Source organism: Orcinus orca, chromosome 3, assembly GCF_937001465.1.
Source record: "Orcinus orca chromosome 3, mOrcOrc1.1, whole genome shotgun sequence".
NCBI lineage: Eukaryota > Metazoa > Chordata > Mammalia > Artiodactyla > Delphinidae > Orcinus > Orcinus orca.
Window position 1 is genome coordinate 998,562 of NC_064561.1, and position 209,883 is coordinate 1,208,444.

General features: G+C 53.6%; 3 protein-coding genes across 8 annotated transcripts; all 3 read left to right on the forward strand.

The window, feature by feature from the left end:
• Nucleotides 1–12,947: 12,947 nt before the first annotated feature.
• Nucleotides 12,948–18,650, forward strand: SLC39A3 (solute carrier family 39 member 3). Of its 4 annotated transcripts, none has more exons than XM_033416710.2 (4): nt 12,948–13,062; nt 13,675–13,790; nt 14,522–14,860; nt 17,720–18,650. In XM_033416710.2, the coding sequence occupies exons 3-4, from the start codon at nt 14,651–14,653 to the stop codon at nt 18,452–18,454; spliced, it is 945 nt and encodes a 314-aa protein (XP_033272601.1). In that variant the 5' UTR covers nt 12,948–13,062; nt 13,675–13,790; nt 14,522–14,650; the 3' UTR covers nt 18,455–18,650. The 4 variants fall into 4 exon arrangements, with proteins under 4 accessions (XP_033272601.1, XP_033272603.1, XP_033272604.1 ...); XM_033416712.2 differs by having other exon boundaries at nt 14,618–14,860; XM_033416713.2 differs by lacking the exon at nt 13,675–13,790 and having other exon boundaries at nt 12,953–13,062; nt 14,618–14,860.
• A 7,364-nt stretch (nt 18,651–26,014) lies between these two features.
• On the forward strand, nt 26,015–31,976 carry DIRAS1 (DIRAS family GTPase 1). Its single transcript, XM_033416790.2, has 2 exons — nt 26,015–26,128; nt 28,849–31,976. Exon 2 carries the CDS (start codon nt 28,916–28,918, stop codon nt 29,510–29,512), a length of 597 nt encoding a protein of 198 aa, XP_033272681.1. The 5' UTR covers nt 26,015–26,128; nt 28,849–28,915; the 3' UTR covers nt 29,513–31,976.
• Nucleotides 31,977–33,834: 1,858 nt separating this feature from the next.
• On the forward strand, nt 33,835–186,005 carry GNG7 (G protein subunit gamma 7). Of its 3 annotated transcripts, XM_033416832.2 has the most exons (6): nt 33,835–33,993; nt 80,663–80,720; nt 153,208–153,244; nt 156,226–156,314; nt 179,007–179,125; nt 182,419–186,005. In XM_033416832.2, exons 5-6 carry the CDS (start codon nt 179,045–179,047, stop codon nt 182,542–182,544), a joined length of 207 nt encoding a protein of 68 aa, XP_033272723.1. In that variant the 5' UTR covers nt 33,835–33,993; nt 80,663–80,720; nt 153,208–153,244; nt 156,226–156,314; nt 179,007–179,044; the 3' UTR covers nt 182,545–186,005. The 3 variants fall into 3 exon arrangements, with proteins under 3 accessions (XP_033272723.1, XP_033272722.1, XP_049564135.1); XM_033416831.2 differs by lacking the exon at nt 156,226–156,314 and having other exon boundaries at nt 33,836–33,993; XM_049708178.1 differs by lacking the exons at nt 33,835–33,993; nt 80,663–80,720; nt 153,208–153,244; nt 156,226–156,314 and adding an exon at nt 176,355–176,665.
• Nucleotides 186,006–209,883: the final 23,878 nt, after the last annotated feature.

Genomic DNA, 209,883 nt, shown 5'->3' on the forward strand with positions numbered 1-209,883 from the left:
CCCTGCCCCCAGAGGCTAAATCCAGGTGTGGGCGGGTCTGCCTCCCTGCCAGGGCTCAAGGGGAGAAGTACCTCCTGCCTTTCCCAGCGTCTGGAGGCCGCCACAGATGGTGTAGGCAAAGGGGGGCGTCAGCACCTGCACTCGGCTCCCCACTGGCCACTGGGCTATGGGAACACCTTTGGGCCACGCTCGCCTCCTTCAGCCGTGGCCTCTGTGGCTTCTGGGGGATTGTACTTCCAGCTTCCGGTGACCTTGAGCTGCCTTGTCCTGCAGAGATGACTTCCCCATGTTCCCTGCCTCTTGGACGGTGGCCAATAGGGGATGAAGGAAGTTCAAGGAGGAGGAGGGGTCCGTCCACGGTGGGTGCCGCTGGCGGGGTGTGGAAGCTCCCTGCCGTCCAGCCCTCCTGTTCCAGCTACCCAGTGCCACTGGGCAGCCTGGCCACCAGCGGAGCCGGTGAGGAAGGCGGGGTCCTGGCCGCCTCGAGTTCCCGATCTGCGTTTCCACAGAAGTTAATGCAGTAAACTGGCATTTACGTGGCTCCAGCTACCTGTCTGGGGAAATGGTTCCCTTAAAAAAAATTGAGATATAATTCACATGACATAACATTTGCCATTTGAAAACGTACGGGGACTTCCCTGGTGGTCCATTGGTTAAGACTCCACGCTCCTAATGCAGGGGCCCCGGGTTCGATCCCTGGTTGGGGAACTAGATCCCACATGTGGCAGCTAAGAGTTTGCATGCCACAACCGAAAGATCCTGCACGTGGCAATGAAGATCCCACGTGCTACAACTAAGACCCGGTGCAGCCAAATAAATAAATATTAAATAGCTAAAAATAAAATTGTACAACTCAGTAGTTTTTAGTACATTCACCATGTTCTGCCACCATCACCACTGTCTAAACCCCCAAAAGAAGCCCCGTCCCCATCAGCAGTCCCCCCCAGCCCCTGACAGCCAGGAACCCACTCTCTGTGTCTGTGGATCTGCCTGTTCTGGACGTTTCCCATCAATGGAATCACACCCTGTGTGTCCTTCTGTGTCTGGCTTCTCTCACTGAGCATCGTGTCCTCAAGGTCCATCCACATGGCGTCATGTATCAAAACTTCATTCCTTTTCGTGGCCTAATAACATAGGAACCGGTTCTTAATCCTGACGCAACATTTTAATCATTGATGGAGCTTTAGAAAAAGTACCCATAAAAGTTAAGTGTTTATAAAATGTTGCATCTGGCGGGGAGGACATTGAGAAGCCACATCTCCCTCACAGGAGTCACCAGTCGTCGAGCCCCTGCTGTGTGTCAGGTGTGTAGCACCTCTTCTCCCATTCTTCAGAGGAGGGGTTTTTATCCTGAACCCACAGGCCCAGGTGCAGAGCGTGTTACCTGCCTGGCTCCAGGAAGCCTGTTTGCTTTCTGATACATGGGCCTTCTTCATCCTGCCAAACCCCATCAAAGGCTTGGTATCCGTTATGTATTTCTGCATAACAAAGCGCCACGAACTTAGAGGCTTGAAACAGTACACTGGTTACTTCCTAGTTTCTGTGGGTCAGAAACCAGCAGGGCCTCTGCTCGGGGTCTCAGCCAAGGCCACATTCTCATCTGCCCACAGGTCGCTGGCAGACTTCAGTCCTTATGTTGTGGGTTGAGGCCTGGCCTCCCTCAGCTCTGCACCACCAAGGCCTCCTGTGTTCATTTCCTGGGGCTGCCATAACAAATTACTACAGACTCGGTGGCTTAAACGAGCACACATTGACTCTCTTGTAGTTCTAGAAGCCAGAAGCATGAAATCAGTTTGTCCAGTCCCAAAGCAAGGTGTTACAGGGCAGAGCTCCCACCAGAGGCTCCAGAGGGGGAGCCTTCCTGTCTCCCCCAGCTTATGGGGGCTGCGGTGTCCTGGGCTTGTGGCCGCATCACCCCAGTCTCTGCCTGTCTTCACGTGGCCTCTCCCCTTTTGTCTGTGTTGAATCTCCCTCTCCCTCCTTCTTATAACAGCCCCTGTGATGACACTGGACACCCCCCCCCCCTCGGGTGAGCCAGGATCATCCCCATCTCAAGGTCCTTAATTTAATCCCACCTGCAAAGTCCCTTTTGCCATATAAGGTACCATACTCACAGGTTCCAGAGATTAAGACATGGACATCTCTGGGGATCGATAGTTAGTCTTCCACAACCACCCCCCCCTCCCCCCCATGGCCACTTGCTTCCTCAAAGCCAGCAGGGGAGAGAGAATCTAGAGGGAGTCAGCTAGCAGGACAGAATCTTAGGTACCATGATGGAATCTTGGGAATGGCAGTCATCGCCTATACTGTTCGTTAGAACTGAGTCGCAGGTCTCGTCCACACCTGACGGAAGGGGATTATGCAGGGCATGACCACCAGGAGGTGGGGGTTATTGGGGTGCCTTATAGCCTTCCACCACAGGCTTGAGCTTGGCCAAGTCTTCCAGCCAACCAGAGGGACCTGATTGCCTAGCCTCGCAGCCTCCATAAAGGGCTGTCACATTCAAAAGTGAATCAGCAGGTCCCAGGTCTGGCAGGAGTCCCGGCATCTTGGGTCTTCACTGACCCTCCCCCCTCCCCCAACCTGGCTCACCTCCACATGGGTCCCAATTTACATCAATCCATTTGAGCAAGAATTCTTCAGAAAGGAGAGAGAAAAATCCCAGCATCCTTCTAAGGCTTTACAAACCTTCTAGAACGTGCTTTTAGCAAAATCTTAAAGCTTCATGGTGCCAGTTAAGCCTGTTTCCTCCTTGTCTGTGATTAGCAAGGATTGGCTGGTGGCCCCCAGATCAGAGGGGAGGATTAAGTGGTCCCCACCTGGGCCAAAATCGTCTGAGAATCCTTATCACTGGTACCTGCATCCCGCCCCCATAAACTGACAATTCACCTAGGGTGGATTGTCCGCAGGCGTAACCCTGCCTTCCCAGGGGAAACTGGGCGATATCTGGAGATATTTTTGGATGTCAGGACTGAGGGATGCTCCTGGCATCAAGTGGGTAGGGACCAGGGATGCTTCTGAACACCCCACAGAGTTTGAGAACTACTGGTCCAGTCTATGTAGTCTCCTGAATTTATTAAGCCAGGCCCCTACTGGTTCTGCTTTTTTTTTTCTTTTTTTTTTTTGCGGTACGCGGGCCTCTCACTGCTGTGGCCTCTCCCGTTGCAGAGCACAGGCTCCGGACGCGCAGGCCCAGCGGCCACGGCTCATGGGCCCAGCCGCTCCGCGCCATGCGGGAGCCTCCCGGACCGGGGCACGAACCCCCAACCACTGCGCCACCAGGGAAGCCCTGGTTCTGCATTTTAAACAAGCATCTCAGGGGATTGGGACACACCTGTTTGGAGAAGCCCACGTTGAGAGGCACTGGTGAGCACAGGAATAGGAGCCGTATCTTCCAGGAACATCTACCTATGCCCCTTAGGTCTCCCCAAACGATCTCTGTTCCTTCTCTCCCATCCTGTGTGTCCATCGCTGGGAGGCCCTACAGAGCCTCTTCCAAATTGACCCCACACCCAGTCTAAGTGTTCAGGAAAGATCCAGAAATTTTCTGTTTTGGAACCGCTGGAAGTGTGGGGAAGAGGGAAAGGAAAAAAAAACAACAAAAAAAGGAGTAATTGTCAACAACTCATCCCAGAAGCCCAGAAGCCAGCAGCTTCTCTATGTAACTTGATGAGTTGTGTATCACGGAGAATCACTGCTTGATCCCACACGAGCTAGAAACAGGATATTTCTGAATATTGCTGTCAGAAGTGCATTGAGTAAAAAAAAAAAAAAAGGCAATTAAACATAGATTTAGCATAAGTCGTGCCTTGGAGAAAGCTTCCAGGAATAGGTTGAGCCTTGAGATGTAAGGCAGCTGCTGCTACTGTTGACGGGGTTAGAAAGGCTCCGTTCTCTGCATTTCCACAGCCTTGGTGCATAATTCCTAGGAGCAAGACTGCAAATCTCACCCAGATTAAGTCCCGTGAAGCAACAAGATGGAAACAAAGTTTGTCTCTCTCTGTCACAGAAGCAGGGGGTATCACCCGGGGGGGAATTCTGCCCCCTAAAGACACCAGGTGAGGGACTCTCCTGGTGGTCCAGTGGTTAAGAATCCACCTTCCAGTGCAGGGGACATGGGTTCGATCCCTGGTCAGGGAACTAAGATCCCACATGCTGCGGGGCAACTAAACCCACGCACTGCAAATACTGAGCGCTGGAGCCACAGCTAGAGAGCCTGCCACAACTAGAGAGCCCATTCACTCTGGAGCCCGTGTGCCACAGTGAAAGATCCCGAGTGCCACAACTAAGACCTGACGCAGCCAAGAATAAAATAAATAAATAAATAAATATTAAAAAAAAAAAAAAAGACACCAGGTGATGTCTGGGGGGACCTCTGTGGCTGTCACAGTGGGGACCAGGGGTACTGCTCCACTCCCCACAGGGTCCAGGACAGCACCCCCGCCCCAGAGAATGACCGGGCCTTGAAAATCAGCAGTGCCAAGGCTGAGAAGCCCTGTCCTGCACTATTACCAACACACAGTAGGCCCTAGATAAATGTGTCAAAGAAACAAATATCCCAAAACAATTTTGCCACCAGCAAAAATGTATAATTTATTCAGGGGAACTCTCTGGGGGTCCAATGGTTAGGACTCCCTGCTTACACTGAGGAGGGCCCGGGTTCAATCCCTGGTTGGGGAACCAAGATCCCTCAAGCTGGGCAGAGTGGCTGATAATAATTATAATTATTTGTGCCCCTGTATCTTTTCAGCAAAGATTTCATCCCAACCTAGGTAACTTGGAAACCCCAAACTGAGTTGGCTTCCCCACCCGACCCGACCCCTCCCCCAAATCGACGCCAGCCCTGCAGAATCAGTTATTTCAAAGTCAGAACACACACCGAGCCCTCCGGACGTGACCCCCGTAGATGAGGAGCTGAGGCCACCAGGGGGCGCGCCGGCGCCGCTGCCTCCCCAACGGTGCCACCTCCATCCCTGCGGGCCGCGCGCAGCATCAGGACCAGAAAGAACAAGGCTGAGTTTAACCCTGAAACCACCCGGGCTTGAGCCTAGAAACGGCCCGCGTCCTAGAGACTGGGGTTGCGCGTTTAGAGCTGATTCCCCTTTCAGAATTTTAAGTTCTCCTCACCAGGGATATTTTGTGAGGCTTTGTGCTGTGGTAGGGCTGCCATCCTGCATTGCATGATGGGATATGGGGTCAGAGATGGGCTCAGAGAATGTGAATCCCTTCGGGGGTGAGGTTGAGGGTACCAACCACAAATTCTGCTCAGCTCACGGCTGTTCCCAGGTCTTTGTAAGCTCCTGCGGACTTAGGGTGTCATCCTTCTCTCTCGCTCTCATGTCTGTGCTTCCTAAATTTTTTTTTTATCAAAGTGTAACATACAGGCACGAAAGTGCACACATTATAAGCAAAGAGCTCAATGAATTTTCACAAAGGGAGCAACCCCCCTTGTCATTGGCACCCAGACCAAGAACAGACCCCACGACCCCCAAAGGATAAGATCTCCACTCATGACCCCCAAGGGATAACGCTGCCCCAGTGTCTATGCCAGGGGTTAGTTTTGCTTGTTTTTGAAATGTAAACAGATGGAATCTATGAAAGGTAAAGCCAGAAAGATGGCAAAAGAAAATATAGAATATGGACTTCCCTGGTGGTCCAGTGGTTGACTCCACGCTTCCATTGTAGGGGGCATGGGTTCGATCCCTGGTCAGGGAACTAATATCCCACATGCTGCATGGTAAGACCAATATATATATATATATATACACACACATATATATAAATATGATTTGAGGCAGGCAAAATTTTCTTGAAGAGAACACAAAAATGCACTGTGGTAGTTAATTTTATGTGTGCACTTGGCTAGACCACAGCATCCAGACATTTGGTCAAATACCAGCCTACATGTTGCTGGGAAAGTATTTTTAGATGAGATTAACATTTAAATCGGTCAACTTTGGGTAGAAAATATAAGATGGATGGCTAGTGGGAAGCTGCTGCAGAGCGCAGAGAGATCAGCTCAATGATTTGTGATGACCTAGAGGGGTGGGATAGGGAGGGTGGGAGGGAGGCTCAAGAGGGAGGGGATATGGGGATGTATGTATACATATAGCTGATTCACTTTGTTGTACAGCAGAAATTAACATAACATTGTAAAACAATTATGCTCCAATAAAGATGCAAAGAAAAAAAACTTTGGGTAGAGAGAGAACCCTCTAGAAGGCGGGTGGGCCACATCTAATCAGTTGAAGGCCTTACGAGAAAAGACTGCGGTCTCCCCAGAGAAGAGGGAATTCGGCCTCCAGACACCCTTGGGACTCAAGCTGCAATGTCAACTCTTCCCTGGGTCTCCAGCCTGTCAGCCTGCCCTGCAGATTTCAGACATGCCAGCCCACATGATTGCATGACCCAATTCCATAAAGTAAATTCCTCTCTCTCTCTGTCTCTCTATCTCTGTCTCTGTCTCTGTCTCTCTATCTCTGTCTCTGTCTCTCTCTCTATATATATATATAGATAGATAGATAGGCATCTTATATTGGTTCTATTTCTTTGGAGAACGCTGACTAATACAAGCTCTAACCATACATTAAGCTCTAACCATACATTAAAAAAAAAAAATCAACAAATTGGACTGCCTTAAAAGAGAGAGGAAAGGTGAGCCATTGAATGGGTGAAAGCATTTGCAATATATACTTGACAAAAATATAAAGTACTCCTACGAATCAATAAGAAAAAGAGAAATAACCCAATTTTTTAGATAAGCAAAACAGAAAGGCATTTCAAAAACCAGGATATGCAACTGACCAATAAACACATGAAAAGGGACTCAATTTCATTAGCCATGAGGGAACACTAATTAAAACCATAATGTGAGGGACTTCCCTGGCAGTCCAGTGGTTAAGACTCCGTGCTCCCAATGCAGGGGGCCCGGGTTCGATCCTTGGCCCAGGAACTAAGATCCCACATGCCGCAACTAAGCCTGCACGGCCGCAACTAGAGAAGCCCGAGCACCACACAGAAGAGCCCGTGCACCACCACAGAGACCCAGCACAGCCAAAATTAAAAAACAAAACAAAACAAAAACCATAATGTGAGATGATTGCACCCGAATAGCTAAAATGAAAAGACAAAAGCAAGTGTTATTCATCACAAAACTGCATTGGGGGTCTCCAAGACTCAGCAATGATCGTCCTCATGGCCATGGTTTACGAGAGGATATGAAGGAAAATCAGCAGAGGAAAAAGGCTTGGGGTGGGGTCTGGGGGACCAGGCACAAGCCTTCAGAGCTCTTTCCCAATGGAGTCCCACAGGATGCAATTAATTCCTGCAAAACGAGACGTGACAGCACGAGTGGGGTGTGGTTCCCAAGGAGGCTCATGGAGACCTGGTGCCCGGGGTTCTCTCTGGGGAGTCTGTGCACTCAGGCACCTCTGCCCAGCACAGCCGAGGCCCCAGACTCTAGGAGGACAGCAGGTGTTCAGCGTAAACCACGTGTTTGCACAGACAGTGTAGGGACAGGGAGCCCCCTCCGCGATGACTGAGGGTGGCAGGTGCCTCCAGAGTCCAGTTGCAGACCCTGCTGAGGGCCTTTGCAAAGACAAAAATCTTAAGCCTGCTATGTTAACTCTTTTCTGCACCAAAAGGGACAAGCCAGCTGTATATGAAGTTCTAAAGCTGAGCGTTTAGATACCCTAGAAACCCTGGATGTACAATTTCCCGCCCCGTGGTTGTATGCCCAACAGCAATGTGTATGAATCGCCACCCAGCGGCAGGCAGAGGAATGTTGGGAGCAGTGCCAACAGAAAGCCAACACTGGAAACTACCCTGTTGAGCAACCATGGCAGAATGGCGGTTGCTTGGGAGACGGGGCTGGGGAGGGGCAGGAGGACATTTTTTTCAGGGAGTGTAGTTTATGTTCACTATCTTGATTGTGAGGATGGTTTCACAGGTGTGTACATATATCAACACTTATCAAATTGTATACTTGGAATATCTATAGTTTATTGTACGTCAGTTACACCTCAATAAAGCTGTTCAGATGGTGGGTTTTTTTTTTTTTTGGCCGAGTCACGTGGCACACGAGATCTTAGTTCCCTGACTAGGGATGGAACCCGTTCCCCCTGCAGTGGAAGTACGGAGTGTTAACCACTGGACAGCCAGGGAAGTCCCTGTTCAGATGATTTTATTTCCTATTTCTGTGATTATCTGTATGGCTTGAGCATATTTTCCTATATGTATTCACCTCTTGCGCTTGTTCTCCTGAGAACTGTCTGTTCCTTCCCTTCCCTTCCCATTTTAATTTTTTATTTATTAAAAAAATTTATTTATTTTTGGCTGTGTTGGGTCTTCGTTGCTGCGCGCGGGATTTCTCTAGTTGCGGCGAGCGGGGGCTACTCTTCGTTGCGGTGCGCGGTCTTCTCACTGCGGTGGCTTCTCTTGTTGCGGAGCACAGGCTCTAGGCGTGCCGACTTCCGTAGTTGTGGCACGTGGGCTCAGTAGTTGTGGCACACGGGCTTAGTTGCTCCGCGGCATGTGGGATCTTACCAGACCAGGGATCGAACCTGTGTCTCCTGCATTGGCACACGGATTCTCAACCACCGCGCCATCAGGGAAGTCCCTCCCTTCCTATTTTCATTTTAGGATGTTTGCTTGCTATCAAAAGCTCGGTCTCATCTATTATCAACATTTCCTCCTGGCCTATCACTTGTCTTTTTATCCCATTCATAAGAGTCTTTCACTATGGGAGATTTTTGAAGTATTCAATGTAGTCAGATTTGTCAGTATATATATTTTTTATTGTACTCTGACAGTACCTGCTCTTACGTAGGTCCTGGCGTCTAGGAAGCTTTCAAAAATGTGTCTGAATGAATAAAAGCCCGAAGCTTTGCAGCTTCTTCTCTGAGTAGTCTCATGCTCTAAAGAATTATGAATAAATATTGCACATTACGAATTCTCCTATAGGAGGGAGTCACCCTGTGGGCACTTACCTGGTGTGCTGTTACTATGAACGATCCTTTTAGTTATTGTTGTGAATTACAGAAAACAGAAAAAGAGTCAAGTCACTTTGTGTCTAATAAAAATAGCTACCACACAAAATACAATGGAACACTACTCAGCTGTAAAAAAGAACGAAATAATGCCATTTGCAGCAACATGGATGGACCTAGAGATTATCATACTAAGTGAAGTAAGTCGGACAGAGAAAGACAAATACCATATGATGTCACTTATATGTGGAATCTAAAATGTGAGTCCATTGAGCTTATCTACAAAACAGAAACAGACTTACAGACATAGAAAACAGATTTGTGGTTGCCAAGATGGGGAGAGGCAGGGGAGGGTTGGATTGGGAGTTTGGGATTAGCAGATACAAACTATTATAGATAGGATGGATAAATGACAATGTCCTACCGTATAGCACAGGGAACTATATTCAGTATCCTCTGATAAACCATAATGGAAAAGAATATGAAGAAGAATATATATATATATATGTATAACTGCGTCACTTTGCTGTACAGCAGAAATTAACACAACACTGTAACTAATAAGAACCTACTGTATAGCACAGGGAACTCTACTCAATACTCTGTAATGACCTATATGGGAGTAGAATCTAAAAAAGAGTGGATGTATGTATATGTATAACTGAGTCACCTTGCTGTACAGCAGAAACTAACACAACATTGTAAATCAACTATACGCCAATAAAAACTAATTTGAAAAACATTGTAAATCAACTATACTTCAATTTAAAAAAATACCTACCATATATTGCATGCTTATAATGAAGCAAGCTCTGTGAAGGCAGAAAGTGACATTAAATGTTAAGAACTCATAGACATTTCATACTTAACCTCTGCAAAGCCAGACTTAGACTCTTGATTCCTCCAATGTCTGTGCCTCCTCCAGTCTTTCCTATTTTAGTGAATAACACCAGGATCCATCTAGTGGCTCAAACTAGAAAGCTAGAAGTCATTCCCGACACCTCCTACTCCTACGGCCCACAGACAAACCAGGACCAAGTCCTGTCAATTCACCCAAGATATCTTTCAAATTCATCCACTCCCTTCCTCCTCCCACCTACACCTAAACTAGCATCAGTTCTTTTTCAAATGACCCAACTGGTCTCCCTGCCTTCATTCTCGCTCCCTTACAATCCTTTCTTTACACGGGACTCAGAATAACCTTGAAACATCAGTTGAATCACAACCTTCACCTTCTTAAAACTCTTCAATGAGTTTTCATCATTGACTCACATTGCATCGATGGGGAAATTCAGATGCCTTAAAATGGTCTCTGGGAATGTCCTTATCACTCACCAATATTCAGACAGCCTGGCTTTCCAGTTCCTCCAATATCACAAGCTCCTTTCTACTTTTGCATCAAACATCCTCTCTTCACCCCTTACTTCTCACTGTTCTTTATTTGATTAACACAGAACTGTCTCTCTCTCTCTCTTTTTTTCATCATAACACTTAGTACAACCTACAGTTTTCCCTTTATATATATGTATTGGTTATCTTTTTTTTTGATATGGACCATTTTTAAAGTCTTTATTGAATTTGTTACAGTATTGCTTCTGGCATGTGGGATCTTAGCTCCCCAACCAGGGATCGAACCCGTAACCCCCGCACTGGAAGACAAAGTCTTAATCCTTGGACCAACAGGGAAGTCCCTGTATTGGTTATCTTTTGCTGCATAACAAATTTCCCCAAAACTTAGTGGCTTATGATAACAACGTTTATTATCTCATAGTGTCTGTGGGTCAGGAATCCAGGTTCACTTAGCTGAGTCCTCAGCTTCAGGGTCCCTCAGAGGCTTCAATCAAAGTGTCCACTGGGCATCAGTCCTCTGAATGCCCAATGGGAGCAGGACCCCCCTCCAAGATCACTCGTGGTCATTGGCAGGATTTACTTCCTTGTAGGCTCTTGTGCCAAGGTCTCAGCTGTTGGCTGGAGGTCACCCTCACTTTATGGCAGTGTGGGCATCTTCAGCATCTCAGCTTGCTTTATCAAAGCATGAAAGCAAAAAGGCAATAGAGAGAGTTGTCTAGGAAAACAGAAGTCAGTCTTCTGAAACCTAATCATGGAAATTATATCCTATCACTTGACAATATCCTATTTGTTGGAATCAAGTCGCTGGGTGCAGCCCAGGCTTAAGCAGAGGGGATTATACGAGGACATGAATCCTAAGATGTTGGGATCATTTGGAACCATCTTAGAAGTCTGCCTAATAATATGCTATTATTTCATTAATACTTGTCTCTCCCACTAGACTGTGAACTGTGAGGGCATGGGCTTTTTCACTCCATTTTATTAAAATTTTCAAAAATTGTGATGAGATATACATAACATTAAATTTACCATTTTAACCATTTTTAAGTGTACAGTTCAGTGGCATTAAGTACATTCACATTGTTGTGCAACCATCCCCATCACCCATCTCCAGAACTTTCTCATCTTCCCAAACTGAAACTCTGTCCCCAGGAAACACTGACTCCCCAGCCCCTCCCCCGGCCCCTGGCCCCCACCATCTACTTTCTGTCTCTATGGATTTGACTAATCTAGGGACCTCTTATGAGTGCGATTACACAGTATTTATCCTTTTGTGACTGTCTTATTTCACTTAGCCTGATGCCTTCCAGGTTCATCCATATTGTAGCATTCTCCACTTTATTCTTAGCAACTTTCCCTATGCCTGGCTCATGGTAGGCTGACAATAAGATTTTGGTTAACAGATGAATACAGTCCTCTCTTTCATAAGTCTGGTTGCTTTTTTTTTTTTTTTTCTTTTGCGGTACGCGGGCCTCTCACTGTTGTAGCCTCTCCCGTTGCGGAGCACAGGCTCCGGACGCGCAGGCTCAGCGGCCATGGCTCACGGGCCCAGCCGCTCCGCGGCATGCGGGATCTTCCCGGATCGGGGCACGAACCCGTGTCCCCTGCATCGGCAGGCGGACTCTCAACCACTGCGCCACCAGGGAAGCCCAGTCTGGTTGCTTTTATGGGGCAGTGGATCAACCCATTAAAAAAAAAAAAGTCTCCTTCTCCTCACCTAAAAAATATCCATTTGACCCAGCAATTCCACTCCTGGATACACATCCTTAAAAAACCTAAAATAGCAATCCACCACCCAGCACTCTTTTTTTAAAAAAATATATTTTAATTTTATTGGAGTATAGTTGATTTACAATGTTGTGTTAATTTCAGGTGTACAGCAAAGTGATTCAGTTATACATATACATATATTCATTCTTTTTAAGATTCTTTTCTCATATAGGTTATCACAGAATATTGAGTAGAGTTCCCTGTGCTATACAGTAGGTCCTTATTGGTTATCTATCTTATGTATAGTAGTGTGTGTGTGTTCATCCCAAGCCACCTCCCAGCACTCTGATAACCCTTACTGGGCTCTATTATTCCAGAGCGCTTGTCACCTTCTGACATAATTTTATTACTTATTATGTTTGTCGATTATTTTCTGTCTTCTCCTAGCACGTAAGCTCCAAAAGAGGAGAGATCCTTGTTTTGTTGACAGATGTTCTCCTAGAAAAGGTCCTGGTACATAGGAGGCAGAGATGTTGAACGGATAAATCTGCATCTTAAACCGACGAGAAGGGCATCAGCAGCGAGGACGCTCCGAGAGAGGCAGTCACCCGTAGCAAATCGTTTTCTGACAATGGCCAAACCTCGATCCGAACGGGATTCAGCACCAGGAACCCCTGGACAGCTCTGGAAGCCAGACGCTGGCGGAACCATTCCCCTAGGGTTGGAGTTTCCCACCGGAGCCGCCCGGTGGCTGTACCCGCCGCTCAGTGGGAATAAACTACTTTCCCTTGCCGGTAGGAGAGGTGGAGTCGCGGAGTGAGTGGCAGCCGTAACAGCCAATGGAATGGAGACGTTGGCCCGCTGAGCTTGGGGCGGCCAATGGGCAGGGGCGTGGGTGGGGCGTGGGCAGCTGCGCGCCGAGCCGGGACTAGACCGGGAACGCTGCAGTGGGGTCGACACGGCGCGGCGGTTGAGCGGTGGGCGGCTCCGGCGGGCGGGCGAGGACCCGGCGGAGGTACGTGTGGGCCGGGGCGGGACTGGGGGCCGGGGCGGCCCGGGGCCTGGCGGGCTCTGCCGCCCGTAAGCCGAGGCCCCGCCTTTACTGGCGATCTGTGTGATTTGCGTCCGGCTCCCCCGGTGGAGCGCGACTTGTCCCCTCTCGAGCGGGGCGCCCAGTGCAGCGCGGGACACACAGAAGGCGCTCAATAAGTGCTGAGTGAAAGGATGAATGAATGAACCCGTCCCCGCTGCCCAGCCCCATCAGCCCCCGGTTTGAGGGCGTCCAGGTCACCCTCACCCCCACGCCACAGACTGGGGCATCCCGACGCTCGGTAGATATTTATTGGGCGCCTACTGTACCTGGCTCTGGGCTGAGGAAGACACACTCCCTGCTCCCGTGGAAGTCTCAGCCCAGGGCGAGTGATGACATTAAGAGACTTTAAATTATGTAGTTCCCTGTAGCACCAATGATGCCAGGGGACGGGGTAGGAGACCCCTCTCCACTGGTGGCATCTGAGCTGACATGGGGACGCGGGCAGTGAGAACTGGGAGGTTGGGGAGAAAGCCTAAGGACAGGGGAGCAGCCGCAGTCCCTCATTCTAATGGGAACATTTTCGGGTCTATCTAGGGCGAGATCTGCTTTCCTTTGGCTCATTGAGTCCCTGTAAAGAGGTCCACATGCTTCAGCTCATCCGTTTGTTCAGCCAGCGGTTACTGAGCATCTGTTCTGCGCCAGGCCTTGCGGTGGGTACAAGGGATGCCATTTAGGGCAGGGGGAGGCCCTCCTGAGGGCCTGAAAGACAAGCATCATTGGAAGGTCAGGGGAGAGAGGTGGTCCAGGCCAAGAGAACAACCGGTGCAAAGGCCCTGAGGTGGGAACGGGCTTGCCACCGTCAGGGACCACAAAGGCCAGTGAGGTGAGGTGGAGCCCGAGCTGATGGTGCAGAGCCTTTGCCTCAGGGTAAAGCCTTTGGATTTTATGTAAGGGCAGTGGGACCCAGAACATTCTGCAACAATGGAAATGCTCTCTGTCTGTGCTGTCCAGTACGGCAGCTGCTAGACTCAAGTGGCTATGGAACACTTGAAATGTGGATAGCGCAACTGAGGAAATGAATTCTACATTTTCTATAATTTTTTTTTAATTAAAATAAATTTTTTTGGCCGTGCCACGTAACAGGATCTTAGTTCCCCAACCAGGGATCGCACCTGTGCCCCCCGCAGTGGAAGCGTGGAGTCCTAACCACAGGACCGCCAGGGAATTGCCTACATTTTATTTAATTTTAATTAACTTACACAGACACACTCGGCTAGCGACTGCTGTGTTGGACAGTGCAGCCGTGGAGAATTTTCTGCAGGAGACAGGGACGTGTGCTAGGCCTGGAATGGGGTGAAGTACTGGGGGTGATGGGCTTGGTTGCTTTAGCTGGTCAGATAACCAATCCAATAGCTGACGCGGTTGCCCCTGACATTCACAGTGGCTGGACTGAGGCATGAGCCCCTGGCTGCCTGGCTGGGCCCCGTAGCGCGTCGTGGGAGGGGAGTGTGCGCCCACACATGGTTTGGCCCTGCAGTGACCGGTGACCGGAGCAGCCCGGGCCGCCGCCATGGTGAAGTTGTTGGTAGCCAAAATCCTTTGCATGGTGGGCGTGTTCTTCTTCATGCTGCTGGGCTCCCTGCTCCCCGTGAAGATCATCGAGACGGATTTTGAGAAGGCCCATCGTTCGAAAAAGATCCTCTCACTCTGCAACACCTTTGGAGGCGGGGTCTTTCTGGCCACGTGCTTCAATGCTTTACTGCCGGCCGTGAGGGAAAAGGTAAGGCTCCCTGGGGTGGCAGCAGCAGCCCTTGGCACCTTATGGCCAGTCGTCTCTGGTGCCTTTTGTTTTTTCTTTCCTTTTTTTTTTTTTTATAATTGAGATATAGTTGTTGTGTTTTTGTTTTTTTTGGCTGTGCTGCGTGGCTTGGAGGATCTTAGTTCTCTGACCACGGACTGAACCTGGGCCCTCAGCAGTGAAAGCACAGAGTCCTAACCACTGGACAGCCAAGGAATTCCCTAATTGAGATATAGTTGATGTACAATATTGTATAAGTTACAGGTGTGCAACATAGTGATTCACAATTTTTAAAGGTTATACTCCATTTATAGTTATTATAAACTATTGGCTATATTTCCTGTGCTGTACAGTATATCATTGTAGCTTATTTATTTTGCACATAATAGTTTGTACTTCTTAATCCCCTACCCCTATCTTGCCCCTCCCCATCTCTGGTGCTTTTCAACCCTGATACCAAGGTCGGGGCCTCGACACTATAAGGGTGATGGGAAGTAGAAAATGAATTTGCTGTGTGACCATGAGTTGGTTGTGTCTCTTCTCTGGGTCTTATCTGGTAAACAAGGGGTCTGAACTAGACCTAGGGTTCCTGGCTGGTGGGCTCATCAGCCATTACCTGACCAGACCACCTGCCCCAGACACATGCAGTTTGTCCTGAAGCTGGCAACTGTGGCCTCTCTTCAACTCCTGTATCAGTTAGCTACTCCTGTGTAACAAATTATAACAAACTTAGCATCTTAAAACAACACGTGTTTATTCCTACACAGTTTCTGTGGGTCAGCAGTCTGGGCACCACTTGACTGGGTCCTCTGCTGCCGGCTCTCATGAGGCTGCAATCAAGGTATCCGGTGGGCTGTGGTCTCATCTCAAGGTTTGACTGGGGATGGATTGGCCTCTGAGCCCGTGTGGTTGTAAGGCGGGTTCAGTTCCTTCCTGGCTGTCAGACTGAGGGCCCAGTGTCTCCCTGTCTGTTGGTTGGGAGCCACCCTCAGTCCCTGGCCACACTGTGCCATTTGCTTTATCCACAAGCCCCATCCTGTGCCTGGACCCCTGACGTTGAGGGCTGGGAGGTGTTTTATGCTGCTAAGCTTGCATTCCTCTGTTACACAGCGTGGGAAACTTGTGCACTTGGCATCAGTGAGGATGAGATCGGAGTCCTCTCTGACACCCTCTGCACCCTCCCCCCACCCCCCCACCCCCCGCCGTTTCCCACATTCCCGCAGTGCCACCCCTCAGGCCTGGACTGCTGCAATGACCTTGCCCTTCCCCATCCCCCTTCAGTGCTCGGGGCCCTCTAACAGTCCTTCCCAAACCACTCCTGGGCCGCGCCCCTGCCCCAGACTCCCCACGCCTCAGTGAGCCAGGCCCCTCCTCCTGGCCACCTGCCAGCCTCAGCCAGAGTGTCTGCCTCACAGTCTGGTGTGGCTGCCACTCACCATTCTGGCTGGTCAGGTTTCAGTGAATTGAAGTCAAACACACTTCAACGTGCCAGTCCTCAGCCGCACCAGCCACATTTCAAGTCCTCGTGGGCCACGCGAGGCTAGCGGCTTCCATATCAGACAGCACAGATAGAGGACATTTCCACCATCCGGAACGTTCTATGGGACAGCGCTGACTCGAGGATCTGACGAGGATGGCTGGATGTGCCGGCGAGCCTCATGCTCGTTCTCAGCATGTTCACCCAGTGGGGTGGAGTGGTGGGGGCTCTGGAAACAGCCTCCGGGTTGTGTGGAAGCCAGCCCCGTGCAGGCATCAGGGCCAGAAGCCCTGGCTGATATCCCAGTCTGGAGGCCAGAAGTCCGAGACCAAGGTGTCGGTGGGCTGGGTCCTCCGGCCGTGAGAGAGGTCTATCCCGTGTCCCTCCCAGCTTGTGCGGATTGTCTGCGGTCCTTGGTCCTTACCTTGTGGCTCCATCACCCCAGCTCTGCCTCTGTTGTCACATGGCCTCTCCCTGTGTGTCTGAGTGAGTTTCCTGGGGTGGCCATAACAGAAGACCAGAGACGGGGGGCTTAAACAGCAGACACTTATTCTCTCCCAGGGCTGGAGGCTGCAAGTCTGAGACCAAGGTGCTGGCAGGGTTTGGTCCTCCTGAGGCCTCTCTCCTTGCTTTGTAGATGGCCACCTCTTGCTGTCTCTTCAGATGATGGCTCTTCCTCTTCCTGTAAGGACAGCAGTCCTAGTGGATTAAGTCCACCCTCACAGCCTCCTTTTAACTGAATCACCTGTTTAAAAACCCTGTCTCCACGTATGGTTAGTTTTGAGGCACTAGGGGTTGGGAGACTTTTATATAGAAATTTCCTTTTGTTGGGGAGACACAATTCAGCCCATCACACCTCAGTTATATCTGCAAAGACCCTTCTGACAAATAAGGTCACATTCTGAGATTCCTGGTGGACATATCTTTTAGGGGTCATGATGCAGCCCACTACACTCTTTTTAAATTGGTTGACATAGTGGACATGACGTGAGGCCTAGTCCCTTTCTAATAGAGTTTTTATTTTTAAATATTTATTTATTTATTGACTGTGCTGGGTCTTAGTTGCGGCATGCAGACTTCTTAGTTGTGGCGTGCATGTGGGATCTAGTTCCTCGACTAGGGATTGAACCCAGGCCCCCTGCATTGGGAGTGCAGTCTTACCTACTGGACCACCAGGGAAGTCCCTTTATTTTTAAATCCATCAAGGATGAGCCACCACCCCTCTTTAAGACCTGTATGATTTGGGTATTTCTGCTACTTGAAAGGTGACGTCTGAAGAACCTGTTGCGTGGGCAGCGGGGTCTCGGCGGTCGCGCCTCTGAACCTCTGCCCATCTTTTCCCCCTCTCGCGCCCTCTGCTCCAGCTCCAGAAAGTCCTGAGTCTTGGGCACATCAGCACCGACTACCCGCTGGCCGAGACCATCATGCTGCTGGGCTTCTTCATGACCGTCTTCCTGGAGCAGCTTGTCCTGACCTTCCGCAAGGAGAGGCCGGCCTTTATCGACCTGGAGACGTTCAACGCCAGCTCGGACGTGGGCAGCGACTCAGAGTACGAGAGCCCCTTCATGGGTGGCTCGCGGGGCCACGCGCTCTACGGGGAGCCCCACATGCACAGCCACGGGCTGAGTGTCCAGGAGCTGTCGCGCTCCAGCCCGTTGCGGCTCCTCAGCCTGGTGTTCGCCCTGTCGGCCCACTCGGTCTTCGAGGGCCTGGCCCTGGGCCTGCAGGAGGAGGGGGAGAAGGTGGTGAGCCTGTTCTTGGGGGTGGCCATCCACGAGACGCTGGTGGCCGTGGCCCTGGGCATCAGCATGGCCAGGAGCGCCATGACCCTGAGGGACGCTGCCAAGCTGGCCGTCACCGTGAGCGCCATGATCCCCCTGGGCATCAGCCTCGGCCTGGGCATCGAGAGTGCCCAGGGCGTGCCCAGCAGCGTGGCCTCCGTGGTGCTGCAGGGCCTGGCAGGCGGTACGTTCCTCTTCGTCACTTTCTTTGAGATCCTGGCCAAGGAGCTGGAGGAGAAGAGCGACCGACTGCTCAAGGTCCTCTTCCTGGTGCTGGGCTACGCCGTCCTGGCGGGCATGGTCTTCCTCAAGTGGTGACCATCCCGCGCTGGGTGCCCGCCCTGCCCCCACCCAGCTGGAGCCTCGCCTCCCCCGAGGATCCGAGCTCAGCCCCTGGGCTGCGCCTGCGCACAGAGGGGCCGCCCGGGACTGCACTGAGCCCCAGATCCTACACCCCGAGCCTGGGGCACCGCTACTACTTTTACAAATTCTTCTCTTAAAAGTATTCACCAAAGCTGTGTGGCCATGTCATCCATGGGCGTGGGGGTCTGGTGACTCGCAGGGGAGGTGGCCCCGGGCGTCCAGGTGGGGTCAGACGCAGACCCTCCCCACCCCTAAACACCGCTGGCTGTAGACGAGTGCGGGAGAGGCCAGCCTCTGTCCTCTGCAGCCATGGCTACAGTGCCATCGCCGTAGCCACCCCCCACGCCTTCCCTGGAGCCCTGCAGCACGTGGTGGGCCTGTCCCCAGGGTGAGCAGAGGGTCCAGTCGCTGTCACGTGATGCCCTGAGGGGTTTCTGAAAGGAGTCCGCCAGCCAGGAGCCTCCGGCCAGGAGCCTCCGGTTCGTTCGTGGTTAGTGGGGGTGATGGGGCTGTGATTCCTGCCACCTGAGGCTGTGCTTCTGGGGAGACGGAGGTTCCAGGGATCTCGGAGCCGCCCTCTTCTTCCCTGCTTTCTGGTGCGGCCGCCCTGCCTGGAGAGGTTGCTTTCCAGGGGCTGGGGTTCCAGACCGGGCTGAGCTGCTCGGCTCCCCGAGGCCACAGAGCCCCAGGGCTGCAGAGAGTGCGGGCAGGCCTGGGGCAGCTTGGCCACAGGGTCTCCAGAGCAAGATGACTCCCGCAGGCCAGGGTCAAGGGCCATGTGACTCAGCTCCCCCAGGCCAGACACGAAGCTAGGACCCCCCTCGGGGAGCGCAGGAGCCTAACAGCCCCATGGGGCTGGCCCGAACCCTCCCCTCCGTGGCAACAAGCTCTGTTAGTGTAGTCATGGCAACCGTCTCCTGCTCGGGGCTGAGCCAGGGCTGAGGGCCCTTCCGGGGGGACTTGACTGTGTCTGCCCCCAAGCCTGGAGGCGCGGCCTCGGCTTCCGCAGCCCATCCCATTACTTATACCCTTCCTGTCTTCTCACTTGTCCACTCGGCCATGGGGCCCAGGCTCCTTCCTAGCACCTCTGATTGCCTTCCTCTCACTTGCGGTTGCTGCCCAGACCCACACTGGGGAGACTGGCCGTGGCAGTGGGGCTGTCAAAGCTTCCCGGCGAGGACGGGCCCCTCTGCCCTGTGGCCCTGGGCGCGGCGGGGCCTCCAGCCCGTCACTCCAGCCCGGTGGGGTTCCAGGAGCCACTACTTGCTTGTCCCAAGGGGCGTCCCAGGCGCTGGCCTGCTGCCACCTGCCCGGCTCCGCGGGCAGGAGAGCACACAACCTCCGCCACGGCCCCAGCCTCATTCGGTGTCGATATGGGTCTCAGGGGGCAGGGCCGTGTGTCCAAGGCCCCCCACCTCCACTCTGTTGGAAGTATTGGGCCCGTCTCCAGGCACTTCTGTCTGGCTTTTGCCTGGACCCACATCTGAACCCCGCATGGCCTGACCCTGTCCCCATGCTGGGAAAGTGACCCCTGTGGGCATGGGACCATCACCTCCACCTTGTCCTAAACCCACCCTTGCTGGCGACCCCTGCCCCTACTTCACTCCACCTTTGCCCCGGGTGGGCGGGATGTCATGGAGTGGCCAGATTCCAGAGCCTGCCTTTAGAAGGGTGTGGCCCGTGGGACGGGGCTGGGCAGGGTCCCCCAGGGGCCCCGTCCCCCTGAATCCAGTAGGAAGCCCCCCCGTGGGTGCAGAGCAGCCTGCTCCAGGCTTCCCCCACTCCATACTCCTTCCCCTCCGTTAGCTAAAGCACACGCACAGCAGGGGCCCCGCCCTCCCGCCAGCCATCAGCTTCCTGGGATGCCTGGGGACACCACAAGCCTCTCCACCCATCAGTTGCATTTCCCCTTCCCTTCCCTGCACTGGAGGCTTCAGGGTCCTATCATCCCCCCTCACTCTAAGCCAGCTTCCAGACCACGAAGGGCGCTGCCACACCAGTGAGGGGGGAAACCCCGGGGCGCCCCACCCGTCCCTCAGACACCGCCACCCCGGTCCCTGGCATCCTCGGATCCCCAGCCTGCCCAGCCTCTGTCTGCCAGGCTCTGGCCTCTCTCTATGGTCCTGCCAGACCCAGCAAAACTGCTTCCAGGTCCCCCAGGGATGGTGGGACCCCAAGAAGTTTGGGGGGAGCTGTGTGTCGTAGGAGAGGACACAGGCTGCCCCGCCAGCACCCCCAACGCCACCCCTCCCGTCTGCTGTGGTTGGAGGGGCCAGGGTCAGCCCTGGGGTCTGCCTCCTGGGGCCACAGGGATGATGGTGTCACTTGGTCATTTCTGGTCAGCTTTCCCTGCTTTGGCCAAGGATCAAAGTTGAAAGCTGAGGTAAGAAGAAAAATGGTCGTCCCATCTGATGGGGGCCCCGGAGAGGCCGACCTCACTGCTGAGGTCCCCCGGCTCATGGTGGCCGTGTCCAGCCTAGACCAGGGTCTTCTCGTCTAGGCCAGCTCAGTGGCTCCATCTCCCCCACACCCGCTCTGATACGACGGGTGCCGTGTGGTGACAGCTCTGGCTGAAGAAGCCTGTGGGTTGGTCACCCACCACCTGGGGCCCTGGACCAGCCCTGACATGGAACTGGACGTTGGCCACGAAAGCCTTCGTCTCTGTGCAACTTTGCGCCATCTAGGACGTGTCGCTTTGAGATCTGTGTGCGTGTCTCACGGAGGAGAGGGGGCACACGCCTGCTAATGACCTGTGTATTGCTTGGTGTCAACCAGGCACAGCCACCTTCACTTGGACACGAGCGTTCCCAAGTAGCACAAACACCTTTCTGTTTAAAGAAACAAAACTCCCAGCACAAAGCACCACCTTTATCTGGATGTGCCTGGCTGGGTCAAGGCCACCCCTAGCCGCTTGGCTGCGACCGGGCAGGCTCCTGGCAGCACGATTATGGGCGCCCAACGCGGGGGCTCAGCAAGCAGGAGGGTTGAGCCAGGACTCAGCTCTGGTCCTCGGTACAGCGTCACCCTCACCGGCCCTGCGGCCCCGGAGCCGAGTGGAGTCGGGGCTCCCAGTGCCAGCCACAGCTGGATGCAGTCAGCCGGGTCCCCCTCCTTGATCTGGAGACAAAAGAGTAGAAAGTTAGGAGGCGGCACCCAGGACTCGCAGATTGAATCAAGCGTAATAACAGTGTCGCGGCTTCTGTTGTCTGCTGTTTGCGTTTCTGGTGGAGAAGTTATTAGTGTGGAGCCGGGGAGGGGGTCGCCGGTTCCCAGCCAGTCTACATCTTCTGGGCCCTGAAAGACAGGCATCGGACAGGATGCTGTGTCCCTGCACGCGGCGCCTCCAGGCCTGCCCTGACCACCAGCTCTGGACCCTCAGCCTTGCCAGGAAGAGAGGGTCATGCAGCCCACATGTCCCAGCCCGTGTCCACCCTGAGCTGTCTGTCAGCTTTGGTACAGAGCCAGTGACCGACCCACCTGACCTTTTGAGAGCCTCCTAGAGGCTGGGACTGGGCTGGGACTCCTGAGGGCAGAAGGGGGCTGCTGCAGGGCTTGGGGTGGTTCTGGGAAGACCCTAGAATTCTTCTCCTGGCTGTCAGTTGGCTGAGGCCAGATTGGGCTGAAGAAGGGAGACCCCGTCCCTCCCCGACCCTGACACCCTCCAGGCCTCTGCAGCTCCTGGGGCAAGAAAAGCTGACCTGGCAGACCGCAGTGTTCTCGCCGAGGGCCCAAGTGATTGCTGTGTGCCCAGCCTGGCAGGAGAGAGCCGGGATGGGCAGGTGGGCCGTTTAGAGCCCCCCGTCTCAGTGCCTGGGAGGCACAGCTGAGGTGCTGCGTTTAAAGCAAAGGAAAAGGCCGCCACGGTTCACATGCCCTCTCCTTTGAGGGACCGGCTGGGCCTCCTGCTGAGCTAGTCTTGGCTGGCGCAGGGCCAGAGATTTTTCATTTCTCTTTTGTTTTTCTTTTGGCTGCGCCGCACGGCTTGTGGGATCTTAGTTCCTCCACCAGGGATCGAACCTGGGTCCATAGCAGTGAAAGCCGGCGTCCTAACCACTGGACCGCCAGGGAATTCCCAGATTTTGCATTTCTACCAAGCTCCCAGGGGATGCTGGTCTGGGGACACGTTTGAGGTCCATTGCCCTACCCCAGGGTCCCCCCAGCACTGCTGACGTGGGGCTGGGTCATCCTCTGGGGGGCCGTCCTGGATGCCCTGGGGTGTGGAGCAGCCTCCCTGGCCCCACCCACTCAATGCCAAGAGCCCACCCTGGTCATGGCAACCACAAATGTCCCCAGACATCGCCCAGGGTCCCCTGGGGGCAGAATCACCCCCAGGGGAGACCCACTGTCCTAGAACCTAAGGCAGCTCACATTCTAGCAAGGGAGACAGATGATAGATGGACACAAAATGTGATAAGTGCCCTGAAGATAAGCAAGGTGGAGGGAGAGCCACGAAGGGAGACAAAGACTAATTTAGCAGTGTGGTCAGCGGGGAGTCTCTGAGGGCCTCACTGGAGTCAGGAGTTGGGTGAAGAGCTTTTCTGGCAGAGGAAGTGGCCTGTGCAAAGGCCCTGAGGTCTCCCTGCATGTCATGGTCCTTTTCTCTGACTGATCAAAGCTGTCCGGCTCTCTGTTAAAGGATGCAAGTGTGGCAGGGGTTCATCCTGCTGATGGCTTAGGCCCCAGTGACCCCGCTCCTTGGAGGTGTTGATGACAACACAGCCCCGTATGTGCAAGAGCCCCTCAGGCCACTCCCAGGGGCTAGGCAGGTGGCTTCAGTGAAGGACCAGCATCTTCCACCAGGGGCTGGGGTCCAGCTCCCCCAGGAGCTGGTGGGCAGAATTTGGGCTCGAGACACCAGCCCATTCATTTTTTAAGGCAAACTGTGTTTTGACAAATGACCTTCTTATTTTTAAATGTTGACACCAAAGTTAAAAACAAATAAAAACCTCTGTGGGCCAAACAGCATCGGTGAGAGGCCGTGGCGCCCAGCCTCAGCTTCGCCCACATAATTGCATTAATCCCGGGAGCACAGAAAGAACAGAGCATGAGACCCAGCCACCTTCCTCCCTGAACGGTGGGTCTGGAGAGCGGCCCCCACCCGGAGCAGCTGGCAGGAGGCCCATAGGCTGCAAGGCCAGGCGAGGAGCAGGGACCTCTCAGGTGAGTTGCTGTCCCTTTACATTTGAGAGGACTTCTGCAGATCAAGGACAGCCAAAGTCCAGGTGTGCGTCCCTGGGCCAGGCCCCCAGACAGCCTGGGACAGCAGAAAGGCTGGCTGTGGCTTCAGAACCTGATGGACCCGAGCTCCAGCCCCAGCCCGGTCTCTTCCCAGCTGGGCCACCCCAGGGGAGCCGATCCCGTTCTCTGAGCTGATAAAACCCAACCCTCTCTTGCACTGGTGCATGAAGGGCAGGGCTCTCCCGGCCGGCCACGGGAAAGGGGGCACTGCCGTCCTAGTTTGGGGTGCTCGGGTGGGCGTTGAGCCCCGTGCCTGGGAGAGCGAGGGGGAGACTCTGGGGCCTGTCCTCTCCTGGCTCATCTGGCCCGGAGCCTGGCCTGGGAGCTATAAGTAGCAGCTGCAGAGTGCAGCGTGCCCACACTCCTAGGCATGAGTCAGCCTGCCCCCGCCTGGGCTGGTGCCCGGAGGAGCAGAGGGCTGGCCCAAGGCTGGAGGCCCGGCCCAGTGCCCCTGGTCACTCAGAGACGGAAGCAGGCAGGCAGTCGGAGCGGGAGGGAGCAGGGCTGTCATCTCTGAGCTCCTGTGTGCCCAGCAGCCCCAGGAGGGTGGACGTCATGCCCGATAGATCGCTCCCAGCAACGCTGGGAGGCAAGACAATGGTGATCCTCATTCACAGATGGGGAGACTGAGGCTCAGACGAGCGCTTGGCCGGGATGTGGAGATCCACAGGGCTGTCTCCATCGCTGGCTGAGAGCACTTGGAGATGTGGGGCTGGGGCCGGGCCACCCTCTGTGGTGCCCCACATGGCCTAGGACAGGGCAGGAGTGGGGTGTGTCCGGGGAACAGCTCCAGGCAGCCAGGGTTGGATGGGGAACCGGAGGGGAGCTTGGGTCAGGTCGGGAGCAGCTCGAACGCCAGGCTGAGAAGCTGGACCTTGACCCGGAAGTGAAGGAAGCCAGGGGTGGCATGAGAGCAGGGGAGTCTGTGCGGTGAAGGCCAGGGTAGAAGGAGGGCTGGAGGGGGCTGTCCTGGGAGGCCAGGAAGGAGGCAGGTGGGATGGTCCAGGTGCTAGAGGCCGGGAGGTGCAGTGGAGGGGCTGAATCAGGGAGAAATGGGGCCCTTCAAGCCCCCAAAGCAGGACGAACCTCAGAGGCCCGGCCTCTGGGGGAGCCAGATGGTCTTGGGGGCAGTGCCCACCTCTCCAAGGGAGCAGGAAGGGTCTGGCTCAGCCAGAGCCACAGACATGTTGGGTCAGCAAAAATCAAGGAGCCAAGAGCCAGAGGAGCCCTTGGGCTCCAGCCGACCATCTGCTCACACACCTCATGATGGGGAGCTCATCACCTACAAAGAGCCTCTTTCACCCTCCGACTGCTCTGACCCCAGAAGGTCCCTCCTTGTGGGAACCTTAGTGTCAGCCTATCCATCGAGGGGTGCCTGCTTCTAACAGGCTTGGGCCCTGGGGCGTTCTCACGCCCACCCCTGCCTGGTTCAGTTGCTGTTTCCCAAAGCCCAGTCTCCTCTGAGATGAGTCTCCACCCTCCCAGTCTTCAGGAGGGAGGGGTGATGGTACCCTGTTGGCTTAAACGTGGACACACAGAAGTCAACCGCACAGACGCTTCCCAAAGGCAAACGTTTATTCTCAGAGACAACTCCTATTTGATGAAGATAACATTTTCCTACCAGAAAACTGCAAATCCATTTCCCTTGTCTCCCTTTGTTCACCCCCAGCTTCAAAAGCAACTGTCCTCCCACCCCACCCCCGCCCCCAGCTCAAGGGCCCAAATGCCATCTCTGCCTCGGTGGCCTGCCCTTAGGGGCACCCACCCAAACCAAGTCCCACCCTGCCAGGACAAATCTAACCACCCCCCCCCCCCCGGGATGGAGACTAGTCTCCAGGTACGTCCCCACTGCCCCGAGCCCCCTTGGGCCACCTCTGCCTTCTCATACATCTATTGATTGATTGATTGATTATTCATTCCATCAATGACCTCCCCGCTGAGGGGCCCTGCCCTGGACCCTCACCCCCACCAGCCCAAGGGTGTCCCGTTCTGTTCCCCCAGGCCCCTTGTCTGCAGTTCTGTCAACTGGCCCCTTCTCTTTGCTCCTGGGTGACCTCGGCTCTGCCCCCATCTTGCCCAGCGGCCAGCTGCTGGGTGGCCCTGGGGTGCGCCAGCTGCCTCCCGGGGAAGAAGACCCCACCCCTATGGCGTCCCTGGCAGGAGCCGGTGTTCACCGGGCGGGGGTCCAGATGGGGCGGCGGTGACCTTGCCCGGGGGCGCGGGGCCGGGGGGAGGGGCGGAGCGCGGAGCCCGGCGGCGGGCGGGGACGGGCGGGGACGGGCGCGGGCGCGGCGGCGGCAGCAGCTCCGGCGTGCGGGGGGCGGCGGCGCCCGAGCGGACACGGAGAAGGCCAGCAGCAGCCGCGGCGGCGCCGCAGGGACGAGCGCCCAGGTAGGAGGCCGGGGCGGGGGACCGGGGCGCCGGGGCCCGCTGCATCCCCCCGCGAGGCCCGCAGCTCCTCTCCCCGCGCGCCCTCCTTTGTCCGAGCCCCACCCTCCCCGGCCGCGGGGCCGGGCCCTCCACCGGACTCCCCTCCCCGGTCCGGCTGGGCCCCGGCCGGGCCGCCCTCCTCGTGCCCACCTTGGACAGCTCCCTCCCGGCATCACCCCTCCCCCGCGGTACTGACGGGCAGCCTTTCGGCCGAGCCAGCCCCTCCTCCGGCCCACAGGAGCCCCCCTGGGTCCCGCTGTCAGGGCACCTCCAGGAGGAATCGAGTGGGCCCCGAGCCCGTCTCCCCGCACCGCCGCCCCGTTCAGCTCTCCTGCTCCCTCTCCCAGCCGAGGCCCTCATCCAGGAGCCCCTCCTCTGGTGGACGGCCCTCCCCCACCACTTAGATCCTCCTCGGGCCCAGGGGAGCCCCCTCTCCTCAAACCCCTCACTGGTCACGTATTCCCTATGTCAGACCCCCTTTGGGCAGGCAGCCCGAGCCCCCAGGCCCTCCCCTGGGTGGGGCCTGCTTTCTGCACCTGAGGTCGCTCCAACCTCCCAGTAGCAGTGGGCTCCGGGGACCCAGGACCTGGCACCTTCCCCTGGCCCGGGAGCCTCAGGGTGGGCTGCCTTGCACAGGGCAAGGACCCCAGGCTGTGTAGCCAGCCGGGGCCGGGTTCAAATCCTGCTCTGCTCTGCCACCTCTCTGCTGTGACCTTGAGCCCATGCCACCCCCTTTTGTGCCTTGGTGCCCACAGGCCCCTTCCCCCAACCCCAGCCCATGGGAGGTGCAGGTGGCTTTCAGATGGCACCAGGTGGATTCCTGGCATGGGTTTGCGGGTTATTGAATGGGGCTCCGAGTCAGGGATCGCAGGCCCCGGTGGGCCCCTCCCGGAGGACACCCCTGCTGACAGGCCTGGAGCACTGCCAGGGGGTCTGCACCCAGAGCGAGGCAAGGGCTGGGTCTGGGGTGGAAGAACGGGCGGTCACCAGCCACCCCAAGTCCCTCGGCCAGTTGTGGTGGTGACCCCTGGCTGCATGCTGATGAGCTCCCTTCTTGGGGTGCCCACCCAGAAGAGGGTAGCGACTGCAGAGCAGGCTGGCAGCCCTGCCAGCCCCCCACCCCCAAGTGCTATGCATGTCACCAAGATGCCTAAAAACAGTCCCCCACGAGTTAGAACCGCTAAAGCTCCTACAAGTTTGCCTGGTACGTAATTTGTGAGGTACGTGTCGGCTGTTACCTTCTCCGTATGTCTTTTTCTGACAAACCTGGTACTTTTGATCACTGAGAATGTGTCTTCCCAACCCACGACCAGCCGAGTGCTTTACACCCTGGGCCTTTGTGATTGATAACCACGTCCGTCCATCTTTACTGAGGGCTCTGTGTGCCAGGCACCTGGCCAAGGGCTTTATCCAGCTTATGGCACTGCTTGTGCCAGCGGCTCCGTGGAGTGGGCACTGAGACTGCTCCCATTTCACAGATGAGAACATAGAGGCTCGGGAACATCAATTTACTTGCCCGGGTTTTCACCGCCAGGGTCCTTCACACCATTGGGTCTTGCTCCCCACCCCCCTCCCGCCCACCACACACACACCTGAGGGAAGTAGCATGGGCTGGGTGCAATTTGCCATATCTTCTCTATCCCATTGTAGACTCCGCCCCGTGTTATGGGACCCTCAGAGATGGCTGAGAAGGAGGCAGGGAAGGGGTCTCTGCTGTTTCTATAAGTAAGGACGCAGATGCTTGGAGACAGGCTTCCTGCCTTCCCACCCCCAGGTCACAGTTCTTCTCCCACCTCCATCATTTCAGGAATTGCTGTGCTGTGTGACCTCCCGAGGTCACTGGACCTCTCTGAGCACAGGGCAGCTGAGAGGGGTGAAGAGGACCCCCTCGCAGGGAGTTCTGTTCCTACGGACACATCAGACCTGAGCGGGAGGCCAGGGCAGGCCAGACCATAGTCTGGGTTTGGAGTTCAGGGAGCGAGGCTTTCTCTCTTTAGGCTAAGTTTTACTTTTCTCACCTACAGCCTGGGCTGCTGTGGGAAACCCGCTTCATGATTTGCAAATTCTTGGACCTCCAGCACCAGGATCACAGTTAGGGGATGAGGGGTGGAGAAGAGCTTTAAAATGCAAGTTCCCAGGGCTGTGGCCCTGAACCAAAGGATTCACCATTTCCAGGGCTGAGGCCCTGCAATCTGCATTTTAAAGATGCCGTACCACACAGCTCCCACGAGGTTGACGAGCCTCTGGGCTGGGGTGAGAGCAGGGAGCCTGTGATGGCCGGAGAGAGGCACCCCTTTACTTATTTTGCAGAGGAGAAACCTGAGGCTCAGGGTGGCAAAGCAGCTTGCCCAGGTCACAAAGCCAGGGAAAAGCCAGTGCCACCTGGGGGCTGGGGGAGCATGCAGGTGGAGAAAGCAGTTGGTGTGCACCCCACGCTGGCATCTCCATGCCTCTTCCAGCCCAGAGACCACTCCCCCCCCGGGGAAGGAGTTTAGGCCCCAGATTTCGTTGAGGGGAAGCAGACAGGCAGAGGGTCTGGCTCTGAGCCTGTGTGCAGGGCAGAATGGCAGAGTCGACCAAATCAACCGGGATGCAGGAGAAATGCCGCTCCTCTGAGAGGCCGACCTTCCCACCCCCTCCTAGTGGGTGGTCGCTCTTGTCTGACACTCCTCTCCGTGCAGGGTTGGTCTGGGGTTCTAGGAGCCGAAGCGAGCCCTCCCGGCCCCACCCCGCACCGCCGCGTGGAAGATGCCTGAACAGAGCAATGACTACCGGGTGGTGGTGTTCGGGGCGGGCGGCGTGGGCAAGAGCTCCCTAGTGCTGCGCTTCGTCAAGGGCACGTTCCGGGACACCTACATCCCCACCATCGAGGACACCTACCGGCAGGTCATCAGCTGCGACAAGAGCGTGTGCACGCTGCAGATCACCGACACCACGGGCAGCCACCAGTTCCCGGCCATGCAGCGGCTGTCCATCTCCAAGGGCCACGCCTTCATCCTGGTCTTCTCGGTCACCAGCAAGCAGTCGCTGGAGGAGCTGGGCCCCATCTACAAGCTCATCGTGCAGATCAAGGGCAGCGTGGAGGACATCCCCGTCATGCTGGTGGGCAACAAGTGCGACGAGACCCAGCGGGAGGTGGACACCCGCGAGGCCCAGGCCGTGGCCCAGGAGTGGAAGTGCGCCTTCATGGAGACATCGGCCAAGATGAACTACAACGTCAAGGAGCTCTTCCAGGAGCTGCTCACGCTGGAGACACGCCGGAACATGAGCCTGAACATCGACGGCAAGCGCTCCAGCAAACAGAAGAGGACAGACCGCATCAAGGGCAAATGCGTCCTCATGTGAGCCCAGAGCGCCCGCCGCTGGCGCCCTGCTGTCCTGGCCCCAGGCCTCTCCCCACGTCCTGTGCCCCCGCTGCCCCCCTCCGCCTCCTCTTCCCTCTCCTCTTCCTTCTTTCCCCTCCCCCCACCATCTCTTCCACTTCTTTCCCTCCAGTGTCTCTGGCGATGAGGCCCTGCCGAACCTGTGGCAGACCTGGGGCTCCAGCCCAGCTCTGTCGCGCCACTCTGCCTTCCCCTTCTTCTTTGCCCCGCCCCCCGTCCTGTCTGTACGCCCCGCCAAAGCCAAGCGCTGGAGGTGGCCCCCTTGATCTGCACATGGGAAAACGGGGGAAGCTGCCTGTCCCCACAGGGACTCAGGAAGCCGGTTTTTCCTCCATCTCCGTGTCTCCCAGGACTCCCACCTCTGACTCTGCCCCCTGGGTGCCCCCAGCCAGACCTGCACCCTGCCCCTACATTAGATCACTGTGACCTTGCCGGGGAAGAGGGAGTTGAAATGCACATGGACCTCAGATTTTCTTTTCTCCAACTTGGTGTTTGACATACACTCCCCTCCCCCTTCCATCCCTCATGACCTCTGGCCTGTGCCCCCCTCCCCAGGTCCCAGACCACCCCTCTTGCCCCCGTCCCCACGGATTGGTGGGGGGCCTTGCGGGCTGGGTCTCAGGCCGCCAGGCAATAACCACAGGGCTCACAGCAGTGCCCCGCCAGCCCGGAATCTCACTCCTCGCCCCGCCTGGGCTTGGGGTGCAGGCAGGGGAGGCCCGGGACCGGCCGATGGCCACGGCACAACTCCAGGGGACTGTCTGGAATGAATATGGAGGGACTTCCCGGACATAGCCCGCAGACAGAGATCGAGACAGTTTGTCGCCGCCGAGCCCAGGGCAGGGAACCCGGGGTGCTGGTGAGGGGTTGCCGGGCCCTGTCCAGAGGCAGGCATCCGGACCCAGCACCGGTAGGATCTGAGGGGCTGGACGCAGAGCTCTGCCCAGCCCGATTCCTCCCACCTACGGGGCCCCCTGGGGGGGCGCACCCAGGAAGACGTGGGTCCCTGCCGCCACTGTGAGATTCTGTTTCGGTGAGTGTCTAGATGACACCACACTCACGGGACCCAGTGAGGCCGTGTCGGACAGTATGAAGGTGACCTGTAGGCCTGGGGTGGGGTGGGGGGCACCCCTGGGATGATGCATTGGGCCCCTTGGTGCGCTGGGCGGATGGCTTGTGTCTAAGCGTGTGTGGGGGGCTCCTGTGTGTGTGATGGTCTGTCGTGTGATCCCAGTGTAGGGTGTAGGCAGGGGTGGGTCGTGTGGTTGCCAGGAGGACCAGACACCTGTGACGTGTGAGCCTTGGCACCTGCAAGAGTGTGACTGTGTGCAGCTGCGTTTTCGGGAGTGGGTTACGGGATTTAGCAGAGAGCATCTGTGGACCTGTGTGTCCTGACTGTCTGAGGAGCACCACGCCTGCTGTACTCTGTCGTAAGGGGGCTCTCAGCCCAACATCTGTATCCATCAGCTGTTGCTGGGGAGCACAGGAGCGCAAACTCAGCAACTTGCAACAGCACACATTTGTGGTCTCAGCGTGAGGCCAGCTGGGCTGTGGTCTCATCCAAAGGCATGACCAGGGACAGATCCACATCCAGCTCATGTGCTCCTGGGCAGCATTCAGTTGCCTGTGGTCTCAGGACTGAGGGTCTCAGCTGCCTGCTGGCCGTGGCTGGAGCTGCCCTCAGCTCCCTGCCTCCTGGGCCTCTCCCTGGGGCCACTCACAGCGCTGGTGTCATTAGGTGCAAGGAAGCGGCACGTGTGTGTACGTGTGCGTGTGCACCCGTGAAAGAGAGGTCATGTGACCACGTGGACTGTACGTGGGTAAGAGGGACTGTTTGTGTCCATCTTGGTAGCAGTGTGTTTTTTTCCTTCTGCATCTGTATGGCTGTTCACTCCACAAATATTTACTGGGCCCACTGTGAGAAGGAGGGAGTGTGTGTGTGTGCACGTGTGTGTCACCGCCCGGCGTGTGGACAGGCCCACGGAAGAACAGGTAGCATCCTGTCTGAGCACTGCGGAACACCCCTGTCCTGTGGCGGGTCCAGGGCCCACCAGCAGCTGGTGTTGACCCCTCCCACTTGAAGGTGCCGGAGAAAGTGGGGCTGCGCAGGGGTCTGCAGCCCTTTCTCAGGGACACACCCTGATAGCACAATCTCCCTGGGGCTCTGCCTGCCTCCAGGCCTCTCCTGCCCCAGGCCCTGCCCCGACCCTGGGGTTCTCCAGCAGGAGGGGGCCCAGAGCCTGCCCCAGCTGCCGGCCCGTCCTGCCTCGGCACTGCTGGGTCTGAGGACCATGCCAGGCCATGCTTGCTGTCCCCGCCGCTGCCCCCTCGCCTCCCGCATGTGGGTGCCCCCCGACCCCGCTGCGGGGTCTGTGTAGCATTCGCTCTACAAATAGTCTTCCTGCAATAAAGAAGTGGATTCCGCATTCCCCAAAAGTGCGCCTTTTTTGGGTTGGGGAGGTCAGCTCGCCACCTGTAAAGGATGAGAGAGACCAGAAAGATGGGGGTGAGGGATGTGTCTGTGGGAAGAGTTCCGACTTTTGTGACGAGGACTCTGGGGCATCATGGGAACATTTCAGTGCTTCACCCCTGTGACCCCCACAAGAGATCACACCAGCCCTGCTGGACCCTGTACTTCCTGCAGCCATTGAGGTGATCGGGCAGGCACTATGATCCTCATATTACCTGGAGAACAACCTGCAGGATGTAAAGCAACTATACTCCAATAAAAATTAATTAAAAGAACAACAACAACAAACAAACCTGCAGGGCCTCAGTTTTCCCATCCACTAAATGGCTCAGGGCAGATTTCGTGAATTTATAAACATGGCCGGGACTAGGGTGAGAGAGCGAGGCACTCACCACGTGTGACAAAAAACTCAGCCATCTAGATACATATTTTACTGCAATATTTAATGTAAAGGAAGCCATGATGAACAGAACATCACTATTTTTGAAATAAACACAGGATCTGACAGGGCTGGGGCTAGAGAGTAGCAAAGGAGGTGGTTTGCACCAGCGCAGAATCAAATCTTGTCTTTCTTTAAAATTTTAGTTATTTTGTTCATCATGGATTATTTCTGCATTTATTTTGACTTTTTAAAATATGGCATTTATACAGTATTTATCTGGATGGTGAGTGTTTTGGGGTGCCCCCTTAGGTTCAGGATTTGAGAAAAGTGCCTCACTTGCCTCACCCCAGCCCTGCCCTAATCTGTCTTTGAGGCTGCAAGAATCGCCAGACCTGATTTTTCAAGAATGCCTGGAAATCTGGATTTCTCTTTGTGAAACAACCTGATTTTTAAATGTTGGCAACGAATTTAGAATTTTACAGCATTTGCGGGCCACCAGTTTGCAACCCTTGTGCAGACAGTAATTCCTCCTGTGGGATGGAGCTGGGGAGTGAGATGCTGTCCCCAGGCACCTGGTTCTGCCTGTGCACTGCAGGGGGTGAGCAGGGAGGTTCCTGCAGGGATGACAGCAGCCGTGGGGGGGCCCAGCTGGGAGGCCAGCAGCTCAGATCACAGAGTAACAGTGTTGCACAAAGTTCTGGAAGTCCCAGAATACGGTGGCTCCATCTTCCTGTATAGGAAAGTCTCCCCTCCATGACCGCTGGGTACTTTTGGAGACAAACCAAATGTTTCCCAACATCAACGAGGGAGCATGTTAAAAATGCACATTCCAGGCGTTCAGTTCCTTTCAGGATTCTGGTTCATTCGATTTGGGTGGGGGCCCAGGAGTCTGCATTTTACAATCAAGGCCCAGGAGTTAGGATATTAAGAAACCCTGGACAGGGTTGGGCAAATGACCTTGAGTTTAACCTCTCTGAGACTCAGTTTCCACCTCTGTGAAACGGGGGGTAATATCGTCTCGCCTCCTAGCCTTATGCAGAGCGTTCAACGAGAGGAAGCAGTTATTATTATTATCTTGCAGGTCAAGCGCCTGATTAGGAGGGGATATTCTCCCCCCGCACGTGAGGTAGGATTCGTATTTGAAGCCGCGGCCCCACCCGGGATTCGAACTCGCGAAACGCCTCGCGCCTCCTCGACGTCACTAAGTCACCTCTGAAACTCGGCTCGCCGCCCCGCTGAGGGGTGCCCCACACTGTACCTATTTGCATATTAGCATAGCTCCTCCCCCCTGCGCCTTCTTCCCTTGCGGGTGGCCAGCAGCGGTGCCACTCAACGCTCCGCCTCCCGGCCCCGCCCACGCCCCACGCCCCACCCCCTCTCCCTGGCGCAGCCTACCCCGCTGCCTGCCCTGCGCCCCGCCCCGAGCCCTGGCTCCCGCCGCCGGCGCCCGCGATTGGCCGCGTTGGGCGCCAATGCCCGCCCCGTGCGAGCCGCCCCCGCCCTCGCGGAGGGGAGCGAGCGCTCGCGGGCCCGTGGTGGGTTCGGCTGCGCTGCGTGAGGGGCTGAGGCGGTCGTGGTGGCGCGAGCGCAGGTAAGGGCGCGTGCGGCCGCGATTTGGGCCAGGGTCTGCGGCCACCGCCTCGAGTGCCGGGGGCAGGGCGCGGCCGGGGCGGATGGGAGGCCCGGGCGGCCGCGGGTGGCGAGTTCTGGAACGGCTGCGGACGGAATCGGGGGTCGGGGTCTGTGAGGAGGGGCCGGGAATCCGGCTTAGGGGTTGGGTCGGGGTTCCTGAAGGAGGTGCTGGGCTGGGGGTTTGGGGTGGAGTTGGAGGCTGGAGCGGGGGGTCGAGGTTAGCTGGGGAGGGGACTGCGATGGAGTTGGGGGTCCCGGTGGCCGAGGAGGGTGATAGAGGAACTCGGGCTCAGGGTGAGCTGGCACAGGGCCAGAGAGCTGAGTTGGGGGGAGCCGAGGGAAGAGGGGGCGTCAGGCTCCTTTCAGAAAGCTTCCGAGGGCTATCAGGAGAAATGGAGAGTTAGAAGTCTGTGAGTGATGAGAAAGGAGGGGTGGGGGAGGGAGGTGGGATAGAAGCTGAGAGACACCCCCCCCCCCGGTTTTGCAGGAGGTTGATTATTCCGGAGGAAATGGGGGGATCTCGGTTAGAAGTCAGTTATGAGGATTGTGGAGGGGAATCCCCCCCACTTTGGCTAATCACCTGGTGTAGAAGGGGGCATGGGGCAGAAACCCCTTGGCAAGGCAGTGAGCTGCAGGAGATGGGCTCTGGACACACTTTGCAAGTTCTGTTTCTGGGAGGCAGGGTGCAAAGGGGAAGCAGAAAGGCTCGTGTTGGTGACCGAATTTTCCAGGAATTTGGGGGCTCAGGAGCCCGGAATCAAAGTGGGAGTTTTGTGGACAATGATATTGAGGGAAGTGGGTGGCGCTTTTATTTTTCCTGGGGAGCGGGGGTTGCTCAGGGCTGGAAGGTGGGCGGTAGAAGACAGGCGTGATGAGCAGCAAAGAGCCTTCCCCATTGCTAGGTGTCAGCGAGGCTAACGCCAAGTTCACAGACTTGTTCAGTCGCGTGCTGTGGTCTTGCACGGGTTGAGAGCGTAGCGGGCTCTGGAAGGTGGGCCTGTGTCCCCATGTCCACTCGGGCTGCTTGCTTGGCTGTGTCGCCTCTGGGGATTTAGTTTACTCCTCTGTAAAGTTGGGATAATAAAATAGGAGCAGGTACCTCACAGGATGGCCGCGAGGGTCAAATGAGGGGATGCGTGTACCTCGCACGCTCCTGGCACATGGCAAGGGTACATGTGCGTTGATAATAATGTTCTAAATTAAGGTTTTTTGGGGGGGAGGAAGGTGGGTGGGTAGAATTACTGGGTTGTCAGGGAGGGGAGAGAAGGAATCACTTGAAGCTTGACACCAGTCCCTCAATCTTGGGGTGCACATAAGAGTCCCCTCTGGAGCTTTAAAAAAGAATCTGCAAAAACAATTGTTTCTTCATGTTATTAAAAATGAGGGGAAAACAACAACAACAAAAGCCAGGTCTACGTGCACCTGCGTGGATTCTGAAACTTTATCGAGGAACAAGCACATCTACTTAAGAGAAAGCTTCTCGGGTGGTTTTGATTAAGTGTACCCCACAGGAGCCATTCGGATGTGTGCCCTGAAGGGGACCACTGGGCCACGACTATATGAGCTTTACAGCTTGGGTTCACGTGATGGACCAGGGTCTTTCCCCTTGGCAGTGCTGACAAACATCGCACTGCTGGCATTGGGGCTGGGTCTGTGGGGGGCCGTCCTGGGCACTGGGGGGCATGGAGTAGCATCCCTGGCCCCATCCACTCAATGCCAGGACTCCTCCCCCGCCAGTGTGACAATGACAGATGTCCCCAGACGTCACCCCCTGCCCCCAGGGAGCAGAATCACCCCTGGTGGAGACACCTTTTCGGAAACAAAACTAAGTTATTTTCTCCTTTAAAGGTCACACCTCACCTTTGATCCTTAGGAAGTATGGCCATTCAGATTTGGGTTAGTTTTTATATCATCTCGTGTTCTGGTTTTGAGAGGAAAAAAAAAAAATCACACCGCTTTTAGAGAATTTTAGAAATGCTGACTTCTTTCTAGGTGGGTCTTTTGTGTGGCTTTTGGACACCTATACTGATTTTGAATATAGGATTAATTGATTGGCTGCAGTCACTGGAAGACGCCTACATTTGCGATTTGTTTCCTTGGCTGTAACCTAGTGCAGGAGGCTTCTACAGGAGCTTGAGTTCTTCCAGTGGTTCTTGGTCACCACCTGCAAATAATTGTGACGGAGGCCATTGTTTTCTGCTCCATGTTTCATAAAGCCTGGGGCCCTATAGTTTGAAGGGAAAGACAACTGAATATGAATTACCCTGACACACAGACAGTTCAGCTTCCTGCCTACTGAATGGAAGCATTTTTCTGGGTACACCCTGTTGTGGTGTAAAAAGTGCCTTCTTCTCACCAAAGTGTTATTACAGGTTTTCTCATTTGCATCTGGAAACAAATAGTCGTCTTTAAACTTGTATTTCCTATGGCATTTGTGTTGTTTTCCTTTGGCTGTGCCGAGGGGCATGCAGGATCTTAGATCCCCAGCCAGGGATTGAACCCGTGTCCCCTGCAGTGGAAGCGTAGTCTTAACCACTGGACCGCCAGGGAAGTCCCAGGCATTTGTGTTCTTGAAGCTCCTGTGTAATTTCTTAGGGAAGCGTGGTTGGGCCAGGCTTCCATGACTTTGGAACTTTCTGGAGCTTTCTAGAGAGGACGGTACCCAGGACAGTTGCGTGAATGCTGGGTGTTGACCCAAACTTCAACCCCTTCCATTGCTCCCTGCAGGCTGCTGTGTCTTCACAGCCCAAGGGAGATGGGCCGAGCCACGTCTTTGTTCTGGGAAGGTTTGTCTCCTGCAGGCCCCGTCCTTGACGATGTCAAGGTTTGCCATGTTCAATGTTCATTTCAACAGCTCTGGACCTCGCTTTTCACCGCTTCTCTCTTGTGCTGCCCTTGGGCATGGCGTCTCCCTCTCTCTCTTCAGGGTCTAGAGAAAAGTGTTCATTCCGTATGTCACCCAGGAGACCTCAGAGACCTGACTGGGTCACTGAAAAGGTGGGTGACTTGTCCCAGGCACTCACATCCCGCCCCCTCCTCGTCCACGCTGTGACGTTGCATCTTGTCCTGCAAGCTGGTGGATAGGGGGGCTCGTGGGCAGCTCTGAGACTCTAACAGAAAGAGTACCAGTTCTCCCTGAGAACCTTGCAAAGGGCAAAAGTCTTACTTTTTTATTTTTTAAATTGAGGTACAATTGCCATTTCATAAAACTCAGCCACTTTAGCACACAGTTCAGTTTTTTCGTACGTTTATCGAGTTGTGCAACAATCTCTAGAAACCCGTCTTAGGACCTTCCATCACCTCAGTGAGATCTCCATCCCCATGAGCAATCACCCTGATCCCCCCTCCCCAGTTGACAACCACGAATCCACTCTCTGTGTCTGTGGATCTGCCTGTTCTGGACGTTTCCTATCAATGGAATCACACACTGTGTGTCCTTCTGTGTCTGGCTTCTCTCTCTGAGCATCGTGTTCTCAGGGTCCATCCACGTGGTAGCAAGTGTCAGGGCTTCTCTCCTTTCGTGGCTGAGTGACGTTCCCGTGTGTGGAGGGACACGTGTTTATCCGTTCACCTGTTGGTGGACATCTCGGCTGCTCCCACATTTTGGCGGTAAAGAATCGTGCTGCTATGTAAATGGTTTTTTTCCTGGGCATTTGACAGCCCACTAAACTGAAGCTCAGAGGTTGGGGGTGGTCATGCGGGCATCAGCACCCCCGGATCTGCCTTTCTCTCTGCTGTCTGTGTTTCTTCCCCCCTTGAGTTAAGTGTTTCCCCGTCTCTCGATCAGAACATCCCAGCTGGCAGATCAGCCTCTGGTCTCTCCCGCTCCGATGGGTTGACCCCCCCCACCCATGACCAGAATCTTCTCTCTAAAGCTGAGATTGGTTCGTCATTTTCCCGCCACCTTCACCAGCTCATCACCCACTCGACAAAATCGAGATTGCTTCCTTGGCCCTTGGTGGCACCGGGGAGTTGGGCCCACCCCACCTTCGGGGTGACCTTCACTTGGCCTCCAGTTACCACTGCTCCCGGTCCTCCTGGCCTCCCGCCCAGCTCAGGCCCCCTGGCTTTCCTGGATGGTGCAGTGTGCTGTCTCCTTTGTCTGAAATCTTCCTTCCTTCCTTCCTTCCTCTCCCCAACAAAGGCTGGTTGTGTGCCTATTTTAAGCTTCAGACCGGGTGCCAGGCTCCGGGAGCACCACGTGAATGGGACGCTTGTGTGCGTGTGGGGCGCAGCGTAGAGACGGGGCCCCGGGGCCTTTCTGTCCCTGGCCCGGCTCTCTGAGTTGGGGTCCCTGGGGGTGGCGGAGATGGGGGCCCAGGCCTGTGTGTTCCATGAGCTCCCTAGATACGCGGGCGACAGGAAGAAGTCTGTTGGGGGGCGGAGAGGTGGGGATGACACCTGTGCATAGGACGTCAGGGGCAGAGGCCAGAGAGAAGGTTTTCACCGAGAAGTTTGCCAGGGCCAGGGTCTCCCCCGTCCCTGGGCACGCTAGACCCTGGGGCTGGTCATCCTCTATCCGGGGCCCTCCTGGGCACCGTGGCTGTGGAGCAGCTCCCTGGCCTCCACCCTGTCGATGCCGGGATGCAGTGCCGAGGGGGAGAAACTGATTTGTAGAAGTTGCTCCCCTTTTTGGAGTTTCTGAAAATTAACTGTTTGGAGATGATAAAAGACAAAAAGATGACCCATCTTTGCAGTATGTCAATTAGTTTGCTTTTCATGACTGTGGGTGTGCATGGGAGTGTGCATGTGAGTTTCCGCAGCTCTTTGCTAACATGATGAGGTGCCGGGCAAGGGGCCAGGTGAATCTGGGGTGCAAATTAATTTGAAACCTGCCTGCCAGCTCTGCTTTGTGACAGTTACTAATGATCATATCTTTTGTCCTTGGTTGTCAAGACCATGACCCCTGCCCCTGCCTTCTTAAGAAGCTCCTTAATTTGTTGGACAAAAAAGTCAAGAGAAATCAAAAACAGGAGATGAATCCAGCCAAGTCCGTGCAGCTCCCGTGCTGGAGCAGACAGGCTGTGGCTGGGAGGGTCAGAATAAGGCCGCGGCCCTACCAGCCCTGTCTTTGCCTACTTGTGTGACTTTCCTGGGGCCCCCGTAACAAAGCGCCACAGACCACGTGGCCTGAAGCAACAGAAATCTGTCTTTTCCCAGTGCTGGAGGCCAGAAGTCTGAAATCAGTGTGGGTCGAGCCAGTTTCCAGCAACTCTTGGTGCTCCGTGGCTTGTAGATGCATCGCTCTGGTCTCAGCCTCGGTCATCACGTGGCCATCACCCTGTGTGTCTGTCAAAGAGAACCCAGGGCTGGACGGTAGTTAGAACACTAAAAACAGACTTTACCCTAAAACGACTGCAACGGGGAAAAGAAACCTCAGTGTAGAACTAGGCTCCACTCTGAATACAGCATGGACAAGCGGGGACGCATAGCCAAGGAGCCGGTGGGGGTCCCTGGATGGAAAATGGCCAAGAGGAAGCATAAGGGAAGATTCTGGTTAAAGGGACCTCTGAAGATTCCGGCTGCAGGTGGCCGGATCAGACATCACCTGGGGGAGGGGCTGAGGAGCCGTAGCAGGTATTGGGAGTTATCAGATGTGGAGGCTGGGGGGGTCTCAATCAACCAACTAAGCAGAATCCTTGTTAAAACTGGACGATGCAGAGATGAGCACGGGAACCCAAACGTCGAGGTCCCATTGAAAAGTTCAAGGTAGCCTGAGTAGAATCGGGTCAAGGAGAGCATCTTTATCAAGGCTCACGCGTGTCCACGTTTCCCTCTTCTGAGGACACCAGTCGTTGGCTTAGGGCCACTCTACTCTGTGTGACCTCACTTTAGCTCGATGACACCCACAAAGATGCCATTTCCAAATCAGGTCCCATTCCCAGCTACCGGGCCTAGGAAGCGCACGTATCTTTGGGGGGGGGACACTGCACCCCATGCCACCTAGAAAGGGGTCACCCTCATGGGGCGGGAGTCAGCTTTTGTGGGGCACTGTGGTCCTAGTTTCTAAATGCGCTTTTCCCCTCTCCCCCCCGTTCCCTCTCTCTGAACACCAGAAAAGTCAACATTGGCACCATCTGACAGAAAATGGAGAACTCGGGGCCTGACTGGGCCCCTGGGAGGAAGCGGGAGTTTTCAAGTTCTCGGGGACAGGAGCGTGGAGGAGGTCACAGGTTACCTCGCAGCCCCGGGGAAGCTCTTGGTTATTTGTCATCTGGAGGACGGGGCAGGAACACCCTCCTTGGCCACTTCCAGGTTGTGCAGATCCAGTGAGGCGCCTCTGGAGGAGCTGGTGGGAATTTTCTGCAAATATGAGGCGTTCTTGTTATTAACGTGATGGGTTTGTTTAAGGCAGGGTTTCTCCTCCTCAGCAGTGTGGACACTGGGCGTCCGTCCGGTCATCCTCTCTGGGGGGCTGTCCTGGGCACTGTGGGGTGTGGAGCAGCCTCCCTGGACCACACCCACTCGATGCCAGGAGCCCCCACTCCTGATAGCCATAGATGCCCGAGACATGGCCCAGTGTCCCCTGAGGGGGCAGAGTCACCCGCAGATGGGAACCATTGGGCTGAACTATATCTAATAAGATTTTACAATTCTATGATTGCACTAAAGTAAAAAGATACTTTTTAAAAATTTTTAATTTTAATTTTATTTATTTATCTTTGGTCGCATTGGGTCTTCGCTGCTGAGCACGGGCTTCAGTAGTTAGCTGCTCCACGGCATGTGGGATCTTCCCGAAGCAGGGCTTGAACCCGTGTCCCCTGCATTGGCAGGTGGATTCTTAATCAATGCGCCACCAGGGAAGTCCCCAAAGATACTTTTTTTAATAGACTTTTTTTTGCTTATTTCTTTTTGTTTTCTGTTTTTATTTTTTGGCTGTGCCGCACAGCATGTGGGATCTTAGTTTCCAGATCAGGGATCGAACCAGCACCCCCTGCACTGGAAGTGCGGAGTCGTAACCACTGGACCGCCAGGGAAGTCCTTTAATAGACTTTATTTTTTTTTAGAGCAGTTTTAGGTTCACAGCAAAACTGAGCAGAAAGTACAGAGGTTTCCCGTACGCCCCTGCCCCCCATGTGGACACAGCCTCCCCCATCATCACCGTCCCCCACCAGTGAGACTTTCCTTATAATCAAGAAACCTACGTGGACATGTCACTATCACCCAGTGTCTGTAGTTGACCTGAGGGTTCCCGCTTAGTCTTGTATGTTCTACGGGTTGAGACAGATATATACGGACATGTATCCACCTTGACAGTACCATGCGGAATAGTTTCACTGCCCTAAAAATCCTCTGTGCTCTGCCAGTTCATCCTCCCTCCCCATTATTTTGTTTTTATGGGCAAGGAGCTAAGAACAGCTTAGTAACCTTGAGTGCCCGTAGGGACAGGTTTAACTCTGTAGTGTACGGAGTTTTATATGAATTATTTCTCCACGGTCTCCACTCCAAAAAGCCATGCTGTCCAAACAGAAACAGGATTTGAGCCTCAGATGTAATTGTATTTTTAAATTTTTTTTTGGCTGCGTTGGGTCTTTGTTGCTCCACGTGGGCTTTCTCTAGTTGGTGGTGAGCGGGGGCTGCTCTTCATTGTGGTGTGTGAGCTTCTCATTGCTGTGGCTTCTCTTGTTGCAGAGCATGGGCTGTAAGCGTGCGGGCTTCAGTAGTTGTAGCACGTGGGCTCAGTAGTTGTGGCTCGCAGGCCCTAGAGCGCATGGGCTTCAGTAGTTGTGGCGCACGGGCTTAGTTGCTCCTCGGCATGTGGGATCTTCCCGGACCAGGGCTCGAACCCGTGTCCCCTCCATTGGCGGGTAGATTCTTAACCACTGCGCCACCAGGGAAGTCCCTATTTTTTAATATTTTAAAATTTTATTTTATTGAAGTATAGTTGATTTACAATGTGTTAATTTCTGCTGTACAGCAAAGTGAAAGTTATACACATATATACATTCTTTTTTTTTTTTTAATTTTGTTTTCTGTTACGATTTATCCCAGGAGTTTGGATATAGTTCCCTGTGCTCTACAGTAGGACCTTGTTGTTTATCCATTCTAAATGTAACAGTTTGCATCTACTAACCCCAAACTTCCATTCCATCCCTTTCTCTCCCCCGCTCCCCCTTGGCAACCACAAGTCTGTCCTCTATGTCTGTGAATCTGTTTCTGTTTCATGGATAGGTTCATTTGTGCCGTGTTTTAGATTCCACGTATAAGTGCTATCATACGGTATTTGTGTTTCTTTTTCTAACTTACTTCACTTAGTATGATAATCTCTAGTATCAATGTTGCTGCAAATGGCATTATTTTGTCCTTTTTTATGGCTGAGTCATATTCCATTGTATCTATGTACCACATCTTTATCCGTTCATCTGTTGATGGACATTTAGGTTGTTTCCACGTCTTGGCTATTGTGAATAGTGCTGCTATGAACATAGGGGTGCATGTATCTTTTTGAATTAGAGTTTTCTCCAGATATATGCCCATTTGGTGGGTCGTTTTTAGAGCTACTGAAGTATCTGCAGGTTGAAAATGGGGATTGAGAATCAGAGCATCTTGGAAAGTCAGTTGTGGAAGGGCCCCGAGATTGACCAGTCCAGGGGGCAGCATGGCTTATGGGCCAGATCCTCCATCGCCATCTATTTTTGTAAGGCCCCTGAGCTAAGAATGGTTTTTCTGTTTGTTTGTTTGTTGTTTTGGCCCTGCCTCACGGCTTGCGGGATCTTAGTTCCCCGACCAGGGATTGAACCCAGGCCCTTGGCAGTGAAAGCACCGAGCTCTAACCGCTGGTCCACCAGGGAATGGGCCACCAGGGAATTCCCAGAATGGTTTTTACATTTTTCTTTTTCTTTTTAATTGGGATATAGTTGCTTTACAACGTTGTATTAGTTTCTGCTGTATAACGAAGTGAATCAGCTATATGTATACATATATCCCCTCCCTCTTGGACCTCCTGTCACCCCCCATCCCACCCATCTAGGTCAGCACAGAGCACAGAGCTGAGCTTCCTGTGCTATACAGCAGGTTCCAACTAGCTATCCGTTTTACACAGGGCAGTGCACATACGTCAATCCCAGTCTCCCAGTTCATCTCCCTCCCCCGGCCCCCCGCTGTGTCCACACGTCAGTTCTCTATGTCTGCGCCTCTATTCCTGCCCTTCAAACAGGTTCATCTGTACCGTTTTTAAATGGTTGAAAAAAATCAAACGAAGCCTGATATGTCATGACGCATGAAAATTACAGAGTTCACGTTTCAGTGTCCAGAAGCAAAGTCTTATTGGCACAGATCCACATGCATCTGTTCACGTGTTGCTCATGGCGGCTTTCCCACCACACACGAGACGCTAAGGCTCTCAAAGCAGAAAATATTGATTCTTTGGCCCCTTCCAGGAAAAGTCTGGCCACCCCTCTAGTCCAGCTTGTGTGATTTACAGATGGCGAGACTGAGGCCCAGCGGTTTCCCGGGTTCATGGCAATGCTGGGACTTGAACTTGGGGTTTCATAGCTTTTATGGTTTCATTTAAGCTCTAGTATTGGGAGAGCAAATAATACTTGACTTCTGAGACGTTGCCTCTGATGCTGCCTAGTTAGGAGCTTGGATTCCCATAGCCTTCTGGGTGAGCGGGGGTTAATGATTTGGGAACAACTGTATGGAATGGTTATATTTCCCATAGCATTGTGCCCTACTGAGATGGATCATTGATTTTCTGTAGTGTCATGAGACGTGAGGGACACGCGTCTTAGAAATAACAGGCTCTTAGATTTAAAGAACCGTGGCCTCTGATAGCTCAAAAATAGGTCTCATTATAAGATATCAATTATGTTTATTATAACGTTACTTAAAAATGTACAAACATCAAACTTTGTATATAAATGTCTGTGCTCGTAGCTTTTACATAATGAACAGAAGAAAAGCATGTAAAGTAAATGAAAACAAAATAGTAACACAGTGAAGTAATGGGCATCCAAATGCATATTCAGACGAACGCTTGTAATGTCAGGCGATGGGTGTTTTTTAGAAAGATGTTCCAAGAGCCACAGTTTGCCACGCATAGCGTCCCAGAGCATCCCAGAGCGAGCTTGGAAAAGGCCAGGTTGCGGTGAAAACTAGGCTCCCTTCCCTGGGCTGGGGCTCCTTGCTCAGCACCTGCTGAACTTAGCACTGCCTTTCTCTTTAGGTTGAGAAACTGACAGATTAGTTCTTCCAGGCTGACTTGTAAATATTTGAGGCAGGAGCCAGAAATGGAATTTTTTTCTCCTTCAAATTGCTACTTAATGAAATGCAGAGCTGTTCTTTTTTTTTTTCAGAGTTGTTTTTGACTTGAATGATTGACAGCAGGAGGTGGTGGGAGGAAGCTGGGCTGGTGGGGCTTTGGGGAGGAGCTGGGCGGTTTTTATTGTTTAAAAAAATAGATTGGCTTCGTTCTGTCTCTCTGTCTCTGCCTCTCTCTCTGTCTCTCTTTGTCTCCTTCTGTCTCTGTCTTTCTGTCTCTCTTTCTCTCTGTCTCTCTTTTTCTGTCTCTCTGTCTCTCCCTCTGTCTCTGTCTCTCTGTCTTTGTCTCTGTCTCTCTCTGTCTCTTTCTATCTCTCTCTCTCTCTGACTGTCTCTTTTTCTCTGTCTCTCTCTCTCTGTCTCTCTTTCTCTCTCTCATCAGACGGTTCCAGGAGCTTCTCAGGGGCTGCGTAAAGAAAACAAAGCATGTCCAGTGATGTTCACAAACCTCACATGTGTGTGCAGTTTGGGGCCGTGAAGGACAGGGGACCAGGGTTCTGGAACCTCAGGTTCCAGTTTCAGCTCCATTTCTTTCTTTTTTTTTTTTTTTAAAAAAAATATTTATTTATTTATTTGTTGTGCCGGGTCTTAGTTGCTGTATGTGGGCTCCTTAGTTGTGGCATGAGAACTGTTAGTTGCGGCATGCATGTGGAATCTAGTTCCCTGGCCAGGGATCGAATCCGGACCCCCTGCATTGGGAGCGCAGAGTCTTAGCCAGTACGCCACCAGAGAAGTCCCTCAGCTCCATTTCTTATTTCCAAATTGTCAAAGTCCCCCGTCCTCTGGGCCTCCGCTTCCCTCACTGTGAAATGGGGCATAGGATAAGCTGATACTCATGCCCGTCGCTCTGGGTGCCACAGCGAGCACCCCACATGTCGTCTCTAAGAAGGATAGTGGGCTGCATTCTGAGATCTGCTTTTTTAAAAAAATTTTATTGAAGTATAGCTGATTTACAATGTTGTGTTAATTTCTGCTGTATAGCAAAGTGATTCAGTTATACATATATACTCCTTTTCATATTCTTTTCTATTATAGATTATTACAAGATATTGAATATAGTTCCCTGTGCTCTATAGTAGGACCTTGTTGTTTATCCATCCTATATATAATAGTTTCATCTGGCAATCCCAAACTCCCTGTTTCTTTTTAATTAACTTTTTTATTTTGGACTAATTTCAGGTGTCCAGAAAAGTCACAGAGGTAGTACAGAGAGTCCCGTGTACCCCTCACCCAACCTGCCACCCTAGGAAATCAGCGTGGGTGCATCACCATTGACTCAAGCCCGTACTGAGTTTGGATTCCACTAGCTTCCCCTGATGTCCTTTTCTGCCCCAGGGCCCCATCCAGGATCCCACATGACATTTAGTCGTCACGTCTTCTCAGCCCCTCTGAGCGATGACAGTTTCTCTAACTTTCCTTGTCTTTCATGCCTGGACAGCTGTGAGGAGGACGGGTCAGGAGTTTTGCAAGATGCCCCTCGGTGTGGGTTAGTTTAATGTTTTTCTCGTGATTAGATCGAGGTTACAGATTTGGGGAAGAACCCACAGCTGAGTGCCTTCTCGTCCTGTCCCAGGGGTCCCTGACACCCATGTGGCATCACCCAGATGTTAACCTTGAACACCTGCCTCAGGTAGTATTTGCCCCCTCAGGTACGCAGAGGCCCGGATTAGTCTCCTCCCTGCCCCCTGCCCCCCCCCCCCCACCACCAGAACTGTTCCCGTCTCCATCCTCTGTGCTGTGAACTTTGCCTTGCATCTTTGCAGTGTGATGTCAGCTTTCTCCTGGTTCGATCATACCCAACAAAGGCTGTGCTCCTGGAAGTGACTTCGGGGAGTTGAAAACTCATTGTCTTGCATATTGTGGCCGCAGACACTGCTGGGTGTTGGGGAGAAGCGTCTTCATCCTACTGTGAGACACATGGGTCCCACCCATCCCAAATCCATGCATTGGTGGGGGGCGGACTTGGACGGTCCCGCTGCTGGTGACTGAAATCCCAGCGGAAGCCAGCCCTTCGTGAGTGTTCTGGCCCAGCTTTGCATAGGTGCCATGTTCTGATCAAAGGAGGGGGAGCTTTGAAACCCCAGGGTAGAGTTTTTTTTTAAAATATGTATTTATTTATTTATTCATTTTGGCTGCGCTGGGTCTTAGTTGTGGCATGTGTATCTTTAGTTGCTGCGTGCGGACTTCTTAGTTGCGGCATGCGGGATGTAGCTCCCTGACCAGGGATCAAACCGGGGTCCCCTGCGTTGGGAGCGTGGAGTCCCACCCCCTGGACCCCCAGGGACACCCCCGAAACCCCGGGGGAGAGTTTTGGCACAGACGGCCCGAGGCTGGGAGGCCTCCCGAGGGCGCTGCTGCCCCTGCCCTCCCGCCCGGGTCCCTGCCTCCGAGCAGCGCCCTGGGTGCTGGCTCACACATTGGAGGAGCATCTGGCCAAAGCAGAGGGTTGCTGGAAAGCAGCCTGCTTTGTGGGGAGGTGTTTGGTGTGTCCTTTAAAAGTGAAACTGGGCACCCCTGGGAGATGTCTGGGAGAAAGCGGGCAGGAGTTGCCCCCGCTCTGGGACCTGGGATGGTGAATGGGACCCTTTGTTGCTCCGAAGCCTTTTTTTCAGTGGCCTCTTTACTCAGCCATCAACGTCGGATGGTGCCAGGGGCAGGTGTAGGGACCATCCCATGCATGTTTCCCGCCGCCCCAGGGGAGGGCCCTGCCAGTCATGGTAGTTTCTGGGAATCAATAAATCAGTTTATCACATGCCAGACACCATCCCCCTTCCTTCTCCCCTAGCCCCGCCCCCGCCCATCTCTGCTCAGCACAGTGTGAGCACCCTAACTCACCTCCCTGCATCCACTTCCGCCCACTCTGATTTGTTTTGTTTTTTCATCGTGGTGAGTTACACGTCGCTTTAAATTCACCACTTTAACCGTTTCTAGTGTACAGCTCAGCAGCATTAAGTACATTCACGCTGTTGTGCGACCACTGCCCCCCTCCTGCCCCCGCATCCATCCTGCACCTTTTCATCTTGTGAATTTGCAACTGTCCCCATTAAACACTCCCCTGTCCCCCTCCCCAGCCCCTGACAACCAGGAACCCACTCTGACTCTGTGGATCTGCCTGTCCTGGACGTTTCCCATCAGTGGAGGCACACCCTGTGTGTCCTTCTGCGTCTGGCTTCTCTCACTGAGCATCGTGTTCTCAGGGTCCGTCCACGTTCATATTTAACAGCAGAATAGTATTCCTTTGTACGCATCTGTCACGTTGTTTTGAGGCATTCATCTATCGATGGGCGTTGAGGTGTTTCCACTTCTCGATTGCTGTGACTCGGGCTGCAGTGAACGTTTGTCTGGCTGTTTTCAGTCCTCTCGGGTGGATAACCAGGAGTGGCATCGCGGGGCCCATCATCTGTTTTTTTTTTTTTTTTTTGCGGTACGTGGGCCTCTCACTGCTGTGGCCTCTCCCACTCCGGACGCGCAGGCTCAGCGGCCATGGTTCACGGGCGCAGCCGCTCCACGGCATGTGGGATCCTCCCGGACCGGGGCATGAACCCGCGTCCCCTGCATCGGCAGGCGGACTCTCAACCACCGCGCCACCAGGGAAGCCCCCATCATCTGTTTTTAAACCTCTAGATTGTTTGTGCTTCTCTGCCTGGTGGGATTTTCATCCATTTGCTGCTTCTCTCGCAGCTCAGCCCTGGGGGACTCTGGCAGGATTTGAGTTCTTCTGGCTGATTCCATTCACCGGCTCCCCGCCTTCATTCTTGTTTCTGTACAGCTGGCCTGGGGCAGCTTTCTCTGCACTGTTGATTTGTCTCCCTCCTGCCTCTGGGGTCGCACTCCTGCTTCCTTCCCCTGGCCTGGAATGCCCTCTGCTCTCTGTTCTGACAAACGCCACCTCCTTGCTGCCAGCCTGACCCTCCTACGGCCCCCTGTTCCCCGTGCCTGGCTTCAACTTACTCCTGTGTCCAGTGATGCCACCCTGAACCCACCGGACTCCCAGCCACCTCTGCTCAGCAGTCGCCGGGGGACCTCACCCAGTTTTCTTTAGCCTGAGCTTCAGTGTTTGGTTGGTTGGTTGGTTTTCTCTCTAAAGGAGGCTCCTGCCTCAAGGGCGGTCAAGCAGACCACACAGAATGTTATGTCTAGTAGCCAGCAAGGATTAAATGTGCAGAAAAAAATGGGTTTTTTATTCAGACAAAAGCATGGAAGAGTGAAAAAAGCAGAAGAAGCTGTGATAGAGTGATGGCCCGAAGGACGTCCCGGTTCTGGTCCTGGGGCCTGTGGACATGTCACCTCACGGGACAGAGGGGACTTTGCGGGTGGGATTAAGTTAAGGCCCCTGAGACGGGGAGGACCCTGGATTCCCGGTGGGCCCAGCGTCATCCCAGGGTCCTTATAAGAGGGAGGCGGGAGGGTCAGACGCAGAGAGAGACGGGAGATGCTGCGCTGCTGGCTGTGAGGATGCAGGAGGGGCCGCGAGCCAGGGATGCGGCGCCTCTGGAAGCTGGAAAAGGCGGGAACCGATGCTCCCCTGGAGGCTCCGGCAGGACCAGTCCTGCCCACACCTGGATTTAGCCCCGTGAGGCCCAAGTCACACTCCTGACCCCCAGAACCATGAGAGAATCAATGTGTGTGTGTGTGGTTATTTTTTTAACATCTTTATTGGAGTATAATTGCCTTACATTGTTGTGTTAGTTGCTGCTGTATAACAAAGTGAATCAGCTATATGTATACGTATAACCCCATATCCCCTCCCTCTTGCGTCTCCCTCCCACCCTCCTTATCCCACCCCTCTAGTTGGTCACAAAGCATGAGTGGGTCTCCCTGTGCTATGCAGCTGCTTCCCACTAGCTATCTATTTTACATTTGGTAGTGTATATATGTCCATGCCACTCTCTCACTTCGTCCCAGCTTACCCTTCCCCCTTCCCGTGTCCTCAAGTCCATTCTCTACGTCTGCATCTTTATTGCTGACCTGCTCCTAGGTTCTCCAGAACCTTTTTTTTTTTTTAGATTCCATATACATGTGTTAGAATTACGGCATTTCTCTTTCTGACTTACTTCACTCTGTATGACAGTCTCTAGGTCCATCACCTCACTACAAATAACTCAATTTCGTTTCTTTTTATGGCTGAGTAATATTCCATTGTATATATGTGCCACATCTTCTTTATCCATTCATCTGTTGATGGACACTTAGGTTGCTTCCACGTCCTGGTTATTGTAAATACAGCTGCAATGAACATTGTGGTACATGACTCTTTTGGAATTATGGTTTTCTCAGGGTATACGCCCAGTAGTGGGATTGCTGGGTCATATGGTAGTTCTATTTTTAGTTTCTTAAGGAACCTCCATACTGTTCTCCATAGTGGCTGTATCAATTTACATTCCCACCAACAGTGCAAGAGGGTTCCCTTTTCTCCACACCCTCTCCAGCATTTATTGTTTGTAGATTTTTTGATGATGGCCATTCTGACTGGTGTGAGGTGATACCTCATTGTAGTTTCGATTTGCATTTCTCTAATGAATAGTGATGTTGAGCATTCTTTCATGTGTTTGTTGGCAATCTGTATATCTTCTTTGGAGAAATGTCTATATAGGTCTTCTGCCCATTTTTGGATTGGGTTGTTTGTTTTTTTGTTATTGAGCTGCATGAGCTGCTTGTATATTTTGGAGATTAATCCTTTGTCAGTTGCTTCATTTGCAAATATTTTCTCCCATTCTGAGGGTTGTCTTTTCGCCTTGTTTATGATTTCCTTTGCTATGGAAAAGCTTTTAAGTTTCATTAGGTCCCATTTGTTTATTTTTGTTTATATTTCCATTTCTTTAGGAGGTGGGTGAAAAAGGATCTTACTGTGATTTATGTCATAGAGTGTTCTGCCTGTGTTTTACTCTTAAGAGTTTTATAGTGTCTGGCCTTACATTTAGGTCTTTAATCCATTTTGAGTTTATTTTTGTGTATGGTATTAGGGAGTGTTCTGATTTCATTCTTTTACGTGTAGCTGTCCAGTTTGCCCAGTACCACTTATTGAAGAGGCTGTCTTTTCTCCATTGTATATTCTTGCCTCCTTTATCGAAGATAAGGTGACCATATGTGCGTGGGTTTATCTCTGGGCTTTCTATCCTGTTCCATTGATCTGTGCCAGTACCATACTGTCTTGATTTGTGCCAGTACCATACTGTCTTGATTACTGTAGCTTTGTAGTATAGTCTGAAGTCAGGGCGCCTGATCCTCCAGCTCCGTTTTTCTTTCTCAAGATTGCTTTGGCTATTTGGGGTCTTTCGTGTTTCCATAAAAATTGTGAAATTTTTGGTTCTAGTTCTGTGAAAAATGCCATTGGTAGTTTGATAGGGATTGCATTGAATTTTCACAATGTTGATTCTGCAATCCAAGAACATGGTATATGTCTCTATCTGTTTGTATCATCTTTAATTTCTTTCATCAGTGTCTTATAGTTTTCTGTATACAGGTCTTTTGTCTCCTTAGGTAGGTTTATTCCTAGGTATTTTATTCTTTTTGTTGCAGTGGTAAATGGGAGTGTTTCCTTAATTTTTCTTTCAGATTTTTCATCATTAGTGTATAGGAATGCCAGAGATTTCTGTGCATTAATTTTGTATCCTGCTACTCTACCAAATTCATTGATTAGCTGTAGTAGTTTTCTGGTAGCATCTTTAGGATTCTCTAGGTATAGTGTCATGTCATCTGCAAACAGTGACAGTTTTACATCTTCTTTACTGATTTGGATTCCTTTTATTTCTTTTTCTTCTCTGATTGCTGTGGTTAAAACTTGCAAAATTATGTTGAATAATAATGGTGAGAGTGGGCAACCTTGTCTTATTCCTGATCTTAGTGGAAATGGTTTCAGTTTTTCACCATTGAGAACGATGTTGGCTGTGGGTTTGTCATATATGACCTTTATTATGTTGAGGTAAGTTCCCTCTATGCCTACTTTCTGGAAGGTTTTTATCATAAATGGGTGTTGAATTTTGTCAAAAGCTTTTTCTGCATCTATTGAGATGATCATATGGTTTTTATCCTTAAATTTGTTAATGTGGTGTCTCACAGTGATTGACTTGCGTATATTGAAGAATCCTTGCATTCCTGACATAAACCCCACTTGCTCATGGTGTATGGTCCTTTTAATGTGCTGCTGTATTCTGTTTGCTACTATTTTGTTGAGGATTTTTGCATCTATGTTCATCAGTGATATTGGCCCGTAGTTTTCTTTTTTTGTAACATCTTTGTCTGGTTTTGGTATCAGGGTGATGGTGGCTTCGTAGAATGTGTTTGGGAGTGTTCCTCCCTCTGCTATATTTTGGAAGAGTTTGAGAAGGATAGGTGTTAGCTCTTCTCTAAATGTTTGATAGAATTTGCCTGTGAAGCCATCTGGTCCTGGGCTTTTGTTTGTTGGAAGATTTTTAATCACAGTTTCAATTTCACTGCTTGTGATTGGTCTGTTTATATTTTCTATTTCTTCCTGCTTCAGTCTCAGAAGGTTGTGCTTTTCTAAGAATTTGTCCATTTCTTCCAGGTTGTCCATTTTATTGGCATAGAGTTGCTTGTAGTAATCTCTCATGATCCTTTGTATTTCTGCAGTGTCAGTTGTTACTTCTCCTTTTTCATTTCTAATTCTGTTGATTTGAGTCTTCTCCCTTTTTTTCTTGGTGAGTCTGGCTAATGGTTTATCAATTTTGTTTATCTTCTCAAAGAACCACCTTTTAGTTTTATTGATCTTTGCTATCGTTTCCTTCATTTCTTTTTCATTTATTTCTGATCTGATCTTTATGATTTCTTTCCTTCTGCTAACTTTGGGGTTTTTTTGTTCCTCTTTCTCTAATTGCTTTAGGTGTAAGGTTAGGTTTATTTGAGATTTTTCTTGTTTCTTGAGGTAGGATTGTATTGCTATAAACCTCCCTCTTAAAACTGCTTTTTGCTGCATCCCATAGGTTTTGGGCCGTCGTGTTTTCATTGTCATTTGTTTCTAGGTATTTTTTGATTTCCTCTTTGATTTCTTCAGTGATCTCTTGGTTATTTAGTAGCATATTGTTTAGCCTCCATGAATTTGTATTCTTTACAGTTTTTTTTCCTGTGATTGATATCTAATCTCATAGCGTTGTGGTAGGAAAAGATACTTGATATGATTTCAATTTTCTTAAATTTACCAAGGCTTGATTTGTGACCCAAGATATGTTCTATCCTGGAGAATGTTCTATGAGCATTTGAGAAGAAAGTGTATTCTGTTGTTTTTGGATGGAATGTCCTATAAATATCAATTAAGTCCATCTTGTTTAATGTATCATTTAAAGCTTGTGTTTCGTTATTTTCATTTTGGTTGACCTTTCCATTGGTGAAAGTGGGGTGTTAAAGTCCCCTACTATTATTGTGTTACTGTTGATTTCCCCTTTTATGGCTGTTAGCATTTGCCTTATGTATTGGGGTGCTCCTATGTTGGGTGCATAAATATTTACGATTGTTATATCTTTTCTTGGATTGATCTCTTGATCATTATGTATGTCCTTTGTCTCTTGTAATAGTCTTTATTTTACAGTCTATTTTGTCTGATATGAGAATTGCTACTCCAGCTTTCTTTTGATTTCTGTTTGCATGGAATATCTTTTTCCATCCCCTCACTTTCAGTCTGTATGTGTCCCTAGGTCTGAAGTGGGTCTCTTGTAGACAGCATATATACGGGTCTTGTTTTTATATCCATTCGGCCAGTCTGTGTCTTTTGGTTGGAGCATTTCATCCATTTACATTTAAGGTAATTATTGATATGTATGTTCCTATTACCATTTTCTTAATTGTCTTAGGTTTGTTATTGTAGGTCTTTTTTTCCTTCTCTTGTGTTTCCTGCCTAGAGAAATTCCTTTAGCATTTGTTGTAAAGCTGGTTTGGTGGTGCTGAATCCTCTTAGCTTTTGCTTGTCTGTAAAGGTTTTAATTTCTCTGTTGAATCTGAATGAGATCCTTGCTGGGTAGAGTAATCTTGGTTGTAGGTTTTTGCCTTTCATCACTTTGATTATGTCTTGCCACTCCCTTCTGGCTTGCAGAGTTTCTGCAATCCCCTTATGGGGATTCCCTTCTATGTTATTTGTTGCTTTTCCCTTGCTGCTTTTAGTATGTTTTCTTTGTATTTAATCTTTGACAGTTTGATTAATATGTGTCCGGGCGTGTTTCTCCTTGGATTTATCCTGTATGGGACTCTCTGTGCTTCCTGGACTTGATTGACTATTTCCTTCCCCATATTAGGGAAGTTTTCAACTATAATCCCTTCAAATATTTTCTCAGTCCCTTTCTTTTTCTCTTCTTCTTCTGGGACCCCTATAATTTGAATGTTGGTGCGTTAATGTTGTCCCAGAGGTCTCTGAGAGTGTCCTCAATTCTTTTCATTCTTTTTCTTTATTCTGCTCTGCTGTAGTTATTTCCACTATTTTATCTTCCAGGTCACGTATCCGTTCTTCTGCCTCAATTATTCTGTTATTGATTCCTTCTAGAGAATTTTAAATTTCATTTATTGTGTTGTTCATCATTGTTTGTTTGCTCTTTAGTTCTTCTAGGTCCTTGTTAAACGTTTCTTGTATCTTCTCCATTCTATTTCCAAGATTTTGGATCATCTTTACTATCATTACTCTGAATTCTTTTTCAGGTAGACTGCCTAATTCCTCTTCATTTGTTTGGTCTAGTGAGTTTTTACCTAGCTCCTTCATCTGATGCATATTTCTCTGTCTTCTCATTTTGCTTAACTTACTGTGTTTGGGGTCTCCTTTTCGCAGGCTGCAGGTTCGTAGTTCCTGTTGTTTTTGGTGTCTGCCCCCAGTGGGTAAGGTTGGTTCAGTGGGTTGTGTAGGCTTCCTGGTGGAGGGAACTGGTGCCTGTGTTCTGGTGGATGAGGCTGGATCTTGTCTTTCTGGTGGGCAGGACCGCGTCTGGTGGCGTGTTTTGGGCTGTCTGTGAACTTAGCATGATTTTAGGCACCCTCGCTGCTAATGGGTGGGGTTGTGTTCCTGTCTTGCTAGTTGTTTGGAATGGGGCATCCAGCACTAGAGCTTACTGGTCGTTGAGTGGAGCTGGGTCTCAGCGTTGAGACGGAGATCTCTGGGAGAGCTCTCACCGATTGATATTACATGGGGGCCAGGAGGTCTCCGGTGGCCCAATGTCCTGAACTTGGATCTCCCACCTCGGAGGCTTAGGCCTGACACCCAACCAGAGCACCAAGACCCTGTCAGCCACACAGCTCAACTTGGTACGAGGGATGCTTGCCAGTGAATTAAGGTGTGAAAAAGACACAAGGCATAAATACCAAAGGTGTTGCATGTGGTGCCAACACTCTGGTTCCACGGAGTCCAATGTGTGTGGTTTTAAACCCTGAATTTGTGGCAGTTTGTTACAGCAACTGCAGGAAACTAATGTGGTTTAGGGAACTACAGCACGGATGAAGCTCTGTGTCCTCACAGCTTCTGGTCCGTGAGCTTCTGGTCTGTTTCTGGTCCGTGACGCGGATCACAGTTCCTCCCTGTCATGGGCTGCACTGCACCCTAAAGGGAGTGTGGAATTTCCAACCACACACTTTCCACCGTGTCTGTGGCTGAGCCCGTAATGCAGGATTCTATCCTGGCGCCTCTTGGAGACGTGTTTCCCATTATAGTTAACGTCAGCTGCATGTCTTCAGAGGGGTTTTTATTCACTCAACCCAGGTTGAATCTTTCAGAATGTGCTAGAATGTGTGTTCTGGGGCTAATGTGCTGCCTTCCTGCCCACAGAGCTGCAGTTGTGTCTCTTTCCCCCTCCCTCTGCCCCAGGTCAAGTTTCCAGTGATGTACTGGTCACTGTTATCTTGCATTTAACTTTGTGCATGGTGGTTCTCACCCAGGGCTGCATTGGTCCCACGAGCAACTTCCTGCGGTGCCCCTCTGAGGGTCTGTCTTCAGATATGGAAACTGAAGCTCAGAACAGGGGAGCCAACACCCCACTGTTCATAGCGGCACTATTTACAATAGCCAAGATGTGGAAGCAATGTAAATGTCCATCGACAGAGGAATGGATAAAGAAGGTGTGGCGCATATATACAATGGAATATTACTCAGCCATAAAAAATGAAATAATGCCATTTGCAGCAACATGAATGAACCTAGAGATTATCATACTAAGTGAAGTAAGTCAGACAAAGACATATTATGTGATATCACTTATATGTGGAATCTAAAAAATAGTACAAGTGAATTTATTTACAAAACAGAAACAGACTCACAGACTTAGAAAAAAAAACTTCTGGTTACCAAAGGGGAAAGGAGTGGGGTGGGATAAATTAGGAGTGTGGGGTTAACAGATACACACTATTATATATAAAACAGGTAAACAACAAGGATTTACTGTATCGCAGAGGGAACTTATATTCAATATCTTATAATAAACTATAATGGAAAAGAATAAAAATAAGAATACAGATATATTCACATCGTGTATAACTGAATCACTGCTGTATACCTGAAACTAACACAATATTGTAAATCAACTATACTTAAATTAGAAAAAAAAAAAAGAACTGGGGAGCCGAGTCAGGCGGGACCCCAACCCCAGGCTGTACCACCCTGTAGCTCTTTGGTGAGACAAAGCCAATCATGCTGCCTACGTTTTGCACAGGATTTTTTGTCTTGTTGAGGGAACCAGCCACGCTTCCTTCTGGCTGTGGAATTGGGTGTGTGAAGCTGGCATTGGTGTACCTATCTCCTAGCATTGAAAACTGTGGTCTCATGTGAAAAGATGCTCCACGTCGGTAGCCCTCGGGGAAATGGAAATGAAAACCACAGTGAAATACCCCTTCACATCCATCAGGGTGGCTAGAATCAAAAGACAGACAATAACGAGTGTTGGTGAGGACGTGGAGAGGGTAGAACCTTGTGCCCTGCTGGCGGGAATAGAAAACGGGGCAGCTGACCAGAAAACAGTCTGGCAGCTCCTCAAAAGGTCAAACCTAGAGTTTCCATATGACCCAGCAATTCTACTCCTGGGTGTCTGCTTAAGAGAGATGACAATATATGTCCACACAAAAACCTGAACGTTAATGTTCACACAGCGTGATTCACAGTGGCCAAAAAGGTGGAAGCCACCCAAATGTCATTTCATCAGCAAACAAGCAGATATATGAAACTGTGGTCCATCTGCACACGGGAGCATCACTCAGCTGTGAAAAGGGGTGAAGCTCTGACACTCCCTACCATGTGGATGGACCCTGAGAACACGATGCTCAGTGAGAGAAGCCAGACACAGAAGGACACACAGGGTGTGATTCCATTGTTGGGAAACGTCCGGAACAGGCAGATCCACAGACACAGAGAGTGGGTTCGTGGTTGTCAGGGGCCGGGGAGGGGGAGGGGGGTGACTCCTGATGGGGACGGGGCTTCTCTTTGGGGTGATGGAAAGTTCTGGAACTAGACGGTGGTGATGATTTCACAGCTCTGTGACTATATTAAGTGCAATTGAATTGTACACTTTAAAATGGTTAAAATTGTAAATTTTATATTATGTTTATGTTACCAAAAAAGCCCCCCACCTATTGGTCTAAGTGGTGACATTTCAGGGCGTGAGCCCACTGGCAGTCCTTGACGGGCTGTGGGGGACTCCCGTTTCCGGCTGAGGTCAAGCCCGTGGAGCCATGATCTTTGACACGTTCTCGTTTTAAGCCCCGTCCTTGAGAGTCTGGCACAGGGGCGTGAATTCCTCTGCGTCTGGGGCTGCTGAGCAGTCACACCTTGGACGTAGGTCCTGCCAACCCTGGGCCCTAACCGGCCATGCATGGGACTTAGAAGGACGGCAGATGCTCTGGGGTCCCTGGGAGAAAGCAGTGAGTGAGGCAAGGCTGTGGGATTGTTGAAAGTCCTGCCCTCCTTTCAGGAAGGGGGACTCGGAGAGGGGGTAAGGTGTGGGGGAGGTGAGAGGTCAAGAATTATGGAACTTTCTGGAACCTTCTGGAACCTGGTGGAATGCAGGTGGCCTTGTGGCATAGTGAGACTTTGGGGTTGGAGTGATTGCTTAACCACTGGATGACTTTCTCCCTGCATGATTTTGGGCCAGAGGATGAGAGATTTTTGGATGGGGCAAGAGGGCCTTAGGGTGTCACAAGGATGGACTTGTCCTTTGAGCCAAAGGGACATTTGCACTGACATCTGTGGAAGGTTGGCAACGCACAGGCCACGCTCGGTCACTGCTAGGGCAGCGTCCAGTTACCCGGGAGTGGCTGGCGGGCCGGGGGAATATCTGTGCGCCGTAGACATCTGCGTTATTGTCTCGCGGGTGCAATCCCCGCCGTCTGCATTCCTCGCCCTCCACGCCGGATGTTCTCCAGGCTCATTGCCTCCAAAGCAGGGTCCCCCCCTCGGCCCTGCTGACAGTGGGGCTGGGTCATCCTCTGGGGGGCCGTCCTGGGCCCTGTGGGGTGTGGAGCAGCATCTCTGGCCCCGCCCACTCAATGCCAGGAGCACCCCCATCCAAGTCATAATGACCACGGATGTCCCCGGACATTGTCCAGTGTCCCTGGGGTGGGGTGGGGGACGAACTGGTATGTAATGGGATCAAAGCCAAAGATAACGTGTTTGGAATTGTCGGCTGCTCTGTGATGCCCGTTGACATCAGAGCGAAGCTTGAAGCCCCACACTGACTCAGCACTGCCTGGAATGTTCTGTCTCCAGATGATGTTCCCAAACCGTCTTCCCTAGAAAAATTCTTGGTAGCACGTATGGAAATGTAATTAAGCGGCCGTTTTTCCTCTGCGGGGCTGACACAGATTTGGGTCTGTAATAAAGATGAATGAGTCCCTCTAGCCCTGAGGGCCAGGCCGGGTAGGCTTTCTCAGCCTCCCCACAGCCGCTGCGGTGGAGCCGGGTTGTCCTCTGTGGGCCCGTCCTGGGCTCTGTGGGTGTGTAGCAGCATCCCCGGCCCCCACTTACTCGATGCCAGGAGCACCCCAGTTGTGATAACCATAGATGTCCCCAGACATGGCCCAGTGTCCCCTGGGGGCAAAATTGTTTCTCTTCTTCATTGAGAACCTCTATGCAATATATGTGAATGTAAGTTTTTCTTGGTATCCTACAGGATCTTGGGGAGCTGTTTCCCAGCTGTTTTCTGTGGGACAAAGCCCACATATGAATCAATTTAGGTCATGGCTGTCCTTCAGAGCTGTCCTCAGGAGAGGGGCCACGTAAGCTGAGATTTGCAGTCTCTCACCAGCCTGGTTTGGTAAATAATGTTCCCTGCCTTTTTACCTCCGAGCGAGCGACCTCCTTCTCTCCTTGCTGGCCAGCATTTCCTGGTCTTTGCAGTCATGGGTTTTCAATGGATAACACTGAACTTGGCCATGGCATTCTCCCTTCCACTATTCCCTGATGGTCCGGGGGTTTGATGAGGCCCCCTCTGTGGCGGAGACACCCTTTAGTTCCACCGTGCACCTGTCTCCAAGAATGTGATCTGTTTCAATTCATTTATGAATATGACCAACTGTCAGGGTGGTTGGCACAGTCAGGACATATTTGAAGAATATAAAGCAGTTTGCAACCCCATAGAATGTTCCATGTGTTAAAACATTGGCAGCCCCAAGTGTGTAAAAATCTGGACTTTTATCTATTCTGGTCTCAGCCAGAGGGGGAGGCGTTCTGGCAGTTCTGTTTTAAGAAAAGTAGTACGATATATATACATATATATAACATAAAGCATTGTTTTCTGAATCAGTTTTTATTTTTGGTGACACACAGCAGCACAGCTTTCAAACCTGGTAATGCAGAAAAACTGCCTGATGTAGTATTTGCTATTGAGTGTGAAAATCTGGTTATGATCATCAGCTAAGGATAATTCAGCACCCCCAGATTTCACATCGAAGCAGGTTGTCCTCTCCATCTTCAAACAGTCACCTTGGGAGACCTTGTCCTTGGAACATTGTATAGACGTGATTGCCTTCAAGAGCAGGCTGCACTGCTTTTGTATATTTCAAATATGCAAGTTTGTATGTTGCAAATACATTTCGGAGTTTCATCTTCAGAGAGTAGATTTGAATTTCGAAACAGTCCATGTTAGCCTGCTAATGCTGCATAACAAGTCACCGCACTCTTAGCGGCTTGAAACAGCACACGTTTATTGTCTCACAGTTTCCGTTTCCGTGGGTCAGGAATCCAGGTGCAGCTTAGCTGGGTCTTCTGCTCAGGGTCTCTCAGGCTGCAGTCGGATTGTCGGCCTGGGCTGCCGTCTTATCTCAACTGGAGAAGGATTGCTTCCAAGCTCACTCCTGTGGCTGTTGGCATGGCTTAGTTTCTTGTTGGCTGTGGACTGGAGGCTGTTCTCGGTTTTTTGGCTGTTGGCCAGTGGGCCTCCCCAGCATGGAAACCTGCTCATCACAGCAGCAAAGGAGAGAGTCTGCTAGCAGGGTGGAAGTTACATTCTCACACACGACAGTCATGGAAATGACATCCCCAGCCAATGCCGTATTCTAGCGGTTAGAAGCAAGTCACAGGCCCCGCTCACACTCAGCGCGGGGCAGGGGGGGCAGTGGTACAGGCACGGGGACCAGGAGTTGGGGGTCGCTGGGGGACCATCTTAGGGTGCCCTCCACCCAGCCAAAGGTCACTCAGTGGTGAGTAAGGTGGACGGCCCAACAGGAACAGGGTTGATTTTGCTTGAATGAGAGATATTATTATTGCCAAGTCGCAGGAGTGTATTTCTTCGGTATAAGGTTTTTGCTTTGTCTCTGAAAATGATTTCTGAGGATGCATCCAGAAATGTCATGAGATGGCATATTGCTTGGAAATAGTTTCTCAAAGTGGCTGTTTGAAGAGAAGGATGCCTACTTAGTTCTTTCATGGTGGTTAATCACCCAGCTACTTGCCTTGGATCACCTCATGTGTTAATGGAGAATTAGAGACCAGCCTTTGCTTGTTTCAAGGGTGACTTAGGATGGGATGAGAGGGAGGGAGGCATGCTTGGAGTACTCCTGGATTTGGAGTCCTTCAGGTATGGGTTGCATCCAGGCTGTGCCACTCAGCAGCTCTGTGACTTTGGTAAGTCACTTAACTTCTCTGAACCTCCATCTTCCCATCAGCAAAACGGAGATGTAAGGGTGACACATAGAAGAGAGCCATTAGTGGGAAAACTAGTGAAATCTGAATAAACCGTGGAGCTTGGTTAATAGTAACATAGCAACGTTGATGTATGACAAATGCACCCTGGTTATGTGAGTTAACATCAGGGAAAGCTGGGTGAAGGATAAACAGGAGATATCTGTATTATCTTTGTAACTCTTCCGCAAATCTAAAATCATTCCAAAGTAAAAAATTTATTAAAAAAAAAAGAAGACTCTACTTTTCACCTTAAAAATGGTGACTATTTTTTTTTCTTTTTTTTTTTTTGGTCGCACCCGGTGGCATGCGGGATTTTAGTTCCCCAACCAGGGATCGAACCCATGTCCCCTGCAATGGAAGCGGGGGTCCTAACCACTGGACCACCAGGGAATTCCCCTAAAATGGTGGCTATTAATAAAAGTAATACCCGTGTTGATGAGGGTGTGGACAGAAGGATAGTATAAGGTGGCATAATCTTTCTCAACAATAATTTAGTAGTGTGTTTCCGGGAACCTTAAAAATATGTAACGGTCTCTGATCCCTCAATAACATCTCTAAAATATATATATTAAGAAATACATCAGTAATTAGAGATAATTACTCTAAAGTAATTAGAGTAAATAAATAATGCAGCAGCATTATTTATAAAGCAAAAAGTGGGAACAGTCTAAGTGGCCAATAGTAAGGAAATTAGTTCATCAATTATGATATATTAACTCAATGTTAATATATCATGGGCAGCCATGAAAAACTATGTCTTCAAAGAATACTTAGTGATGTGAGAAAATGCAGTGATAGAATGTTAAATAAAAATGGCAGAGGAAAAAGGGCCTAGTTGCTTTCCTTATAATTAAAAGCTAATACCTGGGCCCAGAAGCTCAGCTGAAAGTTTCAAGTTTGCTTTTCTAGAAAGCCGTGGCCAATGCCCAGTAAATTATATACGGAGATGTTCTGTATGGTGCCTGTGTCTTGGGGCGCATAGGCTCCTAATGTGAATGACAGTAGACGGGGTTACCCGTGCATTGACTGCCTATGACAACACTGCCGTCTCTCGGAGTTAGATTTCCGGAGCCGAAATCCACACGGACTTCATCTCCACAGAGCAGTCTTTAAAGTACAAGTTGGGGGGCTTCCCCGACGGACCAGTGGTGAAGACTCCACGCTTCGATCCCCGGTTGGGGAACTAAGATCCTGCATACCGGGCGCGACGCAGCCCAAATTGGGAACTTTTACGATTAAAAACAACAACAACAGCCCTCCCAGCTTCTCAGGACACTTGGAGGAGCTGAGGTCATCGGGCCACTTCCCACGTGGTGGCAGCTGGGCCGGGAGCAGCGCTTCCTGCCAACAAGCCAGGTGTCGTGTCTCCAGGGACCCACATCGCCATCACCCGCCCGCCTGCCTCAAACTCATGACCGTGGGTCGGGCACGGAGCTCAGCGCGCCGCCTCCTCGGGCCTCGAGGGGGAATGTTCCCGGGCGAGCTGCTTCCCAGCACACAGCCCTCCAGGAGACGTTGGGGAGTCAGGGGAGCGTGGCGGATGCCGAACCGGTTACCCGGGAGCACTTTCTGATCGGCGCGAAGGACGCGGTTCGGGGGCCGGCATATGTGGGGGTCAGGAGAGCTGGGGCATGGGGTGAGGCTGGGAGAGCAGGAGAGAAGGCCAAAGAGGTGGTGCTGTGGGCTGAACTGTGTTCCCCCCAAAAGATATGTTCCAGTCCTAACCCCTGGTACCTGGACATCAGGCCTCATTTGGAATTAGGGTCTCTGCAGATGTAACTAGTTAAAATGAGTCATGCTGGGGGACTTCCCTGGTGGTCCAGTGGTTAAGACTTCGCCTTCCAATGCAGGGGGCATGGGTTTGATCCCTGGTTGGGGAACTAAGACCCCATAGGCTGGTACAGCCAAAAAAAGAAAAAAAAAGTGTACTAAAAAAAAAGAAAGAGTTATACAGATTTCAGTGGGCCCTACATCCAAAGGATGGTGTCCCTACAAGAAGGCCACATGAAGACTCAGACACACAGAGAAGAAGGCTGTGTGTGACAGAGGCAGAGATTGGGCTGATGTGTCTACAGGTCAAGAACTTGAAGAATTCTTTAAGAATCACCAGCGGCCCCAAAAGCCGGGAGAGAGCAGGAAGCACTTCCTCCCTCACAGCCTCCGAGGGAACCAGCCCTGTGGACACCTTGATCTCGGGCTTCTGGCCTCCGGCACTGGGAGAGGATACATTTCTGTGGTTTGAAGCCGCCCCGCCTGTGGTCATTTGTTGCGTCCAACCCCAGGAAATGAATACAGTTGGTGAGGGTCAGGTCATGAAGTAAACAAGGGTTGGAAAACCAAAACAGAACCCCTCAGCAAACCATATATTTGGAGCTTGTCAGGTGTGGAACATCTGGAGGTGCCCGGCGTGCTGCGGCCTGACCTTTGGTTTCACCTCATCTCTGCCTCCCTAGTTTGGTCTCTGAGTGACGGGTAGAGTCCAGCGCTTACTGCCAAGGAGTTACTTTCAACGGAGCAAGTGGTTTCCATATTTGCCACGGGGCCATGTCTGAGGACATCGGTGGTTGTCATGACCAGGGGCTCCTGGCATTGAGTGGGTGGGGCAGGAATACTGCTCCACACCCCACAGTGCCCAGGACGGCTCCACAGAGAATGATCTGGCCCCAGATGTCCACAGTGCCAAAGGGGAGAAATCCTGTGTCAGTTATTTGGAAAAACAATTGAGTTAGGTCCCTAGCCCTTACTAGACACCAGAATAAATCCCCGATGGTCAGATGGTGTAAGCCAGGGTCACCCCCACTGTCTGTGGGTCAGCTCCCCTCCCTCCCACTCAGGTGTGTATTTAAATGTGTGCAGCATTCCAGACCTCAGACGTCAGATGGTCACGGGGCGCACAGCTTCCTGGGGGTCCGTGGGATCCCTAACCCAGGGGGTCTCACTGAGGGTGATTCTGCCCCCGGGGGACACTGGATGACATCTGGGGACATCTGTGGTGGTCACGACTGGGGGTGCTCCTGGCATCGACGGGGTGGGGTCAGAGATGCTGCCCCACCCCAGAAAGTGACCGCAGTGCTGATGAGGAGAAAGCCTGGCCAAAGGTGACCTTCAGATGAAAGCGTATTCTGTGGGTCTCAGCACCGGGACCAGAGCTGCACCGAGGCAGCTGGGGCTCCGGGAAGATGAGCTGGGGCAGCTGTGCCCGTCCTCGCTCAGCACGTTCTACCCTCCAGAGGCTGCAGGGCTGACCTTGCAGGGTCAGGGAGACGCGGTTCCCGCCAACACCAGAGCACAGAGCAGAAGCCTGGCTCCATCCCACGTGAGAGCGAGGTTGAGATGACAGCGCAGCCCACGCACCGCAGCCTCAAAGGCAGACAGGCTGGGGGGCTGCCAGCCGCTAATCACCCCGACAGTCCCTCACACCTACTATGACACGCGCTCCCTGGGGCCGGGCTGGGGTGGGGTTGGTAGTCGGGGAGTGGGCAGACCCCCTTCTGGCCGAGGAGCGGATAGATCGTGGGGCAGGCCTCCTTGGCCAGAGCCAGGCAGAACCAGCCCGAACTCCTTTCACTTCCAGGGAGGCTGCCTCTGCTGTCTTCACGCCTCCAACAGAACCTTCAGTGAACACTTAGTCTGAGAAGAAAACCCTGCGGGGCTTTGAGGCGGTGAGAGAGGATCTTTGTGCAGAGCCAGTAAACACTATGAAGGGCCAGGGGGTAAATATTTTCAGCTTTACGGGCCAGCTGGTCCTTTGTAGGAGCGAATGTCATAGCTGATGTGTAAGTGAATGGTTGTGGCCGTGTTTCAACAAAACTGTATTTACAAACACAAGGGGCGGGCAGGATTTGGCCCACGCGCTGATAGATCAGCACTGCCCATCTCCTTCCGAGGCTTCCTCCCAACTTGGTGGCCGAAGACTGGCTTTATTGCCTCTCGGAGCTTCAGTTTCCCCATCTGGAGAGTGAGGATAATTACGCTCCTATGGACCCGTGTGTAGATTGTTAGCTCTTGTAGGTCAGTGGTTCTCATCTGGGATGTCCTGCCACAAGGGACACTGTCTGGGGACATCTGTGGTTGTCACGACTCGGGGTGATCCTGGCATCAAGGGGGTGGGGGCCAGGGAGGCTGCTCCGTACCCCGCAGCACCCAGGACGCCCCTGACAGGGAATGACCCGGCCTTGAATGTCTGCAAGGCCAAGAGGAAGAAACCCTGATGTAGATAAAAAGTGTCCAATAAGTCAACTTGCAAAGACCAGGATGCCGAGTCGTATTAGCTGTCTGTCTGGCTTTCTTTGGACTACAGCTTCACTCTCATGTTCCAGAACTCTCCATCCATAAAACCGCTGCCCTCCCCCAGGCCCAGGTGCTGGCTGCGTACTCAGCAGGCCTCGCTCCAGCACCGCCTGGGCGCCATGGCCTTTCGAGTGGATGCGCCACGTGGCCCGGATCCGCCTGGGATGTTCCAGAAGATTCCCCATGTGAAGCAGCCCCTGTGCCAGGGTCCACCATGGCTGTCGCAGGAGCCACTCAGTCACCTGTCTTTTCTCCCCCTCCTCACTCCTTTCCTGGGAGCAAACTTCCCCTGCTGATTGGCATATCCTGTTCTTAGCGTCTTTTCTTTTCTGGGCTTTATATAACCCTGTCATTATTGCATGCTGTCACGGGGACTTAATATTCCTTCAATCACATTTCAAAGCCTTCTTGAACATAAGTAGCTAATTGTCATCACTCCCTTCTTTCCTTTTTCTTCTTAAATGAACTTTTCATTTCAGACTAGTTCTAGATTCACAGGAGAACTGGGAAGACAGTACAGAGAGTTCCCACATACCCGCCCCCCCCGCAACCGGTCCCCCCGCCCCGTTCTTAACATCTTACATCAAATCTGGTACATTTGTCCCAATTAAGAAACCAATACTGATATGTCATTATTAACTAAAGTCCATACTTCATTTGGATTTCTTTAATTTTCCCCTGATGCCCCTTTTCTGCCCCAGGACACATGCAGGATCCCCAGGACACTGAGTTGTCACATCCTCTAGAGGTTTTCTCAGACTCTCTGTCCCCAGGAACCATTTCTCCTTCTAGGGAAGGATTACTTGGGGCCGTTACCGGTGGCGATTTTGCAGACGGTAAACTGCCCTGTCCAGAATGATAAGAAAATATTTTGCTCACCAAGTCGAGCTATTTTGGTTGCCTTTTGCAGCCAAGGTTGATAGAGAGGAGGTATTTGCTAACAGAAGTCGGGCCATGAATTTTTTTCAAGGTGATGGGGAAGCAACAGCCCCTTCTCTAAGTCTAAGAGAAATGACGCCTCTGTGGCGGTGAGGTTTCGTGTTGCAGATGGCCTGGGATGATCTTGCTGGGTGATGGTGAGGGGCGCCGGGGTCCTTCTGGTTAGGACCCGGGATCTAGTTTCCCTCTGCAGCGGTGCCTCCGTGTGAGCACCGGTGCCATCTCCTCATAGACCATCGTCCAGTCTGGGGGTCGCAAGCTACAGCCTCTGGGCCGGATCCAAGCCACCTGGGTTTGTAAACGTTTGTCGGCACAGAGCCTCACCCACTGGTCGATGACTGGCCAAGTCCAGTAGTAGTGACAGTGGCCAAAAGTATTTGCCACTGGCCCTTCACAGAAACACTTTGCTGAGCCCTGGCCTTGTCAACAAAGCAGTTAATAGATGTTCTAGTGTTATGAAGAAGTCCTACTAATAAAGAAGTTATACGCTATTAACAATATACCAGCACTGATTTCTGCATTTTATAGATGTTCACTTACTTAATCTGAAAAAACCAACCTGCTCAGGTGTGGGGTGCTGGTGTCATTGCCATGTCACAGATTTGGAAATTGAGGCACAGGCGGGCCTTAGTCAGTCATGAAGGTGGGTCTGAACGCCACCCATGCTGCCTCTCAGATGCAGGAATATCTGTCCCCACCCACCCCCTTCCGGGGGACTGAGTGAAGCTATTTTAATTTTGAGTGGAAAACGAAATCTGTGTGTACATGGTTTTGTTTTTTTTTCTGTCGGAAATTGGTCCTCTTCCCAAAGCAGTCGCCCGTTCCCCCATACGGTACAGTGCCAGGTGGTGGGGGGGTCTGATGATTGCTGCCTAGCACAGTGGGGTGATCCTGTCCCCAGGGGGACAGTGCCTGTGGTCTGGGGACGTCTGTGGTTGTCACACTGGGGGTGCCCTGGGCCTCGAGTGGATGGGGGCAGGGATGCTGCTGTACCTCCACAGCACCCAGGACGGCCCCCCACAGAGGAGGACCCGCCCAGTGTCAGCAGGGCTGACAGGGGAGACCCTGTATTAATTATTTGGGAAAATATTGAGTCTGTTCCCTGCTCACATCAAGAAACAGAATCAACCCCCAGGGGTCAGACGGTAAAAACCAAGGAGACCCCACCTTGTGTTACATGGAGGAGGGTTGGGAGTCTCTAAGGCACCAGGACACAGAGCTGAGGGCAGCAGCCTCCTTCCCCCCTTTCTGCTGAGCCCCCAGAGACCTTTAGCCCCTGGGTCAAGCATGCCAGGACCTTTTGTCCCGTCTGATTGGGGTGTGCTGGCCCCTGATCTGTTCAGTCCCGTGGCTTTGGAGCAGCGTGTCTGCCCCGGGTGCCTCCCTGCGAGTCTCTCCCGGGGCTCAGGAGCTCAGGTGGCGAGGCTCAGGCTGCCATCCCCCACCCCCCAGGCTTCTCCTCCCACTTCATGCAATCAGAGCTCCTCAGGGTGACACATTTAGATGGTTGCTGTGGTGATGAGTGAAGGCTGGGGTGATAACTGCAGTGCGTGTCTATATTGAGCCTCCAGTGAGGCAAGGTGCGCCTGCCACACGCTGGTGGGATGTCGCTGTGGGAAGGGAAGGGGGCTCAGACCTCCCGGGCCCACCCACTCGGTTCTCAGAAGGGGCCTGGGCCGGGGGGGATCTGCCTGTCGCCAGGTGCTGGGTCCCTGCCATTCCTGCCCGTGAGGGGCATGCCAGAGCAGAGGATCTCCACGGGGGCAGTCTCGCCTCCCTGGGGACATCTGTGCTCATCACAACTGGTGGAGGGGCTACTGGCATGAGTGTGTGGGGACCAGGAATGCTGCTGCACACCCCACAGTGCCCAGGACGGCCCCCCACAGAACGACAGGCCCCCACGTCAGGAGGGCCGAGGGCAAGACCCTGCTTTAGAGAGAAGCAGATCAAGGCAGTGGATTTGTTCAGTCTCAGAACCAGCTGCTGATATTTCTTGATGATCTATGAGACCCCAAAGGCTTCCTTTTCTTGTCTCAGTTGTTCTACTGCTCTCCCCTCGTTGAATTTACTGTGTCCCGTTAGTCTCTTTTGTCTCCCCCAGATGATCAGGTCTATAGATGGGAAAACAAGAAAATGAAAAAGCCAATGCTGTTAGTTGCTTGCCGTTAGAAAATCATACTGGTTGAAAAAAATATACATGGAGCTGTCTGGTGAATCAGCCCAGATGGCAGGTGTATCAGTCATCTCTTGCTGTGTAACAAATTACCCTAAAAACTTAGTTTAGACAACCAACATTCACTCTCTCACAGTTTGTATGGGTCCGGAACTTGGAAACAGCTTAACTTGGTGGTTCTGGCTCAGGGTCCCTCGGGAGTCTGTAAAGCACACATCAGCCAGGGCTGCCTTATCTGAAGGCTCGACGGGGCCAGAGGAGCTGCTTCCAGGATGGCCCGTTACATGGCTCCTGTCCACATGGGCCCCCATGGTGCTGCTCGAGCCTCCTCACTACATGGTGGCCGGCTCCCTGAGAGCAGACAGAAGCCACACGTCTTTTTTTTTTTTTTTTTTAACATCTTTATTGGAGTATAATTGGTTTACAATGGTGTGTTAGTTTCTGCTTTATAACAAAGTGAATCAGTTATATATATACATATGTTCCCATATCTCTTCCCTCTTGCGTCTCCCTGCCTCCCACCCTCCCTATCCCACCCCTCTAGGTGGTCACAAAGCACCGAGCTGATCTCCCTGTGCTATGCGGCTGCTTCCCATTAGCTATCTATTTTACGCTTGGTAGTGTATATATGTCCATGCCACTCTCTCGCTTTGTCACAGGTTACCCTTCCCCCTCCCCATATCCTCAAATCCATCCTCTAGTAGGTCTGTGTCTTTATTCCTGTCTTACCCCTAGCACACATCTTTTATGACTGGTCTCAGAAGTGACCTGCTATCACGGTTGTCATGTGGAATTGGTCACGAAGACCCTGATACCAAGCGGGAGGAGACTGCAGGAAGGCCGTGAATCTCAGGAGGCTGGGAGCATTGGAGACGCTGCCACAGCAGGTGGACGTAGCTCTGGAAATCAGTCAGGATGGGAACATTAGTTGCCCAATGTCCCTGAAAAACTAAAGGGAATGAAAGGGCACACCACCTGCCACCACAGAGAGATGCTCTGTGGAGTGACCGAGATTGTGATTTTGTCAGGAATTAGGGGCACACTCCATTCCCAGGGCAATCTGGGTGGAGTAGCAATTCCTGGAACCCTACTTGGGATGCCTTTTGTCCACTTATTTTAGCCACTTTCACCCTCCTCCCCGCAAAGCTTTGACGACAGCAACAGGGTGGGTGAAGAACAAGTTTGTATGGTCCCATCTCTGCGTTCCACGCAGTGTGGAGCAGAGGGGCCTCGCCGAAAGCTTCACGCCAGGAGGTGGAAGGGACTGAATCTCCCAGGCGGGGAGTGGTGATGGGAATGGGTGAGAGTCAGGCTGATGTGCGGAGTCTGTCCCGCGCAACGAGAGAAGAAAGAGGTTGCCTGCTGCCCGGCGCGATCTTGTGGAAATCAGCTCAGCACTGGCCAGAATATGCTTTCCATCGGCCAAGTGAGATTTGGGAGTAATCCCAGGGCGTGATTCTATTAGGGCCCTTGTCTGATCTGCTTGTGGGGCTTCCATGGTCCCCGGGCCTGGGGATGGCTGCGGAGTAGGTTAATCCAGGCTGGAGTGGCCAGAAAATCTTGATCCTGTTGGTATGATCTTGTTATGATACTGGCAGGGGCTTTGGGGGAAACGTAGAAAATCCATTTGGCCAGGATTGACCCAGCTTGTGTCTGGGTCCTGTTCACAACAGCCTGATGAATGGGCTGGTCAAGTGTGAGCGCAGAGCTGTCATCTGGGCTATGATGGGCTCCCTCCTCCCTCCTTTCTTTTCTTTCTTTCTCTCATCAGAGTTCCTGGTTCTCGGTATAACCCTCCTAATTCATCCCTCTTCTAATAGGCCGCTTTTTAGAGTACTTTTATTTTTTTAAAAAATTTTTTGTTTATATATTTATTTTATTTATTTTCAAAATTTTTGGCTGCGTTGGGTCTTCGTTGCTGCACGTGGGCTTTCTCTAGTTGTGGTGAGCAGGGCTGCTCTTCGTTGCAGTGCACGGGCTTCTTGCTGGAATGGCTTCTCTTGTTGTGGAACATGGGCTCTAGGCGGGCGCGCTTCAGTAGTTGTGGCTCGCGGGCTCTAGAGCGCAGGCTCAGTAGTTGTGGTGCACGGGCTTAGTTGCTCCGCGGCATGTGGGATCTTTCTGGGCCAGGGATCGAACCCTTGTCCCCTGCATTGGTAGGTGGATTCTTAACCACTGCGCCACCAGGGAAGTCCTGGGGACCTGCTTTTAAATGCAGTGTTCTAGGGCTAGATGCACTCACATCGTTGGGTGTTACAGTGTGCAGTAGGCAGAATGATGGACCCCCAAAGACATCCGTGTCCCGATCTCCAGAACCTGTGAATGTGTCACCTTATGTGGTGAAAGCGACTCTGCAGATGGGGATAAGTTAAGGCCCCTGAGACGGGGATGAACGTCTGGCCTCCAAGGCATTCACACCAGTGCACCTCGCTGCGGCCGCATTGCGAAAGGTCCTGTGCTTTTCCATCCGGGTCCTGCTGAGATGCTTGAGGGTCCCCCCGCCACTCTGGGCTCAGCGAATCGGGAATTAAGAACCGCAGGTGGTTGGTCTCCAGCTCCTATTGCATTAGGTGCGAAGTGAAAAACAACAATTAAAAAAAGGAAAGCAAAAGCATTTTCCTGGAACACCCCACACGAGAGGTGGGGCTGCCACACCCATATGACCTTGGATGGGTGGAGGTCCCTGTCAGTGTCGGCCTCCTGGGTGTTCAAGCAGGAACCCACCCCGCATCGGGTGCAAACCTCTTCAAGTCAGAGAGCTCCGTCCGCTACGAAAACGGAGAGGGTTCCTGGTTCCTACCCTCCACTCCGTCAAAATTGCCCGATGGGTCATTACCTGACCTTCCAAGACTAGGCAGGCCAGACCCATACACACAATAATAATTAGAAAATACAGTAGTAATAATAAAATAATAATGAATTATTCCGATAAAACAAATAGAATAAGGAAAAAAATAAAATAATGAATAATTATGAAAGAAGATAAAAATAATTTTGGGGGGTTCATCAGTTTTGTGTTAATTAAGCACAGCTAATGAACAAATACTTATTTATTCATGTCGAGGCAATTTTCTTTGCCAGATCAGTGAACAGTTTGTAAAGACAGAAAATCACCAGGCTATACCATGGAATCTGTGCAGTGAACAGAAATCACACTTTTGTAAATATGTTCTTCACACATACCAAGTACTACTGTTGTTCTTTTTATAAAAAATTTTACTTATTAAACTATAGTTGATTTACAATATTGTGTTAGTTTCAGGTGTACAGCTTCAGATTCTTTTCCATTGTACTTTATTACAAGATACTGAATATAGTTCCCTGTGCTATACAGTCGGTCCTTGTGTATCTTTTTTTTTTTTTTTTTTTTTCCGCGGTACGCGGGCCTCTCACTGCCGTGGCCTCTCCCGCTGCGGAGCACAGGCTCCGGACGCGCAGGCTCAGCGGCCATGGCTCAGGGACCCAGCCGTTCCGCGGCATGTGGGATCTTCCCGGACCGGGGCACGAACCCGTGTCCCCTGCATCGGCAGGCGGACTCTCAACCACTGCGCCACCAGGGAAGTCCCCTTGTGTATCTATTTTATATGTAGTAGTATCTGCTAATTCCATACTGCTAAGTTATCCCTCCACCACCCCCCATCCCCTTTGGTAACCATAAGTTTGTTTCTGTCTGTGAGTCTGTTTCTGTTTTGTAAATATGTTCATTTGTATCATATTTTATGTAAGTGATATCATATAATATTAGTCTTTATCTGACTTACTTCACTTAGTATGATAATCTCTAGTTGCATCCATGTTGTTGCAAATGGCATTATTTCTTTCTTATTTTTTAAATATTTATGTATTTATTTTTGCCTGCACCGGGTCTTAGTTGTGGCGTGCAGGCTTCTTTCTAGTTGTGCTGTGCAGGCTCCAGAGTGCGTGGGCTCTGTAGTTGTGGCACATGGGCTTAATTGCCCCATGGCCTGTGGGATCTTAGTTCCCAGACAAGGGATCAAACCTGCGTCCCCTGCATTGGAAGGCGGATGCTTAACCACTGGACCACCAGGGAAGCCCCTCATTCTTTTTTATGGCTGAATAGTATTCCATTGTATATATACACCGCATCTTCTTTATCCATTCATCTGTTGATGGACATTTAGGTTGTTTCCATGTTTTGGCTACTGTGTATAGTGCTGCTATGAACATTTTTAAATAATAAAATAATGAGATAAGAATTAAAAATAAGTCATAAACATAAAATAATAAAATAAAGATTTTAAACAAAGAAATAATTAACTAAAAGCAATACTATGATGTTTGAGTACCTGGCCAAGAAGGGGCGAGAAGGAAAAATGGAGCAGCCACTTTGGAGAACAGTCCAGCAGTTCCTCAGAAAGTCCAGTGTGGACTTGCCAAATGACGCCGAGGTTCCACTGCTGGGATTGTGCCCGGAGAACGGGAAGCTCGCGTCCATCCACACAGAGATTAGCGGGAGAGACGTGCTGCAGTGGCCCCTTCCTGGCTGTGAGGTCTCCCGAGCTCCGGGGCGGCCACATGGCCGGTGGTGGTGGTGGTCCCGCCTGGCACCTGATGTGCTGCTCCCGTGACCCAACGCGACAGCGCTGGGGCGGTGTGCGCACACCAGGCCCCGGGCGGCGACCGCCAGCTTTCCTCATTGCCATCCCTCCTTCATCTGACCTTTCTTTTTTTTGTTGTTTGTTTTTTTGTTTTTGTTTTGTTTTGTTGCGGTACGCGGGCCTCTCACTGTTGCGGCCTCTCCCGTTGCGGAGCACAGGCACCGGACGCGCAGGCTCAGCGGCCATGGCTCACGGGCCCAGCCGCTCCACGGCATGTGGGATCTTCCCGAACCAGGGCAAGAACGCGCGTCCCCTGCATCGGCAGGCGGACTCAACCACTGCGCCACCAGGGAAGCCCCTGACCTTTCTTGCAGAGTGGCCCGGAGGCTCTAGATTTTCCTAAAATGAGGCTCCAGAGAGAGCTCAGTTCAAGAAAAGGGAGGTGCCTAAATGCACTGTGGGATCTGGATGGGATTCTGGGACTGGAGAAGGACATTTGTGGAGAAACCAGTGACATCTGGATAAAGTGTGGAGTTGGTAGTAGTGTACCAATGTTGGCTTCTTGGTGGTGACAAACACATACCGTGGTGATGGACATCAGAGGTTGGCAAATGAGCCTGGGGGTCAAATCCAGCCTACATTGGCCTGTTTTTAAAATTGTATTAATTAGCTATTTAAATTATAATTAATTAATTTTTATTCTGTAAAATATACATAATATAACATTTACCATCTTCACCGTTTTTAAGTGTGCAGCTCAGTGGCACTAAGCACATTCACACTGTCATGCAGCCATCCCCACCATCGTCTCCAGAACTTTCTCATCTTCCCAAACTGAAGCTCTGTCCCCATGAAACACTGACTCCCCAGCCCCTGGTCCCCACCATCTACTTCCTTTCTCTATGGATGTGACTCTAGGGACCTCAGGTGAGTGGAATCAGACAGCATTTGTCCTTCTGTGTCTGGCTTCTCTCACTGAGCGTCATGTCCTCAAGGTTCATCCGTGTTGTAGCAGGTGTCAGAATCTCCTTCCTTTACAAGGCTGAATAATACTCCACTGTATGGATGCAGTATACTGTTTATCCTTGGCCTATTTCTTTACAGCTTAGGAGCTAAGTGCCTTTTCCATTTTTAAAGGGTTGAAACGAACAAACAGGAATATGCAGCAGAGAGCCTGGAGCTGACAAATCCTGAATAGTGAACATCTGGTCCTTTGTGGAAAGGTTGGCCGACCTCTGCTCTAAGGTGTTAACATGAGGGAAGCCGAGTTGGGGTGTTTGGGAACGCTCTGTACTAGCTTCGCAACTTTTCTCTAAATCCACAGTTATTCCAAAATGAAAGATTTTTAAAAGGAAAGTTTGGGGAATGAGGGAGGTCCATTTTTTAAAAAAATATTTATTTACTTATTTATTTGGTTGCACCAGGTCTTAATTGCAGCAGGCAGGCTCCTTAGTTGCAGGGAAGTCCTCCTGGAGCAAGACGTGAAATGCCGGAGTCGTGACTCAAAACCACCTAGGACTTTGCCTTGAAGCTGCGTGTGCCTTCTCCTCGTTTCTCTTTTTATTACGAGCGTTATTATTTTGTAACTTTGAAGATGATGATGAATCAGTTAGTGTGACACTGCTTCATGTTTGGGACCTCCCCGCTGGAGGATTCCAGGACATGAGATGCACCACCGTGGTTTTTGCAGTGTTTCTCTCTGCTCAGAAACTTTAGGGTTTCTCTGTTCCTGGCCTGCAGAGCCCTCTGGAATCTAACTCTGGTTCAGGGATTGTCAGACTAATTCTGTAAAGTCCCGAGTGTGTATATTTGGCTTTGCAGGCCTCGTACTCTCTGTGGCAACTACCCAATTCTGCAGTTGTAGCGTAGAAACAGGCTCAGATGATCCAGAAATGAAGAGGAGTGGCTGTGTGCCAATAAAACTTTATTTACAGAAGCAAGCAGTGGGCTGGATTTGGCCCATGGGCCAGAGCTTGGCAATCCCTCTTGTTTATCATTTCACCTTTATCTAATATTTCTCATCTGCCTGTCCAGTATTGGGAAATGATTAGGAATTCATGCCTGGGGTCTGTCCGACCTGCCTTTAAGGCCTGGCTGTGCTCACACGTGACCTTGAGGAACTTACTTTCTTCCTCTGTGACTCCATTTCTTCCTTCATAAGAAGTGAATTATAGGGTCTTCCCTGGTGGTGCAGTGGTTGAGAGTCCGCCTGCTGATGCAGGGGACGCGGGTTCGTGCCCCGGTCCGGGAGGATCCCACGTGCTGCGGAGCGGCTGGGCCCGTGAGCCATGGCCGCTGAGCCTGCGCGTCTGGAGCCTGTGCTCCGCAACGGGAGAGGCCACAACAGTGAGAGGCCCGCGTACCGCGAAAAAAAAAAAAGAAGTGAATTATAATATTTGTTAGGATAATTAAATGAGCATATACATATATATATATATAAATGAGTGGGTATATATATATATATATGTGTGTGTGTGTATATATATATAAAACTCAGCACAGAGACTGGCATGTATGTGTTCAGAAACTATTATTCTACTGTATGATTTATTTAAATAGTCTCCTATTGTATTAGCTAGTGCTGTGTAACAAATCACTACAAACTTAGTGACAAAACACTTTTATTATCTCACAGTTTCTGTGGGTCAGGAATCCGGGTTTGGTTTAGCTGGGTCCTCTGTTCAGGGCCTCTCTCTCACTGGTTACAGTCAAGGTGTTGGCTGGGGCTGGGGTCTCATACAAAGGCTCAACTGGAGAAGTTGCTGCTTCCAAGTTCATATGGTTGTAGGCAGGATTCAGCTCCTGTGGGGCCTTGGTTCTGGAGGCCACCCTCAGTCCCCTGCCACGTGGGCCTCTCCGACACAGCCGATGGCTTCACCAGAGCATGCACACTGAGAAGGTGACAATCTGCTAGCAAGATGGAGGTTGATGGCCAAAAGGCACGTGAAATGATGCTCAAAGTTGCTAAATATTAGAGAAATGCAAATCAAGGCTACAATGAGGAATCACCTCACACCAGTCAGAATGGCCATCATCAAAAAATCTGCAAACAGGGCTTCCTGGTGGCGCAATGGTTGAGAGTCCGCCTGCCGATGCAGGGGTCGCGGGTTCGTGGCCCGGTCCGGGAGGATCCCACATGCTGCGGAGCGGCTGGGCCTGTGCATCCGGAGCCTGTGCTGCGCAGCGGGAGAGGTCACAACAGTGAGAGGCCCGCGTACCGCAAAAAAATAAATAAATAAATCTGCAAACAATAAATACTTGAGGGGGTGTGGAGAAAAGGGAACCCTCCTACACTGTTGGTGGGAATGTAAGTTGGTGCAGCCACTATGGAGAACAGTATGGAAGTTCCTTTAACAACTAAAAATAGAGTTACCATATGATCCAGCAATCCCACTTCTGGGCATATATCCAGAGAAAACCATTATTCAAAAAGACAGATGCACCCCGTCTGTGCATCTGTAAATAGTCACAGCGGCACTATTTACAGTAGCCAAGACATGGAAGCAACCTAAATGTCCGTGGACAGAGGAATTGAGAAAGAGGATGTGGTACATATACACAATGGAGTATTACTCAGTCATAAAAAACAGTGAAATAATGCAACATGTAACAACATGGATGAACCTAGAGATTATCATACTAAGCCAGACAGAGACAAATATCATGTGATATCACCTATGTGTGGAATCTAAAAAAAAGGATGCAGATGAACTTATTTCCAAAACTTAGGGTTACCAAAGAGGAAAGGTGGGTGGGGGAGAGGGTAAATTAGGAGGTTGGGATTGACATATACATACACTACTTAGTATGCATAAAATAAATAACCAACAAGGACCTACTGTATAGCACAGGGAACTCAATATTTTGTAATAACCTATAAGGGGAAAGAATCTGAAAAAGAATAGATATATCTGTCTGTGTGTATGTATAACTGAATCACGGTATGTATGTACTATGCTGTGTACCTGAAACTAACATGATATTGTAAATCAAGTATACTTCAATTAAAGCAAAAAGAGTTACGAAACAATGCAGGTCACAGCCTCATGGAACTTGAGGACAGGAGTGGGCCTCGCCTAACACCACCCAGCTGTGTGGGGCTGGCCCGCTCACCCCAGATCCATAGGGCTCTCCGGCCTATGCCCTTGGCACCGACTGGATTGTGCAGAATCCCGAGAACTAGCGAGCACCTCCTGTGGGCCGGCGGTGGCAGCAGTGTGCGCTGCCGTGGTGAGCAGAGCACACGCTATTCCTGCAGTCTGGGATCTCGCCTCTCTCGGGGGAGACTCAGCTTTGAACCATGTGATGCTGGTGGGCACCAGGTGTCTTCAGGGGGGATGACAGTGTCCCGGGATTAGTGTGATGATGCCACAACCCTGTGAATCTCCTAAAAGACACTGAACCGGACACTTTATTTATTTATAAATTTATTTATTTATTTATTTTTGGCTGCATTGGGTCTTCGTTGCTGCGCACAGGCTTTCTCTAGTTGGGGCGAGCGGGGGCTACCCTTCGTTGCGGTGCGCGGGCTTCTCATTGCGGTGGCTTCTCTTGTTGCAGAGCACGGGCTCTAGGTAGTGTGACTCGCAGGCTCTAGAGCGCAGGCTCAGTAGCTGTGGCGCACAGGCTTAGTTGCTCCTTAGCATGTGGGATCTTCCCGGACCAGGGCTCGAATCCGTGTCCCCTGCATTGGCAGGCGGATTCTTAACCACTGCGCCATCGGGGAAGCCCGAACTGGACACTTTAAAAGGGTGAATTTTATAGTAGGTGAATTCTGCCTCAATTTTTAAAAAAGGAAAAGAAAAGGAAAGAGCGTGGATGAGGTGGGGCTCACAGGTCATAAGAAGTGCTGCCCAGGGGCTTCCCTGGCGGTCCAGGGGTTAGGACTCTGTACTTCCACTGCCGGGGGCGCAGGTTCGATCCGTGGTTGGGGAACTAAGATTTTGCAAACCGAGCGGCACAGCCAAAAAAAAAAAAAAAAGAAAAATAGTCCTGCCCATGACAAGAGTGGGCGAATGTCCTATCCATGCAGGCCTCTGATCACCACCCTTGTAAGTTCTGTCTGCTTCCCTCCAGTGATTTATTTCTCCCTCACAGCGCTGGGCACCTTGCACCTGGCGTTTTCGTTGTCTGTGTCTGAGATTTACCGACCCTGCCTCGTCGGCAGTTCTGAGGGCAGGGTGTGTGGGGGGTCAGCAGGCCCCGGCTTCATGCAACCCTGTCTGCACCCCAGGGCTCTGCTGTCACCATCCTGAAATTTGTGATAGTTTTTGAACAAGGGGTCCCACATTCTCATTTTGCCGCCAGCTCTGCAAATTCTATAGCAGGTCCTCCTGATGGCCTTGATCCACTGCTGGCCCCTCACGGGGGGCTCGGGGTTCACCCTGATAGGAAAGTGAAATCCTAGCATCTTTGTCAATGAACATCACAGGGACAGCCTGGCGCCAGCTGGTGCGCCTCGCAGCCTGCTGTCTGTGAGCCCCGGGGACGTGTTCCTGTGGGCACAAGTTTCGTCCTCATCCTTCTCTGCTCCGGTCTAAGCCAGTCTGGACTGAGCACAGCCAGGGTGGAGGCTCTGTGGTGGTCACCTCACTGCCCAAGTCCAGCTCCAAGGACTAGAGGACAGCCGGCAGTGGGCATTAGAGGGCTGGGGCGTGGGGAGATTTGCAGATGGTAGATGTGAGGGCAGAGAGAGAGACACTATCTCAACAATGATTCATAAGCTGCCCATGTTCACAGCAGTGTGATTCACAGTAGCCAGAAGTGGAAACAGCCCGAACGTCCATCAGTGGACGATGGATACACCCACTGTGCCCCTCCACACACGGGAGCATTACTCAGCCGTGAAAAGGAGTGAAGCCCCGACACTCGCTACCACGTGGATGGACCCTGAGAACACGATGCTCAGTGAGAGAAGCCAGACACAGAAGGACCCACAGGGTGTGATTCCATTGATGGAATCTGGGAAACGTCCAGAACAGGCCGATCCACAGACACAGACAGTGGATTCATACTTGTCAGGGGCTGGGGAGGGAGAGGGGGGTGACTGCTTATGAGGACGGGGTCTCCTCGTGGGGTGATGAGAATGTTCAAAGATTGATTGCGGTGATGGTCACACAACTTTGTGAATGTACAGAAAGACCAGTGAATTGTCCACTTTATGCAAATTGTGTGGCATGAGAATTATATCTCAATAAGACAAAAAAAAAAGGTGCCTGGTTTATCAGTCACCATCTCCAGGTTTGGCTAATGTCCCCTAGTTGCATAAGGAGCTGCCATTGGGGGACTGGGTGAAGGGTGCCCGGGACCCCTCTGTACTAGTTTCCAACTTGTCGTGAGTCTTTCATTGATTCAAAAAACAAAAAGTTGAAGGATCGGAGGCATAGACGGTCCCTGCAACGTTGAGGCGAGTCTCGGCCTCCAGGTCTGTGGGCATGTTGCTCTGGCCCTCGCATCTCTCATCCCTGCGGTCCACTGCTGCCTGGCCCTCCGCGCTCTCCAGGGCGCCCCTCTGGCCTCAGTGGCCAGAGCAGTTCCAATCCTAGGCGGCGGGCCCGGTAGAGCAGATCCTGCTGCTGGAGGAGATTCTAGCCACTCCAAGAGCCCAGAGGGCGTTCCTGAGGCCACAGCGCCACCTGCAGGTGACGGTGGGGATGTCGGTCTCCATCCTGGCCTTTGGCGACAAATTAGCCTCAACTCAGAGAAAGGGAACCAGCATTTAAATTTTTATTTTTTAATCATTTTTAAAATTTTATTTATTTTTGGCTGTGTTGGGTCTTCGTTGCTGCACGCGGGCTTTCTCTAGTTGCAGCGAGCGGGGGCTACTCTTCATTGCGGTGGCATCTCTTGTTGTGGAGCATAGGCTCTAGGCATGCAGGCTTCAGTAGCTGTGGCATGTGGGCTCAGTAATTGTGGCTCGCAGTCTCTAGAGCGCAGGCTCAGTACTTGTGGTGCATGGGCTTAGCTGCTTTGCGGCATGTGGGATCTTCCGGACCAGGGATCGAACCTGTGTCCTTGCATTGACAGGCAGATTCTTATCCACTGTGCCACCAAGGAAGCCCTTTTTTTTTTTTTTTATCATTTTTAACTTTAAATTTTCATATTGGGATATAGTTGATTTACAATGTTGTGTTAGTTTCAGGTGTACAGCAAAGTGGTTCAGTTATACATATACATATATCTATTCTTTTTCAGATTCTTTTCCCATGTAGGTTATTACAGAGTATTAAGTAGAGTTCCCTGTGCTATACAGTAAGTCCTTGTTGGTTATCTATTTTATATATAGTAGCGTGTGTATGTTAATCCCAACCTCTTAATTTATCCCTCTTCCCCACCTTTCCCCTTTGTTAAACAAACCGAAAGTTTCTTTTCGAAATCTGAGTCTCTTTCTGTTTTGTAAATAAGTTCATTTGTGCCATATTTTAGATTCCACATATAAGTGACATCATATGGTATTTTTCTCTTTCTCTTACTTCACTTAGTATAATAATCTCTAGATCCATGCATGTTGCTGCAGATGGTATTATTTTGTTCTTTTTTATGGCTGAGTAGTATTCTATTGTATATATGTACCACATCTTCTTTATCCATTTATCTGTCGATGGACATGTAGGTTGTTTCCATGTCTTGGCTAATGTGAATAGTGCTGCTATGAATGTTGGGGTGCACGTATCTTTTCAAATTAGAGTTTTCTTCTGATAAATGCCCAGGAGTGGGATTCCTGGATCATATGACAACCCTATCTTTAATTGAGGAACCTCCACACTGTTCTTCATAGTGGTTGTACCAATTTACATTCCCACCAGCAGTAAAAGAGGGTTCCCTAAATTTTTATATATATTTTTAAATTTATTTATTTATTTTTTGGCCATGCCGCGAAGAATGTGGGATCTTAGTTCCCCGACCAGAGATTGAACCCGTGCCCCCTGCATTGGAAGTGGGGAGCCCTAACCACCAGACTGCCAGGGAATTCTCTCCCTAAATTTTTTTTTTTTTTTTTGCGGTACGCGGGCCTCTCACTGTTGTGGCCTCTCCCGTTTGCGGAGCACAGGCTCCGGATGCGCAGGCTCAGCGGCCATGGCTCACGGGCCCAGCCGCTCCGCGGCATGTGGGATCTTCCCGGACCGGGGCACGAACCCGTGTCCCCTGCATCGGCAGGCGGACTCTCAACCGCTGCGCCACCAGGGAGGCCCCCAGAGCAATTTTTATGTCTATTCACAAGCGCACGACTCTTCCATGTGGACACTGCTAACACCCACCCAGCATTTCAGCGCCAATCATGCTCAGCTAACGTGGTACGTTTTTCTTCCAGGGAGCGGACACTGGGTTCCTGAACCTCGGCGCTGAAGACAGCCAGGCCTCCAGCACAGGTCAGTGTCCTGAGGTTTTTCTTTTCTCCACGTTCAGTGTTTGCGCAGGCCTTTGATTGGCGGTTCGGAGCCAGGATGAGTTAAGAGGTTGGGGTTTGCTGTCCAGGCGGCGTCCTCGCCGTGCACGCCTGCATCTTCCCAGCTCTGCTTGTTTCTGAGGGCTCGTCTTATCCATCAAGAGGGCACGGCAGCCACAGGGAACGTCTTCTGCCCTTGGCTGTGGGAGCAGGGGCACAGAGCAGGGAGACTGGCAGGGTGGTCCGGCAGGGTGGGTCCTAGCGCACCCAGGATGGGCGCAGAGCAGCGCAGGCCCGTCAGTGCCACCTGCTTCCCAGCTCTTAGCTTCCTCCTCAAGGCTTAATTGGGGTCTACGGTGCTTCACTCCATTTCCCGTTGGCGTGGAGGGTGACCCGTCGATGGCCATCGGCCAGAGCAGAGCTAAGTCGTGGGCTGCGACAGATATCTGAACCCCGTCATCCACCGCAGTGGGACAGCAGGTCGGGAAATGTGGCGAAGGCCTCCGGAAGATTAAGTCAGGAGCAAAATAAAGCTCAGTCCTGGTCCTTTAACTCTTGCTCGCTTGTTTGTTTCTGGTCTTATTCCCAAGAGGACTTTGAGTAGCTTTTGTGACGTTTGAAGAGGAAATAGCATGAGAATGAATGAGGTTGCCCCATGGCCTGCCTGGTTCATTAACTGTAATTGTCAGGGACCACACTCCGTGCTCCTCTGATTCTGTCACAAATGTCTTTGCTACTTCCGTGGAGTTTCCTCTTGCAGGCCGTCTTTGGAATAAACGTCCGGTTTCTAACAAAAATACAGATGGATCTTTGATTCAGGTTGTGTTCAATCTAGCAAGAAATTTGAGGGAGATCTGACATCTTTATAACGTATATTCTCATTCAGTGTTAGTGTGTGTGTGTTTGTATAAAAGAAAACATGTTAGACAAGAAGGCAGACACTAAGTGATTCCATTCAGATGATATTTCCAGAAAAGGCAAATCTGTAGGGACAGAAAGGTGACTCAGGGTTGCCAGGGGCTGGGGCGGGAATGGGGAAGAACTGTGCTTGGGCACCAGGTATCTTACAGGGCGAAGGGGAGGGTGCAGAACTGCGAGGGGTAGGGGTCGGGGTGGTCTCGTGACTTGGTGGACTGACTACAGAATCTTTGAGTTGTGTCCTTCAAACTGGCCAATTTTATGCTGTGTAAAGTGAAGCTCAGTAAAGTTAAAACGTATATATTTTAGCTCAGCTTGGGAGGGAGGCTGTGCCTGCAGACAAAGACCAGAAGCTGAGATTGGAACCCTGGGGTCCGTCTGGCCTGGTTATGCTCCGCCAAGGCCCCAAACAGATTCACAGTGTTAACTCTGTTTCACAAAGTCGCCAAGTGGGAGGGAAGTTTGGAGAGCGGCCCAGAGCCAGGCGAGGTCGCGCAGGGGGTATGTGTCTGCGCAGCGTGCGGGACGAGCTAGCCCCGCTCAACCCTTCTGTGTAGTGTTAACATCTGACCAACTTCTTGTAAAAAGAAAGTGAATTTAGACAACGACAAAGGAGAGGTAAGTCACCCCAAACCCCCCACCCATCGAGGACCACTGCTGACACCTCAGTGAGTGTCCTCCCGAATCTCTCTGTGAATTACTTCTCCCGCACGCACGGGGTTTTGGAGAAGTAGGATTTTCTGTTTGATGTACGCATTCCCTTGATGGGCATCTTCCCTCATCCATAAAACCTAGATTTCCATCTTCTTTCCTGAAGCCGATGTTACAGATGAATTATAATTTATTTCATTAAAAAAAATTTATTTATTGAAGCGTAGTTGATTTACAGTGTTGTGTTAATTTCTGCTGTACAGCAAAGTGATTCAGTTATACGTATATATATATTCTCTTTTCATATTTTTTTCCATTATGGTTTATCACAAGATATTCCCTGTGCTATACAGTAGGACATTGTCGTTTGAATTATAATTTATTTCTTTTAAAATAATTTTATAATTGATTTAACTGGTCTTATTAGTAGGCTTTTTTGAGGGTGTTCATTTTCTTTTTCTGTTTTTCTTTTTTTCTCTCTCTCTTTTTAAATTTTGCTACGTTCTGGGGTGGATGTCCTTGTGCAGACTTCCTACATCCTTGGTTGCCCTTTGGGGTAAATTCCTGGAAGTAGGTTTGCCTTGTCTGTGAATTTAAGTCTGAGTGTTCTCATTTACTTTTTTTTTTTTTTTTTGCGGTACGCGGGCCTCTCACTGTTGTGGCCTCTCCCGTTGCAGAGCACAGGCTCCGGACACACAGGTTCAGCAGCCGTGGCTCACGGGCCCAGCCGCTCCACGGCATGTGGGATCTTCCTGGACCGGGGCACGAACCCGTGTCCCCTGCATCGGCAGGCAGACTCTCAACCACTGTGCCACCAGGGAAACCCCCTACATTTTTTTAAAATCATATTTTATACATTTCCTATGCAACTTGAAATTCACTCTCTTTTTAAAAGAAATTTATTTATTTTTGGCTGCATTGGGTCCTGGTTGCTGTGCACGGGCTTTCTTTAGTTGCTGTGAAAGGGGGCTACTCTTCATTGTGGTGCGCGGGGCTTCTCATTGTGGTGGCTTCTCTTGTTGTGGAGCACAGGCTCTAGGCGCGCGGGTTTCAGTAGTTGTGGCTCACGGGCTCTAGAGCGCAGGCTCAGTAGTTGTGGCACATGGGCCTAGCTGCTCTGCGGCATGTAGGATCTTCCTGGGCCAGGGCTTGAACCCGTGTCCCCTGCATTGGCAGGCGGATTCTTAACCACTATGCCACCAGGGAAGCCCTCATTTACATTTTGACCTTCAGCCGCAAAGACCTCCAGAAACGCACCATTTCCCATCCCAGGGTGCGTCTCCCTATCCTCCCAAGTTCAGTTTTAGGTCCTGGCCAACCTGACAAACCCAGGTGATTTCAGCTCTTGCGTCCGGGCGTCCTTTTCGTGAGCGCAGCCGTTTCTCTAAGGCGAATGGCCCAGCTGCGTCCTTTCTGTTGGGGTTTCTCTCCCAGTGATTTTTTTTTTTTGGCCCCGCCACACGGCATGTGGGATCTCAGTTCCCTGACCAGGGACCAAACCCTTGCCCCCCTGCATTGGAAGTGCAGAGTCTTAACCACTGGACCACCAGGGAAGTCCCAGTGATGCGTTTAAATTCTATTTCTCTGTCTGTACGCCGTCCACTGCGAATTGTTTTCTGAGCATGTCTTTGCACTTTGCTCATCGTGGGTTTTGTCATCGGGCATCTGAAAGGTCTCTCGCACACCCACGTTCTCCTTTGTGTTTTGTGTGGCCTTCCTCCACATGTCAAGATTATAAAAAGACAATTCACCTGCGTTTTGTTCGATCGTGTATTTTACCCTTAAATCCTTGCACCATTTGAAATTCAGCTGTGCTAGTGGGTCTCACGCAGGCATGATTCTACCCCCTGCTCCCCACTCAGGGGCCACTGGGCCATGTCAGGGGACATCTATGGTTGTCATGACTGGGGGGCTCCTGGCATCGAGAGGGTTGGGGGCAGGGATGCTGGTCCACACCCTGCAGTGCCCAGGACGCCCCCCACAGAGGAGGGCCAGCCTCCCTTTCAACAGTGCCCAGTGACCGCTGGGGGAGACAGAATTGTACCCTGAGCTGGTGCCCACCGCCGGCCTTGCAGGGGTTTTCTGTTCCAAGGAAGCCTACTCTCCTGTACGCGCTCCTGGAAGGGGGGAATCTGGGCTTTTCCTGATTGCTTTTTAGTCTCATAGTCACGATGAGCACATCCTGTTTGCCAGGCCTTGTGCTCGGCCTCTGCAGGCGTCCTCACATCCAGTTCCCCACAGCACTGGGGGCGGGCAGGGGGAGTCTCCTGTTGCTGGGCCGCCGCCTTTCCAGGGAAGCCAGGGTGTCACCAAGCAACCCACCCATCCTGATGACAGCGCGCCGATCCGCTGCACTCAATTTCTGCAGACACCAGGGCTAAAAGAGGAACCGGAGTTTGGGATCCGGGGCTGGAGACATTCCCCAGAGTGCTGCAGTTCCCACTGGCGGCCACTAGGGGGCAGCGAAAGTCCACGGGGTCTCTGGCGGGGCCGACCTTGAGCCAGGCAGGGATGTTGATGGAGGGGGTGCAGGGGGTGCAAGGGGGCACCCAGCTGTCTTCAGTCAACCCCTCGGCCCTCCTGGAGACCCGTGACCACCCGTCCACGTTCTCCGAGACATTCTGGTTCAGCCCCCAGGGTCCCATGGTCACCCTGTTCTGGGCACACACACCACACCCTCCCTGCCCCTGCTTGCAGACCTCTGTGGGTCCATTGGGTGTAAGAGGGAGGCACAAAACACGGGCTCTGTCACCTTGGCGGGCTCACGGCACCTGCACCCCCGAACCCGCCCTGGCCCCAGCACCCTCCAGTGGCCGGAGCAGAGCCCGGACCAGGGAACGAAGGCCAAAGGGTGAGGGTGGGCAACCCCGCCGTGACGACTGGGTCTTGCTTCTGTGACTCTCTCCCCTGGCGCCTGGAGCCGGGCCAGCGGCTCTGGCCCCTGGGGGGCTTCCCCAGGCAGCCACCCTCAAAGCCTCCTTGTTTGGAATCTGCCCAGTGTCCCCTGCGGCACCCTCGGGCGTGTGTCACCTCCCAGTACAGTCACCTGGGCAGCGGCTGCCCGGCCTGGCCAGGCACGGGGTGACCCTCCCAAAGATTTCCTCCATCCCCTCAGCAAGGATTTCCCATTGTCTGCCCAGGCCAGGCTCTGGGGGACGCCAGTGAGCAGGGCGGGCAGAATCCCCAGCTCTCACAGGACTGATGTGTCAGTGAGAATCGTGGACCCATTTGGGGTCTCTCCCTCTCAGGAGTGCTGACATCAGGGCCTGGACGCTGTGGGGTGTGGAGCAGCCTCCCTGAGCCCCCGGTTGTGACAACCACAGATGTCCCCAGGCATCACCCAGTGTCCCATGGGGGCAGGGTCACCCGGGTGAGACCCCTGCCTCACTGATCCCTCTCTCACTCTGTCTTTGGATGTGTTTAGGGCCCCACTGGGTGGATTTTCCTGTTGGTTTGGAAGCTCTGAGTGGCCGCGACCACAGCCGGTTGGTTCCTGCCTCATGGAAGGGCTTAGCAAGTGTCCCTACGGCGTGGCAGCTGTGCCAGGGCTCTGGTGTGGGCCATCGTGGTGCTGGCTTTCCTTATGGAGGTGCCGTCGTTCTTTGAGCAAGAGCTGGGCTTTCCAATATGGCAGCCGTGAGCCCCAGGTGGCCACTGAGCGCCTGCCTGAAAGGGGGCCAAGGTGGAAATGAGAAGATTTTGCACGGACTGGGGTGATTCTTGGTTGAGAACGATTTCTCAGGCACTTCTCCAGCCCTCCCGCCCATGGTGAGAATGCAGAACTCCGTGACCTCCCAACAGCAGGGTGTTTTTCTGATAGCCTCTGTTCTCCCGGGAGTTTGCGAACATTTCTGCTGAAAGCGCCTGTTGGAGCCCTTTATCTTGAGAGAGTGGCCCTGGTATGGGGAGCAAACTCCAACCCAGCGCGCAAGCCAGAGCGTGTTTCTTTCTCCTGGTTGGTTACCCACTTCTGATCTGTCCCGGGTGTGTTGAAATGCACATTATTATCAGTTCTCTCCATGGACAAGCTGTTCTCCTGAAAGAACTGCCAAGATAGACAGTTAAAAACCTTAAAACGTTCTGCTCACGGAAGGTCACGGCTTCTGCTGTCCCTGCCTTCCTGACAGCATATATGATACCTATGTAATTATGGGGTCCCGCGCAGAAACCGGCCAAGGGGGCCCCCGCTGCAGCCCACAGGGCTCGGAACCCTCTCCCTGCAGGCTGCAGCTCTGATTCTGGAGAGCAGGCCACGTGGTGCTTCCCATGGCAGCGGGGGCAGTTCAGACATGAGTTTGACCCCCTACAGCAGGGTCTCACCCTGCTGATCCTGCCCCCAGGGGACACCTGGCCGTGTCTGGGGACGTCTGTGGTCGTCATGACTGGGGAGTTCCTGGCGTGAGTGGGTGGGGGCCAGGGAGGCTGTTCCACACCCCACAGTGTCCAGGATGGCCCCGCAGAGGATACCCCAGCCCCATGTCAGCAGCACCCAGCGAGTGGGAGGAGAGACCCCTTCTCCACAAGATTCTTGCTCCCAGGATCAATCGAGATCACTCTCCTTATGCTCTACTGTGAGTTATTACCGTGGTTCCCACCCAGGCCCCACTCTTCCGACCCTGCGGGCTAATCCCCTTATGGACTGGTTAGTGCTGCCACCTGATTCTACCAGTCTGAGCATCGAGGCCCAGAGAGGCTCATGTCTGATACAGCAGAGCCAGGCTTCCTCCCGGGGGGCAGCGAGAACTGGCTCAGCCCAGGCGGCAGCCAAGGCACAGAGACCCCTATATCCCCAGTCACGGGCGCGTTGCTAGGCAACCACTTGAACAGTCAGCCTCCCTCAGGGCAGGGATGATACACACATGCGGTCGTAGGTAGAGTCACAGATTCAAGGCCTCGTTTGACTCCAAACACGCACAGGGTGACAGTCACATATGATAAGAAGGTGGGGGGCAGGGGAGGAGAGGGAGCTGCAGGAGACTGAAGAGTGGCCCATTTGGGATGGGCAGAAGGAGCTCCCCACACCCCAGGGCCAGTTCTCCACCCTGCAACGCACTGGCCTGACTCCATCTGAGCCGGTGGGCTCCGAGGACGTGCCTCTTTCTCCTTATTCCCTCCCTTCCTGCTTCATTCACTGAGTTAGCTGACACCCGCGTGCCAGGCCCCGCCAGGCTAAAACACGTGTGTCTGTGTGCAGAAGCTCCCAGTACAGTGTACACAGTGGGTGTGTGTGACAGAGGACTGAGGCATGGCCTGGGGAGGGCCTGGGAGTTGGGGCGGGGGGCGGGGCCGGGGGGCTGAGGGTGGGTTGGGGACCTGAGCAGGTGCCGCAAAATGCAGGGTCACAGGGAACTGGGGTGTTGGGAGCTTGTTTCTAATTGCCATTGGTGTCCCCCCAAATTCAGATGTGAAAACCTACCCCCCAGTGTGGTGATAGTTGGAGCCTTTGGTGGGTGTGATCTTGTGACTTACCATAAATACATGTTTTGGACTTCAGCCACGGGTCCTGGCTCCCAGCTCCCAAAGCCCTTGGAATTTCCCGAGCTGTAGGAGCATCCCCTGAATGTGACTAAATGTGACAGTGATTGTAAACCCCAGGCAGTCTGCTCTGCCATCCCATGAGGAGTGTACTAGCTAGCCATTGCCGTGTAACAAGCCACCACAGGCTCAGCAGCTTACACCTCCCCTGTCTATCGGGGCAGAAGTGTGGACACAGTGTGGCTGGGGCCTCTGCTCAGGGCCTCACTTGGCCTGGCCAGGGCTGAGTTCTTACCTGAGGCTCGACTGGGGAAGGATCCACTTTCAAGTTCTCTCAGGCTGTCGGCAGGATTTGGTTCCTTTCAGTCGTCAGGCCCAAGTGCCCATTGCCTTGCGAACAGCATGCTAGGGACGACTCTTAGCTCTTGGAGGCCACTGGGTCCTGGCCCAGCCTCATGGTCTCCTCTGTGGGCCCCCTCTTCCCTCAGTCTCTCACTGCAGGAAGGGCCCTGCCCTTGGACTGGGTCAGGCCCACCCACGTGATTTGTCCTTTTGATCAACTCAAAGTCAACTGACTCGGGGCTTTAAGTACACCCTCCGAATCCCTTCTTCTGTACGAAATCACCTAATATGGGAAATGGTATCACGTTCACAGTCCTGCCCACACTTGGGGGTTGGTACACAGGGGGCAGGGGTTTGGGGACTTAGAATCCTTATGGCCACAAAGGGGGAGAAGGGGGCATGGTCATTCCAGACCCACCCACGCTGAGCCTCCGCCAGGGCCATGCAGGGGGTCTCTTTACCCTCGCCTTCCTTGCTGAGGCACCGCGGGTGGGTCAGGGTTGGGGTAGAAAGGCCGTACTTGGAGAAAGCATGCTTTGTCCTCGCCACAGCTAAACAAACCCATAGCTTCACCTGGTTTTATTTATTTGTTTATTTATTTATTTTTGCCACGCTGTGGGGCATGTGGAATCTTAGTTCCCCCGACCAGGGATCAAACCCATGCCCCCTGCAGTGGAAACTCAGAGTCTTAACCACTGGATCGCCAGGGAAGTCCCCTCACCTGGTTTTTAAAAAAAAAAACCTTTAATTTGAAATAATTCCAGATTCATAGGAAGTTGCAAAAACCGTGCAGAGCGATCCCATGCACCCTTCCCCCAGCTCCCCTCAGTGGCGGCATCTCGTGTAACTATTGCACAAAAATAGGAAGTTGGCGTAGGGACTGCGTGTGTGCAGAGTTCTGGGCCCTCCGTCACGTGCATGGATTCGGCTCTGTTTAATTTGTGGGTGTGTAGGACCGTCACATGTCTGCAGAGTGGAGAGAGCTCTTCCTGCTGTGTTTGGGGGGGCTGGGAAAAACAGATACGAACATCTAACCTTGGGCGGCGCAGTGCCCCACGCTCGTCGTGCAGGGCTGTGCCTCTCTTTTCCCGCAATTCTGGGCATCTCGTCTGCCGCCTTATTAGGCAGCTAGCCCTTCCAGTGGGTTTATTCTCTTGGGGGGGGGGTGTCTGCAATTCTGTGGAGGCTCCCAGCACCAGGAGGCTCAGGTTCAAATCCAGATGCACCCCTCACTCACACGGGCACCCCAGGCGACTCACTTGCCCTTTCTGAGCACAGGGGGCGGGCCCGCTGTCACCACCGCGGTCCTGGCATCCACAGGAGGGCCGCCAGAGGGAGGAGTGACGGGGAGGGCCGGGAGTTATAGTGAGGTACCCCAGTTCTCTCTGGGGGGTGAGAACCGTCCCTCATCCTCCCCTGGCCATTCTGCCCAGGCTCCGAGGACTGCTGAGACATCCCGTTGTTGGAATCAAGGCTTCCTCAACTTCCCCAGAGTTCTCTGCCGTCTTCTCTGCGCCCTGAATGGCAGGCGCTCCCCAGGCGGTGGGGGCTTGTTGTGTGCTTCTTCCTCACGGGAGCCCATACAGTGGCAGCACCCCATGTCAGCAGCACCCCAGCACCCGTGGAAGGGGGAATTCCAAGATGGCACCAAAGACCCCCACCCCCCTGGTGTCCACACACTGTCCTATCCCTGCTCCTCAGTGTGGGCAGAAGCTGGAATGGATGGGATGCCACTCTGTGGTTAGGCTGATGTGATATGGCCCAAGGGACTTTATAACAAAGACCCCTGATCGGTGGACTTTTTGAGTTCGTTCATCACAACGATTGTCTGGGTGGGCCTGACCTAATCAGATGAGCCCTTACAAGAGACCAGAAGCCTATCTAGAGGGGTCACAGCCACAGAGACAGGAAGTAGATGGTGGGGGCCAGGGGCTGGGGGAGGGGTGGGGAGTCAGTGTTTCATGGGGACAGAGCTTCAGTTTGGGAAGATGAGAAAGTCCTGGAGATGATGTTGGGGATGGTTGTACGACAATATGAGTGTGCTTAATGCCACTGAGCTGTGTGCTTATAAGTGGTTAGGATGGTTATATGCTTTTTACCACAAGAAAGAGAGAGAGAGAGACCAGAGCAACAGCAGACACTCTCCTACTGGCTTTGGAAAAAGCAAACAGCCACACGCTGCCCGTGGAGGAGGCCATGGGAGCTGAGAGCAGCCACCTCCCAACAGCCAGCAGGAAAATGGGGCCTCAGTCCTACAACTGCAGGGAAGTAGACTCTGCCAACCAGTCAGATGAGCTTGGAAGGGGACCCTTAAGTTCCTAGATGAGAGCTCAGCCCGGCCAGTCCCTTGATTTCAGCCTTTTGAGAACCCGAGTTGAGGGCCCAGTTAAGCCACACCCCCGTTTTCCTGACACAGAAACCAGGAGATGACAAAGGGTGTTGTCTTAGACCCTAAGTTGGTGGTGATTTGTCATGCAGCAGTAGCTGATCGATACACCTACCCTGTTGACTTCCCACGCTCGTTCTGAAACTCACCTCAGCTCTGCCAATTGGAGATAATCATCTCCACGTCACAGAAGAGAAACTAGGAGCAGAGAGAAGCTGAGTGTTAACACGATAACTGTTCTGTGACATTCAAATTAGCTGCATCTGTCACCCAGGCCGGATGGTAAGCTCCTTCGGGTCAGGGATCTCTCCCAACTGCGGGCCGGATGTTTAGCGAGTGAAAGGAAGAATGAGGCTCAGGGAGGAATCCTCACCTGACCTCCTGAGCAGAGAGGTGAGCCTGTGACCAGGACCGGTGGCATGGTGGGGCCCGCGGAGAATGTACTCATCGTGCACCGGAAGGAGTGATGACCGCACTCTGACTCCCTGGCTGAGTCAGCGGCCGGGGCCAAGGTCTGAGCTTGTGAGCCTCCTGGAATGGGACGCGCCGTCCCTGGGTCCCTGACTAACATCCCGGCCGATTCACAGCTCTGCGCGGATGAGAGGCGAGCTCGGAGCCAGGGCCCTCTGACTGCAGGACTCACAAAGCCAGGCAGCCCAGAGCCACAGAGAGCCAGGCTGCCAGCTGTGGGCGTCCTTGGCTCGAGCCGGGGCTGCGGAGTGAGGACAGGCATGCAGAGTAGGTGGGAGGAGAGGCAGCCGCACACGCACGTGCCCCCGGCAAACCAGCAACCAGGTCTCCCGCGTCGCAGGGCCGAGCAGCAGGGCCCGCTGGCCCCCTCGACACTGTGAACACTGAGGCCAGGTTGTTCTCTGTGCGGGGTCGTCCTGGGCTCTGTGGGGTGTGCTGGCCCCCACCCACTCGATACCAGGAGCCCCCTAGTCGTGACAATCACAGATGTCCCCAGACATTACCCAACGTCCCCTGGGGGGTAGAATCACCCCAGTTGAAACCCTGGTTGAGTGAGTTGATGGTGACAGCACTGCTTGAGGTGCTGCCTCTGGGGCTTCAGGGAGGCCTTCTTGGAGGAAGTGACATCTTGAGTTGAGCATGCCAATGCCCTGGAGCCGATTGGGGTGGGAGGGACCCTCCAGGTGGCGAGAGCAGTGTGTGCCTAGGAGTAGAGGCTGGTTCCAGGATGGCGGGCAGGGGTGCAAGGTGAGGCAGAGGGAGCGAGGGGGCCTCGGGCAGAGACCAGCTTATCCTCAGGGCAGTGAGGAGCCATAGAGGGTTCCAGCCCCACCCATGGCAACAACCAATTGACCTTGTTTTCCAGATTAGGAAACTGAGGCACAGAGAAGGTGAGGGTGCCCCAGTCGCCCCCAGCAGTGATGGGCAGAGGCCCAGGGGGTTTCAGGGCCGTTTCTACAATGCTTGGGGGTGGGGCTGGGCACTGGAGCCAGGCCCAAGAAGCAGCATCTGCCTCAGCACCTCCCAGCTCCGAGACCCCTGGTCAGGCAGGCATCTGCTCCCACCCTCGGTTTCCCTTTGGTAAAACTGGGGTGATAGCTGCCCCGGCCACCCTGGGCTGCTGCCTGAGGAGATGAGGTCATCAGCTCTGCAGTCCGTGTCCCTGGGCGGCACAGCGAGGGCTCTGGACGGATGGGAAGCGTGTCCTGTCACCCCACCGTCACTGGAGTTCTCTCACCCGAGCCCCACGCCCTTCCCCTTACTGGGCTCTACCTTCCTTCTTCCTGAAGGTTTCAGGGGTCTTCCAGCTTCTCTGGTATCCATGGAAACCTGGGCCTGAGTGAGGGACCCCCAGGCCCTTCAGCAGGTTGCTGGAGAGCCCTGGACCCCTGCTCTCCGTCCCAGGGCCCCTCCCCTTGACTGAGGGGGAGAAAGAAGTCAGGGAACCATGGGGACAGAACGTGCCCCTGGCCCAGAGCCCACGCCCCTGGGAGGTGACCAGCAGGGGTCCACCCTCTGCGGGTCCCGGCCCCGCAGCCACCAGGAAGGACAACAGCCAGGGCAGTGCTTCCATGTCCTGAGCTGACCTTGTTTTCCTGATCTCGGGGCAGGAACAGTTTGGCCAGCAGAGTGGACACGTCTAAGCTCAGTAAACAGCCGGGGAGCCGGGGGTGGGAGCTGAGGTGCCGGGTCCCCATGCCTGTCCACCTGCCCTCCCCTCCGTCCTTGGGAATTATCAGGAAAGCTCAGTGGAGCAGGTCCCTGAACCCTTCCCTTAGCACTCTAATGTGCTCAGCCACCTCCTGGAGGGTGGGGTGGGGCGGAGGATATGCCGCCTGGTGACGGTCACCTGTGTTGTGAGGCCACCAGGGTTGCCCTGTTTACGCATGGGCTGCGTTGCTGCACACACGCACACCCAGGACAGACCCAGGCTCTTGTGAACATTTGGAGCATCTTCGTGTGTGTGTGTGTGTGTGTGTGTGTGTGTGTTGAAATACAAATGGCAATTAGATTCACCATTTTTAAGTGCACAGTTAAGTGGCATTAAATACATTCACATTGTCGTGGAACCATCCCCACCATCCGTCTCTAGAACTTTCTCATCTTCCCAAATAGAAGCTGTCCCCAGGAAACACTGACTCCCCACCCCTCCCCCAGCCCCTGGCCCCCACCATCTACTTCCTGTCTCTGTGGATCTGACTCCTCTAGGGACCTCCTGTGAGTGCAATCAGACAGTACTTGTCCTTCTGTGTCTGGTTCTCTCACTGAGCATCCTGTCCTTGGGGTCCATCCACGCTGTAGCGAGCGTCAGAATCTCCTTCCTTTTCGAGGCCGAATCACTTTCCAGCGTGTGGATGGACCACGTTTGTTTATCCATCATCCGTCCATGGATGCTTGGGTTCTTTCTACCTTTTGGCTCTTGGGAGCCCTGCTGCTGTGAACACAGGTGTACAGCTATCTGTTTGAGACCCCACTTTCAATTCTTTGGAGTATGAGACATTTTTTTGTTCTGGTTTGACACCTTGGCCCCAGCGTGCGGGTCCCCTGTCCGCTCCCCCAGGACAGGGGGAGCCCAGTCCGAGCTGCAGAATCAGGGAGCTGGGCCAATACCTGGCTTTTCCCTCGCCTACCCTCACGCGGGCCCAGACACCCCTAGGAAGAAAAACTAAGTTTTTGCGTAAATAAATATGCCACGGTACAAGAATTCAAAAGGTGCAAATTGTGTCCTGTGAAAATGGTGTCTCCCCTCCCACCTGTGCTCCCAGCTCTCAGCCTCCCTTCCTGTAAACAAGTGACTTAGTGGTTTCCGGGTCTTTCCCCAGACATGCTCTGCATCCCAGGCACCCTTTGTGGCCCTTAACTTTTGCAGGGCAAAGCTTTGTGTTCCTCAAAAGCTTCCACTGACAGGAGTGGTTCGGAGGGAGGCCGGGGCTGGGGGCCAGAGGGAGCTGTTAGGTCGGCAGGCCTGTGGGGCGTGTCAGCTCTGGATGAGCTCCCCTGCCAGGCGCTATGGAGCCACGGGGGCCCCACCCATCCCTCGCCTGGCCCCCCCGCCTGTACACAGTGGATTTTTTTTTTTGGCCATGCCGTACGGCATGTGGGATCTTAGTTCCCCAACCGGGGATCAAACCCGCACCCCCTGCAGTGGAAGCAGGGAGTTGTAACCACTGGACTGCCAGGGAAGTCCCACAGTGGATATTTAATAATCATAACCTACCCCCATGTTATGGACTGAATGTTTATGTCCCCCACATTCACATGCTGAAGCCCTAACCCTCAGTGGGATGGTGTTTGGAGGTGAGGCCCTTGGGAGTTGATTGGGGTCGGTGAGGTCATGGGGGTGGAGCCTCTAGGATGAGATTAGTGTCCTTATAAGGGGATGGAGAGACCTCTGGTCTCTTATAAGGGGATGGAGAGAGCTCTGGCCATGTGAAGTCACAGCAGGAAGGCGGCTGTCTGCAGGCCAGGAAGTAGGCCCTCACCAGGAACCTGCCATGCCAGCAGCCTGATCATGGGCCTCCAGCCTCTGGGACAATAAGGAATCATGTCTGTGGTTTAAGCCCCCCAGTCTGCAGGGTTCTGTGATAACAGCCTGAATGGACTAATATATCCAGTCAAAAATAAGATTTTAAGTAGAAGCAGTCCCCCCAAGGCACTGTGAACGCTTTTGAGGACAAGGGTGGGTGAAGGAGACCCTCTGCTAACCAGAGGGGTGTTTGGAGGACGGACTCTTCCACAGGCTGTCAGAATGTGGGGAAGGGAAACCGCAGAGGGGTGACAGCGTCCTGAGACCACCGTAGCAGATGACCCCAGACTGGGCAGCTTAGAACAACAGAGACTTATTCTCCCACAGTCCTGGAGGCCAGAAGTCCGAGGTCAAGATGTCACAGAGGCTCAGGGGAGGGTCCTTCCTGCCTCTTCCAGCCTCTGGGGCTCCAGGCAGTTCTGGGCTTATGGACACATCAGCCCAGTCTCTGCCCCCATTGTCATGTGACCTTCCCTCTATCTCTGTGTGTCTCTCCTCTTCTTATAAGGACACCAGCATTGGGTTAGGGCCCATCCTATTCCAGCATGACCTCATCTTACTTCAACTAATTACATCTGCGAAGACCCTATTTCCAAATAAGGTCATCAAACTAGTCCGCTCAAGCTGCCACAACCAAATACCACAGGCCGGGGCCTTAAACAACAGACACTTATTCTCTCGCAGTGCTGGAGGCTGGACGTCCCAGATCGCGGTGTCGGCAGGGCTGGTCCCCTCTGAGGCCTCTTTGCTTGGTGTGAGGACGGCCACCTTCTCCCCATGTCCTCACGTGGTCTCCCTTCTGTGCATGTCTGTGTTCTAATCTGTCTTCTTATAAGGACCCCAGTCCCATTGGCTCAGCGCCCACCCTCAGGGCCTCATTTTACCTTAATCTCCTCTTTAAAGACCCCATCTCCAAATACAGTCACAGTCTGAGGTCCTGGGGGTCAGGGCTTCCACACAGGAATTTGGGGGACCAGAATTCAGTTCATATCAGTCACCATCTGAGGTTTTGGGTGGACATGAATTTTGGGGGCACACTGCTCAACCCACTGTGTGGGAGCTGGGTGGAACTCAGTAAGGGACTGTGGCGGGGGGGCGGGGAGGGAGGGTAGGAGGGTGGGTCACAGGGGGAGGGGAGCCTGCAGCAGATAAAAGCCCAGTGGACCGGGCTCACTCTTGGCCAGAGCAAGTCATTTAGCCAAAATGTAACCTCTACCCAGAGCGCGATGCCAGGAGGGGAGCCTTCGTGCCTTTGTAAACGAGAGTGGAAACCAGGGCTGGAGGAGGTCACCCCAAGGTCACAGCACAGCCTTGACTGGACAGCATCTCCACCCCGCAAGTCTGTTCCGTGCACACTACCAGCTGTCCAGCCGGGGGTAATGATGCTGTGGAGACACCCAAGGGTCCCCCAGTGAGGTTGGCACCGTGACCCTAGAATCCCACCAATCGCTGGGACATTTCCTTGAAATCTCTTTTGCCCGTAATTGCTTAAGCATGTTGAATTCTTGCCCGAGATCTTTCCAGTTTGCTTTGAGGGAAAACCACTTTGACTTTTTTCTTCTTTATAACATGCTGATCTTGTAGCATGAGCGCCCGCTGGGGGTGCCATGGGCCCTGCCCTGGGGTGCAGTCGGGGGACGGGGTGAGGGCTGTTACTATGTCTGAGGGGTGATTGCAAGGTGAGGCAGTGATTGGGACACCTCGCGTGTAGGACATGGAACAGGACAGTGTCCTATAGCCAAAGCACAGGGCTGTGGGCTCTTTTTCTTTTACTGAGATATAGTTCACACAGCACACAGTTCATCCTTTAAAGTATTCAATTCAGTGCATTTTAGTACCTAGTTGTGCAACAGCCACCACTAGCTAATTCTAGAACATTCCATCACCCCAAAAGAAGCCCCGTCCCCACCAGCAGTCGCTCCCCCTATCCCCCTCCCCAGCCCCTGACAACCACGAACCCAGTCTCTGTGTCTGTGGATCTGCCTTTTCTGGACGTTTCCCATCAGTGGAATCACACCCTGTGTGTCCTTCTGTGTCTGGCTTCTCTCACTGAGCATCATGTTCTCAGGGTCCATCTACATTGTAGCGAGTGTCAGGGCTTCCCCCCTCTTCATGGCTGCGTAATGGTCCACGGTGGTGTTTGCTTTTGAAAGATGTTATGCGATGGACATTTCAATGGTACTGGTATTCTGATGTCTGTTGGGACCCCACACCCTGTAGGTTTTGGCCTGATTTTATTTATTTATTTTATTTTTTATTAAAAAAATTTTTTGGCTGCTCACGGCATACAGAATCTTAGTTCCCCGACCAGGGATCAAACCCTCTCCCCCTGCGGTGGAAGTGCAGAGTCTTAACTACTGGACCACCAAGAAAGTCCCTGGCCTGATTTTAAACAAGCACTTGCTACAAACTTGCTATAATGGAGATCAACAGTAGCAGACTTTTTGGTAAAGGGCCAGACCTTAAATATTTTCATTTGCAGGTCAGGCTGTCTCTGCTGAAACACTCAACTCTTGTATCTTGAAAGCCACCAGAGATAATACCTGAGGGAAGGGGCGTGGCTATGTGCCGGTAAAACTTTACAAAAAATGTGTAGAGGGCCGGATGTGGCCCTCGGGCCAGAGCTCACCAACCACTCTTTAGGACAGAGGTTCTCCAGCGTTTTGGTCTTGAAGGCTCCAAAGAGCTTTTCTTTAATTTGGGTTATATTTATGAAAAGTCACTAGATTCAAAATTAAAACTGAGAAAAATCTTAAGTATTTATTCATTCATTTACAAATAACAAGAATAAGCCCTAAATGGCATTTTTAAATGGAAAGTAACTTTTTTTTTTTCCAAAACAAACAAAGAATTAGTGAGAAGATGGCCAGGAAAAGCCAGAGGCTTTCACTGCCCAGAGGTGACTGAGGACACGTGAGTGGCGACAGAACAGAGTGTCAGGATCCTGGGGCAGGACATTGGGGGGAAAAGTAGGGAAATCTGAATAAAGTGTCCCCATGTCACTTTCCCAGCTGTGACAAACGCGCCCCGGGGAAGGGTAGTTGGGTGAGGGCAGACGGCACTCTCTCTACTGTCTTTGTAACTTTTCTGTAAACCCCAGATTATTTCAAAGTACACGTTTGTTGAAAAAAAACAGGACAGGAGAAAACAACTGTGTGGTCGAGTGAGCACTCCACCGCAGTCAGTGGAGGATGAGGATAGCGTCGGGGAAAGTGGCTGGAGAAGCCGGGGAGGGGGTGATGGTGGCTGGAGAGTGAGTGGCAGGTCAGACCGTCAGTCAGAATACCGACCCGGCGCCCAGCACAGGCCGAGGGTGGTCGTAGGTGCCGGCCATGGTGGTGAATGAAGCCCTGCCCTCCAAGGACAGCGCTGGCACAGACACCCAAGCAAACAAGAAGGACAAAACAGGACTTCCCTGGCGGTCCAGTCCAATGGTTAAGACTCCACACTTCCAGTGCAGGAGACGCGGGTTCGATCCCTGATCGGGGAGCTAAGATCCTGCATGCCGCGCGGTGCGGCCATAGAAAAAAAAAGGGCAAGAGGAAGAAATCAGGAAATGTGCCTGGGGGAGCCGAGCAGAGAGATGAGAGCCCCGGGGTCCAGGGAGGTCTCGGAGGAGGTCTCGTCTACGTCCACGACGGCTAGGGGGCTAGGGAGGGCATCCGATGCAGAAGTCAGGCGCCGAGGGTGAGGGAGCTCCAAGGGCTCCCTGGAGGCGGGGGCTTGCAGGGTGGGAGGTGGGAGGTGGTGGGCAGGGCATGGACAGTCGTGAGGCGTGACGGCCAGGCGTCCTGGAGAATGGCCCTCTGTCCAGGCTGGTCTCGTGCTTTTGATCAAACCGATGGGGGCCCAAGGCTCGCAGCCCCCGAGGCAGGGTCAGAGCTGCAGTGGCAAGTCGGGCTCAGCCCCGACGTGGCTTAGCCCAGCCTCCCCAGAAGAGACCAGTCCCTCGTCTAGGCCAGTGGGTCTCAACCAGGGGCGATTCTGCCCCCAGGGACACTGCACCACGTCCGGGGGATCTGTGGTTGTCACGATGGGGGACGGGGTCTGGCATCAAGTGGGTGGGAGGCCAGGACGGCTGCCCCACAGAGGACGACCCCACCCTGATGTCAGCAGCACCGGGGGGGTGGGGTGGGGGGGTGGGGCGGGGACCCTGTGTTAACTATTTGGAAAAAGCATTGAGTTCGATCCCTGCTCACGCTGGGCACTTGGGTTTAGAGCCAGGCTTGCACGCAGGTGGACTCCAAATCGCTCTCTGCTTGGAAACTCAAATGCCTGTGACCCTGGGCTTCCCTACCCTCCCGCACCCCCATCCTGAGCGTCCCCCCAGGCGCTGGTGGCCCACATGGCGCTCAGAGGGACGAGGCCTCAGAAACTCCTTCGTCTTGCAGCTGTGGGATCAGCGAGAGGCTCTTCAGGGCCAGGTATGAGATGAAAACCTGAGCCCCTTGCTCAGAAGTTTCCAGGAGATTCCAGACGGTGAGAGCAGAGCATTAAAGCAAGGGTGGGCCCTGGGCCGGCACTGGCTCAGCTCTGAGGTCCAGGCCAGGAGAGGGGAGGCTCTGGGCCCCAGGTCCCTCCCCCTTCCCCTGCCTCATCCCCTGCGGGTGCCCCGCCTACGGGCGAGGCCGAGCGTCTGTCCTTGGCGCCGGGCTGTGTTTACTTCACCCGCCCCAGTGTGTTGGGCCGGGCTAACCAGGAAGGGGCTGGGAAAGACGGTCCTGCTCACGGGGCGGTCTCTAGGGCCCTGGCTGCTGACCCGGGGACAGCACGGGGCCCAGGCCGCCCCCCCCCCGACCCCAGCCGCGGGGGCTGTGGCTTCTCTCCCCCCGCGTGTTGCTGACGTGCAGACGGGACACGCCACCTGAGTGGTGTGGGAAGGAGAGGAGGCTATTCAGAGACACTGGGCTCACCCGGGTTGTGCTGTCTGACTGTCAGCAGTTTATGCTGGTGTCCAGTGTGAGCAGGGAGCAGGCTCAGTTTTCTCCCAAGTAATTAACCTAGGGCCTCCCCCCTTGGCGCTGTGGGTGTGGGGCCGGGTCCTCCTCTGCGGGGGGCCGTCCCGGGCACCGCAGCATGTGGAGCATCCTCCCTGGTCCCCACGCACTGGATGCCAGGGGCACCCCCCGTCGTGACGACCACAGGTGTCCCCAGACTGTTCCCAGGGTGAGAGCCACCTCCAGTCCAGGCCCTCTGAGGGGCAGGCAGGGTGCAGAAGCCGAGGAGTCCCGCCCTCCCGGGGCAGCTGGGTCCCTTTCGCAGCACCTGCCGGGAACAAGCCTGGGGTCACGCAGAGCCGCCGCGGCCGCAATGCCAGGAACACAGCCCGGCCTCTGCTGGATTTCTTGGCTGTGATGCAGAAGGGCTGGAAACTGTGCTTTCCAGGGATTGGGCAACCAGAAATCTCAGCATCTGTGTTCTCCGTTTCAACACACAGCAGCCCAGCAACCAGCAGCTCCATAGGTTCCTCACTCTGCTCCTCAAATATGTCCGGTGTCCACATGGGGCCCTGGGCAGAGGGGCTGACCAGCTGCTTCCAAAGTCATTTCTATTATTGGACCCAGACCGGGGGGGGGTCTCATTGGGGCTGATCCTGCCCCAGGGGACACTGGGCCATGTCTGGGGACGTCTGTGGTCATCTTGACTGGGGTGCTCCTGGCATCGAGGGGGTGGGGGCCAGGGGTGCTGCTGCACACCCTGCAGCGCCCGGGACGGCCCCCCAGAGGATGACCCGCCCAGTGTTGTCTCCAGACTCCTTCTAGTCCTGGGAGCTCGTGATTCTGGTCTTGGGTCCACGGGATGATCCCAGGACGCTGGTGCAGCCCCCTCTCTGTCATGGTTGGGGGTCATGGGTCTGCAGGAAACGCGCCCTGTCTGAAGCTCCTGCACCCCCCCGCACGCACGGCGCGCTGTCCTCTGTGGTACGCGGGGATCGGGGAGGTGGGACGTCGTCCTGACACCCTGTCTCCGATTCCTCAAAGCCCTTTTAGAGCAGCCCAGGGTCTTGACGGCCGCAGCCTTGCACAGTGATGTCAGCAGACAGCTCCGTGGCCGCTGGCCTGCGGCTTCCAAGAAGCTCACACCCGCTCCTGGGAAGGAGCTGTGGGGACCCGCCTGTTTCCAGCAAACTCCGTGTTGGGGAGCCGAGGGAGGTGGACGGGGAGTCAGGGCCCAGCCCAGGCAGCTCCTGCAAACCCCCTCCCAACCCAGATGGAGCTGCCAGGCTACCGTCTCCAGGCTGAGTCAGGGCTGCGTCACGTGGAGGAAAGAAACACCAGCTCAGCAGCCGCAGAGGCAGCCTTAGAAGCTTTGTCAGGTCATGTGACCTCCCTGCTCGGAGTACCCCCTCCCCAGTCTCCCAAGGGCTACAGCTCACCTCTTAGAGGCCACAGGGCCTGTCAGCTTTTGACCTCACCGCCCGCTGCCCCAAAAGGCATCGTCTCGCCCCAGGACATTTGCACGAGCTGCACCCCCACTGCCACCACCTTTCCTCCAAATACCCACACGGCCGCCCCTCATCTCTTTAGGGTCTGTGCTCCAGTGTCCCCTTCCAGCGAGGGCTCTCCTCTCCAGCCCGTCCTTGAATCTCACCGACACCCACGGTCCTTCTGAACTGCCTCGCTTTTCTCCATGACGCCTCCAAGTAAAACTGTCTCTGTTTCATGTAGTTATTTGTATGCATGTTTCTCTCCCCCATCTAGAATGTTAGGTTCACCGGGCTTGCCCAGAGGTCAGCGGTCAGCACACTTTTTCCAGAAAGGGCCAGAGAGGGAATATTTTCGGCTTTGCAGGCTGACACTCTCCGTCAAGACGACTCAGTTCTGCTCTTGTAAATTACCGGTTGTGCCCCGCGTGCCAATAAAACTTTGTTTAGGAGAATTTGTGTCAGATGATCACGGAACGGAACGTGTCTTGGGGAACGTCCCACCGAGGATGACCCGGCCCGGATGTCAGCAGTGCCGCCGAGAGACCCTGCCTCTACCCCACATGCGTTGGGTTGTGACCTCTGGAAGTTTCCACGGTGCACAAACATTGGGTGGCCCACCCCTGAGCCTCACTCTTGCCGCAGTCTTCCAAGTGACCACACGTCCTTCTAACGGTCATACTCGTGACCGGTGAGGCAGGCTGGGCTTATCCTGAGGCTCATCCCGTGCTGGTCCAGCGCTCTCATCTTCCTCACGGGGCACCGGTCGCCGGGTTTAGCCCGTGATCACTCCTGCTTCGCTGAGTCCGCTCGGGTCGGCCCGGGAGCTGGTGCCGTGGGTCTTGCAGCAGTAACGTCAGCAGCCCCCCGTGGGGCTCTCTTTCTGCCCGGCCCTTGCCCCTGCTGGTGCAGGGAGACAACAACCCACAGAGGATGCGACATGATCGCCCTGCAGCAGCCGCCTGGAAGGCATGCGGGGTTTGCTGCTGCCCAGCCTGTAACGACATTCTGGGGTGGCTGTCAGGACATGAGGGGACAGAAGTGCCCATTGCTTCAGGGCCACCCCTCAAGGCACATTGCAGGGCGCCCCGTGTCCTTGATCCCAGCAGACCCTCGAGTCACTGCAGAAATCACTGCTGCGAATTCCAGAAACGTTCAGAACAGGCAGATCCACAGAGACAGAGTGGGTTCGTGGTTGTCACAGCCTGGGGGAGGAGAAGTGACTGCTGATGGGGACGGCGTTTCATATGGGGGAGATGAGAATGTCCTGGAATTAGATAGAGGTGATGGCTGTACAAATGCCAATGAGCTGAACAGTGCAACGTGATTAAAATGGTAGCTTTTATGTTACGTGCGTTTTCACCCCCGCGCCCCAGGCCCAGATGTGCAGAGGCCCTGCACAGACCTGGTAGGCAGGGAGTGGATGGTGTTCGCGAAGCTCCTCCCTGCATGAGCCTGCTCGGGCCACCAGGTCGGAGCTGTCCTCCCGCCCTCCCTCCATCCGTCTCTCCAGCTGATTTGGGCCCCAGACATGGCCCCTCAGGCCGCTGTGGCCTTCTCGGGCTGTGGGACCCGTGGTTCTGGCAGGAACGGGTCAGGCTCCCCGACGTCCCTCGGAGCCCTGGGGCAGGCCCAGGGAGCATGGCTCCGTGGGGACCTTTTGTGTTGTATGTGCCCGTCCTTTGTGCTTGTGGGGTAGGTCACCCACAGTGTGACAACCACAGAGGTCTCCAGACATGGCAGTGCCCAGGGGGCAGGACTGCCTGGATGGAGAACGGGTCTAGGGCAGTGCCCCAGGATCCGAAGTGAACATCCAGGAGCTGGGCCTGTGCAGAGGGGGCTGACCCAGCCTGGGCGAGGGGAGGGGAGGCCCCCGTGAGAAGCAACGTTTCAACCAAGGTGGTCCGGGCAGCGTGCTCGCCCCCGTCCATCACAGGAGGCCCGTGCCCAGGGCCCACCAAAGTGCTTTCACTTACGTTAAAATCAGTCAACCAAGAGTGAATGTCTTGAGGAATATATAATAACAGCCCAGCCTGGTTTGTATTCATCTTCACACCTGTGCAGTTAATAAACTATAACTTTCCGGGTTGCTGTTTGGCGGCAGGGGCCTACCAAGGCAAACCTATCTCGGGCTCGCGCCCCACAGGTACACCCCATAGTGCCTGGGAGGGCCGCCACAGAGAATGACCCCGCCTCAATGTCAGCAGTGCCGAGGGGGGGACCCCTGCATTTATTATTTGGAAAAATACTGAATTTGATCCATAGCACAGCTTAGACTCCAGAATAAATCCCCAACGGTCAGCCGGTATAAACCAGGGTGACCCCCCGTGTCTGTGAGTCACCTCCTCTCCCTACCCCTCAGGTGTGTATTTAAGCGTGTGCAGCAGCATCCCAGGACCTCGGAGGTCACATGGTCATGGAACGAAGTCTCCTGAGGGTCCGTGGAATCCCGAACCCAGCGGGGGTCTCACCGGCCCTAAATCAATGCAGGTTTTGCAGCCCCTCCACCTTCATTCTCAGGCTCCTCGAGGGCTGGAACCCCTCCTTGTTCACCGCTGATACCCAACACCTGGGGTCCGCCTGCCACACTGCTGGGCAGACGTCGTGCTTCCCGTGCAGCCGTGGCCACCAGGTGGCAGCACAGCCCTCCCGCTGGCTGGCATTTCTGGCTCCCGGTTCCAGCATCCCAGAAACACCGCAGTCTAGACGCCCGCTGGCGGGATTCCTCTCCCCTGAAGTCAGTCTGCGGAGACCTTCGCGATCCTGATGTTCGGTCATCATCTCCCACGGTGCATTTCCAGGCTGTCTCGCCAGGGGCCAGATCACTGGGCTGAGCGGCTTCATGATGATCTGGGCAGGGGCAGCCCCGGCACAGCACCAGGGGCCCCCCGCTTCTCGGAAAGCGGGTGGGGAAGGGAACCGGCCCCACAGCAGATTCACTGCAGACCGCCATCAGGGCCAGCGCGACCGGCTGAGCTGGGGGTGGTGGGGGTGACAGTTTCTGTGTACGACTATGGCCTTTCTCCCACCTGGCCCTCAGCCTGCCCTGGGTCTGTCTTTGAGTTTCTTCCCTTTGCTGCCTTTTGGGAACTGAGAGTCTCAAACTAAGTGATCAGAAGACAGATGTGCGCACCCTAGGCCACAGTGAAAGCCAGCCAGCCAGGGAGAAGCATACCCGGCCCGGCTCCAAGCCCCTTCTGAAATGGGGCGGCATCTTGCAGAAGTTACAGGTGGTCTTTGTCACCCCTCCTTGGGCTGCCCAAGCTCACCCTCTGCGGCTGAGACCCTTGAAATGTCTTCATCCAACAATATGTGCCTCTGAAGGTTTGGGGGTGGAGACTGAGCAACGCTCCAGGCCAGGCAGGGCTGAGGGAAGTGCCCGCTGGTGCCACCTACAGAACAAATACTTTTCTAAGAAAGTGCTGACGTGCTTCCTTGAAGCCTGATAAGGTGGCAGTGTGGTGGAAAGTTTCCCGAGGGAAGCTCTGCTGACATGCGGAGAGGCCAGCGACCTCCTCGCCCCCTCCCCAGCACACACACACCAGGATCGTCTTCAGGCCCTTCAGAAGGGCCTCACCAGCGTGGCACATCCGTGGCAGGTGCTTTGGGGTGGCACAGACCCGCACCTTGCCGCCTGCCCTGAGCCCTCTTCTCCTTCTTTGGGAAGTTTGTCCTAAGGGCCCTGGGGAATCAAGAGGGAGAGGGGCCTGGCATTCATGGAGAACCTGCCAAATGCTGGCACTCTCATCCCCCAGCGACGCCAGTGATAGGGGCTTTATTCTGTCGACAAGGAAACTAGGACTTAGAAGACAACACCAGCTGCCACTCCAGACCAACAGAAAACAAAAAATGAACCCTAGCTTGTACCCCATCTCCTGTAGGTCATTCTGCGTTGTGCTGGCCCCTTCCAGGTTCTGGCAGCTGGGCTGATGGACCCTTTAACAGGCAGGACCCTCCTGGGTACCTGGACAGGTACCAGGACATGCTGGGCAAGTGTTACTCCCACCCTCCAGCTCTTTTTGCACAACTGGGATTCTAGAAATGTCCAAAATGCGGCTCAGAGAAGGGAACCTGAGGACCACTAGCAAGTAGTCAGCTGCGCTGGGTTACTCACTCGGATCCGTCAGTCCCAAATCAAAGGGCTGAGACCAGGGTGCAGAGCGCCAGGCATTGGAGAAAAATCTAAGGGGGCACCAAAAACCTCAGTGATCAAGATAAAGACTATTGAATGCAAAGTGAAAATTAACTAGTTCACCTTCATCTTAACTTATTTATTTAATCTAATTAGATTTCATTGAAAAGTAAACTGTTTTGACGTGACATTAGTATTTCTATTGAAAATCTAAAAGCAAAGCAAAAATCCATGATGAACTGAATTTCAAAATTTTACATCAAGACAGGACCAGTCATTCTGATTTTTCCTCTTGACTGGGACTCCAAGATGGATCTCACGGCACCATTCACAATCCTGTCTTGATTTAAAAATGTCAATATCCGGGTTATGGTGGATTTTGTGCATTTGTTTTGACTTTTTGTGTGTGTGTGTGGTACGCGGGCCTCTCACTGTTGTGGCCTCTCCTGTGGCGGCGCACAGGTTCCGTATGCGCGGGCTCAGCGGCCATGGCTCACGGGCCCAGCCGCTCCGCGGCATGTGGGATCTTCCCGGACCGGGGCACAAACCCGTGTCCCCTGCATCGGCAGGCGGACTCTCAACCACTGCGCCACCTGGGAAGCCCTGTTTTGACTTTTTACAACAGCGCATTAAGATATTTATCTTGATCGTTGGGTTTTTGGAGGGTCCCCTTCTGAAGATCCTCACTCCCCATCATCCCAGGGCGTGTAGATGCCTATCGGATAGATGTGCACCTGCCGTTGTAAAGAGTTACACTTCCCAAAAGCCAGCTGCAGGCTGCAGAATGGGGAGGCCTGGTCTGGGGCATTTCAGGGATGGCAAAGGTGAAAAGGGAGTCAGGTGACCCAGTGAGTCCACTCCAAGAGAATCAAAGAGATACTCAAGCATACACACCCAAGTGTATGTGGAACCCAAGTGTCCATCAGCAGATGATAGACAAACACGAGGTGGTCCATCCACACATGGGGGCATCACTCAGCCGTGAAAAAGGGTGAAACACTGACAGTCACTGCAACGTAGATGGACCCTGAGAACACGATGCTCTGTGAGAGAAGCCAGACACAGAAGGACACACAGGGTGTGATTCCATTGATGGGAAACGTCCAGAACAGGCAGATCCACAGACACAGAGAGTGGGTTCCTGGTTGTCAGGGACTGGGGAGGGGATGGGGTGACTGCTGATGGGGACGGGGCTTCCTTTGAGTATGTTTTGGAACCAGATAGAGGTCGAGGCTGCACAACACTGTGACTGCACATGATGTTGGTGGAATGTTCACTTTCAAATGCTTTACTTTGATTTTATGAAAACCTCATGTCAATTCTTAAAAAAGTTTGCAGAAGGAAGTGTGGCTTTAGAGCAGGTCCGGGCTGTGTTCACAGGCCTGCAGGCATCTGACGGAGGCCGTGGTGCTGGCCGAGAGGGTGCCAGCAAACCACAGACCTGGGAGGCCCCCGGGGCCACGGTGTCCTGCGCTTCTGTCCACCGCACGGGGAAACTTGGGGACCCTCCCTCCGAGCTCTTTGCAGGGGGTGGGGAGGGGGCCCTGAGCACCTCGGCCCGGGATGTCCGGCGGAAGCGAGGGAAGCTCTGCCAGAGTCCCCGCCTCGTGACTCTGGGCTGAGTCCCAGACAGCACACATGTGCCTACATCGGGCCCACGTGAGCCAGCTGCCTGTGTCCCATCGCAAACCTGCGTCCCTCGGGGAGCTCGTGTGCTGTACCCTCGGCTCCCACGGTGCTGGCTGCGCCGGCCACCTCTGTCAGAATATCCACGTGCCCCGCCCCCGGCCGGGTGTGTGTGTGTGTGTGTGCGTGCGCACACGCACACGCGCATAGAAAACCTCCCAGGTCCCGTGTGTCATCTCTGTTCGCAAGTCTGCCCTTGCATGGCATCGGGTTTCTATTTTTCACCGGGCGGATCCTGTGTAGGCAGAACCTTTGCTGAATCAGGTCTTACTCTCTCGTTTAGGCTTCGCTCCTCCTCTGTCCCTTCCCCGCCCCACCTCCCCTCCACCTACTCGCCACCTGCAAACCGTTCTGACTTTGAGGTGTCGAAACTAACGTGTTTTGCGCTGCACGGTGGCCCAGCAGCCAGCAGGCTCTGTCTCACCTTTCTCTCAAATGCCATCTGACCTCAGGAGCCCCTCGAGGGGCTGCCTGTGGGCTCCCGTGACCTTCCCGGCATCTCCTCCGCCGTGGCCCGCGTGCGTGCTCTCTGACAGCTGGCCAGGCAGGAACCTGTTTGCTGCCGTTGGCTGCAGCTGCAGGCCAGGCTCTCTCAGGCTGCTCCCTAGAAAGCCTCTCACTTGTTTTTAGTGGTGACCACGAGTTAATCCTGACACCCACCACGCCGTTTCCCGAAGCAGGTGGCGGCAGCCCCGCAGCTTAAGTGGGGATGGACGGGGCATGCCGCCAGGGTGGGTCCCAGTGCCAGGCTGAGCCCCGGCTGCAAAGCTGACCCCGGGGCGGATTTTATTTTCCAACTTCATTTTTCTTGTTTTTTCTTATTTATTCATTTTTGGCTGCGTTGGGTCTTCATTGCCACGTGCATGCTTTCTCTAGTTGTGACGAGCGGGGGCTACTCTTTGTTGCGATGCACGGGCTTCTCATTGTGGTGGCTTCTCTTGTTGTGGAGCACGGGCTCTAGGCAGGCAGGCTACAGTAGTTGGGACGCACGGGCTTAGTTGCTCCGTGGCATGTGGGATCTTCCTGGACCAGGGCTCTAACCTGTGTCCCCTGCATTGGCAGGTGGATTCTTAACCACTGCGCCACCAGGGAAGTCCCTTCATTTTTCTTTTTCCTTTTTTTAAAGAAATATTTTGGGCCATACCCTGCAGCATGTGGGATCTTAGTTCCCCGACCAGGGTTGGAACCTACGCCCCCTACAGTGGAAGCGCGGAGTCTTAACCACTGGACCGCCAGAGAAGTCCCCTCCCATCTTCATTTTTCAAAAAAAATTCCACCATTTTAATCTTTTTGAAGCAGATAATTCATTGGCATTTAGCACATCCACAATGTTGTGCAACCAGCACCACTGCCTGGTTCTGGAACTCTCTTGTCGGCCCAAATGGGAGCCTTACCAGCTCCGTGTGGAGGCATCCTCCAGGAAGACACCACCGCCTCGCCCGTTGCTTCAGCTGCCTTCTCTCCTGGGCAGGCCGCCTGGTGCTGGGCACAGGGGCATTCCTGTCAGCATGCACGTCGGCCCTGGAGAGAGACTTCGGGGTTGGCTGAAGAACGACTCCCCACCAAAGATATCAAGTCCTAAGTCCCAGGAACCTGTTACCTGAGCAGGCGAAGATTTTGCAGGTGTGATTTAATGAAGGCTTTTGAGATGGGGAGATTATCCTGGTGGGCCCTTAATGCAGTCATAAGAAGGAGACAGAGGGACTTCCCTGGCGGTCCAGTGGTTAGGACTCTGAGCTTCCACTGCAGGGGCACAAGTTTAATCCCTGGTCCAGGAACTAAGATCCTGCATGCCATGCGGTGCGGCCAAAGAATTTAAAAAGTAAAAAAAAAAAAGGAGGAGGCAGGAGGAGATTCTGCACAGACACAGAGGAGAGGCCACAGAAAGACAGAGGCAGAGACTGGAAGGCCACGACCACAAGCTCAGGACACCGCAGCCTCCAGAGCTGCAGGAGGTGGGAAGGACCCTCCCCTGGAGCCTCCTGGGGAGGCGAGGGAGCGCATCCCTGCCGCACCTAGATTACAGCCCAGTGATGCTAATTTCAGACTTCCAGCCTCCAGAACTGCAGAGAATAAATTTCTGCTGCCTTAAGCCACCAGATCAGTGTGGTTTGTTGCAGCAGGCCCAGGAAACTAACACAGACTGCACAAAGGTACCCACTCTACCCCCAGAATTCAGTTGCTTTCCTGGGCCCTCCGGGCCGACTATTTCTTTTTTTAAAGAATAATTTTATTTACTTATTTATTTTTGGCTGCGTTGGGTCTTCGTTGCTGCGTGCGGGCTTTCTCTAGTTGCGGCAAGAGGGGGCTACTCTTTGTTGCGGTGCGCGGGCTTCTCATTGCAGTGGCTTCTCTTGTTGCGGAGCACAGGCTCTAGGCACCCGGGCTTCAGTAGTTACAACACGCGGGCTCAGTAGTTGTGGCTCGCAGTCCCTAGAGCACAGGTTCAGTAGATGCGGCGCACGGACTTAGCTGCTCCATGGCATGTGGGATCTTCCCGGACCAGGGCTCGAACCCGTGTCCCCTGCATTGGCAGGCGGATTCTTAACCAGTGCGCCACCAGGGAAGCCCCTGGGCTGACTATTTCTAAGGTGGGGGGAAGCCCCAGCTGGATTTTGCCCTGCCCACAACATCTGTCTCTGGGAAAAGCATTCCAGCAGACCACACTCCATCCCTGAATGTGGGGAGGGGGAGATGCAGACTCTCGAGGTGAGAAGTGGAGAGCATGGGGAGAGGACTTCTTGCCGTGGTTCAGAGGCATGGAGCAGAAAACATCCAGTTCCTCAAAAAAGAAACATCCCTTCCGGGAATTCCAGTGGTCTTTTGGCGGTCCAGTGGTTAGAGCTCAGTGCTTTCACTGCCGAGGGTGCAGGTTCAGTCCCTGGTCGGGGAACTAAGATCCTACAAGCCGAGCAGTGCGGCCAAAAAGAAAGAAGAAGAAAAAAAAAGAAACGCCCTTCCCTCTTGAGTTCAGGTCCCCTGTCTGTGAAATGAATCTCCGTGAGGCAAACTCTGAAATTCCTCCCAGCTCTAATGCCCTACAAAAAAACAAAAACAAAATCTGTGAACAATGAATAAAAACAAGCTTAACGTTATCCTCCCAAATGCAGAAGCTGCATTCTCCAGATAGTTGGGTTTCCTATATTTAGCCGCCACCCAGTCAGCATGAGCCCTGCATAGTTTTGGGCAGTTTTGGGTCCAGGCTCTGCGAACACGGGCCTGAGTTTGCATTTCCCAGCCTGGGATGATTAGATTCCTTGGGCTTCTCCAGAGAGCTTCCACCGTCCCATCTGCAGCCTGGAGGGGTGGAAAGAACACAGCAGGTCGGCTCTTGGTAGCAGGATGCCCGCCCTGCCCCACCCTTTCACTCTCGCCAGCCCCCGACCTATGACCTCTCGACGCTTCTGTGCCCAGCGCCTGCCCCAGAGCCCAGGGTCTGGGTTCCAGCCTTGATCTGGCCTGTCCTCCCCGGCCTTACACTTCAGTGGTTGCTACTCTCACCCTCTGACCTCTTCTGGTTGTTAAATATCAACCTGGCTATAAAAGGCAATTCTGATGGAAGAAAAAGTGGAAAAGAGGAGAGGCGTGGCCTGCTGCCCGGGCTGAGACCGGCTTCTGCTTCGAGCCTGGCGTCTGGGACTCATTTGATTCCCAGAATACCGCCGGTGGTGGCTCATGCTGTTAGTGGCTCGTGCTCAGATGCTCCAGGGCCCTGGCCCCAGGTGTCCCCACAGTCCGCCCGCCAACCGCAATCTCCCTTCATCTGCTTGCCGAGTTGGGGGCTGGTGTGACCTGGGGCCCTCACACAGTCTGTTCTTTTCTGCTGATTGCTTCTACCCGAGGCCCAGAGGGAGTAGAGCGAAGCCAGAGCCTGTGGGTGGTTCAGCCTCGGTGAGAATCATGTCTGGGGCCCAGCAGGCTTCCTTCCGGGGGACGCCTCCAACACGCTCCTCACAGCTTCTGGAAGGAGCGGGAAGGACCCTCTGGGATTCCCACCGCCTTTTCTTTTCCTGGCTGGCATCTTGTGGGGGCAGGTGACATCCGCTCCCTTTCTGCAGGTGCCTCTCTTTTCCTGCTGCCCAGCAGTGGGGACACTGGCGGGAGGGCAGGGGTGACAGAGGCTTATACCGCATGGAGGGCCATGAACCTGCAAAATGGCATGGGCCTCAGCGGGACCCCTCCATCTCATCAGCTTGGAAACACTGGGCAGTCAGCGGTTGGTCGGATTGAACTGAGGCACAGTGGGTCTGGGGCTACCTACCCACGGCCAGAGTCTTTGGAGACGCAGCGTCCCAGGTGTATCCCGGGACTTGAGCTTCATGTGGTGGACTTGGGCAGGTCTGGTGCCGACTTTGAGCTCATTTTCCCAGCTGTGAAATGGAGAGGAGACCCTGCAGCAGGTTCTCCCTGGTAGCGTCCCAAGACTAAGCACTCCTGGCCTCTATCACTCGCATTTTCTCACACGTGTGTGCAGTTTTCTAGCAGTTACGTGGGTCTCACGTCACAGCAGATTGAACGCAGAAGCTGGCATGAGAATCCAGCCGTCTTCTGTTCAGACACACACGGAACAGATTTACAAAATGCAGCAAACAGCACTGTTCTCCCTAAAAAAAACTTTTTTGAAAAGCTGCTACTTGTCATTTGAAAATGTAGTCCTGCTAAAATTTTAGAAATAGGTTTTTTGGGGTTTTTTAACACAAGCTGTCTGGGGTCCTCAATATTTTTTTAATAGACTATTTTTTAGAGTATTTTTAGGTTCACAGCAAAATTGAGAGGAAGTACAGCGTTCCCAAATACCCCCTGCACCACCACTCATGCACACTCTCCCCAATACCTTTTTATCATCATAATGATGTACATATATGTGGTTTTTTGGACGAGTTCCTCATCCAGAGATAGGATTTGCAAATATTTTCTCCCATTCTGTGGGTTGTCTGTTCACTTTCTTGCTGGTGTCCTTTGAAGCACAAATGCTTTTAACTTTGATGACGTTTCCCCATTTATCTATTTTTTTCTTGTGTCACTTGTGTTTTTGGTGTCATAGCTAAGAAGGTTTTACCTGTACGTACTTCTTTTTTTGTACTTTTTATTTGTGCTTAAACTAAGCATACTCTTTTTTTAAGTAATTTTATTTTATTTATTTATTAAAAAATTTTTTTGGCTACGTTGGGTCTTCGTTGCTGTGCATGGGCTTTCCCTAGTGGCGGCGAGCGGGGGCTACTCTTTGTTGTGGTGTGCAGGCTTCTCATTGCAGTGGCTTCTCTTGTTGCGGAGCACAGGCTCTAGGCGCACAGGCTTCAACAGTTGTGGCACACGGGCTTAGTAGTTGTGGTGTGCAGGCTCAGTAGTTGTGGCTTGTGGGTTCAGTAATTGTGGTGCATGGGCTGAGTAGTTGTGTCTCACGGGTTCAATAGTTGTGGCGCGAGGGCTCAGTAGTTGTGGCTCGCGGGCTCTAGAGTGCAGGCTCAGTAGTTGTGGCACACAGGCTTAGTTGCTCTGCAGCATGTGGGATCTTCCCAGACCAGGGCTCGAACCCATGTCCCCTACATTGGCAGGCGGATTCCCAACCACTGCACCACCAGGGAAGCCCACCTCATTTGCCTTTAAGGCAGATGCTACGGCGCATCTCGTCCAGTTCAGTTTCCGTGTCTCCTGTAGCCTCTGGACAGGAGAACTTGGATGTGGGAACCAACCCTTCTGCCTCCAGAGTTGGTGTTGTTAGCTGCCATGAGTGTTCCTCTAATTATTATCTTTTAAAAGATTAAAGTTAAGATAAGGCAGAACATCCCGGGGGGGCTATCACTCAGTGAGTCCAACACGGCCGTTTTCCCTCCAGTGTCAGAAAAATCTGGGGTACCTTCACCTATATACAGAAGCAGATGGCTGGCATTTAGGGGTCGTGATATTAAAAATAATAGGAAGAGAAGCGGTAATCACACACCGCAAGTCTTTTCACCATGAGAGCATCTGGAACAGGGACTGAACGGGAGAGCTTAATTCGGCATCACCCATCTCACTCCGGGTGTGTCCTCTGTGGGTGCCTTTGCAGAATGGTGGGTGGACTTCCTTTCTGCTTGGTTTACAAAACTTTCCTCATGTTGTATTTTCAGTCCAGCTCCCAATCATTGAATTCATGATGCCAAATGCTCAGATAATGAGACTTACCTTAACACCCCCCGCTAAACACAACAAGCCGCTCCCAACTGCAATAATGTGAATTTTTGCAAATTGCACTCTGTTATAAGTGCATTAGGAACATTCATTAAGGGGTCAGCCCAACCTGAAGTCCGTGAAAAGGCTGGATGAGACCTTGGAAGGCCTGGAATTCCAAGGAGAAAACGCTGTTTTCAACCCTATTGTGGTTTTGGAGGCGACATTTCGGTTCACTTGTCACTCGTTTTTCTAAACTTCTTGCTTAAGTTTTTGCAAGTCATTTGGAGGCTGCATATGGAACTTTTTCAAGGGAGACAGAGATCGAGAAAAAGCGTGTAGTTTATGACTTCCGTGGGTGTCAGCTGGACTTCCCTGCATTGCCATGCCTTTTTTCCTGCTCTGTTCCTCTGTGCCTTCACCCACCCACGGCTCCAAGTAGCAAGCACCCCGTGGGGGCACTGACCGCACATCCCCAGGAGATGTGGGAGGGGTTGACTGACCTGCCCAGAGCCATGCAGCCTGGGAGTAGGAATCCCCAGACCAACCTTCAGCAGATGCGCCACGGACGTTCCTTGAGCTGAATCAACAAAGGCCAGTTGCTTGTTCATGTGTTATGAGTTCTTCTAGATCAGGGCTCTCATCTGGGTGAACTGGCCCCCAGGGGACCCTGGGCGATGTCTGGGGTATCTGTGGTTTTCATGACCGGGGGGGGGGGGGGGCTCCTGGCACTGAGTGGGCGGGGCCAGGGGTGCTGCTCCGCACCCCACAGTGCCCAGGACGCCCCTCAGAGGATGACCTGGCCCTGAATGTCCACGGTGCTGAGGGGGAGAACCCTGTTCCTACCCCATGGGCTCTGTGAACAAATGAAGTTCATTTGGCAAGGGATGGGCCCTTTTCTGTGAATTGACTGCCTGTGGAAATGTGACCAATTAGTGTGAAATGCATGTTGATCAAATGTTAGGTACTGTATTTGAACCAATAAATGTGAATCCTTCTGCAAAAAAATAAATAAATAAATAAAATGCAAGAGGCAAGGATCCCCGGGGAGTGGGAGCAGGGAGAGGGGAGACCACCACGTCCCTTCATTCAAGTGCTTCTGTGTTGCCTCTGAACTTTGACGTTCCAGACCAAACCTGGGTTGACAACCTGCTTCACAACCTTAGAGAAATGCCCAGACTTCCCCGAATTTGGGGATTTTGGTACCCCCTGGCCTGCAGGGCTGCCAAGGGATGAGGGATCGTCCTCAAGCTCTGCATCCTGCATTCCGGAGGCCGGCAGGGCAGGGCTGTCTCTGCCAGCACCCCTTGAAACGCTCTCAGAAACCAGACTGGTTTGTTTGGATGAGCTGAGGAAGGGCTGGGCCAGTGCAGGATTTATTTTGGTGAAACTGAAACCTCAGATCCCAGCGTAGATTTTCAAAAAGGCAGATAATCCCCGAGTCAGCGAGGAAAAGTGCAGTGCTCCCGGGGTGAGCCCAGGACAGCAGGCCAGCCAGCAAAGCACCACGTGGTATTTATGCTTGCGGAGCGAAGAGCAGGGCGCCCTTCCTGCGAGCAGGACCCAGTGGCATTTGGCTTTTCCAGCCACACCTGGGGCACCCCACTTCCTGCCTTGTCCTGCTCCCCAGCTCTCAGCCCCAATTCCTCACCAAAACTCAGTGGAACTGTTCCTTAGAAACTCAACTTCCCATTTTTGGAGATGTTTCTTAGAAACTAGACTTCTTTCCAGCTTGTAGTGAAGTGACCTTTTAGTTCAGCTTCAATCTTTTTTTCCTTCATGTAAAAATAAATTAATACAGAAGTGATACTGGCTCAGTAGAAATCAGCATTCTCTCAATCTTCTTTTTTCTTTTTTTCATGATCCTTTCTAGACTTTCTTGTCCTAATTGCTTATCAAAAAGAATAATGCTGGCAGTGGATGAAGACATACCATGTATCTAAACGCCATGAGTTCATAATGATACTTTTAAAAACCTCTTAATTGTTGAACCCTCCTACACTGTGTGGGAATGTAAGTTGTGCAGCCATTATGGAGAACAGTATGGAGGTTCCTTAAAAAACTAAAAATACAGCTATCGTATGATCCAGCAATCCCACTCCTGGGCATATATCTGGTGAAAACTCTAATTTGAAAAGATACATGCACCCCAGTGTTCATTGCAGTACTGTTTACAATAGCCAAGACATGGAAGCAACCTAAATGTCCATTGACAGATGAATGGACAAAGAAGATGTGGTACCTGTATACAATGAATATTACTCAGCCATAAAAAGAAATGAAATAACGCCATTTGCAGCAACATGGATGGACCTAGAGGTTATCATACTGAGTGAAGTAAGTCAGACAAAGACAAATGTCATATGCTCTCACTTATATGTGGAATCTAAAAAATAGTACAAGTGAACTTATTTACAAAACAGAAACAGACTCGTAGACATGGAAAACAAACTTACGGTTACCAAAGGGGAAGTGGTGGGAGGGATAAATTAGGCGTATGGGATTAATAGATACACACCAATAAATATAAAATAGATAAACAACAAGGATTTACTATACAGCACAGGGAACTGTATTCAATATCTGGTAATAACCTATAATGGAAGAGAATCTGAAAAAGAATATATATACATATATATATAGCTGAATCACTTTGCTGTACGCCTGAAACTAACACAATATTGTAAATCAATTATAGTTCAATTAAAAAAACCCTTAATTGTCCACCTTTGGAGGTTGCTCATTTTTGGGAAAAATTCAAGTTCTGGTAATCAAAGAGTTGATGAGAAAAAATTCTCCTATGGAAGACCCATAAAATACTAACAGCACGGGGGCTTCCCTGGCGGCACAGTGGTTAAGAATCCACCTGCCAACGCAGGGGACACGGGTTCGAGCCCTGGTCTGGGAAGATCCCACATGCCGCGGAGCAACTAAGCCCGTGCGCCACAACTACTGAGCCTGCGCTCTAGAGCCCGCGGGCCACAACTACTGAGCCCATGTGCCACAACTACTGAAGCCCACCTGCCTAGAGCCCGTGATCCACAACAAGAGAAGCCACTGCAATGAGAAGCACCGCAATGAAGAGTAGCCCCTGCTCCCCGAAACTAGGGAAAGCCCGCACGCAGCAATGAAGACCCAACACAGCCATAAATAAGTAAATAAATAAATAAATAAATATTTTAAAAAAAGATGTTGGGGGTGTAATAAAGATCACAGTTAAAAAAAAATACTAACAGCGCAGGTACACTGTGTATCTGTTTATGTGTTGTCTGTACAGCTGTGCTTCACGCATAGAAAGAGTTAGATTTTTCTCGCCTCCCGGGGAATCGAGTTTCACCCCCTGTCGAGAATGTATTTATAAATAACACAGGCATGAGAAAGTGGGAATCTCCAATTGCAAGCCCTGCTGCCTGGAATTAACCCCCCGTCGAGAGTGTGGGATAGATGGGAATGGATGGTCATTGACACAGGGACAGGAGGCCGAGTGTCCAGTCTAGATTTGCCCACAAATTTTAATTGTGAGTCGTGGGCAAGTTTCTTTGTTTTCCTACATTTCAGCTTCCTCATTTGTTTGGTGGAATAAAAACCATCACAGGAACGTTGTGAGCATGAAATTGGATAATTTATAGAAAAAGCCAAGTGCAAGCCCAGATGAGAGTAATGTGCTAACTAAATGCTCCCATTTCACCTCTGACCTTTCTTTCTAGACTTTTCCTGTGCACGCACCCATGGAAATGGGGATGTGTGACGATGCTGAGTGCATTGCACTTTTGCCAACCCAAGCCTTAGCTGGGAGGATCCCAGGTGGCCTGGGCTGAGAGCACGTCCCTTTGTAGTGACTGGGTTCTGGTAGGTTCCTCACATGTTTGGGACCACATTTTAGGTTGATTTCTTAACTCCAGGTTCTAAGCCACGTGGGGTGAGAACAGGACTATGGCTGCCAATCCCCAGGGAAGCCCATAGGCTCAGACGAAGGTGGGCATCTTACTGCACTTCTGCACTGCCGGGTGGACTTTCTGTCTAGTCTCTCTTCCCCTAAGGATGCAACCCTATGGGGGTCCTGGCCTTTTAAATAAATATATATATAAATATAAATAAATTTTTTATTGTGGTAAAATACACATAACATCATCTTAGCCATTTTAAGTATAAAGTTCAGTGGCATTAAGTTCATTCACACTGGGCTTCCCTGGTGGCACAGTGGTTAAGAATCCGCCTGCAATGCAGGGGACACGGGTTCAAGCCCTGGTCCAGGAAGATCCCACATGCCGCAGAGCAACTAAGCCCGCGAGCCACAGCTACTGAGCCTGCGCTCTAGAGCCCACGAGCCACAACTACTGAGCCTGCGCACTACAACTACTGAAGCCCACGCACAATAACGAAGACCCAGTGCAGCCAAAAATAAATAAAATAAATAAATTTTGAAAACAAATTCATTTACACTGTTGGGCAACCATCCACACCATCCATCTCCAGAACTTTCTCATGTTCCCAAACTGATACTCTGTCCCTTTTACATTCCCTTTCTGATATTTCATTTTTAGAGTAAAGAAATTTTGATACAACCAGTTGCTGTATGTTAATCTTGCATCCTGCCTGCTACCTTGCTGAATTCGTTTATCAGCTCTAGTAGTTTTTGTATGGAGTCTTTAGGGTTTTCTATACATAGTGTCATGTCATCCTCATATAATGACAATTTTACCTCTTCCCTTCCAGCGTGGATACCTTCTGTTTCTTTTTCGTGTCTGATTGCTAGGGAGGGCTTCCAATACTATATTGAATAGAGGTGGTGAGAGAGGGCATCCTTTGCTTGTTCCAGATTTTAGTGGGAAGGCTTTCAGCTTTTCACCGTTGAGTATTATATTGGCTGTGGGTTTTCTGTCCCCTTTAAACACTGACTCCCCACCCCTCCCCCAGCTCCTGGCCCCCACCATCTACTTCCTGTCTCTATGGATTTGACTCCTCTAGGGACCTCTTGTGAGTAGAATCAGACAGTATTTGTCCTTCTGTGTCTGGCTTATTTCACTAAGCATCATGTCCTCAACTTTCATCCACATTGTAGTGTGTGTCAGAATTTCCTCCCCCCTTTTTTTTTAAAATTTATTTATTTATTTTTGGCTGCATTGGGTCTTCGTTGCTGCACACGGGCTTTTCTCTAGTTGCGGTGAGCAGGGGCTACTCTTCGTTGCAGAGTGCAGGCTTCTCATTCCGGTGGCTTCTCTTGTTGTGGAGCATGGGCTCTAGGCACATGGGCTTCAGTAGTTGTGGCACGTGGGCTCAGTAGTTGTGGCGCCCAGGCTTAGTTGCTCCAGGGCATGTGGGATCTTCCCGGACCAGGGCTCGAACCTGTGTCTCCTGCATTGGCAAGCAGGTTCCTAACCACTGCCCCACCAGGCAAGCCCTTCCTCCCTTTTTAAGGCTGAATAATATTCCAGTGTTTGGATGGACCACGTTTTGTTTTTCTATTCGTCTGTTGATGGACACTTGGGTTGTTTCCACCTTTTGGATATTGTGAATAATGCTGCTATGAATATGGGTGTGCAAATCTATGTTTGGGTCCCTGCTGTCAGTACTTTCAGGCCTACACCCAGAAGTGGAATTGCTAGATCATAGGTAATTCTATGTTTAATTTTTTGAGGAAGCTTCATACTGTTTTCCATAGTGGCTGCACCATTCTACATCTCCCCACCAGCCATGCACAAGGGTTCCAGTATCTCCACGTCCTCACCAATCTTGTTCTTTTCTATTATTGCTTTTTAATGTTTATAACAGCCATCCTAATGGGTGCAAAGGGGTATTTCTTGTGGTTTTGACTGGCAGTTCTCTCATGGTTAATGCTGTTGAGCATCTTGTCACGTGCTTATTGGCCGCTTGTGTGTCTTCTTGGGAGAGATGGCCATTCAGGTGCCCTTTTTTTTTTTTTGCGGTACACGGGCCTCTCACTGCTGTGGCCTCTCCCGTTGCGGAGCACAGGCTCCGGACGCACAGGCTCAGCGGCCGTGGCTCACGGGCCCAGCCGCTCCGCGCCATGTGGGATCTTCCCGGACCGGGGCACGAACCCGCGTCCCCTGCATCGGCAGGCGGACTCTCAACCACTGCGCCACCAGGGAAGCCCTGGGTGCCCATTTTTTAACCAGGTTGTTGTTGGTTTAGTAGGAGGAGTTCTTTATGTATTCTGGATATTAACCCCTTATTGGATATATGATTTGCAGATATTTCCCTCCACTCTGTGGTTTGCCTTTTACTCTATCAGTAATCTCCTCTGATGCACAAAGGGTTTTAATTTTGATGAGGTCCATTTTTTGTTGTTGTTACCTGTGCTTTTGGTGTCATGTGTAACAAGTATGTACCCTTCATATACTGGGGTGGAAAGCACACTTTATCCCTGCAGCCTCTCTCCCCAGAATCCATCACCCCAGTCTAACTAGGAGGAAAACATCAGACAGTCCCTTGCAGCGGGACTATTTCACCAAGTATCTGGGCACCTGTGGCCTGCTCAGGCTGACACATAAAATTAACCATACAATGCCTAAATGTAGCATCTGGTCCTGGGTGGGATCCTATGACAGAGAAAGAACACTGGGGAAATGCTAAGGAAATCTGAATAAATGTGGATTTGAGTCAGTAATAATGTATCGATATTGGTTCATTAATTAAGGCAAATTGCCATATAATGCCAGAAATTAACAATAGGGGAAACTCGGTGTGGGGTGTGTGGAAACTCTGTACTATCTTCACAGTTCTGTAAACGGAAAACTATAAATTAGAAAGAGAAAGACATTATAAACACAATAGCAACACCAAGGTGGCTGAGCCCAGCAGCCAGTCTCTCAGCCTGGCAGCCGATGCGCCCCTCCCACCATGCGGGTGTGCAGCCCTCTGGCGTCTTGATTCTCTGCTAGTTTTCTTCCTTTTTGTGAGCCCAGAGTGTTAGTTTTCTTTAATCTGGTATTGCTTGGGCTTTACAGGAAGGGAGACATAGGCAATGCAGTCTGCCTTGTTGCTAGAAACAAGTCCTGTGACAGAAGGAGATCTTTTTCAAAACAAAACAAAAACATAACAACTATACTTTTCTGCCTTTAACAAAAACTGAACAGTGTATTTTGGCTATCACTTTTTGTCAGTACAATAAGTATGCTGTATTTAATTTACCTAAATTTTAGTTTTACAACACCTGTAGGTTCATAGCAAAATTGAGGGGAAGGTGCAGAGATTCCGCATATGCCACCCCCCGACACATTTAAAATTTAGTCATTGACGAATGACCTTCCACAAAACTTATACCAATTTAAACTCCCTTCAACGGCACCATTGCCCCCACAGCCACCATAATGGTTAGTAATTAAATGTAAAAGTTTTGCCAGTCAGTTGTGTGAAAAATGATGTCTCTTTGATGTATTAATCTTCACTTATTTGATCATTAGAGAGATTGATCACCTTTTCCCTCTTTCTTTCTTTCTCTTTTTTCTTTCTTCCTTCCCTCCCTCCTTCCTTTCTTTCTTTCTTTCAGCTGTTTGTATCTCTTCAAGTACCTTTATTTTTCCTGAGATTTTCTTCTTATTGATTTGTAGGTTCTCTTTACATGTGATGGGCACTAACACTTTGTCTATTGCATATGCTGTGAGTGATTTTTCCAGTTCGTTATCTGTCTTTTTATTGGCTTTATGGCTCTCACCCATCCTGAAGCTCCCAAGTGTAGAAGAGAGTTTCCTTTAGTCATTAGCCCTGGGGAAAACCTTTTCCTCCACATTGGTTCTTCAGGTGAATAGCCTTGTCAAGGAGTTGGGAGTGAGAGGAGCTCCGGGTCTCATGCTCAGTATGAGAGCATGAGAAAAAAAACAATTAACTTTTTTTTTTTTCAAATGACAACACACTGAAAAATCTAGGAAATAACAAAAAGGCATAAAGAAGAAGCACAAATCATATTATATTTTTCCTCTTAAATGCCACCACTGCTTTTCAGTGTGGCTTCAGAAAAGCAAGGTTTGCCCTGAAGCTCTGCAGGCCTGGTCAGTACTTGGAGACACAGGTGGTGGGCAGCAGCCCCTTATTCCAGGGCGGTCTGTGGGGTCTGTGGAACACTAAGATTGGATCCCACGTGCGTCTCTGGCATCTTACAAGAGAGAGAGCGGGGCAGAGTGGAGACAGTGTAGAGTTTTGGCAAATAGCATGGGCACATAGGAGTATTCCTTACAAATCTTGTAAGAGGTGGCAAGGAGGGCTGATTATTTTTACCCTCCACATCATCGGTTCACAGAGCCTTCTGAGCGAGGAGCACTAGCTTGTGAGTAGAATATGCTGTGGGAGAATTTTCTGCCTTGTCCTCTGAGAGATGTTGCGTTGCTGGGTTATCAAGAGCATCAGGAATCCAGGGAACAGTGTACTAATAAGAATCATGTTTACGGGTTTCCCTGGTGGCGCAGTGGTTGAGAGTCCGCCTGCCGATGCAGGGGACACGGGTTCGTGCCCTGGTCCGGGAAGATCCCACATGCCGCGGAGCGGCTGGGCCCGTGAGCCATGGCCGCTGAGCCTGCGCGTCCGGAGCCTGTGCTCTGCAGCGGGAGGGGCCACAACAGTGAGAGGCCCGCGTACCGCAAAAAAAAAAAAAGAAAAAAAGAATCATGTTTAACTTTGAAAAATAAAATAGGTATTGACATTTTTAAAGGATAAGAATAGTATTGGATCATGGTTTGCAGCTCCTGAATTCTAGTTGCAGTTCTACCGTTTCAAATGTGTGTGTGTGTGTGTATGGAGGGATGAACAGATGGATGGATGGATAGATGGATGGATGGATGAGTAGATGGATGGATGATGGATAGATGGATGGATGAATAGATGGACAGATGGATGGATAGATGGATGGATGCATGGATGGACGCATGGATGAATAGATGGATGCATGAATAAATGGATGGATGAACAGATGGATGGATGGACGGATAGATGGATGGAGAGAGAGGGAGTGACAGTTTTATTGACTAGTTCACATAATTCTACCATTTCTAAGCCTCAGTTTTCTCATCTATAAAATATGTGAAAATGATTATGCACTCAATAGAGTAAAATTGAAAACCACGCTCCTGTTCTCCCTCACCTGTTCTGTTTCTCCCATAGCACCTCTAATTTGTTTTTTTTGTTTTTGTTTTTTTTTTGCAGTACGTGGGCCTCTCACTGCTGTGGCCTCTCCCATTGCGGAGCACAGGCTCCAGACGCGCAGGCCCAGCAGCCATGGCTCACGGGCCCAGCCGCCCCACGGCATGTGGGATCTTCCCGGACCGGGGCACGAACCCGTGTTCCCTGCATCGGCAGGCAGACTCCCAACCACTGCGCCACCAGGGAAGCCCTAATCTTTTTTTTTAAATGATACTCTTAAAAACCAATGTGTCCGAAGAATTCATTTGGATAAAGGGCCTGACCTCTTGATAATGTTGTTACTTATCATTTATTTTCTAATAGCTTTATGGAATTAAAATTTATATACTATAGGGAATTCCCTGGTGGTCCAGTGGTTAGGTCTCCTCGCCTCTACTGCAGGGGGCATGGGTTCAATCCCTGGTCGGAGAACTAAGATCCCACAAGCCGCATGGCCAAAAAAAAAAAAAAAATGAAAGAAATTGAAACAAATAAAATGGACATTAAAAATTTTTTATAAACTTTACCATTTTAAGTGTACAATTCAACAGTTTTTAGTATATTTACAGAATTTACAACCATCACCACCATCTACTTCCAGAACATTCTCATCACCCCCAAAGGCGACCCCGTCCCCATTATCACAAGATGTTGAATCTAGTTCCCTGTGCTAAATGGTCATAAGCATCATACAGCCGTCCATGCTCAGGACCCAGGGGCACCAGATCAATGTTTTATTACCCTTCCTGCTCCCATGGCCTGGATACGGGAGGAGGGGACCAGATTAAGGCAGTAGAGGTGGGAAAGATGCAGGAAGGCCGAGAGGCAGGCGGGAGATTTGAGGAGCCGTGTAAGAAGAGGCCTGCCTGGGGGACAGCACGGGGGCCCCAGTGTCACACCTAAGTCACCAGGGAGAACGATGGTGCCACGCAGCCCAGCGGGGGAGCCTGGAGGAAAAGGGGACCAGCTGGAGGAGTTTGTGGGATGACCAGCCATCTGGGCCACCCTGGTTTGCCGGGGCTGAGGGGTTCCCAGGGTGCAGGACCTGGAACACTCCACCAGACAAGTTGGTCCCCCTGAGTTTGGGGTTCCCACGAAGCAGCCAAGGACAGATGCGTCAGCAGACAGTTGGGAGCGAAGGTGGGAGGAGGATGGAGAAGAAATACGGCCCCGACGGGACAACGTTCCCACAGGGCTGGCGTCCGGCTCCAGCTGCCCTCTGTCCCCACCCTGTTCCCGGCCAAGGAATCGGCCCTTTGACCTGCCCTGCCGGGCTCTGGGCCGCTGTTGACTTTCAAAACAAAAACCGAAAACCTCATGACGTGTTTTAACAGGTCTGTTTACTACCTGTCCCTCTGCAGAGGGCCCGTCATGGGCTTATCTCAGTGGGACTTTCTAATCTGATGCCCTTCTAGTTGTCCCGAGGGAGTCAATGAGACCGTAAAGGCCAGTCGTAGTTCAGCAGGACCCCCGTGCCCCCCCTCCCCGAGCCCTTGCCCCGTCCCCACCAAGCTCAGGAGAGACTCGTGGCTCCAAGACTAGCTTGGTCTCTCAGCGGCCTGTTGTGCGCTGCACTGCTGCCGTGCAGTTTATACCCAGATCTGTCATCTGCACGCAGAGACACGGTCTTCCTTCTTGCTCTCCAATCTGGATGCCTTTTATTTCATTTTCTTGCCCAACTGCCCTGACTGGAACTTCCAGTACACATTGAGTAGAAGCAGCGAGAGTGCACATCCTTGTGTACCCCCTGGTGACGGTGGAAAGGCGTGCAGTCTTTTACTGGGAGCATCCTGGTGACTGTGGGGTTTCTGGGATACCCTGGATCAGGTTGAGGAAATTCCCTTCTTTATTTCTTTATTTGGTTGTGCCGGGTCTTAGTTGCAGCCGGCGGGCTCCTTCGTTGTGGCTTGCATGGCAATTCCCTTCTATTCCTGGTTTGGTGAGTGTTTTTATGACAGAGGAGTGTAGAAAGATGTCATGTCTTCATCTGCATCATATTGAGATGGTCTTGTGGGTTCTGTCCTTTATTCTGTCGATGGGCTGTATTATGTGGACTTTCAGATGTTAAACCGACCGTGTATTCCGCCACATGGTCGTGGGGTAGAATCCTCTTCATATGTCGCTGGGTTCGGTTTGCTAGTATTTTGTGGAGGACCATGGACGTTTGATCGATGCACTGAAGAAGGGATTACGGAGGAGGAAGAGGAGGTGTGGCTGAAAGGTGTAGCCTGAGGGGGGGTTGCTCTTGGAACTGTCCTGTGTCTTGACTGTGGTGGGGGGCATGAATCTACACGTGCACTGAAGTTACATAGAATGACGCACACACATGCATGCACAGGACACCGGGGACATCTGACTAAGCTCTGTGGGTTGTGTCAGTATCAATTTCCTGGTTGTAATGGACTGAATGTCTGTGTCCCCAAAATCCATATGCTGAAGCCCTAACCCCCGTGGGATGGTACTTGGAGGTGGGGCCTTTGGGAGAGGATTAGGGTTAGGTGGGGTCATGAGGGTGGGGCCCCCATGGTAGGGTTCGTGTCCTTGTAAGGAAAGGAAGAGAGACCAGAGCTCTCTCTGCCATGTGAGGTCACAGCAGGAAGGCAGCTGACTGCAGGTCAGGACGTGTACCCTCACCAGGAACCTGCCACGCCGGAACCCTGATCTCAGACTCCAGCCTCCAGAACCAGAGAAATGAATGTCTGTGCTTTAAGCCCCCCAGCCGGTGCTATTGTTCCTACAGTCCAAGAGGACGAAGACACTGGTTATGATACTAACTATAGTTATGCAAGATGTTACAACTGGGGGAGGCCGGGGGAAGGGTCCACAGTATTTCCTGCACATGGTTTTTGCAACTTCCTGTGAATCTGTAATGACTACAAAAGTTTTAAAATTTACTTTTTAAAGCAGAAATTAAAAACAAAAAAGACACTGAGTGGAAGAGGGTGGCTAAACCCACACAGGCCAAGCAGCCCCCGAGGGTGGCCCTGGGCCCAGAAAGGGACCGTGTGCGTGGAAGCTTCCACCCAGGACAGTGCAGGGCAGGGCCTCCAGCACGTCCTCTCTCTGAGCTCAGAGAGGCAGCACAAACTTGGCAGTCCCCTTGTGAAAATGGAGCAGTAGAAGTGCCGGAAGCCTTCGAGCAGAAGAGGACTGGTGATGCTTTTAACGCCACCAAGAATTGCCAGGCACCCTGAGGTCAACAGACTTTTCCCATAAAAGGCCAGGTAGCAACTGATTTTGGCTTTGGAGATGAGGAGGTCTCTGTTGCAGCTATCCAACTCTGCCACGCAGCCTCCAGAAGCTACTCGTAAAGGAATGTGGGCGGCTGTGTTCCAATAAAACTTTATTGACAAAAGCAAGCAGTGGACCAGATGCTTTGCCCACCCCCCGGCTGAATCTGGGCGTGAGCACCTTGATGAGAGTCACCGTAGTCTCCCCTTTTGCCAGAAGTTGGTGAATAAGCAGCAAGAGCTTCTGCTTCCTTAAGTTCAAGATCGCGGGCACGTGTCCAGGGACCGGTAACTGGATGCAGAGAATGGCAGAGGCCTGCTGCTCCGCGGCCGCAGAGATTGCCTTAGGGCCTGTGCTGTGAAGTGAAATACATCTCACAGGGACCATCAACCCGTTTGGGGACGGGCCCAGCTTCCTCGTGTGCCTTTGGGGCGTCATGGCTTCTACGTTGTTGGTTGTATCTACCTACCTATCTACTTTCCTATCTATCTACCCATCTGTCATCTAAGAATCTATGATTGTATGTATGTTTCTGTCATCTCTATCTATTTATCTATCTATCTATCTATCTATCTATCATCTGTCTATTCATCCGAGTGTCATCTATCTAAGAATCTATGTATGTATATTTTTTCTATCATCTATCTAGCTAGCTACCTACCTACCTACCTACCTACTAGAGAAGCCATGGGTTCACACTGAGATCCCAATTCCAAGCCCATCCCTCCATGTTCCTTGTCGCCTGCCCCTTTGCATGTTTGCAGATGCTTTCCCAAAGCACAAGAAACAAGTCTCTGAGCATCCCCAGTGTGTTTCCTTTTTTGCTCAAGGACACCACCTTCAGGATCTCACCAGTCTCTGCCCCCCAGTCTCTGCCCCCCTGACCCCCACTGCCCAGCACCCCTGCCCTGCCCCGTGGTCCCAGGAAGCACCCTGCCAGCTCGGTGCCCTGGGTGCCAGCGTGGCTCCCCACCCCCTTCTCTGCTAGATGGGGGACCCCGCCGCCTGTCCCGCCAAGCCAGGAAGCAAAGATGCAGGGCATGGCCTAGACTGTTTGTGCTTCCTAAACATACGCTCAGGAAACAGAGTGGCGTTGCAGAGGAGAGTGGGGGAGCGTGGGCGTTGATAAGTGTCTGCCGAGCGGGGTGCCGCCACAGGGCTTGATGCTGAGAGCAGTGTGGGGCGGGCACCGAGAAGGAGAAGATGCAGATCTAACCAAGCTTCCCTTCCACGAAATCCTGCAGTGAGGGACCCCGTCCTTAGCTGGGGGTGGATCTGCACCTCTGAGTTTTCTGGGAAGGAAAACTCAGCAGCTAGCTTCCTGCAGAGAGAAGCCAGCCGGAGCCTGTGGGCAGAGTGCACCGCCCCCGCCAGCCACTCTCTCTGACTCATTGTGTCTTCATGACCTTGTTTCCTTCTGAGCCCAGAGCCCAGCATCAGGCCTCCTCCTTCCTCCCTCTGACCCTGGTGGGGTGGGGAAGGGTAGGGGGAGGCTGGCCATCACCTAGCAGGGGTCTTGCCCCAGGTGACTCTGCACCCCGCAGGGGACACTGGGCCATGTCTGGGGACATCTGTGGTCATCACAACCGGGGGGCTCCCGGCATTGAAGGGGTGGGGGCCAGGGATGCTGCTCCACACCCCACAGCACCCAGGACGGGCCCCCACAGAGAAGGAGCCCGCTGGTCAGCAGGGCTGGGGGTGGGGGGGACCCTGGCTAAGATGAATCCCCTTCCGCCGGGAGACCAGTCATGGGGCTTTCCTAGTATCTCTGAATTCTGTTTCATGAGTGTTGGCAGATGCTCCTCCTGAGAGCTCCTCGAGGCTGAGACAGCATCGTATTCCTTTCATGCTACAGTGGTTGGCACGATGCTCCTCAAGTTAATAACCTTCTTTTGAAATGTACAAGCCCCCAGATGACTCAGCAGCCCAGCTGTGCTCCCCTCCAGCCCCTGGCTGGTCAGTGATCATAGCCTGCGCAACCCGTTCCCCACAGGCCTGGCGCCCTGTTGTCATAACGACCAAAGCCCCTGGCGTTCCCAGGCCCAAGTGCTAGATCCAACAGCTCCCCCAGGTCCCCGGGACTCTCCCAGACCTCAGCCTCGGCTCCGCTGCAGCTGGGATTCTCATCACAGAAATCACCGACCAAGGAGCGTCCATCCATCTGTCTGCCGAGGACCTGGGCAGCATGTCGGCCGTCAGAAGCCTCCCCAGGTAGACAGTGTAGCACAGGGGGGTGCAGATGAGATCTAGGGGGCAAGAGAGACCCTGGATCCCAACAAGAAGGGGTTTGGTCCACATCCAGAAGCCCAGGGAGGGTCTGACTGCAGCACCTCCCCGATTTCTTCCTAGGTCTGTGAGTCAGCCGTGGTGAAGCCCCCAGCCCCATGCGGGCCTCACCTGGTGATCCCGAGGTGGCTGAGACAGCTTTGCTCATCACGACTGGGGGGCTCCTGGCATCCAGTAGGTGGGGGCCAGGCATGCTGCTCCACAGCCCACAGCGCCCCACAGAGAAGGACCCGCCCCGAATGTCCGCAGGGCCGAGGGGGAGACAGACAGGAACACAGCAGAGATTTATGGGGTCAGGCTTTGGTCTCAGAAGGATGGCAGCATGTGGGGAGGACGCAGAGCGGCCAGACCAGAGGTGGGGAGCGGCCCTGGAGAGCCTACGGGTGTTTCAGGACAGCAGCCGGCGGGGGCTGGCAGGACACGGCAACTGGTCTGCTGTGGACAGAGACCAGCGGCCAGGGGTGGGAGGCACGCAGAAAGGAGGGAAAGTTCTTGGAAACAAATACACGGAGGAGACGTGTGCATTTGTGTGGAATATATGTGTGTACGTGCATAAAGGTGTGGCGGGAAATCTGTAAATATCTATCACAATCCGTCTTATCTGTTTATCTATCTTATCTATCCTTTACCTATCATCTCTGTATCTTTTTTTTAATCTATTTTTGTTAACATCTTTATTGGAGTATAATTGCTTTACAATGGTGTGTTAGTTTCTGCTTTATAACAAAGTGAATCAGCTATACATACACATATATCCCCATATCCCCTCCCTCTTGCGTCTCCCTCCCTCCCACCCTCCCTATCCCACTCCTCTAGGTGGTCACAAAGCACCGAGCCGATCTCCCTGTGCTATGCGGCTGCTTCCCACTAGCTATCTATTTTACATCTGGTAGTGTATATATGTCCGTGCCACTCTCTCACTTCGTCCCAGCTTACCCTTCCCCCTCCCCGTGTCCCCATCTATGTATCTTATCTATCATGTATTTATCATGTATTTATTTGTCATCTATCTGTAGATCATCCACGTATTGATTGATGTCACCTGTCTATCGTCTCTTTCTCGTCTGTATAAAATCTGTCTATTGATCTGTCATCTGTTGATGCGTAAACTACCTGTCATCTCTCTGCACAACACGTTTCTCAGGGGACCACTGGACAGTGATTCGCAGGCACCATGTCCGTGACCCTGCATGTCTCAGCGAGCGCCTGCTGTGACACCCTCACACATCAGCACAAAACCAGAACCTTATAGCACCTGCTATCCAGCCCAACAGAATTTCCCACATCGCCCCTCGAGCGTGTTTTCGGGGCTGGTGGCTGCTGTTCTCTGGGCTCCAGAGCCCTGCCCCGATCCCACGCTGCCTCTGGTGACCACCCTGGCCTCCGTCCATCAGGGAATGGAGTTTTTCTTTCCCATGAAAGTGACCCCTTTTCTAGAGCCCGAGAATCTTATGGAACGTCCCACCTTCTGGATTTCCTATTCCTCCTGTAAAAGGAGAAGGCAGGACTTCCCTGGTGGCGCAGTGGTTGAGAGTCCGCCTGCCGAGGCAGGGGACGCGGGTTCGTGCCCCGGTCCGGGAAGATCCCACATGCCGCAGAGCGGCTGGGCCCGTGAGCCATGGCCGCTGAGCCTGTGCTCCGCAACGGGAGAGGCTACAACAGCGAGAGGCCCGCATACCGCAAAAAAAAAAAAAAAAAAAAAAAGGAGAGGGCGGAAGCTGCCCCTTTGTAACAAAGGCAGAAGGAAGGAAGGGCTCAGAAAACACCTTTCCCAGCCCCGACAGAGAACTGTGATGGCAAAGCTCGGCATCATCACACGCTGAGTGAGCTCCTGGACCGCGTGACAGTCACCACACTCGGGCAGCTTACACCAGAGATTTGTGTTGTCTCGGTTCTGGAGGCCAGAAGTCAGAAATCAAGGTGTGGCACAGTCGCACTCCCTGCGGAGGCTCCAGGGCAGGGTTCTTCCTGCCTCTCCCAGCTCTGGGGTCCCTGACCATCCTCACATCCCTGGGCTTGTGGCCGTATCACTCCAGACTCTGCCCCCACCATCACATGGCCATCTCCCCGTGTGTCTCCGTGTCCCAAGTTCCCTCATCTTCTCAGGACACCAGGGCCACCCCACTCCATTATGACCTCTTGTTAACTTGATCACATCCTCAATCTTATTTCCGAATAAGGTCTCGCTCACAGATCTGGGGGGTCCAGGCATGAACATGCCTTTTTGGGGGGACACAGTTCAACCCGCACAGATGGTGACACCACTGGGGGAATGTGTAGGGGCACAGGAGGGTTACCCAAAGACCATCTATCAACTGCAGCGGGGAAGGACCCTCGGCAAAGACCCAGCCTCCCCCCGCGTCCCGCCTCACGTGGCTCGAGCTGCCACACAGCCGCCCAGGACCGTGTTACCGAACAAACGCGCTCTGGCTATCAGACCTTGTTGCAGGAAACTGGGGCGGGGTTATGGACCCACCAGGAAGCACTTGGCCGGCTCTGATCACCTTTTAAATAAACCTTCTCCTTCTTGGATGGTTTTAGATTCACAGACGAGCCACAGACAGGACAGAGTGTGCCCGTCACCCACCCACCCCCGTGTTGGCACCTGACACCTCCCGGCCATCCGTGTGCATCAGCCTTAATGGAACCCCGGCGTTTATTCGGTTGTCACCTTCCATTAGTGTCCCCTATCTGTCCCAGGACCCATGTGGTGACAGGCTCCTTGGGGCTGTGACCTTCTCGGACTTCCCTTGTTTTTGACGATTGGGACGGTTTTGAGGACTGGCTGGGAGTTTTGTAGAAAGTCCCTCTCTTAGGGTCTGTCTGGTGCCTTTCTCATGCTCAGGCTGGGGCAATGGCTTTGGGCAGAGAGACTGCGGAGGTGAAGGGCCCTCTCGCCAGCGCATCCAGGCTTGCGCTGCCGTGTGACTTAGCGCTGTCGGTGGCCCCGGCCAGGCCGTGTCCGCCCTCTCTGCCGTGGCGAGGACTTGAGGTCAGGTTTGGGCCCACTTGTGGTATTTATTCTGCTCTCCCACTGGGGGGATGGCTGTGCATCCGTTCTCTCTGTTTTCACTTGAGGGAATCTTGGCTCAGCAAAAACCCGGCTCCAGGGTCTGTGTGTCCTTCCCGCCTGCCCCGTCCTCTGCCTTGGCTCACGGACCTGGCACCCCAGCTCACAGCTTCCCGGCCACACACGCCACCCCAGCCACCTCCCCGTGAGGCCCTTGCTCTGAACTTAGGGGCCTGCTGAGCAGATGGGAGGCTCGGCAGGGAGCTGGCAAGGTGCTCTGGACTGTGGGAAGCGTGAAGCCACGGGTTCTGCACCAACGGGGGTGGCACAGGGTGCAGGCTGCGCCCCCCCAGGTCCTTCTCATGCCGTCACCGTGTCCCAGGACACCAGGCCCAACCAACACGTGGTCCACAGTTTGTAAAGTGGTGAAAGGTCGGGTATTTTTAAGTAGCTTTTCCCCCACTATCTATGAAAATGATACTTGTTCATTGTTTAAAATTTTTTTCAGAAAACACACAAAGGTTTACAGAAAAAGAGAGATACTGAGAGTCACTGAACTGTACACTTTAAGAGGGTGAATTTGACGTGCGTGAACATACCCCAATTGAAATTTAAATTTGTCAATTTAAAATTAGCAGAAGTTCACCACTGTTAAAATACCCTCCAGGCTGTCTTTTTCTAACCGTTTGTTTTCAATATAGTTTCAAATTTACCAAGAAGTTGTAAGAATAGGACAAGGAACTCCTTGTACCCTTGATACCCACGTTCGCGGACTGCGTACGTCTGCCTTATTATTCTATTTATAATTCTCCTTCTCTCCCTGTGTGTGTACGTGTACGGAGACGTGTGTATGTATACATCATACGTAGATAGGTGTGTGTGTGCATATGTGTACGTACACAGTTATAGGATGTAAACTGTGGTACGTATAGTTATATGGTTACACATACAGTGGTATATATATGTAGTTACACATGTATGCAAATCAATTTTTCTGAGCCGTTTGGGGCTAAGTTGGAGACATCATGCCCCTTAACCCTTAAATCCCTCAGGGTATCTGTACTAAAAACAAGGACATTCTCTTATGGGACTACAGGACGGTTATCAAAATCTGGAAATTTCACACTGACACGGGCTAAGCCACGGTCAAATTCTGTCACTGTCCCCACGTCATCTTTCACAGCCATACCATCCCAGACCCCTCATTGCATCCAGGTGCCCCGGCTTGACTGCCTCCTTGGATCAAAGGCCAAAAGTAACAGTTCCTTAGATTACCTATAATTTTTTGATGATGACGGTTTTAAATGTTTCATGATGGTCATTGTAATAGTAATGCTTTTTGCGGATTGTTAACAGTTCATTCGGAAGGTTTTAAGGTCATTTGCAACTTAGAGAAGAGGTGCAGAAACAACACAGAATTCCCTAATACCCTTCACCCAGCTTCCCTTGGTCCATGTCTCTTCCATAATCACAGAACATTGATCAAAGCTGAGAAATCAGTCTTGCTGCAGTCCTACTGACTAAAGCATGGAACTGATTCGAATTTCAGCGGTTTTTCCATGAATGAACTTTTCCCATTGTCCATCCTATCCACTATCGCACATTCATTAAGTTGCTTTGTTCATCTCTCATTGATTTGTTGGAAATCTTTATATATTAAGGACATCATACCTGTGACAAAATATATCCCATTTTGCCTTTTCATTTTGTTGTGCGGAATTAGGAATCCCATAGACCAAAGTCCTAATCCCAGCCAGAGACGGGGGGCAGGTCTCATAGGAACATGCCACGTCCTGCGTTAAGGAGAGTTATGGGAACAAACATCAGACACCCAGCAGGGCACAGGCCACACGCCAGGCCCTCCACAAACTGTTCCCACACCTTCCCATCCCCCCTAAACATTCGCCGTTCCCCTAGCATGTGTTGAACAAACAGCCACACATGATCGTGTGAAAAACCTCAGGATTTTACCCCACAGAGTTGTGCTGGCCATGAGCCAACGTCATCCATCTGAGCCAACATCTGTGGAGTGAGGAGGAATGAGTGGGACCTCACCAGGCACTTGGGGGTGGGGGTGGGGTGTCTTCTGGCCTCCCCCCCGAAGGAGAGAGGACGGTGCCCGGAAAATGCGGAGCAGGGAGCTCCATCCCTGCAGGGCAGGGCACAAAGGCCTGGGTGCAGCCGGCATCCAGGCCGCAGTCAAACTGCTCAGCGATTTGACTGCAGGTGTGACATTGCTGCCTATTCAGGACGCCAGGGATGAACACGCCAGAGAGAGATGAGCGCGGGGCCAGTTCTCACCCTCCTGCTGTTTGGGAACTCCGCTGATCCCTCCTGGGAGCCCTCCTGGGCAATTTGCAAGTGAGGAAATTGACACCTGGCATCCAGGCCGCCCCATCCCCATCATTCTGTCACCTAGACCATCCTTTTTTTTGTTGTTTTTTTTCCTCTAGTCTCATTATTGGGGACTTTCTGTCCTTAGGACAAACTCCTCTGGGGGCAGGGAGGGGCCAAACCACAGATTAATGACACATCAGGCTGGGATTGCTCAAGAAAGTACTTCTGACGCGGGGACCGCAGAGAGTGTTCTGCAAGTTTCATGTCAAATCTTCCTCACGGCCTGATACGGGGCTAAAGAGGGGAGAAGAAAGATGGACCCTCAAGAACTGGGGAGGGGACTTCCCTGGCGGTCCAGTGGTTAGGACTCCATGCTTCCACTGCAGGGGGCACGGGTTCGATTCCTGGTCGGGGAACTAGGATCCCATGTGCTGCGCGCGGTGCAGCCAATAAAAAAAAAAGGACTGGGGAGGGGCATGTGGGCCAGCGAGGGCTCTGCTGTGCAGACGGGGCAGAGGTCATGAGGACCTGGGCTGGGGGCGAGGCAGGGCGGGGCGGGGTGGATAACATCAGCTTCGGTTCTTGGGCCCTGATCACCCTGACATGTCCCTCCCACGGCTCCCTACATAGCTTGTCAGACATTTATTGGGTATCTGCTCGGGACCAGGTGCTGGGGATGCAAAGATCGCTTAAAGTCCTGATGTAGCCTAGCAGCATGGCTGAAGAGGAAATGGCCCTCAGGCAGAGTGCCCAGGGGAGAGCAAGGCCAGGAAGGCTTCCCGGAGGAGGCAGCTGAACTGAGTTTGAAAGAAGGGCAGCCTAGAGGCCATCTGCAGGCCTGTGGGTGGGCCTGGGATGGGGAAGGGGAGTTCAAGAGAAGGCGGAGTCACCTAAGCCGGGAGCATGCCCCCCACCCTCCAAGTGCCGTGGGGATGAGCAACTTGGAAAGTTCTCTCTGTTTGATATTCCTCGTTTATAGAATAAAAATCGTGTTCTCTCTCCTGCCTCATGGTCCTCACCAGCTCTGAGGACGATACTTGCTGAGCTTCCTGGGGCCGCCTAGTGCTGCACCAGAAACCTGGGGGCTTAAACTGCAAGGATTTGTCCCCCGCAGTGCTGGAGGCTGAGTATCCAAGGTCAGGGTGGCTCCTTCTGAGGGAGGGACTGTTCTGTGCTCTCCCGGCTTCCGGGGGTGCCGGCAGTCCATGGCGTCTGTTGGTTTATAGAAGCGTCACCTCATCTCTGCCACCGTTGTCACATGGCCTCTCCTGTGTGCGAGTCTGTGCCCAGGTGTCCCCTTTTATAGGACACCATTCGTATTGGATTAGGCCCACCCTACTCCAGTGTGACTTCACCCTGAATAATTACACCTGCAGTGACCCTACTTCCAAGTGTCTTAGTCCAATCAGGCTGCTGTAACCGAGCGCCAGAGACTGGGGGCTTGTGCACAGCAGCGTTTATTCCTCACGGTACTGGAGGCTAGAAAGTCCAAGATCAAAGCACGGGCAGATTCCACATCTCTTGAGAGCTGGTTCCTGGTTCACAGTCAGCCGGCTTCTCGCTGTGTCCTCATGTAGCAGAAGGGGCAGGGCACTCTCTGGAGTCCCTTTATAAGGGCACTAATCTCATTTATGAGGGCCCCACCCTCATGACCTAGGCACCTCCCAAAGGCCCCACCTCCTGATACCATCACATTGGGGGTTAGGATTCAACATGGGAATTGGGGGAGGGGGACCCAATTCAACCCGTAACCCTGTCCTCACCCATGAGAGCATATAAGGAGCAGGAGCATTACAGCTCAGCAAGCCAGGACAGGTAGTGATGGACTCCAGGGCCTGGGCCCACAGGGCCAGTCGGCATTAGCACATCCTGGGACCCCAGGCTGCCCGGAGGTCTGAGGAGCACACCACCACCCCCCAGCCTCCCTGCAAACCACACCATTTATTAAAACGGCTTGATTTAAACGTGGGCGATCGTCTTTTAAGAATTCTTTTAGAACAGTGTGTGTGGCCAGCAGAATAATGGTCCCCAAAGACATCCACGTCCTTATCACCAGAACCTGTGAACGTGTCACCTCACAGGGCAGAGGGAACTTTGCAGGTGGGGTTAAGGCCCCTGAGATGGGGGTGACCCTGGATTCCCTGGGAGGGCCCAGCATCATCACAAGGTCCTTATAAGAGGGAGGCGGGAGGGTCAGAGGCAGAGAGAGATGGGAGATGCTGCCCTGCTGGCTGTGAGGATGCAGGAGGGGCCGCGAGCCAGGGATTCGGCGCCTCTAGAAGCTGGAAAAGGCGGAACCGATGCTGCCCTGGAGCCTCCGGAAGGACCAGCCCTGCCCACGCCTGGATTTTAGGACTTCTGACCTCCAGAACTATGAGAAAATCAGCATGTGCGGCTTTAAGCCACTAACAGGTGGTATTTGTTATGGCTGCCCCAGGAAACTCACACACACGGTTACTGAGGAGTTGGGACTTACGACTGTCCTTTGCTTGTTTGGTGACTAGAAAAGCATCCTTTGCCCTCTCTCCTTGGTTCTGCGAGGCCCCTCAGATGGGTGGCCTGTCCTTGCCTGTCCCTGAGGAGGTGACCAGATGCCCGTCTCCCCTCTTGTCACCACAGACACTTCCAGACCTGCGGGCAAACGCTTCCAACACCCCCAGCGGAACCGCTCGTGTGCTCAGGTCCCAGCCCTGAGCCCCACTGTCCGGTTCCTGCCCCATGTCCACCCTGTGACTTTCCCACTTTCCCTTCTCCCTGGGCGCCCGGCTCCCAGAACCAGCCCCCGCGGGGTCCCGGGTGAGTCACCAGCCAGAGCTCTGGGTGCCCACCTGGCTGCCCCTCTGCAGGATCGTGACCCAAAGCCCGGGAGGGCAGGAGGCCTGGGAGCCGCCTCCTTTGCTCTGGTTAACGTGACACGTGTCAGGTGCATCCGGGCGGCCACCTCCCGGGCCTCTGCCTCTGGACCTGTCCAGGAAGGGGCAGGACCCCAGGAGTAGGGGTCCCTCCAGAGTAGGCAGGCCGTGCGGGCCAGGGTTGGGGAAGAGGAGCGGTTTGCAACCTCGGGATGTTTGTCCGTTTCACCGTCCCTCCCAGCCATTTCCTGGCCCTTCGCAGACAAGCAGTGCTGGCGGCTGGCCAGTGCTGGTGGTTTTCCACGCAGAGGGGTCAGGTCAGTCTGGGTCCACACCCCTGACCCGGGAGGCAGCAGACAGGGGTTCCAGGCCTTGCTGTACCCCTTTCTACACCTAACACCGTGGACACGGGGGCCGGATGATTCTTGGGGGGTGGGGTGGGGACAGGGATGCTGACCCTTACCCGTGGCACCCTAACCCAGGACGGGTCCCCAACAGAGAAGGACCCGGCCCGGCTCAGCAGCACCAAGGGGTCCGAAGGCACAGCAAGCAGGTGCTTCTGCATCCAGGTCCCCTGGATCCTGGAGCACGGTAGCCAAGGCTGCCCTTCACCAAGTGAGCAGTCCTCAGCCTTTAGGATGGGAGTCTGTTACCCGCGCCCCGAGCACAGTTTCTTGAGTTATTCATATTCTGCCTCGTTCCACAAAGAATTGAGGTGACCATCCAATCCAATAGAAAAACACAAACCTCTTTATGAAATCGAGCAGGGGGCGAGTCCCCACGGGGCCGCCCTCGGCGCTCCAGTTCTGGCACCGGCTTCTCCGAGGGTTCCGGGCTACGGAGGGGCTCGGGCCCAGCTGAATCTCAGTGAGTCTCAGAGCCTCATCTCTAAAAATCTTCTCTGTGCTGTGGTAGTGCTGCTTATGAACACCATACACTTTGTGTGAGAACGCTCTACTTCTCCTTTTTGATTTGTTGATAAATATAAGTATATAGAGCTTCCCTGGTGGTGCAGTGATTGAGAGTCCGCCTGCCGATGCTGGGGACACGGGTTCGTGCCCCGGTCCGGGAGGATCCCACGTGCCGCGGAGCGGCTGGGCCCGTGAGCCATGGCCGCTGAGCCTGCGCGTCCGGAGCCTGTGCTCCGCAACGGGAGAGGCCACAACAGTGAGAGGCCCGCGTACCGCAAAAAAAAAAAAAAAAAAAAAAAAAAAAATATATATATATATATATATATATATAAAATATGCGTGCATAAGTATATAATCTATACATATAAATATATGACACATGCAGACAGTATATTACATACGTGTATATGTGTATGCGTGTGTGGGTATACGTGTGTTACATGTAATACGTGCAACAGCCAGATCCGCTGCTGGAAGGCCCCTCCCCGCTTTAGGGCGCACCCGGCGGGCATCTCCGCCTCGGAGCCCCAGCACAGCCGCCTCAGGCAACCTTGAACCTTCTCTCTGTCTTTTCTCAGCTCCGGGGCCCAGGGGGATGGTCTCAGGCAGGTGCTGACTTTATTCAGTGATCTCCACCCTCCCCTTCTGGCACCAGGCCTTGCATAATCCCCTCTCCCTGAGTGTGCGTGAGACCTGTGACTGCCTCTAACCAGGAGAAGGTGGCAGAGGTGACAGACGTCACGGCCATGAGTGGGTTATGTCCTGTAAGACTCCCATTCAGCAGGCTCCCCTCGATACCCTCCCTGGCCAGCCTCGAAGAGGTCAGTTGCCACACATGAGAGGATGTGTGGAGGGGGCCCACGTGGCCAGGACCCAAGGGCAGCCTGTGGGAGCCGAGCGCCGAAAGCAGGGACCCCAGTCCTGCAGCTGTGGGGAGGCTGGTGTAGCAACAGCCTGAGGGAGCTCGGAGGTGGGCCCTTCCCCAGTTGAGGTTCTGATGAGATGGCAGCCCCAGCCCTACCTGGATTACAGCCTCAGGGGCCCAGTCCCAGCTTAGCTGTGCCCTGAATCCTGACCCCCCAAACCCTGAGATACTAGATGGTGGTGATTTGCTGCTCAGCATAGAAAACAAATCTGCTGCCCTGGTGCCCCAGCCTGCGAGCCTGCAGAGGAAACACAGAACCTACAGAGCTTTGCACACGTGACGGGGGGCCCGGATGACTGTGCCCAGGCCGCCTGATTTCCAGATGTCCGAGGCTGGCTGGCCGCTGCTTTTAGCCCCTGCCCCTCCCATGCTGCTGACCCTGTCCCCCCCGCCCGGGCTCTGCACGTGTCTGGGAGCCACGGTGGCCTAGCAGGAAGGGGCCAACCCCACCCCGTGCAGACTCCCAGCACCCCACGTGCAGGCCGGGACGGAGCTCGCTGCTGGACGCGGCCCCGGCGTGTTTGTTTTTATTGCCGGGCTCCCAGGCCCTCCCGGGCCGCACATCTGCACGTCATCTGAGGCGGCCCCACCGTGGGTTGGGAAACTCAGTCTTGGTGGCCGTCAGCCCCGCGACCCCTGCTCTGGGAACATGCGTGCATGCGATGTGGATCTGAGTGTCTGCGTGTGCGTGCGTGCATGAGGGCGGCGTCCCTTCTCCTGGGCTGTTCATCTCCCAGCAGCTCTCCAGACGAATTCCCAGGGGTGGCAAACGCGCGCGTGTGCGCGCACACACGCACAACAACCCAACCAGTGTTTCTTCACTGGTTCCCCGACAGCCCAGGGACAAACGTTGTCCCCCCCCAAAGCAAAACAAAGCATGACATCCAAACACTGTCTTTCTTTCTTTCTTTCTTTTAAATATTTATTTATTTGGCCGTGCTGGGTCTTGGTTGCAGCACGCAGGCTCTTAGTTGCAGCACACAGGCTCTTAGTTGCAGCATGCGAGATCTTACTTGCAGCATGCAGGATCTAGTTCCCTGACCAGGGATCGAACTGCGGCCCCCTGCATTGGAAACACAGAGTCCTAACCACTGGACCACCAGGGAAGTCCCCTAAATAGCATCTTTCATGGGGTCACCCAGCAGGCCTGTGGGAGGAGCCATGAGCCCATTTAATAGATGGGGATAGTGAGGTTCAGATAAGAATGGGGCTTAGAACAGGTATTGATGTGGAGAAAGTGAAACGTTCACTGTTGATGGGAATGAGAATAGGGCAGCCGCTATGGAGAACAGTCTGGTGGTTCCTTAAAGAATTAAGCATACAGGGACTTCCCGGTGGTCCAGTGGTTAAGACTCCGCGCCGCCACTGCAGGGGGCACGGATTCCATCCCTGGTCAAGGAACTAAGATCCTGCATGCTTCACAGTGTGGCCAAAATTAATAATAATAATAAATTAAATAAATAAAAATTTTTTAAAGGAATTAAGCATAGGGCTTCCCTGCTGGCGCAGTGGTTAAGAATCTGCCTGCCACTTCAGGGGACATGGTTCAAGCCCTGGTCTGGGAAGATCCCACATACCACGGAGCAACTAAGCCCGTGAGCCACAACTACTGAGCCCATGCACCACAACTACTGAGCCCATGAGCCACAACCACTGAGGCCTGCGTGCCTAGAGCCCGTGCCCCACAGCAAGAGAAGCACCGCAATGAGAAGCCTGCGCACCGCACGAAAAGTAGCCCCCGCTCGCTGCAACTAGAGAAAGCCCGCATGCAGCAACGAAGACCTAACACAGCCATAAATAAATAAATTCATTAATTTTAAAAAAAGGAAGGAGATTCTGACACCTGCTACGACCTGGATGAACCTCAAGGACATGATGCTCAGTGAAATAAGCCAGACACAGAAGGGCAAATACTGTCTGATCCCACTCACAGGAGGTCCTGGAGGAGTCAGATCCACAGAGACAGGAAGTAGATGCTGGGGCCAGAGGCTGGGGGAGGGGCTGGGGAGTCAGTGTTTCATGGGGACAGAGTTTCCTTTTGGGAAGATGAGAAAGTTCTGGAGATGATGGTGGTGATGGCTTCACGACATTGTGAATGTACTTAATGCCACTGAGCTGCACACTTAAAAACAATGCAGATGGTGAATTTTATGTTAAGTGTATTTTACCACCGTTAAAAAAAGCAGAAGGTCTCACAGTGCACCTGCCCTCTGAGGCGCCCCTCTGCAGGAGGGCTGCTTTCCTCCCCAGCACCCACGTCTCTCTGCACACTCCTAACTCTGAGCCTTTGCTTGAGCCCCTGGCCTCGCAGAATTAATTTTTAAAATTTAAACAGAAAGCAGGCTTTCCTGGAGAGAACGCTCAGGCTCCGGCTTGGCAGACACCGACGTACGTCCATGGTGGGCCATGCTGTTGAGCTTAGGGTGGGATGACCAGGTGCAGGTACATTGAGCATCCAAGACAGGTGGTGGGCGGACCACAGTGGGGGCAGGGTGGGGAGAAGCCAGGTGGGTTTACCTGGACTCTGCCCAACAGAGGTGTGACGGTTCCCGGAAGACCCAGGCGTGGAGGTGAGATGAGGCATCTTCAATCTCGGGCTGTCCCGGCTCCTCGGGGCTGAACTCGGGGCCTCAGCCTCTTTCAACAGCCGGTCTCTGGTCTCTGCCCCTCGAGGTCTGTCACATTCATGCAGTGTTTTTCCAGCTTCTTCGAGACACAACACCATGGGAGGTGAGGATCAATTCCGTGTTTAGATGTTTCTCTGCAGAGAGCAGAGAAGCAGCGTGACCAAGGACACGGGGCCCAGACAAGGTGTGTGTGTCTTCGGGTCATGTCCCTATGACCCACCTGGCCTCCGTCAGCACATAACTGGTGGCGGAGGGGCACCCAGAGCTGTGACCCACACAGTGTCCATTCAGTCGAGGAAGTCCACTCCTTTTGACCCAACGTAATCCTCTACAGGAACTCTCCACATCAGTACCTGGAGACCTGCCTCATTCTTTTTCACAGCCACGTAGTATTCCGCTGCTTGGCAAAGGCAGGGAGCACATGTTTTAGGCTTTGCAGAATGATGTTGGCTCAAGAAGAACAGGCTTTCTGTATTTAACTGCCAAATTGGGTCATTGGCAGGAGCTGTACCGGTTTAAAGCTCCAGCAGAAATGACCACAACTGGCAAATCCACACAGACGGAAAACGGATTCGTGGTTGTCACGCCTGGGGTGCCCCTGGCATCAAGGGGGTGGGGCCGGGGAGGCTGCTCCACACCCCACGGAGCCCAGGACAGCCCCCCAGAGAAGAGGACCCGGCCCAGTGTCAACAGGGCCAAGGGGGTGACCCTGATCTAGTATCATATCAACAAACTATGGGACTTCCCTGCTCGTGCAGTGGTTAAGAATCCGCCTGCCAATGCAAGGGACATGGGTTCCAGCCCTGGTCCGGGAAGATCCCACGTGCTGTGGAGCAACAAAGCCTGTGAGCCACAACTACTGAGCCCACGCGCCACAGCTACTGAAGCCCGTGCGCCTAGAGCCTGTGCTCTGCAACAAGAGAAGCCACCGCCATGAGAAACCCGTGCACTGCAACGAAGAGTAGCCCCCGCTCGCCGCAACTAGAGAAAGCCCACGCGCAGCAACGAAGACCCAATGCAGCCAAAAATAAATAAATAAATATTTTTTAAAAACACACACACAAAAAAAAACTATGCATCATCGTACGTGCTTGTTCTTCAAGAATTTGGACAATTACGATCTGTTTTGTAGCCATTATTATCCCCCAGTTAGTCAGACAGTTGGACTTCATTCTGTGTTTACTGGATTCTACCAGGCTTTTCAGTTTCTCCCACTGATGAGTTGTGTTTGTGTGTGTGTATTTGTATATACATATGAGTGTTTTGTGTATGTGTTATCTCTGTGTATTTGTATGTGTGTATATGTATTTTATTGTGTATTTGTATGTGTATTTGTATGTGTATATGTGTATGTGTGTGTGTTTATGTGTTTGTGTGTATTTGTATGTGTGTGTATGTGCGTATGTGTTTCTGTGTTTGAGGGTTGTGTATGTGCGTGGGTGTGTATTTGTATGTGCGTGCATGTGTATGTGCATGTGTGTATTTGTATGTGCGTGTGTGCATGTGTGGTTTGTGTGTGTGCGTGTGTATGTGGGGGTTGTGTGTGTGTTGTGTGTGTGTGTGTGTGTGTGCATGCGGGGTTTGTGTGTATGTGTGTGTGTGTATGTGGGTGGGTGGGTGGGTGTCTGCGTGGGTAAACCCACCATCCACGCCTGCCCTGCGTCATGAGGGTGGTTCCCAGGCCAGCTCTGTGGATGCTGGTCCCCAGGTCCTTCCCTTCACTCTGCGCATCTGAGCGGCGTCCCGGAAAGGATGCGGGACTCTCCTGTCACCCGGGGCCAATGCTGGGCTCCACTCGCGCGGCGCTGCCTGGTGGTCTCCCCTCTGGGCCCCTTGCTCCTCTGCCTGGAGCTTGGAAGGTCTCCCCCTGGACCGGCGGCCACTGTAGCTCAGAAGCCACTGAAGACATGTAAACAAGACGAAACAGAAGACCCCAGAGGAGACACGGATCAGCTGATGGAAAAGGCGAATTGTGTCTCAGGGAAAATCTCCACAGACAGGATCACCATCAACATGTAACTTGAACAGATGGAGCTTCCAGACCAGAGGTCGCAAACCACAGCCCAGCGTGACGGCGTGTTTTGTAAATAAAATTGTGTTGGCACGCGGGCAGGTCCATCCATCTACACGTTGTCCGGCCGCTTTCCTGCTGCGGGGCGCAGTGAGCAGCTGGGACAGGACTGACTCCAGGGGCTTTACAGGAAAGGGTTGCCAGCTCTGCTTTACAACCTCCATTTAGACCTTTAGCAGTGGGCGGGCGAGGGTTTGGGGGAGGTCGCCGCAGGGGCAGGGGTTGCCGAGCCCCAAATTCTGGTCTCTTGTCGCCAGCCCTTCCCCACCGAGTCAGACCAAGCCAACAGCCGGGGGTGTGTGTGAGTTCCCAGGGCGGCTGTAACAAAGTTCCACACAACAGAAGTGTATCCTCTCCCAGCCCTGGAGGCCGAAGTCCAGGATCAAGGTGTCGGGAGGGCTGGTTACGTCTGAGGACGCGAGGGAGGGTCTGTCCCAGGCTCTCTCCTAGGCTCTCTCCCAGCTTCTGGTGTGGCCAGCCGCCCTCGGCCTGTACACGCCTCAGCCAGTCTCTGCCTCCGTCTTCACGTGGCCTTCTCCTTCTGTGCGTATTTGTGTCTAAGCGTCCCCTCTCATAAGGACACCAGTCATGTTGGATTAGGCGCCCCCGCTCTGGCGTGACCCCATCTTCACTAATTACCCCTGCAACAACCGTCTCTCCAAATCAGGTCGCATTCTGAGGCCTGGGGTTAGGGCTGCCACGTCTGAATTGGGGGAGACACGATGTGCCCCACGCCAGGGTGTGTGCTTCCTCCAAGTGTCTGCTCCGAATCTGGAGAGAAGTGCCCGGGCTCAGCAAGTGTCGGACGATGGCGGTGGGGCCTGGGCAGGGGGACAGTGAAAGGCCGCAGAGGGTCACGGGAAAGCACCCACTCTCAAACCAAACACCTTGTGCAGGGGCTGGCGCCGATCTCCTCCTCACCAGGAGCCCCTGTCTCCGCGGCTCCCCCGTGCTCTCAGAAGCTGGACGTTGGGCCTCGGAGGCCGGCTGGGCCGAGTGCCAGGTCACAGAGAACGCGTCCTGCTCGAAGGCCAGGCTCTGCTCCTCTGGCTTCAGTGACTTCTCGGAAAGATGGATGTGTCTGGTGCTGGCCTTGCTGCTGCTTGGAGAGCAGACACCCCCATCTCCCCAGTCTCAGGCCTGCCTCTTCCCTCCCCCACAGCCCGCTCTTTAGTTTGGGTGCAGAGGGCCCCCCTGAACCTCAGATCGTCCTCGATTCCTCCCCCACGTTCCCAACCACTTAAATTCCTCTTCATCCCCATCACATCCTCCGTCCACGCCCCTCAGGGTTCTCATCCGGGCTGTTTCCACCTGGTCTCCAGGTCTGCTTATCCATGAAGCCCACGAGAATGCTTTAGTTTAACATCAGAAGAAAACCATGAATATACTGATCCAGGCTGGATGGTGTCCATCTTTACACCAATGTGGTCGTAAAGTATGTTCAATATTTTTTTATGGAGAGGGACCTTGAAAGTCATAGTGAGGCCCTGCTTTTGTTCCTTCCACCCTGGACCCATCACTGCCTGTGTGGAAACTTCCTTTGGCCCCAGGAAAAGGCCCAAACTCTCCACACAGCATGCACGTCCATTTTGGACCACACCTGCCTGGCTCTGGCTGCTGGCCCCCCATCCACTCTGCTCTGACCTCCCACATCCTGGCCTGAACTCGGGGTATCATCCAGCCGGGGCCTCCCACCGGGGTTTACCCAACCTTAAGCTCTGGGCCTGGACACTGTCTCCTGTAGGAAGCTTGTTGTACTTAACTCCTTTTTTTAAAAAAAAAAAAAAAGATTGAGCTATAATTCACATGCCATAAAATTCACCTATTTAAAATATGCAATTCAGTGTTTTTGGTACATTCATAAGGTTGTACAATTACGGCCACTACCTAATTCCAGAATATTTTCATCACCCCCCCGCAAATAACCCTATACCCCATTCAGTCTTCCCCAGCCCCAGGCAACTATGAATTCACCTTCTATGTCTGCGAATCTGCCTGTTCCGGACGTTTCCCATCAATGGAATCACACGCTGTGTGTCCTTCTGTGTCTGGCTTCTCTCACTGAGCATCGTGTTCTCAGGGTCCGTCCATGTTGTAGCGAGGGTCAGGGCTTCACCCCTTTGCGTGGCTGAGTTTATCCATCACCCAGTGATGGACATTTGGGTCATGTCCAGTTTTTGCCTATTATAGATGATGCTGCTTTGGACGTTAGTGCACACTTTTTTGTGTGGACATGTGTTTTCATGTCCCTTGGGTACATACGTAGGAGTGGAACTGCAGGGTCAGAGGGTAATTCTTTTAACCTTTGGAGGAGCTGCCATTCCTTAACCTCAGAGGCTGTTCATCCCTCCAGCTCAGGGTTCTGCAAACTACAGCCAAGGGGGTGGGATCTGGCCCTCTGCCTGTTGTTGCAAATAAAGTTTTACTGGCATACAGCACGCCCATGACATGTCTACGGCGGCTACTGAGTTGAATCTTTGCCACAGAGACTGAAATATTTACTATCTGGCCTTTTATAGAAAAAAGTGTGTTGATGTGTAGCACTTAAATGACACACTGTGATCGTCTATTTATGCATCTTGAGAACCCCTCCCTCTACTTTCCTCCTGCGGAACAGAAAGTTCCCCACTGGCGGGAATGTGATCTTCTATTTCTGTTTCCTACCATCATTAAACATGTGGACTCATTACCCCACCCTCGCCTTCCGGGAGCATTGAACCCGTGGAAAGCCTGGGCCTCCCTTTCCTGTGGGTGCGGGCCGGCCTCACCCGGGGGTCCCGCCCTGGCTGCCCGGTGGAGTCACCAGGGCCCTCTGCAACCGGCCACACCCAGGCCAGCTGCCACAGTTCCCTGCCCCCCGCCCCAGGCAGACCGCAGTGGCCCCTCCAGAGGGTTCCAAAGCTTGGGAACCCCGGGTAACTGGTTCCTAATCCCAGATGTCTGCGGTTCCCATGGATATAGTCCCAGAGGCAGGGAATCCACAGACCATTTCTCCCATGCAAACAGCCTGGATGTATCAACCCTGCAAGGTGCAGTCATCTCAAGGGGGTTTGGGGTGCCTTCTCTGTCCTCCCCCAAATGCCCAGAGCCAGTCAGTCCAGCGGTGGGAGGGGAGCCCTTGTCACTCAAGGTCCCAGCTCTCACAGCTGCAGGGACGTGCATCTAGAGACTTTTTTTTTTTTTTTAATTTCCTGAGACTGCTATAACAAAGGGCCGCAAACTGCATGGCTCAAACCAGACATTTATTCTCACACATTCTGCAGGCCTGAAGTCCAAGCTCAGGGTGTCACAGGGCTGTGCTCCCTCCAGAGGCTCCAGAGGGGGACCCTTCCTGCCTCTTCCAGCTTCTGGGGCTGCATTGTCCTCAGCTCGTGGCCGCATCACCCCAGTCTCTGCGTCCGTCTTCACGAGGCCTCTCCCTGTGTGTCTGAGTATCAAATCCCACCCCCACTCCCTTTCTCCAATAAAGACACCAACTATTGGGTGTAAGGCCCACCCTGAATCCAGGAAGCTCTGGTGGGGGGTGGGGGGACGGGACGCGGGGGGCACGACATGGATATTTGAGGGGCAGTATCCGACCCGCTATAACCAGTGGACATTATTTTTGTTTAGGCAAAAAGTACCCAAACTAAACACGAACACCAGACGATCTTTCCAGAGAACGGTCACCCCACTTTGCAACCTTTCCTTTTATTTCTTCCTGCCATTTCCCCTCCCACGCCAGCTACCACCGTCATTGCCTCGATGACTTGTCGTTTGCCCTTGTGGAAGCGCCTCAAATCCTTCTTGGTCCAGGGAAGGATGGGAGGGTAGGTAGAAACGTTTAACTCAGTGGACAGTTAAGGTGGTAATCGTGTTGCAATAAATAAATGTATCAGACTGACACAGGAACACCTGAAGCTCACACAGCGTTATGTGTCAATTATGTCTCAATACAAATACATTTTTTAACATCTTTATTGGAGTATAATTGCTTTACAATGTTGTGTTAGTTTCTGCTGTATAACAAAGTGAATCAGCTATATGTACACCTACGTTCAATACAAATACATTTTTAAAAAGTAAGTTGAGGGCTTCCCTGGTGGCACAGTGGTTGAGAGTCCGCCTGCCGATGCAGGGGACACGGGTTCGTGCCCCGGTCCAGGAAGATCCCACATGCCGTGGAGCGGCTGGGCCCGTGAGCCATGGCCGCTGAGCCTGCGCGTCCGGAGCCTGTGCTCCGCAACGGGAGAGGCCACAACAGTAAGAGGCCCGCGTACCACAAAAAAAAAAAAAGTAAGTTGAGAGTAAACAGTTGTATTAAAAATTCCTACTTGAGGGAATTCCCTGGCGGTCCGGTGGTTAGGACTCCAAGCTTCCACTGCAGGGGGCACGGGTTCGATCCCTGGTCGGGGAGCTAAGATCCCAAAAGCTGTGCGGCACAGCAAATGAAATGAAATGAAATAAAAATTCTTACTTGAAATGAATCCACTGAAGGGATTTAAAGACGTTAACTCAATAATCCTAGAGCAGGAACTTTGCTCAGTGGAGCTCTGCCCCCCAGGGGACACTGGGCCATGTCTGGGGACATCTGTGGTTTTCATGACTGGGGGGCTCCTGGCATCGAGGGGGTGGGAGCAGGGATGCTGCTGAGCCCCCCACAGTGCCCGGGACGGCCCCCCACAGAGTGACCCGGGGCCCCAACGTCAGCAGGGCCAAGGGAGAGAATCCCTGTCGTAAATACTGAAGGTGAGGATAGCTTTCAACTGAAAAAATATATATAATGTTTATTGGTCATTTAAAAAAAATCAGCTGTAGGTGTGTCTCCCTGCAGCTGTGACAAGCTGGGCCCCCCCTTTTGGGCCCAGGACAGGCTGAGGGCACGAGGGGGCCATGGCAGCTGCTCAGGGGCATCGCGGGCCCCCAGGGTACCTGGTCTGATGTGAACCTTCCGAATCCGTCGGATTTTTGCTTCAAAGCCCCGAGTGGGTGGAGGGCATGAGTGCTTGCCCGGGAGCCCAGTTTCCTTCTGAGAAGCAGAATGCAGAGTAACTTCTAAGAGAAGTGCCTGAGGAAGGGGATTACCCTACAGTCTCCCCAGAAGAGCTGGTGAAAATCAACAAGAAGCACTTCTGGTTTCTTTCACTGCCTAGGCGGCTTCCTCTGCCGGGCGCTGTGCTCTCAGGCATCTCTGAGATTTAAAAAAAAAAAAAAAAAAAGTAGATGATCTATTTTTGAATCCTTCTCGGAGAAGCCCTTGGCAGTTGAACAGCTGAGCTGAGACCAGCAAGGACAAGAGCTTGGGCAAAGGCACCCAGAGGTGGAGCCGGGAGTCCTGGGCGAGGACAGGGTTGTGCAGAGAACAGGACCCGGTCCCCCACCGACCCCCCCCATCCAGCCCTGCTGACATCAGCCGGGCATCCTCTGGGGGGGGCCGTCCTGGGCACTGCGGGGTGTGAAGCAGCATCCCTGCCCCCATCCACTCGATGCCAGGAGACCCCCAGAGTACCAACCACAGATGTCCCCAGGCACCGCCCAGTGTCCCCTGGGGGCAGAACTACCCTAGGAGAGACCCCTGCCCTAGTGACCCACTCCCCCAACTACACACACACACACACACACACACACGCACGTGAAGACCTCCCCCGTGTCCTGCATGTAAAGCAGGGCCTTGCTAATGAAAAAGCACAGAGCCAGAGGTTCTGGAATTTTCCTCCCTGTGTCTCATGGGTGAGCCATGGAGCTGCATGCATCTCCAGAAGCACCAGGGACCCTGCCAGGCGGGTCTGCAAAGCAGCCGTTAACACCTTTCTCAGGAGAAAGAAGGGAAATTCAACTTCTGACCCATAATAAACACTCAGCGAGTGTGATGACCCCAGCCCAGCCCCATCCCCCCACCCAGGCTCTGCCCTCCAGGAAATGAGGATAAAATCAGAAGGGACCTAGGGAGCCAGGCCTACTCAGCTGTACCCGTGTCAGCCCAGGACCCAAGGCCTTTCCACTCGGCCCAGGCCACTCAGCCCTTGATCCTGGAGCCACAGCTGCTACATCTAATAATTCGGGTTTCGTTCAGTTAAAAAATACTTTGGGGACTTCCCTGGCGGTCCAGTGGTTAAGACTCCGTGTTTTCAGTGCAGGGGGCCCAGGTTCCATCCCTGGTTGGGGAACTAAGATCCCACCTGCCGTGTGATGCGGCCAAAAAATTTAAAAATAAAAAAATATCATTAAAGAAATATTTTATTACTAAAAAAATACCCCGCTAACCATCATCTGAGCCTTCAGCGAGTCATAACCTTTTTGCTGGTGGCAGGTCCTGCCCCCATGCTGTGGACGGGGCGGCCATGGCCATTTCTTAAAATAAGGTAAGAATGAAGTCTGCCGAATCGGTGGCCTCTTCCTCTCACGAACGGTTTCCCCGTAGCGTCCGATATGGTTTGATGGCATTTTACCCGCAGGAGAACGTCCTTCACAGTTGGAGTCGATGCCCTCAAACCCTTTGTCAGCTAAGTCTATGTCCTATCCTCAGTCCTTTGTTGCCATTTCAACAGTCTCCCCAGCATCCTCACCAGGAGGAGATTCTTCCATCTCCAAACCCGCTTCTTTGGACTCAGCACACTCTTTATTCCTTGCGGGAACGTGTTGCCCCAAACCTGCAATTTGTAAAGAACGCGATATCCGTGAAGCGCGATAAAACGAGGTGTGCCGTGTATCACGTGTCATATCCGTCGGGTTATTTTTATCATCGTTGCCTTAGTTCGCACCTCCTGCAGTGCTGGGCACCGTCTTTGTCTCATTTCGTCATCACCATGACCCCGAGAGCGATGCCGTGGGTCCTTATGTTACAGACAGGGCATCAGGGTTCAGAGAGCCAGTGGGCCGACGTCCAGACCAACGCCCCGAGCCAGGGCTGGAGCTCGCTCAAAATCCCCTCCCTGCACCTCAGCTGGGCCAGAAAGACCGACTCCTCACCCCCTCTGAGCAGATGCTGGCTGGCTGTCTTCTAGAACATTCTAAAATCTTCTAGGAAGTTCTTCTCACCTAAACAGCTCATCCTGCAATCGGAATCTGTACCCTCTTTCCCATCCTCACGAAAGTCAGGATGACCATGATCATGAAAATGATGATAATAAAAATAAATCATTCCATCGGAATAGTGATTCACTGCAGGAGGAGGCCCTGGGATGCCTTCGGGGGTCTTGGAAATGTTCTGCGTCTTGATGCAGGTCATGGTGACTCAGGTGCACACACTTTTTAAATGCATGGTCTGTACGTGAGCAAACTGTACACTCTTCTGTAGGCATGTCCTACATGTCCTACTGTCAACCACTGTGCCACCAGGGAAGCCCTGCAATCTTTTTGAAGGTCAAGTTGGAAGGTGGATCAAGTCCTCTCTACCTTTAAACTCAGGGTTTCCACATAAGAATTCATCCTCAGGGGCTTCCCTGGTGACGCAGTGGTTGGGAGTCCACCTGCCGATGCAGGGGACACGGGTTCGTGCCCCGGTCTGGGAAGATCCCACATGCCGCAGAGCGTCTGGGCTCGTGAGCCATGGCCGCTGAGCCTGCGCTTCCGGAGCCTGTGCTCCGCAACAGGAGAGGCCACGACAGTGAGAGGCCCGCGTACCGCAAAAGAAAAAAAAAAAAAAAAAAGAATTCATCCTCAGGAAAAAAAAAGAGAGAGGCACACACAGAATTCCCTGTGCTTTGATATTTGCCTCATGTGCACTGATTCTCATGGTACAATGATTTAAGAAGAGGAAAGAATCAGAAACAACCCAAACATCCAATAATGGGCAAGAATAGATATACATAGTACTACTTCTAATCATAAATTTTGGTACGTCCACAAAGGTCCTGTTGGTAAATGCAGCATTAGTATCCTGGACGGGACCCCGGAACAGAACAGACATTGTTTGGTGGGGTGGAGTAATGGTGAAACCCAGATAAAGCCTGGAGTTGAATTCAGAGTAAGGCGCCTGGGTCCATTTCTTCATTTTGATGAGATGCCGACCTTAAGAGGAGCTGGCTGAGGGCACGTGCAAACTCTCTGTGCTGTTTTTGTCACTTTTCTGTCCGTCTAAAATCATTCCCAAATCAGAAGAATTTGTGACGGCGTGGGAAAAGAGTGGTTCCCCTCACAAGGTGATAGACAGTAAGCAAATTAAGAAAAATTGTAAAGGCAGGTGATCAAATGGCATGTAGGACCTGAATTTGTAAAAACGGACAGGTATGTGTATATGCCGTGAAAAGTCCAGGTGGTGGGATTATGGATGATTTTTTGTTATTTCATGTGATTTCTAGATTTGGGAAAATTCAATTGTGTTCCTTTCATGGTCATAAAGAAGAGAAAATATGTATACAGTTGATTCTTGTCATTGGCAGCGGTTCTGGGCCATAAAGTCACCGCAAACACTGAATTAGTGAACACCGCACCACCGCTCCTGGGGACACACAGGGCCAGGATCCCGTGGGCCTCCGTCACCCCACGGTCACGCCCGATTCCCACGCACGCTCGTGTGATGTGCGTTTCTGTTTAAAGACGCCTCGTCTGATAGCAGTTGTTGATTCATTCACGGCGGGGCTGTAACCCTGGCCTGAACAAAGCTCATCTGACACACGTACTGTCCCCGTGAGCACGACACCGTCCTCCTGCACGTGGGACACCGGCCAGCAAGCACTTCAGCTCTACACCAGGGGGCCATTTTAGAGGCAGAATCACCCACCAAAATCCCCAAAATGCCCAAAACGTAGCCCTAAATGGTGAAAAGGACCCTGGTTACCACCCGGTTCCACTTCAGCTGGGAAGATGGTTGTCGGTGACTCCAATGTCTCACTGCTCTGCCTGTGTCCTCTCATGACTGCACACACCCACCCCCAAGTATCAATCTGGGGGTTACAATCTAGCCAGTAGGTGAATTCCCAAGTACAGAATCCGAAGGTATCGAGGCTTGACCCTATAGAACACCTCCCGTGGCCCGTTCCCACGCAGGCCTGCTGGCGTCCACACAGCAGGCGGGCCCAGCCCTCGCCGGGAGCATGGGCTGGTGCTGAGGTGCCGCCTTTGCGCCCCGACACCCCGGTGCCCCAGCACACTCAGCCCAGCAAAGGTGTGTCTCCCCCTCCAAGCCCCGGGAGCCCAGTGTTGACCTTTAGCAGAAGCTGGGGTTTCCCCGCCTCAAGGGACCGGGGCAGGAGCGCCCCCTGCCAGATGCCTTACTCTGTGTCTGTGTGTCTCACCCAGCACTTCCTTAAGACAGGGGTCTCATCTGGGGGTGACTCTGCCTCCAGAGGACACTGGGCCCTGTCTGGGGACATCTGTGGCTATTAGGACTGGGGGGCTGCTGGCATCGAGGGGGTGGGGGTCAGGGACACTGCTTCACACCCCACGGTGCCCAGGACGCCCCGACGTCAACAGTGCCGGGGGGCAGAAGCCCTGCTTTAGAGAAAGCTGCCCCAGGGACTTCCCTGGAGGCCCAGTGGTTAGGACTCCGAGCTTCCACTGCAGGGGGTGAAGGTTCGATCCCTCGTCAGGGAACTAAGATCCCGCGTGCCACGCGGTGTGGCCAAAAGAAATAGTGAAACTGCCCCAGCCAGCTCCTTCCTGTGGCTGAGACTCGGCTGGGTCTCCCCCCCTGCGCCCCCCGCCCCACCCCGTGGTCTCTGATGCCAGCCCCCTGGGGCCCAGGGCCACTGAGAAAGGCCCTGTGGCCCTCGGCGCTGGCCCTGGAGTGGCGGCAGCAGCATGTCCCTTTGTGTAGGTGGAAAAAACCCCTGTAGGTTTGTGGAAAGAGCTAATGTTTATGAAGGAAGAGGGGCCAGCTCTCCGAGACCGAAGGGGACCTGGAGGGAAACAGCCTCGCCCGAGGCAGGCCCCGCAGCTCAGGAAGCCTGGCCTGCACTGGGCAGGGGCTTCTGTTGACCTCCCCACAGCAAGCCCACGGTGGAATGGGCCCCGAGCAAGGGCCTGCCTAGAACTCGAGGGTGGTCAAGCTGCTGGCTTGTGAACTGTGGTCAGTGGCCCGGCAGCTGCCGGGGGTCCCTGCCCCCGGAGCAGAGGCTGAGGCATCCTTCTGGCCGAGCAGGACGTGTAGCCCCGCAGCAGAGGACAGGCCTCCGTAGCCACAAACGGGAGGCTGGTGCTGGCCGCCTGGAGGGGACGGGGTTACCGCTCACCTCTCCCTCCTGGCCTTGGTGGGTGCCTCCCCAGGCGCTGCAGTGTGGAGAGTGGGGTGGAGGCTGGCGTCCAGCCTCAGGGTCACCCTGACAGCTGGACGTGGCGGCCCCAGGGCCCCTCATTGCTGTGTGCATCAATCATCAGAAAGAGACTGGACTCCGTCCAGGGTTCCGCTTGGAGCAGTGGGTCCCATCCCCCGGAAGGCCAGCGGCTTCAAAGTACCAGAGCCCACCCCGCCCCCGGGGTCCGATCACGGGGACTTCCATACTTTCCCGGTGACCTCCTGGCCCCAGGCGGCCAGCCTCAGATCCCTCGCCTTCCTGGCCCCGTATACCTGTCACCTCTTCCACCCGGGGTTAATTGCTTTGCCCCGAGATCGCTTTTTCTACCTCTCCCTTTTTGGCCCCGGCAAGTGGCTTCCATCAAAACCGAAAACCAGACGTGGAAAAACCCCAAGCGTGACGCATCAAGGCTCGGTTCCATTTCAAGGCTTGGGGTCCCCGTGTCCTGAGATGGAATAATACAAGTTCCGGACAAAAACTCAACTCCCCCCTCCCCAGAGAAACACAGTTGTCTCTCCTGAATGGATCGGTGTAAAGAATAGAGTGAAATCTCCAGAGGCACCCCCGTTCCTTCTCTGGAGGACACGGCCGGTTCCAAACCAAATGCCACATTTTCAGTGACAGCCAAGTATCTCTCTGAGAAAAGCTGGAGCTAATTACGTTAAAAATATTTAACCGTGATTTTTTTTTTTCCTCTCTCTCTCTCTAAACAGGGTCAAACAGTGCTGCTTCTTGGAAAAACTGAAAAAGGTATGTAGCGTTTTCTCTTACTTCACGAGCTTGGAATCCCTTGTTTTCGAGCAAAGGAACAAACAAGCCAGAGTGTTTCGTGCGCACATGACACACTGGGAATTGTGTCACCGTGAAACGAGCTCCGGGCTCCCAGCCAGGAAACCCGAGTTCAAATCCCAGGTCCACCTCTGAGAGGCTCTGCCATGTCTGGGCGGGTTCCTTTCATCTCCCTGCAGAGGAAATAACACTCTGTGACTTCCCAAGCGTGGTGCCCGCCGTTCGCGAAGGGGGCCGTCCAGCAGGTTGGAAATGTGCGCCTTTCCAGGAAGTGGTCCATTTCGTGTAGATTACCTAATCCGCTGGCAACCTTGGTCCCCAGCACCCTCCTACAGCCCTTCCCACTTCCAGGAGCTCAGTGGTCACGCCTGGCTCTGGTCCCCCGGCGTCTTCCCCCTTTTTCTCCCCATCAGTCTGGCTAAAGGCCAGGATCGCCCCTCTTCTCAAAGGACCAGTTTCAGTTTCTCAGGCCGCCCTCTGGTTTCTCTGGTCTGTTTCATTTATCTCCGGCTCTGTCATTTCCTTCCTCCTGTGGGCTTTGGGTTTCGCTTGCCCTTCCTGTCCTCGTTCCTTCAGGTGTCAAGTCGGGTCGTGGATCTGGGACCTTCCCCGATGCGCCCTCTGCAGCTGTCACTCGCTGCCCCCAGCGCCCGCATCCCGCAGGTTTCAGCAGGTCGCGTTCTCAGGCCAGGCGCTTTGCACCTTCTCCTCAGCCCCACTGCTCGTCTGAGCGCGTGTGGTTTAATTTCCACGGGTTCCGTGACCGCTCTGGGAAGGAAAGGGCATCGGGACGCCTTTCTCGGTGACTGGACGTTGTTGGGAGTATGGCTGAAATGGGATTCTCTTGGGGACCCTTCGTGGGGCTAGCTGAGAACATGGAGGGAGGGCTGGTTTGAGGTGGGGGGCGCTTCGCTCTGGACCCCCGGCTTCACTGCTTCGTCCCTGAGCCTCTCTCTGAACGCCTGCTTCATACAGCTGGAGGGGGGTGGGGTGTGAGGCCCGAGGACACGGGGCTTGATCGGCTGTGAGGTTTGGGGGTCCGGGGTGGAGGTGGCTAGAGCAGAGGCTGAGACAGAATCCCCTGAAGTCGCTCGCTGGGGCCGCCATCACAAAGTACCACCGACTGGGGGGCTTGCAACCGCAGAAACGCGTCCTCACGCTGTTCCGGAGGCCGGAAGTCCGAGATCCAGGTGCGGCAGACCCCCGCCTCTCCCTCTACAGGCTCCGGGGAGGGTCCTCCCTGCCTCTTCTGGCCTCTGGTGGTTTCCAGCATCCCTGGAGGCCTTGGTTTGTGGCTGCATCCCCCCAGCCGCTGCCTCCTCTTCACATGGCCTCCCCCGTGTGTGCGCATGTCCCGTTCTCGTGCAGACACCAGTCACTGCGTTTAGGGCCCCACCCCACCCCAGTACAATCTCATCTTAACTAGTTACATCTGCAGTGACCCTATTTCCAAATGAGGCCCCAGGTATCAGGACTTAGGACTTGAATGTGTCTTTGGGGACACACTTTAGCCCACAGCCCTCCTGGCTCTGTGTGCCCTTTGCAGCCAGGAGGTCCCAGAGGGTACCCAGTGCCCATGGCACTGGGATGGCAGCGCCCTGGGCCACAGAGAAGCCAGAGGGCGCTGGGGCTCCCTCCCCGTCTCTGAGGGACTGTGTGCTCTCCCTCCCTCTAGGATCTTCCTTCGGGGCTTCCCCTCAAGGCCTCTGGTTTGGCCAGTGCCGCCCTGGGCCCCCCGACCCCTGGCAGTAGCCCCGGTAGGGGAGACAGGCTTTCATCTGCAGCCTCCACGCGGCTCCGTGAGCAGAGCTAATGCCCCCCTTCAGCCCCGAGCCCCCGTGTCAGCCACGCCTGAGCAGGGTCAGAGTCTCCAGCAACCACCCCCGCCAGCACCCTCAGCCCAGGCTTTCATGCTTCCAGGCACAGGGTGCTCACTCCCTGAGTCCCAAAGGGCTTTGAGCGGTGGCCGCTGATCGGGGTGGCGGCCCGGCTGAGTCCCTGGGACCCGGGTCCCTGCCGCAGCCCAGGGTGTGGCTTGGAGCGCTCATTTCACGTCCCATACTTGCGAGATGGGGATGAGAACTCCCAGGGGGCCTAAGGAGGACTGCAGACGCTGACGCAGGCCTGGCCCACGCAGGGCTCCTCCTTAACTGTAGTGCTCACACGTGGAGGCTCACCTCCCTCCTGCCTGCACTCCTCGGGCCCTTTTGCCCCTGAGGATGCCACACCTCTCTGCAAGCGGCCCAGGCAGAGCCGGCCCAGAGTGAGGAAAGCCGGGCACCCGCCCCGAGCGCAGAACTTAAGGGGGCATTGAAAAATGCAGTCATCGCTATGCTGTATCTTAACATAGCAATATGTCCTAAAAATCAAAATAAATGCCCCCCAAAAAATCCATGGTCAAGATTAAAAAAAATTTATTTTTTTGGCCGTGCCACACGGCTTGTGGGATCTTGGCTCCCCGACCAGGGATCGAACCCTCGCCCCCTGCAGTGGACGCTCAGAGTCCTAACCACTGGACTGCCAGGGAACTCCGAAGATTAGAATTTCAATTAAAGAGGGGATTGCTGGGCTTCCCTGGTGGCGCAGTGGTTGAGAGTCCGCCTGCCGATGCAGGGGACATGGGTTCGTGCCCCGGTCCGGGAAGATCCCACATGCCACAGAGTGGCTGGGCCCGTGAGCCATGGCCGCTGAGCCTGCGCGTCCAGAGCCTGTGCTCCGCAACGGGAGAGGCCACAACAGTGAGAGGCCCGCGTACCATCAAAAAAATAATAATAATAAAGAGGGGATTGCTTTGCCCTAACCCCAGCCCCATCAGATCCTGTCCCTAATGAAAACCTTGACATGTGATTCATCCTGGATATTTTGCATTCATTTTGACTTCTTAAAAAAAATATTGCATGAAAGTATGTGATCACGGTGACCGACTTTTCGGTGCCCCTTAGATTCTGTGCCTGGGGCGGACGCCTTGCCATCCTCACCCCAGCCTGGCTGGCGAGAACGGTGGTGACAAAGATGATGACTTGAAACGCAGGTACTCCCCAGTGGTCACCAGATACCCTCATCTTGGTCTTTTCACGCTCTCCATCAGTGGACCACAGGTCCGCAGCCCCTTTTCCTGATAGGGAGGCCAGTGCTCAGTTGCTTCTGGTCCCCGGGGACACACACGTGTACAGGGATCACAGCAGAGCCACCCTCCGCCAGGCTCAGGTGTCAGGAGAGCGGCTGGGGCCGCGGCCGCGTGGCCTTGTGCTGCAGGGTTAGGCCCACACACTACAGCACCTGCCAGCAGGGAGGACACAAAGCTCCAGCCCATGACTTCGGCCGGCTCCACCCGGGCCCCGGCCCACTCCCAGGCACCTGGCCGGCCCACTGCTGACCGCCCGCCCACCACTTCCTCATCCCCCGCTGCAGACCCCACTCGGCAGCCCGGCTGGTGTCTGTCAGGTGCCTCCTGTGAGCCAGACCCGGCTGCTTGGTCTCATTTTGTCCTGGTAGAAGCCTTGGGGAGCGGGTTTTCTCATCTCCATTTTATAGGTGAGGAAACTGAGGCTTAGCTGCAGAGAGACTCAGCAAGGCCCCAGGCTGGTGGACCATGGGGCCAGGGTTCCAGCTCCTTTCTCTCCACCCACAAGGCACCTGGCAGTCCGTATTAGTCAGGGCTCTCCAGAGAAACAGAACCAACAGGATGTGTGTACACAGAGAGAGTTATTTTAAGGAATTGATTATGGAGGCTGCAGGGTGGAGACCCAAGAGCCGACGCCAAAGGCAGTCACTGGAGAATTCCCTTCCGCTCAGGAGAGGCCCTCCACCTCCACATGCCCCACAGTCTCATCCAGAAACACCCTCATAGAAGTATCCAAAAGAACAACTGGGCACAGACATATCTGGGCATCTCGTGGCCCAGCCAAATTGACACGTAAAATTAACCATCCCGTAGTCTTTTTACTTTTTTTTTTTTTTTGCGGTATGCGGGCCTCTCACCGCTGTGGCCTCTCCCGTTGCGGAGCACAGGCTCCGGATGCGCAGGCCCAGCGGGCATGGCTCACGGGCCCAGCCGCTCTGCGGCATGTGGGATCTTCCCGGACCAGGGCACGAACCCGTGTCCCCTGCATTGGCAGACGGACTCTCAACCACTGCACCACCAGGGAAGCCCCTTTTTACTTTTTTTTTAAAGACCAGGTTCTATTTTCTATTTTATTTTATTTACTTAAATACTTATTTATTTATTGGCTGCATCGGGTCTTAGTTGCGGCACTCAGGATCTTTCGTTGTGCCTCACGGGCTTCAATCTAATTGTGGCGAGTGGGCTCGGTAGTTGTGGCATGCAGGCTTAGTTGCCCCGCGGCATGTGGGATCTTAGTTCCCTGACCAGGGATTGAACCAGTGTCCCCTGCATTGGAAGACGCTTTTTTTTTTTTTAATTTCATTTATTTTATTTATTTATTTATTTTTGGCTGCGCTGGGTCTTCATTGCTGCGTGAGGGCTTTTCTCTAGTTGTGGCCAGCGGGCTTCTCTTGTTGCAGAGCATGGGCTCTAGGCACGCAGGCTTCAGTAGCTGTGGCTCACAGGCTCAGTAGTTGTGGCTCACGGGCTCTAGAGTGCAGGCTCAGTAGTTGTGGTGCACGGGGTTAGTTGCTCCGCGGCATGTGGGATCTTCCCGGACCAGGGCTCGAACCCGTGTCCCTTGCATCGGCAGGCGGATTCTTAACCACTGCGCCACCAGGGAAGCCCTGAAGACGGATTCTTAACCACTGGACCACCAAGGAAGTCCCAGTCTTTTTTCTTTTTTAAATTTGTTAATGACAAAGTCACAACTTGGCACCAGGTCTATTGACCGCAAGCCCAAGTTCCCTCCCATCCACTCACCCACCAGGTTTGTATTGGTGATATGTTCTGAGGAAATGGAATTCTGCTTGGTTGAATTCTTTAATTCAAAGATAAACTCAGCACAGTTCATCTCTTTTCCAATTATTGGGTTTGGGAGAATTTGAGCAGTGGTGATTTTGCCAACTTTTCTCTTAGAGACAAAAAGATGGGACTTCCCTGGTGGCGCAGTGGTTAAGAATCCGCCTGCCAATGCAGGAGACGCGGGTTCGAGCCCTGGTCCCAGAAGATCCCACATGCCGCAGAGCAACTAAGCCCGTGCGCCACAACTACTGAGCCCATGTGCCGCAACTACTGAAGCCTGCGTGCCTAGATCCCGTGCTCCACAACAAGAGAAGCCACTGCAACGAGAAGCCCACACACCTCAACGAAGAGTAGCCCTCGCTTGCTGCAAGTAGAGAAAGCCCGCGTGTGGCCAAAAAATAAATAATTAAATAAACAAATTTAGTTTTAAAAAAAAAAAAAAGATGTCATTTGACCAGTTTCCTGCTGAACAGAGACTAGAATTATCAGAATTTTCTTGGCCGTATAATGCAATGAAAAAATGGTAAAGAAGTCTCCACACATATCTGGGCATCCTATGGCCCAGCCAAGCTGACATGTAAAATTAACCATCGCATAGTCTCCCAGGCTGCATGGCCCCTTGCCCACCTGGATAGGACCCCTCAGAGCCCTCGGGGGCCATCGCCACTTTCCCTGAGAGTCAGGATAGGGCCAGAAGTGGGAGTTCAGTGAAAAGCTACAAGCTCAGATATTTGTACAGAAATGTGCACAGCAGCACGATTCACAGCAGCCGAAGGTGGACACAACCCCACTGTCCATCAGTAGATGATGGATACACCCACCGTGTCCCTCCCCACACGGGAGCATCACTCAGCCACGAAAAGGGGGGGTGCAGCCCTGACACTCACTACCACGTGGACGGACCCTGAGAACACGATGCTCACTGAGAGAAGCCAGACACAGGATACACAGTGTGTGATTCCATTGGTTGGAAATGTCCAGAACAGGCAGATCCACAGACACACAGAGTTGGTGGTTAGTGGTTGTCAGGGGCTGGGGAGGGGGTGGGAGTAACTGCTGATGGGGATGGGGCTTCTTTTTGGGGTGATGGAATGTTCTGGAATCAGAAAGAGGTGATGGTTGCACAGTAACGTGAATGCACTAAATGCCACTGAATTGTACACTTAAAAATGGTTAAAATAGCAAATGTTATGTCACACATATATATTTTTACAATCTTTAAAATTTAATAATGTAATATACCAGAAAACCATTGAGTGAGTGAACACTTTCAGTGGTGAACTGTTTGTTTTCTGACTTTCTGTCTCAGCAAAGCTGTCAACAGGGAAAAGAGGAGGAAGCACAGAGCATGCTGAGGGGTCGGGGGTGGGCCGTCAGAGCTGCTGAATCACAGCGATTTGTTTTCTTTCCCGTGTCCCCAGCATCTCGTGGCTACGCCGGGGTAACGGGGACAGACGTTGGGAAATGTTCCGCAGGGCAGGCGTGAGCGGTGAAACACAGGAACAGAATTCTAGTCCTGCCGGGCTCGGTCCCAGCAGGTGCTTGGCATGACAGAGCCCCCATCCCCGCCGTGCCTGGTGCGGTACCCATCTGGGTGCAAGTGAGACCCTCCGGCACATCTGCAGGGAGTGCTGGCGGGACAGACAGCAAGGGAGGAGGCAGGGCTGTGATTTCCCAGGTGGGAAATCCTGGACTTTCGCAGCAGGGTTCCAGGTGATTTGTTTTAAAAGGCAGCAAGGAGTGACGAACGGTTTTCTTTCAACATGGCTCTTTGGCTTGGAATTGATGGATCAGCAAACTTCTCTCTTCACTGGTGTGGTTCCTTCCCCGCCACAACCTTGGGAGTCACAGTTGGCCACGGCCTGGGACTGGCTTCTCAAAGCAGGACACACAGCGGTACCTTCCTAGGGCAGTCATTTCAGTCAAAGGCTTTGGGGTCAGGAGGGAGACGTTATTATTTTTTTTATGTTAGTTTTGTATTTTCTATTTGTATTATTTTTACAGTCACATAGATTAATTTAGGAGTGGCAGGCCCAACTGACATGACATCGTAGGAAAAAATGAGGGAACGTCGACAGGCCACATCAGGCCACATCCCCTTCCATCTCCTCCGGACCTGGGTCCTCTCTGCAGGTTGTGCTTCTCTGCTGTATTAGTTAGCGATGCTGCATGACAAATACCCCCAAGCTCCACCCACTTATCATCTCACAGTGAGTCAGGGGTCCAGGCACAGCCTAACGGGGTCCTCTGCTCAGGGTCCCAGCAGGCCACCATCCAGGTGCCAACTGGGCTTCATTCTTACCCAGAGGCTTGACTGGGGGAGAATCTGCTCCAGGGTCCCTTGGGGTATTGGCAGAATTTGTGGCCTGCAGCTGCAGGACTGTCGGCAGCTCCTAGGGGTCACCCACCGCTCCTGGCCACATGCACTTTTTTTTTTAGATTTATTTTTATTTATTTATTTGGCTGTGCCAGCTCTTAGTTGCAGCATGTGGGATCCTCGTTGCGGCATGCAGGACCCTTTAGTTGCAGCATGTGGACTCCCACTTGGGGCATTCAGGATCTAGTTCCCCGACCAGGGATTGAACCTGGGCCCCTGGCCTTGGGAGGGCAGAGTCTTACCCGCTGGACCACCAGGGAAGTCCCCATGTGCACTTTTTTTATCTTTTTAAATAGATTTATTGATTTATTTATTTATGGCTGCGTTGGGTCCTCATTGCTGCGCGCGGGCTTTCTCTAGTTGCGGCAAGTGGGGGCTACACTTCGCTGCGGTGCGTGGGCCTCTCACTGTGGTGCCTTCTCCTGTTGTGGAACACAGGCTCTGGGGGCACAGGCTTCAGTAGTTGTGGCACGCAGTCTCAGTAGTTGTGGCTTGCGGGCTCTAGAGCACAGGCTCAGTAGTTGTGGCGCTCGCGCCTAGTTGCTCCACGGCATGTGGGATCTTCCCGGACCAGGGCTTGAACCCGTGTCCCCTGCATTGGCAGGCGGTTTCCCAACCACCGAGCCACCAGGGAAGCCCCCCACGTGCACTTCTTAAACACAGTCGCCTGCCTCATCAGGCCAGCAAGGAGGGTCTCTAGGGGCGAGGGCAGAAGTCCGAGCAGCTCTGCCTGGCCTTCTCTGAGAACACACCCACTGGCTGCCCTGCACCAGTCCCTGAGGATCCCATGAGGTCACGTCCGTGCCTTCTGTGCACCTTCTCCACTTCCTGTGTGCAGTGCGGCCCAAGCCACCTCTCCCAAGTCCTGCAGAGACCCTGAGAGCTGGGCACCCAGCCCCAAGGCAGCCACGGTTCCCCTTTCCAGTGAGAGCCGCAGGAGACCTCAGCGCTTCCTGGGCAGCCCTGCACTTGGCCGCATTTCTGCATTAACGAGAAAAGGCGTCATGGAATTTGGACAGGCGAGAAACGGGATGTCAATGTGAACAGAACCAGACACTTCATCTCATTGTTAGAAATTCCACGCAGGTCATCGAAACCTCGTCTTGGGGCAGAGACCGCCGGGAAGCCGAGATTAACTCCCTCTCGCCAGGCGCGTTCTACAGACCCAGTGCTGGTCCCTGCACCCCTGCTGCCTCCTGTGGGTACCTGGGCCCCGAGATCCCTCCTTCCCTCCCTCCTGCTCACTGGGGCTCCTTGGACGCTGGGCTGTCAATGGGGTAGCTGTGATTGGCCCTCTCTGGAAGGTTCCGCCGTGCTCCCCAGCCGTGTCCCCAGATGAGAACACAGCCCAGCAACACCTCCGTTGGGGCCGAAATTTGCATCCCAGACCAAGACTGCTGCTTCTCTGCCCCACCCCCCCGGGTGCTGCGTTTGAAGGTCAAGCTTCCAGCCAAGACACACAAGGGTCAGCACCCGAGTAGGGGGTTCCGTCCAGATGTCCTAATGCTTTGTTTTAGTGCCGGGCAGCCTGAGCTTTGACCCCAAGCCCCTGTGTCCGCACCTCATGGGCACCTGGGTCCCCTCGGGAGTTTGGACACTGAGGATGCATGGCGGGCCCGGAGGAGGTGCCCAGGAGCCACGTTGGTGGCCTCAGCCCACCCGGTCTTCTCAAGTGAACCCGGCGGGACCAAAATAATGTATGTATTTCACAGGAAAGAGGCTCCCAGGCAGGCACACTCCTAGCCCATTCGTCAAGGGGTCTCCCCCTGGCCCCCAGTCCACCCAGCACTGCTGCCGTAGCCCAGCCATTCTCCGTGGGGGGCCGTCCTGGGCGCTGCGGGATGTGGAGCAGCGTCCCTGACCCCACCCACTCGATGCCGGGAGCCCCCCAGAGGGAAGACCAGAGATGTCTCTAGACATCCCCCGTGTCCCCTGGGGGCAGGAGCGCCCCGGTGAGACCCCTTGTTCTAGAGCCTGGCGCCTCACACAGGCACATCTCTGAAACCGTTCGAGTAATCTCACCATTGGCCCTTTTTTTTTTTTTTTTAAACATGAAAAATGTCCCTAACTACAGCTAGCCCTTAGGGAGAGCCTCTGTGGGTCTGTTTGGTTCCGGCACTTTCCAACCACATCAGAGGTGGAGTAACCTGCTCAGTAACCACTGGTCATTCTGATGCTGGGGTGTTGAGGCTTCAATGCCCTGGGTGTTGGCCATCAACCCAGAACCCAGAGCAAAGAGCCAGAGGCCATGACCCGGGCCCGAGGTCCGTCCGCAGCAGCACGTGTGCCCCGGGCAGGCCATCCCCACTCTGCAGGGTGGGCCATCCTGGGCACGTGCCCGCGAGTGGCATCCACTACGGACTTCAGGTGCGGCCAGTGCTCTGCCCCTGGCAGCCTGATCCTGGGGGCCTGTCCTGGGACAGAGATTGGCCCTGGGGACAGAGTGAGTTCCTGGAAGGAGCCTCCTTGGTAAATGCCCTGCACTGCAGCCACCAGTCCCTTCCATCCAGATGGTCCTTTGGTGCCCAGCTTCAGCCACGGACCCCAAAGATGTCCCTGTCCTAGTCCCGGGACCTGTGGATGTGTCACTTCACATGGCAGAGGGGACTTTGCAGGCAGGGTTAAGTTAAGGCACCTGAGATGGGGATGACCCTGGATTCCCTGGGGGGCCTAGCGTCATCCCAGGGTCCTTATAAGAGGGAGGCGGGGGCTTCCCTGGTGGCGCAGTGGTTGAGAGTCCGCCTGCCGATGCAGGGGACATGGGTTCGTGCCCCGGTCCGGGAAGATCCCACATGTCGAGGAGCGGCTGGGCCCGTGAGCCATGGCCGCTGAGCCTGCGCGTCCAGAGCCTGTGCTCCGCAACGGGAGAGGCCACAACAGTGAGAGGCCCGAGTACCGCAAAAAAAAAAAAAAAAAAAAAAAAAGAGGGAGGCGGGAGGGTCAGAGGCAGAGAGAGACGGGAGATGCTGCACTGCTGGCTGTGAGGATGCAGGAGGGGCCGCGAGCCAGGGATGCGGCGCCTCTAGAAGCTGGAAAAGGCGGGAACCGATGCTGCCCTGGAGCCTCTGGAGGAACCAGCCCTGCCCACGTGTAGATTTTGACCCAGAGGACCTAGTCAGACTTCTGACCTGCAGAACCGTGAGATAATCAATGTGTATGTTTTTAAGCCACCAAATTTGTGGCAATTTGTGACAGCAGCCACAGGAAGTGCAATGCCAAGGAATGTCCAGGGAGCTGTGTATACCCCAAGAAGGGGTTCTGGTGCAGCCTTGTGCGTGGACAGCAGACCAGGGGCTTCTCAGAGAGGGTGACACTTCATGGGGTTTTGCAGAATGTGTAGGAGTTTGTCCAGGCTCAGGTGGGAAGGCCTGGACCTGCCCTCCCCTCTCTCCCAGCCTCCTGCCCTTTGGCTCCAAGCTGCACCCTCACGGGGCCAGGGTGACAGCATTTCCTCAGTGCCGGGAAGCCGAGAATGGGGGTGACACCCTCCACGGGCGCTTGGCGTGCTGGCCCAGCCCAGTGCCTGGCTTGCACACCCTCACATGACTGCAGTCATCCTCCGGGTGCACAGAGAGGGCCCTTTCTTCTGCTCCCGCATTAGCCACACCGTCACCCTCTGTCATTGTCCGCCCACCTCCCGGCTTGGGCCAAGGGTGGCCGTTTGCCCTGCAGCTCTGTTTTTCCCTCGCTTGTGGGCACCTCATTCATTCCCCTTTTTCTAGCCTTTTCTAAATATAGCTGCCAAGGGACCCGATTTAGCCTGTGCATAAAAGGACCGGCTGACAGGGAGTCACAAGACGCTGGTCTTGGGGGGGGGGCGGGGCAAGCCTCCTGCTGGGAAGCGTCTGCCTGGCAAAGACCCAGCTGGTCTTTTGCAGCCCCCACGTCCCACCAAAGGTCATGATGCCCAAGGTCACAGAAGCCATCACGTGGCCAGCCCTCCCCACGCCAGGCCAGGGTGACCTCGACCCTGGAGAATCTCGGGCCCAGCAGGGAGGCCCGGATCCCGGAGCCCAGAGCCAGCCCTGGCTTGGGGGGGGGCGGGGGGCGGGGATGCCTGCTCGGCTCCTGGTTGTTGGGGGGTTCAAAGAGGTTTTGTCTCCTCACTCGTAGTAAAGTCCAAATGCCAGTGTGGCACCCGTGGCCCTCCGCAGGTCCCCTCTGTCTGTGACCCCTCTTGGAGCCAGGGGCGAGGCCAGGAGGCCACCGCATCCCGGATGCTGGGGACACCGCGAGGCACCTGCCCCTCCCTCTGACTTTCTAATGGCGTGTGCACGTTTCTGTAGGGTCTAGGGCAGGTCTTTCCACCTCGGCACTGCTGACGTCAGAGCTGGGTCATTCTCTGGGGGGTGCGGCGTCCCTGGCACAGTGGGGTGTGGAGCAGCCTCCCTGGTCCCACCCCCTCAATACCAGGAGCCCCCCAGTCGTGACAACCACAGATGCCCTCGACATCGCCCCTGATGGAGACCCCCTGTTCCAGGGGCTTCCATGCCATGGACTGTGACGCAAGGGTACCCCCTGGAGGCGTGCAGGTCTGAGGCCTCGTGCACACAGTAGGTGTGTAAGACGTGCACGGTAATCAACCTGCACGTGGGCACAGCCCTCGGTCAGCCAGCTCCCCGGGCCCTGCAGGAGGGCAGCTTGTTCAAAGAAGCCCAGAGACTGTTCTCTCAAACCTCATGCCTTTCTGTTTTGCTTTGGGATTGATTTTCCTCTTTCAGCACAGCAGCCCGCCTCCTCTTCTTCTGAACACCGTGTACTGGGGGGCGGTTATCCCCCGGGTCGGGGAGAGCCTGCTTTCTCACCCGCGTCTCGTTTGTACTCCTGTCGAATCTCGCTGGAGGTTTGTGTTTTGGGGCGGGGGGTTGTTTTGTTACCTTCCTGTTTAATGGCAGGTGGGGATGGGGGTCAGGCTGCCGGGCCCTGGGAGGCAGGAATTCAGAAGCTTGGTGAGCTGTAAAGCTACCGGTTCCGGAAGTTTTAAAGCAAAATGAAGGCTGTTTCTGTTCTCTCTGAGGACAAGGAATTACTGCCCTCCGCCTGCCTCCCCTCTCTTCCCCTCCCCTCCCGAGAGCAGAGCTCTGTGGGCTGGGGACGAGGCCAGGGACGCAGGCTCCCGCTGCCAGCTGCCCCCCTCCCTCTGCAAGGCCACCTTCTTGGGGCTCTGACTCACCCAGCTCGCCGGCCACACAAGCCCCATCCGCCTGGATGAGGAGGCTATAGAGGAGGGTTTCAGAACGCCTGGAAGCAGCAGGCTTTCTCTGAGCTGAGATTCACTGAGGCCAACTTCCTGTGCCATCAGGGGATGAAATGCATGTGGCACTCATGTCCCAGGGAGCAGGAACCACGGGGAGCAGGTTGGCTGCTAATGGAGAAGCTGCCAGAAACTCCTCTGGCTTTAATGCTTTACCTGCGTCTCAGGGCTGTTAACAAAGAGAATGAGTGCCCTGTCCATGCTCAGCGGAAGGAGTGGGTGCCAGCTGGAATTGTCCCCGGCCCCATGGCCAGCGTGTAGCATGTAGAGTGCTGGGAAGAAGCCAGCCCAACAGTCAGGAGACCCCACTCAGGCCTCCCCTGGCCATTGTATCAGCTATCCGTGCTGCGTAACAAGCTATCACAGACCCAGCAGCTTCCAGCTCTCAGTTCTGGAGGTCAGCAGTCGGGCCATGGTGTGGCTGCCGTCTCTGCTCAGGGTCTCACCAGGCTGCAGTCGAAATGCCTCATCTGGAGCTCATTCAGATTGTTCCAGAATTTGGTTCCTTGCAGGTATAGCAGCGGGGTCCCTCCCACTCTTGCAGCCACCCCCATTTCTGGCCATCTCCAGCTTCAAAGCCAGCAACACAGGGTCTCCCTTGCATGGAATCCCTTTCACACTCACTCCCCTGATTAGAGCAGGCCCACCAAGGATATCCCCTCTCTGTCACCTGTGCCACACGACACAGCCCGGCCCAGAGCTAGATCCCTTCCTATCCTCGGGTCCTGCCCACACTCTAGGGGAGGGTATTGTACAAGGTCACTGGGGGTCATCGTAGATGTGGGTACAGCCCCAAGGATCCCTTGCTAGATTGCTGGTGAAGGTCGGGTGTGACAAATGCCTTGTCATTGCAAGTGGGCCCCCCAGAGGACGTAGGCCCTCCTGTGCATGGCCTAGGGGGGTCACTCCAGGCCACAGGTGAGATCAAGCGCGTTAGCCCTGACTCAGGATGGGCCCTGAAACCAACACCACACAACAAAAAGGAAACCCTCATTCCTGTTTCCCGTGATTCTCCTTATTGTCTTTAACTGTAAAATTCAGGGCAGAAGCATTGCTGTGAGGGGTTCTGACCCAGTACTTCGAAACTGAGGGGGCGGTCCTCCCCGCCCCCCCGGGGACACAGGGCCATGTCTGGGGACACCTGTGGTGGTCATGACTGGGGGGCTTCTGGCATCAAGTGGGTGGGGGCAGAAATGCTGCTCAGGACGGTACCAGTGTCAGCAGTGCCTGGGGGACAGACCCTGAACTAGTCTGTCCTCCTCAGGACATTACGTGGCCTTTGAGGGACACTCTGTCTCTGAGAGCCAGGGCCTCCCAACCCACCTCATCCCAGGCCTATGGGCTCGTGCTGCTTCTGGAAGTGGCGGCCGCAGCTCCCAGGGGAGCAGTTCGTCTCACACTGAGCCCCCAGGGCTGCGGGTCCACGTTCAGTGCACAGAACTGAGAGCCGGGCCGGGACTGTGCCTGGGTATCCGCCTGCCACAGGCAGACCCCTCGGCCAGGGAGGGGTCCCCAGTGGCCCCCTGGCTGCACCGCCTCTTGGGCCACCAGAACCAGGAGCCGCTCCTCAAAGGCCCCGCTCACCTCGCCAGCCGCATTTTTCACATTCTTTTCCCTTTACGCAGCCCAACCAGCCAACTTTCTCAGAAGCCTCTGTGGCATCCCATTCTTTCTCTTCTGGTAAGAAAGCAGCCTTGGCGGCTCGGGTGTCAGTTTATCGAGTGGGCTGGGAGTGGCACTCTTCCCAGCTATGAGAGCTATGTGTGGAATTCACAGGGATCGCTGGCATTTTTGTGTCTTGCTGTCACTGCTTCCTGTGCAGCTGGAAAACACCTCTGAGGGTGGAGATGGCATCACAGGCTGAGCAGGGGGGCACGTCTGCTCTCCCCGGCCTCTAAGCCTGCCTGCCAGAGACACGCCCGGCAGGTTGGGGCTTCCCTAGATGCCCGGGGTGTGTGCCTGATCCACTTTCCCCTGAGCCCTGCTGCTCAGGGCTCGGAGCTCCAGGGTTCCGGCAGGGGCTGGGCCCCCCCAGGCCTGCTGTCTCCTTCTTGGCTTTGCCCGTGAGGACACGAGGCTTAGCCCACCCACGCCCAACGAGGTCTCGGGTACCTATCTGCCACACATTCCCCCCCACCCCGCAGCCATGAGTGATCTGGACACACAGTCACGCCAAGTATCTTGGCAAGACACAGAGGCCAAAAGACATCTTAGAGGTCCTGCATCCGGGCCCGTCCTGCCGCCTTAGAGAGCGCCCGTTACTCCGTCTGACTCGCCCAGGTGGAAGGAAGCAGGCTCGGCCGCCAGGAAACACCAAGCCCACGTCACCAGGAGCAAGGGGACAGAAACGTATCTTGAGAAGGCCTGGGGGGGGGGGGTCCTCTGCGGGGTGCAGAGGTGATGATGCAAAGGTCTCCCAGGCCCACACGTGCAGCCCTGTCGTAAGCTGGCAGGACAGTCTGCTCAAGTCCTTGGGGAAAAGCGTCCAGGACTTCGAGAGCCCCAGAGTCACTTACAAACCACCAGACGGGAGGAGCAACGCTGGGAGTCTGCTGTTTCATCTCACTCGGGGTTTTCTCTGACCCTGGTGGCCGCACAGGCCTGCCCCAGTGTTGTCGATGTCCCCAGCGTTCTGCCCCAGTCTTTCTCCAAAGCAAAAAGCCGTGTGAGGGTCCTGGCACCATCCCTCGTGTGTGGAGGCCCTCAGCCCTGGGACCACTGTATGTCTAAACCCTTCGCCAAAGGCACTGGGCCATGGAGGATGCAGAGACCGTGCCCCTCACCCTCTGAAGCTTGCCTCTGGGTGCAGGGGGGACAGAGCTATGTGCTGGGACCCACCCGACTGCCCCTAGATCTGGTCTCCCAGTGAGCCCTGGTTTGGGAATTAGATTCAAACCCTGGCCCGACCTCCACCCGCTGCGTGGTCTCGGGAAGGTTATTAACATACGAACGTCTTCAAGCCTCAGTCTCCTCATCTGTAAAAAATGGGCACAGAAGTCCCTTCATGATGCCCGACATCGTGGTCCTCCCCAGTAACAGAGACTATGAATGCACTCCGTCACCTGCAGAGTACACATGAAGCTTGGCACTCCAGTGCTCTTGTCCACAAGCCAAAGACACACAGCCTATATATTTCTTGGTCCAAGTCAAACAAACCACTGATTTTTCCCATTTTCCACTTTCCTCCTGATTAGGAAAATATATGGCTACCCTTCAACAACAGCAAGATGAGGGCTTTTCTTTATCTTCCTTTTCTTTCAAAAAATGTTTGCAGTAGTATTCCATGGTATGAATTACCGCAGTTTGTTTATCCATCCTCCTGTTGGCAGGCATTTGGGTTACTTCCAATTTTTGCTGTTACAAATACAGATGTATGAGCATCTTGTACAAGTCCTTTTGTGGAAATATGTTTTTATGTATCTTGGGTAAATTCCTAGGAGTGGAATTGCTGGGTCATGGGTTAAGTATGTGTTTAGCCTTATAAGAGTCTGCTAACCCACTTTCCAGGGTGGTTGTACTATCCTATGCTCCCATCAGTAACGTGTGAAAATTCTGATGTTTGTACATCCTCCCCAATACATGGTATTGTCGGTCTTTCAGATTTTTGCCAACTCTAAGGGCTGTGAAGCAGTCTCCCACGATGGTTTTCATTTATACTTGCCCTGATGACTAATCATTGAGCACATTTTCAGGTGCTCATTGGTCATTTCTCTGTCAATTTCTAAAATGTTTTTCCTGCCTGAGGTTCTAGGGCTTCTTGAATCTGTGGCTTAGAGTCCTTTTTTTTTTTTTAATCAGTTTTAGGAAATTATCCATCACTATCTCTTCCAAGATTGCTTCTGCCCCTTTCTCTCTCTCCTCCTTCCAGAGCTCCAATTACACGTGTGTCAGAACTTACTGCATCCTCTGTGTCTTATACCTTGTCTCATGTGGTCCATGCTTCATTCTGGATATTTCCTATCTTCCAGTTCACTAATTTTCTCTTTAGTTATCTTTAATGATACTGCTTCTTCCATTGTGTTCGTTTCAGATATTGTCAGTTTCCACACATCCGTTCAGTCTTTTTCTTTAGTTTCCAATTCGCTGCCAAAATTCCAACCTCACATATTTACCATAATTAATATAGTTATTTTAAAGTCTGTCAATTCCAGTGTATCGAACCCCTGGGAGCCTGTTTGTATAGTCTGTTATTTCTGCTGATTTTTGTTCATGTGGTCCTGTCTTCTTCTGTGCCTGGTCATTTCTGATTGTGTGCTAGACATTGTGACTGCTGACTTGTTTGTAGAAATAATTTGAAGCCTAAGATGATGTTGTTTTCCACCAGAAAGGGTTCATTTTTACTTCTGTCCAGCATCTAGGGCTGCTAGCAATCTAAGTTCACCTCAATCCAGTATCGGGAACTGAGGTTATTCAGAACTCAGCTACAGTCACTGTGAGGGCCTGTCTGCTTCCTGTGGACCCTTTTCTTAGAAGGCAGGACTCTTTTGTCCTAGCTCATACCAAGGAGGAGTTCCCCAATCTCTCTCCCCTTAGGAGGCCCTGGATCTCAACCTCTGAGCCCCTAGCCTTGTGAGGGCAACAGCCACTTGGCCTCTTAGCAAACCCTCCACCCCAGTAAAAAGCAGCCCCAAAGCCAGACTCCTGGGTTTCCATCCTCCCCAGATCCTGGATGGAAATCTTCACTATCTTAGTAGTGAAGTCCTCCAGTCCTCCAGTCCCTTCAAGCTTCTCTATTCCATGAAGCTTTGCTAGTTGCCCTCGTCAGGAGAGCGTCCACACGAGCTGGCCCACCGTCATTGGAGTGAAATCTGCAGATAGAGGGTTTTTTTGTTGTTGTTTTGTTTTTTATTTATTTATTTATTTTTGGCTGCGCTGGGTCTTCGTTGATGCGTGCAGGCCCTCTCCAGCTGTGGTGAGCGGGGGCCACTCCTCATTGGGGTGCGTGGACTTCTCATTGCGGTGGCGCCTTCCGCTGCAGAGCACAGGCTCCAGGCACGCGGGCTCAGCAGCCGTGGCGCACGGGCTCAGCTGCTCCGCGGCACGTGGGATCCTCCCGGACCAGGGCTCAAACCCGTGTCCCCTGCACTGGCAGGTGAATTCTCAACCACTGCGCCACCAGGGAAGCCCCAGATAGAGGTTTTAGTCCAAAGTCCAGGTGGCTGAGGAGGAGGCCATGAATGTATCAGTAGATCAGCGTGATCTTAGAGCCACAGAACGACAGAAGAGGATCCATGCTCAGCTTTTTTTTTTAAATTAATTTATTTATTTATGTATTTTTGCCTGTGTAGGGTCTTTGTTGCTGTGCATGGGCTTTCTCTAGTTGTGGTGAGCGGGGGCTACTCTTCGTTGTGATGTGCGGGCTTCTCATTGCAGTGGCTTCTCTTGTTGAAGAGCACGGGCTCTAGGCATGCCGGCTTCAGTAGTTGTGACTTGCGGGCTTGGTAGTTGTGGCACGTGGGCTCAGTAGTTGTGGCTCGCGGGCTCTAGAGCACAGGCTCAGTAGTTGTGTCGCACGGGCTTAGTTGCTCCTCGGCACGTGGTATCTTCCCGGACCAGGGCTCAAACCCGTGTCCCCTGCATTGGCAGGCGGATTCTTAACCACCACTCCACTAGGGAAGTCCCTCCACTCCTAGTTTTAATACAATCCCCTTCAGATCTGCCCCGCTTTCCCCCAGGCCAGGTGGGCTTTGTGACGCCCTGCCCCACCCGGCCCCTGGGCAGATGAGTGGTGTGGCCACTGCGGGGCCAGCAAAGTCCGAGGGCAGGGAGATTTCCTAGTAGCTTCCAGCAAACCGGCCAGTGCACACTCACTGTGCAGAGGAGGTCCAGGCACCTCATCTCTCGTCCCTCCTCCCCCGCCGCTGTGTTTATGTGGCAGTTGCCACAAGTTCCTGAAGGAGGGCCCTCCCCGTGGCTGCCAGCCTCTGGGGCCCCCGTCCCCCAACATAGGAACTTGCGGACCTGGAGGTTGGCCAGGCCCTGCGCCGAGAGGGAGTGTCACTCTGAGCATTGAGCAGAGCTCACTGGAGCTCAGAGGGGGGAGGTAACTTTCCCCAAACCACACAGCTTTGGGAGCTGGGACAGAATGCAGGTCTGCCACTTTCCACAGGGGCTCTGCCTCCCCCTCTCTCCCCCCAGGGCTGTGCTCTTTTCTCCTTCAAATGTGTTCTTGGTTGAGTTTGAGGGAAACTCTGAAACTCTGGCCCCGTGTGACTTCTCCCAGCCACAGAGGTTGTTGGATGCTAAGAAATTCTTTTTTTTTTTTTTTTTCTGGCCAGGCCAAGCAGCTTGAGGGATCTTAGTTTCCCTGACCAGGGATTGAACCCGCCTCTTCAGTAGTGACAGCACAGAGTTCTAACCACTGGACCGCCATGGAATTCTCAGATGCTAAGAAATTTAAACCCTCTTTGAAACAAACTTCTGTTCCATTCAGTACCATTTCACTTCAAACTGGACCATTTCAATTCCAAAAAACTTTGCATTTTGCCTAAATGAACCTCTTTCAGCTGCTGGGTTTCTTCTGATAAGAGAGTTCCACAAAAGCCTTAGATTCTGCCCCCTGGGGACACTGGGCGATGTCTGGGGACATCTGTGGCTGTCACAACTGGGGGAGCTCCTGACATTGAGTGGGTGGGGGCCAGGGATGCTGCTCAAACCCCTACAGTGCTCAGGACGGCGCCCCAGAGAATGATCCAGCCACAAATGTCAATGGGGGTGCTCACGGTGGCGTGGGGGCAGGTCTGCAGGCAGGTGTCCTGGCTGGGTGAGGGATGCAGGAGAAAGGGACTTGGATCTCAGTCAGGGATAGCGGCCAGGACAGGCGACATTTAGACCAGACCTTCCTGGAGGGGTGAGTGGTGACAAACGTCCCGTCTGCACACATGAGTCGTGGGAGGGCTGGTAGAACCTGAGGCCGGTGAGCATCGGGCCAGCAGCAGTGTCCCAGTTTGATATTGTCCCACAGTCACATAAGATGTCACCATCGGGGGAATCGGGGGAAAAGGGTGCATGGCACCTTGTACAATTTTTGCAACTGCCTGTCAGTCTGTGATTATTTCAAAATACAAAACAGCGCAGTTTTTTATTTGTGTGTGTATATTAGGATCTTTGCAAGTGTATCCCCTGCAGTGACTTTGGAAACTGTTTGAAAATGTTTAACCTGTAAAGTTAAACATACACCTGTCCTAGGAGCCAGAAATCCCATGCCCAGGCATTTCCCCAGGAGAAACAGAAACTTAGGTTCCCACAAAAACCTGGACATGAATGTTCACCACGGCTTTACTCACAATTGGTATTGGCTACGGGGCTGTATGCAATTCTAAGTTCTCATCGACTGCATGCCCCAAAGCACGGATTTTACTGGATGCAAGTTGTACCTTAATGGAAACCACTTCATTAAAGGAAATCATAAAAACGATTATTAACCAGACTGTCAATTTGAGGTTCCCTTTCTGCCTTTATCCACATATGTTTTAATACAGTGGTAAGTAGCCACACATCCTCACTTTATCCATCTCCCTGTTTTTTCATGAAACACCTCCTCTGGGCTCCCCATCTTTGGGTACCATTTATAACAGTTGCTCCACTAGGAAAACACCCCGCTGCATTAGCCGTTCCCCCGTTGCAGGACACATGGTTTCATTCAGTTTCTCACTATTATAAATAACACTGTTGTAAACACCTTTCTATATATAGCTCTTTATTTCTTTTGATTTTTGTTCCCTCGGGATAAATGCCCCAGCAAGGGATTTGAGAGGACAGCCTTGTAAGCTCCTGATGTCCAGTTTGCGAGGCTGAGATGGGCCAACAGTACCAGAGAGTCGGGGACGAGCATATCCCTACCTGCGTCAGGTGTCGCTCTTCCTGCAGCCTTCCTGGTGTCCTGGGTGAATGAAGTGCTGGCAGCCCATGATCCCTCCAACCTACTTTCGTCAATTGCTAATGAGGCCACGCTTTGTTCATTTTGTGTTTTACCGGTTAAGTTACTTTTCACATGAATTCCTCGAGTGAGTCCTCTCCCGATATAAAATACCCAGCTAAGGTATTATTAACATGACAAAGAGGTCACTTTCCAGTGTATCGTTGCCATGGTTCTTCCTAGGTCGCTGGTCTTGGGTTTTAGTTTTATAGGTTTGCCGTGAAGTAGTTCTGAATAGTTTTATACAATCCTAGCTGTTAATCTCCACTCGTTCTGTTGCTTCAGTTGCTAGGGGGTAACTTCTCTGGAACAGAAAATCAACATTCTGTACATTTTCACTAATCTGTGTATATCTTCTTTTTCATCCTATGACTTGTTTTGTTTTGTTTTTTTACTTTGTGGCCACGCCGCACGGCATGTGGGATCTTAGTTCCCCAACCAGGGATTGAACCTGCGCTCCCTGCAGTGGAAGCGCAGAGTCTCAACCGCTGGACCACCAGGGAAGTACCCATTCTATGACTTTTTATATGGAATCTCTTTGGTTGGGAAAATGAGGCCTAATATAATCCAGAGGTTTCCCCCCTCCAATCCCGGGGGAGGTGGCTCTGCCCCTGGGCCACACGGGGCCATGTCTGGGGACGTCTGTGGCTGTCACGACTGGGGGCCTCCTGGCATCGAGTGGGTGGGTCCAGGGTGACTGCTCTGCACCCCGCAGCGCCCGGGACGGCCCCCCACAGAGAGTGACATGGTCCCAGTGTCAGCAGGGCCTTGGGGGAGGGACCCTGTTCTAACTCGGTGTCCCCCATCCTGCCATCCCCCAGCTCGCCATCGAGAAACACCACCCTCCCCCAGTTGTGTTTAATCCTCATGTGCATTTGAGCCTGGCATCTGGGCTCAGGTCTGTAACACTCCGGTGATGACCCTCCCTCTGTAATCAGCGCAGCCTCACAATGCGTCCTGGCGTGCTCAGGGCCTTCACGGTCCTTGCCTTGCAGCCACGCACCCGCGATGCTTCTGTGGGATCCAGCCTGACCCTGGTGACTTCCTAGCCCTTTACTGGGAGGCCAGCCAGGGCCTGCTGTCGTCTGTTAAGTTTCTATTTTTAGGCAAACCTCACCCCAGGTCATGCCCCCAGCCTTGCCACGCTAGAACCGGCCACTCCCCAGGCGGAATCTGACCGCTACCTGCAGCCCCAACCGCCTAACCCCTCCCTCCTGCTTCCCAAGGCCCTGCCCGGCTTCCAGGGCCTTCCAAGGCTCCACGGGCCAGGCAGGACTGGCCAGGTCAGGTGCCTGGAGCCGTCACGTGTCTCTGGCAGGGAGGCAGCTGGTGAGGAATGTTCCCGGGCTGACTCACGGCCACTGCCTGTCCTGCGAGAGGTGACCTAACCCCGGGGGGCACGCGGTGAGGCAGTGACTGACCGTGACACCGCCAGGACCAGGACGTCGGTCTGCTGTCTGGGCTGCCGTGATGCAACTACGTCTGGTCTCAGCTGCTCATGCACACACACATGTGCACACACATAGATACAAACTGACACAAGTGCATGCACACGCATGCAGGCTCACACACGCACATACATGTAAACAAATGCACACACACACGTGCATGCACACACACAAGCACACACACCCCCCAATGCAGCCCACTCCGGCCGTCCCGGGGGGTCCAGGTTATAACCCAGCCTGGAGGGAGCCTCTCAGGGCATCGTGCCCGGAACAGAAAGCCAGCAGCACCGAGGGGCTTAGAGCCGACGAGGGAGGCCACGGTTTGGGGTGCCCCACGGGGTAGCCGGGCCTCCTAGGGTCCTGGTGGACACTCTGAGTGTGGGTGCTGAGCAGGACTCCCCGACCTTCCAAGGAAAACATGCTGTGAAGCCACCCCATTTGTTCTCTGTCAGCATCTATATTTAGCGCTGAGTAATTTAGGTATTTTTAAGTCGAACCAAGGGCGGTTTTCCCTGAATTGGATGTTTTGTGGCCACTTTGAAGCTCTCTGCTGAATCAGAGCCCTCTGGAAGCCCACATGTGGGCCCTGTATGCCCAGAGCAGACACATTCGGGCCTTTTCTGACCCAGAAAGGGGCCTGGGTGTCTGGCGGGAAGGCAGGCAGCCAGTAGTGTGGAAGGGATTTTTTTTTTTTAATGGAACTTGGATGGAGATCACTGTAGGTTCACACGCAGTCGTACCAGATCGCAGAGAGAAAGTCCCTGCATCACCTACCGAACACAGATTCCTGCAGTTTTACTTGTGTGTGTGTATTAGGATCTTTGCAAGTTTATCCCCTGTGCAGACACGTGAACCACACACACACAGTCTAGATCTCCAGCACTTCACACAGCATGAGGACCCGGTGTCCGCCTGTCCACCCAGACCCCTCCCCAGGCCGCCGCCCCCCTGCAGCCACAAGCCTCTGGTCCATCTCCACGACCCTGTGGTCTCAGGGGTGTTCTGTACATGGAACCGCACAGCATGTGGCTCTGGGGACTGGCCTCCTCACTCCGCGCGATCCCCTGGAGGGCCATCCGAGACGTGCACGTCCGCGGTCCGTTCCTGTTTATTTCCGAAAGAGAAATTTCTTGAGAACCTGAACTCTGCCTTTACTTTTCTGCAGCCACCCCTCTGGGAAACAGACAGAGGTACAATGTATGATGACAGAAGCACATGGTGCTACTGAAAGGCCTGGGTAAAAGCCAGCCCAGTCGGGCGGCTCCCCAGGACTCCTGAACTTGGGCTCTGCACCCCACCATCCTGAACGAACACTGCGTGGACACACTGGGAGCGTCTTCAACCCGGGCCACGCGCACACTGGGGCCAGGTCATTCTCTGATCCCATCTCAATGCCAGGAGCCCCTCTCCCTGTCGTGATGACCACAGACGTCCCCAGGTGTCGCCCAGTGTCCCCTGAGGACAGGATCTCCCCAGGTGAAACCCCTGGGTTACGGATTCCATGGGCGCCGCCAGGGCAATGTGACCTCTGAGGTCCTGGATGCCGCACACATTTAAGTCCACACCTGAGTGGGAAGGATAGGAGGAGGTGACTCTCAGATGCTGGGGCCCCCCCTGGTTTACACCAGCTGACCATCGGGGATTTATCCTGGTGTCCAGTGTGACCAGGGATCAGACTCGATTTCTCAGCCTTGGCGTTATCATCATTTGGGGCTGGGCCGTCCTCTGTGGGGGGCCGCCCTGGGCACTGGGGTTGGGGGGTGTTGAGCAACAACTGTGGTTGAAAACCACAAATGTCCCCAGGCATCCCCAAGTGTCCCCTGGGGGCAGGATGGCCCCAGTTGAGAACCAGTGTCCCGGGGCTCACTAAATGTAGATTGGATGGAAAAAAGAATTTTCACCACCTTAAGGGACAGAAAAATTGTGCATAACTGAATTATAAAAAATAAATTTACATCACTCGTACATGGCTGGTGGGAATGTAGAATTGTGTAGCCACTCTGGAAAGCAGGCCGGTGTTCTCTTAAAAAATTAAACAAGCAGTCGCACTCCTCAGCATTTATCTCTGAGAAATAAAGGCTTATATTCACGCAGAAGCCTGCACACGGACGCCTGTGGCAGCTCTGTTGCCGACACAGCCAGAACCGGGAGCCAGCCCAGGTGTTCTCGGACAGGCAAAGGGTTACGGGGCACCTCCCCACCGTGGTCCTTTACTGCAAAGGAATGAACTGTGGATAAGCACGGCCGCAGGGGTGGATCTCCAGACAATTAGGTCGAGTGGGAAAAAACAGCCAATTCCGAAAGGCTCCTTACCGAGTGGTTCCATTTAAACAGCATTCTCCGGACTTCCCTGGTGGTCCAGTGGCTAAGACTCTGCGTTCCCAACGCAGAGGGCCCGGGTTCGATCCCTGGTCGGGGAACTAGCTCTCACATGCCTCAACTAAGACCCGGCACAGCCAAATAAATAAATATTGAAAAAATAAATAAATAAATCGCATTCTCATCATTAATTGAATATGGATGTAAGTCGGGTTAAGATGGTTTTATCATTTTTTTTTCTACATTGCGTACTTTGACTTTTTATTTGAACAACAGTGAAACTTTGACTTTTTAACCGAAGTTGAATGGCATTTGTCTTAATCCTGCCCAGTCATAGACCAAATCATACCTAGAAGATGTTTGTGTTATTTTTACTTACACGAGCCATTTCCTGTTTAAGTGGCCTCACTCTGTCTCTTGCATCGTTCTTGCCAAGTCTAAGCTCTGTCGTGTTGGGATTCTTCTAACGCTGAATTTGTGGGGTAGAAACGTATCATGCGCTACACATTTTATTCATAATAAACTAAGTTATAGCCTATTGCAACCTAAAATAAAGAAATAAATAAACAGCATTCTCAAGGCCATGGTACTAAAGTTTAAAAGGTGAACAATAGCCATGGCCTGGCCACCTGCTGTGGCCCCTGAGGGGAGGCATGAGGACCCTAGGGCTGGAAGTGCCCCCCATCTCCCCTGTGTCAAGGTCAGCATCCTGGTTATGACGTCACTACAGCTTTGCAAGATGCCGCCGCTGGGGGAAACCAGGCAGCGGGCGCACGGGCTGTCTCTACTGTTTTCTACAAATGCATGTGAATCTATGGGCATCGCAACATTTTAAATGTAATTAAATTTTAATTTGCTGGACAATTGACCAAATGAAGGAAGGAAACAGGCCCAGGCCCTGCAGAGAAGGGGTGGGGTACCCAGGACCCACGGGTGCAGGCTTCCCACGTGATCTGCCTTGGTCCAGAGCCAGGGGTCTCGCCCCTGGGCGACTCTGCCCCCAGAGGACACTGGGTCATGTCTGGGGACATCTGTGGTTGTCACACTGGGGGTGCTCCTGGTATCAGGTGGGTGGGGGCCGGGGAGGCTGCTCGACACCCCACAGGGCCCAGGACGGCCCCCAAGAGAGAATGATCGGCCCCAGTGCCAACAGTATGGGGGGAGGGGACCCAATGCAGGAGCAGGAATCAGAGAAAACTCCCCTCGTTCTGAGCCAACCAGGAGCCGATGCAATGGTTTTGTGAGCTCTCCTGGGACCCTCAGTGGTCATGTCCAGTGAGCACTTACCCCCGACCAGCCGCAGGAGGGGACTGTAGGAGAAGATGTGCTTGGCCGGGCCTCTCACTGTGACCCAGGGGCACAGGCGTCATGGCTGCAGGGTGGCGGGGATTCAGGGCCCCCTGAGGTTTCCGGAAGTGGGGCATCCCTCCTCGACGTCCTCCACCTGCAGTCCTGGGGCGTCACGAGCCAGCTCACATCTGTCTGCTTCTCCCCACAGCTCTCTGGACGACAGAGGCCCAGAGCTGATGGCAGACAATGTCAGCCACTAACAACATAGCCCAGGCTCGGAAGCTCGTGGAACAGCTCCGCATCGAAGCCGGGATCGAGCGCATCAAGGTGAGCAGGGGAGAGAGACCCCCGGGCGCGCCCTCAGCAAACGGTGGGCACGGAGGCTAGCAGGACGGTAGGGGTTTGCACTCGGCTCTGCCTCTCGCTGTGTGACCTTGGGCCACTCGACCTCTCTGAGCCTCAGTTTTCTCAGCAGAAAGACGCAGCTGATGTAAACCTACCTCATGGGTTGTTGTGACGATTGATGTGCCAGCATGCTTTGTAAACAGAGTGGGACCAGAGGCAGGCCTCGAGTGCTGCTGTGAGCCTGCCCCAGCCCTTGGGGTCCGTCCCTGGACGGCCCCAGAGAAGGCCAAATCAGGCCCCTCCAAAAGGGTCAGCGTGAGACAGTCACTTTCTCTTCTATCCCCTCATCCTCAGAGCTCTGTCCAGCTCCCCTGTTGTGACAGGTGCAAAGAGAAGTCAGAGGCCTGGCCCCAGGGAAGAGAGGACACAGGGCCTTTCACTGTTTACTTTCGCCACTTCTGCGTTGATTGCATTTTTTGAAATAAGCATGTTTGATTTTTAGCTAAAAAGAGAAAAAGGACAAGCAGCTTCCTAGCAAACGCTTAACCCATCAGGGACCAGGAACGTGCAAAGCAAAATAAGATAGTGCGTAATTGGGCAGTCAGCTCTGCAGGCTTTTTTTCTTTTTTTTAATTTGCATAAAGTTAACTGTTTTTAAAGTGCGCGATTCAGTGGCATTTGGTGAACTCAAAATGTGCAACCATCATGACTAATTCCAGCACATTCCATCACCCCCAAAAAGAAGCCCGTCCCCATTAGCAATCACCCCACATCCCCTCCCCAGCCCCTGACAACCAGGAACCGACTGTCTGTCTGTAGATCTGCCTGTTCTGGACGTTTCCCATCAATGGAATCACACTGTGGGTCCTTCTGTGTCAGGCTTCTCTCACTGAGCATCATATCCTCAAGGTCCGTCCACGTTGTAGTGAGTGTCAGGGCTTCACTCCTTTGCATGGCTGACTGATGCTCCCGTGTGTGGAGGGACCGTATTTGTTTATATAGCTGAATCTTAAGTCCACGAGTGGACATCAGGATGACATCCAGGGCTTTCAAAGGATATAGACCAACGGGCCAGTCATGGCCTCCTACACGAGAAAGCTGTCTGACGCTTTTCGAAATCACCTTCTCACCAAACCCATGTCCACTTTGCAAAGGACGGTGAACCACCTCCGAGAAGCTGATTCCTGCCCCAGACCCCAGCTTCTGGGTGGCTGGGTGAGGACCAGGGAGTCTCCATCCAGGGAAGACACGGGTCATTTATGCTTCCACATTAGCCGTGCTCTAGCTACCCACTGGATTAGTCAGGGATATATGACTATATGTTAGAGACAGAGAGGGAGCATGAGAGGTAGTTTAAGGCATTGGCTCACGCGGTCGTGGGGCTGGCAGGTCTCACGGTGGCAGGGCTGAACCACAGGCTGGAGACCCAGGGAAGAGCTGGTGCAACTTGAGTCAGAAGGCCGTCGGGAGGCAGAATTCCTTCCTCTTCGAGGGACCTCAGTCTTTTCTCTGAAGGCCTTCAACTGATTAGATGCGGCCCACCCACATTATGGAGCGTCACCAGTTTTCCTCAAAGTCCATCGATTTAAATGTTAATCTCACCTTAAAAAGACCTTCGTAGAGACATCTAGGCTGGCATTTGGCCACACAGCCAGGTACGTGGCCTAGCTAAGCGGACACAGAGAATCAGCCGTTACTCCACGCATCTGTTCAGGCCTTGCTTCCCTCAGCACGGTCGTCCCCCAGTCGCTGCTGGTCGCGGGTTAGGAACGGAGGGCCCGGCAGTGCGGACACGGGACCCCATGTGGCCATGGGGCCAACCCCTGTCGTCGCCTTGCACCTCCAGCCCAGCCAGGTGGGAAGGAGGCTGCAGCACCCCCCGGGTGGTGTCGTGGGGGACGCCTCCCACGAGGCGTCTGAATGTTCCAGGACTCTGAGCATTCAAAGCATTCCTTGGGGCTGAAGGCAGAGCAGCCCCGGTTGAAGTGGTTTCCTCTCAGCCCCGAGCCAGCCCCGAGCCAGCCCCGGCCCTGGCGGAGACCGCTGACTCAGGAGGCCGCTGACTCACCCGCCCGTTTGATGTCGGGAGGGCTCCCCCCGCGGGCGGCCTTTGAACGTGGGGAGGAGCAGAGTCGGGCGTGACCGGTCTCCCTCCCGTCCCGCCTGAGGTTTTGAGGCCCCAAGACGGCGACTGGGAGCGCAGGGCCAGCCTGAGTGAGAGGCCGGCAAGGCGAGGCGGAGGGCGCGCAGCATCCAGGGGCCCCCGGGGGCTTGTCTTCCAGGAGGAGCAGTGGAATCCGAGCCTGGGGCCCTGGCGCCCGGGGCCGCAGCTCTGGGGCGCAGAAGACCCTCCGCAGACTTTCCCTGCCCGCCGCTCTTCCGGGTGGGAAGGGGACTGCTGAGGGGTCAAGGCCGCAGAGATGCGCCCGGGACTCGAGGGGCCCCCCGGGTCCCACAACGCAGCCGCGGTGCTGCCAGCAGGGTGGGCCACCCCCCGGACACTAGGCACCACTTTACCCACGCCAGCTTCCCCAGGGCTGCGGTGGGCCCTCCCTGCATCTCCTCCCTCCTCTTTTGGGGACCCTGACGCAGGGGGTCCTAAGTGTCAGCCCCCTCACTATGGTCACCGACACCGCAACAGCTCACACAGCACAAGAATCAAATGCCGAAGGCCTTGTCCCGCCTCTCGGGCGATGTACCTGCAGGGTTCTGCCCGTCAGGTCCTTTCTTCGACTGATTCCTCCCCTGACCCTTCCCTTCAAACTCCACACAGCCCCCTCTGGAGAAGGTTCAGTTCTTCTACTTATTCAATCTTAAATTTCCGGTAAAATACATATACGTGACATAAAATTTACCATCAGTGATACTTAGTACATTGACATTGTTGTGCAACCTGATGCACCACTGCCTAATTCCAGAATATTCCATCACCCCAGAAGGAGGCCCATCCCCATGAGCAGTCTCTCCCCAGCCCCTGACAACTGCCCTCGGTGTCTGTGCATCTGCCTGTTCCGGACGTTTCCCATCAATGGAATCACACCCTGTGTGTCCTTCTGCGTCTGGCTTCTCTCACTGAGCATCGTGTTCTCGGGGTCCATCCACGTGGTAACGAGTGTCCGTGCTTCTCTCCTTTTCGTGGCTGAGAGATGCTCCCGTGTGTGGAGGGACACGGTGTGTGTCTTCAGGTGACGGGCACTGGGGTTATCTCCACCTTTGTGCTGCCGTGGGCACGGCGCTTCTTATCTTTCCTCTCTTGTCCTTGTGCCCACACACAGGTCTCCAAAGCCTCCTCCGAACTCATGAGCTATTGTGAGCAGCACGCCCGGAACGACCCCCTGCTGGTGGGAGTCCCCGCCTCGGAGAACCCCTTTAAGGACAAGAAGCCTTGTATTATCCTATAGCTCTATCTTCCCTCAGCTCCTCTCTGACCCCCGCCCCCCCCCACCCCGGCCAAGGCATCATTCAGTACACAGTCAAGCAAAACTCTTCATTCCAAAAGAAATGCAAAAAGTTGCCGTCACCCAGGTGGGGTAAAATGTATCCTCTGGGTTCAGATGGATTTTCGGACCCCATATCGCAGCCCTGTCAGGGGCCGGGCTCCACCACCACTTCTCATGGGAAATAGCTGAAATGCCCAGGCAACGCGGTAACGATTTTTGAAAACGGCCTTGCCATTTGAGTCATGGTCTAGAGCCGAGCTGGGCGGGGAGACGGGAAGGAGGTGGGTGAATTAGCCGCTGGCGCGGCTGACCCGGCCGGGTGGCGAGTCTCACACAGTTGGCCATTTGTGAGGACTTCAGCCAGGTTGATGACGTGATGCCTTTGGCCAGGGTGTGTGAAGTGGACAAAAATTGGGTGGAGTTGGGAGGAGGGACATAACGAACTTTTTTCAGAAATCTTTCTCCTTTTCATTTAAAACCTCGTAATTCCGTACCGCTAAAATCGGGTGTCATTGGCTGAACTTGTAGCTAAGCTGGGTTGTGTGACTTGGATTTCAGGGGCCGGGAGGGGGGCTTTGCCTGTGAAACGCACCCCTGTCACCCAGGGTCACCCAGCTGTGTGGCTTTTGTGTGGCATGTGTCATCCGACAGCCATGCTGAGGCCCCCTCCCTTTCCTGGGGACCCCGCCCATCCCAGAAACGGATTTTCAGCCCATGGCTCTGGTCACTGCAACGGCCAGCTGTGTTTTCTTTAGTTTTAAGCACGAGACATCAGCGTGGGCAGTTAGAGGCTATGGTCATATTTGGCTCTTCCGTGTTTTGTTCTGTTTTTTTTCCACTTTCTGCATCTCCATGGCCATTTTTCAGACAGAAATGCAGCCTGGGGAGGCCAGCCCGGGGCCCCCTGGTGCTTCGGGGTATAAAATGTTGCGAGGGAATTCCCCGGTGGTCCAGTAGTTAGGACTCCGCGCTTCCACTGCAGGGGGCACGGTTTCCATCCCGGGGAACTAAGATCCCGCAAGCCGGGTGGGCGGCTGGCCAAAAAAATAGGTGTGAAATTGTCTGGAAGTAGCTGCAGAGGCCCTGGAGATGGGATCCTTTGCCCAGAAATGGAGAGGCACTGGCAGTACTCCCCTCTGCGCTCACACCCAGCCGCCCGGAGCATCTGTAAGGTGTCGCGTAGTTGATGGTGAGGGCGGGCTGGGGGGCTCTTTGACAATTGCTGTTTCCTCTGTTACAACAAAAACATTTAAAGAGGTGGAGGCAGAAGGACAGGTCAGATGCACACCTGCTTTCGGCCGCCTGATCCCCGGTGGCCCACCTGCCCGTGCGGCCCTGCGGGGGCGGGGTGGGAAGTCAGGATCCCAGGGTCCCCCGAGCAGAAGGGCCCTGGGCAGCCGGCACAAGGCACGCGGGCTGGTGGGACCCGGAGCCTTGAGCTCCTCTCCCGACGCCTCTGCTCCCCTTGCGCCCCTGGGGCTCAGACCGTGCACAGCTGCGAAGGCTGGCGGGATGCCCGGCACCCCCATGGCCGGCTCCCGCGGGGTGCAGACCCAGGGCCAAGCTTCTCCCCAACACCCAGCTCTCTCCGGCCGGTCCGGGAGCACCTGGGGTTCCGGGGAGCCCGCTCCCCCACCCATGCAGGTGGAGGGGGGAAGCCACAAAGCCCCCCACCCCACGCTGCTGCCCCCGTACACTGCGCAGGCAGCCAGCGGCCCAGGGGCGCCTGGCCTGCCCACGCCTGGCAGCACAGAACAGCAGGACAGAACAAAGCCTGTTCCAGAAACCCCGGGCGCACCCCACGGCTGGGGGTTGGGGAAGCCAGGGCACAGCGGGGCTTAGCCCGAGGGTCAGAGGGGCAGCTGGCAGAGCGAGTCTGCTGGCGAGGACAGCCCACCAGCCATCTGCCGACTGGTCACCCTTTGCTCCGTCCGGGACAGAAGCCTTAATCCCTTCAGCCTGAGCTCGGTCTGCGCACACCCAGCCGTCCTCCTGCGCCCCTACTGTCCCGGCCTCCCGCTGCCAGGCCCCGAAGAGGACAAGGGGTCCCGGTGCTGAGGTCACAGGTCCCCGGGTCCAGGCCTGCCCTCTCTCTCGGGCCCCTGCCCTGCCAGCTGTGCCAAGTCTATCCCCACCGTGTGTCCCCGCCGACTGACCCCGGAGAAGCCAGTGGAAAGCCAAGCCCAGGACCCCTGGCCGATGGGGTGGAGGGACCCGAGTTTGGCAGCCCCATCGCTGGCGGCCGGTGGCCGCCCCACCCCACCCCCACAAGCCCTGAAGCAAAATCGCACCGGGCCAGAGGCCCCCGAGTCAAGACCCCAGGGACCCAGCGGTCTGGGTAAACTGAGGCCCAGAGAGGGGGAGGACCACCATCCCCCAGCCCCGCCCCATGGCCACACCTGCCCCGCTGCCTCCCCAGGTGCCCGCAGCCTCGGAGCCCAGGGAGGTGGCAGTGGTCAAAAGCCCCACCATGGGTTTCTTTCCAGCGGAGGAAAAAGCGCTTTTCCTTTTTTTTTCTTCTTCAACATCAGGGTCCCCAGCATAGGCCTGAAGCATCAGGGCACACACAAGCTTGTGCTCTCCTGGTGCAAGTGTCAGCGTGAAACCATGGTTTTCAGGGCGTTGGGGGACTGTAAGTGCCCCGCGAGGCGGGGAGCCGGCAGTGGCAGCGCGGGCCTCGGGGGAAACCGGCGCCTCGCAACCACATCCCGGGGGGAATTAAGGACACAGGCACCCAAAAAAGGCAGCCCTGGGCGACGCGGGGTTTCTGTCTGCAGCCTGCAGTGTTTCCTGTGGGCCTGGCCCGGCCCGGCCCCTCCCCCATCCTCCCTAAAGGTCACCCCCCAGGCCAAGAATTAAGTGACTCGGTTGTGACCTCCAGCCCCCTTGGACGGATGGGGATGCAGAAGGTGCTCTTTCTTCCTTTGATGTCCCGGCCACCCTGTCCTGTCGTCGCTGGGCCTCCAGGCAGCTCATCCATCTCGAGCCCGGGGCGGGCAGGAAGAGGCCATCGGACCCCCGCCCCAAGCATGAGTGACCAGGGGCAGTTTCCGGGCCACCACAGGTCGCTCGTCCTTCAAGAACCTGCCGCGGGGCGCCTGGAAAAGAAGCCATATGTCGACACCACTCCCCCACTCCCCTCCCCCCCCACCCCCCCACCCCCCCGCCCCCCCGCCCCGTTTCCTCCTGTCCTCAGAGACCATTGCCAAACATTGTAAAGACCGGTTCCCGGTTCTCAGAAAGCAATCCGTGGTTCTAGTGGGTTCTACCCCATCTGCGTTTGGATGTCCAGTGCTTTTTATTTCTGATTTTTAAAAAATTCCAGGTGTGCCACACCCACTCTCCTGCAGTGTTTGAATATTGTGTGGAATTGTTAATACCAAGTGAATTAATGCACAATAAAAAGTCTCACTGTTCCTTTCCTCCCGGCTCCGACCCTTCCTTGGCTCCCTGCCCGCTGCTTGCGGGGGGGGGGGGGGGGACAGGGCGGGGGTCTTGGCTCCGGCGGGACGGCTTCCCCTCCACCCCCACTGACCCAGCTGCCCCGGGAAGAGGCAGCGTGGATAGAACCGGGCTTCAGGCAGCAGCACAGACGAGGAAGCTTCAGCTTCTGATCTACAGTGGGAGAATTTCGGGGGACGCTATCTGAGGATCTCCACGCGTGTAAGCCGTGGGTCCCACGGTTTGGAGGGCCGTGGGAAAGCGCCACGCTCCTCCGAGAGCTTGGAGCCTGTGAAGGTCTTAATCTTGCCCCTTCCTGCTCTGCGTCACCCAGAGACCACCCTCGACCACCAGACTCCCAGGAAAAAGTGGAGGGAATCTTGGCCCTGCCCCATAGCACACCACGAAGAGTGAAATCTTTAGTAATGGATCTGTAAGTGGGGGATTCTGGCGCCTGAGCGGAGAACTTTCTCCGTATAAGCTAAGATCCTACGTGCCGTGCTGCGCAGAAAGAGAGGGAGGGAGGGAGACATGGATGTATCACTGTTTATTTTTTTTAAAAATAATAAAACATTTATAGATTCAGCTGCATTAAAAATTGTCCCCTATGTATCAAATGTATAAGATTAGGGAAAGGAGGGGGGAGGGATAAATTAGGAGTATGGGATTAACAGATACAAACTACATAAAATAGGTAAGCAACAAGGATTTACTGTACCGCACAGGGAACTCTATTCAATATCTTATAATAAATCAGAATGGAAAATAATCTGAAAAAATATATATATGAAGCTGAAAAAAATTTTTTTTCTCCTGGAAAAATAAGTATAAGATTAGAAAGCCGTTCTGCTGTACCCCTGAAACTAACACAACTTTGCCAATCAACTATACTCCAATATAAAATAACAACTTAAAAAAAAAAAAGATTAGGGCTTCCCTGGTGGTGCAGTGGTTAAGAATCCACCTGCCAATGCAGGGGACACAGGTTCGAGCCCTGGTCCGGGAAGATCCCACATGCCGCGGAGCAACTAAGCCCGTGCACCACAACTACTGAGCCTGCATTCTAGAGCCCGCAAGCCACAACTGCTGAAGCCTGCATGCCTAGAGCCCGTGGTCCACAACAAGAGAAGCATGTCCATCCGTGGATGATGGATAAACAAGACATGGTCCATCCACACAGTGGAATGTATTATTCAGCCATAAAAAAGAAGTAAATTCTGACACATGCTATGACATGGGTGAACCTTGAGGACATTGTACTTAGAGGCGCCAGACACAAAAGGACAGATACTGTCTGATTCCACTCGCATGAGGTCCCCAGAGGAGTCACATCCACAAAGACAGGAAGCAGATGGTGGGGGCCAGGGGCTGGGGGAGGGGTGGGGAGTCAGTGTTTCATGGGGACAGAGCTTCAGTTTGGGGAGATGGGAAAGCTCTGGCGATGATGGTGGGGACGGTTGCCCGACAATGTGAACGTGCTCAATGCCACCGAGCTGTGCACTTAAAAATGGTTAAGATGGTACATTTCATGTTCTATTTTACCACGAAAAGAAAACCTCACCCAACGTCCACCTGAATGGCTACAATGTAACAGATGAGCGTTGCCGAGGACACAGAGCAACCAGAACCCCCAGGGCTCACTGGTGGGGTGTGAAGGGCTACAGCCAGTTTGGGAAGAGTTCCTGCGCTTCCCTATAAAACTGAACACATACCTGCTCTCTGACCCGGCGATTCCACTCCTAAGTGTTTTTACCTAACAGAAACCAAAACACATGTCCGCAAAAAGTCTTGGAAGGAATGTCAGAGCAGCTCTTCTCCCCATAGTCAAAACCGAAAACATCTCATCTTGGTCCCCTATTCAGCAACAGGGGATCGAGCCACTCGTACCCCGGAAGCCCCTCAGCCATGTGAGGGCCAAACCACCCACCACCAGGGACAGCCTGGGTGGCTCACAAGTCCACAGTCAACAAATAGCCTTACACAGAAGGATGGCCTGCATGATTGCGTTTATAGGAGGCTCTGGACCAGGCAAGCCGGTGCACAGGACCCCAAGGATGTCCACATCCTAACGTCCAGAACCTGTGCTCACGTCCCCTCACGGGGCAGAAGGGACTTTGCAGGTGGGATTAAGTTAGGGCCCCTGGATTCCCCGGGGGCCTCAGTGTCATCACAAGGTCCTTATAAGAGGGAGGCGGGAGGGTCAGAGGCAGAGAGAGACGGGAGATGCTGCGCCGCCGGCTGTGAGGATGCAGGAGGGGCCTCGAGCCAGGGAGGCGGCGCCTCTAGAAGCTGGAAGAGGTGGGAAAGAAGTCAGTCTGCAAAGGCTACACGCTGTATGATCCCAATTTGATGACATTCTGGAAAAGGCAGGACCATGGAGCTGGTGAAAGGATCACTGGCTGCAGGGGTTGGAGCGGGGGAAAGCAGGATGAACAGGTGGGTCACAGGGAGGTTTTTAGGGCAGGGACACTTCTGTAGGACAAGATCCTGCTGGACACAGGATGACATACGTTTGGCAAAACCCACAGAATGTACCCTGAGAGTGACCTTGAGGGTCACCCCTGGGCTGGGCAGGGTACAGTGCAGATGTAGACCCCGGCCCCATGGCAGGAGGGAAGCTGGCTCTGCTGGGTGGGAGGCCAGGCCCAGGGGACGCCTGTGGCCTCCAGCATCCAAAGAGGCCCATTGGGGACTTGCCTGGCGGTCCAGTGGGTAAGACTCTGCGCTCCCAATGCAGGGAGCCCGGGTTCGATCCCTCGTCGGGGCTCTAGGTCCCTCATGCATGCCTCAGCAAAGATCCGGTGCAGCCCAATAAATAAATATTCAACAACAACAACAACAACAGAAGCCCATTAGGCATTGTGCCGCCAAAGAGGAAGGAGGGCTGGAGACCACGGCTCACCCTTCACCCTAGACTGTCCCCAGGGCTGGAAGGCCCCCCATTCTCGTGGGACTCCTTTCCCACCCTCCTACATGCAAATATCTTCCCGACATTCTGGAGGTTCAGGGCAGGGTCCCTGCTGCCTTCTCCAGCTCTGGTGGCTCCTGGCCATCCATGGTCCTCGGCTGGTCCCGCATCTCCCCAGTCTCTGCCTCTGTCATCACAAGGCCTTCTCTGTGTCTGTGTGGTCACTCCTGTCCCTATAAGGACACCCGCCATTGGATTCAGGGCCCACCCTACTCCAGCATGACCCCATCGGATCGATTCCATCTGCAAAACCCTGTTTCCTATTTTTTTTCTTTTTTGGGGGGCCACACTATGAGGCATGTGGGATCTTAATTCTCCAACCAGGGATGGAACCCGCGCCCCCTGCAGTGGAAGCGCGGAGTCCTAACCACTGGACCGCCAGGGAAGTCCCAAGACCCTGTTTCCAAGTGAGGTCACATTGTGAGTTTCTAGTGTGGGTAGGAATTTGGGGGAGACCTGTATCAACCCAGTACTGCAGATACTTCCAAAATCTTTCGTTTGGCTGAGGGAACATCTCACTGTGTTCTCACCAAGCACACTTCCTGCTTTTATTTACTGAGGGCCTATCCCGTGGCATACAGTCCAGGGACACAGAGTGAGATCCACAGATTCTACAGTCATCACTCCCAAAGGATCTCCTCTGAGACACGGGGAGAGGGCTTTAGAGCCGGCCTAAGGCATTGGGTTGAGTTGCATCCCTCCCCAAAAATCTATGTTTGAGTCCTAACCCCAGCACCTGTGAGTGTGACCTTGTACAAAAAGGGATGTGCAGCTGAAATCAAGTTAACAAGGTCACACTGGATACGAGTGGACCCTAAATCCAATGACTGGTGTCTGCACAAGAGAAAGGGCAAGGAGATCTGGGTACAGAGACACAGGGAGACACACAGCGGGAAGGAGACCCTGTGGCGTCAGGCACGGATCCAGTGATGCAGCCACGAGCCAAGGATCGCTGGCAGCGCCAGAAGCTGGAGGAGAGGCCTGGCGTGGTTTTGCCCTCAGAGCCTCCAGGAAAAAATCAGCCCTCCCAACACCTTGATCTCAGACTTCCGGCCTCCAGAACTGAGACAGAATACATTTCTGTTATCTTTTTTTTTTTTTCCTGTTATCTTAAACTAGGAATGTCACATAGCCAGGAACGTCTGGGCGTTTACCTGGAGCTGGGAGATGGGAAGAAGTGACAGCTCAGGCTCCAGGATGGAAAGAGCTGCCCTGGCCAAGGCAGGGGGACCTGACACGGGAAACTGGGAGGAGCTGGGTGTGCTGGAGCGGGGGAGGGGGAGTGGCAGGACCCGAGGCTGGAGCGACAGAGGGCAGAAAACGGAGGGCCTTAGGGGCCGTGCTAAGGAGTCTGGAATGTTTCTAAGCAGCTCTGGGAACCCAATAAACAGGACAACAGCCAGCCAGAAAGGGCTGCCACAGGGACCCCTGAGTGGAGTGGGCCATATGGTAAACAAGAAATGAGAATGACCATCAGTCACTACACAAACCCAAGACACCAGTATCGTTTTCAGAATCTGCCCCTTCCACCCAGGAGTTCACTGAAACCAAGAGGGGAGAAATGGCAAATTCTGAGTCACAAAGCTTCTCAGTGGGACCAGCTTCATAATTTGAGGGCCCCTTGTTCAAAAATTACAAATGTCAAGATGGTAACAGCAGAGCATTTAATTTTCTGAGTGCGTGGGCAGGGGGTTGGGTGCCGACGCCCACAGAGCCCGCCTGCCTCTCAGCAGAGAAGCTTGCAAGGTGGTTTGTTCAGAAGGCAGGAACCTGTAACCGTTCTTGCATTTGCAGCCAACACTTCTCTTTTTTTGCCCGTGCCGTGCGGTATGTGGGATCTTAGTTCCCGGACCAGGGATTGAACCCACACCCCCTGCAGTGGAAAGCGCGGAGTCTTAACCGCTGGAAAGCCAGGGAAGTCCCTGCAACCAGTCTTTCAAGAAATTCGACGCAAAAGTGTTCACTGACCTCGAGTTCTACTTCACAAAAACTTTGTTCAGGAGATGGCGTAAATTAGGAAAAAAAAAATCTCTATGTCCCTTCCAAATCAAAATGACAGCATCTTATTTACGAAATGAAGAGGCTCATCTTTAACTGGGATGTTCAGAGACAGAGCCATCACATCACAGCAGCCTCTGTAGCCAGGTCCGTCGCACAAGGGCAGTTCAAGCACGACACGCTCATTCGCTCTTTTGATCTATCAACACAAAATGCTGAGCAGTGCAGAATGGGGACGTGAATATGGTGGCGAGAACAGGGAATTAACACGCCAGATCTGTATCCACCTCCGTAGCTGCCCGTAGAGCCTCCTTAGATTCTGATGCTGTCTCCAAAAGGAGCTGAGAGGCATAGACTGACAGTATTGAAAGACCAGATCCATCACACAATTTTAAATCTGCAGCCTGTCACCCGACCACACCTCCCACAGTGCGCAATGAATTCCCGTGTCTATAAAACCTGTCGTCGCTTTGCGAATCCTGTATTCTATTTTCTCCACCACAATCTATATATCTTTTCTTCTGCAATTTCTTTAGCCTGTTTTTACATTTCTTCATCTTTTCAATACATTTAAAGACCTCAACGAGTGGAACCTGCCCGGCCTTCCCTGGGACCTTGGGCAAGTCACTCGAACCCACGGGCGCTTAGTTTCAGAGTTGAGAGCAAGGCCAAATCACCAGATGAGACCTTCAGGGGTTCATCATGCTGGTAAGAGACACAACCCACAACCGAGATGAAATTCACACAGATACCACTAGGTCAAAACATCAAAAGTAAGAACTGTAGGGATGCTTCAATCGTTCTGGAAGACTAGTCCTACCATTCTTTCACCGTTTTTTTTTTTTTTTTTTGGTCTTTTCAAGTAGGAAAGTAAGTTTTGTAAAAATTTGATTTAAGTATAGTTGATTTATAATGTGTTAATTTCTGCTGTACAGCAAAGGGATTCAGTTATGCATCTATATTTTTTTCATATTCTTTTCCATTATGGTTTATCATAGGATACTGAATATAGTTCCTTGTGCTATATAGTAGGACCTTGTTGTTTATCCATCCTATACACAACAGTTTGCATCTGCTAATCCCAAACTCCCGATCCTTCCCTCCCCACCTCCCTGCCCCTTGGGAACCCCAAGTCCGTTCTCAGTGTCTGTTTTCACCATTTCTGTAACTTCAGGTTCGCTGCCGTACAGAAGGAGATGCAGCGCATGCACACACACACACACACACACAGGCACAGTCGTCCCAGTGTTAGACGGGCACATTGGGTTCTTGGGGAAGCAGAATGCCTTGTGTTCAGGTTGCTTATTAGAAAGGACTTCTGGGATCACCAGATGTGGAGGAGAGAGGAAGGGGCCTCAGGCTACCCCAGGGGAGCTCTGGAGCTGGACCAGCCTTGCAGAATTGTCCCCTGTTGGGCCCAAAGACAGGACTCTCTACCTCCATGTTGATCAGCCATTGGATGGGCTGCCTCCAGGACGCTGGGACCCGGGGCTGGGCAGCTGTCTGCAGCCGAAGCATTCCTGAAGGGGCTGACAGCTGAAGGGTGTCCACTGACAACACCCCCAGAAGCTGCAGCAACTCGTCCCTCCCTCCGTGAAGGGACGTGGCAGGTGTATCTCCACGCCCACCAGCCCCAGCCATCCTGAGCTTTCATATCCAACATCCTTCTATGCATAAACGTCTGGCACCAACAGACTCTGATGAAGAGAAACCTTTGGAAATTGGCTGACATCAACAAGAGAAGGATAACGCGTCCCACCAGCCAAACTTCACGTCGCACACATTTTATTTACGATTAGAAAGTTTGTTTTTGTACTCAGGAAAGGGTAAGCAAGACTTTTAAGAGGCTGTGGTGCAGAAGCAAAAGTGCTTATCTAAGCGATGACTTGAATCCTGTTTATCAGCACTTCTGCCTTTGACCCGCAGCCAGCCTCAAACCCTGCCCCCTGGGATGGTCCCTCCTCCGAAGCCCGCCCACTCACTGGTTCCCACCCCTGCCGAGTGGTCTGTGAGATTCCTTCCCAAGCAGCGGCTGGGCTGTGGAGCCCGGGCAGCCAATGAGGCGGGCTCAGGATTCAGTCTCCCCCAGAGATCCAGAGATGAGGGACAAGAATCCCACACGAGAGGGCTTTGGCGGCAGCGGCAAAGCCTCCTGGATGAGGGGGTTCCCCCTGGGTGGCCACATGCGGCTCAGCCCTATCTGCGGGCCACGTGTGGCTGACCTGGAGAAGCCAGCGCAGAGTTTACAGTGGCAAGAGGGATGCAAGGCCTCACTGGAGAGCCGGCGCTAAGAACGCGGGGCTCTTTCTCACCAGAATTTATCACTCTGGGAAGAACTCCAAGCCCAAGCTTGAGAAAGGCATTTTCCCTCTAGTCAGAGCCCAGTCTGCGTCCTGCCCCGAAGCAGAGTGGTGGGCTGGAGGCTGGACCAGCCAGCAGGTGGCCAGGGTCACATCCTTCTCATACCTTCCGTTTCCACAGCCAATCTCAGCAATGTCTGCAAACTCCCCTCCTATCAGTGAGAAAATGAATAATCAGATAGGACAGCATTAGGATTCTGGAACAAGTACTTGTGACACACCCCCTTCTGGAGTCTCAAGTCCTAGGTAGGAGGTCGGCTTTAAGCAGGAGAAAGGCGAGTTTCTACTACACAGAACATTCAGGAAAAGCTCTGCTTGCATCGCCCCCAACCCACTCCCCACGTGTCAGGAGAATCTAGATGATTTTGGGTTTGGCAAACACTCACGTCCCCATCCTCACAGCCACGTGGAGCTGTCCAGGTGGAGAGGAGGAATTTCCAGACCAGGGTCTCAAAGTTTCATGGGACAATCTGGGCACACCTATGGCATCAGAGCTACGGTCCCCCACGTCTGAAAGGCTTAGGGGTAAAAGAAAGCAGTTCCCTTGGGTCGTGGAACTGCTCTCCCAGCTACGTCCCCGCACCGGGAGGAAGTAGTGGAAGCTGCCCTACTGCCGACATTCCTGCTGCTCTTGACTCTCTGCCAGCCTCGTCCTGGCCACCTTTGGAGCAGAGAGGAAGTGCCCTTCACGTCTGGTCTCCTTCCTGGCCAGCACACTTTGAGACATTCCCTCTGGAGGCCCTCTGACTTCAGAAAGCACCTCAGATCCGGAGGGCCCAGGATCCTGGAACCCACTGTCTTCCTGTGACTGTCCGGGAGGGTGGGAACAGGGGGACGGCTGGACAGTGGGTCTGCACGGCCTCTGAGAGCAGTCCAACAAGAGGCAGCGCTGTGAGATGAAAAAAGAACGAGCAGGGCAGGTTCCGCCACCAACTCAGCTGGGGGACTTCAGCAACTCAACTCTCTGCGTCTCAGTTTCCTCGTTTCACTAGTAGCACCAAGGCTGTTGTGAAGATATTTAATAGGCGTAAGGTACATAAGAAGTATCCAACACGTAAAACTGGCTGAGGGTTTAAGATGCTGTAATGCCCTTGACATTCCCCTGGCCTAAGGGACAAAGCAGGCAGGCTGGGACCTGGGACGCTTTGCTGCAGTGCTTGCACCTGGACAAACATCTCCTCAAGCAACAGAATAGGAAGAAACTATAAGGGACTAAAAATAAGTGCACGCATGCGCAGTTGGGACAAATCAGGAACAATAAGATACAAAAAGGGCAAAACCCAACTGCCACTTCTGAGGTGCCGGAGCAAAGGCAGGGTCCTGTGCATGACCCCCGCACACAGCACCACCAAGGGTGTGGCCAGACCATCTAAGTCACCTGTCTGGCCTGACCCCTGTATCCACCGCTATCCTCACCCCACTTAAGGGACCAGCTCACCCCTCTTCGGGGATCCAGCAATGGAAGCTGTTACTCGTTTTCCCTCCCTCAGGCTGCAGCACAAGTACCAGTAAAGCCTTGCCTCCTCTGGCCTCTTATCAATTTCTATTGATCAATGAATCCCAGGTCGGTATCACAAATAAGTGACAACTGTCTCTTTCAACTCCCCTCGGGGCACTTCCACCCAAACTTGAGCCCGAGTTTACTCTCTGTTCCTGGGCCTTATCTCCCCTGCCAAACTGCCCTCTCTTGGACAGACTCAAGAGGCCTGCAAGAAATCACCCCGCACTACGGGAAAGGTAAAAAATAAACTTAGAGAGGACATCGCCCGCTGTCATGGCTGCTGTGACCCAGGGCAATGCTCAGAAGGGCGAGCCTAGGCGGCTCCTCCTTCCATCCCGGCACTGAGGTCTGCCAGCCGGCCTGACTTCCCCCTTGGCCGGCCGCCATTTCCTCTCCGTTTCCTGCCCATTTCTCCGAAGATGGGAGGCCCCGGAGGAGGAGCCGGCCCGCTTCTCGGAAGGGGCGTCCCGCCTTCGCCCTGCTTCCTGGGCTGGCCTGGGGGACCGGGGACTGGCCTGCGGGGCCGACGCCTCCGGCCCGAGTCCTGAGAGGGGCCGCTGCGGGCTACTACAAGCTGCACCCCCAGCTCGTGCAGCACCTGCGCCGCCCCCAGCGCTTCTGCGCCGCCCCCGCCCCTGCCCTTCGTGCCGGGAAGCCAGCGCGAGGCCCCGCCCACCACCAGGCTCCGCCTCCGCGAGGCTGCGCAGAAGGCACCAGAGCGGGGGAACGCGCATCCTCAGACCCTGACCCTAAGGCTCGGCTTCTGATTGGTCGACCGTCTAAGCGAGCCAAGGAGGGATGCTCCTGTGCAGGCACGAGAGGCGGAGCCTTCAGCACAGGGCCCGCCCACTCCGAGGCATAAAACAGGGTGAGAAGCCTTTGGAAAAGCGATAAGTGGGCTCCTAGGCGCAAAACGTGCCTGTGTACGTGAGCCCGTTCTCCACACCAAGGCCAGTGTCATCCTAACACACGTATTGGCTTATTTGTTGCCTCTGAGTAAAACCCTTCCCTGTTCCAATAAAGATGTTTAAAAAAAAAAAACCTTTCCCTGGTAAGTTATAACTTGTGGTCTAGTCACGCGTGGGAGTACTATACATCTATTCCTTTTTTTGTGTGTATGACTCAAATATTATATACCTATATACTTTTTAAAAAACTGATTTTTTAGGGACTTCCCTGGTGGCGCAATGGTTAAGAATCTGCCTGCCAATGCAGGGGAGACGGGTTCGAGCCCTGGTCCTGGAGGATCCCACATGCCACGGAGCAACTAAGCCCATGTGCCACACTACTGATTCCACATGCCATAACTACTGAATCCCGTGCGCCTGGAGCCCGTGCTCTGCAACAAGAGAAGCCACCGCAATGAGAAGCCCGCGCACTGCAACGAAGAGTAACCCCCACTCCCCGCAACTAGAGAAAGCCCAGGCGCAGCAATGAAGACCCAACACAGCCAATAAAATAAATAAGTGAATAAAAAATATTTTTAAAAATTCTTTTTTAACTGTAAATATGTCCCAAGTATCGTATTAAATATAATAGTATTCTACTAAAAAAAGTATTTGTTGTTTTTCAAAAATTTCACCAGGTGTCTTGAATTTCATCTAGCAACCTTATTTATAATCATGTGTTCATCATTGTGACCACCTGGTGGACGTGGCCACGGACCCCTGTGCTCCACGAGGGCAAGCACCTGTCAGCTTCTGTGCCTCATTTGTCGGGCGCTCAGCAGGGTCTGGCCAGAGAAGGTGCCTGTGGTAGGCTGAATAAGCCCCGCCCCGCCCCGCCAAGATGTCCGTCCTAATGCCTGGAACCTGTGAATATTTTCCAGACTTTGCTGATGGGACTAAAGTAAAGATCTTGAGATGAGGATGATCCTGGATTCCCCCTGGCAAACCCAATTCGTCACAAGGTCCTTGAGAGAGAGACAGAGACAGAGAGACAGAGACTGGAGACTCATCAGAAAGAGAAGATGATATGATGCCCAAAGCAATAGAAAAGGCCACGTGATGTGGGGCCGTGAACCAAGGGCTGCGGGCGCCTCGAGAAACTGGAAAAGGCAAGGAAATGGATTCTTCCTCAGAGCCTCCAGAAGGAGCTTGGATGGCCTTGCGGAAACCTTGCTTTTAGCCCAGTAATACGGACTTCCAACTCCTGACCTCCAGAACTGTAAGATAATAAATCTGTGTTCTTTGTGGTGACTTATTACAGCAGCAATAGGAAACTCATACAATGCCCCACAAATATTTGCTGAGTGAGTGAAGGAACGGATGGAAAGAATGCAAAAGGCAGCTTTGGAACACGGCACGTCAGAGCCAGCAGCGTGAGGAGTCATCTGGCCTCCCGTGTGTCACCAGTCATGAGACCCTTGGTCCGTGAAGTTATCCCAGGGCCTCGGTGGCCTGATCTATAGCACGGGGTCACTCCTGTGAGCCCCAAGGACTGTAAGGAGTACGGAGGTGGCTGGAGCATCGTCGCGAAGTGTGGAGCGGGAACCCAAAATGTTCCCCTCGGCTCCAGGCAACCATCGCAGCATCCTTTCTGGGGCCACCTGCTCCATCACCTGCCAGGACCCTGTTCTAAGATCTCTAATCCTTTCACTCACTTTTTTTTTTTTTTTTCCGGTACGCCGGCCTCTCACTGTTGTGGCCTCTCCCGTTGCGGAGCACAGGCCCCGGACGCGCAGGCTCGGCGGCCATGGCTCACGGGCCCAGCCCCTCTGCGGCATGTGGGATCTTCCCGGACCGGGGCACGAACCCGCGTCCCCTGCATCGGCAGGCGGACTCTCAACCACTGCGCCACCAGGGAAGCCCCTCACACATTTTTACAGTAACTCTATTGTGGTTATTACCCCATTTTCCTGAAGGAGGTGGCTGAGGCACAGAGAGGTGGAGTCACTACCCCAAGGTTAAGCCCAGCTGTTAAGCTGTAAAGTGTGGATGGAGATGAAACCATCAGGGAATGAGCCTCAGATGGGTCCCACTCCTGCCCTGGGTTCTGTGTGCCTCGGTTTCCCCTCACCAAGCAGATGTTCCTCTTGGGGATGAGAGCCCCAGCCAAAGAGTGTGGAACTCAAGATCCATTCTCCGCAGAGCAGACGTGTCACAACCCTGAAAGGAGGTGAAAGGTGAGTCTGGGGAGCCCCACCCTGTCCTGGAGGTGGAATGCAGATGTAGTAGGTCAAGGATTCCGAGAGGCCAGAAGGTCTGGCTCACCTGGGACGTGGGAACGCCCTTGAGAGGCCCCTCCCCCCGCAACCAGGAAACATGGGGGTCTCCCCCCTCCAGGTCTGCCCCAAGGGAAACCCCCCACTCCTGCGGGCTGTGTGTCCTTGTCTACCCTTTTTGATCCAGGCAAGCCTTGGGTCAGCCAGGAGGAGAGGCGGACGGCCAGCCTGGGTGGAGGAATCCCCAAACCGGCTAAAAATAGCGGTGGAATTTATTCCAACACCTTCCCAAAATAGAAACCAGCCTCCCCGCCCGACAAAAGGCCCGGGCAGCTAGAGAAGGGGGTGGGGTTTCAGGAAAGGTGGCCTCGGGCCACCCCTCCCCGCCCCCAGGTCCTTTCTCCCCAACCGTCCACCCCAGGACTGGCTGTGCGCAAAAGGGCAGCGGGGTGATCCGGGCACCCAGGTGGGTCGGGACGACCAGGAGGGGGAAGGGACCTTGGAAAGTGGAGCCCCTTCCCTCTCCTCACTGCCCTGGCCCCGAGGGCTGCTGACCCGGGAACTGGGAGGGCCAGAGCCACGTGGGCTAAAAATAGCGCCTCCTCCCAGACTATTTTTAAAGTCCATTCGCCCCGGCCTCAGCACTAAGGCAGCCAGCCGGTGGGCACACCCCGCCGGGCAGCCCGGGCTCAGACGCGGGCACCGCCTCTGGCCACCGCAGGGGCCAGGGCTGGAGACAGACCAACAGGGTAGACAGATCTGGCTTGAGTGCCCGACTTGCTGGGTGGCGCCAGGGCAACCCAGGCCCTCTCTGAGCCCGCTTGCTGCGGAAGACAGAGGGAGACAATCACGTAGGGGGGTCCGGACCCCAGAAGGCGCTGGGCGAAGGGGGCTTCCGGCCCCGGCCCCTCACTCGGGACTGGGTGACGACTCTCTGAGAACCCCGAGATGAGGACTGAGCAACGGCCTATGCGCCAGGCATGCAAGCCTCACAGATGAGGGCCCACGGGCCTCAGTTTCCGCATCTGGAAATTGGGGACACTGGCACCGCCTGGCTCAGGGCCGAGCAGGTACAAAGCGCAGCGCACGTGTCGGCAGCCTGAGTCACTTTCGCTTCTCCGGTTTCCCGCTCCCGCCCACCCACCCTGGCCCTCCCCGCCCAGGCCGGCTCCAGAAACGCTGGGGCTGATGTCATCCCAGTCGGGTCCAGCCTCCCCGCGCGGCCGACTCAGGCCGGCGCCGCCGTCACAGGCGTTCCTGCGCCAGGGAATCCCGGCCTCCGCGCGGGGGGCCCAGTGGAAACCCGTGACGCCAGCGCCCGCCGTCGCCGGTTTTCCGGCCGCGGCGGCAGGGCGGGGCGGGGCGTGCTCCCGCGGCCCCCCACGCCCAACGCCGGACCCGGGAGCGCGCGCGCACGCTCCCCGAGCGCCGAGTGCCCCGGCGCCCGCAGGGACACGCACTTGCGCGCCTGGGGGGTGCGGGCGTGCACAAGTTCATGGACGAGATCGCGTGGGGAAGGCACCGTGGGCCTGCGTGCGGGGCCCCGGCTGGCTCTAGGGAGGGCGTGTCTGTGATATGCCCAGCCTGGACACACACACACACGCATATACACACACACGCGCGCATGCATGCACACGCACGCACACTAATGGGTGCCGGTGGCCTGTGGGCGTGGGGCCGCGGCGATGACTCTGGGCCTGTTCACCGTCTCCCCGCCAGTCTGGGAGCTAATTACTGTCAGGTCGAGACGGCTTGGCTGGAATGATGAACAAATCGCAGTGTGTCTGCAGCACGTCTGGTTCTGCAGGCCCCATCGGCGTCTGTTCCGGGGGTGTGGGGCGTGACAACCGCGCTGCTTGCGTGCACCGTGGGGAGCCTTGGGCGTGTGCGTGGGTCTCGGGTGGGTGGTAGAGGCAAGAGCTGTGTGTGTGTGTGAGAGAGATCTGTGGAAGGGTTTACTCTCCTTATGTATAAAATGCGTTAATTATAGTACTCACCTCCTTGATTATGAGGACTAAATCAGTTAATAGATGTGAGGTGTTTATGCACCGTGGAGCCCAGTAACCCCACTCCTAGGTATTACCCAAGAGAAATGAAAACGCAGGTGCACACACAGACCCCGCCATGAATGTCTGAAGCGGCTTTATCCCTAATCACCAGAAACTGCAAACAGCCCCGCTATCCATCCCCAGGTGAAGAGGTAAACTGAGGTCGGGCCATACCATGCAATACGTAGTCAGCAATAAAGAGGAACCAACTAACTTTGAAATATTGACACTCGGTGAGAGAAGCCAGACACAGAAGGCCACACAGGGTGTGATTCCATTGATGGGAAACGTCCAGAACAGGCAGATCCACGGAGAGTGGGTTCCTGGTTGTCAGGGGCTGGGGAAGTGGGCGGGGGGGAGTGACTGCTTACAGGGCGGGGCTTGTTTTGGGGGGTGATAAAAATATTTTGGAATTAGAGATGTTGGTTGCACAAGTCTGAATACACTAAAAACCACTGAATTATATCTTTCAAAGGAGTGAATTTTATGGTATGTGAATTGTATCTTTTTTGAGGAACAAACTGCTTACACATGCAATGAAGTCTATGTGTCTCAGTTGCATTGTGCTGAGATCAAGGACCAGACTCAGAAGGCCGGGTACTGTGTGATCCTACTTATGCGACTTCCTGAAAAAAGCCAAACCGTAGGGACAGAGCAGATGGATGGTGGCAGGGGCTGGTAGTGGGGGAGGGGATTGACTACACAAAGGGACACCTGGATGGTGGCCTGCTCTCAGTCTTGATTGTTAAGGGTTACACAACTGTATGCATTTGTCAGGACTCACCAAATTGTACACCTAGAAAGTACGAACTTGCTGTTTGTGAATTAGACCGAATTAGACCCCTATACATCTGGCTTCAAAAAAAAAAAGTAAGGTGTTTAGAAAAGTGCCCAGTACTTAGTAAAGCAACAGTAGACGCTAGCTGTTACTATTATTGTTATTGGTGGTGGTGGGGTGTGTGTGTGTGTGTGTGTGCGCGTGCGCACGTGCAAGTAGCCCCAAACCCGTGAAACTAGATCCCCGAATATGAATCTTGGATTCTGGGGACACCTGGAGCCCCCCTCCAACACACACACACACACACATCTGTGAGCACACACACAACACACAAACACATAAGCACACACATGCAAAAATACATTGCACAGGGACTTCCCTGGCGGTCCAGTGGTTAAGACTCTGCGCTTCAGCTGCAGGGGGCACAGGTTCGATCCCTGGTCAGGGAACAAGGATTCCACATTGGGGGGCGGTGGGGGGGAAAGCATGTGCATAGAAGCACACACAAAACACATCCACACGAACACATGCACACACACTTATAAAATACACACGTGTTTACATACACACAAATACATGTGCAGGCACCCACAAAAACACTCACACACACCTACACAAATACCCATGTACACACAATTACAAAAAACAAACACGCATGCACACTCATACACACAAAAACGTCCACACAAATGCATGTCACCTACACATACACACAGGCCAAACACACACAGGCGCACACACACACACACACACACACACACACACACACACACACACACTCCAGCAGGGCAGGAGCCCCATCTGGAAGCTGGGCTGGGAGCCTCTGGGACAGGACAGGAACAGGACGTGTGTCTGTGTGTTCCAGATTGGGTCGCTGTGAGCTGTGTGTGTGTGTCTGCCGAGGTGGGCGTTTCTGGGCCACCAGCCTCACTCTCTGTCTCCAGGACACAGACAGGCCCCCTCCCCCCACAGGCCTCCTCCTCCCCGCTGGTCCCCACCTTCCTGTCCCCACCCTGGCTGCAGGCCGTGGGAACCTACTGTTTGGGCTGCAAGAGTATGAGAAAGAAGAGGGCCCCGGCCAGGGCGGCTGTTTCTCACAGTGCCTCTCCCTTCTGGGCCTCAGTTTGCTAGGCTGTAAAATGGAACGATGGTTTCTGGGGGTATCTAGGAGCCGCCTCTCCAAGCCCCCCGTCCTGCACAGCTGTGACCCCGCCAACTCTGGCTGCATGTTAGTCTGAAGCCTTCTGCAGAAATAGCCTAAGACTGAGGAGAAGCTCAAACGGAAATCCCAGGCCACAGGGCCACCTGGTAACAGAAGTTCAGAGGGTCGGGGGCGGAGTTCATTGCACCCTGAGGAGCCCCTCCAGACGCAGCTGTGGACACCCAGTGGCCTTGGGAGGGGAGGCCAGGAGCCAGGTGGCGGGTGGAGAGCCCAGGCAGAGAAGGGGGGAAATTGTGTGCACAGGAATGTGTGTTTATCCTCAAGGCCTGTGTGTGCACACCTGACTCTGGTTTCTGCAGGTAAATGAATTAAGGTGGCCTCAGGTGTTTCCTGGTCAGCATGCATGGTACCCACAGGTGTGTGCAGGTGTGAGCTTGTTCACGCCCCTGCACACATGCCTAGAATGTCTGTCCAAGGATCTTTCTGTTGTTTCCGGATGTGCAAGTGCCCAACACGTGGTGAACACTTGGCACGTAGTTGCAAACTGATGCGTCCACTTATTCACTGGTTCACTCCACAAATACTTAGCAAGAACCACCCACTTGGGTGCTAGAGACACACCAGGAGCCTAAGGGCGAACATGGACCCTGGGGCCATCGCCTGTGTTGTATGGTTAGCGCGCAGCCCACAAGGGCAAGCCTCTGTGTGTGCACGGCACACACACTGGTGTGTGCGCTGCAGGGTTCGCACACGCAGACACACGGGGTGTGTGCGCGTCCCCAGTGGTTCCCATGCGGGCATGTGCAGGCTGGGCCCGGCTCCTCCTTGGCACTGCCCCCCCCGCCCCCCCCTCACCCCTCTGCCGAGAGTGCCCCAGGGCCGGGTGGGGCCCGGCAGGCCCGGAAACCTCTCGCAGCTGCTGTGCTCAGTTTCAGGGAAGCCACCCGCTGCCAGCGTGCTGCCCGCAGAGCCCACCTGCCTTTGCACCTGCCCCCTGGGCTTCCAGGAAGGCTCGGGGGGAGGCCCTGCCCCCAGCCTTGCATGCCTGAGTCCACAGCCCAGACTCACCCGGTGGAGGGGGTGTGCAACCCGCTTTCTCTCGAACCTCCAGAGCCCCTCACAGCTGGGACGAGCAGAAGAGACTCAAGCAGAGGAGGGTCCCTCTCCAGGAGGGGAAACTGAGGCACACACAAAGGCTCCTTGCAGAGGGTCCCAGCTCTCAGTGGGTGCCCTCCACGCTGCTCCCACCCCAAATCTGCTGGCGTCAGGGGTCTGCACAGCAAGCATTTGAACTTGGAAAGAGTTTGCAGTCCTGGTGACCACACATGGTGCTGGCCAATGCAGGTGTGCTGGTCTGAGGGTTTTTATCTGCTCGTGGTACCTGCACAGACGCGGGTATCTGAGGGTACAGACGTCTCCACTAACGGGCATCGGTGAGCGTGCATGTACCTCTGTACAGAACGATGCGGGCACACGCTCAGGTGCCACACACGGGTGTTTAATGTCAGCGTCTGCGTGCCCTGCGCGCTGGCACGCACGAAGGGATCCACTCTCTGCAGGTGTTTGTAGGCAGGTGAGTGTCTGCACACAGTAGGCCTTGGCGCGCAGACAGGGGTCGGCCCACAGTAGCCTTTGCAGGGAGGAGAGGGGTCGGCCCTGCACGCAGATCAGACCCGGGCTGACCCAGTGGGCGTCTGCAGCCGGAGAGGAGCTCCCCACCGTAGGCCTCGTGCGCGCAGACCCGCGCCGCTGCGGCCGGCTCCCCCCACCCCCCGCGCCTGGCCGGGCAGGTCAGGCGGCTCCGGCGGGGCGTGGGGCGGCCGGCGGGGCGGGGAGGCTATTCCGGGCGCTGGCGCGGCGCCCGGGCCCTGCGCGCCAGGCCGCCCGGGGAAGGCGCCTCTCACAAAAGGAGGGTCTGTGCAGACGCCCCGCCCTCGGCCCGGCCGCCCGCCGCCAGGGGCTGGGAGCGGGGAGACGCCGCCGGGGCCGCCGCCGGCCTGGACACCACCCCTCCATGCCGGGGCGGCCGCAGACAGCGCGCCTGGCGGGCACCGCAGGGAGGCTGGCACCGCGGGGCACGGGAGGGGTTCGGCGGCCGGCGATGGGGGCTCCGATCGCGCAAGGGCTGCGCGCCCAGGGCGCACCCTCGGGGGCGCCGGTGGGGGTCGGGACGTGGGGAAACGAGGGGGATAGGCCCCTGCATTTCGCCCACTCGGGGATTTCTGTCTCTCACACACCCGCCTCTGTCTCCAGTTACCCAATTTAAGGAACGAGGAAGCCGGGACTCCTGCCTGCTGGGGAGGGAGGGGCGTCTGGGGCCTGGGTCGGCGCCCCCCACCCCACCCCGAGTGGCTGGTGGGAGGGTGAGGTGGAGGGAAGGGGTAATAAGGGTCGCCCAGGCCCAGCGTTTTGCGAAGTGCTTTGGTGCATTATGTTTTCGCCTAGCCACGTGGGAGGGCAGTTAGATTTTCCCTTTTGCGAAGGGGGAAACTGAGTCAAGCTTGCACGCGCCGGTAGCCAGTTAACCGTTGAGACTAGATTCGAATCCAAAGCTCCGCGGCTGCCCCCTCCGCCACCCTGCCAGCCATCCCGGAGGCATTTATGGCGCAGAGGCACAAACGCCGCTCCGCGCCTGCACGCCGGCGATTGCGCGCTCACGCCTGGGGCGGGCGCGCGCACGTGTGCAAAAGGGTCTTCGGCTGCCCCGCGATGCGCCTCACCCGCCCCAGCCCAGCACAGCCCCGGACCTTGGGAACCCGGCGCCCGGGAGCAGGGCGTGGGTGGGAACCAGGAGGAACAACAGGGCAGGAAAGAATGGGGAGGTGCTGCGAAGGGACCCCCCCACACACAGATGCAGCTCTGTGTGTGTGTGTGTGTGTGTGTGTGTGTGTGTGTGTGTGTGTTTGCGTGCGCCCGCTACTCCCCGGGCATCCTCGGCGGGGGTGTCACTCGGGTTGTGTGTCACTCTGGGTCTCTGGAGGTGGTCGCCGTGGGCCCGTGGGTATCTGTGTGCAAGGCTGTGGGTGACTGGCGAACTTGTCCATCTGGTGCTCCCTCTCCACACTGGGGTGTGGGCTCGGGGGCGGTGGCAGGCAGGCCTCCCAGAATCTTTCGTGCACAACTCCAGGGGGCATCATTCGCAGACTTTTCCCTTCCAGCAAAGACATGCTCCGCCAGCACTCCCCACCCGCCTGTGCCCAGGGCACCACTTCGACCCTGAAGATCTAGCCGGGAGGCCACGGCCTCTGCCCGGCCCCTGAGGTCAGGGAGAGAAAAAAAGAGCAGGCGAGGCAATGGGGGAACGGGGCGGTGGGGCACCGCCGGCGAAGGGACCACGGGCTGGTTTGCAGAGGGAAGGGGAGAGCAGGGCCAGAGGTCCCACCCTGACCCCGGGGAGTAAGCAGGGAAGCATTATGTAGAAGCCCGGCCCAACGCTCTTCCCAGAAAGCACGTGGTTTCCTTCTGCAGCTTCCTAGAAAAGGGGAGCCCCCGCTCCGGCAGACATGGGTACCCCCAGGGGCGCCATCTTACCTACTGAATGGGAGGAGCCAGAGGTGTGAAGCTGAGGCGGGGGCTCCCGTGCACCCTGAGGTCTGAGAGCCACTCTTCCGAGATGCTAGCTACGCACGTCTCCTTAGCCACCCGAGGGGACAAGCCCCAACACCACACAGCTGTCCTGGGGCCTTTCCTGGACCCACTGTGGGCAGGCAGGAAGTACCAGGGAGTCGAAGCCCCCAGGAACAGCCTGGAACAGGAAAGGTGAGGTTGGTGGATAAATAAATCCCGCCCACCACTTCCTCTCTGGCCCGTGTGTGCACGCTGGAGGCTGCGTGGTTCTTTATCTGTGTGTCTAAGGGCAGTGGCCCAGGTGTGTGTTTTCGTTCGTTCAGGGTTACTCGGGCCGCTGCTGGGTCTAAGTTGGGAAACCAGAGTAGACAAGACACAGAGAGGTGTCAGTTGCATGTGAGCCTAGGGGTCTCACGTGTCCAGATGTGTGACTGGGAATTCAGGTTGGGGTAATATTGGGGGGTTATGGGTTGAATTGTGTCCCCTCGAAAGATGCGCAAGTCCCGACCCCCGGTACCCGGGAATGGGAACTAATCTGAAAATAGGATCGTCGCAGATGATCAGGTTAAGATGAGGTCCTCAGCGTGGCCCTGATCCATCGTGACTGGTTTCCTTATAAGAAGGGGACATTTTTGGGGAATTCCCTGGCAGTCCAGTGGTTAGGACTTTGTGCTTTCACTGCCGAGGGCGCGGGTTCGATCCCTGGTCAGGGAACTAAGATCTCGCAAGCCACGTGGCACGGCCAAAAATTTAAAAAAAATAAAATTTAAAAAGAAGGGGACATTTGGACACAGAGACACACATAGAAGGAAGAGATGTGAAGATACAGGAGAAAAACATCTAAGAGGCAAGGAACACCTGAGGCCACCAGAAGCAAGGGAAGACTGGAGAGATCCGCCCCACAGCCCCAGAAGGAAGCAGCCCGGCTGACACCTTTTCTCAGATTTCTGGCCTCAGGAACTGGAAGCCAATAAATCATGCAATAATCATGGCACCCCAGTTGGTGACCCCAACAGTCACCTCTTTCTGTGGAACAGACTGTTTTGTCCCTAAGGGACACACTGACCAGCCAAGTGCTGGGTCCTGGCCAGACACAGATCCAACCACCCAAACACGTAGCCACACAGTTTCAGAGACCAAGCCCTACTCACAGGGACACAGGCAGAGAGGCCAATGCTGCCATGCACAGGTAGAAGGAATCAAATAGTCACATACCAACCAACCCTTCTGGAAGGCTCTCCCTTCTGCTCTAAGTGCCTTACCTATCTTCACTCAGTTAATGCTCAGGACGCCTGAGAGATGGGCACTCCGATCAGTATGCCCATTGTACAGATAAGGAAACTGAGCCCAAAGAGGTGAAGCAATCTGCCTAAGAGCGCAGGGCCGGCAGCCTCCACGCCAGGTTCCAGCTTCCCCGGAGAGGTGGTGTCACTGCGTCTGGCCAGGACCCAGCACTTGGCTGGTCAGTGTGTCCCTTAGGGACAAAACAGTCTGTTCCACGGAAAGAGGTGGCTGATGGGTCAATCTCTGGTTATATGTAACTCCGGATCCGGGCTTGAATCTTCGGGCCACAGCATTGAGGAAGTGCCAAGTGGGTCCCACGAGGGGCTTGGCCACAAGGGGCCTGGAGGCTGAGAAAAACACATTTCTCCCAACCCTCTTGAATCTGCAGCCTAACACAGGAGACGGATAAGGAGCAAAGGGTGACAGGATGAAGTTGTCATTCCAAACACGGCGGGGCAGAGGAAGTGGGCAGAGCCAGGAGGCAGGCTCTCAGGGGTCTCATCTGCAGGGTTCCCTGAGGAGGACATCTCAGGTGAGGACAAGAGGGTGCTGGGTGTTAGCTTGCGGAAAGGGAGGGACGAAGGGTTCTGGGCAGAGGTTAGAGGGCCAGGTGTGCAAGCAGCGTCTAGGCCCAGGGTGTGTGTGCCACGCCGCATGCCAGGGGTGGGGTGGGATGAGGGTGCGGTGCCTTCCCAGATCCTGGGCTACGGGGAAGTGCTAGTGCTGGGGCCCACAGATGCAGGGCGGGCACTACGAGTCCAAACTTTGGTAGTGACACACCCTGCAAAGTGGATGAGCCCCCAGATGTCATGCAGGTGAGAAAAGCCAGACACAGAAGGCCACAGAGTGTGTGCTTCCATCTGTATGAAACGTCCAGAACGTTTTATTTCCAGGGAAATCCAGAGATAGAGAGTGGATTCGTGGTCGTCAGAGGCTGGGAGAGGATGGGGGTGACTGCTCATGGGCTCATGGGGACGGGGCTTCTTTTTGGGGTGATGGAATGTTCTGGAACTAGATCATGGTGATGATTGCACAACTGTGTGAATATACTAAAAACCACTGAATTATACTTTAAAGGGGGTGAATTTTATGATATGTGAATTATATCTCATATATATGCACATATATATCTATATACACATATAAAGTTCTAACTCTGAATTACTACCTGTAAGAAGCAGAGAATAACAGTACCTATCGTGGCGTTGTTTTCAGAAGGATAAGTGATGGCAGGGCTGAGGGGCTGGCCCAGTGCAACGTCAGCTACTATCATATCACCTCTCCCAGTATCGCTGCCCTATGTGACTGTCTCACTCCTGGCCCCCCAGCCCGGTCCCCAAGTCCAGGGGGACATTATGGGCTTCATGACGTGCTCACAAGGCCAGTCCCCTTTCCCGGGCAGGGAGGGTTCAAGGAAATAGCAGGAAGCGTACACACCATTGAGGCCTCGGGACAGGGAGCACATCTGTCTTTACACATGTTGACACGCGTGTGATTCTGTGGTCGTGTCCACTGTGGCGTGTGTGTGCACAGGCGCACGTGGGGACAGACGCTTGACGGAGCCAGCATGTTTAGGGGACAGACTTGGAAATGGAGCTCAGAGAAGCCACGTGCCTAAGGGGATGGGGTGAAGCTGGAGTCTGAGCTCTCCACCCAGAAGTGCTGGGGGGCCCCATGTGGGCAACAGTGTGTATGAGGTCTGGGGGGCTGTGTGTGCGTGTCCAGGTGTGCCTGCGTGTGTGTGTGTGTGTGTCTCAGGCCCGAGGGTGCAGGTGTGGGTGGAGGTGAGCGTGGGTGCACACCCAGCTGGGGAATAGCGTCTTCCTGCACTGTCCTGCTCCTGGCACCCAGCCCCCAGCAGTGGCAGCCCCGGGGAGGCGGCACCTGCAACAGTGACCGAGCCTTTGTGACCTGTGGCCACTCCTCCCTGAACTCTGGTGGGGGGGGGAGTGTATTGGGGTGCAGCCTGCCCCCTCTCCCTGTCCCCCTGGGTTTTCAAGACTCCTGACCAAGCCGTGGCTCCTCCAGTCTGGACCTCAGGCTCCTCTTCTGGAAAATGGGACAACGGCATCGTCCTCAGTGGACAGTGGTCAAGTTAAGGGTGTCTGCACCCAGAGACGACCGAATCAGCCGAGCTGCTGTTAATACCTCCTCCGAACAGCCGTTGGATTCTGGGTTCGGTCAGGAAGACTCAATGCTTTTATTAACGACAGCAACAACAACAGCAAGAGTAGTAATAACATTAATGAGAATAATGGGAGAACTGGTATCAGAACGTAAGAGCCATGACCCTGCAAGTTCGCACGTTCGCACGTTCGCGTGGTGGCAGTGGAGAGAGCTGGGGTTCACCTCTCCTGGGAAGCCACGCCCCCTCTGAGAAGCCACGCCCCCTCTGCGTCGTCAGTTAACCTCTAACCCTAACCTGCAAAGTAAATGAGCCAAATATCGAAGTTGAAATCAAGGCAGGGTCAGGAACGGTGCCCGCAGAGAGGCAAAGGGACCAATCGGCTAATCCTATCTTGATTTACAGTTTTGGTCCCCAAGGGATATTCTCTCTCTCTCTCTCTCTCTCTCTCTCTCGTTTTTTTTTTGTTTGTTTGCATTCGAGTTAGAAATATATTGCTTGAAAATATTCTTTATCTTGCCCACCGAGTTTTTGGTCTCCTGCTGTCTTAAATTTTGCACGGAAGGCGTGTGCCGCTCGCCTCACCCTAGTCTCGGCTCTGCTAATTCGCAGGGTGGCTGTGAGAGGATTAAAGGAGATGCTTCTGGAAATGCAGGGGACAGTAAGTGTGCTGATAATAGTCGTAGTCGTAATAATGGCTAATCCTTTTTATACATTCTGAGTCAGAGGAGCTAATCTAAGGAATATATGTTTCATTTGACCTCAACAATCTATGAGGTGGGTAGCATTATTATCCCTATTTTTCGGAAGGAGCAACTGAAGGCACAGAAAGGTTAAGGTACCAGCTCAGGGTCACACAGCTGGGGTCCCACCCATGCCCTGTATCTCCTTGGACCCCAGGGGCC

Bases quoted from the DNA above. Each gene is read 5' to 3' on its own strand.
- SLC39A3 (XM_033416710.2), top strand. From the start codon at position 14,651: ATGGTGAAGTTGTTGGTAGCCAAAATCCTTTGCATGGTGGGCGTGTTC. The intron at 14,861-17,719 runs GTAAGGCTCCCT...CCTCTGCTCCAG, and splicing joins TGCCGGCCGTGAGGGAAAAG to CTCCAGAAAGTCCTGAGTCT.
- DIRAS1 (XM_033416790.2), top strand. From the start codon at position 28,916: ATGCCTGAACAGAGCAATGACTACCGGGTGGTGGTGTTCGGGGCGGGC.
- GNG7 (XM_033416832.2), top strand. From the start codon at position 179,045: ATGTCAGCCACTAACAACATAGCCCAGGCTCGGAAGCTCGTGGAACAG. The intron at 179,126-182,418 runs GTGAGCAGGGGA...GCCCACACACAG, and splicing joins CCGGGATCGAGCGCATCAAG to GTCTCCAAAGCCTCCTCCGA.